The sequence below is a fragment of the Diplotaxodon limnothrissa genome, linkage group LG20, assembly GCF_057381915.1.
Source record: "Diplotaxodon limnothrissa isolate DT_005_m linkage group LG20, D_limnothrissa_male_GT1.1, whole genome shotgun sequence".
Taxonomy (NCBI): domain Eukaryota; kingdom Metazoa; phylum Chordata; class Actinopteri; order Cichliformes; family Cichlidae; genus Diplotaxodon; species Diplotaxodon limnothrissa.
The window spans coordinates 31,427,514-31,669,290 of record NC_140615.1 but is presented as its reverse complement, the minus strand read 5'-3'; the positions used below and the strand labels follow the sequence as shown (position 1 = coordinate 31,669,290).

The window sequence follows — 241,777 nt, the reverse complement described above, 5'->3', positions numbered from 1 at the left end:
ATTCGTCTTTTTTTCTTTTTCTTTTTGTTTTACTTCAGAGTGGTGCATTATTTTGAGTCTACAAAGCAGGGTGTCATCTTTTATGCATTCAGTTTTGGATTCAGATTTTCATGCTTCATCATTCTCATAACACTGAGCCTGTTTTCTGATTAGTATTTGTTGATTTTTGGATGCATTTCAGGGTGATTAGTTTTGAACTCCTATTTTTCATTTAAATCTAGTTCCCATTCTGACTTTGTTATTTCTCATATTTACTCCCTTGAGTGTTTTCCTGTCTGTCTTTTTTCCTGTTCGTCTTGTCTTTCTGTGTTTATTCTCTAATCAAAGGAGCTTGCAAAGAAAAGCGTCTGGACTTCTTTAAGTTGCTTGAAGACGTTTCACCTCTCATCCGAGAAGCTTCTTCAGTTCTAAGGTGAAATGGCACTTACAACATTGCAAAACACCTTGCTACCATCCTTGCACCTCTCGTGGGGAACACCCCACACCACATCAAGAACTCCACCGACTTTACTGACAAGGTCCAGAAACTTACCCTGGATACAGATGAAACCATGGTGTCCTTTGATGTAGTCTCCCTCTTCACTTGCATACCCACCACGGAGGCAGTGGACGACTACAAGAAGACAGCTCCTTGGAAGACAGAACCAACTTCACACCCGATCAGATCTGCACACTGTTAGACTTCTGCCTTACCACAACATACTTCAAATACAATAAAGGCTTCTACAGACAAAAACATGGCTGTGCCATGGGCTCCCCCGTGTCACCTATTGTAGCCAACCTTTACATGGAGGAAACTCAGGAGCGTTTTCTCCAAGCACGACATCCCGGTGCATTTCAGACCCAGCAACACGCTCAGACAGAAACTGGTTCACCCGAAAGACAAAACTCCAAAACACAGACTTAACAATGTGGTGTACGCTGTACAGTGCAGCGAGGAATGCCCAGACCTCTACATTGGAGAAACCAAACAGCCACTTCACAAGCGTATGACACAACATAGAAGAGCCACCTCCACAGGACAAGACTCAGCAGTCCATCTGCATCTAAAGGACAAAGGTCACTCTTTCGAGGATGCCAATGTTCACATTTTGGACAGAGAGGACAGATGGTTTGAAAGAGGAGTGAAAGAAGCCATCTATGTGAGCGACTGTGAGCGACCATCTTTGAACAGAGGCGGTGGTTTACGACACCAACTGTCTGCCATCTATAATCCAGTTTTGAGATCCCTTCCCAGACGCCTTAACGCCCACTCACATCCTGGGCCATCTGACATCAGGAATTCGCATGATAAGGTGGGGCCAGGTTTCACAATGAGCTCACCCGAAACTCTGGCTGATTGGGACCCACACCCAGTTTCACACCTTGGCTCAGGCGATTAGAGGATCATCAGGGGGTCCTTTGTCCCTCTTTGGGGGGATACTCCCACTAGGTTTAAATCTGGGACTCCCCTATTTGACCTTAGAACTGAAGAAGCTTCTCGGATGAGAGGTGAAACGTCTTCAAGCAACCTAAAGAAGTCCAGACGCTTTTCTTTGCAAGCTCCTTTGACTACGATGACCTGGATGACTGAGAACCTTCACAGATTTATTCTCTAATGTTTCCTGGTCTCTGATTTGATGTTTAGTGTGGATCTTGTCTTTGTGAATAGTATTTTCCTTTCACTTCATGTTTTAGGTGTCTTTCATATCCACCACTATTTTTACTTCCACGTTTCCTGATTCTTTTTACCTGTCAATTAAATTTTATTTATGCAGCGCCAAATCACAACAACAGTTGCCTCAAGGTGCTTTATATTGTAAGGTAGACCCTACAATAATAGATACATAGAAAAACCCATCGATCAGATGCCCCCCTATAAGCAAGCAGTTTGGTGAAATGGGGAAGGGAAAACTCCCTTTTAACAGGACGAAACCTCTGGCAGAACCAGGCCCAGGGAGGGGCGGGGCCACCTGCTGCGATCGGTTGGGGTGAGAGAAGGAAGACAGGACAAAAGACATGCTGTGAAAGAGAGCCAGAGATTAATAACAAGTAATGATTTAATGTAGAGAGGTCTATTAACAGATAGTGAGTAACGTGACCAAAGAAGAAACACTCAATGCATTATGGGAATTCCCCAGTACCCTACACCTATTGCAGCATAACTAAGGGAGGATTCAGGGTCCCCTGATCCAGCCCTAACTATATGCTTTAGTAAAGAGGAAAGTTTTAAGCCTAATGTTAAAAGTAGAGATAGTGTCTGTCTCCCGAATCCAATCTGGAATCTGGTTCCACAGAAGAGGGGCCTGAAAACTGAAGGCTCTGCCTCCCATTCTACTTTTAAATACTCTAGGAACAACAAGTAGGCCTGCAGAGCGAGAGCGAAGTGCTCTAATGGGGTGATATGGTACTACAGGGTCATTAAGATAAGATGTCCCATTCCTTTTCCATTTTCAGTTAGTTTTAGTCCTCAGTGTGTATACTCACTGAGTACTTTATTACATACACCTTTCTAACACTTTTTTCTTCAGAACTGCCTTAGTTCTTCATGGCATAGATTCAACAGATTCAACTGCTGGAAACATTCCTCTGAGATTTTACTCCATATTGACATGGTAGCATCACAGTGTTGATGCATTTGTTTGCTTCTTGTGAACTGTTGGGGCCATTAGAGTACAGTGAACTCAAAAAATTGGTACTTATGGTTATGGAAAACTTGGGCCCTCTCGCTACATTTGCCAAACCTTCTATCAGGACCCTTGGTGTAAATTTTGACTCAGCTCTGACTTTGGACACTCATGCTAACTTACTGGTTCACTCCTGTTTTTATCATTTAAAAAATATTGCTAAGCTGAGTCCCATTGTATCACGCTCAGAACTAGAAATGGTCATCCATGCATTTGTCTCATCTCGTTTGGATTATTGTAATTCTTTGTTCACGTGTTGTGTGAAGGCTCTGTGGATCGTCCGCAAGTTGTTCAGAACGCTGCCGCAAAGCTTCTGACCAAGTCTTCTAAATACTCTCACGTTACACCTCTTACTTTATGTTCAAGAAATCATTTTAAGATGATTAGAGTTTTGTGAAATGCTGGAAGCATGCATGTTGTATATGCCAAAGTCTGTTCTTAGCTGACAAGAGTGGGACCTGGTGTGGTCTCTGCTACTATAGTCCATCTACATTAAGGTTTGACATTGTACTTTCAGAGATATTCTTCTGCATATCTTTGTTGCAACGAGGGGTTATTTGAATTACTGCAGCCTTCCAACCAACTTGAAGCAGTCTATTTACTCCCTTCTGACTTCAGTCATCAACAACGTATTTTTACCCAGAGATCTGCTGCTCACTAGAAATTTTCTCTTCTTCAGACCACCTTCTGTAAACCCCAGAGATGGCTGTGTAGGAAAATCCCAGTTGGTCAGCAGCTTCTGAAACACTAACACCAACAACCATCCCATGTTCAAAGACACTTAAATCATCTTTCTGCTCAATTTTGATGTTCAATTTGGATAATAAACCTAAGATGTTTGTGCAATGTGATTGGCTGATTTGATATTTCCATTGATAAGTAGTTGAACAAGTGTACCTAATTAAGTCTTGATATACACAGCACTGGCTCTAGCTATTATCAGTAAACAAATGTTGGTCCAAACACACATTTGGCTTTAGCGCTAATTAGTCTTAGTTTTGCATTTAAATGCTACAAACACTGGCATTATGCAGTCATACATCTATGTATAATTTATAGTACACATAGTGTATTATTATTTCTTATAGCTTGAGACTTAACTTCAGCCTACTGTAAAGTGTTTTAATCAGTGTAGCTACGTCCTTTTTAATTACATAATTGCTTGTTCTTGTTGTGAAAATTTGAGCCTAAAGAAATTATCTTTACAGCTGTTTTCTTCTCTTGGTCACTCCCTGGGTGATTAAAATTGCTCTCAAATGACATATTTCACAAAAGAAACACACACAACACCAGTTGTTATATTAATATATGTTTTATTCTTCTCTATTTTTTTTATTATCATTATGTTTTATTTTCATATTTGCAAATCTTACAGGTCCTTTGTGCATGGACCTTTCATCACGGCACACACATTGGCACAACAAGATTGGTCAGAAATAGATAAATTCTAATCACACTTTAATAGCACACAATTTCATGACTTTTGCAAGGACTCGGGAAAGACATACTATAACAATAACAAATTTGATCTTTTTTTTCTGTACTGAAATCATAATTTTAAAAGTAGGATGTGCCAAAAGAAAACATAATAGTAACATGGACATTCTTAAATTCTCAAATGAACAAAGCATAAATAAACAAAAAGGAAAATTAAAAACATGAGATCTAACCATAAGATGTACAGCAGTTGAATAGAGCTCTGATGAATGTGATGAGTTTTGCCATAAAAGTGCCTCTAAAGCACAACACTTCCCCTAACATGAAATAAAATAATCTCTGTCTTTAAATAAGAAACTGCTGACAATATAAAAATACATGGCATTGTACTGTAGTTCATTAAATAAACCAACAATTCATATATAAAATATTATATTGACGTGTATAAAAATATGCCTTACAACTTTTTGAAAAGGGTAACAGCCGTAAGCTTTTTGTCTGCCACTTCAGAACACACAGTCGACCACAAAAATCCAACATATGTACAAACAATCAACCAATAAGCAGTCAGAACGCTATTTTGACAAAGAAAGTGAACAGAAGCTTCCAGGATCATATTAGTATGACTTTTTTTTTTCTCTCTGACTTGACATATATATATAAGATACTGTGAGATTCAAGCAGTACTTGATGGAAATACTCAAAAATAAATAAATTAATAGAAAAGAAATATTCTGTCAATTATAAGTATGTTGATGTCAGTGTATCTTTGGAGAGAGGGAGAGAGGACGGTGAGGGAGACACTTTTTTTTCGAACGTTTGTGTCACATCACCTGCGTAACAGTATTTCAGCCCACTGAGATCAGAACAAACACAGGCAGTGTCAGCTATCCTAAAGTGAAAAGGGAAAATAAAAATCTACCAGAAAGCCAGGACAAGAGCCAGGGAATATAGAGATCATTCGGAGAGATACAGCTTGGATCACTGAGGCAGTTCACGGAGCAATAATGTGAGCATGCAGCGCGCCACCACACGACGCAGAGGACATTGCTGCAACTGTTGAACATTCAGGCAGATGTTACTGTTGCTACTGCTGGACTGTGAGAGTGTGTTTGTCTTGCTTATAGAGAGGACATTAACTGGTGTGTATTTTCCATAGGAAGTGGTTTATCCCTGCTCCCTCCTGTCCAGGCAGTGTCTAGCACAAGCTAAAGCCACCCCCTCTCCCCGTGCTCCTGCTCCTCCACCTCCTCCTCGCCCTCCTCCTTCTCCACCTCCTCCAGGCTGAGAGCAACCAGGCGGACTTGTCCCTCACTCGCCATCGCATGGTATGGTACCATCTTCGCTGGCACGTGAAGGCACGGGCGTGCCGAGCTCGTCTACGCACCAGCAGTGGCCACGCTGCATGCCCTTGGAGGAGCGGCACTGTGTGAAATTAAAGGAAAGAGAGGGAGATTTTTATAGGGAAAGAGCGCCGAGATAGAGGGTAGGAAAGGTGGTGAGGGAGGCAGAGAGAGAAAATGATATGTCATCATAGCGCAGTAGTGATTCTCTGAGCCCACAGCTGAGAGGCTCAGAGAGAGGTGTCAGTTATTCTCAGCCCCTGTGGTCACACACTAATCTGTGGATGCACTGAACAGAAAGCTGCAGTGGAGTGCAGCTCTGACACATGTACAGTAACACCAAGTCAGTGCAGCAACGAGACATTTTCCCATCACATAAGCTCAACAAAGTTCCACTGTCATGCCTCACGATAGCTCTACTGATAATGCTCTACCTGCTTTTTCCTGTAGAAGCCACGAGTGTCACAGTTGGGTATATAGATGTCGCGGTCAGACTGGAAGATTGTCAGCTCAAGACCCCTCAGGACGCTATTGAGCAGCTTGCGACAGGGTGCCTGAAAACAGCAACGCAGAGTGTGACTTCAAACACCGCCAGAGGCAAACAGAGAGAACCTGCCTTAATATGAAGAGTGGCAGTGGCAAGCTGCTATCCCCCCTCAGGTGATTGTGTTGGCAGAAATCCTCTTTGCAGAACACATGTCGATGTGAATCACTAAGGATTAGCTACGGTGATGCAGCATTCCAGCCAGAAGCAGAGAAAATGCACATTTCTATATATATAGATCAGATGTCACATATTGTATATCATTATATAACCATATTGTTATACAATGCTTTTGATTTTCAGGTCACTGAATGGTTTGAAGTGACTCTGCGTTTTTGTGTCACTTTGAGAAATTGAACTGTGCAATAGCCACCTAAATATGACCATTTAGGTGGCTATCGCATTCTACTTATAGCATCCATACTGGCTCAGACACTGCACAGCAAACCAGCTCACTAACTGAGAAATCTGTAGCGGCAGCGGCCGGCTCGAAACTTTCCTGATTCACATCATGCTCAATTAGTTCTGCCGCATAGCAGCACACACATCATGCACCATAATGCATGGCTTCAGAGCAGTGTGTGCGTGTGTGTGTGTGTGTACATGCCACTGCAACACCCCAAACGACAGAGGATCTATGGGAAGAACTGTGTAGATGCAGCTCAACATACAGCCATAACAGGGTTAGAAATGTCAGATTTTTAATGATTTAGGTGAAGATGGAGTAGCTTATCTCACAATAAGAGGATGAACTTACTTTTTCAATGTCACCACTGTGTGAAGGATGTGGACCTGAGAGGAAATGACACGCCGACATGAGAACATTGAAGCATGATACCGGTAAAACAGCACCCATTGTCAGATCATACACTATATACTTAAAATAATGCACTCACACTTTGTGATATAGCTTTGCTTCTTTTAGCGTAGTACATTAATGAACCTTCAGTAAGAGGACATGCATGTGTGCTGGCCATTTAATGAGAGACCTAATTTCTGTCAGTACGGCTCCTTTTCAGATAGTTAATCGCAGTATCTCAGTTTGAACAGTAGATGGAGATCACTGCAATAAAAAGCAGCTTGATCAGAATGTAGGTGACACTGTTACAGTTTTCACATTCATTCTAAATTCTCTACAGAGAAGCCGGCTTGTTGGACAGATCATTGTCATGCACCCTGTCACTGAAATGGATGGTAACAATAACACTTCATGGGTGCATATCTTCACTTACAGATCCCCCAAAATTGAAGAAAGCTCACACAAGGTGTAGTTTTCTCTTTGTTAATGTGATTGTGGTGATTTTCCACCATAAAAGGAACTGACATTTTCATCAACAGCGAAGCCAGAGGTGCTGCGGAACAGATGCCAGAGGTCTGCAAATTCATTAGTGGTGCACAAAATGCAACCAGGCTTAAATGCCACATACTAATTGTCCCTTCTTGTGCTGGTAAGTGACACAGCATCACATGCAATTTATAGCAATACTGGGGGAGGCACACTGTATATACACTAATGTGTGGCTGTCGCCATATATCCCCTTCAAATCAAGCCTATATGCAGTTGCCGTGCAAGCCCCTGTTTGCATCTGTAGGTGCGTGCCTATGTGATTTCATGCACGTGTGTGTGTAAATACAGTATCTTACCTGTGGGGTGGGGCCTCTCGGTGGGACTAGTCTTGCTGTACTTGGCGCAAATGCCCCTTCCCTGCAACAGAGCCTGGAGGGGGCTGTGCTCCCTTGGTGGGGGAACACAACGGAGCCCCTTGGCACAGGTCAGGGTGTACACACCACAGGGCTCTCCTTGGGCCAGCACTGACGTGCTGCCAGCAGCATTATGGTCCCTGGGGGGCCGACCTGCCCCCAGTGGATCCTTGCAGGAAGGGCAGACCTTGAAGGGACCCAAGCGGTTCGCCCCGGTCCATGATCCGCAGTGAGCAATGAGCAACAATACAACGGTTGTTAAGTTAGAAAGGATAGGCATTTTCTGTCCAGGTCTCAGGTTCTCCACACTGTCACTCTCTGTCAGTTAAATGTAGCTGATGCTATTTCTGGATGTATATTTCTCTCTCACTCTTACTCTCTTTCCCTTTCTCTCCTCTTTCCTCAGTCTTCCTCCCGCTTCTATACAGTAGCTCTCCTTGGTGCTTTGCCGGTCGAGAGTCCCCTGCAGTGCCAGATGAGACAAATGGAGATCGTGAGAGACACGGCAAAGCACCAGCTTTTAAAGATCTGAAAGGCGGTGATAGAGAGAGAGAGTGAGAGAGAGAGAGCACAGTTATGACACCTTCAGGGGCTGGGACTCAGAGAGAGAGAGGGAGAAAGAGAGAGAGAGAGGGAGGTGGCAGGGAGGGAGACAGAGCAAGTGGGGGGTGGATTATGTTCCTTTCAGAAATTATCAAAATCTCCCCACCCTTTCCTGGTATATACGAACACATTCATCTAGTCCTTCTTCTTCCACTTATGTTCAACATCACCCATGCATAAACAGTAGAAGTCACGTTCAGCCATTTGCACTTTTTCCAATGTCAGAGACCTTTCTGGAAGAACATTTGCCATGGTAACAAACACAAATGTATAGTATGAGCTTCCATCGGCGGCGCTGCCACTGCATTGTCATTCGCCACTACAAATGCACAGCTGTGTGTTCGCTCCTGCTCGAGTTCGGTTTGAGGTTATGACAGAATGTTTCCTGAGCAAACATGTAATCCTAAAACTGAGCTACACACCTGTAATACTCCGTCTTTCTGTCACACGTGTCAAAGTTCACAGAATGAGCTGGATTCAGAAGAAATACACCAAGAAATCCAGCGTGCTCATACACTGATGTAAGTTTACTCCACGCACCAACTGCGTGCATCAGCCTAATCACTGCCATGTCGGATATTGCATTACATCTAATCCAGTCTTTCATAAGCTGTTAAACCTCTAGATTATATTTCAGTAGCTATCAGATATTAAATGGCAGTTGGAGCTTTTGCTTGCCAGGTGTTTGACTTGGAAGAGTAATCATCTGGATAATTAGAGGGAGGAGGAGAGGGACAAATGCACAAGACCAAACTGAATTATGCTCCACTCAGTGAGGATTTTCTTCAGCTACTGATTCCTCTGCGCTTCTTCTCAATGTACAACACTTGACCGTGGCATAATAAAATGGACACCTCAGCCCAGTTATGTTAAATATTCTCATGTGATTCAGATTATTCAGTGTATCTAAATGATGTTTTTACAGCGCACAAAACTGTAAAAGGCACAAGTCTTGTTTTCTTACAGGCATATGCAAAAAGTAACTTTGCAACTACTGCAGTTGAGAGAGTGAAGTGGTTAGATCAGACCTCTCATTCTTAGTCAAAGCTGCACTTTTGTGTATAGTCATTTAGTTAGAAAAAGCATTTATGTTTTGGGAGCAGTTCTTTCTGTTTTTTTTTTTTTGCCACTCTTGTCACTTATGCCCAACTATCCCTGCAACATATCACAGGATTACAACATCACTGGTAGAGGTTGGCCTAATATTGATTGAGTCTGCCAAAACAGCTCTTATCCATCAGGGCATGGACACGGGAACTCTCTGGATGTCCATTCAGCTGATCCTTTGGGTGCTGTGAGTTACAGGGGTGGGACCTCTGTGGTTTTGGCTTGTTCTGGCACATCATTGGGATGTTTGATCAGACTGGGGGAGGCCAAAACTCAACACCTTAGGCCCTTTATTGTGTTCCTTTCAGGTTTTGTAGTCTGGTAGGAGCTTTGTCCTGCTGGGGGAGTCTGCAGCCGTCAGGGAGTGCTGTTTCTCAAACAGTGCTTATGCGTGATAATAATCAAGGTTATAACTTTACCTTGCCTTTCACTGGTCCGCATACAGATGTAAAAGCAAACAAACAGGGCATAAATATTTATATTAAGCCAACAACGCTGAGTGGTAATGACATTTCTCACTAGCTTTTTTTTTTTAATACAGTGCCTGACCTTAAGACATTTAGTTGTTAAAACATGTGCCTGGCTCCCGCAGTAGCAGCTCAGACTCTGCAGAGCATACAGACATACCCACCGGCCTGTACTGGCTGGAATTCAGGGCTACATGAGGCCAATTTCGGCCTTGCCATCAGCCGCCTGCTGTTCTGATTAATCTTGGCAAGAAGGGCAGAAATCACCTGCCATCTTGTGTTCCCATCAGCTTGCAAGCCGCAGCACTTCTAGTCCTTTTCCACATATTAGGAGAATGTTCCAAGACACTTGCCAGACCGACGGGGGCTCTGTTTTCCACAGTGCCCTGGATTATTCATTTTTCCTCCTTCGGGCAGGCTAAATACAATTTCTTCCTTCTCTTGATTCCTCAATAAAAGTTCAGATCTGTCCCAACTGGCTCAGAAAGTTTCTCTCTCTGCTGCCACTTCTTCTTCTACACAAACCCTGTGGTGGGGAGTGGGTCAAATCCCCTCTGGACCCCTACTGAGGTAGCCAACTGCCTAATTCATATTTATAGTAATGTTTCAGTTTGGGATAATGAAACAGAACCTGTGAACAGAAGGCGAGGTTTACAGAGTGTAAAGTGTGTGGTGAGGGATTCATGAACATAATGAATGGTGCCAAATACATGGCTGATATATACATCGCAGAAGCGGGATTGGCCAAGTGGCTTCTCACCACTTCTCAAACCTCGCTGCAATTGGCCCGTTCAGCGGAATGGGGCGTGACGTCACTGGGAAGCGCCGTTCCCAAAGTTTACACAAGTGTGCCGCTGATGGATGGATAGCTGATGGACGAAAGTGAGTTTCTGCCTCATTTACTGCCTAGATAGCAGGTTAGCGAGTGAGTTATCGGAAATGACGGCTACACTGACGCAAAACTCGGCTCTCCGGCTTTAGGGAACAGTCTCTCGTTGTTCTCTTTGCTTTGCGCTGAAGCATAAAGAGGCTATCGCATTAGCCGCTAATGACGCTAACCTGCGTTTAGCTCCCTGGCCAAATTCAACCGCTTTCTCCCCCTCTTCGTCTGGTGAGCTGATGTTTGTAATTTTGGAGGCTCGTTTAATCATCCCTTAACTGTAACCTTCAGCTAACAATACACAAGTTACCTGTTTGACCATCACCTGAACTTAAAACTAGCATCTTCGTTAGCACGGCAGCTGGATGACAGATGTAAACATCGGCACGCCCCCTTCTTGCGACTGTGACGGCGAAAGCTTTACGTTTGTATTTCTAGTGTACCGTTTCTCTTATGCCTTGGGGTCATTGGAAGCAAGAATTTTATAGAATTTAAAACTTTAATAAATGTCAATAACTATCATAACTATGATTTATTCTGGCTAGCTTCAGTGTGTGTGCCACCTGTTTCTTCGTGCTGATACATGTTTAATAGTTCATAAAATGGTTATAGAAAGTAGGTGACGATTAAGACTGAGATTTATTTAGGAACTCATCTGTATGATTGACTGGCGGTTTATACATGTTATTAAGTGTATACAGTTCTCTGAAAAAGCAGAAAGGCTATTTAAACCTACCTGGCCCTGTGTGAAAAATAAATTCCCCCTCGTTAAATCACGAATGAACTGCAATTAATCACATTCATTTTCAACTGAAGTTCACTATATTTGCCATATTACTGATTGCTGCCAGACTTTTTGTCTCAAGAATTCTGTTAAATAGAATCTGTCTGATGAAGTGAAACAGGATAAAAGCAACACATCATGCCACAATCGAAAGAAAGAACAGATGAGAAACAAAGTCATGGAAAGGATTAGAGAGGCATTCATGAGGGTTTGGGACTGCAGTGAACCATGGTGAGAGCCATTATCTGCAAATAGAGAAAATTTGGAGCAGTAGTGCTCTTTCCCAGGAGTGTCCGGCCTTCCAAAATTACTCCAAGAGCGCATCTACGACTCATGCAGGAGATCACAAAAGAACACAGAACAACATCTACAGAACTGAAGGCCTCAGTTAAGATTCAGTGTTCATGATTCAAAAATAAGAAAGAGACTGCATGTCATCTATGGGAGTGTACCAAGGTGAAAACTACTCTTAACCAAAAAGAACATAAAGGCTTGCCTTACATTTGCCAACAACATCTTGATGATTCCAAAGACTTTGGGAGAAAAAAGTCTGGGAACTGATGACAGAAAAGTTTGCGTCTTGTTACATTTGGCGTAAAACTAACACAGCATTTCATAAGAAGAGCGACAGCTTTTGGTCTGAAGTTGCTTTGTTGCTTCAGCGTGACTTGCTGTAACTGCAACATTATGCACTCCACACTGTATATAAATGCCACTTGTTTTGCACATATTCAACTCTGTATATTTTATATATTTTATTATTATTATTATTATTATTATTTTATTTTATTTTTTTACTATTTAATTTGTAAAAATGTGTATACACACACACACACACACACACACACGTAGGAAAATATTTAGTATACACATCCAGAAATGCATACACTATTATATATTGTACATATATTTATTAGTTTCAGGTTGGCCATTCTTGTATTTTGCTCGTTTGTGTTGTTGTGTTTGCACATCTCTGTTGCTTGTGGGGCTCGCACACAAGAATTTCACTCGCATGTGCTGTGCCAGTGTGCCTGCACATGTGATGTGACAATAAAAAGTGATTTGATTTGATTTGATTTGATGGAAACATGAATACTGCTCTCTACCAGAAATTCCTGAAGGTGAATGTCTGGCTGTTAGTTCATACCCCAAAGGTCAAAGTATGTCTTTGTGCCCCCTTCTCCCTGTTAATGCCCTATCGGCCCCCCTGGCTAAACATTGCTAGATCCGCCCCTGCACAGTTACTAGCTGTCAGCTATGTAGAAAAGGATCCTGGTCTAGAAAGTAATATTAAATAAATTCTAACAAAAGATTATCAAGCTTAAACGTGCTGCTGTTGTTCAGCCGCTGGTTTCCTCTTTCTGGCGCGAAGTGGGCGATAAACAAAGAAGAGAGACGGACTTGCGACAGAAAAGCCAATCAGCTGATCATTGATCAGTTTCACGTTTTAAGTAGCAGCAGGAGAGGGAGGAAGAGAGAAGAGGCAGTCGCTCCATATATCGGTCGTTAAGCTTAACGTGGGAATGCTTTACAAACATTCAGAGATGAACTTACACACTTGCTTTACTTCTCTCTGGGATCACTTCCTCGGAGATAAAATGCTGGTTTGGTAGCGAGGCTACAAATACACACAGCCGCTCTATCACGTGACACATACTGCTCCGACGTGCTACGGTTATGAACCGAGTTACGCCGTGTCGCAAGTTTTGTGAGGTGCTTTTTTGATATTTAATGGATCGGATTACATTTTTTATTTCTCTCCGATATCTGATCCAGGAATTTACGTCAGTATCGGACCGATACGTAATATCGGATCGGTCCATCTCTATTAACTACTAAATTGTTGGACAGACCCCTCAGAATCCTCTCCCAGAGTTCTGGGAGCCTCTGGAAGAGGATTTATATAATTTGAGAGGTCTGTCTGACTTCCTCGACTTCTCTTAGACTGTTTCTCAGCTATTTTCTTTCCAGTTACTCCAAGGAATAAATAAGATAAACAGTCAAACTGTTGCATTCGTCAGTGTGAGAAGGGGCTTAACTGAAAATGGGAGGCTAGAGTTGATCAAATAAGCCTTCAAGCTGATGTCTGTTAGCTCTGTAGTGTAGTGGTTTACATATTTGCCTAACCAGCGAAAGATCCCTGGTTCAATCCTGGGAGGAGACAGGGCAGGGCAGGGATAGCTCAGTAGGTAAAGTGGTCGCCCCATGATCGGAAGGTCGGCGGTTCGAATCCACTTAACGGCTACCCTGAGGTACCCCTGAGCAAGGTACCGTCCCTACACACTGCTCCCCGGGCGCCTGCTTAGTGGGCTGCCCACTGCTTCACTGAGTGAATGGGTCAAATGCAGAGAAAAACAAGTAATTTCCCCATGGGGATCAATAAAGTATCCATTATTATTATTATTATTATTATTAGAGCAGGGCGATATGGCCAAAAATATTTATCACGATATATATTTGAAAATTTGCGATAACGATATAACTGACGATATAATTGATGCGAGACAAAATACAACTCCACAACATTACTAGCGCAAAAAGACAACCTATCATTTATTTTCACTTAAACAAGAAGCTGGTTTTTATGTACATTAAAGCTTTATAAAAATGTAACAGTGCAAATGCAAATTCCTTGCTGAAAGTTTAACCAAAAGGCATTTCCAGTAGAAATGGGCTGACATATCCTGAGCATAACCATGTATAATATCCACTGAAGTTAAAAAGAGGTGCTTTGCAACATTAAACTGCAGTGTGCAGTACGTATTTTTCGGACCATAAGGTGCACGGGATTATAAGGCACATTAAGCGAAACAAAGCAGTCAGATAAATCAAACTTTATTAAACTCATTCTTCTTGCTTCCTCCACTTCTGTACCATTGATTCATTAATGTTGAATTCTCTGGCAGCTGCTCTATTCCCATGTTGTTGCAGTATATTAATGACTAACCTCGTATTGTGGATGGATTATCTCAGTTGTTCTCCTGACTGAAGTTTGGTCCGTTTACAGCATCCTGCCATGCGATTGCATTTGTCTCTAACCATGAAGAACCTTCACGTTAACTTTTATAAGTGGAAAAGTGTTAGTGTTTGTCCTCCAGCTTCACTGTTTATGTTATGCTAACATAGCTGTGTCGCTAGCGATCACGTAGCACATAATTATATACCAGCTAGCCAAACTTCAGTAACCCTACAAACGTCACTGCTGTTTAGTTTCCTGTCTTCATTTATGTTGGAAGTGATAGCAGAGCTGTACGTTTGATTTTTTTCAGAAATCTCTCCGTCAGAACATGCAATATCATGCTTAGGTAACTAGCGAAACTAGCGAGCTAACTTCCGCTAGCTTCCTGCTAGCTTCTAACTCCGTTAAATGTAATACATTTTGTTTTCATGGATGCCTGGAAGTTAAACTTCATAGTTACACCTGGTAAAGCAGCAATGCTGATCGTTTTATTAAAGATGAAAGAATTTAGACAGTTTTTAACTCTTAGTGATGCTGCAGTGTTCGTTTGACCTGAAGTTTACGGAGTTTAGGACCCAGATTACTCCCAGATTTAAGGGCATCTTAGTCCGACGGCCGCTTGCATGTTCTGCAAAAAAATGTGCTTTGTTGTGTATCTGACTGACAAACACCAAACCAGTTCCACATCACTGAAGTTGCACCATTTTTACAAACCAATTCTGGTTCATCTGTTTCACTCAACAATCGGCCATGTGCGTATGAAAACAAAGGCACTGCGCATGCGCGTTTTACTCATATTCTATCGCGATATTTCATTTTCCTATCGTAGCCTAACATTATACCGGTATTACCGTGAACGGTATAATATGGCCCAGCCCTAGTAGCAACTAAGGCTACGTTCACACTGCAGGCGAAAGCGCATCAAATCCAATTTTTTTGACCCTATGCGACCCATATCCGATCATGGTATGAAAGTGTGAACGGCACAAATCCGATATTTTCAAATCCGATCTGGGTCACTTTCGTATGTGGTACTGAATCCGATACATATCCGATGTTTCAGAAAGCGACTGCTGTTTGAACGGTCATGTCGCATTAAATCCGTCTTTTACGTCACTGACACAAGACAGACGCCAATTATCAGCGCCAGAGAAGACATCGTGAACGCTTCCTGGCCATCCGGTGAAACTGCTGGGAAGACAACGTTGGAGAAACGTTAACATTTTATTTGTACTGCATAACCTGCAGGTTCTGACAGAAATCTGCAACTATCCTTTGAAGCACCGCTCCTCTAAAACAGCAATAAGGATCATTATTAGGTTATCTACATTATTATGTAAATAACAAAATAACTTAAAGCAAAAATCGGGAAACATGAAGTCCGAAGTCTTTATATTAAGGCCATCAGTCAAACAACAACAGTTTGTTCTGGGTCTAAACAGAGCGCGTTGTGTATGACGTCTTCTTTTGTGCATGCGGGCCGCTTTGAGGGTTCACACTAGAGAGCGTTTGCTGTCGCATTTTATTTGTAGTGTGAACGAGCAGACAAAAAAATTGGATTTGATCAAAAAATCGGAATTGAGCATTAAGACCTGCAGTGTGAACGTAGCCTATTGAGCAGTGCTTAGGTCAAGTGCAGAAGGGTGAGACATAAATTGTCCTCACTCTTAGATTTGTTTGACCAGGCACATGTAAACATCACTCCAGGTTGTGGCTATGAAGAACAAAGAGTTTGGAATAATTTGTGGAGAACATAAAGAATTACATGTCTCAGAATGAAGTCAATTCATCATTAACCGGAAACCGGACATGCCCCCCCCCCCCCAAAAAAAAAGAAAAGAAGAGAGATTAGACAACAGATTGGCCTGTGTGATTTGATAGTAAAGATTACAGAGCCTGCTGTACATGATCATAAAGTGCTTATTTTGTTTTAACAGTTCCATTTTCTTTACTCAGATGGATGACATCAACGTACTACACCACAGATGCCTCCTGAATCTGAGGCGTCGTGTCAGAGACATCGGTGATGGTCGACCAGCACAGGAGCGATATATGAGGCTGCAGAAGGATGGAGACACACTCAGGTCAGCCTGTTCTTAAATGCCACTGTTTGGGGATTCACTTGAAGAGATCATTTGGCTTTGTTGAACAGGGTGAAGAGAGGACTGTTTTGTTTTGTATTGCTTAGACCTTTGGAGCCTCTTGTAATTACTGATGCACATTAGGAACAGTTATCAGTGCCATGATAAATATTTTCATTTCCAGTAACAGTCAGTTTGGCAATTTATTTTTTTGTCAGTTTATTTATGTAGAACATAATCCTGGGAAAGGTTCCATCTCCCGTGTGACTCTAAGATGGATAAGTAGGGAAGAATATGGGCCAGTACAACCATCATCAAAGCAACACTGGTGATGGTAGAAATTTCCTGACATGAAGGTTTAACAGGCTTGGAAGTTCACACACTAAAGATGTACAGGAGGTTTTCTGGTTGAAATCTCTAAACACAGGGTTTTTCTATACAAAATAAAGTCACCAGACACTTCAGTAGATACAGAGGCCACTACTGCCACGAGCTCACCAAAATTGGACAGTTGAAGATTGGAAAAAACGTTGCCTGGTCTGATGAGTCTCCATTTCTGCTGAAGCATTTGGATAATAGGATCAGAATTTTGGGTAAGCAACAAGGAAAGCATGGATCCATCCTGCCTTGTATTAACAGTTGAGGCTGGTGGTGGTGCTGTAATGGTGTGGAGGATATTTTCCTGGCACACTTTTTTCCCCCTTAGCACTAATTGAGCATAATTTCAAAGTCACAGCCTATCTGAGTATTGTTGCTCACCATGTACATCCCTTTCTGACCACTGCGTACCCATCTATCATCTTATGGCGGCTTCCAGCAGGATAATGCACCATGTCTGGAAGCTCACTCCTTGCCTTAACTACTGTATATGTGGCCCCATTGTGCTTATGTGTGCTATTTGAGGCAGGAATAGCGACATGTCTAATTTATTTGCATAGCTTAACATTTTTGTTCTCAACAAATTCTTCTTATTTCCAAAGAGAATTGATTTGAGTCTGCACAAATGTATAGCTGTCTGCAGAGACATTTCATCATGGATATATTTATTTATTAATTTTCAAAATTGAATGGCAAAGGAAATAAAGCAGCAGTGATCTGCTCCCCCGATCAAACACGCAGCAGACAACAGTCTCAAAAGAAAGTCCACAAAGGGCAGAAACAATTGCAATCATTACACGTGTGTGGTTTATTTGAATTATATAAATCTGCTTTTGTTATTATTAGCATTTTAATGTCCATCTTATTTCTCACATCTGTTGCTGTGTCGGTGTGTGCCTATTGATCAAAATCAAGAGGACTTTGTGTGAGATGAGATGTATTCTTTCTGACTGTGCATACAGCAATTACTAGAAATCACCCATTGTTAACCTGTAATTTCTCCTCTTTAGTTACCAAGGGAACTCTGAAGAAGTGGGATGCTATGTGGCTGGCCGGCCTTTATCAAAGGGAAATTGCTACTTTGAGGTAAGGCACATCGATAGTGATGCTGCATGTCAGCATTGTTTTATTGTATTCCAAGTACCAGGATTTATTTGTTCTCTTGCTTCCTCTTTGTAATGTTTAAGTCCAGCAGAAGTGGATGAACAATATGAAATCAGTGGATCGTTATTCATTATATGATAGCCCACATACCACCATCCTTGGTTGTGCCCGCGATTGCTTTTCCATCCAGCCATTTTATCCCCTGGAATCCAGTTGCTGACAATTTTCTCAACTTCATATTAAATTCTCGGTGCCCCCCTACAGCCTCAGTTCACCAGTGCAAAACCACTACCTCAAAAATGTCCCAGCTGCTTTGGAATGAGGGATGGGGTGTCGGTTAGGTGGTTATCTGTAAGCGCAGAGATTAGTCTACCACACCAGTGTTTTTCAGCAGACAGGAAGGCATTCAGACTAGCAGCAGGAGAGGTTATTATACATTTATATAGCAAAGCTGATGCGTCAGTTCCTTCTGATAGTTGTTATCCTTACGGACACGGGCGGAGCCAAGGGGTAGCCTGGGGTGGACACAGTCACCACAGATTATAGTCTGAACATCCTTCTCACTACCGTACACAGCACTGTTGTAGCCAGTTAGGCAGTGTCCAATGTTTTCCCCTACCAACCCACAAAAAGCAAATTTTCATCACTACATATATATACTGGGAATCTTAATCTTTAATAATAAAACATATTTTATTAGTAGATTAGATTTAACATTAATACTCACACGTATCTATACTCCTAAATCCAGCATCCACATGGGTAAGTTAGACAAAAAAAACACCCTTGAGGGACTGTAGTTCTTCAGGGAACTACTGAGCTGGTAGTCACCTTGAGGCCGTTCCAAGAATTTACTGGTCTGAAGTTACTGGTCCTGTTTGAATACATGTGGTAACCAGAGACCATGAAATGTCAAAGAATCTCAATGGCCTGTAGTGAGGTGAAAAAACTGGATTTACAAGCCCCGAGTGAACCTTAAAATCAGCTTTTAGATGAGGCATTGATGCAGCGACCGATTCACTAGTAGGATACCGATGATTGGCATGTGAGGGGGGTGGTACATATGTTACAGGGTTACTGACGCAATGGGGAGCCTGGAATGTCCACTAGCAACCAAACATCAGCCACAAAGCGATGCATTACGAGCAAATCGTTTTGAACGGGGCTTGATATCTACTGAACCAGTCTCTTTCTGCTGGGCTGCAAATATACTAAGACAGGACCCTCCAGCAATACCATACTTCTTCAAATGATTCACTTCTTCTAGTTTTCTTTTCACATCTTTTCTTCTTGACATGAGAAGCATCATTTCAGATATATGTTAAAATATTCCTCTACTGAGACTCTATGCAGGCTGGCAGCATGCTTTGACATTATTTCTTATAGCTGTGAGGTGTCCCTGATATGTGCCAGAGTTGACATTTCTCTTAAATCTGATGTCAAACTCACATATGACCTCTCTTCTCTCCCCTGCAAGGAAAATCTTCACAATAATAATGTTTATACTGAAACAAGAATCACATTTGGAGGATGGATTTCTTTGACATTTAGTGGATTTTACGTTGGTCATTACCCAGAGGTTTGCGCTACATTATTCTCCACTCTGTGACGCACATGCTGTCAGTTCCCAGGATATCTCAAAATTCGGAAGAATTTATTCTGATAAAGGTCGGGGTTCTGTGCGCGTCTGCGTCACCGCTATCCTCGTGTTTCCCCATCTTTCAGCTTTCACAAAGAATCCATTTCAGCTCCGTTGTCAGTACCGCTGCTCGCTCTCCACTTCTCCTCCTCATCGCTTCTTTCAGCCCAGACTGAACATCTGCAACATTCCACTTGTTTTAATAGATTTATTTGAAAAAGTCAAAACTATCATAACTTAACGGAACATCATGCGTGCATTCCTGCTCTTTCCTAATCTTAGTTGTCACACATGTTTTTGTAACTTTTATTTATATCATACAGACACAAATGATATTTCAACAGCACAGAAGTGGTATTGTGCCGCGGCCAAGAATGTACTTTTTTACAAACCAGTGATCTACACTATAATCTCTCAAATGCCAGATTGGAAAGGAATCAGACCAGAAATCTTTAGTAAGGGAAACCCAAGAAGTTTGGTTTCACATGTTGATATACTTAGAGAGACAGGTGGGATGAAGGAAACCTAGAGAGGTGAGAAATAACTTGGAGTGTTCGCCAATAACATAACGGAGCTGATACAGATTTAAACCGGATGGGGCCATTTTCCTGTACAGGATTAGGATTGCATAACCTCTGACTAGTGCTGGGCAATATCAGCAAATCGTTGTAGTCATATGAAAAGAAACTTTTATTAATGATTTTTTTTTACAAGACTGCATCGAGTTCTGTGAAAAACTAAGTATACCTTTACTGTTTCAACACCAGTTGGAAAAAAGCAGGTTTTTTTGCATTTTGCAGGTTTGAACATTCAGGTGTGTGTTAAACAAAACCACAGTCTTCCCAGGATTAAAAGTCCCAGCAAATTCTCTCCAACAGCAGACTGTGCAATGCTCAGAGAACGTGCAAAAACCCCAAAAGCTGATTCTGCTGACCCCAGTTAGCGTGTTATCCCTTTATACCCAAATACAAATGTATTCTAATGTTCCAGATTCCTGAACAAAAACAGAATGTATCAGTTATCAGTTATATCAGTTTTTTAAAAACTATACATAACCATTTAAGATTTGTACATTTATATTTTCATCAGTTTTTCCTCCTCCTGTTATCTCTTCCCTCATCTTCACCTATCCTCTTCCTCTTTTATCACAAGCCTCATCTTCTGAGCTCAAGGCAGGGATCTAATGCAAAAAACTGCACATAAATATGCTTATGTAATTACTAATACCATCAGCAGAACAGACATGCAACTCTCTCGTCTCTGGATAGCTGCTACATAGAATATATATAAGCTATATAACAGACATAGCTGTTGTTGTTATAGCTGGCTAACATTATGCTAGCTAATGTTAGGCTCGAGTGTTTAAACATCACACTGTTTTGATAAACAGCTTCATTACATTCTCATTTCGAAATAGAGCTTATTTGCTATGCTTGAGCCTGACAATGTTAGATCTAAAGAATTCAAAGAAAGCTTCAGTAACACCAGTTAACAGTGGCTAACATTGGCAAAAACACAAAAATGTTTACCGAGAGAAAAGTTCAGGTAAAGTAGCATTTGTTACTGATGAATGCCAGCCAGAGCATTTGAGGTGAATTGGGTGTAAAACAAACAAACAAACAAACAAACAAACAAACAAACAATAAAATATTGCAATTAACCTGTAATTTTTGTGAAGTGTTGATATTCAGAAGTGTTGAGGTATAGTGTGTACAGAAGTGTTTTGTACACAAACAGTAACAGTAGAAAATGTCAACGGCCATTGTGGGGGAAACGAAAAGCAGCTGGCTATGGCTGTTATGGTGTAAACAACGTTAAGTGTTGAAGCTTGTGACTGAAAAAGACTGAACAAGTATGGTTTGTTTGGAAAGATTGCAAGGAGAAAGCCTCTTCTATCTAAAAAGGTCATGGCAGCATGGTTTACATTTGCAAAGTTGGGTCATGATTGGGTGATGGGTGATGTGGGGTGAATGTGATAAACTGAAAAATGAAGAGCCAAGCTTTTGCAATGGCTCCAAGTCCAGACCTCAACACGATTGAAATGCTGTGGTGGGACCTTAAGATAGCTCTGCATAAATGGATGCCCACAAACCTCAATGAACTGAAGTGACATTTTAAAGAAGTGTAGGACAAAATTCCTTAACAAAGATGTGAGAGACTGATAAAGTCATACAGGAAACAATTACTTCAAGCTAGTTATTCTTGCTAAATCCCCGGTTCGAGACACAAACATAGCTGGTCCCTAGTGCCAGTCCCAAGGCTGGCTAAATGGGAGGGTTGCGTCAGAAAGGGCATCCGGTGTAAAATCTGTGCCAAATCAAACATGTGGTCCATCCACGGTGCTGACCCCTTGGGAAAATAGGGAGCATATGAAAGTACCTTTGTATTTTTTGAGAGTATATGGAATATAATATCCCAATGCAACACAGCAAGTTACTTGTATATCAGAATCAGAATCAGAATACTTTATTGATCCCTGGGGGAAATTATTTTTTGGAGGACAGCGTGCAAACACCATCTCCATTGGTTTCGTACTAACAGTTCTTTGCTCTGCATAGCCAACTACCTCTGCCAGCAGACACTGCAGACCACCAAGAGACGTGGTGGCACTGAATTAATTTAATGTGATTGTAAATGACCTGGATACAGTTAGTTCAGGCTGTGGATTTCATATCTGAATATTATACCCTTACCCTTGCTTCTGGCATTAGACACTGACTTTTATCGATGTTTTAGGCATTATTGGCACTGTGGCTTAAATGAACTGTAACTGATGCCACTGTAGTGTGTTTTCAATATAATGTGTGTGTCTTTGTGTAGGTGACCATAGTGGACACAGGAGTGAGAGGGACCATTGCTGTGGGCCTGGTGCCTAAGTTCTACAGGCTGGACCACCAGCCGGGCTGGCTGCCATACTCTGTAGCTTATCACGCTGACAACGGCAAGTAAGTCAAACTGGAGTTGCCTATACGCTACAGGGCAGTGGTGGTTTCTTGCATGGTTTGGCTGCTGCATTTATATATTGGTTCGGTAGTGTTAACTTGCTCATTTCCTCATTTCTTGGTTTGTTGATATTTTGTTTTGTGTGACTATTTTAATAGTAGCAAAAAGGAAATTTAACAGAAGTAGTTTAAGGTTACTTTTTCAGAGTATTTTTTTCTTTTTGTTTGATGAACAAGTAAATAACCAGTTCATCAACAGTTAAATATTTTACCTTCCAGTTTTGCTTGCTTCATCCTATGAATACTGTGTGTTGGATTTATACACGTGACTTACTTTTCAAAGCAATACATTCTGCCTCAGGAACTGATTCATATGTCAGCATCTAATTTCACTTGATGATACCAAATTTCAGCACCAGACAGATGTGTGGCCAATTATCAAGCCAAAGTGAGCTGTAATTATGCGCTTCAAAGTAATTGTGTTTACATATTTTTAATTTCCTTTCATGTTAAGTGAGATAATGGAACGTTTCGTCTTGTCTGGCTGCGTTTACTGAATATTTGAAATAATTTTTGCATTCTTTTACTTGTTTTGTGGTAGAGTGCGACAGCTGTGGCAACACAAGGTTTACGTAGTGAAAGCTGTACAAGATTACAAAGTATGCGGTTGTAGTTCAAAGAAGCTTGGACTTTTCTTAAAAGGATTTTTATCTCCTCTTTCCATTTAGGTTGTATAATGGCACAGGGATAGGGAAGCAGTTTGGCCCGAAATGTGCTCGTGGTGACCGCATTGGCTGTGGAATACACTCAGAAAATATAGAAGCAGGTATCACAACAGTCTTTTTCACCAAAAACGGGAAAGAGGTAGGTATTTTTGTTTTAATAATAACACGCTCATTTCAAATGGGCATGCAGGGTTGTTTATTCAGGATTTTTACATCCGCTTTCTCTCCAGGTGGGTTCAGTAGAGGTTCCTGTGTCGGCAGAGGGGCTGTTCCCCGCTGTGGGGATGCACTCTATGGGGGAGGAGGTGAAGGTCGACCTGCAAGCTGAGTGGTTCCTGGAGGAGGATGATAGTATGATGATGGTTGACAGCCACGAGGACGACTGGGGACGACTTTATGACGTCAGGGTGAGCGGCACGGTAAGAGCAGGTTCTTTTTTTCCTTCTTTGCTTGATTAAAAGGGATGTTTGGAAACATTGGAAGTTCAGTGCTTTTGGTTATATATTAGTGGAAAAAGGTTATCGTAGGTGTTAATTAATTTGCTTGGGCTGCCTCCTAAACATTACTGATCAGTCACTCAAGCCACATCGAGAAGGTGAAGGAACTCGTGTGCTGCTTCTCTGACTCTCTCAGCTCTGATGTTTAATGTTAGTGAAGATTTTGTAAAACCTCTTTTTTTTTTACTTAATTTCTGTGTAATTTTTGTTGTTATATCACAGTTGAAGAGCAAAGCCATTAATTATGGGATGAACAGTGTCAGAAGAGTCCATTATGGGATGGCTGCCCTGCATTTTTTTTGTGTTTGTGAGACGTAGTGAAGAAGAAATGTTAACCACCAGACCTAAAATCAATTAGTTGAAAATATTTAGTAAAATATTTGTTCAGTTCAGTGGTTCTTTAATTTTATAAGGACGATAATTATGAAATCCCCTTTATAATCCTTTATAATAATAGGATAGCTTATGTTAAAGCATATGTTAAATGCATTTGTCCTATTACCTCAGAAGACTTCAGTGTGCCTGTGGTGTCACGTTTTTTCGGTTGTGTTTTGACCCTCAAATGACAGGAGGAGTAGAGCATATAGGTCAGCATGTGACTTAAAATCATGAAACTTTACCTGATTCTCTGTGCTGTGGATGCCTGCAATGTGGCTTGATGCAGATTCTATTGACAGAAAATAGACCTGGAACTTTTTATGTTGATACAAAGGGATGTTTCTTTGTATCAACATCTTTCTTGGATGTTTCTTCAAATTAAGAGCAACTTACAACCAAATCACAGAGACACCAAGTTTGTGTTAGTAGTCCCAGGTTTGGTGCCTGTCCAACTCTGGCTATTGTTAGCTTACCTGTCTTTTGAATGGGACAGATTATAGTGTGGCTTTTCTGCAGCTTGCTCTTCTGTGCAGTTGTTGACATTCCACCATGTTTGTTCTGTACTCTTACAAGATCCTTCAACTGCCTGTTCTTTACCAAATCCCTCTTTGTTGACAGCTGTGCTTAATGCTCTCTAAAGTTCGGGGAAAGCTCCAGACACAACCACTTCAGTTTGAATTATTTTGTCTCAGCCATTGTATCATCTTGCCGTGACGGGATTTGGGTCACCTTTGGAGGGGTTTTGCAGATTGCTTCATGACATCCGCTCAGGAATTTTCCTTTGAGTCCTGCACACATCACTTTCATTAACAAGATAAACAGCCGACTTACAGTAAAGGAGTCGTGTCTGCTGTGCTTTCTCTGCCTTTCTGCTGTATCAGAGTCTGGGGTGATGCAACAGTTTGCCATTTGTACCCTCAGAGCTTAAGCATGCAAGCAGGGCCGTATACCAACTTTTTATCTGCACATGAATCTGAACAGGATCTACCAAACTTCCATTAGGTTGCTGGATGTGGCAGAACGCTTTCCACATGGTAATCATTTAACTGCCATCATAATAAGCAGACATAATAGTACTGTGTTAGCGGTCTAACGAAATAAAAAAAAACAAAACCCACTCATACAACACTCACAAAACATTTGGTGTTCACATTTTCACTCAGGTTTACAGTCACAAAAAAAAAAAAAAATTAAGGCTGCTTAAAGTTCAGACTTCTTTTTAATTCTTGGATTCAACCACCCCAGCTTTGAATGACTTACCGTTTAAAAGTAGCCCTTATTTATCTTACACACGGCTACTCAATTCATCCACCATCTGAAACAAGCCATCTATTGCTGCCTGAAGTTGATCTATTATGCTAATTTTTAGCTCTGTGTTTTTATTCTAGCTTTGCATCATTTATTATTCCAAAGTCCTACTTTATCTTACCCTGGGCCTCGCTGCAGATCGGCCAGTTATTCGCTGTCTGATATAATCAGTTTTAGGTTTTATGCCTTTTAGACGTTAAAGCTTAAAAAACAAAACAAAAACGTGAGGGCTATTCTAAAACTTTGATGTTTTATGATGTTTTTTTTTTTATTACTGACATCAGCCTGTTATGGCGTCACACTGTGACATCATAGGGCGAGGTATTGAAAAATTAAAAAGGGGGTTTACAGCTCTCTCCATGGATTACTCGATATGGTTTCTTTACATTTTTTTCAAGGTCAACTTTGACCTCGGGCGCTAACAGTGAAGGTGAAGGTCAAATGCTTAGCCAACCTACATACTCATGTCCCCCGAGGCCTAGTATATTGTTTGAAGGTAATCCATAAAAAATTGCAGGTAATGATATTTGGTTAACAATAATATTTGACATGACTGATTTTCACAAGATTAAATCATATATATAACGATATATATCGGATGACGATATAAAAACATCTATCGTTTCCTATCACGCTATCGTTTGTTTCGTGGTGTTGCAAAATAAACTGTTTACAGCAATATTTTTTCATAATTTTGATGGTCACTGTAGTGGCTATATTAATTTCTTAAAGTTCTCTCTTTCTCTTATATTTAATATAACCACACTACGGACGGACAAGCGCCTGTTTTTACGTGTTGTCGTTAGCAAAAATGATGGTAAAACCATTGCCTGTCTCCGCTGTCCGCTTGTTTATTTTCCACGTAAACATTTCACAATAAAGCTCTTATTTTGAAAAGATCATGTTGAGGCTTTTCAAAATAAACTAAAATCATGTGAATGAGTATGCCGAGTGTTTGCGAATGAGAAGCAAAAAAGAGCTGTCAGGTGCTAAAAAATAAATGAACAGCCTTTTCCCCACAGCATGCCGTGTAATAAATACAAAGAAAACGGCGGCTGTTACAACTTATGTCTAAAAATGTATAGTTAAACGACGCCCAGCTGGAAACACTAAACGCAAGTCGAGCTGCCCGAGATTCACAGAATTTACAGAAAAATGTTAAACTTTTGTGATTTATATTGTTGTCTTATATCGGGATATGAGATTTTGGTCATATCGCACAGCCCTACCAACCATCATACAGAAGTGATTGAAAATGATATCTTGACGACTCTGAACGTTAAACTGCTAACAAACAGACAGACAAACAAACAAAACTGAGTACTACACGATGAAGACTTAATTGTTAAAAAGAATATGTTTAAAGCATTACAAAGCATGTTGACAGTCTGATATGTGGCAGCTAACTTATTAGTCTGGATCCTGTTGGGCTTAAATTAGATTATTGGCTGCTTTAAGATAAGGTGAGGTAGGGTAGTTAGTGCCTCAGATTGGTAAAGTGAAATTGTTTTATTTTCTTAGCCAGGTACGTGTATGTCTGTGTTTCAGCCATAAAGTTTGTGATGCATCTTTATAACCAACCGTGCTAATGTTATCTGATAACTTGGTACTCCACACCCTCTCAGATACGGTAACTTCTGGCTGCAAAGAGGGTGACGTTAATGTGGCTACCTCTTATATACAATCTGATTATGATTCAACAGTTCGTGGTGGCGGCTTGAATGGAACTCATTGTTGGCTCAACTGTGTCATCAGAGGTATCACAGATCTTTATTCCCACCTGTTTACAGTGGAGGTCTATAACACCTTTGTTCTCCTTCAGCAAGTAGCCACAGGGCTACAGGTAGGTCTGTCATTGGCACAGGGGAGATGAAGGCCAGTGTGTGGGTGAGGAGGATGATTCAGCCAGCCGTCTTGCTCATTGTCTCTCTTTTCTGTTTTTCTGGACCGCAGAGTGGCAGTGGCACAAAAAGTGTTTTTGGAGCCAAGTGCCTGGCAGCACACCAGGTTGTAAAAATTCAATAAGTGCAGGAATGGGACTCTAAGGAATCTTTTACTTTTTCTCATGTGGTTGGAGGTTTTCACAGCTGGGCTGGCCTGGCCTGGCAGTGTGGGCTGCTCGGCAGTCCGGCAATAATTTTTTTTCTTTATTCTTCCTCCCTTTCTTAGTCTCTTTCATGAAGAAACAGACATTAGCCTTAAAGGGACAGTTCACCCAAAAGTCAGATGTATGTAGATTCCTGGAGTATGGAGTGCTGTTTTTCCCTTTACATTATTTTTGGCGTGTCTTGCCCGGTTTTGGAGATATGAGCTGCATTGATTTTTACCTTTTATTGATTATACTGCAACTTAATTGCACTTGACTGATGGTGAGGTTTTTTGGATATATCCTGGGAACAGATTCTTGGAACACTCAAGACATGCTGGGGAGATTATGTCTCTGGTCTGACAGAGCTGCAGGTTGGGCCAGGGAGGTCTGAGTAGACCTGGATAAGTAACTTCTGGTATCCATATTGATGTTGGGTTGTTGGTCCTTCAGTTTAGCTTGGGCCAAGGAAAAAAAAAGACTGTCATCGTAATAATAAAAAAACGTATTTGTAGTAAAGTGGAATGGAATGGTAAAACAACTGAAAGTGTCGCCTCCAGCTATTGTTTCCATTGTGTGCTTTTTTTCCTTCTTCATCATTGTTGTTTCCTGCCTGCTCAAGATTTAGAATATCCATAATTCTTCTCCTTTCTCTCTCCCTAACACAAGAATTATACAAAGGACACAAACACAGGATCTTAAATATGGCTTCCCGAAAAGAAAGAGCCCTTTCATCCATGAAGACTTGCCTTACTGTGGCAGGTCTCTGTAATATTAGCTAGCTGTATTCTTCTTTTGGTTGTATCTCTCCATCCAGCCAGCCACCTTCTTCTTCTTATCCAATTCAAGGTTGCAGGAGGGTTTTAGCCTATTCCAGCTGCCATGAGTTAGACGTCGGATACACTCTGGTCTGGCCAGTCTGCTGCATGGCTAACACAGAGAGACAGATAACCATTAGAGTCACCAGTAACCCAAACATGAAAGTCTTTGAACTGTGGGAGTAAGCCGGAGGGCCCACAGACGACACATACAGGCACACAAACAATGTGGAAGCTCTACACATAAAGGCCCCAGCTGGTGGATTCAAACCCGGGATCTTTTTTCTATGACGCACAGAAAGGAAACTAGCTCCTACGTGAAGGTGGTCACAGCAATTTTTAACTGGAATGGTCTAATTTTTGGGATGAGCTGTACCTTTAAAATCCATTATGTGATCACCGTTGTGAGGGTTTAAGTGAGTGCTAATACTCAGACTGATAACGCTGTCAGGTTCTGACATATACAAGGATTTTGTGTACACAGTGAAGACAGTGAAAATTTTGGTTTAAGGGGGAAGCAAGCAAGAGAGAGAAAGGGAAAGTGTGACAGAGGAAATGAAAAGCTCGTCGGAGAAGTGCAAAGTTTTGTCTTGATCATTGGAACTCTTTGCGTAACAGGATTATGCTTCAAAATTATGTCAGCCACAAGGTGGTCTCATTTAATCTCTTTGTTGGTTTTGACTTTTAATTCACTTCATTGTGCGGTTTTAACCAGTCTCAGTGTGCCTCAACTTTTCCAGCTGTCTTTGGACCTGCTTTTCTCTTCTCTACCCTTCTTCTTTATTCTGCTGTAGTCAGTCTGCTTTTACTCTTGTCCATCTCCTCTTTTCATGTTTTTTCCACTTTCCTTTTTATCTCTCCTCCTGTCATCTGCCCTCATTTTTCTCCTCTACCATCAACTCCTTTCCTGTCTCCTTGTTGTTCCTTCTCTTATCTCCTCCATACATGTCTCCTGTCCTCTCCCTATTCACTCATTTTTCACCTACTGTACCGCATACCCCCCTCTATCCTTGTCTCCTGTCCTTGCCTTTACTTTTATCTCCTCTTTACTGCCCTGTGTGTCCTCTTTCCTTGTTCCATGTCCTCCTTTCTTCTCGTAGTTTCTCATCCTAGTCTCCTTTACTTCTCCCATCTCTCCTCTACTCTTGCCTGCTTTGTTTCTCCTCTTCCTGTTTATTCCATTTTTATTATAGTCATGTAGATTTTAAGTGCAGCCTAAAGCTGTGAGGTAAATTTTAAATGTCATGGGATTTTTTCTTTTCTTTTTTGTACATGTGGCTATGCAACAGACATTTCCAGTGTCTGTGGTTTCTGAAGACTTGCGGATCTACCGTTACGTTGCCATAGATGAATTAGGCATCAACACCTCACCAACATTTAGTCAAAACGGTGGAATAGTTTTTACATGTTAACTATTTAGCAAGTATGGATAATCACTGTTCTGGAGGATGGTCATCCTTGGTGGGTGGATGGGTGGCGGGGCAGGATGATGGAAAAGACTGCTGCAAGATAAATGAGTTATCTGGCTGGTATGCTTTTGATGAGAAGTGCAAAGCCGCAGAATGCACAGAACACAATGGCGATGGTAGTGACTTGTCTGCAGCTAAGTCTTTGCCTTTGTGAACTGTTTATTTTACAGTAGGGGGATGGCCACTCCTGTTTAAATAGGTGGGTTTCTCATCCTAGAGCACTCTTCATACCTACCTTGCCAAATATGTAGACCTCTTGCTCTCTTTGATGCAGTCACGTGTTTCTCGCTGTCTCTCTCTATCTCTCTTTTATAACTCTTTCCATTTTATGTCTTTTCACCAAATATTACACTTGCATAATTCATCTTGCATGTCCTTGAAATGGCTCTGACGTAGCTGGTATAAAAGATATTACTGCTTTGGCTCTGGCCTCTTTCTTTCTGTTTTGAATAATCTTTATTTTGATGCAATCTTTGTTCCTTTCAAACTTTTTATCACTCATCTGAAGGCCATTTGTTGAGGGTAATAAATGCTCTCAACTCATGCTTCTCTTTTAATGGAAAAAATGAAGTAAATCAAGTGACTTATAGTTTAATGGCTGTGTCCTTGTGGGCATGAATTTAGCTTTAAGGAGTTTCAGTGAAAGCTTCATGTGGCGAAAATAGCTTTGTCATTAAGCAAAATGTAAACTTGGAATGTTTTCAACAGATGCAATTGTTTCAGTTTAGGAAATATAACAAAGACCTCTCTTTGCTACAAGCCTTTTTATGCACAGTGTGATCATAAAATTCTGCTTACAAGGAATGAAAAACGTTTCTTTTTTTTAAGCCTTTTAGGATCAAAACCACAGAATGTGTAAAAAACAGACAAATCCATTGTGGTATCACAGGAGATCATAGACACTGACACTTTTTTTTGGTACCTGTAAGTTACCATGTTTGAACTAGAAGGCGTAGTGCTAATTTATTAGCTAACATTTGCTAGCTATGGCTATAAACTATGGGTGTAGCACTCAAACCTGCGAATAGATGCTAAAGCTTCAGTCACACAGGCCCAGAGACCAGTTGGAAACCCTTTGGGAGCCAGTAGCTGCAAGGGAAAATTGTGGTTAGTTGCTGAAGATCGCTGCCAGTCTCTGTGAAACCCATACTTGGATAACATTCGAGGACCGCTTGGTAACCGCAGAGAGGTATAAAACTTTGCTATTGATTTGGTTGGTAGCAGGTAGCCAGGTGGTTTGTACCACACGATAAGCCATAATATTAGTCAGATAATGCCATTAAAAATGCTCCAGAAAGCACCAACATCACAAAAATAGTCCAGAAATCCAGTCCAGTGACTCCTGTTAGTGGAAGTGAGGCCTTGCAGACAGTGCCTGTGATGGGACCGCACTGACTCAACTTGAGCCAGACCTGAAACTTTAGAGTCCAGTGGGTTATTGGTTTTGAGATGTATGGTACCTCCTTCAACATTGGAACTGCAAACCGCTGTAGATTGAAGTTGTAGCCAGGGACCAAGCTCTAATTACCAGTGATGATCCCCAGTGCCAAAACTTTGAAATCAATGGTGATATTGCCAATGAGCACGTGTTTCTGTTAAGAACGGGGAGTTTACAGATTATGGAACCTTCTAAAAATAACAACTTTGGAAGTGGGACAGAGGTGCTTAAGAGTTGGGAGTTCGCCTTGTAATCGGAAGGTTGCCGGTTCGAGCCCCGGCTTGGACAGTCTCGGTCGTTGTGTCCTTGGGCAAGACACTTCACCCGTTGCCTACTGGTGGTGGTCAGAGGGCCCGGTGGCGCCAGTGTCCGGCAGCCTCGCCTCTGTCAGTGCGCCCCAGGGTGGCTGTGGCTACATTGTAGCTTGCCATCACCAGTGTGTGAATGTGTGTGTGAATGGGTGGATGACAGGTTGTGTAAAGCGCTTTGGGGTCCTTAGGGACTAGAAAAGCGCTATACAAATACAGGCCATTTATTTAAGGAGGCAGACTTCAGCTTTTTAGTTGGTTACAAAAACATTGATCTCAAAATAGAAAAGATTTCATGCACTTGATTTAGCAACCAGTTTACATCTGTAGACTCTGGAAAGGTATGTGCAAGATTAAATAAGCTATAAAATAGCATGTGCAATACAGAAGGTACAAGTTGAGTAAGTACATAGTAAATATGCTTACAAAGCTTAAAAACCCTCCTGACTCACTCACTCTAACAATTAAAAACAATACAATCATATTCTTGGTATGTGAGCTATTTAACTATAGTATAAATCACGATGCTCAAGGGCAAAACAACACCAGATTTGAAAATGTTGACATGATTGGTTTCTTAGAATCTGTTTTATTTGTACCCTGAGAAAAAGTATTGAAAAAGTACAAAAAACAAAATCTAAGGAGAATTTAAATCAACAGTTGGTTTTAATAGTTACGTATTGGCAATCAAGTTCAGTTATTATTTAGATTGTTTCAAATTACAGAAAGAGTACAAATCATGACATTTATAATCTTATCAGTTTCTGGGAATTAAAACATACCAGTGGCACGACGTACATTCTAACATCTGAAAAAAGAGAAATGTGTCATTGACAGTTATTTTATTGAATATGGACGTTGCAACCCACAAAGGGTTTTTTGCAAGTGAGCCTTGTCCTTACTATGATGACAACTGTCTTAAACTGACAGAGCTTTCACTAACAAAGCTGCAACTTAGAAACGTGTTCTAATAAACAAGAACAGATGTGTGAAAATGCCAGTCACTCAGGTGTGCTGATGTTGTGACAACCCTCTTTCTGTATTTTTGCGATGGGGCGTGCAGCGCACTTACAAACGAGGCGATATTAACCGGTATGTTAAGGACTAGAATGGCCGACAATGTTACCACCTGTCCTCGGCTTTTTCGTTCATTATCCTTCTTATGTCAAAAAACCTTCAGTTCTTCTTTGGGAAGCAAATGATGTGCCTTAGTTCAGCAGATGTTGCCTTTTCAGTTGAGGTTATGTACATCTTTAAGGATCATTTGTCTGATGGATAGCTTTAGCTTTCATACAAAAGATATCTAGGCTTTCAATAAAATGCAAAGACAAAACAAAAACTGCAGCATGTACTGGTAAAACTATGACTCAAACACGTGATAAGTTTTTGGCTTTACATGGTTACACGTACTTTTAAATGTAACACATTTCATTCACTGTTGTTTGGGGAATTTGTCTGCTTTACTGTTTGACTAAAGATGTTTTCATGGCATTTGTCTTTATCAGTAAGCACATATCTGATGTTTATACTGTACATGCAGGGTGCAACATATGCAGTGCAACCCTTTTGATAAATAATGTAATGAAAACTTGTAGAGTTTACAGTTTTCCTTTAATGCCTTGACTGAAAGTACTCCCCATTTAAACCTATATTTTAAACCACTAGCAGGTGACGTGAATAATATTGGTCATCTCTAACCCACAGAACTAGCTGGTTATCAGGGAGCTTTTAAAATAAAAGCAAAGGTTGCTAGTAAACTGATTGCAGAGGGTATTTTTCTTTTAGCAAGATGAGAAATAAAATTGAAAAAAAAAAAAAGCCAAATATATCTGTTCAACCTGTTCAAGTAAAAGTTAATATGGGAACAATGAAATAGAAAAGTGTTGCCTCCAGTACCAGATAATTAATATTAATAAAATAATATTTTTTATACATGTCAGATTTCTGATTTACTGTGAAAGGTAGTGAGTCTCTACATTTTCTCTTCTTCTCTCAAATAATATAATATTTACTTGATTCATTCTTAATTCTCATAACTTTGTTTAATGATGGTCTTCTGTCACGACTAAATCGTATTATGAGACAAACATTCAGCATAAACCTTTTAGTTTCTTTTCCCTGTGGGTTAATGGAGGTGTGAAAGTGATTGGATTACCTGACATTAACAAATGAAAACAGCTGTTTCAAGCACCGGCTCGGGCCCTTACCGCTGTTGAGAAAAGGCTTGATTGATTGTTTAGCTTCAGGGTTCCTGTTTTACACTGGTAAATTTAATGTACCTTTGAAAGTGATCTCAAGTTCTCACACATACATCGGGAGATTTATTTTTTTCTACCTTTCTCTTGACTGTCAGCAGCTGGTGTCTTAGGCAAACACAACATGTTTAATACTCTACATGAATGATGTTTTTTCGCTCGCCACCATGCTTCTGCTCTGCTGTTTTTTCTTGAGAGGAGGCATTTGGCTGGCTTTCCACTGCGTACGTGCGGCTCAATGCGAACATGAGCCTCCAATCCCCTGCCTCCTGTTGTCACAGCAGTCACTGTGCCCACCAGCTTAATCCCCTCAGCTGCGGATGAGCGGGCCGACAAGTAAGTGGACAGCACCTGAGTCTACAGTTATCGGTTTTCCCAAGTGTACCGTCACCCCCTCACAGCCCATATCTCCCTCCACCACTCCCCGACATGTAGAAATTGGAAAAATATTCAGGCCGGCATTTTTTTGCGCTGTATTAGTGCACAGAAGTTTTTCAAAAGCAAACAAACTTGTCGACAAACTGCAGTATCCTCACAGGAGCATCTCCTCGTCTGCCACGCAGCAAAGTGTATGTGAATGTGAACCACTGTCCTCCATCGCTGCTCCATTCCTTGTTTTACCTTTTCCACTTGCCAGAGCCAGCTGTAATACCAACGCCCCTCAAAGGTTGCCTGCTTCCTTCCTTCCTTCCTCTGGGAACAATAGTCATGAATCGCCACCATGACACTGCTCCTGGATGAAAGTTCACAACTTTCCCATCAAGTTGTTGTAGTTGCAACCTGATGATGGCACCATCATGATCGCCTCCCATTCTTTGAACTGATCAGCGTGAGAAAAGAGGAAACTATGAATAACTTAATCCAGGCTGGGCAGAGTGAAGCCTCTTCACACAAGATAACCCAGCTGGATTTATAGCTGACCCACAGGATGTTGTAGATGATTATGAGTTAGAGATGGGTGTCAAATGGAAGGAAAAGCCAACAAAAGATGTCTTAGTAAGGCGTTGGTCCGTCAAATGTTGCCAGAACAGCTTCAGTGCGGCACTGATTTTCTGAATCTATGAAACTCTTCTAGCGGGATGGGATCCTTCTTTCAAAAGGTTGTTCTTCATCTGTTTTACAAGGCAGTGCTACATCCCTGAACCCAATGTTTTGACCTGGCCTCGAAAACTCTTGAAATCTTTATCTGATCATGAACCTGCCGGAAGTGCCACAAAGCCAGATCAGTATCCCACCCCACCACACCTTAAAGTCCTGGTTCCAGACTTTACAGAACACTGCAGAAATCCCACATCAGTGTCCTGAAGAGTCTGTTTTTGGCACAAAGAGGGATGTGCGCATTATTAGGCAGGTTATTTTAATGTTGTGGCTGGCCAGTCATCACCATATTCACAACGGTCGTCTCAAAGCGCTTTATAATGTAAGGTAAGAACACTGTAGTGCTACAGAGAAAACTCCAACAACCAAACAATTCACTGTGAGCAAAAAAATTGCCAACAATGGGAAAGAGGATTTTGTTGTAACAGGAAAACACCACCAGCAGATCCATTTTCAGGAAGGCACAGCCATATGCTGCAGCTGGTTGGATGGTAAGGGAAAGCGAAGACAAAGGGAGAGAACAGAGAGAGAAGAACAAAACTCTGATCAAATCTGATAGCATGTGGTATATAAACATATGAGATGAAACAAGATATATACAGAAGGTGCATCATGGGAAATTCTGCAGTAGCTTGAGCCTATAGCAGCATAACTAAGGAATGGTTCATGTTCTAATGAGAGACCTTTATCAAAATGTAAAGTTTAGAGCTTTACCTTAAAATTAGAGGTAGTCTCTGTCTCCTGAATCCAAAGTAGGAGCTGATGCGACAGCTTGAAGGGTCTGCCTGCTGTTGTAGTTTTGGATATGTTAGGAACCACGTGTAAGCCTGCAGTCTGAGAGTCAAGTGCTCTATCGGGGCAATATAATACTGTAACGTCTTGAGGATAATTCAGAACATTACGCATGAGGAGAAGGATTTTAAAATCAATAGTTTATTTAATGAAAAGATGTAACAAAACATACATAGCATATCTCGCTTGATCTAAATGCTGTACAATTCACGTCATTTTCACATCAATCAAACCATTCAATGACCCCTTGTGTCCTTTAGATGGGGATATTTCCATCCTGCGGTGGCTTTTGTAGTCATCACATCTTAAACCCACTTAAACACCTGTGCTTTGTTCTGCACTGATGTTTTAAACAGTGCTTTCCATCACATCATCAACGCACCAGATCAGGAGATATCTTTTGGACAGGTGGTGTTAATCCCGGTAGTTGAGCTCCAGAGACGTGCCAAATTCCACTAAAGATTGTGGAGGTGTCTTGTGCCTTGTCACATGGCCTGGGCAATTTACGTTGGTTTTTCTTTAAATTTTTCACTCATCTGAAAGTAATGAAGTTTAGCTGAACTAAACTCATAAGCGAGAAAATGTGTTTGAATGTTTGCATTTGCAAGTATTGCTTTGCAGTAATGCTTCTGTACTTACTGATAACCTAAAAATATGAAATGTACCTAGAGGGCAGCCTAACGCATTTGCAGATTTCAAGTGCAAATGTTTCCTATATATGCATTTATGTTAGTAAATCTATTTCTCTTGAAATATTCTTGGGGAATACAGTTTGGCTTAGACCTTGAAAAGGTGTAGTCTTTGGACAATAGTGTTGACTTGGATCCTCATCCTGTTATAAAACACCTTCCTCATTGCTCTGAATTGTGCTCTTGTTTCAAACATACAGCAGCAGTCTGGCAGCATGAAGTGTTAGCACTAAGAATTCATTATTCTAAACCTATATGTGTTGCCATCTTTTCATGGCATCCTCTCTCGGGCGCTATTTATTCCTTACCCAAGAGTAATGTTGAGGGTTTTTTTGGGGGGAGGGGGGGGGGGGGGGGGGGGGGTTCTGGCAGTGGCAACCATCCTGTGAAACTGTTAACTTTTTACGACTTTGTCCAAATAAATCAGCACTGGTGGCAATACCTGCTGGCACTGGAGCCCCGAGTTAATTTGGGCAACATCTTCTCAGCAGTGGTAATGGTGATAATAAATGGAGTGTATTAAAAGGTGACGAAAAGCTCCGCGTGGCCAGTGAGCAATGAGGTGTCAGTGAAGGGCAACAATGTGGGTCTTTGCTCGCAAAGGTTTCAGCTGAATATTCTCAGGGATGACTGATTGATTGAACCGTCAAATCACTGCGTGTGCCTATTGTTTTCCTGTCTTGTTTCATGAAATAACTTGTGGTTTGTGTTCAGGTTTCATGCGTACTCTCTCACTGTCTTGGGTGTTACTGCAGGTGGGCATGTTGCCTTTAGGCATTCTGCATGCACCCAGGCAAATATCATCTTGTCTTCTGACGGTAAATGTTCACATTTCTTCACCTCGCTTGTTGTCAGTTTTGTGGTAATTATAGGTTGCGTTTAGATTTTGCATATAGTTGGTGCCAAGTGAACTTCTGAAGGCGGTTTGAAAAAAAAGAAAAAAAGTTTGTCCTAAAGGAACGTTCATGAGATGTTTTTCTGCAAAAATGCAAACAAGATATTTTTTCAGATTGAGCGGGAAACCTGCTCTAAGCGTTGGTTGGGCATGTTTGCAGTGCTTTCTAATGAGTAGGTTGTAGTACGTTGTAGTAATTTTGTTCAGGTAATTTATTCCTAGGTAAAGTGGTGCGTTGTGCTTGTAATGTAAACAGAGTCATGACATGAAGAAGACAGAGTATCTTTTAACTGTGTTCCGTATCAGTGGCTGCATTCAGTACTCATAATCTGTTGGCTGGAAGCCCATTAAAAAGCAGCAATGACAGAGTGGCTGTGACCAGCTGCAGCATAATGGCAGTAGTTTTCATCTGGGATACCTCATGCATTAAAAAAGTGACTGATGGACAAGTCAGATTTAGCTACTGGAGGCCATCCAACCCAAGTGAGAGATGAATTAGAGCAGGGAATCACAGCCTCTGTTCCAAGGACAAGGCCAGCTTATATATTTTCCAAACCAGGGTGCCACTTTTGGCCTGGATCAGTCAACTTTCTATGTCCATATTTTTTTAGTTTTTAAGCACACAAATGGCGAGGATTTATTTTAAGAAGGATCATGAACAGAAGAAGAGAGTAAGAGGGCACAAAAAAGAAGGTGAAACAATGAGAAATGGAGATGCTCAGATATTGATAATGTTTTAAAATAACAATTTAGCTGATTCCAAATGATTTATATGTATTTATTGTAATTGCCCCTTGTATATGTGCCACCGTAATTAAATCTTCATTATAAATAAAAATGGAACTAACCTAAGCTTTTAGCCTTTTATCATATTACACTGTTTCCAACTAAATTTATTGAAGTAATGCAAGCAGGACTTTCCAGCCTCGGTGTAGTGGCACATGAATGGGTTCTCTGCCTGTAGCACGCTTCGGTTAGCATGCTGCAGAACTTCCATTGCTACCTGCAGTCCAAGAGGGTGCAATGGGAGTTACATGTCACTTTCTGGGAAGACCCGATCATCTGGTCACCCTACATTCATATAGGTGACAGTACTAAACACTGCACCATCGTGATGTCCATAAGTTAGCGCATATGCAATAAAAAGAAAAGCAAACAAATCCAGGAAAAACATGTTCAGAATGAAAAGAATAAAATACATAAATGCAGTGAAAACCCAAAGAAGTAGTAAGGATGTTTCAGCAGGTGATCAAACTGTGTTGACAGTATCAGGGCTGTTTTAACTTTTTGTAGCAGTTAACAACATCACAGAGCATTGCTTTGGTGATTAAAGTGTTTTACCCAACAGAGCTCTTCTTTGAAGAGTCTTGATGCATGCTCAATCATTAAGGTAAGGAAATCCCAAAGAGTTGATTCTGTTCATCTGGACGTAGCGTTTTCAGTGGGAGAAAAAGAAGTCACTTGGATGAGTGAGCAGTTTGAAGCGAAAAATCAAATCTTACTTTAAATATCACTGACATATGTGGAATATTGCAGTATTGTTAGGCTTACCAATCCTCTCATCTGCAGACTTCTGTTCTCAAACTCAGGGAGTCGTGAATCGCTTTTGTTGACTGTGTATTTCTGTTTTGCTCTGACAGCCTACATAAAACCACTAAGTAAAGTAAAAACATGGCAGAAGTGTGCTGGTTTGTCGGTCTGTCATCTGCTTTGCTTTCTATTTTGACGGATACTGAGATCACACAGGTGTTGTGTTTAATCGGGTTAAAATTTGGTCTTCAGATTTGATTCACATGATAAAGAAGCAGTCTCCTAATTTCATTTTCACCTTCTACTTAAGTTTCCCTGTTAGCTGTGACAGGAAGCTGGCAAGACCAATGTCTGGGTGTTACATCTGTTTCCCAGGCAGCAACTCAACAAAACATGGCCTTGCACACCAACATTACCATTCTCACCGCTTAGAATTATAGGAGTGAGATAGCAAGAAAAAAGAAAGGGAGAGGGAGGCTGTCAGCTGTCTCAGTGAGGCATGCTTTGCTCAAGGCTACATCTCTCTTTTTCTGCCCGCTTGTCTCTCTCCTCCTTCCATTACTCAGCAGCAAGAAGCAAAAAGAGGTGTGACTGAGTGCTCATCACACCGAAACTCTTTCCTCCTCTCCCAAAGGAGAAGCAGCTGTCCAGGCATGAACTGCAGCAGGTTAAGGTGGAGGCTAATGTTGAAAGCTATCCATGAACAATTAATCAACACGGTATTACAAAGACTAAACAAATGAGGCTTTGGCACCGGTTACTGTGGAGATTTCCTTTGTGAAAGGGAGAAGAAACTATTCAGCCTTTAATACGGCGAACAATCTGCAGTTACTGCTTCTCTGTTGATTGCAAATCACTCAAAAGTATAAAAACTTATAGATGTTAAGCAGAAAAAGTAGCACTACAGATTAAGTTTGCGTTTAATCTTAATATTTTCTGCTACTCAGGCACATACTGTGCTGTTAAAATGTTGACAAACACACATTACACACACATTTCTGCAGACAGTTACAGTTAGCGCTTAACAGTATTGTCAAACTATAAGCAGACATTAGTTAATAATGAGTATTAAAGCATACAAAAATATGTTTTTTGTGCAACAATATTTCCAGAATATAAGAATAACATAAAAAGGTAATTGCTGGGCACAAAAGATGATGTTTGACCATAATTGGTATCCACTGTATTTGTGATGTCAGAAATCCTGTTTGTTGATCACTTAAAAGCAGATTTTTTTTTTTTAAAAATAATTTTTTTTAGTGAAGACAGAACATGTACACTTTAATTGGTGATGTCGAAAATTGCACCAAGTGTCAGACTCTGCATTTAAAAATCTAATCGAATTTAAAAACACTAGTAGAGATGGTAAAATTCAGATCTAGTGCTGGTGGCGTTTTGATTGCTGTGGAACATGCGTTAGAGTGAATAATTTATTTATTTTTCTTAATAGTACACAACAGTGCATTAATGAAAGAAACAAAGTAAATGTACCTGGAAGGTTAGAGATGAGAAATTTTCAGTTGCGATAACTGTTGTTGTTGTTACCCTCATTTTTGTGTCTGGACATAGACTTTATATAAAAATGGTCACTGTCACCCATTTGGTTTGTGGACTCTACATTTTGAAGCTTCAGCGTGAGCATCTTGGCTCCTGCCTTGTTCGATTTTTTTGGGCCTAGAAGTGACCATATTTAAATGAAACAAAAAAAAGGAAATAACAAAATTAATAAAGAGATTTTTATGACGATAGAGACCATCAACAGAGAGCCAAAACCATTAATCGTACCAGACTGTTAGCGTAAATTTTAGTGATGCAAAGTTGGACATTTTCAAATTGGAGTCGTTTTTTGGAGCTAGCCTCTGGTGGCTTTTAAAGGAACTGCAGATTTTGGTGTTGGCTTTATCTTTCAGCACAAGAGGAACTTGGACAACAAAAACAACAACAAACACAAGTTGGAAATACTAGGACTGGGATGGTGACCCTATCAATGAAACAACAAAAAATAGCCTTAAAGTCTAAATACTAGTTAACATTTCCATGTATGTAATATAGTAACTTTAAAAAATTGGCATAAAACCAAGCAAATATCACTTGATGCTGATTCTGCAGAACAAAAGAGGAAATATTTGTTGCCACTACTAGGCATCTATCACACAGCAAAGCAATATGGAGAAGACTGCAAGAAATAAAAGACAAGAAGATGATGGGATGTTACATTACCAACTGCTGGCTGGCTATTAAATCACTTCAGATTTTCTGCATACAGAAAAACTCATGGAAGGTATGTCAGGGTTTTTCCTGACTCAAAATAGGCCTTTGGCGGATTGACTAAGCACGTAGGGGCGATTGGCCCAAAGATTGTCTGTATTAGCTCACTTAGGGCAAATTCATCCCCAGTTGTTTAACTTGTTTAAAATCACAGTCCTGGTAATTTTCCTTTGGGGGACGGCCAAAACGTCTTTGGTGGGCAGCACATTTATCCAATATATAGGAAAAACCTTGTGTGCAGGACTTCTGCAGTGGGTATTTATCCCCAGGTAGCCCCCAAAACTGAATGCTTGCTGTGGCTGTCCTTGTGTATGGCAGTGGGGACCAAAAATTTATTTCAGCTTGTGGCTGGGCTTCAGGCACAGGTCTGTGAGCAGGTTGGTCTCCACTGGCATTTTTACATCCTACATCAAAGAGAGCGAGTGCTGGGATTCCCAGATGGCACAGGGGGAAATTGCTGCAGCAGTTGGAAAACATGGGTTCTGCATAAAACTGTGGAAAAATCTTCACTACTGATATTTTTTTGTCCTGTTTCTGCTTGTTCGATTCCTCTCCCATCATTGAATCTGTGATTTCTATAACTTTTTCTGAGCAGCCAGGAAAAGACTGCAGCGAATGAAGTGTAAATGTTCATGGCACTATGCTGATATCACAGTCCTCAACCAGTGATCGATGTGTCCACTGACTGGTCGAATCATGAGGTGTACTTAGTTTTTCTGGCAGAGAGTCGACTGTATGTCCCATAAGAAAAGTAAGTCCTAGGTAGTGATCGTTAGCACTATAAAAAGATCTTGAAATCAATATCCTGCAATCTATTACATTGGTTATCTCATATAACAATCTGATATTGGTTGTGTGGTTTCCTTAGTCTCTGCATACTTGGAATGCTGCAATAACTCTTGGTTTTTATGTCTGTTAATAAAATGCGTGTAACTACATGAACTACACAAGTACAGTCCTATTCAACCAGTTTAATCGCCTTCGATTGCCTCAGCTCCATTTCTGAATCATTTTCAGTTTGACAGATCGCTAAGCAACAGCAAATAACACAGAGAAAAAAATTGTAATAACTTAATTGAGACACTTGACTTTTTTGACATACATGTTGAATAGCTTTTCCCACCAGGTGTGTCGTTTTAAGTGGCTGGCTACTGAATCGTAGCACACCCAGGTGGTGTTGCACGCTCAGAATCACAGAGGCTTAATGCAGAAGTAATTTTGTCCACCCCCACCTCGTCTGTCATCCTAGCCTTTCAGCCTGGGGGTGTATTCTTCATTGCGCACATGCTCACACATTCACTCACATGACATGGAAACTCCGCTCAGACTAAAGGCTTTGTCCACCTACTCACCTGTTCCCACCCATCTTCACCTGTTTAGATGCTTAAGACCAAAATAGAATTGAAAGTAATTGTATTACCATCAAGTAATGGATCTTCAGTCTGGAGTGACTGTTCGTACTTGTAGGATAGTCCCTGTGGGCGATTCAGTGAGGGTTTGACTGGGTTTGGAAGTGTCAATCTATCATAATGCCCACTCACTTAGGATACACTTGTAACAGCTAGTTGCGTGGTTAATTAAGTCCCTGGCCTCTATAACAACACTGGGTCCTGCCCAAGCTTGATCAGCTGTGTTTCCTATCCACCCTGCCTTCACAGAAACAGGTGAGACATTTTTGAACGGTGTCTCCTCTAAGGCATTCATGGTTTTGTTTGTCAGCCCTACCAGTGGAAAGTCTAGGGGATAAGTAGAGTTTTTATTTATCTTGAGGGAAAGATGAATACCTGTTGGGATTTCATGCTTATCCATTTTAAAGTTAATTCATTTAGAAGCCGAAAGCTGCACAAACAACAAGAGCTGGTACAGTTGAGGATTATATGGACATTCAGATTCAGATTGCAGAGACATTTCCAGTGAAGTGCAAAATGAAACTCCCACGGGTCTTGATCATCTGCCCTTTCCGCACCTGCAAAATCTTTCAGCAGAACTTCCAATGAAACTTTCACAGCGGAAACGGGATGTTACTACACGATCTTGGGCATCTTACGGTGATTCTTTCGCAATGAACGATGAAGTTCACTAGACCAGTGGTCCCCAACCCCTGGGCCACCGGTACCGGTCCGTGAGTCGTTTGGTACCGGGCCGCGAGAGTGTGAAATTCATAGTTTTCAGGGTTTTATCAGTTTTTTGCGTTATTTTGTTAATCGTTTTTATTGTTAACTCGATTTCCATGGTTTTTTTCCCCGTGTGTTATGAATAAATTGTATTTTTTTTGGTACCGGTACTGGTTTTATTTTGTTGTATTTATCCGCGACACCTCATAGGCCGGTGAGTGAAATTATTGTCGGACATAAACCGGTCTGTGGTGCAAAAAAGGTTGGGGACTGCTGCACTAGACCACTGAAGAACGCAAAGGTTTATTTGAAGATCAGTGAGGAGAAGAAAACTCTCGTAAGATCTGAAGGACTCACCAAAACCATCTAACAATGAACCGTCCAGGAACAGTGGCACAGGTGAAAACAAAGAAAACAATTCTCTAACAACACTAAAGACTGGACAGGAGGGACCTTAACAGAAATTCACCTAACACCCAAAACCTGGAGTAAACTGGTGTCCTCTTTGTAAAATCTGGATATTTAATATCAAAGGGATTCATTGGTGTGGAATCAAGAATATTTGTACCATATTTCAATGCATGTATATAGATGATATTTAGGATGAAGCAGACAATTATAGTGCCAATAGCAAGTTATGGGATCAAATATGTTGCCAGTTTGACACGATGGATATTCAGTACCAAATTTCATGGCAGTCACCAATAATTGCTGCGATATTTAAAAAACAAACAAACCTTGATAACCTCTTTGTACTGCCAGAGAAAACCTCAGAAGATGACCAAACACTTCATTATACAGTGGCCATGAATGCTTACCCAAACATTATTTGAAATACATCCAGGGTGGACATTATATTGCACGTTCACCAAATATGGTGAAATTTGAAAACCACAAAAGAGCATTGGTTACACTAAACTATATATGATGCCTGTGACTCATGCCGAATAGGTGTCTAAAATCTTGTGCCTTTTGGTCAATGTTCATTAAGAACAAGTTAGTGTTTTGTCCAAAAAATGACCCAGTCGTGTGGTTTAAGAAACGTAAACGATTGAAGCTAAAAGTCTGTATAAATTCAAAGAGGCTGAAGTGGTCCTCTGCAAGGACTTGGTCATTAATACAAACTCTTAAAGAGTTGAGAAAGTAAGAGAAACACAATGACAGCAGTGGCTGAGCTGAACAAACAACGGGTGCCCGTTTTCATGGAGATTACATGTATGTGCTTTGAAAACATTACCACAGTTCCCTGCTTGCCTGCAGCTGTACCTTTGACAACCATTACAAAAGTAATGGTAGACCTCAGCTGCATATTTCTTTATATTTTTCCCCCTAGTTGCACCGCTACAACGATTCAGGGGCTAATACTTGTGTCATAAATACAGTTAGTTGCAGAACGGAGCCAATCACGCGGAGTCTGAAACCCTGCAGTCTTTTGTTGGTAATGTGAGTCTGTTGTTTATTTCTCAGCATATTAACCCCCATTCTTCTTCTTCTCTGCATGTTTTCTTTTCTTTCTCAGCTTTTGGAGTATGTTGGCAAAGGAAAGAGTATTATGGATGTGGGTTTGGCCCAGGCCCGACAGCCACTCACCACCCGCTGTCATTACTATGAAGTGGAGATAGTCGATGCTGGGGAGAAATGCTACATTGCCCTGGGCTTGGCAAGAAGGGTGAGCTTTCTAAGAAAAGAACAGCTTTTGACATTTTTACACCTACATTCACTTTTTTTTCTTTGGGGGAGGGGGTGTTCAGCATTTAGCCACCATGCCTATTTTTCCACATTGTAATATATTAAAAAGCATAGCTTAATGGTTTCAGAGCATGTGGACTGCATGAACACGTCTCCCACTGACTTATTCTTGGATTCTACTCACTCATACGCGCCCTTTCCGTTCCCCATAGTTCGACAAGTGGTCGAGGTAAAAACATGCTAATGATGGAAAACTTTGACAAAAGCCTGAATTGGGAACTAGGCAGATAATTACCATGTACAAAATGTTCCTCAGGCCCTGTCTTGGGAATGTTGTAATGTTGGCCTGATGGAAGAGCAGCGGCACTCTTGTCCTTTTATAAGTTCTTTCACATACATGCAGATCCCAGTGAATTGAGAAAATAGGATGAGTTGCTAAGCTGGTAAAACTGTTTTTAGATTTTGGAGCATAGTTCAGTAGTAAATGTATTGGTACTGTGCCTTTATAATTGATTTTTATTCCCATTATCCAGCAGTTTACCCATTCTTTAATGGCCTACTTTGGGGAGATGAAACACCTTTAAGAGGAAAATACAATTAACGAAATTTTAACACTCTCGTTTGAACCCCTATTTCTTTTTCCAAAGTATGCACATGCGGTTCCAATTTCAGCATTAGCACCGCCACTTCGAGTGCTGGCCGGCTTTAAAGAACGAAACAGGCAGAATATAGTGAAACTGATAGACAAGAGATGCTGAAATTGAATAAATCTACGATCAATATGTCAAGACCTTTCAATACACACCTGCAGAGATTTAAAATAAAAGGAGTAATAGGTTCAAGAGAGCTGTTTTAACCCTCCTCATGAAAGACAAGATTAAACTCCGATGACTCAGGAACTATTTCTTCATCTATGTGGGTTAATGATTTGTGAGTTTTTTCCCCACCCTTTAAGTGTAGCCTTGAGTGTTATGGATGTGAAATATTAGTAAGTGCCAAAGCCAAGGCCTACAGAGAGCTGCCAGCACTGTCTCTCCCAGGGTCAAAACTCGGCTCCTTTTAATAACAAAAACAAAAGATGAAACTTCTATAACATCTTTCAAGGTTTCACAGGGAATTTATATAGAAGAGAAACGAGGGGATGCATAGGTCACCTTACTGGATGACGGGAAGATATAGAGCTATACAGATGTATAGGAGAAGGTGAGTGGAAAAAATAGACTTGGACAGCATATGCGTGCTCCACTTACACGTTTCCTTCGTAGCTATGGAATTCTTTAAAATTGGCAAATTAATAAAATTGTTTAAATGGACTACGTTGTGATATTAGCAGAGTTTCTGCACATGTACTGCAAGCCTATCAGCCTGTCAGGTGAAAGCATTGGGGAATTTTATAAGTTAAAGATATTTTTTAGACACAAGCTGCAACTATTTGTTTAGTTGGCCTGTCTTATGGCCTACTGTTACTGTTAAGCTGTTGTTTACTCACAAAAGAAAGGCATAGGACAACTCGAAAGAAGTTAAAAAGTTGACTTCATGACTCAGTTGTTTATCCAGTGCCTTTCCCTAATGATATTTCAACCAAAGGCATCAGGTATGCAGTGTAAGACAATGGGTAAAATGCCTTAAATCTACATTCTTTGTAATCTCCAGCAGGGGGAAGATCATAAAAATGATATGGGAAAATGATGCTACTTTTCTCCATGACCTCTTTAAACACTTTTCTGATGGGTTTATAGTTACTGAACATGATGCTCATTTTGTAAATTATGATCTCCAGTAGAGTGTAAAAGAGGGATAAAGCAGGGTATGTGTTAGGTCGGGCCTGCCTTGTGACTGGAAAGGTAAGAGCGTGGAGTATCACAGTTTATTGCTTTAATTCATTCGTTTCACAATCAGTGCAATAAGTAGTTCTGTAACAGTTTCTACAATACTCAGTGAAAGTAACTAATGTTTTGATCCAAGGAGTAACAAAATAAGTAATTATAATTTTCATTTTAGTAGCATTTCAGAATCCACAAATGATGATAAGAACTCTTTTTTTGTTTCAGCCAACACTGATTTTGCAACAAATACACATGTCAAAAATGTTAGTTGACATTATTGTTATATTTTCAGAATTATTTTATATGCAGAAAAAGATAAAACCAGACAAATGTCGGGTTTCACACATGTAAGTAAACACATACAGACAGTGCTGGGTGAGGAAGCGGTTGAGCGGCGATTACTTAAGTCAGTTTGCTTGCTTTCAGGTTCCCTCACCTTTTTTAAAATGGCTGCATTACTTTTGTTTGTTGGGTTTAATCAGGGTTTTTGGTATAAAAGCTTTAAGCCTAAGTTCAGGAGCGATGCCAAAGCAGCTTTTCCCTTTTTAATACACGTTACGGTATCAACAGCAGCCCCAAGAATCCTGTATTATCCATTATTATGACTTTTACTTGAGCATCACTATCCGAGCAGATTTTCAGAATACTCTGAAGCTAATAACATTCCTATTAGCCTGCGTTGCACTCTGTATTAAATGCAAATTAGTGAAAGTTAGCATGCAAATGTGCTAAACAAGCACACGTTGGCTCAAAAATGAAGCCAGCATGGAAGTGCCAAAAACTGCAGTTCCTCCAGTGGCCACTGAAGGATGGCTCCAAAAGTGAACCAGTCTCCGTAGACTCATATGTTAACATTGCCAAAATTTAACAGAAGATAAAAACATGTTTATAGCCTGGCATTTCTCGCTTTTTTAAACCTTATTAAGCGTTACGTTTAGGGAATTTTTTTTAAGCTTTAAAAAAACACTTAACAAATCAAAAGAAAAGACGAAAAAGGAGGCGGGGGTGGAGTTAATTTTTCAATCCCCTAAGCCACTATTGCCAGTTTCCTGCAAAAGGGAAAGTCTGAAGAATTTGGGCTATGTGATAAGTCTGAGTTCTTTGTGTGTAAAGTAAATGCTGTTGTTTAGCGTGTTTCATAATCTAAGATCTGTTTTGACCCCGCTGCCATTCCTAGACCTGTCATGACCCCCTTGCTTTCTCTCTCATTCCTCTGAAGACGGAAGATAAGGGTCTTTATGAATGTACAGCATGCATACGCTTGGTAGCACAGTTGTTTTTCATCCGGTACACACAGCGGTTGCTAGGCTGTGGGACAAAGAGATCTAGGATTAATTATGGGGTGGAAGAGTGTAGAGAGTAGATGGCAAGGTGGGGAAGCTAGGTAAAACGTCAAGAGCTAGAAAAATCAAGGGAAAGGGAAAAACACAGGTGAAAAAAAACGAAGCAGGAAAGCCCTCATGTTTTAAAAAACAAACAACCGCCATCTGCTTAAAATCCTACAAAAAATGACGGTAACCCTGTGGGAGTATAGATGCAGCTGGGAGAGAAAAATGGATATGACAGAGGAGTGAACGGAAAGTATTTGATTGAGTAGCCATCAGTGTTTAAAAAAGACAGATGGTTTTCTCAGTTCACCCTTGACCCTCTTGTATTGAGTCTCTGGTAATGTACAGCAGCCCAGTCATAAAGCTACACACACACAGCAAAGCCTACACGCTCGTACACACAAACAAGAAATAAAACGGTTTCCTCTGTCCTGGTGTGCCCCGGGAACAGGTCCTGGGAACAGCGCTCTTCCTTTTCCTCTTGTGATGCAGCAGTCCTTCTAACGGGTTTTTTGTGCTGCTCCAAGAATCTCTTTCTAGCAGGGTCAACTTAGGATAAAACAAAGGATCAGTTACTGTGCCAAGGCCTCTGATCACAACCAGTGCAACAACAGTGTCAGGGATGCTACTTAGTATAAATTCCGCTTTAAAGAATCATTCGTTTATAATGCAACAATGCTAAAACAATCACTACTTCCACTTTCTAAAACTTGACTATTTTATGCTTTCATAAATCTACTACTTATCTGGGTCTAAGCTGTGGCCACCCAGCTTTTCCGATGGGACAACAAGGCATTGCTAAGCCAGCCAAGCTCCGTCATCTCACAGCATCTTCTGGGTTTGTTGTGGGGTCTCCTCCAAGTTCAGCATGCCCAAAACATCTCAACAAAGAGTTGCACAGGATGCATCCCCGGCAGCTCGACTCTGAGTCCCTCCTCAATGAACAGGTTCCTCACCCTATCTCTAAGGCTGAGCCTAGACAGCCTTGGGAGGAATCTCATTTCCACTACTTTTATCCAAGATCTCATTCTTTCGGTCACTACCCGCAGTGTTTGGCTTTAGTTGAGGGTTGAAGTGTAAATTGAAAGCTTCACTTTCACTCTCAGCTCTCTCTTTACAACAGCAGATCAGTACAGCGTCCACGTCAACACAGATGACAATCCATCTTCAGCCTCCTGCTCTACTTTCCCCTTTCTCGTAAACAAGTCTCAGACATACTGGGCAGCAGCTCCTTCATGAATGTGGATTAAACTGTGTATCTTTTGGGTTTTGGACGGTGCCTAGATGGAAAAAGATGTAAATGATGTCTGAAGATGTTAACTTGAACTATGAAAAGGTATTATTTAAAATGGATAGATTTAAAGATGAAGAACATCATATTCTTTCAGTCCGTCCTTTTCTTTTGTACATTGGCATGTGGAATAGTTTCTTGGCCACTGGACAGAAACAGGAAGCTCTTAGGCTGGGAGTCAGCTGATTGATGAGCAGTGTAAGTTGGATAACTAAAGCAGAAAGAGAAGTGGAAGACGTCAGAGCAGAACTGGACATGAAGACAAGCATAAATACAAGTTGAGAAGCAGGTTGTAAACCCAACAAATGGTACACATAAAACCCAAACTGGAACTTGTTTATGAAAACCGCTGTATGAAAGCTTTTTTTAAAAAAAATCTTCTTATAACAGCACAGTGATTGCAAGCTGTACCAACATGAGCAGTTTGACTTTGAACGCATGAAACTGCATTAGGTAGTACAGAAGTGATGGCTCCTGAAAGTGGGCCTATGTAGATACTCCACTAAAAATCACTAACTAACTTATGAACATTTCTGATAATAAGACAATAACTGCTCTAAGTGACCCCAAACTTTTAATGCAGTAGTCTAAAACATAGGTTTTCAAACTTTGTCCCCAAGGTACACCAGAAGGCAAGTCTGAATGCATTCCTGCAGAACATTTCCTCTGTTATCTGTGTAGTGGCATAGCGGGAGCTCTGATTGTATTGACAAATAAAGGTGCTTTTAAGTACGATATCTGTAATTTATTTGCTTTGCAATAAGCTCCACTAACATATAATTCTGTCCCCTTATCAGCTGCTTTCACACAAACCAACAGGTCTGCTGCCTCTGACTTATATCTGGTTTTCTATTCTCTCAGAGGAGATGTTTTGGTTTCCTGGTGCCTCCTTGGCACCATTTGCAGTAGTTTCCAGTAGTATTTGTAAATAGACTTTTACCTCTGCCTCAGTCAGAGGCTTTAGTGTATTGTACTATTTGGTATTTCTTTGGAAAATAGCTATAAATTTTGCGACACACTCCTGTCTTAAATGAAAAATACGCTGCCACGCTAAACATCAGCTATGCACTCTCTCTGGCACTCGTTCAATAACAGAGCTAATTTAGCAATTTATCTGATTTCATCTTGCATTTGAACTTGCATCCATAAAAAGTGATGGACATGCCCAAACAAATACACACAGATAGGCTGTTGTTCTCTTCTCTCGAGTCACATCAATGGCTAATGACAGACAGTTGCTGTTATGTGGGCAGCTGGAGGTTTTAGCCTGATGACATGGGGTTAAACAAACAGACCTGCATTAGTTCCCTACACAGCCTGTGTCCAACCCCTATAGGTGAGGCACGTACAAACAGAAACAGTACTTTCCCTTCCCGCAAACTGTGACTTCTTCACACACGTATGCACGCAAACACTCGTACATGCACATCTGCGGCACTTCATGGCTTGAGTTATATTTTTAGACAGTGCTGTGATATGTCAGTGCGATAGCAGCAGTAGGTGATGGGTATCTGCTTCCACATGGTTTTCCTTTCTGCCCGCACCTTCCCAGTCATACTTTTTCAGACTTGTTTACTCTGCCACAGTGTGGAAATGCAGGCTGCTCTGATAGCAGCTGTGGATCTGATATCGAAGGCTTTTGCTCTTCCATGCTGTGGATTCAAGTCTACCGTTTATTATTCTTTCCAGGAGCTTACAGTTCTTTGCATTGCTCTAGGCAAACAGGGGTAGTGACCATGTTTCAAAAGTTTGGGTTTTGTGAGAGTAAACCACCTGGTTAATTAATCCAGTCATCAATAGAGGAGTGTACATGTGATTACTGGCACTATCACTTATTGAATACCAAAATTGCAGCACTGCAGAGAGAGTACATATCTATGGATGGTTTCTAACTGGGGATAAAAACATGTAAGAATGCAAACGCTGTAGGAGAATATTAACACAGGAAGTTAAATAGTTTATTAATTTACACTAAAAAGTGCAGTAAACAACTTTTAAATATATCTGTATGTCGTATTCTAGACTGGCTCTGATGTTGATATCAAGGCTCAGCGTGAGGCCAAACCAGCTACTCCAGGACTCCCTGTTGTTATATGTTTAGAGCATTTTCATGTATTCATATGTGTCTGACTGTAAACGGGATTACACAAGAACTATAGGATGGTTTTAATGAAACTTGGAGAAGTGGGGCATCCTCAAGAGAATAATGCTTATCTCTTGGCTAAGTTTGAATTATACAAAGACTGTGACTAAAATCATTCATTTATCACTCATCGCCAAAATGAAGGGGAACTAAACACTATCAGGCTCTGCTCAGATTGTTTTCTTGGCACAGGTTAAATGTGACACCAAGGTGCAATCCAAGAAATAAATGTGAAGCAGGAAATGGGGCGAATACAGCCCACTGTCACGCTAAGAGATCCAGGCTAAAGTTGCATGACCAAACAAAAATTCAGCACCCTTCTAAAGGAAATAAAAATATTCCTATTATCATAAATTTGTGATTATTTTTTAAAACATTACATTGCATGTAAAAGGCTGCCAGAATATGGAGTGTTTGGCCAGCTTAACACTGTTTCTGGATAACCAAACATCAACCTTCAGGGCTAAAAAAAATGATTGGGGAGATGCCAAAAACTGGTTGGTTGAGGCTGACTTCAAAAACAAATCAATCCATAATGACTCCCATATTAAAACGCTTTTCGTTACATAATTTTATAACTCATACACCTTAATGTGGTCTAGTTTGAGTCTTTAAAAGTATTTGTGCTGTTGGTACCTTCTAATAGATTATCTAGAGGGAGCAACCAAAATAAGTTTTTATCTGACTAATATGATTTGATAGAGACTTCCCAATCAGTCTCTAATACAGTTTTTATTATTGAATTCATCCATTCAGTTGATGGCTACAGTTTACTAACTAATCTTCCAAGCATTAGTTGATCACTCGTCCCAAATATGGTCACTTCGAGCTAAAACAATTGCACTAAAACAATAATTTTCTTTAGGGGTCACCACAGCGAATCATCTGCCTCCATCTCACTCTGTTCCTAGTATCCTCGTCTGTCACACCAACCCTCTGCAAGTCCTCCTTCACGACATCCTTGAAGTCTCTCTATGTTCTTACTCTTTTCTTCTTGCCTGGAAGCTCCCTATTCAACATCCTTTGTCCGCTTTATACCCACTTTCCCTCCTCAGCACGTCCAAACCACCTCAGCCTTGATAACTTTGCCTCTAAAGCGCTTGGTCTGAGCTGCCCATCTGATTATAATGAATCCACGGTAGACCCGACCATATTTTAATGCTTTTCAGCATACTTTCTTTATTCCTGGTTGCTGTGTCTTACAGACATGGCTGCAGCTTTTCAGCCGCCAAACGAACACACACCAACAACTTTCAATTAAATTCAATTGAGTTTATTTATATAGCGCCAAATCACAACAACAGTCGCCTCAAGGCGCTGACGTCAGTCTTTAAGTCTGACGTCATTAGCCGTGCCTGGGCCCAAACTCTGCTGCAGGTCCCTAAGTCCAACGATCACTGCAGCATCACTGAGAGTTAAAAACTGTCTCTTTCCTTTCATCTGTAATAAAATGATCAGCGTTGCTGCTTTACCAGGCATAACACTTAAGTTTAACATCCAGGCATCCACAAAAAACGAATTTATGAAGTTTAACGGCGTTAGAAGTTAGCAGGACGTTAGCTCGCTATAAATATAATATACCATGTTCTGACTGAGAGAGTTCTGAACCAAATTAAGACGTACAGCCCTGCTATCATTTCCAACATAAATGAAGATAGGAAACTAAACAGCAGTGACGTTTGTAGGGTTACTGAAGTTTGGCTAGCTGGTATATAGTGATGTGCTACGTGATCCTTCCGATCACAAGACGAGCTGCCAACTCTTGAGCCACGATCGCCCTAGCTATGTTAGCATAATATAAACAGTGAAGCTGGAGGATGAACGCTAACTTTTTTCCACTCAATAAAAGTTAACGTGAGGGTTCCCGAAGGTTCGGTACAATTGCAATCGCATTGCAGGATGCTGTAAACGGGCTGAAATTCAGTCAGGACAACAACTGAGAAAATCCATCCACAATACAAGGTTAGTTATCAATATACTGCTTTAAAATGATTAGCGGTAATAAAAACTGAGAGAGGCCGACAGTGATCACTGACTGTTTTTAGGGGCTTTCAATAGAACAAGATACAAAGCATTAAAACATGTAAAAAACACAAAAGCCTTATTAAACACAGAGTAGTTTGGGCCCGGAAGCAGGATTCATCATGTCATCACTTAAAGACCGAATATTGTAAGGTAGACCCTACAATAATGAACCAGGCTCAGGGAGGGGCGGGGCCATCTGGTGCGACCGGTTGCGGTGAGAGACGGAAGACAGGATAAAGACATGCTGTGGAATAGAGCCAGAGATTAATAACAAGTATGATTCAATGCGAGAGGTCTGTTAACACATGTTGAGTGAGAAAGTTGACTGAAAAGGAAATACTCAATGCATCATGGGAATCCCCCAGCTAATCCCCCCTAAATGACAGACAGAACCCAGTTCAGACTTCAAGCCGGCGAGGCGTGATTGCAGATGCCGCTCAGGTGCGTCCGCCTCCCCTGCAGCGGCACCGCAGACCTTTCACTCTACACTGATATGCTCATTTCTAATCCAGTCCATCCTAGCACCTCCAGTGTCACTGTCTCCAAACCTTACACCACAGTGAGCCTCACTAGCATCTTGTAAACTTTACCTTTCACTCTTTCAATGCAAAGTCCAGAAACCAGTGGATGATGTCACAGTGGCTACATCTATTTTTCATATGCAGTTTATGTGGATGACATCAGTTGAGGTTGCTTTTTCTGTGCACGTGTATGTGCAAACTTTTCCACATGTCAAAGGTTTTTGATTATAAACCAAAGTGTTGGATTAATTAAATCTTTGACCTAACAAATTATGATCAGTCGAGCCACCTGAGTTCACAAAGATGACAAATGTCTTTATTGAATTCCCTGATAATCCATCCAACAGCTGTTGAGACCTTTTACTCTAAAAAGTATAATTTTTTTATCCCGTGCGGATAATTTTCATCGATGAATAAAATGTGTGGTAGTCTAGCCAATAGGCATTATTAAATCAGAGTTAGTTAAATCAGTAGGTTGTGGAAGGGACACCATATTTATTTTGATGGATGGAATACACTGAGGACATGTTTTGAATTAGAAATGATGGACACAACAATTACCACAAAGACATCTATGAGAACAAGCATTTAATGGTTGATCCAGTTATCAGACACATGTCTGCGGTTTACATTAGAAACTCTAAATCTTCCCCTTATTTGCTTAGCTGTTCCTAATAGGGCCTTATTTTAGAAATCACTGATCAGGCTCATCAATCAGGGAGAAAACACCCAGACGTTCCTTTCCTTCTCGGGGAACCCACATGCCAGTCAGCTGGAGGAATCCTCAGGCTTGTGGTTGAGACGAGGGGGAAGAGGAGCAGACTTGGCGGATCAAGGGGTTTCAGGCTTGGAGCGGTAGCTGCATTCCTCCATGTCTCTCTCTTCTTCTGCTGATGTCTCACTCTCGTCTTCTCTCGCTTTCCCCCCCTCCATCCATCTCCATTTCCTGTTCCTCCAGCCCCAATGGGGTTGTCAGATGGGATCGTTGATGTTTCCCTGATGTCGTGGCCTCCGAATGCCTGTCCTGGCCAAGCTGTCTGTCTGCACTGTCCCCGTTGTTCACCTCTCATCCCACACAGGTGCTAATAGTAATAATTTCATCTGGCTTATATTGCTTTGGGTAATGTATTACCTATTCAGTCTGCATCAGTCATCAGTCAGAGCCTGTTTGAATAAAAGCACAGCTCCCTTCACAGCGTCTTGCTAAAGGCTGATTTGTTTTTCTTTTCTGGACGTCATCCTCGTCATATTTGGATTTCTTTGACAAGATGAAAATGAAAGGTCTTCAGGTTGCCTTTTGTGTGCTAATACTATATGAAAAGAAGTGCAGTGGGAAGAATTTACTTTAGGGAAAAAGAGAGGATGTACAAGTAAGCATTTAGAAGATGTTGCCCACTGAGAGATAAAAGAAAACCATAATGTCATTGTGGCTCTTTTCTCTCTTGCTCAGTAGTGTGTTTCTACAGTAATGGATGTGCAGCCTAGAAAACAGATAAAAATCTTTAGTAATTACCTCTGAGTCATTCTGTGATCTTATCCAAAAGTTGGCCTGATAGTTATTACCGTTGGCATGGTGAAACCTGGAGAAAGGCGCACACACTGTACATGCAGACAGATGGAAAGAGAGAGAGAGAGAGAACACAACACACCCTCAGCAGACGCTGACAGGTATCCAAAACAGATGATCCTCACACCCATTAGCATGTTAACATGGATAAAGAACCCATTTCAAACTCCTCTGGAAATCTGAAGGCTGGCTTTGCAGAGCTGCCTAGATCTAAATCTGCCACTGTGTGTGACGTGCACGCTACCTGCCAGCCTGTTTAGCATAAATGAATTATAAACGGACATAAAAAACTAGGATTTGCAGCCTATTAAATCATTTTAACCTTGTTATTATAAAGTGAAATCATTTTTTTTCTGTCTTGGTGAGAGACGAAGCTTCACATCCAGCTCAGTCTGAGTGGAGCTGCTGTTTCGACACAGGATGGAGCCGGTGAAGCTGTGGCTGAATGCCATTTAAAAACTCCTATTTGAGAAACATATACCAGTTCTGATGTGCTCATGCCATAGATGATATATAAAAATAGACGAGTGGAAACTCTGCATTTACGACGCCGTCCTTAAGCACGCCTTCTTTCTAATGACCAGCAGGAGGCGACTCTTCTAGCTTGAAAAAGAAGTCCAGTTGGGTAGAATTGGGAAAACAATCCTTGGTTCTGCTCCTCTTTGGCCTCTGCACACACTTTCCTGTTGAATTATAGTCTCATTTGTTACTTTGAAGTCTTACTTAAAACAACATGATGTTTAGTGTTTTTAAATGTAATGAGGCATGAAAAAAGCCGGACAAAGACGCAGACTAACAGCCCCAGCTACGCACAAAAACAGCAGAGCATTCATGCAGTCGAGAACAACCGGACTCTTCAATATTTCCAATGTTTTTCATTGTCTCTGCTGTCTGAAAAAGTATGACCAAAAATGGGTTTTGTCGAGCAGTTTCTGGAGCATAAATGGCAAATAAAGTACGCACTGTTTTACCTCAAACCCTTATTGAACAAACCTCTCAGCTCTGAGGGGATAAGTGACACTGGAGGCATTTCTGTCATTGGCCCGTGGCGATAGCAGTATCTAGGTGGTGACTGATAGGCGGCTGCTTATAAACCGAGTGGTGTTTTTTCCCCCTCAGAAGTTTCATTGTTTGAGTTAAGTGAGCTGCAATAATTCAAAGAACGGAGACAGTTTGACATTTTCAAGTTAAGAATTCATAGATAATTACCAGATGGATAGATTAAATCTGTTTTTTGCTTGGTAATGTAAACGTTTGGAAATTTTAGGATATTAAAAAATAAACCATTTTAAATTTTGACTTTAAAACTGATCCACTTTAGAGTCACGTTTACAAGGGAGGTAATCATACCTTATACAGTCTAGAGTTCGTAGTCAAAGCTTAAGCAAAAGTCTTTCAAGTATTTGAGCTGTGCAAATACATGAAAAGTGGTCTGTTAGTTTGGAGCTGACACAGAGTAAAAGTTCATTAAATGTAAACATTTAATAAACATCACCAGAGTGTCACAGCACCGAGGCCTTCCCAAGACAGCCCAGACATGTGATCTTTCCAGCATGTCCCGGGTCTGCCCCAGGGTCTCCTTCTGGTTGGAAATACCCACACACCTAACCTAGCAGGCACCCAAGAGGCGTCCTTGTCAGATTCTTAACAATATCAACTGGCTCCTTTCACTGTTGAGTGATTGCTGCGCTACTCTGAGCTCTTCCCGAATGACCTATCTGCTCATCAAATCTCTCCGGCTGAGCACACCCTTTGGAGGAAGCTCATTTCCGCTTTTTGTATCAGTGATCTTATTTTTTTGGTCGCTACACAGAGCTTGTGGCTGCAACTGGCGATAAGGACATAGATGGAGCATTAAATTAACGCCCAGCTCTCTCTTTACTGCAACAGCTTTGTCATGACTGCAGACAGTGCAGTTCATCAGTCAGTTCCTCCCAAATGCCTCAATTTATTCCCAACCTTGAGCACTTCATTCTGTTGTAAATGAGAACCGTAGCTCTTAAGTTCTGAGATGCAAATTCTTATCCTAGCCCGCAGGTGATGAGGCCAGCAGGACTTCGTTTAACAGACTCAGCCCATGAGTCTGTTTTACCTTTATTACTTTGAAGTCTGTGTATCTATCTGTTTTTCTGACCGCTTGAAACTCCAACTGTCAAAAAAAACATATGTTTATGTCGATGTGAAGCTGTTTGTGCCGTTCATTAGCTCGTCTGTTAATCTGTTATCTGTTAGTCACTGAAGCTACCTGGTGCAGATATCTATTGTGACCGGTGTGTCTGTGTTTGTGCAGGACTACCCCAAGAACAGACATCCGGGGTGGAGCCGAGGATCAGTGGCCTACCATGCAGGTGAGAGATTTTAACTCAGTTTCCTCTTTTTTTCTTATTTCCCCTTAGAGGGTTGGGTTTCACAGAAAGAAAGTCATGTGTTGATTGTTTGTCTTGTTTTTTTTCCTCTCGGTGTGGAATTACCCCCGTAGAATACATAAATTGGATTTACTTCCTCTGAAGCATCTTTTGCTGCCTTTAGATGCCAACATCACAGAGGGACAACTCGGCTTAATGTTTAAGGTGCCTAACACAAACAGAGATCAAGGAGGATTGTAGACACAAAGGCTGATAAAACATACGGTGACAGCATCAGAGAGATAAAACGGACCAAATCTCTGTTTCTCTTTATCTGCTTTTCTGTGGGAGTTCGGTCAACTTTGTAAGTGATGAACCAAAACCCGAGTTTAGTTAAAGTTATCTTTATCTCCCTTTGCTTCCACACACACACGTTCAGTCTTGATTGTTTGTGACAACAAGCCTGTGAACATTATCTATCCAGGCATCTGCACAAACCCCCACAGTTCCCATTCCAGGCCTCACTAACAGCGCTAAGAGATTAGCTATCAAACGCTTGTGCCATGATATGGGAATAGAAGCAGCTAGGTAGGTGGTTGTTATTACTTGGTGAAGCTACTGTGGGTAGCCAGCTCTTTATCTGAAAATCCAGTGTCACAATTCAGATCTTGTTAGTCCTTATCTGACCAAAGCAGTTACGAGCTAGCTGGCTTTTATCTGCTTTATTTTGTTCTGAAGCATCCCATTGTTATTCTTTCTCAAAGGGGGGTTTCTGCTGCTCTTATTCTGAATGATTCACCATAACACACTATAAATGTCACTTTCCGTTCATGTTTTTCCACCACAAAAAGGGTAGGATTTTATTTTTAGAGGAATGTTTATATACTTTATTCCATTTGACCTCCAAATAAGCTATCAAAACACATTTTCTTGTTCAGTCCGCACATTCCATTTATGTTTTGAGTTAATGTTTATAATCTTAAATCCCCATATCCCTTTGCAGATTCCATTTATACTTAGGATTTATTAATAATAATAATAGTTGATGCTATGCATCCTGCCGGGGTCTGTGGATGATGCCTCATTGCTGAGTGACAGACGAGGCCTGTCTTTCACAGAGGCTCACTGTGCCAGTCCCAGAGGTCTTGCGCTGCGGTCTGCCTGGTTTGGCTGCTGTGCATTGAACACCACAGCAATGTGCACGCCCCAGTAGAGCTCGCATTAATCTTATTTGTTACAGACTAAAATGATGTATGTGGTTTTCCACGCTGTGCATATGAGGTTTGCTTTCATGCTTCGGTTAATGTGTAGACTCTGATCCAGCAATTCAAAATCAACAGTCAGAGCCTTTTCTTCATGTCTCCACGCATCCAGGATTTTCACTGAAAGGCTCGTCAGTCTCAAGAATTGTACATGGATGCGCTTTGGCAGGGTGACAAAAGCAATATTTTTTAGAGTACGTTGACGGTTTTTCGAACATTTTGTTTCTTAGGGATACCAAACTACTCTTACTAGCATTCTTTGCTAAATGTGAGACATAAAGCTGCAAATGTTTGACCTTCATCATCCGCTCTAGTTGTTTGTGGTCTGCCTTTCTTCCTCTTCCTGATTGTGTCCATCTCAGGGCACACTCTTGGTCTGAAGATGTTGCATATTCAGTGAAGACACCCATTGCAGAAGACCTTGATTGGTTGGTAGAACTTCACATCGCTGTTGTAGAGGCTTAGATTTGTGTTCTGTGTAAGCTGTCTAGATTTCCAAATGGAGCTGAGCCTTCTGAAAGCATCCTGTGCTTTATCTAACCTATCCTCGATAATAAGTTCCACCTTAAAGTTCAGGGTACACCTGTATTCATACGTGAACAGTTCTTCCTTTAACTGTCAGATGACACATTACAACAGCCTGACTTGGCCTAGCATGAACCTTCAGTGAGTGTGTCACCACTGCTTCAGCATATGCCATACTACGATCAACTTATTAAACTCATAGTTTTGTCTCAGTTTCAGATCAAGTGATCATGTAAAGAGATCTTTGGTTTCCTGTTGTCCTTTTCCAACATCGGAGTGCTGGTGGCCAATGCAGGGCCAGTTGCATACATTGCAGTTTTTCATTGGACATTGGCTGCTTGTCCACTCATTTCAGTTCAGCCCTGACCATTTTCAGAGGAGTTTTTCCCCCTTTCTTAAGCAACTTAACACTGAACTATGAATCATACATAAAAAACAAAATATTAAACATAAAAATGCATCTAGCTTTGTGGAGTCACCCGTATTGTGTATTCACATAACAGCTCGACAACTTAGGAAAGAGCAAATTTTAAATTGTATCTTTTGGCACTTTGCTACTAACAGCCTGTCACAAAAAACAGAATTTGCTCCAATTTCTTTTGTTGAATCTATGAAAAATGCCAAAGATAACCAAAGTTTTATGGGCATAAAATAGTATTTTTGCAACAACAAGGTGATTTCCAAATGGCTGTTAGCTGGAAACTTGGCATATCTCAGAATGTGTGCAAATTAAAGAAACCGGAGAAGTGGAAGACCTAAAAAAAAAACCTATCTACAGCAGATTATCAGTATCTGAAAGTCATGAAATAGGAAAACAATCCAGCAAATATCTGACATAGGACCAGGTATACATCAGTTGTTCCCTGCTTTGCTTGCTCATAGGGGGTCATATGATTGTTGGGTTTTTCTCTGTGCCTATGAAGCGCCTTGAGGCCACTTTTGTTGTTATTTGGCGCTGTATAAATAAAATTGAATTGAATTGAACTTTTTACTGAAACCTCATCAGAAATGGTCTCAGTGAAATGGTGACTGTAAAGAAGCTTTTCTCAACGAAGGGAAACTGGCTGAGGTATGCCAAATTACACAAGAATTGCCCTGAAAATCAGTGGTGATGGAGGCTTTGTCATGGTTTGGGGCTGCATTTCTCAGTGATGTTAGGGGCCTTGTCAGAACAATAGTTGTGAATGTAGAAAAGTACTGTCAGATTTTGATCCACCATTCAGTGCCATCTAGAAATTATTGTTTACTGCCAGTGCAGTAAAAGCATAACTGTGTAGAAAAACACACAATGTAACATCATCAGTCATGGATTCGCCTCTCCAGAGCCCGGACCTCAACATTATTAAAGCAGTGTGAGATCATCTGGACAGAGGACAGAACAAAAGGCAGCCAGCATCCAAAAAGGAGCTTTGAATGTCCTCCAAGACTGGAGAACTATTTACGAGGGCTACTTAATGCATGATTTTAAACATTATCCATATAAATATAGCATTACATTTTAATTACATTTTCCTTTAATGGAATCACTTTTTAAATGCTTTGCATAGCTTTGCACTCGTGCAGTGTTAGATTAGTATGAACAGTCTATCAGAACGTACAGAACATAGCTACAGCTGAGTGGATATATACTGTATCAGTTTACTCTGACAAAGCCGACACACTTATCTACATCAAAGTGCTGCAGAACAACACTGGTTTGCACAGCTATCATCTGCTTTCTTTCCACCTTGCTTATTTAACCCTTTAAGACCTACCATAGAACCAAGTCCGCCAGAGCTTGTATTATATTTTTACATGCTGTAGTGCCATTTTTGGGAGCATTTCAAGTTGCTATACATAAATACAACCATTATAGCCCAAATTTTAATAATATGTATGCATTAAGTGCATAGTAATTACATAAATTGCAAAAAAGTGCAATAAACTACAAAAAAAATTGAAAATTGTTTTTGTTTTTTTTAACATACATTCCTAGTTAGAGAAATTTAAGAGGCTTATCCCTCAAAACTGTAAATACAAAAAAGTTGCACACAATAATTTCCCACCACAGGAAATTTATTTTGAGTGTCTTCATAGTTTTATTATTGAAATACACCAATTTTTATATACTGCAGGAAAAATGAAAATAAATATTATAATCAAATTTGCAAAAAAACAGCATGTGCATCAAAATAAACTATTTCCAGCAGTGCAATTTGAGTCCTAAGCATAAGTCATAAAGTCAAACATAACCTTTAAAGACACCAGTATGCTTGTATAGGCCCTGAAGGTAAACAACCACATTTCCGTGTCATGACGTCACTTCCAGTTTCGGGCAGGTCATGGCGGACATGCGATAGTTCGCGCTGACGTCTATTCCAACGTAGGAAGAGTTACGAACAGCTGATCGGATCAGCAAAGTGTGTTTCTGGAATATTATGTTTTTGTTGCTGCAAGTGCTTTTTATGCAATTTTTGCAAAGCCATATGTGGAAGGAAACCATGACCTAGGACAAGCTGATGACATGAGATGTAAGTACAACTCCTCTGGTTTCATATGCAAAAAAAATTATTGCGCTAGCTTATGTGGTTGCAGTGCTACCGGGATTTAAAAATAGTTACGCAAAACGGAGCGTGCCCGCTCCGACCGGCTTTAAAGGGTAAAAACGTCTTCTCACAGAAAGAAGGCAGGGGTTGCTGTAGTTGCATGTTTCATTGTAACATAACATAAAACAACAGAGAAACAACTGTTAACTTGTGGTGTACATTACAAAAAAAAAAACAATAATTAGTTTAAGGCCTAGTAACGTTTTAATTGTCTAGTTACTCGTCACACGTGTCTTTACTTTTAATCGAGGGTTGTTTTCATCTTCACGTTTCTTTATTACCATTGGACTGCTGGAGCATTGTTCTGAGATAAATTTTTGTAGATCTCTTGGTTTGATATTGAATTTAAGTTTGTAGCGGGCAAGAGGGATGAAGGTCTAACAAAATAGGGTCTGCTCAGTTCCACAGAAGGGCATGTTTCTGCACAGAGGTGTGTCTGTTATTTTATGGTTGTGTTTTTGTATTAGCCCTCAGTACCTGAACCAGCAAATATCTGCCAAGTTATTCTTGGCAGGTCTTGGCTCCAAATAAACACTTAAAGCTGATATCTATACTTTGATCAGTGCTGTTTTTCTCTGCATTGGCAGTACAGGAGTTTATCATTAGATATTAAGAAGAAGGTAACGCAGTAGATTGTGTGATTTACAGGAAAAATGGCAAATTGCATCACGCAGGGTGACATTTGTCCTTTTTGTATAAACTTTTATAAACAATTTGTCACCAGAGCTCTGTTTCTTTTGGCCTGATTTATGGTACATAGCAGCGGACACGCAATCAGTGCTGAGCTGCATCACATTTGATGCGTATTATTGACTTTTGAGGCTGTTATTTTAGTCCTGATAAGTTCCAGGTATTTACACAAACTGTATTTCCAACAATATCACTGCTTCTTTGTACAGCTTGTATAGTCTGAGAGATCTTTGCCCGACGCTGGTGTTACAACGAGTGTTTGCATTGGAATTTTGCCCAGTGTGGACCTCCATCCTTCGTGCTTGCTTCACACATTAATGGGCCATGAGGTCCCTATGCTGTTGGTCCCTGTGGGCCCTGTCAGGAGTAACCAGCCATCCAACCAGTGAGTGCTCCTCAGCAAGCCTCATTAACCCAATCAACCCCCCGCCCCAAACACACACACACACACACCCCTCTTCCAAACACCCCTCCATCAGTGACTCACACGTGCTATGACTCAACACCCGCAGCTGAAGGTTGTGCCCGACCACCACAACCACCATCCATCCCGCTCAACCACGCCGACCAAGATAATAGGACTCAGTCTAACTTCAGTGACAGGGTTTAATCTGATTCAAGCTCAAGTTCTGCAAAAACAATTATTCAATAGCAACTTGTTACGTAAGGGAGATAATATCACCCTCTTACCTTGGGACAGATTAGTTTTGGATGGCATTGTCTGTACCACTTAGGGGCACAAAGAGAGGCTGGTAAATACTGTCTGAATCTAGGCTTTGTGGCTATAATTCATTTCAGTTAATTTCAATTTATATTGTGCCAAATTGCCAAATCACAACAACTGTTGCCTCCAGGCGCTTTACATTGTAAGGTAAACGCCATACAATAATACAGAGAAAATACTATACCACACAGTGGAATTCATTTGCAATAATTTATCTGACATATTTATAATGTTACGACCCGAATCTGCTAGAGTTCAGAGGGGGTAAAAACAAAAGAGAGTCTCACTGGGGAAGAATGGAGTCGGAAAAGTTTTTTTTAAAGAAAAACCTCAGCGAACTGAAAAATAATAGCGGCATTGACTACAAACAACCAACCAATACAAAGCAAAACAAGGGGGGGGCGTAATAATAATAACAGTCTCTGATTCTGCTCATTCCAGCTTCATAATTTTATCCTTGGACTCTCTTAGAGTAGTAAAGTAATGAATCACTTTTCAAAATAATCCTTATCCTCGACCTCGGAGCAGCCCGTCAGGCAGAACCCGCATGTCGATGCTTCAACTACAGCGGGTGTAGCGACTTCCACAGTCGCTAGAGGCCGGGGATGAAGCCTGCCTATTTGCCTGACGCGCTGTCAACTTTACGCAATAATGCGAGAGGTGGAATTGTTTGCTTGTTTATTAAAGTGCTTTGCGATTTTTACAGAGTAGTATCATCGGCTCCTGATTCAAACTCTTACAACATCACAGGCTCTAATATAACGAAGCGAACATGTTGTGCAGCGGTCAACAAAAACTACGGCTACCCAGCCCTCGTCTCTGTCAAAATCAAAACCAGTGAATGACAGACTGACAACGCCCATTTATGTCACCGCTAGCACCCACGTGACTCCCATAACAACCAAACAAATAAAAACCCAGTGATCATCAAAATTCAATACATTCAATTATGGCTCCTACACACCAGCCCCTAATTATTAGGATCCCTTGTAATAATTACCCATAATTAACCAAGTAGGAGACATAAAACATGCAGAGAAAAGTCAAGCATTTACTGTATTTCAATATTACCCACAGGAATCCTATAGGTAATCTTAAAGTCTATCTTAAAAGAAAAATGAGAGACATTTTATGTCCAAATACAATCAAAGTCTGATAATTGGACCCAGAAGTCTTTAACTGTGATCTGCCTCCAGCAGTAGACACAGTTTGGTAATAGGTCGATCCAGGCAACTAGTCTGAGTTTTAATCCGAACTTGACGAACGAATCCTCTTCGGTCAGGAAAAGTCTTTATCACACGTCCCATTGGCCAAGAGTTTCGAGGTGCCGAACTGTCCATGATGAGAACCAGATCTCCCACGATGAGGTTCCTTTTTACTCCAATCCATCGCTGACGTTCCTGTTGCTGTAGTAGGTATTCCTTCACCCATCTTTTCCAAAACAAGTCAGACATGTATTGGACTTGTTTCCATCTTCTGTGTGTGTACATATCAGTGGAATGGAATACTCCTGGTGGTAATATCGGTGAGGTCTTTAACAGAAGAAGATGATTAGGGGTCAAAGCTTCCAGGTCGTTAGGATCCATTGAGGCTTTGGTAATTGGGCGGCTGTTAATGATGGCTTCAACCTCACAAAGTACAGTATGAAGACCTTCTTCATCCAGGTTTTGTACTTTCATTATGGAATTAAGTACTTTGCGAACCAGTCTTATCAGTCGCTCCCAGGTTCCTCCGTGATGTGAACCTCCAGGTGGATTAAAGGTCCATTTAACTCCCTTTTGCAGAAAGACGTCATTGATTTTTACCTGGTTCCAATGTTCAATGGCAGTTCTAAGTTCACGTTCAGCACCTACAAAATTGGTTCCGTTGTCAGAACGCAGTTCTCGAACCTGACCTCTTCTTGCATTGAAACGTCTGAACGCATTAATGAAAGAGTCAGTATCCAGTGATGGAGCAACCTCAATGTGAACAGCACGGATAGCAAGGCAGGTGAATATAACACCGTATCTCTTCACCACGCTCCTCCTACTTTTTACACTGAAGGGTCCGAAGTAATCCACTCCCACCCGCGTGAATGGAGGTTCATCTGGAATGATTCTTTCATTGGGCAAATCCGCCATCTGTTGATTCACTGGTGGAGCATTAAGACGTCGACAGATGACACATTTAGATAACACTTTTCTTATTGCTGTACTAGCTCCAATCAACCAGTACTTTTCTCTTAGCTTAGACAGCATGTGGTTACAACCACCATGTCCAACTTCCTGATGTATGTGTCTAAGCAAGAGCTCGGAAATGTGTTGATCCTTTGCTAGTATTATGGGATGTTTCACCTCAACTGGCATCAATGATCTACTGAGTCTCCCACCCACTCTGAGAATTCCATCTTGCAGCTGTGGGCAGAGTCTTCTTAGAGGACTTGATTTTATAATGGGTTGTCCCTTCTCCAGATTCACAAGCTCCAAGGAAAATCTCCTCCTCTGACAGAACTTGATAATGACAACCTCAGCTTTGTCCAGATCTTCCACTGTAAGATTCTTAATCACAGATGTCCTCTTAAAGTTCCTCAGCTTTTCTTCCACAAATGATTTCTGTTGCTCTTTGGTGACCACTGGCTGTGGTAAGCTTGAACACAATTCTCTCCTTTTCTTCACAAAGGACAGAAGCAAGTCCTTAAATTTTAACAGCCATGCCACTGACTTCTTAAGATGTGTCCAGGTGGAAAAATGTTTAAACAAGCGAGTAACAGAATTTCTCCAGCTTGCTCAACACTCACTGTGGCAACTGTTTTTACCTCAGGATCATCAGATGCAAGCAGACTGATGTCATCTGGGTAGACAGGCCATTCACTCCTAGATTGTAGAAGATACTGAGGCCCAAACAACCATTTTGTATTCTTCATAAAAACATCGACTTTCACTCCTCTTGAGGCCATATCTGCTGGATTACTGGCAGTGTCCACATATCTCCATTGCGAGGAAGATGAAACTCTTAAGATTTGTGAAACTCTGTTGGTCACAAAAACCTTGAATCTTGAAGTCTCACTCCTGATGTATTTAAGAACAGAAGCACTGTCTGTCCAAAACACAGAATCCAGAAGTTCCATCTGCAGCTCTTTCCTCCAGAGTACATCCAATCGACTGGCCATGGTTGCTGCAATGAGCTCCATTCTCGGGATGGTAAAGGATTTAAGAGGAGCGACACGAGCTTTTCCCATAACAAACGCACAGTGTCGTTCTGAACAAATGTTTTCAATCAGCAGGTAGGTCACTGTTCCATACCCATCCTCACTGGCATCACAGAAATGGTGCAACTGAGCACTCGTGATTTCTCCAAATCCATCAGGTTTCAGACAACGACTCACTTCAAACTTGCTCAATAGCTGGAGCTGCTGGAGCCATGTTAACCATCTTTTGGAAAACAGCTCTGGTACGTTATCGTCCCAGCCGATTCCTTCCTGGCATAGATCTCTTAGGATTTTCTTAGCAGTTAAGACCACAGGACTTAGCATTCCAAGAGGATCGTAGATAGAACTGACAATTGAAAGGATTCCTCTTCTGGTGAGCGGTCTGTCCTTGAGCACAATCTTGAACTTAAAAGAGTCTGATTTTATGCACCACTCCACGCCCAAAACTCGCTCGATCATTGAGGAATCCAATTCCATGTTCAACTCTTTCATTCCTGTGGCTCTGTGACTTTCAGGAATTGATTCCAGCACTCCAGGCTTGTTGGTGATCCACTTTTTGAGCAAAAATCCTCCTTTGGCACACAAAGAAACCAACTCGTGGTACATTAACACTGCTTCCTCATCAGTTTCAACGGACACAAGACAATCGTCCACATAAAAACAGTGCAACAACTTCTTCACAGCTTCCTCACTGTAGAGATGTCCAAAGTCATCCGCACACTTTCTGAGTGCAAAGTTGGCACAACTTGGTGACGAAGTTGCCCCGAAGAGATGTACATTCATCCTGTATTCAGATGTTGGTTGTTCCAGATCACCTTTAGGCCACCAGAGAAATCTCAATAGATCTTTATCTTCAGCTGGAACCATGACTTGATGGAACATGGATTCAATATCTCCCATAATTACAACTGGCTCCTTCCTGAATCTTGTGATCACTCCTATTAAAGAGCTTGTAAGATCAGGTCCTTGTAAGAGTTGGGAGTTTAAAGATGTTCCATGATAACTCACTCCACAGTCAAACACAACTCTGAGTTTCTTCTTGGTCGGATGGTAAACACCATGGTGTGGTATATACCACAGCTTGCCATCATTGCGATTGATCTCCTCTTCCGGGACCTTTTCAGCATATCCTTTAGCCAGAAGCTCATTCATGAACACTTTGTACTCAGTATGAAACACTGTGTCTCTCTCAAATCTCTTTTGTAGAAAGCGCAGACGTTGTTGAACAACTTTCTTATTGTTTGGCATACTGATACTGGCATTCCGAAAAGGTAATGCTATCTGGATATGACCACCCACATATTTGGCAGAGTTAGTCACTATTTCCAGAAATCTCTGATCCTCTCTTGACAATCCAACCTGCTCATCAGCTTTGCTCTCAGGAAAGTCATTCTTGAACTGTTGCTGCCAAAGCTCCTCCAGCGTGACAACAGAAATTCTGTTGACTGTAACTTGTGGATGCTTCTGATCACTTGTAGCTTCACAGTTTCCTGAAAGTGGTCCATTGATGGTCCAGCCAAGCCTTGTCCTTACGGCATACGGTCCTCCATCAACACTACACACCACTTCCAGAGGTTCCAAGGCTTTGGGAATGTTTGTTCCAATCAGAAGTTCGATTCCTGCATTTATTTGAGGCAGGGTTATGTGTTTTAAATGTGCCCATCCTTTAATATCTCCTGGCGTTGTAATATTTCCTTTATGTACAGGCATGGACTCCTGTGTGTACACTTTTGGCAGTTCCAGAAATTCGTCACCACAAAGAGCGGCAACCTCCAGTCCTGATAAAGTGTTGCTGCTCACAACTCTTTCCTGGCCCATGGTTCTGAGGAGGATGTTTCCTTTCCTTCCCTCAAGGTGAAGTCTGCGCATCAGACTCTCAGTGCAGAAAACTGCTGTGCTCCCTTGGTCCAAAAAAGCATATGTTGTAATAATGTTGCTTCCTTTCTTTGACTTTACTTGGACAGGCACAATGGGCAGTTTACAGTCCTGGTCTCCAGCCCCTGTAAGACCACTCGACACCAGTGTGCTCACATGCGGCTGCATGTTCCTGTCGGTCTTTTCAGAAGGTGAACTTTCTTTGTGCAGGATGGTGGGATGTTTCCGGCTGCATTTGGAACAGGAAATCCTCTTACGGCAATCTTTACTGATGTGTCCTATACACAAGCAGCCAAAACAGATGCCATTTTCCTTTAAGAAGGTTATCTTCTTCTCATGAGCCATTTTTCCCAACTGTGCACAGACGTCCAACATGTGTCTTCCTCCACAACAAATACAGACGTTCCTTCCAACCTGATTATTTTTCATTTCCATTTCCGCAGGCTTAGGGGTACTCTCCACAACTTGCATAGTGGTGGCAAAGCTTGTTCCTTTATTTCCAGGTCTGCCTTGATACTTGGCTTTACTCATTCCTTTTGTTGGTAAAGAAAGCGGAGAATCTTGAATATTACCGAATACAGGATCAGTTAATATTCTTATTTGCTTCTCCAAAAAGTCTGCAATATCCATAAATTTGGCTCTTCTTTTATGCCTTTCTTGCAGGTCACAAACATGGCTTCTCCATTTGTCCCTAAATTTATACGGCAATTTTTTAATAATGTTCACCATATTAGAAGGCATGTCCAAATCACTCAGATGCTGCACCTCCTCCATTGCATTACAGCATCCCCTGAGGAACAAACTGTAGTTCTGAAGAGCTTTTACTTCCTCTGTTTTAATTGATGGCCATGAAAGTGCCTTGTCCAGATATGCAGCTGCGACCTTCTGTTCATCGCCATAGTGCTCCTTTAACAGTGATTTTGCCTTGCGATAACCACGATCTGAGTTCATTTGTTGACAGCTTCTCACCAATTCCTTTGCATGGCCTCTTGTGTACTGTTCCAAAAAATATAAACGATCACTGTTATTCTTCGTATTGCACTCAACTGCATTCTCAAATGCTTTAATAAATGAATAATATTGAAGTGGATCTCCATCAAAATGAGGTATTTCTCTCTTTGGTAAAGAAAAGAGGCTTTGTTGTTGGATTAAGAGTGTTGTTATTTCATTTTGTTTAGTCATTATTCCAATAACATCATTTTGTGGTTCCAGTTCCACCATACCATTTGTATGACAGTCATTTTGTCCATTTGCATCAGATGGGTTTGAAGGAATAACTGAATATTGTCGAGGATGCTTATTTTGAGAGGATTCAGTCAGCACGGCTTGTTGCACGACACATTCCTGGGTTTTATCTTTTCTCCTGTTTTGAGTTTCAGCATTAGTCAATGAATTTTGTTTTGCAGAAATGTGAGGTATAAATTCCAATGCATCAACATTAAGGGTTTGTTTAGATCTTTCATGGGAAATGTATGAATTCATTCCATCTGAAACTTTTAAAGATCCTTTTTTGCTTGTTATACTTTGAGCTTTAAGGACATTTATTGTAGCCATTTTTTCAGCAATTTCAGTGTCCAATTTTAGCCTTTCCTTTCTTTTACGAAGACGTTCCTCCTCTTCTTCCAGTACATGTTTCTCATCCAATGATTTCTGCTTTATCATTAAAGCTGCCAACTCTGCCTCAGCTTTCATACGAACAGATGAAGTTGAAGATCTTGATGAAGAAGTTTTGTGGCTTTCAACATTTGAAACACTATCACTTGGCTTGATATCATCCTCCACTTCTGTCTCAGTATTTGATGCAACATTGTTTTCCAATAAATTGATTTGCTTTGGACGAACAGCAGGATTTTGTTCTCTTTGATTTATCCAGTTTTGAATTTCATTTAAAAACACATTGGTGTATTTCATGATACTTGAAAACCATTCCTCTTGTTTTATTACTTCTTCCTCTGGCACCAAAGACAACACCTCAACATGTAAACTTGAAGCCTTTTCACACAGTGCCTTTAAATCCACCAAATACTGCTTAATTTGAGAAAGATTTTCATTGTGTTGCATGAGCGCTTTCATTTTTTGTATTAGTCCTTTCATTTTATTGACATAAATTTTGCATTCATTTTGTAATTTTTCGATTTTATTCAACAATGTCTTTCCAGTCATTTTTCTTTCTCTCTTTCCCCTCAAATGATTAGAGGAACAATCATCACCAGCTGTTTGACTCATGATTTTCCCGTTTGTTTGTTCGATTTTTTTATTTATTTATTTTTAATCTTCAGTGATCATCCATTAAAACATATATCCACTGGAAGCCACAATAGACTTTGACCAAAAAATCCTTTCAACGTAACGGCACTTTAATTGTCCATTTGAACGTCATCCAAGCAGCATAATTAATAAGACGCAGCGCAGACATCATTCCAAGAGCGCAGCCAAAAACGTTGCACATTTAACCAACATTCATTCCATTCAGTGTCTCCTCTTGAACATCTCAGCACTAATGCAATGTGGCTTCCTTTTCCACAACCAGACATGCACAGGTATTCTTACCTGCGCTCCTCAGAATTGCGTCAGGTGTGTCGGTGCTGCTGGGCTCACTCATTCAGATGCGCTGCACTTACTTGGCGTCTTTCAGGTTCCTTGATCTGATTTCTTTGATCCTGCTTGCGGCTGGCTTTTCCAGAATGCCGTTTTTTGTTGACTAAAGATGTAGCGACTTCCACAGTCGCTAGAGGCCGGGGATGAAGCCTGCCTATTTGCCTGACGCGCTGTCAACTTTACGCAATAATGCGAGAGGTGGAATTGTTTACTTGTTTATTAAAGTGCTTTGCGATTTTTACAGAGTAGTATCATCGGCTCCTGATTCAAACTCTTACAACATCACAGGCTCTAATATAACGAAGCGAACATGTAGTGCAGCGGTCAACAAAAACTACGGCTACCCAGCCCTCGTCTCTGTCAAAATCAAAACCAGTGAATGACAGACTGACAACGCCCATTTATGTCACCGCTAGCACCCACGTGACTCCCATAACAACCAAACAAATAAAAACCCAGTGATCATCAAAATTCAATACATAGGTTGGACTAGTTAGCTCCCTCTTACTAACTTTGTTCATATAGAGCAGGCTTATTACTAAAGCAAAGATCAATGCCTCTTAGATTTTGATGCTGAGCTACACAAAAAAGCCCACCGCTCTCCCATGATAGTTTCATAATGTGATGTGATTGGCTGAACTTTTTAGTGTGAGCAGTGCAAGCATAGTGTATGACATCACTCCATTCACACTGACTGAGAAGTGAGAGCACTAAAGCCTGAATAATGTACATTTAGAGGTTGACTGAATTCCTCCTATTTGAAAGAAGCTGTTTTAGCTCATGCTCCTTTAACTCTTTCCCCCATAAAGACAACATTTTATGACCTCCCTTGCACCCATAATGACAAGGTTTTATCCTCAGCATATATTGATAAAGACATGGTTTTCACGACAACTAGGATAGTTTCCAGGCTTTTCCAAAGGTAGCTGCATAGATCGAGACAACCCTCACTAACCAGACTGAGTCATTTTGTTCAATTACCAGGCCTGAAATATATCAGAAAACATAAGAGAATGGGACACAATAGAGAACAAAATAGTTCTTAGTGCTTGGAAGTAGTGCAAAGAAAAGACTTGGTCTACATAGAGTCTGTGTGTGATTGGCCAAAGTGATGGGGGTTACTCATACCATGGCTCGGATTGGTGAGGTAGGTGAGCAGGGGTGGGGTGTTGGGGGAGAGTGTTTAATGGCATTCTGAATGGCCCAGGGACAGAAGCTGTTTGTGAGATAAATAAAGAAAAGAAAAATAAGACAAAGACAATTTTACAAAAAAATTGTATGTGTTTAAACGTAGGACAATAACATTTTTAGGCTCATCAGAGATGGTTGAACAGATAATACTCTAAAAACTTTGATGATTTGAGATGGAATGACCCCATTAAATATTAGGGAGAACCCATCTGTGAGATCATAGAGATCCAAGACCAGAATATTACCTGAAAACTGAGCCTTAAAGAGTTGTTATGCTTAGTATTACCATCTACCATTGTAACATTATACATTTTAAAGAAAATTAGGAAAAGCAGAATAGTCATTTGCTCAGTCAGGGGATTATTAAAGTTGTTGCCATCTTTCTCTCAAAGTGCTTGAACTAATTAATTGACTGACTCATGGTTTTTGGCTGTAAGGGGATTATATTCCTCAGTCAACCTTCCAGCATGTTTGCGCATGTACAGTATCTGCATTATGTTCATGCGGCCATGACTAATTTTAACCCACCACATATCATCCACTTTTTTCAGATGTTGTTTTACTTCGTGTGTAAAATGTCATAAATATTGAAAATTTTCCAAATTCTTTCTTTTTCCAACCAAAACCCAGAGAGAGTCAAACTGGAAAAGATTTAGCCACATAGTATTTGAAAAGGTAACCTAAAAAATGAAAATATTTGTTTAAATCTTGATCCATTAATCAGCTTAAAAACCACCAAAATATTAAACATCACATTAGTACCACTATATATCGTAGAAACACCTGAAGATGTGCTGGTGTTGATGATGTTGTCCCTACAACGGTGTCAACAACAGCGTTGCTACAGCATCGTCACTGGAACTGACTGATCACGTTTTGCAATGTCATAGCTTTGCCGATTGGGAAGAAACACCACACGTGGGAGAATTTTGCCTTCAGGGCTTTCTGCCTGAAAGCCAAGCCAGAAAGGCTTTTTAATACATGGGTAAGATTGTGAAAGAGTCTATTTTAATGCAAACCCATGAACTTTTCCTAAACAAATCCAAGTAGTATTCGTGCTTAAGCCTAACCAAGCAGTTTTTTTTTTTACCTAAACCTAACCATACTCATTTGGCAACAGATTTTTTTAAAATAATAAGTCCAGTAAGTCTAAAAATAAAAACTCCACGCTCACTTTTAGATTCACATGGGACACAAAACCCAGACTCATTGGTAAAAGTCCCATGTTTGATCCCTTCACACACAGCTTTGTCTTTATGTGGACTTTGTCACTTTACATCATTAGCTGTAGTTTCTGTGAGATTTTTAGTTTTTATTAGTTTCTCACCAAATGCCAACTGGGAGAGCCTCCAGCCACCGGTGACACTCGCAGTTGTAGCCATGAGAGCATGTCCCATGTTGGGGGTGCTTTAGAGATGATGCAACATGTGGAGTTGAGACTCTCACCACCAAATAATATCTCCAGTTAACTGTACATTGGTTATTAATGGTTTAATAGATGATTGTTGTGTACAGTAGGTGGGTACTTACTTTGTATCTTGTATACGGCTCTTTATTTTATACCTTTGAGGACTCATTTGGAGTTGGGTATCCTACCCAAAGAGGACTCAGGCTTGTGGAACTGGAGATTGAGCCACCAGCCTTATGGTAAGACAGCAACGTGCTCTACTTCCTGAGCCACAACTGCCTAAACTGATCTGATAATAAGTGTACATGAAGTACATAACAGTTATGCAATAGCAGCTATGCAGTGAAGGAAAGATCTAGAAAATACCTTCATGATAAGAATCCACATCCACAACTCACACTGTTATATTCACAAGGAAAACGAGAACATCAGATCATCAACTGACTGTTGTTATTGGACTTTGCTGTACATTAAGGTGTACAGTAGGGCATAGAAATGGGGCTATGACATATATCTTGTACTTTTCATACTCAAAAAATGGTTCTTTTGCTCATTAATCACACTTCTTGTCAAAGAATCTGGGCTACCATCATATTTTAGCCCTGTAATAGACTGGTCCAAACTGTGCCCCACCTTTCTCCTTATGATTAACTACAGGGAGTGCAGAATTATTAGGCAAATGAATATTTTGTCCACATCATCCTCTTCATGCATGTTGTCTTACTACAAGCTGTATAGGCTCGAAAGCCTACTACCAATTAAGCATATTAGGTGATGTGCATCTCTGTAATGAGAAGGGGTGTTGTCTAATGACATCAACACCCTATATCAGGTGTGCATAATTATTAGGCAACATCCTTTCTTTTGGCAAAATGGGTCAAAAGAAGGACTTGACAGGCTCAGAAAAGTCAAAAATAGTGAGATATCTTGCAGAGGGATGCAGCAGTCTCAAAATTGCAAAGCTTCTGAAGCGTGATCATCGAACAATCAAGCGTTTCATTCAAAATAGTCAACAGGGTCACAAGAAGCGTGTGGAAAAACCAAGGCACAAAATAACTGCCCATGAACTGAGAAAAGTCAAGCGTGCAGCTGCCAAGATGCCACTTGCCACCAGTTTGGCCATATTTCAGAGCTGCAACATCACTGGAGTGCCCAAAAGCACAAGGTGTGCAATACTCAGAGACATGGCCAAGGTAAGAAAGGCTGAAAGACGACCACCACTGAACAGGACACACAAGCTGAAACGTCAAGACTGGGCCAAGAAATATCTCACGACTGGTTTTTCTAAGGTTTTATGGACTGATGAAATGAGAGTGAGTCTTGATGGGCCAGATGGATGGGCCCGTGGCTGGATTGGTAAAGGGCAGAGAGCTCCAGTCCGACTCAGACGCCAGCAAGGTGGAGGTGGAGTACTGGTTTGGGCTGGTATCATCAAAGATGAGCTTGTGGGGCCTTTTCGGGTTGAGGATGGAGTCAAGCTCAACTCCCAGTCCTACTGCCAGTTTCTGGAAGACACCTTCTTCAAGCAGTGGTACAGGAAGAAGTCTGCATCCTTCAAGAAAAACATGATTTTCATGCAGGACAATGCTCCATCACACGCGTCCAAGTACTCCACAGCGTGGCTGGCAAGAAAGGGTATAAAAGAAGAAAAACTAATGACATGGCCTCCTTGTTCACCTGATCTGAACCCCATTGAGAACCTGCGGTCCATCATCAAATGTGAGATTTACAAGGAGGGAAAACAGTACACCTCTCTGAACAGTGTCTGGGAGGCTGTGGTTGCTGCTGCACGCAATGTTGATGGTGAACAGATCAAAACACTGACAGAATCCATGGATGGCAGGCTTTTGAGTGTCCTTGCAAAGAAAGGTGGCTATATTGGTCGCTGATTTGTTTTTGTTTTGTTTTTGAATGTCATAAATGTATATTTGTGAATGTGGAGATGTTATATTGGTTTCACTGGTAAAAATAAATAATTGAAATGGGTATATATTTGTTTTTTGTTAAGTTGCCTAATAATTATGCACAGTAATAGTCACCTGCACACACAGATATCCCCCTAAAATAGCTAAAACTAAAAACAAACTAAAAACTACTTCCAAAAACATTCAGCTTTGATATTAATGAGTTTTTTGGGTTCATTGAGAACATGGTTGTTGTTCAATAATAAAATTATTCCTCAAAAACACAACTTGCCTAATAATTCTGCACTCCCTGTATTTAAGTGGATGGAAAATGTGTGGATAGAGCCTAACAGGTTCGTTTTTTAATTTTTGGTTTAGTTTTGGTTGGTTATAAAAACCTTGAGCTACAGTTCTTTCACTACAGTATTAATAGTTGAAAAGCTGATATGCTGTTGTTATTGTGTTATAGCATATGCAGTATAACACTCTGTGGTCCACATATTGACACCTGTGAATGACCAAATCGAAAGCTTTGAAAGCTACTGACTTGCAGGCACCTGTTTGAAACACAGCAGGAAGTGGCAAGACCATCCTAGAGCCTGTCACTATCTTATAAATTCCTGGCAGCATGATTAAAAAGTGTGATTTGGTAGGTTGCCATGGGTGCTCAGTTTGGATCCAGGTAATCCAACAGCTCACCAAGCCATCAGCTGAGCTGTACATCCCTCTGAGGCTTCCTCTGCCTCAGATCTGGACCAGACCGTAACAGGGGAGTTACCTGATGGAAACTTTACTTTAAGTCTTATTTCTTTGAGAACATTTGCCATCAACCACCAAGGTATACCATAGCTTCACTGGTGCAGAGACTCTGCAGCCCTGCCTGTATTGCTTAATTGTGCAGTTTCTCTAACCAAGGAAGTATATTGTTCACATATGCATCAACTGGGGCCTCGCTGGAAAATGAACCCAGGATGTATGTCATATCATATATCATCATCACACGGCATCTGCCATGCGGTTTTAACACACGGCAGATGCCATGTGGGCTTATCGCATTTTGTTTGTGATAAACCCACACGGCATCTGCAAATGGAATTTGAAGTACATTTTTAGCAGCATGTGCACATGCATGTGTGGGATCACGAAAGAACATAAATATTTAGGTTTAATTTTTCATGTTTTTGGAATCAGTGAAGTCATTGTTCCCTGGGCAGGGAAGCCCGCTCTTTTCCGGGCAAACTCTAGTGTTACCAGAAAGTTTTTCTCTTCCCAGCTGGTCTCGGTCGTCAGCCAGGCGCTCTTAGTCGCTCAGGAGCCACAGAGCCTGAGCTCTCCTTCTGAGGGCCCAGCGCCAAACCCTGAGCCCAGATCCATTTTTCACCCTCTTGTTGCTCTTGCTGTAGATATAACACCTGGTGGTGATGACAGCTACTGACAGTCTAAATCTATTATCAAGACTTCCAGTTTAACAGCATCACCAATCTGCTGCTTCGTTTAGCTTCCTTGGTCAACACCTCTATGCTAATTTTAAACTGCCTATTTTCCAGCCCTTTTTTCCCCTTTCCAGTATAGCAGTTTTCATCCTCTTTTGCACTAAAACACAGCAGATGCAGTGAAAGGCCCGCTATAAAATAAATAATCATTTTGAACCGTGAATCATCCAAAGCTACTCTTTAAGAATCCAGGAATAAAAACATGGAACTGGAAATGAGCAGATGAGGTCCCCTTTAAGGGTCATTAACTTCCACTTACACCCACCATAAATTAGCTTTGAACTGGTTAAAAGCAAATATATTAAAGGCCAATAAAAGGGATGTGAGCATCGTTAGTTTTAGTGAAACCAAAAAGCATTTTATCATTCATCAGGCCATCAATAGAGTTGCCCGTGTGCAGATCCCGCAGGAAATTGAACCTCATAGCTGAAGAAAGGAAAAACAAAAAACATCAACAGTCACTTCAGAGGTCAATAAGAAATATCAGATACCTGAAAAACTGAACACTAATATGGGCAAATATAGGTAATAGTTATATGTCTATTATTTTTATTATTTTTATCTGTGTAAAAGTCACTTTTTCAAGAGTGACCTGATGAAAAGATCTTTTAACAATGACAAACGTAAACAGTCACACAAATACAATGACACACAGTACAAGCGACCACAGACCACGGAAAAAGACGTTTGTTATGGCCAGTAAAATAAATAGTGGTTTACTCCATGCAGCGAAAGTAAGGTGCAAACAAACTCAGTGACATTGAGCGGCTTCAACCAAGGTCATGTGACATAACTGCTGATGACGCAAAGTAGGTTCAACTTTTCATTCCAAGAGTTTGATGAACTACCAATGGGTGCAGCTGGTTGGCAAATGAGGGGACAGTAAATGCGTTTAATGGTTACCTGAACAACCAGAGCCTTTAAATTTGCTCACAGTAACTAATTCTGATTGCAGTACTTTTGAGCACCTGTATTTTTTGCAGCAGAGCTTTTTGGGGGGCAAATATGTGGAAAATATAGTAAGAGTGATGGTCATGTTGATTATGGTTTTTACACTACAGCCGTAAAAGCCTCATGGGGTTTTGCCATCACTCTGCTGGGCGGGCGGGTGGCCAGGCAGCGTGGACATCCAAGTTTATGAATGCAATAACTTGAGAATGAGATTGACGTAGGAGTTTCAAATTCATACCACACGGGTATGAGTCTCAGTGACCTTGACCTTAAGGTGTGTCACAGGTCAACGATTGTTACACAGGTGTAAGACTCTATGGAGAAGAACTGGACTGAGGATATGAGAAAGGTGTGAGTGTTGATTTATGGGGCTGCTTTTGTTAAACCTTCATGATAATTATGAGAAGATGCTTAAATTCACTGGGTAGATTTTTGAACTTAAATGGCTGCAGTTACACTGGGATCCGATGACTTTGAAAGTCAGAATTTTTCCAAATGGCGCCCAGCCGAGTTCATTGTTTTATTTCAACATGTTTGTCCTTACAACACATCCACATAAAGTTCACAAGTATCCAGATTATGATATCTTGGCGTCTGCTGCAGTTCCATTATTTTTTTATGTTTCTTGTGGATGTGCAATAGCAAATCTACTAACTGCCAGCAAACTGTGAGCAAGAATATATAATTTGCTGTAGGAAACATCCCTCCAGCCACAGCCCTTGATGCTCTGCCAGGCTCTTCCTACCTTTCCTCTCCCAGTCAGCTAGCTCCAACCGTGGGCCCCAAACCTGGACTTGCACACCCGAGCTCACCTCTAGCGCCAGTCCTTGTCGCTCTCCAAAGCCCTGCTCGTCTATTTTTAGCTGTGCTGCGCCTCATGCCGGCGTGGCTCCACTGTTTGCCTAGTGTGTGGTGTTGTGACAAGGGCCCGCATGGGAGCCGTAATGATACAGTGTCTCTGTCTGCCTCCCGGTGCTCAGATAGAGATTGTTTAAACAGTATCCTGAGCCGGGGACGGGTCCCATGACAACTCCATAAATATTTACCAGCAGCAGCCATGCCGCTTCACTTGAGGAAAGCTTGTCTGCAGGCTACCTCTGCAATGTTTTTCTTTTGCCCCGTTTTTCCATTGTCGCTCGAAACTGTAGTGTGTGTTGTTTTGGTGATTTCCTTTAGATGTTGATGCCTTTTTTTCCCCCTTCTTTTGAGAAAAGTGTTTTTAGTAGTGGCTGGTTTTTTTTCCGCCTTTACACGTCATCATCCTGCTGGAATGTCAGGATGTCCTGTATGTTAGCGCTACGCTGGATGTACACACGTTGGCCTCTGTGGTAAACACATTAAAAGAAACACTGCGGTCCAGTTCACTCAAGTTCAGCCTTACAGCTTGAAACTTTGTTGCCTATGTTACAAATACTTCTTCATTAAACACCTACAAATTAAAAGCATTTCACCAATGAACTGCTGCAGTCAGCCCTGTCAGGATGCGTCACACAAAAGTTATTTACAAGGGATTGCAAACTGTGGCGGTGTCCACAAGTGAAAGTTGGAGATACATTTGAGAGCAAGTGCTCATGTATGCTCATTAGTGGTTGTTTCTTTGGGTTACTTAAACTTGTCTGGTGTGTGAAGGAAGCTAAAATCATGTTACAAGCTGCAGCTTGCATGTTTAAGGGTTGGAGTAACAAAGCCAGAGACGCTAAAATTTCCTTTGCTACTATTACTCCTGCTGCTACTAGTGTCAGTTTTTTGCTTAGATTTAAGTGATTGTGCAGTATTTATTGCTTTTTAATGAGTTACCCGTCACGGTTCGAGTCACGTTAATTTATTTAAATGTTTAGAAAGTGCTGGATACTGCAGGAAACTGCTAGAATATTATGTAAGAAATAATTATAGGCTGTATTGTTGGTGCTGGTTTCACGTCATGCTTTCATAATTTGTCATAATGATTGTGGTTTGAAAAAAAAGTTCAGTGTAATTAATCCTGCAGAAATCCTGAGCACAAATAAACAGAGGAACAAATTCTTAATAAACTGGTTAAATGGATAGCTTACAGTTTATTTCTCTCACTCTCTCATAGATGATGGAAAGATCTTTCACGGCAGCGGAGTCGGAGATGCTTTTGGTCCTCGCTGCTTCAAAGGCGACATCATGGGCTGCGGCATCATGTTCCCACGAGACTACATCCTGGACGGGGAAGGTGAGAGGAAAGCTGCAATTACACTGTCACTCATTAAAGAGGTTTGTTTGTCCTGAACACACCTCCGTGATTGTATCGATGCCGTCATCTAAGCTGGTTATTTAAATAAACTAGTGAAACAATTGCTTGACAGTATTTCTTAAGGGCAAGAATCAGGCGTGCAGAAGGCGACTGGTTCACAGTCGTGTACCTGTTCCAGTCTTAAACATTCCAATTTCGTGCATTTTTTAGGTAACAGAATGCACGAACAAATGCACTTATTGCCACTACAGAATCAGATCTGTTTTTGATGTTTTAAGGCAGCGGTCTCCAACCTTTTTTGCGCCACTGACCAGTTTATGCCCGACAATATTTTCACAGACCGGCCTTTAAGGTGTCGCGGATAAATACAACAAAATAAAACTAGTACCGGTACCGAAAAAAAAGAAGATTTATTCATAACACACGTGAAAAGACCCAGGAAAACCGCGTTAACGATAAAAACGATAACAAAATAACGCTGAAAACTGATAAAAACCCTGAAAACCACACATTTCACACCTGAGCCTCTACTCTCGTGGCCCGGTACCAAACGACTCACGGACCGGTACTGGTCCGCGGCCCGGGGGTTGGGGACCGCTGCTTTAAGGGGCTCAGGATCTCAGCCAGTTAGTGTAACTGTTTGGCAGACAGAGATTCATGTTGACTGAATCTTTTAATGATATTATGAACTGCTGCTGATGAAATCCCATATTAGATTATTTTCCCACACAGGTTTGAATGGTGAACCCCTCTTTGTGTCTGTTTTTGCACCCTATCACACTGTTGATCTTTTGCAATTTAATTTCAAACATTATAAGATTTCTGCTGTTATTAGTTTTACAACTTCTATATTTTGTTATATTCTCAGTTCTTCTTACTGTACCATTTTCATGTAAAAAATATCAAATTATTCTTTTTTCTAAACTTTGCATTTAATTTTTATTTACATTTTGTTCAGTTTCCCAGGATTTTTGTATTTACTGCTATTAAGGAATGTGTTGCACGTGAAAGAAATAATGTTCAAACTTACAAGTGGCCTCAGACAGCAGCTTATGTCATCTAACCATATCTGTCTCATCACACTGTGTTACCTGACCTTAGGTTTTATTAGGGAATGACTGTGAAGTACAGCAAGCTGCAGCCTCTTCTTAACCCCACAGTGTGTGCTTTGTCGTCAGGGGACACAGATGACTGGGATCGACTGGACATCCGCCCAGGTCACGCCAGCGTCCAGAATGTTCTGTACCTGAATGACGAGGCGGAGGAGGAGGAGGGGGAGGATGGAGAGGAGGCGGGAGAACAGGAACAGGAGGGCAGGAAGGTCACGGTGAGGAACAGTTTTAAACACAACACAACCTTGTTTAATTTTTGCTGTATATATGTAAGGTGAGGTATGTGTGTTCAGGGTCTTTGGCCTGGGGCGGGGGGGATATTCAGTGCTGCCCTTGGTTAATGAACCCCAGTGATACTTCTTGTGAAGAACAGATAGAATAGCAGAGCTCTGTGCTGATGCAGGTGCAACAAAAAGCTTTCGCGTTTTTTTCCGGTACCTTTTGGAGCAGTTTAAGTAGTAACATCCCCGAGGATTGTACCGAGGTTTTGGTGATTGAAGTGTTTTTAGAGCTCTTCTTTGAGGAGTCTTGATGCATGCTCAATCATCCAGGTAAGGGAATCCCAAAAATTGATTCTGTTCATCTGGAAGTAGCGTTTGCAGTGGGAGAAATGTTTTATCACTCATTCAGTCTGAGCTGACTGCAGGTTTCCCCAACCTTATAAACAGTACATTTGCTCAATGACTGAAACTAGCACCACTGACAAAGAATGGGCTGTGAGGTCAGTTTCTTGATCATTAATATGCAAATTGTCATGACCTTTGATCAACAGCCACTGATCAATGACAATTGACCAATGGCCATGAGTTGGGGAATGGCTGCAATCACAGCATTGTAAGATGGCGAAAGATGTACCCTTAGGCCCACTCCTCGATTCAGAGATGGTCTTTCCCTTTTCCTTGACTCTCCGCTCAAACCAGCGTTCCTCCCTGTCCATGATGTGTGCGCTCAGAGTGTCCACTGTCCTGTAGGTGTAAATAGACTGCAGAGTCCTGGCCTGACGAGGTAGCTCTTCTGTGTAGTGCCATCCGCTTAGCCAGAGGTTGTTTGGTTTCCCCGATGTATAAATCACGGCAATTCTCCTGGCACTTAACAGCGTACTCTATGCTACGCTGTTTGTGTCGGGGGGACCCGATCCTTGGGGTGGACCAATTTTTGGTACAGTGTGTTTTGGGGTTTAAAAGCCACAGAGACAATGTTTAGAGAAAATGTGTCTCCGTGTTTCAGGAGTATTTCATATGCCATTAATCTGTGGTTGTTGATCAGTGGTCATGACAATTTGCATATCAAAACTGACCTCACAGCCCGTTGTTCGTCAGTGGTGCTAGTTTCAGTCATTGAGCGAATGTACTGTTTATAAGGTTGGGGAAACCTGCAGTCAGCTGACACTGAAGAAGTCACTTGGATGAGTGACGAAATGTTTCTCCTACGTCCAGATGAACAGAATCAAGTTTTTGGGATCTTTGAGGAGCACTTCTCGTGCTCTGGTTTCTCCGACTATTGACTAACATGTTAGGTTAAAGCTGCCTCTATCAGCCCATTAAATTCTTGCAAAAGAGATTATTAATCCAAAGAGTTTCACTTCCTGGTTAAACAAATAATAAATGAAGTACAGGTCAAGACCTTTGCACATAGACATTAACTAGCTTGATTTGAGCCTGCAATTCAATGGAACAACAGGCTCATTTAGTGCTTTTACAGTTTTTCGCTTCACTTTAATAAACAATCAATAAACATTTCATATTACGTTCTTACAAATATTGTAATTTACCCTTTTTACTTTTATCTCACATCCATGCGTGTACTTGTACAGAGTATATTTTCCACTTTCTTTTTCCACTTCTGTATTTTCTTCTCAAGTTTGCTCTTAAATGCCCTAAAGTGTTAAATTGAACTTGTTTATACCTGCAGACATCCTTAAGTACAGTAATGGAAGATGACCGTGGGTGCTGGGAGGAGTTTTTAGATCATGAGCTCTGCTGCAAAAGCTTGGTATTGTGCCTGTGATTGCCTGAGCATTCATGCTGCTATACATGATTTATCACAGCTATGATGTTTTCCACTTGCCAGCAAGAACCATAGAAGTCTGAACAAGTATCCAAAGTCAGCATTGTTGCAGTAAGATCTAAATTAATGTTGATTCTGGGAATTAAGAAGGCGGTATATACTTGTTTGCGTCTGATTTCACATGTCAACCAGCCACTATGGGAAACCAACTGAATGTGTAAATGTGAACACTGAGGTGGTGACCATCTTTGAGATAACGCATGACCTCTCACTAGCTAGACTTGTGGCAGGACTTCCTGTCCCAAATTCCTTATGTAAGTGCAGATCCCGAGTCATAAAAATCGATCTTTTGGCAGCATCACGAGAGGCAGAGAGAGCTGCAGCAGATAGTTTGGCTCCAAATGGATTACATGAAGACGCAGAAAATGCTGAGACAAACTAAAACTTCAGAAGAGTTGTGACAAACTCTCCAAGATGCTAGAGGAACAAACAACCTACCCTCTTATACACTGAAAAATGCTCGTCTATATTGAAGATAACTGATTATAAATTAGATGGTGGCCACTGCAAATATTGATTTTCTTTTTTCTATTTACAAGAAACCGAGGTACTTAAAATCCTCCAGTCGGAAAGCAACTCGTCCACGACCCGGGCACTTCATCCTTTTTCCGGCTGAGGAAAAGGCTAGGTAGTGACCGAAAGAATGAGATGGTGGATACAAGTTGAGGAAATAGGCTTTCTTCTTAGGTTGGTTGGCCTATCTCTTAGAGATGGGGTAAGGAGTTTAGACATGCAAGCAGAGAGAGGCTAAGAATAGAACCGCTACTCCTAAACATCAAAAGGACTCAGTTGAGGTCGTTTGGGCATGTCCTACCTGGAGAAGGCCCGGGTTAGACCAAGGGCACGCTTGAAAGATTAGCTGGGCTTCTGTGCTCAGGCTGCTCCCCCTTTGACCCGGGCCCCTAATAAGTGTGGATGGGTGTGGGTAGTGCAATTCCTTTAAAGTAAATTGGCTCTTGTTCTCCAAAAACCATGAAAGGTCAGTAAAATGAAAGCTTTTCTCAACTCTGAGGCGAGTGATTGATCTGCCTCCTGTGGGGTTCCCTTATTCTTCGCCGCCTTCTTCTTCCCCAGCCTTTTCTTTATTGCCACCTTCCTCGCCACGACCTTCTTTGTCTTCTTTTGGTGCATTGCTGCCTCCTCTTCTTTGGTGGTTGTCACCAAAAATGAAGGATTCTCCACTTCTCTGCTATTTTGAGGTTGCTCAGTATTACAGCTCCTCCTGAACCACTGCCGCCCTGCCAAAGTTATTATGGTTAAACTAAACTACTAAACTAGACCGTTGAAAAAAAAAAAAACTGAAACAGTTTTGTGAACTTGAAAATACAAATAAAAAAAACTAAAATTATAGAGGAAATGTTCTGGGATTTCTGATTTTTGTTATTACAAACTAATTGGGGATTGATGGATCTTGTGATTGAGGCTTTGGATGTCTATAAGACAGATCTTCACTGGTTTTCTTCAATATACAAAACTACAAAATACAAAACTATAATAACTCTGCCGTCCACTTCAGTAGACTTTCTACATTGTGTTTTTGACCTAATCTCTCTTTCCATAACATTTCTTTCTTTTCTTTAATGAATTTGCTTCATAATGAAAAAATGCTTTACTGATGTTTTCTTATCATGAATAAAGTAGTCTCTATGTCCAGTCCAGAGTCTGCTAATTACGAGCTTGACTCTTCTATTGATCACTATGTTTCTTGATATTACAAAAATTTTATTTTGCACTGAGTATAAATTCCTCCCTGTTGTACTGCTGTCCCAGTTAAGTTGACACTCTCCATCTTTGTCCTTATGGATAATTTAATATTTAATTCTGTGTGAGCTTTTTTGATCGTGACTTTTACCAGTTTGTTCGACCTCTCGTTGCCTGGAATCCACACATGTGCTGGAACCCACATAAGTGCTATTCCCTTCCTGTGTCCTTGGCACCGGAGCGCTCCCCTCCCTGGCCTTGAGTACTCTGGCCTAATTGCTGAGGAGAATCAGCTACATAGAAAGGTGGCACCTAAGGCTGGGAAGAGTTGAAGACACACCCACAAAGGCAAAATCACAGCAGCCCCTGCTCGAGCCGTATCAGTTAGGTTTTTTTTTAAAAAAAAGGTAAAAATGGCAGCTGCCACTTCTTTAAAGAGCTGCTTCCTTGCTTAGCTGACTTTTCCCTGGTGAATAGTCTGAACATCATATGTGCTACAGACACAAAATATGCTTCCAATTGAAATATATCCAGAGTCACAAAAAATGAGTATTCAAGTCCATGAAAATAACATATAGATTGCTTTTTATTGTGTGTGTGCGACTTCTTTACATTTTGCTATCAGCCCTGGCGGCCCTGCTTGCCATCTGGGAATCACTCTAATTTAGCATAAATCAGTGGCTCTCAGTTTTTGGGTAGCGGACAATGAGATGGAAAAAAAGGAGGTGAAACAAGGGGAATAAATACGTGGAGCGGTGGGGGAAGTGAACTAGTGATTGAGACCACAAAAATTTCAGCAAAGTGTTTAACAAACCCATAAAGCAAATGAGAATTAAGACTACACAAACTTCTTTTTGCCACTAGAAGAGTCACCACCTGCTGGCCACTGGAAAGAATGCAAGTTTATTTAAATATACATTAGGTGCACTTTTCAGACCCTCAGGCTATTCTTGTCTCTGTATAATAATTGAATACAGCTTTGGAGAATTTTCTTTAAGTAACCGAGGCACAAATCATGTGTAGTGTTTTGGATTGTTGATTGTTGGTGAACTCTTATAAACAGAAATTTCTGTGCATATTTTGTTAAAACCTACCCCGAGGACTTCAGCGTGTATATCCGTGAAGCTTAAAAAATGCAGAGCAGGTTTACATATTATAAGAGTTAAAGCATATGTCCTGTATTTTCTTCTCGAATGTAATCCTCCTCGTCTCCTCTGCCCTTCACTCTCCTGTTCGTGACTCAATGTCCCATTTTATGTGGGATTGATACAGAAAAAATGTCCCACATTTTGATTGGTTCTATTTTTAAAAGTTTGAACACATTTTACTAGAAATGGGTGGCGCAAAGACGACTAAGAGACAGAAAAGACCCAGAAATACACTCATCTGCCACTTTGTTGCGTAAATCTCGTCAGGTTGTCCTTTCAAAGCTGCCCCAATTCTTCATGCATTCCTGGGAGATGTTGGTCCATACAGACATGATAACGTCACGCAGATGCTGCAGTTTTGTTTGGTTGCACATCCATGATGCGAATCTCCCATTCTACCACATCTCAAATGTGCTGTATTGGATTGAGAACTGGTGACTGCGGAGGCCATCTGAGTACAGTGAACTCATTGTCCCGAGCTTTGTAATACATCATCCTGCAGGAAGTAGACGCAGACGATGGGTACGCTGTGGTCATGATGGAATGCAACAACGTTCAGGTCGGCTGTGGTGTCTCCACCATTACAGCATCAGCCTGAACCGCTGATAAGAGGCAGGATTGATTTCATGTTGCTTTTGCCAAATTCTGACCCATCCATCCAAATGCAGAAATCAAGGCTCATCAGACCAGGTGATGTTTCTGTTGTCTACTTTTTGTGAGCCTGTGTGAACTGTTGCCTTAGATTCCTGTTCTCAGTTGACAGGAGTACACCCTGCGTGGTCTTCTGCTGCTGTAGCAAAACAGCTTAAGGATCAGTATGTTGCACGATTAGAAATGGTACTAACAAGTGGTTATTTAAAGTTGCTGTTGCTATCTTATGAGCTCAAAGGAGTTTGTTAATTCCCCTCTCACATCTGGCAACAACAAGGCTTTTTCATCAAGATAAATAATGCTCACTTCAAGGAGGAGCATCACTATGGCATAAATGCAAGTCTGTTAAATAGTTAAAGCATCTAATATGTCAGTTTTTGTTTCTGGGTACAAACGTTTACGTTTTCCCTGTATCCAAAGAATTTTTATTTTTTTGTTAGACTCGTTGTCTTTTTTAATAAGGATTACCAAAGGTTTATTAAACCTAGCAACAATCATGATGTGTAAACATCTGGTCAGCGGTGTAAGGCGGTGCATGGAGGAGATGTATGTGCAAAACCAAATCAAGAAAACAGTGGTGCTGCGGCAGTAGACGGCACAGACACCGTCACAGGAGCGGAGACGGGGTGTGATTTGAGCCCCGAGCACTTGCCAGGTGTTCCTCATTTCCTGTAGTCTCCACCATCACACAAGAAACTCCTGCAAAAAGCCCTGGAACCGTAACAGCACGTCTCACGTTGTCCCACCAAAACGTCCTCTTTGTCCCTCGTTTGTGTTGTATGAATCTGGCTGCTCAACCTCTAACCTGCGACTCCATCTCAGTACACCATCTCGATGATGGTCGTGTTCTGTTTTGGTTCCTCTCCCCTCTGAGTGCATCTAAGGAATTAAGACATCCTTCAGGATGAGATTATAGAGAAATGATGGCACATTGATGCTTTCCTTGCTGCATTAGCGCCACCTGTTGATCAGTCGAGCAGTGTGAACCAAGAGAGAACCGTTAGAAAACATTCCTGAGGAGAAAAATATCTCTCCTCAGCGTTCAAAAAACTCCTCGAGGTACCTTTAACCTATTTATTTTCTGGCAGCTCTTCACGGAGCGCACTTCGCAGCGGGATCTCGGTCATTATTTTATATTACTTACAACAGCAGAAACCGCAGCGACTTGCCTCACAATGATTACTTTCATATTCGTGTGTAACACGGCTCCTGTGGGAGCCATCGCCGCGGCCTGCATATTGCAACCCACACGCGTGCGCCGTCTCACCACGCCTCACTGTAATGTGCACCCAGCAGCTCTCTGTACACTCTAACCATCTAACCACTTCATGTTCCAACTGTTGTTTTTTTTTATTGTTTTAATTACTGCAGTTCTTTACTCTGTCTTGACTCGTAGCTGCTCGGCTCGCTCGCCTGCACCGTTGTGCAAGCGGAGGCCGAGAGGTCACCGAGCGGGTGTGAGCACGGAAAACGCAAGTGGGTGAGAATAGAACGGCGTAATCCATGGATCTGTCAGTGTTTACTCAGCAGGACACGTTTAAGTCTCAGTGCACCGCTCCTTAACGTTACACTGCACCGCCACGCCGCTGTTGTTCAGGCTAACGAAGTATGTTTCCCTCAGCCTTCATCTCTAATTAAATAGGCTAAGCCGTTCTTTTTCGAGTGGGTGGTACAGTAAATGTTTGATATGTGACTCAGTCTGATTTTTAGAAGACGCAAACTCGCCAGTACTTTGCTTGTTGGTTTAGTGTTTCGGTATTTGCTCTCAGACTTGGAAAGAAGCCCTCGGTATTAGGATTGAAAAGCTTGTTGATGTTCTTTTGAGAGCAGCTGGATAATGTTTGATCACTTGCTGATTTAGTACAGACATGTACTGTAAACACTGACCCCCCCCCCCCCAATCGAGAATCCAGACATTACCCTGTCACCCATTTGTTTAACGATATTTCCTAACTGGACATAATTCCTGTTTACAACTGGCACGCTGCGTGCTCTCAAATTTTAGTATCGGCGATTATGTGAAGACTTTCGTTTCACGACCAATTATTCGAGCGCTCCATCAGCAAAAGGCTCACGTGTGTGTGTGTTTTAACTGTTTGATGCCCTGCAGGTGTTTTTCACGAGGAATGGGAAGCTCATGGGCCGGAGGGAGATGGTCGTCCCTCCTGGGGGCCTGTACCCCACCGTGGGGATGCTGAGCAGCGGCGAGAAGGTGAAGGTGGACCTGCATCCCCTCAGCGGATGAGCCTGGGACTCGTGACGCCTTGCAAACAGCCGACTGCGCTGTAGAGCTCACAAACGGTAGCCTAGCATGCTACTAACACTCAGAACGCACTCACTTCAGCTGCACTCATGCACATCGCTGTCGTCTTCCTTCCCCGACTTTTATTTATAAGACTTGTACATTTCACAGCCGTCACGGCAGACGGCCAGCCTCGTGGCTGTAAAGAAGCAGTGACAGGTCCTACGTGGGCTGTGTAGGTTACAGAGTACTTGCTGCAGGAATACACGGCTGCACCTCAAAGCGAGAAACTCCAGAGAGACATTTAACTGTTAATTCTATGCAATCTGCACTGCTGTCGTCCTCTCCTCTAACCTCCTCCTGCATGCAGTGTGTGTCTGTAATACTGAGCTGTTAAATCCCTCTCATGAGGTCTGGCACACTTAGTTTATTTCATTTGTCACAACCCCAAGCAAAGCAGAGCAAGGCCAACAGTTGTGCCGAGTCAGAGCTCGTTCGCAGTTTATGTGTCAGGGAATAGACACCCCCCCTCCTCTTCACCTCCTCTCTCCTTGCCACTCTCCTTTTCTTTGTGTCTCTCACTCTCTTTCCCAACCTCTCCTCATCCTCTCTCTGGGTGAGGGTGCCCTCCTCTGAGCGATCGGAGACCTGCTGTTGCCCCACCTCGCTCGCTGCTCTCCCAGAGCTGGCTGCAAGTCAGCAGTGGATCTGTCTCAGACGTGCATTAACATTCATTTTTTTGCTTTTTGTTTTTTTGAATCTGGATTATTGCAAGTACGGTAAACACAACCAAACATAAGACGCTGCCACTGAGCAGCACAGACGTTTCCTCAGAGCGGACGAAGAGCTTTGTGAGTGTTTTGTAGTGAGATTACAAATGAAAATATATATAAAAAACATGTCAGGTATATTTTCTATGAGGAATCTGTGAAATATACTTTTCAGTTTATCTTCTATGTCAGAAGTTCAGGGAATGCGATTTGTTGCACTTATGTGAAAGGGAAGCTGTTAAGGGAACACATGCACACAGCGGGTGGACAAAATAACAGAAATAAACAGTGAAATGCTGCCTGATGCGACACAACACACTACAGCCATAACAATAACCGCAAACCTAACAATAACCACAAATAAAACACCTCTGAAAGGAAAAGCCAACTCTGCAAACCTCACACACAAGCATCAGGCGCAGGGCTGTTGGATTCGATTGCATCACACTGTACTGTAATGTAATATTTTTGTACTCCTTCTGCATGTTTGCCCACTACATGAAGAATTATTCAGCATCTTCATTTTCTTTCCCTCAAAGTTTTGAGTGATATCTTTCGAAACAATCTGCTAGTTTCTCTCCCTTTGTGATGTAATATTAACTATATTGATGTTTATTTGCCGTTTGTGTGACATGTCAGAAGAAAAATGTTTTGTCTTTGTGTTTGTGGCCACCAGCACTTTAACATTGTGTTTGTGTGACTGTGCAGAGAGCAGAAGCAGCACCGGGAGTCTGTGTCACAAAGTTTGATTCGATCACTTTTTCTAATTTTGTGCATCCAAATTGTTTTTTTCCCCTTCCAGTCACCGTCTAGCAATGTAATTGACTTAAATTGCTATTAAATGTAATTTAATTTCTATCCTGCTAGTAAAAAAAACCCGAAGCAGCAGCTTGCATCAGTTGCTCAGAGGGAAAAAAGGTCGCACTTCAGCAATATTTTTCAAGTGATAGAAGGCAGATGTGGTGGCAGACCCGACAGAGCACTAAAGTTAAAATCTGAGTGAAAGATCACTCCTGGCATTTCTTTCTTGACGGCTTGGTGCAAATCCAGGAGAATTCACTTTTGCAATCAGTTTTTGCCTCGAAGCTTTAAAAGTGTTTGTTTATCCACACACTGAATCTCTCAGACATCATAAGAAAAGAAGGGTGATGTCAACGGTTTGTCTCAGTTTATCTACTTGATAACGAAATCCTACAGTAGGAATTGAAAGAAATCAGTCAGCACAACCCTTTGAGGTTAAATTGTAAGAAAGAAATGTGTAAAATTACAGAAAAGAATGTCCTGTAATTAAAAAACAAAACAAAAGAAGTTTTATGTAATTTAATTGTTTATCTATCAGTTAATTACTTTGATGTAGTATGAATGGCTGTGAGGGAGGTCTTTATCAGTCGTAAAAGTCTGAAAACAAAAAAGAAAAAAAGGATATATAGTCCAAAACTTTTATCCTCCACTTCTTCCAAAGAAGTACAGACGGCCAGATTGGAGTTTTTGCCAGGCCGAATCTGGCCCCCGGACCTTATGTTTGACTGGATTAGTAAGCGCTGGCTATCCAAAGAGAACGAGACCCAGGTTAAGTTGCACTTTGGGACACAGACTCCGGAGCTGAAGCAATCTGTCGAGTTTGTCGGAGCTGGTTTCCACACATTTCTAATTTATGGTTAAAGGGAGAAAAGTCATCATTGTTATTCTGTATCAGCCAAATCAAACTGAATTCCTCTGCATCTTCCTATTACAACATCTGCATCCCTGTAAAATAAACATTCCTCTGCGCCTTCATAAAAGGTGCAAGCAGCAGGTTTCTTTAGCATGTACACAAAATCATCCACAGGTCACTGCAGACGGTGATGCTAGAAATCTAATGTGATGTAAAACTAATACACAGGGTTACCTATTAAATCACATCTGCTGGAGAGTGCGTGTTTGTATTTAGTCGTCACGTGTTTGTTTGTTTTAGAGCCAATGATATAAAAATGTAATCAGATATTTGTTTTTTCCTTCACATGCAGGGCTGGATAGAGACTTATAACTAAAAACTGTAAAGCTAGACAGCGCAAAGATACAAATGAGACACCGATGTGGGCGATGTTAGCCACATCTCTGTCCAGGGTTTTGAAGTCGCTTATACTGACGTTTACTCAGTTCATCAGTTTACAAAAAAAGTTATGCGGTTCAACCAAATTAGAGCTAAATGCAGTGAGAGTTTTTGTAGCGTCTCCAAACGTGTTCACCAAGAATTTATGTACCAGTTTAAAAAATAAAAAATTCTTTGCCTTGTTGAATTGCACTATAATGGCCTTGTTCAAACATGTTTAAACGTCAATAAAAGTTTCAGTAATGTAACAAAGTGATTGTTTTGATTTCTCCGTGGTGGTGGTCCATAAGTGGATTTGGTGTCACTCTCAGGTAAGTCAGTGTTTAATGAACAAGGGTAAAAATGTAAAATGTTAGTGTTACAATGAAGGGAAATGTCCTGTCCTGCAAGTAATTTTACTTTATTTTTAAGTAGTTTTATATCATGCTTCCTGCAAATGTTTTGTATTGCAAAGCTTTAATTACTTATTTGAAATATAAATCTAAAACATTATGTTGTAGTATTTCAGCTCCAGCTCCATTATTACAGTGATATACACGTTATATACATGAATCAGTAATTATTACTCCAGTAATATAATGTTTAGTCCTGTTAAAGAATCTCTCACGTGAATCTTGTGGAGGACGTTTTCTTTTTATCGTTCGTTTGCAGACCTGCTGCTGTGCTCGGGATCTCTGTCGGCTCCGTTTTGGCCCAGCTTTAGCTGTTGGACTGATCTCCTCACATTCGACTCTAGAATGTTTTGGTACACAGAGGAGTTCATGGTCCACTCGATGACTGCGAGGTGCCCAGGTCCCGTGGCTGCAAACCAAGCCCAAACCGCCACGCTGACAGCTGGTATGAGTTTGTGCTGATATGCCATGTTTGGTTTTTGCCAAATGGGCACTGAGCATTATGGCCAAACATCTCCACTTTGGTCTCTAAAGAGGCATTGTTCCAGAAGTCTCCACTAAGCCGTGCTGCCGTGTTCTTTTTTTCCTCCTGGCAGCCACACTTGTAGCTTTTGCTTTTTCAGTTTTCTGCTCCTGGGAAGATTGACAGCAGTCTTGAATGTTTTTCACTTGTTTCTCAGCATAAGATGATGCACTTCAGATTGTTTGGTCAAGTGACTGATTAGTATCTGACTGCTACTTACACTCTTAATGGGAGCAGTAAGATGTACTTTCCTCATAACTGCATATGATCCTGTATAATGAGAACCTTTGTGCAATAAGGCTGCTGCTTTAGTTTAGATTAAAACTTTCATTTAAGAGTCTAAATTCCTTGTTTGACCACTTGTCAAAAGTTCTTGTAGCGTGCTGCTTTTTCACGTAACCTCAGGGATGCACCTGGAGCAGCTGCACTGCGTTATGGCTCTAAAGCAGATCGCTTGTAGTCCCACCAGACCCACCGCAGTGAGTTTCAGACACTTCCCAGAAGTGGCAATTCACACTGCACCACTTTAAATGGTGCCAGGTCTTGTTTATTTTCCCCCCCAACTGACGCCAGGTCAAGCTGCAAAGAACAGATGAGGAGGGTCCAAGGAGAGTCTGGTCAGATGAGAACTTAATGTGTGTGAGGTGCACATAAACATGAAAATAATACCACAGTTTTTAAACGGTGGTCCCTTTTTATTTGTGTATGTATATATTTCTTTTATTGTGTTTCAGTGATAGTTTTCCTGGACAATGAACTCCTAATTCAGGCTAGTGAAGTCATTCTTGCATGATTAGGATCTTAGCTTTTGGTCTGGGGTACAGATGCAGAAGACTGTAGGAGGGGAGTTTCTCTAGCCATTCCCATCTGCCTCTGACACTGCTTTGTCTTTCCCGCTTATAGATGCCATTACAAGGCTAACTAGGATTTCTGTGATATGTCTGAATAATATGAAACCAAATAAAACATCAGCCAAACTTTAATGCGAAATTACAAAAGTACATCACAGTTTTTGAAAACAATCTTAAGCAGTATGTCAAAAGATACTCAGAGTTTATTTATACAGTAGCGGGTCAGGCTGTTTGGTCCCCTGGCTTAAAATGTTACAATAATTTTGTCCAGTTTTAACTTGTCAGAAGTGGAAACAAATGATCATTAGTCTCTTACAGTTCAATGCGTTCATGGTTACATATGTGACAAATTAAAGGGAAAAAACAAAAACCTAACCCACGCAGTGAGAGGTGGCTGTGTGCTAGTCTGGGTCCACCTGTAACATTTCCATCCTGGTGGAAGTCTTCTTCTGGGTGACAGTGCCTCCACCTGGACACGAGGGCTCACAGTGGTTTGAGGGTGAAAATAAAGTTACTCATAGGCTGCGGCTTTCACAATCAACACATCTCAAGCCAAATGAACGCCTATGGGAGATTCTGAACAAGCGTTTTAGACCGTGCTCTCAACTCGCTCACCATTAGGCTACCTGAGTCAATGCCAAGGTGCATTAAAGCTGTAGGTTTTTCCTTTAACTGTCATCCATCTGTGGGATCAAGAACTCAAAAGTCACAGCTGGATTCTTCTGAGAAAAGAAACCAAACTTATTATTTTCTACTTTGTCTTAATTCAGAAACTTTTCAGTCACAGCTGAGCTGCAGTCTAATAAGACCGTGCAGTCGGTTTCTCATGACAGCAGTTTGATAATGAAGCATCCGATGAAAATACAAAATTACAAAAGTCGCGTACACAAAAAAAAAAACAAAAAACAAAAAAACAACATCTATTCTGTGACTCATAACATTTGGGTTAAAAATATTTATTTAAAGGGGAATCATTTTAAATATCTTTTTAAAAAAAATTTGATTATTCTAAATGTCGTGAAAGAGGCACGAATAAAATTCACTCTGGACACGGCTGCAACTTTATATCACGAAGAGAAGAAGAAACTGTCTGAAAAAGGAGGAATGGCAGAAGATCAGTTAAGCGTCCGTGGATGTCGTCGTTTTGGCCGAGAGCAGAAAATTCGCTTTATACGTCCCCTTCTTCCTCCTCTTCTTCCTCCTCGTAGTGTCGGTTACGTTTAATCAGCTCCTCCACCGTCAGCTCCTCATGCTCTTCCTCACTGTCCCAGAAGCCCACGTCCTGAGACGACCGGCTGGCCTCCACCTCTGCCTCCGGAGAGGAGACTGCAGTCGGCTCAGTTGGAGTCTCCTGAAGTTTAGCATCTGGCATGTCTTCCTCCAGCACGCCTCCGTCTTCCTCCTCCATCTGCTCCTCCTCTTCACCTTGTCCTCCTGCAGCGTCATCGAGATCCTCCTCTGTGGGGAGATGATGGTCTGTAGCGTCTTCGCTCTTCATCTCCTCTTCCTGTTCTTCCTCTCCGGAGCTGGTGTGCACATCTACACAGCTGTCCTCGGTGGGGGTTTGGCTGTCTGACGACTGGCCGCCGTGCTGGAGGTCCATGCTGGCGGGTTCAGGACTCGGCTGCCGCTCTACCGGTGCACTCTGCTTTTTGGGCTCAGGAGCAGGAGGGCTGTCAGGTTGAGCTGCCGCGGTGAAGGGCATGCTGCGCTCCTTCAGGGGGGTGTTTCGACGCAGAACAGGCGAGCCCCTGGCTTCCTCTGGTGGTGTGGATGGGGAGTCTTCCTCTGGAGGCCACTTGGCTCTGATTGGTTTACCCGTGGAGACTACCTCCGTGTTGGCGGCAGCTCCACCGCGGCTGGGCGTGTCCTCAGGCTCAGTTTTTGGTGGCCAGGAGATCTTCAGCCTGCGGGTCTCTGTGGGTTTGTCAGCCTTCTCTGAGGAACCTTGTCCTAGAGCCTCCATGGTGGCTGTCAGGACGTTGACTTTAGCCAAGGGTGAGTCCTCCACACTGGGGCTTTCCTGGTCTGAGGGTGTGGCCGGGCTCTGGGCTGTTGGCTTGGTTACAGATGTCGGCGAGGCCTCAGCGCTCTCGTTTTTGCCCTCCCAAAGTTCCTTGTGCGGCCGGTGGCCGAAGCCCTCGTCGTAGTTTCCTTTGGCCTTGAAGAGCTGGGAGAAGTGCGGCTTGCAGTAGACGCTGTTGTGCAGGGAGGCATAATTTGCCAAACTAGACCAAAACAAAGGACAGTTTAGAGAAAACAGACCTCTTCTAAAAAGAAGTCAAAGTCTTGATCAGGAATGGTTTGAAAGAGATTGTTAACGTGGGTTCATAACAGGTTAAAATGGTACTTTTGAGTAGTTTTGAGAAGGTTATTGGATATTTTTGATGGAATAAATAGAATCAAAATAAACAGCAGAACATATCTTTAAATTCTTTAGATTACTGGGAACACAGGACCTCGAGATAAAGTTTAATTTAGAGGGGTTTTTTTTCTCCAAGTAACCCTGCAGAAAAGCTTTAAATGCAGTAAAATCCTTTGTAAATGTTTGCCTGGGTGTATTGTCTGACCCGATCTGCTGTGGCCTCACCTGAGTTTGGTGTTGCAGTGTGAACAGCGGAAGCAGGAGCTGTGGTAAACGTTCTGGTTGGCCACGAGCCTCTCCAGAGGATAGACAGTCTTCAGGCACGATGCACAGGTCTCCCTCACCGGCAGACGGAAGTTCTGCACACGCATAAACATGATTTCCCCCCATTTTTAGTCACATATGGGCACCAACAATGACTGCTGAGCCCATCAACCCTCCCCAAAGCTACTCTGTTAAAGTCTAAGAATAAAAATAAGGAGGTGGAGATTAGTGTAGGGTGCACAGGTGTGTGTGAGGTGTAAATGTTTGTTGTGAGGGCTCACCCTGGGAGTCTTTGACTGGGACGAGTCTTTCTGATTGGAGGACGCAGGAGTGCCGGGTCCTGAGCCTGAGAGAGCAAAATAAGAAAAAAAATTTAAAAAAAAGAAAGGCAGTAATGCAGAACCAACACTAGAGGGAGCCATCTGCATATTTGATAAAGCCCTTCCACTTACAGGATTACAAACTAAAGCCAAGGATGGACAGTTCATACCGAGACGTGAGAACCTCACTTCAACTTTTCATCACGAATTATCTGCAGAACTTACCGTTGGTCTCTGAGGTGAAAATTCTCCTGGTGTTCGGTTCAGACTCTGGACTCTGAAACGGGAGAAGAGATGTGAAAGAAACAAAACAAAAAAACATCACACACTGACACACGTTTAGATAAATGCGTGTCGAGATGAGCCGAAACTGATGCACTGGAACAAAAACACCTTCAGGCTATAAACTCTCACCATGTCCAGAGTGCACGGGGGGACGTTCTCCTTCTGCTTCCCACTGAAACCATCCAGCTGATCATCCTGAGCAAAACAAGAAGGACGAGTGGAAAGTTAACAACGGAATATAAGCCATCGGCATCACCTGCTTCATAGGAGATAAACCTACTGGGTATCACCTGTAGGGTTATTGTTAGCAGAGCATCCACAATGCTGCACACTGTGTGGGACTGCAGTGTCTTAGGTATATGTGCCATTTGGCTCCAAGTAATTTTTAAGTATACAAAACAGATGTTTAAACCTATATCAGAGAGAGCAGTCACTGCCTGTTGACCAATAATGCAGCTGGTCAACAGCAACAACAACTCCAGGAAAAAGTAGGTCCACAAAAACACAATTACTACATGTGCATCTTAATCATGCAAATATCTTTGCTGGGATCACATGTAAGGAGTCATTTTGTTTCAACTTGCTTCCATTAGCTAGTTTGTCTCCAAAAATCATCCTAGAAAATACAAAATTCCCCAGTGCTCTGCCCCACGGGTGTCCATTCAGGCCTGGAATAATTCAGGAACATCGGTGTGGTGGTGATGGCACAGAGTTCACAACCCAGCTCGGCTCCACAGAGACCGATTTACACTGTTTGTTTGGAAATACTTTAGCTTTTTGTCAGCGGGCAGTGTGATTCTGCAATCTTAACTGCGCTGTCTAAATAATAAATAGGCTCGTGTTACAAGCGTCATGCACCCAAAGGTCATGCATGATTCATTTCCTGTTTCACGTCGAGGAAAAGATAACAGCTGAAGCATGTTTTTCACAGCAGGGCTCGCTCAGGCCACTGAATGTCCATCCTCTGTAACTTAACCCAATTATTTTATAATGTGAAGGTATGCAGATCTTTTAAGGGCACATTTTTTAAATTCTCTGGTTGATTTGTGTTATTTCATATTCAGCTCCAAGACAATTAAATAGGATTATTTCAAATTCACTAACCATGAATACTCCACCAATCTCACTTTTATTAGAAATTTATAAACCAGAAATGAAAGTTTCCAGTAAGGCACAAAAAGCTCACATTGACTGAAGCGGGAGGGACTTCCTGTTTGGAGATGGCTGCTTGATAGAGGGCCATCCGATCACGGAGAGGCGTGGACTCGGCGAGGCTTCCATCTGCAAAAAAAAAAAAAAAAAAAAAAAAAAAAAAAAAAAAAAAAAAAAAAAAAAAAAAAACACACAACACTAGAAGTTATTGCCTAACAAACACTTCAGCTATTTTAACTCATCTTTGTGGGCACATCATGTCTGAACAGTGTTTTCTGTGCTTGCTGTAACCTGCAGACGCCACTTTTTTTGTTACAGTTCATTAATTGCTGTGAATGCAGGCTGATGACGGGAACACGGGGTCAGGAGCTGCGTGCAGCGTGGAGGGAAACTGTGGGTTTGTCTCTTCCTGTGCTCTCTTAGGCAGTGGGCTGATCACAGCGCTTACACAGCAGCCCGTGTCGTCACTTCTGAGCTTTTTCATTTCGGGGAAGGATGTAATCCATCCAGGAAGATAGCAGGAAGAGACTCTTTGTAAAGAAAAATCCCAAAGACTTTGTAAATCTGACACCGTTAACGAAGAGCTCCAGTTTACCTTTGACATAGCAGATGTCTTTCCGTTTGTTTTTCCATCGCTCATGTTTTTACTGTATGTGGTTAAAATGACTGCATACGCACACGAGGTGCCTTTTTTGGCTGTCATCACAAAAGTCAGACAGCTGCTGAGACCAAAACTGAGCTAAAAGAGGCCGAACTCTGCATTTATATCACATCAGGGGACTCAAATGTGACTCCAAACATTAAAACCGAAGTATTATTCACCAACTGACTGCTCTTACTGCAGACCTTCACTTCATCATTTTCCTGATACAAGCTGTTTAAAGTCAGCCTCTTTTTAAGCCAGACAGCATGATGCTCAAGAATAAAAATAATCTCTGTAAACAGAACTCAAAGGGATCTACTTGATTCTGTTTGGTCAAAACTGCTCTGCCTAGAAAGTACATTTGAGCAGGCTTGCATTATATGCAGGTAAAGAGATTAAAATAGAGGGAGGGCATTTGCCAAAATGCGCCAGATACCTAACAGCTATTGACAATAATAAAGCTTTAAGCTCAGCAAAACAATGTGCAAAACAAAAAGCCTGGGAGCAAATATCCAAGTATTGGCTGTTGCTTCATCAGGTCACTTAAGCATCTACTTTATTTGGTGCTTATGTTACTCAGCTACAAGTAAATATCAAAACTATCACGATCGTCTCAGAGTTGACCAATTTGTTAGCAGAGAGCCACACTTCTGGTTTATACCTGAATTCTAGGAAATTAATCATCTGTGCATTTATTTATTTATTTATTTATTTATTTCTACCGTAGCCGTATACAAGATTGATAAGACAGCTAATCATGAACCTAAACAATGAGAAGAGCAGCAACAACACGCTTCTATAAAGCTGAAGTGGACCGCAGAGTCAGCAGCTTTCGCTCTACTGAGGAGGTTATGTCACGGATTCTGGGTTTACTAAAAATGAGCCCTTTAAGGTCACATGCAGGGGCTCGTTTTCTCAGGTTTCTCCTCAGTCATTTAAAAAAGAAAAAAAAAGAAAAGAAAAAAGGATGACCTGCCTCTTACATGTCAAAGAGTTTCACTTCCTCTTTAAATTAAAACCACCATGAACCATTAGCCAATGAAATGACTGAGTGCGCCGTCTGAGTCGCATGTGGTGTGGAGGATATTTTAAGATTCGGCAGAGGTGCGAAGTAGCGCACAGCTGTCTTTTTATCCACCGACAGCAGTTTTTGAAGATGAAGCCATTCATCGACTTACATTCAGCTGAGATGTGTATTACACAAGGTTTCCATTCTGCCAATAATAAAACTCTGTCGCTTACTTTTTTGGTATTTGATGACATTAAAATTTTGTCCACATCTAAAAAGAAATGAGAGGCTCGCTCATAGATAGAATAAAGCACATAATAAGAAACATGCAACACTAATTTCACATCAGCCGTTGCCGTCTAGGTCATTTGGTGTGTGTTGTCGATCACCTCTCAAACAAACTGCCCCCTAAAAACCCTGAAAGCACATTAAAGAGAAGCATGTACCTCCTAGTAGTTGGTCCATGCTGCCAGTGTTTCCTCGGCCTGTCTGCTCTCTGGATGCCTGCAACGTAAAAACAGACAGATGAAGAAAACAAACCGACATAAGGCAAAGAGATGAAAACACATGCAGTCCTTTGATGCTCACATGTTTCACCTGGTAGAGCCAACAGGCTGCAAGCTAAAGCCCGGCCATCAGAAAGATCAAAGAGAGACCGAGGAAATGCAAAGGTAAGAGAATCACAGAGGTCAAGAGCGGCACAGTGTTTGTGCAGTCCAAACCACTTTAATCCCCTTATGAGCTCAGTGTCTGAGACAAGACACCCCGTCTGTCCTCAGCCACCAGCCAGAAAACAAACCGATCACCTCTCTGCTGCAGGGCAGAAAAGAACACCTGCTGCTTTATAACAAAGGAGCATCTGCCCAGAACGTGGGGAATTCCCCAGTCGGACATCTCCCCCAAACTTCAGGGCACAAAATCATCCGTCTCATGCCATTCAAGGTACTGCTTACGCAACGGGACAAACAGCGGCACAGCACATTTAGCCTTTAGGCTGCAGGGGCCACGGGGAGGATTTTGGCTTCGGCCCGAGTCCTGACAGGCTCGGAGCTCTGCAGGCTTCGGCAAGTCGAGCTCAGGAACATTTCACAACATAAAGCTGAGGCAGAGTGGCCTTACATCATGGAAAAAACTGGATGAAAGTATGTTTGAGACAAGTTAAACCTCATTTGTGTAACACATTATGCATTTCCACTTTATCTTCTCTAAAAAAATAAATGCATGAAGGTGAAAGAAGAATTTATTTAACAAGCGTTCAAACCTCCAACGAGCATTATCTGTACATCTTATCTGTTATGTGCCACAGAGTCAGTGAGTGGGAACTGTACGTATTTTGAAAAGACAAGAACAAGTTTTCAGTTAGACTGACCGTGAACCTGTGTTTGTGTAAAGATGTTTTAGAACAAAGTGCTAAACGCCTGATATGACAGATGCGTTCCTTAAACTACACACTGGAGAGTTTTTGGTCTTCAAAGACTTTTTATATGTTGGTGCAGCGTCTGCAGTGATCCGTTTTGGTGAAGAGAGCTGAACGTGGAAGTGACGCTTCGAGTTACCAGTCGATTTCTTTCCCACCATCTATGGCCTCGAACTGGGTGTAGAAGGAAAGATCGCTGACAAGTGGTGGAAATGATCTTTCTTTGAAGGTCGTCTGGGTTCAGTCTTAGAGATAAGGTGAAGAGCTCAGTCGTTCAGGAAGGCTTAGTAACGCTGCTACTCCTCCACACTGAAATGAGGCTCAGGTGATTCTCATTAGGATGTCTCCTGGACAACTTCCAGGTGAGGCATCTCTGGCATGCACACCTTGGATGAAACCCCGGAGCGCACACATAACATGCTTGAGAAACTTAGTCTTTTAGTTGGCTTGGGAATACCTTACTGTGCTACCTGCGGGAAGCCTGAGCATCTCTGCTCAGACTACGGCCCTGTGACGTGGACCCAGATGGATGTTTACATTAAACACATAAGAAAATTTCATTTTTGAGGTCAACTCAGTGCAAATGTCCACCCTGTCTAAAGTAAATGAAAGTGGAGACAGCGTCCACAAACTCACTACTTTTGAGAGAGAGGAAAAAAAAAAAAAAAAAAAAGTGTTGCACTGGGAAAGTCCAGCCTCATCCTTTAAACTTTCGTGTTCCCTCTTTGTGGGAAAACCTTCACAATGTTCAACTGCTGCTCACTAAATGGTGCCAGAGAATGTCACAATTACAAAAAAGTGGTGAGAGTTCAGCAAAAGGTGATAGGAAAGGTGTTAAATCCTCCAGCAAAATGAGAGAAACTGCAAAATCAGATAATTCTCTTCACATTGAATAACTCACATGACTCTAATAAAAAAAAAAAAAGATTATAACAGCTTAAAGAAGCAGGATTTCCAAAGCTCGCACCTCTAGGCTTAACCTCTACCCCTTTAAAAACTGAGCAGTGACAACCAGATCATCACAGATGATGTAATCTGAGGGCGGGTAAGGGGCAAATCTGAGAGTCTGAGTCAGGAGTGAGTTCAATAATTAATAATGCACATTATGGTTAAGAAAGAACTGAATCATCTGCTGTGAACAGGAAAACACACCAACACTCAGGCCCTAAGCGGGGCGTTAAGAACAGAAACGAATCACAACAAAGGAAACAGTCATCTTCATAAGAATGGATCTATTCCCCCGGGTGGATTAGCTTCCACAGACCGGAGGTGCAGCTTTGTGGATGAAGGGAAATGTTAGAGATTTTCTACATTATAACCAAATCTCTATAAAACAATATAATCAAGTAAGCCTTATATTCTAACCAAGTATGCCTTATATTTTGTGTGTTCATATATTTTCACATAACCAAGCCTATTGTTGAAGAATCACCTAACCAAGTCTATTGTTAAAGGAAAACTGATGCATTCCTTACCTAAGTGTCTGAAGATGTTTGACAGCATGATATAAGGATGCATTCTTTTCCTTTAGTGTCTGTGATGTCAGATAAAGCATGATATACTTCTGTATTCTTATCCCAGTGTGTGAAAGATCAGATAAGCTGATTTAATGTTTAACCTCTCTTCAACATCTGTTAAAAAGAGGAAGTACTATGTAACCCATTTTTGCCTTATAAATAAAGCAAGCGAGCCTGTGCTCTGTGTGTGTGTGTCTTCTCAGAGGCATTCACCCGTGCGCACGTTTTCTAATTACTCTCTGAGTCGGTCTGCAGTTGTCTCATTTCTCTTACTTGTGTTTGAACAAATGTCTAAACCCCTGACAGGGAGGATGAGGAGGAGGGGGGTCCGAGACTGGTTTGCATGCATGTGTGTGCATGAGGGGTTGAGTGGCATGTAAACAAGCATACGAGGCCAGGTTGTGTCTCGAAAGGCTGGATCAGTGGGCCAGACAAAGAATCTGATGCTAATCCTGATACTATTAAAGCTCCTAAACAGACAGACCGAGCGAGCTTCAGTTCCCCTCATGACCCCACCTCACACACACCAGAGTCTACCAGAGACAACGACTTCTTCTTACACTAAGACTTACCCAAACAAAGAGCAGGAAGGCACCTGCGGCATCAGTTAACACCCTTTAAAGGTGTTAATATACCCAGTTCAAGCCACACAATAACACTGTTTTTAAAGTGAGCTGACACAGTTGAAAGGAGCTACTGATAAAGTCCATAAAGTGGACTCTGAGAAGCCTTAAAAGGCCCCTTTCAGCTGCTGCGCAAACATCCTCGTCCAACACAGAAGTCAATAAAATAACAAGCAGGGAAAGTAAAAGTGGAGACTGTCTCAGAGCCAAACAAAGAAAGCCACAAACACCATATGTCATAGCTACCTCTCGCGAAGACAAATGAAGAGGGAGGACAAAAAAGCCACAGAGGATGAGGAGTCGGCGGCGAGACCGAGGGGAAGGCGGTTCTCACGGAGTTTGATCGTGTGTTTGAATCCAGCACCGGCAAGACCTGCAGCTCCAGAGCGGGGAGGCACAGACTGTGGCTTATCGCAGGGGAGATGTGGGGTAGGACCCTCTGGAGATGGCTTTAGGGGAGGGGGAGGAGGATGAAGGGCAGGGTGGGTGGGAATATTCGAGGCGACAAGGAGCAGGTGTTCCTAGGGGGTGCTGCTCAAAGAGGGGTGTGGTCGGATGAAGGTGGGGATGATGACGGGAGTGTGCCGTGGTTTTACAGATGGTCTTTCTTTCTTTTCTTTTTTTTCTTGTTTAAGTGTTTCACGGCCCCCCAGCATCAGAATAAAGCTTTGGGCCTACAGAGAGGAGCAATGTGGGGCAGGAGGGAGGCGGAGAAGCAGCAGCTGGTGCAGTAAGGGGGGGTGACTCAGGGAGGTGACTCAGGGAGGATAGGGAGGCTGGGGCTGAGCTGGGCTGTGTGGGAGGGAGGAGGGGTGAGGGTCAATTAATTTCAGAGTGCATCGAGTCGGCCCAGAGAGGGGAGTGGATGTAGAGGGGGGTGTTTAGATAAGAGCTGGAGGAATAAACGCAGACAAACTCTTTACCGATCTGTTAGTGCGTTTAGCTTTTAGCTCAGAGAGGCCAATGTGAGCATGCTCACAGTGATGATGCTAACGTGCGTCACACAGACGACGATGAGGCTGGAGAAAGTCGATTTTGTTTGAGTAAATCTTCCTAAATATCCCCCAAATTATAGGTAATGAATATCGATTCTGTTACTAAAGATGGTATAAAAAAAAAAAAATAGGCGGAAACACCGTGATGTCACATATTGGCTAATTAAATCTCAGACTCAAAACTAGTGACCGAGCCCATAAAATCATCAGGAAAATATTTACGGGGGTTAAATTAAAATAATGAAAGCAATTCCACACTGGCTTCATTTGTCAGATCCCAAAGCTACGTCTGTCTGTCACACCATCTAGGACTCCCAGTAATTCACACGATGGTGATATTTTTTGCTAATTTGTGTCCACAGTTGGACAAATGCAGAGGTTTTTTCCATTTTATTATTAGGCATCCCCACCCCTTTGATATGAGGCATAAAGCAAGCAGCAGCAGACAATTTCTACAAAAATCAGCCTGCATTAACAGAATGCTAGGACATGCATCAGGTTTTAATTAAATTCAGACTCATTTACTGGTAAATGGAGTGGTACTTATAGAGTTAAGCACTTAAAGCACACGGTTTTATCTACGCCCATGTGTTCAAACATCCACTCACACCGATTCATAAGGGGCAACTCCAAGAAAACTTCAGCATGCAGAATGAAGGAGTCGATTGATTGGCAGACAATACCATATTTGCAAAAACAAACTTATCGGGCATCAATTTACGCAGAAAAAGTACTAAATACTAATTTTCGCTGAGGACCACCTCATGTGCAAACATCACAACATCAAATTTCAGCTAATAGTATAGCAGTACTAAAAACAAACCAAAGGAAAGTTGGGTCCAAGATAAAGAGCGCTTAGCATCTCCATAATGATCTGAGATTTATCCGAAATGAATCCAAACTTGCCAATATAAGCCGTCTTATCACTTGGGGACTTTCCGAGTCCAGGAGCATTGGGATTACTCATTTTGCTGCTTGTTTGAAACACTTTCTGTGCAAAATACACCACACGTCATGCTTGGCCGAACAGCCAAGTTTTTGTTGCTTTTACACTTTTCCTATGTCAGCGCCAGTCAGCACAAAGTGGAAATTTATAATATATGTACTTAAAAAAATAAAAATAAAGTAACACTTTTAAGACTGTAAAAGGAGGTCTTTGATGGGTGGCAGTGAGGGTTAAGAGAGAAAACAGGGGCGAGGTGGAGCTGAGGAGCAGAGAGTGGAGCACAAGGGTGATTGATGAGGTGGGGAGGGGAGGCGGAGAGCTTTGACGGCCTTGGGGGGAGACTGTCTGACGAGGCTCAGAGTGCAGATCAGCTGTCTGCAGTCATGAGTCTGCCAGCCTGCTGCACCATGACATCATCTGCCCCGTGAAGGGGAGCTCAACAAAGAAGCAGAGAGCCCGCCTCGGCCCTACAGTGGAGCCTATTGTACAAGCCCCGGACACTGTGTCTACAGAACTGTATAGATCCTGTATTTCAGCTCGAGGATTTCCCCAAACAAGCCCTCCTTTGGAAGGACAACTATGCAGCGAGCAATAAAAAGACTCCTTCCCTCCAGCTCCCCAGAGTGCTCCTTCATCTCACTTTTTAAAAGCCCACATAGGAGGCGGGTGTGGAGAGGAGAGTGGCGGATGTCTTTGTTTAAACGCCACGTTTTACTGCACGTTTCTTCATCCCATGTTTCCTTACAACCCCTTCTTTGTCCTTTGTTAACAAAAAAAAAAAAAAAAAAGTTTCCATGAAGAATCAGACTCTTAAGCCAAAACTGAGAGAGTCAATCCTGCTCAGCATTATCTGTGCATCTTCCTCCTCTGTGCCACATTAAGACCTTAATATCCAGGTGCCATTAATTTGTATTAATGGCACCTGGATATTAATTTAATCTCTTCCTGGACTGAAAACCAAAGCTGCACTTCCTCAAATTGCCACTTGAAGGTGGAGTTCATCCCCACTGACCTACATTATAAAATGTCCAATTTCACAACAGAATTAGAATCAGTATATGGAAGCACCTTAAAGCAGCGGTCCCTAACACCGGGCCTCGGACTGGTACCAGTGCATGAATCGTTAGGTACCAGGCCGCGAGAGTTGAGGCTCGGGTATGAAATTTATGGTTTTTAATCTTTTTTTTTTATCGTCTTTATCGTCAACTCTGTTTCCCTGGATCTTTTCCCGTGTGTTTGAAATAAATCTTCGTTTTTTTGGTACCGGTACTGGTTTTAATTTGTTGTATTTATCCGCGACACCTTAAAGACCAGTCTGTGAAAATATTGTCGGACATAAGCAGTTTGGGGACCGCTGCTTTAAAGCATGTTAGCATCAGCTGAAAACTGAGCCGTCCACCTGCTCCTCCAAACATTGGGAGCAGCATGAACACGAAAGCTGAAACTTGAGAGAAAAAAAAAAAAAAAGAGCAAACACATGGAGATAAAGGGAAGGAAAAACTGGAAGAAACCTCGGGAAGAACCAAGCCTCTTGGGGTAACCAAGATGACAAGAAATAAACCAAAGAAAGCCAACAAATTCACCATTTTCACCTTTTTGTCAACAGTTTATCCTTTCTGGCCTAATGACAATTTATACATTTGTAACATTTTTAAATACTGAGGTCTTCTTCCCACTGAGCACCACAAACATCAAATAATCAAATTTAATAATAGAAAAACTGAACCTCTGTCAAAACTGAGTGAAAGTGAATCAACAGTAAGTGGAGTTGTTGATTTTGTAGGACTGAGAAGAACTGCAGAGCACACGTCTTTCACTGGGTCCCATTATTAACGCCCATTTTATTGTTATGCTGATGACTCACTTATTTTCCCAGTAATCTAAATCAAATCTTATCTCATCTCTCTGATATTTAGAGCCAGATGTCTCAAAATTTCCTATGTCCTGGTGTATTTGCCCCCCCGGGAGCTGGACACAGCTTTTATTTCCAAGTAAGCCGTTTAATCATACCATGTCTAAATGAATTTTTCCTCCCTTTCTAGTGGCGTTCTTGAGAAGGTCATACATGCTTTCATTTCCACATCTTTATTAATAAATATTATGTGGTCATGTCTTAAATATTTAACTCACCACTATTAAAGCACTCATTAGCTCACACATATGAAGTTTTTTTTCCATATTTAGTGTCTAATCACCACATTTTTAATTACTGTTCCAGTTTGTAATGAGCCCTTTAACTAGAAGTGTTTTTGTTATATTAGTATTTTTATTATTTTAACCGTTTTTTGTCTTTTTTAGTATTTGTATTTTAGAATTTCTAACTATTACTTTTATTATTGCTGGTGTATTTATAAGTGGTCATGTTTATTTCAGTATTTTTACATTTACATAACTGGGAGGTCACGGTAGTTAAAGGCTAAACCCCAAATTTAAATTTGTAAAGCACATCGAGTTCGGACTCATCAGTCCACCTCTGAAAGCCTCACAGTGGCTCGTCATAAAATGGTCGCTCTCTATTGAGGAAACAGCGTGGCTCTTGTTAATGTGCCACACTTTGGAGTACGAGCACTTTTCATTTTACACGCCTTGAGCTGATGCATGACTGGACGTCAAATTCCTCGACTTTTATGCTCCACAAACAACAATTAGCTGCCTCGGGGAGCACGAAGCAGAGATCTCTCAGGGATCTTTGCAGAGAGAAATGTGCGAGTCAGCTGAGTGTGTGTTTCTTTTAAAGGAGGAGGATGTGAAGTGGGGCTACACCATGTGACTATCAGCATGACGGCACTGGGGGGGATCTGACTTCTTTGAGAACAAGTGGACAGTTTTAGGAAGCCCAGACTACTAACTTATCTTCTCAATTTCTGATTCATTTTAATGTATGATGCTTCATCAGAGGAAGGCACACGAAGCTAAACTAGGTACTCATGAAGATTTTATTCCACAGCTTACTCTACTTACAAAGTTTCTATATTAAGACTGAAAATAAAAATATATTTCACTGAAACAGAAACGCCTAAAAGTTGAAATGAGGACAAACTCACAGAGAAGCAGTACTTGCCTTTTCTGGGCTTTCTCCTTTCTCGAACATCATCTTGAGGCTGTTGAGGGGGATGCTGGGCTTCTCGCACTCGGGCACTTCAGCTGCCGATGCCGCCGCTCCCTCCTGCTCCTCTGAATCTCTGCTGGGCTTCGCCTCCATGTCCGTCATGTCCTGGCTGGTCTCTCTGGTTACTCTGTGAACCTGGATCTCTGTATCCTGGTCCTGTGAGAGTACTGTAGTTTTTAGGGAGTCTTGCTGAAGCTTGATTTGGGATGAAGGTGCAGATCTGGAGCCTGGTAACGTGCTGACTGGAGTCAGAGGGGCCTGAGATTGGGATCTCTGGATGGACGGCGGTTCCTGCTGTTGCTGCTGCTCCCAGCGTTTCTTTAAAGCACTCAGGTTCCCGCCACACAGTGTCGAGGGTAGAGCTTCCACAACCTGAACAGGAAACAGTCACTCGGTTAAATTTTTTACCTCTGTAGCATCAAAGGTGAAACAGTTTTATAACTGTTAGTTTCAATAAATCTTAAGACTCTTTATCTCAATGTCAATTTAATTAACACCATCTAGGTTCATTTTCCTCCCATCCTCAAAAAACAAAACAAGATATGGACATAAAAATATTGGATATGCAAAGACTGAAACATATTTCCAAACAATACAGAGCATTTCTGATTATACATCCAAAACCTTTCTGCTGTCATATTTTGTTTGTGTGTCAGGAAACAAGAAAAGATTCATATCTGAAAAGACAACTCGATGTGGGTCAGATGCACAAGTCTGTAATGCGCTGCAGTGCAAGTGCAGTTTTCTGTTATTGTAAGAAAGTCCTGGGGGAAAAAAAGTCATCTGATGGTAAGCTTCAAGTGTAATTTTTGTCCAGATAACCATTCAAAACAAGTGTAGCATCACATTTTTAGAGGGAGTACACGCTAGAATACGTCTGATGTTTGTGCAAATTAATCAACTGTTAAATCACCTGACGAGTTTGGCTTTAAGCCTCCAGGTCACAAGAGCCTAAAAAACTGATTTAAGCATAAAAAGTCTATTAATTTATATTATTTACTGAAAAATGTCACAAAAACAAATATAGACTCTATATGTTAAGAATCTTGAATCAGAAAACCTGTTGAGTGTCTGCTTAAAAATGAATCAGCAGTAAAGATGTTTCCACTCAGTAAATAAATCACCCAATGAGCTGGACTTTAATGCACGAGAATGAAGAGATACAAGAACTACAAGAACCTGGGACTGACCCGACTGTAGCTGTAGCTGTAGCTTTCTGTTGTTTTGGTCATTTAAGACTCAGATGCCTCGTTTATCTATGACGGTTGTTCTAAACACGAGTTAGTCCAGCTCTTATCTGTCATTTCAGACGTTTTTATCGTCACTTTGGGCACCAAGTATCTGCCTTCAGGCTTCTGCAGCAGGAAATCTTAATACTCCATGGTTCACTGCAAAACATTACAATGCAATCTAATTAAAGTCTGCATGCATACATTTCACAAAACCTCCCATCCATGCCTTGCTGGTTAACTTTGAGAGTTAACCAGCTCTAGTTTTGTGTATCGTGCAGATGCAATGAGATGAAAAGGTTGCTGGGTGAAGAATTCAAACACAGCAGAGACCACAGAGAAGATAACCCTCATTTTTACTGCCAACCACACAAACAATCACACAACAAACTATGATGACTCACAATTTCTGAGGCTCTGGCAGAGGAGACTCCCACTGAGGGATGCTAGCTACTCTCAGTCTGTTTTTAGTTTAGTCAATAAATTCCATCAATGCTGGACACACGCCACTTTGACTCTCCGATTTCTGAATGACGCTAAAAACATTTAAACTAAATCAAACAGCATCTGCACTGACATTAAACTACATGTTCGCATTCTTGCAAGCAGAGTGTGCACAGTCTGAGCTAGGTAACAAAAGGAAAAGACATGAAAAGGAAACAGGAAGTCCTGCATGAAAGACAAAAGAGCCGTGAGTTGCTCTGCATGCGCATCTATAAACCTGGAGCTGAAAAGAAAGCTAGAAAAACTTTTTTCCTTTTGTGTGTGTGTGTGTGTGTCAAAAACCTGAGTGTGAGGCAGACGACCTGGCTGTCCAGTTGAAAATGCTGTGAAAGTGTGTGTGTGCTGGTGTCTGCTGACCGGCTGGAAGTGCTACAGGCTGTCCCAGATGTGAGAGGCTTGAGAAGTGATCAGAATGAAGCAGAATGAAGCAACTAGCCCACCCCCCCCTTTCTATGACACAGAGGAAAGGAAGGAGGGAAGGAAGGAGAGGGAGTGAAGGGGGCGAAGGGTGAGGGGGCGGGGAGGTAAGGAAGGAGGGAGAGAAAATCAGAAACAGACAGTCGATGAGGGAAAGGAGGGAAAATAAAGACAGGAAATGTGAAAAAGGTAAAGGGGAGGGAGGTGGAAACCTTAAAAAATAAAAACTCTCACAAAGAACTGCACAGAGCCTGAACCTGGATAAATACCAATCTCCTGATAAGCCTCCCGGGCTGGTATCTACATCTGATGTTTAGTTTAGAGATTGGATTTGATAGGAACACCTTTAGCTCCAGTCTTCCTCTCAGGAAATGAGGGATTGCCAGAGAAATTCGACAGAACTGCCATTCAGCATTTACACGAACAACAACAACAGATTTGACACCCTGAGAAGTTTGACGTGGGGAAGGAATGCAAGATTGTCTTTAATGATGAGATGTTTTGCAACCTGGTAGAAAATACCAGGGAGAGGGGGCGGGGTTTGGGCTTTACAAGGCAACTTCAGGTTTAAGCTCAAGTTTTCAGGGTTAGGAAGGTGTGAGAGAGGAGATCAGCAAAACCCACCACCTACGGACTGATCACTTCTCTGGACCTCATCGCACAGGAGGGTCTAAGGTTTTAGAGGCAGCAGAGTTTTCTTTGTATTGATGAGGATCAACAAGAAAACTTTGCTTATATAAATCCTCTGGCTGCACGTAGTTATAAAGCAGTTTCACAGTCGTGGCCCTAACATAGTGACCATGTAGTTGGATCCACTTTTCTGATACTGTTTACAAGAACTTTAAAACAAAAACAGAAAAAAAAAAAAGACCAGGTAGCTCAAACCAAAGTCTTGCAGAACTAACCCACATGATATACACAGTAACTGAGACCTGCTGTAAAAAGTGGCTCTGATTTGATATTTAATGAGCCTTTAATTTGGTTAAGAAGTAAACTCAAAGCAAAGAGTGACCGGCGTATAAAGCCGCCCGTTTAACCTGAAGCTACGTCCACAGTTACATCTGTGTTTTCCACTTTACTTTCTAAAAAAAAACATCCCACCTACAAGGATACATTGTGAAAAATAGCTCCATCCACATCTAAACAAAAATTACAAAGCAACAGGTGATGATTTAACCAACTCTACAGAAATGTTGGCCAATCAGAAGCCTAGTTTAATTCTATTTTCTTTATATAGTGACAAATCATGACGACAGCAGCATCAAAGCTGAGCAAGAAAATATTATCAGGCCAACTAAGACAGCTGAGAGGGGAAGAAGTGAGTGATGTTTGGACAGGCAGTGTGGTGCTACTACTACAACAACAACACGTGTGCGTTTGTGAGAAAGCATGTACAAACTGCAGATAATAAGATTAACAGAAACAATATTTGGTTCACATCCACCACTACAGAAAATGCCCTTACACTAAAGAGACATACACCTCTGATGCTGCAAGAACAAAAAATGTCAGAGTTACTTAGAAGGTTTTTACTTTTTACTTCATTTTCAATGACTTAAAAGAAACAAAGGGGTCAAAAGTGTAGAAAAGGCTTCCCGTGTGTGGAAAGGGCCCGAGTCACCACGCTGACCAGGTGTGACGGAGGCTCCTTGTTATCAGTGCAGCAGAACAGCTGATGCCCAAAGCAATAACAAAATAATTTCACTGCTGGAGCTTGCTGCATGCTGGAGATGTTTCCAAGATTATCGTCTCCAAGCAGTTATTTGAGTCTCCGCCAGACTGAGAGCAGTTTAGGGTTTATATTTTAACACTGCATTTGAAAGGCCAAATATTATCCTTTCAACTGCTCTGTTATTAGCTGACAGCTGGAGTTCCCTTAATAAGGCTTTTAATCAGCTTTCAGAATGAGTCACATTACTACAGTCGAGATTTCCACACAGAAACGGAGTAAACAAAGAGCAAGTGAGGTCACTGAACTCCAAATTCTGAGAGAGAACGAGGGTTTGGTCTGTGCATGTCCACATAGTTTTTGGGAAAATGTTAAGAAATGATGCAGCAGAGCATGTGGGTCTACGCAGTAGTTTATACTCGTATGAATATGGGGAATGAGATGCTGCTGATGGGTGAAGTTTTCCCCTCTGTGAATTAAAAATAGAAAGTGTCGAAGCTTTTCAGATTAAAAAATGTGGCACGTTTGGGATACAGGACTCACTGAATGGAGTTCGACTTCTGTGCGTCTGTGTTAACGGCAGCAGCAGCATTAATTAGCAGGTCTAAACATGGCAGCAGGCTGTGTTTTAATGATAGATACTGGTGGTTCTGGTGCAGGGACTACTAGGGTGGAGAGGGTGAAGCACTTTGTTTTTAATTCTGAAATTTAACTTGAGGCCAAGTATTGAGGCCATGATAGAAAACACTTCTTCCACCGCTGGGAAGCAACGAATCGTCACAGACATACAGGAGTGAATTTGAATGTACGCACCGTTTTCTTCTTCTCTATGCTGCCCTCTTCTGCTGCCATCTGGTACCTGTGGAGGACAAAAACTGCTTCAGATAAACAATAACTGAGAGGATGAGGCCCAGTGAGGAAGAAGCAGAACCGCTTCCCAGGAAATTCGTTAGAAAAATAAATAAATGTTCCCGCTTCTCTCCAAAAACAATAAATTAGTTAATGTGTTAAAGTAAAACTGTTTGGAAAAACATCATCACGTGTCGTCTTGCAAAAAGTACACAGAGGGAGTGGATTCATTGTTTCAGAGTGAAACAGATTTTATTGGCCAGGTTTTATTTAAGATAAAGTATTTTAATTGATTGAAGATTCATTTCCTGTTTTGTTTCTGAGACCCCGATAACCAGCAGGAATTTACAAGTCTGGATGGCAGCAAAAAGTATGTGACTTGTATACATTAATATAAGCCATCAATTAATAACCCACAACTAATCCTTTCAACAGAGCAAACATCATCACACAATTAGTGAAACTAATCATTTTCATCTTCTCATCATTTGCCCTGTTAAACAAAGGGAATTATGGTCCTTAATCTCTGTCTTATATTAATGTGTCTGCTGCTGAGAGGTTTATAAGTTTTAACAAGTGACTCGTTCTGCTTAATTTCTCATTTCTTGTGTGTGTCAGGAGAAAGTTGATTTGTTGACAAGCAGGCAAGAACAGGGAAAACAGTGGCAGCGGATTTCGCTGAAGTTCAAATAAAACATCAAATATGAATAACTGTGGTATGAAAAATACAAAATTCTCCACAGTCGACACTTTTTATTGTTCAACGCTTCAGATCTTCAGCCTCAGACTGGCTGCACCACACATTTTAGCCCCAAACTGACAACAAACACAGCCAGTTCGTAGCTGAACCACTGCTGTCCTTCACAGGTGTTTCTACCCGGAGACAAAAATCATGTTTGGGACAGTGAGTCCAAATTAAGTTTGGCTCAAAGCCTCTCAGCTGTGCTGAGGAAACATTAACACTAATAAGCCAGATGTGGCTGTTTCTGCACAGAGCCAACAGCAAAAAGAGACATTGTATCTAATCAATGAGGACAACAGCCAGCTTTAAAGACCGACTCTTGAGTCTTGCACTGAATATTTAAGTTTTGCTAACAGAACCTAAAGACTAGATTTTACATTGCTGGTTATGTGGGTTTGTTTGTTTTTTCCACTCCTACTTGGTAAGGAAAAAAAATGAGACACTGCAAACATTTATGGAGAAATGATAATGCCACCATAGACTTAATTTGGATGACATTCTTCATTTCCAGCTGCCAAGATAATATGATAGCTCATGTAATATGAACTTTTGCTTTCAAATCGAGGCAGGTGGTCGGACTTATTCCCAAGTGGGTCTCCTCCGCCTGCTGCAGAGCAGATTTCAGGTTTCATTTACCTGCCAACCCCTGATTATGTTCATTTTTGTCGTCATGGCTCTTGCAAATAGTGAAGTTCATTCGCATGAAGATTGTCAACAACTGGTAAATGCACTCACTTCCTTATCTGATCTGTGTCTACAGTGTCTTCTTTTTCTTTTGACCCATTGCGCGCGCACACACACACACACACACACACACACACACACACACACACACACACACACACACACACACACACAGGGCAGCTCTAACCAAAAGCTTCTCCCATTTCAGCTGATCAGCAGTTTTCTTCATGTAAATTTACACCAGCAGCATGATGGAAAACCATCTCAGGAGGTTGTCGTAAAGAGTGACCCTGCAAGGTCTCCTGTCTTTAGATGTGAGAGGGCTGCAGAGTTCAATGGCTTAAAAGTTTGTTTTTGTGCATAGTAAGGATAAGTGTTAAATACACAATTAATGTTAATCAGGAAGAAAAACACAAAAACCTGCATATTCCCCACCAACTGACAGACTACTACTATCACCTAGTGGTCAAGTTGATCAACTACCGTGCATTGTCTCATTTTCCAAGTTAGTCACTTGATATGCGGTAAAGGGGGATGCCCCGAATGGTGAGGGGCCTCCATAAAGAATCTGATCCTGTTTTACTCTGTAAAGTCTGAAAACCAGACAGGATGAGTGAAACTGGAGCAATTCGTAAAAGGTCGACAATGTGATAGTCACATCTTTCAAGAAAACGGGAAACTGAGAAAAGCTGAATGGCAAGAAAACGTTGAGAGGAAACCTATGACCTAATTTGTGCTCATGACGAGAGCAGAAAACTCTGAAGTGTAAAAAGTCAAGACAGATCTGCTGAGTGGCTGCTGGTAAATTATTAAACTTAAGGTTGGACTTACTTGGAGAAGCGCTCTGCGATGGCGGTGTTTTTACCCCGGGCAGAGACGATTGACAGCTCTTTGGCGGTGACCCTGAGCGACTGGGATGCCCACTCCCTGCGGCTGAACGGTGCAACGGAGGCCATGTTTGCTGTAGGTCTGAGTGATCGGTCTGCCTGTCAGCTTTCCAGGAACACAAGTCGTACCTCTGAGAGGAGGGGACACAAATAGAAGGAGCACCTTCAGCCAATTAAACACTGAGCTAAGGCAAACGAGCGCGTCGTCTGGTGCCAGCTTTGCTTCCTTTCGCCACTCTAAATCAAGCTCAGAGGAACACCCTTCCTGTGCATTCAAATTTTTATGACACTCATCTCATGGTGCTAAAAACAGTCTGGGTCTGAGCATTTAAATACAGGCTTTTATATCAAGGGAAGCAGTTTGTTCATGTGTAAAACTTCACACAGAATCAATACATTTTGTCACACTGCACAGCTGGTCCATGTTACCACTGCAGCACGGAGCGGCCTCTGCATCTGAGTCAGAAAGTCAATAGACCGCGTCACACAGCCATTGACCATCTGTTCCCTGCTCTGACTGAACGCCAGGGGCGACTACCAGCAGACAAAAAACAACCGATACGCCTGCAATACAAAAAAAAAAAAAAAAAAAAAAAAACCCTCTTGTACACACTCTCCCTTTCACAGGAAACACAGACACACACGTCTATACCTGCTTGCCTCTTCTGCAACATCACAGCCTGAAGGCTGTGGGCATGTGACTGCATGCAGCCGTAACGGCACCTCACCGCTAATAACAGTCATCCGAGAGAGCTATCCATGCTCTGGATGAATGAAAGAATGAGACTGGTGACGCAGCCCCCTTGGGGGTCTCTACATCACTCAACAGGTGGACTATAGTGGGATGTTGCCACATTAGGAAAGGTTTGTGCATTACTGCAACACTGTTGAGTGTAACTGGAACTGTTAAGCAACACCCAAAGAAACCTGGGATTTGTATATAAACACTAAGGGACACTAGGCTCAACTCACTATAAAAGAAATTAGAGGTAAATGGTACCACCTTTACAGACAGACACAAACAACCTGCCCGAAACCACATTATGAACCAGTATAAATACATAAATTCACGAGATGTTCATACCAAATTTGTTTTACAAGTTCCAAGTGAAAGAAAACTGAAGGCCCTTTTCAGTTGTAGACGCATTTATATAAGTGAAGACAGGAGTTAGTGCGACTCCATCACTGTCCTCCTGCTGCTACAACTGGTGCAGGTGCTCCAAGATGCAACAATGGGATGTGGGTAATTATCATTTTCATTCCCAAATCAGCTTAGACTTAAAAACCTGTCGGAATTCAGCAGTGACTGCTTGGGTCATGCCTGGCCCATCCCATAATACTGATACAGCGTGCATCGTTTCCAATCATCCAAAAACCCATTCAGGTTCAAACCATCAAACTTGTGACATCATTACCAAAACATGAGTCACCTGTTGCTTCTTATTTAGAATCACTTGTTTCATTTCCCCAGTCATTATAAACTAAGAACTTTCCTACATTTAATGATTCAATGATTCAGATCTTATGCTAATATTAACAAATAATTAGATTAATAATTAAACCAAAATTAAAAAAAATGTCACATAAATGAAATGAACAAATGTAGGGCAGCTTAAATATGGCAAAAACCCACCAATCACATTGATTTTGGTCAATATTAAAATAACAGTAATGAAAAAAAAAAAAAAAAAAGGAGCTTTATTAAACTGACAAAAGAAAAAAAAATATTGATGATTAAGTGAATTTCCAGTAACTTTGATTATAATTCTCTGATCTAACCTTGACACAGTCTGGTGTGAGGCGATTTAGACTTCTGAATGAATACACTGAAACAATTCCACAGCACTACATTAAAAAGTCAGAAAAGTGAGGGCGACTATCAACCTGATTTAATTCAATTTTATTTATACAGCACTAAATCACAACAACAGTCACCTCAAGGTGCTTTATACTGTAATGTAGACCCAACAATAACAGGGTCGACCTTATTATGATGTCTTTAAATGTCATGTTTCGCCCAGCAGTGACTCGAAAACTCAAAGACACCCAACAAAACAGTCCAAAAGCAGCATCCCGCCACCCTACTGAGGTGATAACAGTCAAATGTTAAACCACTGGATTTAGTCTAGCCTGATGCTGCAGTCACGTCATGTGATCACAGCGCTCCCTGCTAAAATACAAATGAGGGGCGATAGCGACTCCAGAGCGTTTCAGGTCACCACTGCTGCTGCCAGATGACAAACAAAGCAGCTTGTAAAACAGAGGCGGCCCATGCAAAGCTGAACTTTAGCAATAAAAACAGTTGAGAACAAAAAAAAGAACAGAGTTAAACTGAGGTGAAAATAAGAGGGGGGCCAGATGTCTGACCTTAAACTTCACAAGTACAAAGACCACAGTGATGCTCGCCTTTAAATTTGATACAGAAAGTTGACACAGTTTAATCTGCCATTTTCCTTCCTAATCACTGAAATTGTAGAAAACTTCAGAACAAAAAAAGTTTTAAAATAAAACCACCAACCTGTGACTGTCTGCGTTTTGACTCAGCTGTTTCAGAAGCCCACTGCTTGAAAATTTCCTTCTCTTTTCACTTCCCAGCTGCTTTCATTCGTGCTTTTGAAAAGAAAGGGAAGTAGGAGGAGACTAACCACTCCTATTTAACTCCTCTCAGCCAATAAGAAGCAAGATTCACTTCCACCTGGCAGGTATGAGCTTCCCCTCCCCTGCTGATCAACAGCACTGTGTCAATGGCAGTATAAAGCCAACTGAAGGTATGTGAAACCAGCAAGGCTGTGGGTCGAACGACAAGGCAGACAAGCTAGAGGGAGGAGGGGGAGGAGGAGGGGGGGGATTCCCACACTGGATTCCTGGAATCTGAGTGACTCCTGGCTGCCCACTTTCTCACAAGGTCAAGACATTAGAGGATGTGACTCATTCACATTACTCGCTGACTTCACCGAGGAGGAAAAGGAGTATGGAATGAAAAAAAGGAAGAGATGCATCAAAATAATAAAACGAAAAGGAGAAAGAAAAACAAACTAACATGAGTAGAAATGTTGTTTGGGAAGAAAACGATCTGCGTCTGCATCCAGCTGTCAGTCCAAGCAGCAACACCAATAACAAATAACTAAAGCTTGAACACAAACAGGAGCTGTGCACAGAGCAGCAGTGAGGCTGGAAAAGGCAGAAGACGCCTTTAATCTTCCTTCTGTAGATCTGGAGGTTTTAACACAGCAGTCTGTGGAAGCTGACTCACTTCTGCAGCCAGCCTCTGGTGGCCGTTTGAGGAACTGCAATTTCGGGTCTAGAGGATGGTTTAAAGAACTTTAGATTCAGGGAGTCTGAATGAGTGAAGACTTTGGGCTCTTCATCTTCCTCTACATGGTTTTTTGAATATTTTAGGGTTTTGGTAATACTAAGGGAGACTGTTGCCATTGGTGATTGCAACTGCTTTTTTTGCAGCAGGGGTTAATTTTTTGACACACTTGGTGTATATTGGAACCATTACTGGACGACCATTTTCATTATGGATTAATCTGCAATTGTAAACCAATTTATAATCTGTTTCTTCTCTAAAGTTTACAACAAAAAGTTCATCGAGACTTATTTTTGTCTGAGCATTGATCAATAAACAAAGATTGTCACGTTACTTTACATTTCCACTGAATTCATGACATCCTTTAAACTAATGTTTTCCAGCTTTGTTTGAAAAACGTGATTAGGAGACCTATTAGGGAGTAGAACATTACACAGAGGCCCTCTGGGATGATTAAACTTCATCCTCGTGGTGTCCCTAAAGACTTCCAGCTCCATCAGTGTCACTTCCTAACAGTGGGGCTAATCCCAAACACATGACGGATGTGGGTCTGACTTTGTCTTACCTTAGAAATTCCCAACAACTCCTGCATGTACGATTCTAGAGAAATTCAAAAGGTTACAAAGCTACTTTGATTTTCACCTGCTGAGACAGAAAACAATAGAATAATAATGACTTTAACATGCACGCAAACTTTCATTTTCAATTCACAGCACTAACAATGAAACAAGAAGATAAGGAAGTTATTTCAGGGAAGTCTCACTTCAACAAAATCCGTTTAGAACAATTGATCGCTGTCAGTTTTCCTATTTTACCTCTAAATAAACTCCAGCCTGCAGGCGAATGAAGGCCCTCAAGTGTATTCAATCATTTACCACTTTTAATTTTCTTCACCAGGAAGCTCAGAGCAGAGCCACAGATCCATTTCTCTCCAGCTTGTTCTACTTACAGTAACTCACTAAACTTTCCCAACACTGACAAACACAGCTGCTGTGAAGAAATGAAACCTCACTAATGGTATAAAACTGTAAACATGCACACACACACAAAATCACAACTGCAAAGCAACCACAACACAGAAATGATGCATAAGTTGGGTATTTAAATTGCTACTCTGTCCTCAAAACGTTGAGGAGCCCTGCTCTTGGTAAATGTGGGCTAAAAAGAAAAGCATTTAGTCTTTATTATTACTAACACATGCCCATGCAACTGGTGTTTGTGCTGCTGGCAAACTGGTAATTAAAAATTAACCCATTTTTATGGCTTCCCTGCAATGCTGTATTCGGTTATCAAGTTGCCTAGATACTTCTTTACATCACATTATACGGACAAGAAACTGGAAAGACGAAAGGACTAGAAGACCTGGCGGTAGAATGAGGAAGCGCAGGTACTTATTCAAAGAAAGAGGTCAGCAAAGAAAATGTGGGAAAGGCCGGGAGATGAAAGCTTTAGACAGAAGTAGCTGAAGCTGAGCTAAGAAGAAAGGTGTAATAATTTAAACAACAAAAATAAAATTACATCAAAGCACTTTTTAAAAACTTCCAAAACGTCCATACGGGAAAGAACACGTGGCTCACCTGCAGTGAGGTTACTAAGCCTGAATCATTGCAGACTTTGTTAAGTCACTCCCACTCGATGTTGTAAACTTGGAAGGGTCATGCAAACAAAGAGTGACAGTCTTTGGGATCTTACCACAAAAACCACACACCTCATCGTAAACTGATGTTTTCTTCCATCCCAGCGTCAATGCAAAACATTGAAGAGTCATGAAAAAACATTGCACTTTTTGCATCACAACATATCTCTCCAACCTCTAAATGTAGACTTTTTCATCATTTAACAGTGAAAATTATGAACTTTGTGTACATGGGTATGATGCAGTACATATGGGAGCAGACAGAAGAAATATCTCGTCCAGGTGAGGAAAAAAAAAAAAGTGAAAAATTCATGCCCAAACACAAATCGTTGTAGTGAAACTGCACTGTTTCTCCTGGCTAATACCAGAAAATTTTGACAAGTTTTTCCACAATAAAAGATTTTGTAAGACTAATGCGACACAAAATTACGTAAAGACATTGTTCTTAAAACTCTGAATCATTTGCCAGACAAGACAAGATCCAAAGACAACATCATGGACCGTATTGCCATTTCTGATAAAATGCCTCTCTAATTATCAACAGCAGACCCACAGAGCAGATTTAAGTCTGTCTGTGCTCAGTAACGCTCGATACCTTTACCTCACTGAGCACAGACGCAATCACAGAAATGTCACAGTGTCAGCAGACACACACTCCTCTTCAGATATGAAACCATCGCACAGATCAGCGTCTGTGTTGTGACTCAGCGTGTCATTAGGAAAGAGAAAAGATGACTGCCGTCTTTTATTAATCAGAAACCAGTTTAAACGCGTCACAAGACACAGACGTCCTCCCAGATGAGGATCCTGTCTGATCCAGCTTCAGTTTGTCATTTATCCTGATGATCTGATCATCGATGAGCCTCCTGTCACTACTGCTTTATTCAGATTGCTGCATTCAGGGAGGAAGAAACCTCCCCTTCCCATCATGTTATAATATCTACAGCCTCAATAGGACTTAGCAGGGCAATTTTTCCCCACAGGGTCACATGAGAAACTGGGACTGCTGTGAAGTCTGCACCAGTACCCTGAACTCAATTCTGCTCAGTGTTGATTTTATTTCTTTACAAAAGGTTGCTGGTGCAGCCCTCCCCACAGTCGAGTAGATGTTACACATTAAAACAACCTTTTTCATGACATGAGAAAAACCATAAACAGCAGCCTGATGTTTCACTGGCTCTGGAGGAACTTTGTAGAGACTGAAAATATCCTTTTATGCAATTTATGCCGAGAAATCAAACCAAACTGACAGCGCTTTGTAATTGCGCCACATTCGAGCTAACTGAAATATTTTCCACATGTTCGCTTCAGTTTATTATTCCAAAAAACAAAACAAAACTGTGTTCTTTATCACATTGATCATTGTTTTATAGTCCAAACATTAGGAAACATCTTTACAAAACCCTGTTTGGGTGCAATCAGATTGTCACAAAATCTTATGTTAATATCAATTTCATATGATACAAATCTGTTTCCATAGATTTGTTTATTCTGAGTTTATTTTATCACCTCTGAAATAATATTTTGTGTTGCTATCGCTCTTTTGAGTTTATTAATTTTTAACTGGACAGGTGAAGCTGATTTAAGACAATTTGACATGAAAAGGAGGACACACAATTTTAAAAATCCTGAATGTGTGTTTTTATCTCATTATCATCATTAACTGATAGTTATCATTAAGAATACAGAAGCTAGAATATTTTTAAATTCCACTGTCACGTGTCCTGGTGTCACGAGGAGCTATGGATATGGTTCACATCCAGCAGATAATATCTAGAACCACATAAGCCAATCTCCTGGTCGACCCGACCTAACATTTCCCACAACACCAGCTGGTTAGCTTAGGTAAGACAGGTTGTCTTCCCAGGACCTTGAAACAGGTACAGCTCAGGTGAAAACTGACTCACAGGTCTGTCTGGACATGAAGCAGCTCGGTGTTTCAGTCCTGTTTACGCACGTTTCCTGCTGACTCATTTGCTTCGTCTGCACTATTTTTTTTTTCTCTTTGTAATTTCTCACACTCACCTGAGATTCTACGGGAACTCTTTTCAGGAACTCACTCTCACCTGAGCCTCAGGGACCGCTCACATTTCACAAAAGGCGCAACAAAGCTTCAATTAACCCAGTTTTCATCCGCGCTAATTGGCTGAATAGTATCGTTCCGCCAGACAGCGGACTGATATCTGGATCAAGCTGTTCTGAGGTTATAATAATAATACAAGTTATTACCAGAAAGATAAATAAATAAATATACAATATAGCAAGAAAAATAAGAACACAGTCAGTAGCTGTAATACTTTTAGAAGATTAAATTAAGTCACAACACCTCTCTTAATGTAAAGACAATATTAACATAACTTGTTAATACCTCAAATGAGCAGCAGACTTGAACAAAGGCGCCTTCTTCTTTTTCTTTTTCTTTCTTTGTTTACCTTGTTCACTACCTGAAGTGTCGTTTGTGTGATTCTTTTCAAAATAAAGTTCTCTTTTTAATCATCACAACACGAAACTTATAGTTTAGCCCAGCAGGTGGCAGTAATGTTAATTATTTATGCAATGTTCCTACTTCGCCACTAGATGGCACACGAAAACCACTATTACACACTTCGAGCTATTTCCACCTTAGACCATGAATGGCCTGCATGGCTGTGTCATTCCACATACCTGGCAACCTACCTACATACTTATATAAGTGTGACTTCAGAAGCTCTACTGTCCGCGGCTATTTTTAGTCTGTTTGTTCTGGTACATTCACACATTGAGCATTCACAGTGACACAGGTATGCAGGAACACTTTCAAATGAACAGACAAGCAGACCGTCCAACAGTTTCTGGCCAATTATAAATGGAAAGCCAACTATTTTTAATCAGAAAGTTTTACTACTAATCTCCACACGATGCAATAAAAACAATCAGCACAATTAGCTGCAAATAAGTTAAGAACCAGATCAAATGGGTCTTTTAGGGACTCTTTGTGTTCTATTTGTGTTGGAAGGAGACGTGTGGGGTTCTCAGTGAACTGTGAGAGGATGTCAACAAACAAACAACACTATGTCAAAAAAACTTAAAATAAACTAAGTTGGATATAAGGATCTTTCTCTCTAACGCTAAAGAGGTTGAGTTTGTGCCTGAAGAGCCCTACTTCAGCTCATGGCTCTCACTTGGCCACTTTGAATGGCCTTTCTTCATGTGAAAAACTGATCAGGAATGTTAATGTAGACTTGCTATTCTTTGATAAAGAATAGACTTCCTGTAGCTACTTTGGCACTTAAACCACATCTGAAGCCTGAGTACAACTCCTGGAGCCGTTTCTCAGAAGGCTTGAATCAATGTGTGCTTTTGCTAATGAAGTAATTTCTAGAGGCGGTGTCCTACCACCTGTTGTGCCTGATCCTTTGATCCCATCATCCCTTTATTTTCATCATCCCCCTCCCTTCCTCCCTACCCGTTTAAATGCCATAGTCAGTACGGTGTGGCTCACCTTTCCCTGTCTGGCACCCTGGTAGGAATGAGGACAGCAGGATGATGAATCTATGATGTGACAAAAACACTGGGTAAATACATCCCAGTCACAATGTTAATGAGTACGGGTAAACAAACCCCTTCAGAGTGGACATATTAGACAAAGGATGTTTAATATGGAGCTGCCAGGCAGGAGGAAAAGAGGAAAACCACAGAGAAGATTTATGGATGTAGTGAAGGAGGAGAGGCAGAGGTCCACAGAAAATGAGCAGCAAACAATGGATAGGTGATGTTGCTGTGTCACACTTCATCTTTAGCTGATATCGCTTTAAAATGACATCTCTGAAACAAGGATGTCTCATTTTATTAAACATTCAAGTACAGAACAGTGTTTCCATCACAAGAAACGAAGGACAGACATCCAGCCCCCATCAACATGTGAATGAGGAAGAAAAGAAAGCTGAGTCATTTGTCGCTGATGACCTCGTCGGCGGGGGTTGGGTTGTAGCTCCACCTTGGCTGTGATTGGAGGGAATCATGGGTGGAATCTACATATGGCTTTAATTTAAAGTTTTGGTGTTCGCCTTTGTTCCAGGGTGCAGAGGCTGTGGCTAGCATGTACAGAAAGTCAGTGTGTTGCATGATTTGATTCACAGCAGCCTGCGATGGATTCCTGACTGTGGGCTGTGCTGCAAAGTGTCCTTGGCAGCGTCTCGACATTGGGTTTGGATTAGGTTTTATTTGTTTTTCGCTCATTTGTTGAGATGAAATGACCACACACTTGCCCTTGTTAGATACTTTCTTCTTGTTAAACGTTTACCTTTAGCCTCCCCATTAGTCTGGACACTGTATGTGGCAGACACGTGGCTCACCTTGTGTGTTTTGACCTCTTGCTGAACCCATTTTTAGTTGTTTAGCTTGGTTTTATATCTTATTATTTATTTAATGAATCACAACTCCTCTTGTAAACATCAGATATTGTAAGATAAGGTTTAAAAGCCTCTGTTGCTTCAGCTACCTCTTTAGCTGCAGAGCACTTAGAGTTACCAGCTGTTGCATGTGAATGTGTAACACCCATGTGGTGTTCATATTTGGGTGTCAGCCAGTGTCGAGGGTCTGGTGTTTTTTGTTTTTTTTAATCAATGAAGCCAAAAAATGTATTTGGAAATCTTTAGCAGATGTTTATCCCAATTCCAAGAACTACTGACGCCATATATGGTTCATATTTGACATTTACTGGTATTACAGCCTATTTATGAACAAAAGCATTTTTTGTTTCGTTTTTTTTTCTCATAAAATAAGAAAAAAAGAAGAAAAAAAGTCATAAAAACACTAAAACAAGGAAGCTAAGTTTCTGATCACTACTGATCCTTACTTCTTCATCCTTAGTGTATAGTTCATCTCTTTCTTTTCTTCTTCTGACTGGATTTAAGGTAGAATTTAGATCCAGGAACATCTCCAGGGATTTTCCAGATGACTGTTCAGTTTCACCATTTGTTGACATCCATATTTGTCCCATTGCTGGCTGCTGATGTGTCTTTGAAGCTGACTAATGGCAAGTCTTATCCTCGCCTTCAAATTCACTGTAGCCTCTGAACTGCTGTTGTTAGGCCGCATACTGAAGATTGCAGTAGCCTCAGTCTGAGTTTGCTCCACATCATCTCTTCCTGTCTGCATGGTCCAGTAAGGACAAAAGTCCTCATGTTCTCAAATCTCTTCTTCATCTCTTGAATCTTGTCTCTAATTTAAAATAACTGAGGTTCTCTGAGCAGCGAATCTAACAGACAAAGCTATGTTCTAGTTGCAGCTGGGATATAGCTGCAAATAGACAAGAGGAAAAATGTTTGGGAATGTGGAAGGACGCGGATGTGAGAGCGTCAAATGTACCATTCTTACACGTATAGGGTAGTGTTATAGCATGCAGGCAATAATAATAATAATAACAATAATGAGGCACACAAATTAAACAAAACAAAACATGAAGGAATATCATCTGTGGATGAAGCTCTGTTCAGCAGGATTTCACTCAAAGTAATAAAAACAAACACAAAAACGTCATTTTGGTGAAAACATTTCTGAAGCGAATAAGAAAGTTACATTTGGACCTGCTGCTTGACATTTGGCGGTGTGTGTGTGTGTGTGTGTGTGTGTGTGTGTGTGTGCGCGCGCGCGCGCGCGCTATCCGTGACGTAAATACAGCTGATGTAAATGAATTGTTGACACTGGCATCCACACAGCAGGGGGCGCTGTAAAAAGGAGCTTAGCAGTGACCTTGAACAGAAAAGCGACGGTCGTCCTGATTAAGATTAAACACGTTATGGAAGTAAATCTCTGAGCGCCTCATCCAAGGATGGATGCAGCGCCATTCCGGAGAAATGTCATTTTGCTAGTTTGTCAAACAGCCTTTGATTCCAGGGCTGAGGTCCAGCAGAGCGCACAGAGACTCTCCAACTTCACAACCCTCCTCTGTTTTTAAATATTTACCATTTCCTCCTAATTTTCGTTTTGCCTTTGTTAGTTGTTCTTTGTGGTTTGGTAAAAGCTTCCGCAATTTGAGGCTTCTAGAAAATTATATCAAATTGCTCCATATCGTTAAATGTCTTTAAATGATTATTACCAGACGGTTTCCTGTGCACAATTAATTTGGATAAAAAGATGGTAGTAATAGTCACCAAAGCAGAATTTTGAACCTTAACCGTTTTATTTTCTCATTTCTAAAAATAGTAATTTATTCAATACAATTCAGCGGGCTGTGCACTGAAGTTAGAGGATAGAAATAAAGTATCTATCATATCGCACTAGTATTGGTCCGATACGAATACCAATGCTGTTCAATATTTGTATCAATCGGCCGCCTCTAAACCACACGATCAAATAATAGGTCAGTAAGTCCACTTTACACGAGTTTATCAGCCACAGACTTTAGAAGAAAATAGTTAAACAGACTCACTGTGCTATATAAAGGCAACTGACAGACTTTTTTCATGGTGATGCACTTTCATTGTCTCATTAAACAAGAAGAATTAACTGAATTATGCAGAATATGTATTTTCTATTTCCTCATTTGGAGAGAAAATGTGGCAGAGCATCATACTGGTGAGTTTCAGTACCTCATAAAAGTCCTCTGTGCTCCCAACATTGTTTTTTTCCTTAGGATATCTTTTAAGGCTAAAGGACTTTCGTAAATAACATCTTTGCCAAGATCTAGTCGTAACATTATGGGGAAATTCCTAGAAAACATCATATTTCTGGGAACGCTTTAGAATTCTATCACAAGGAGTTACGCTTAATATTGGAGGCATTATGAGTACACAGGGCTAAGGTTTATTGGGGATCCATACTGATAACAGCAGCTTTTAAGGTATTTATAAAGAGCTGGGATCGTTTTTGAGATAATGACGCTTCTTATTGTTTCCTTATCTGCCTCATGCATGCCTACACTGTGGCCCAGCTGTGCTTTGTGAGTCTTTTTACCCAGCTCCCTCTCTGTGTTTACTTGCCTTTGTTTGTGTGTAGATCCCCAAAGACATGACCCTCTCCAGTTTCAGCACACTTGCAAACCTCTGGGTCATCATTTAGTACACCATCTGCACCACACCACGCCTGGCCATTCAGTCCTCGCCAGATAATCAACTAAACTTCTGTGATAAAAGCAGACAGGATCACATCCACTGTTTTCTTTAGTTGTGTTTTTTTCCACACTCTGTTTCTCTTGTGAACTTCATAGCCTGCAAGCTAGCTAGAATGAAATCTTAAAATGATGTTTTCTAATAAATGTCCTTGGAATTTAAGATTTAAATCATGGTAAAGATAAAACAAATATTGTAGTTGCTATTGGATGCAGATATCCACTCCTTGAAGTCTTCCCCAGAAATCTCTGCAGATGACCCAACATTTGCACAATGACACTCTAATCTCCAGTTATTGATTAAAGAGTTTAGCTTTGGTTTACCTGCCTCAGCAGAATCTCTTGTTTTACTGTATATCTTCTTTTGCAATGTGTCCAAATGAAGTATTAATTCTGACAGTTTTATTTTGGGTTTTGCTTCTCTTTGTCCATCTTCCTTTTTTTGAGTTTCTGCCTTTGTCTTCTCACTACTGTGATTTCCTGATGGTTTTCTCATGTTCATTAGTTTCACCTGTGCAGCTGTGTTGCTTCCAGTGTCGCTTTTTACTCTGTATTGTTCACCTAACATCTTCATATTCTCCTTCAGTATAGTTTTTTATTTCTTTGTAAAATCAGCTGCTCTGCCTGTGCCCTTACCAATAATTGTTAAACAGAGCTGGAGCCCATCCCACTGGGTGAGAGGTGAAGTGCACCCTGAACAGGTCACCAATCCATCACAGGGTTTTTTTTCCCTATAGCCAAAAAAAAGAAGATAAAACTGTGGGAGGCAAAAGTGGGATGAAGGTTAATGGGACAAAGGTAAGAGGGTCTTTAAAAATTAACACTATCTATGGGACAAAGGTGAGGGAGTCCAGCACTAGCGTGGGTGAGATGACAGACCCAAACTCCAGTTTAACTCTTAAAGTCCAAGGCTATTGTTTTGACGTTCCCACCAAAGAAACTTTCTCACATCTGGAGCAGAGACGTGTAATCCTGTTCACCAGTCCAGGGTAGAATCTGAAAAGCAGATATTGACAGTTTTACATCTATCCTCTTTACAACTCTGAGTGAATGGACGTTGATGTTACTGCACCTGCAAGATCTTTAATGAAACATAAGTGAAACACAACATGATTTATCCATTTAAGTCTGTCGTCATGGCACATAGCCTGAACCCAGGACAGAGGCCTCCGGGGCAGAAGGGGTTAAATAATCTAAAAACACAGAAACGTCACTACTTGTTGGTTCAACGCATGCTTGATTTGAGACACAGACACAAACAGAACAGAACACATAGTTTTTATTGACAATGACGCACTTGGTGTACTGTTTGTAAGAGAAATGATGAAATCAAATCAAGCATAAACACCCGATCGATCACATTTTGTGTATGCTCAGGCTAAGATGTCCACGTTTTGAGGTCGGTTTAAAGTTTCAAGGTGATGTCTGTCCAAATGTCACACAGATCCAACCCATTGTCACTCTCAGCTCCTCACCTCCTATCCCATCAACAACTCTCAGCATTCAACACCTAATTTAATGGCTGATCTAAACAACCAGCAACAGAAGGGGTGGATTAACAAATAAGTGGGAGAAAGCTGATGCTTAAGTGGCTACACTTTGTCTTAAAATGGGGCTCCTGACCACGTGTCAGTATGTGACGAGCTGTGAGTGAAAACATGGTGGCAGATTTAGCTTATACCGTAGCTTGAAGTGAAATGTAACTTTTGTTTGTTTGTTTTAATACCTTTTATATGCTGTCTTGTTGCCCTTGACAACAGGTTGTGCTGCTCGGGTTAAATGTGCCATACTCACAAATGTTAGGATCCATAAAACAGGATATCTAACCAGATGGCTGGCATCACCTTGTTCTCCAGTAACACGAATGTTGGAATGTTGGAGTTTTGCATATTAAACACATATGTAGGACTGCTTTCTTGCATTTGTGCAATATCTCTAAATTAGAAACATCCTGCCTCAGAGTGATGCTGAAAAACTAGTTCATTCATTTATTACTTCTAGGCTGGACTAGAAGAATTCAAGCTGTCCTAAAAACTCCTTGAAAAGCCTTCAGTTGATCCTAAATGCTGCAGCAACATCACTGACAGGGACTAAGAGAAAGTGTGTATTTTTCGCAAACTGGCGAACTCTCCTCTTATATCCAGAATTTTACAACTGTCACGGGCCACCGGGGCAGACCGTGTGGAGTGAGTGGAGGACCCAAGAGCAAACAGAGGTGAGGACACAAAAACCGGACTTAACAGAAGGCGAGCCTTTATTTAGGGCCGAAAACTTAAGGAACAAGGCAGCAAAGCAACTGAGGGAAAACCTGAACATAGACTGGGAAAACTATGGCTAAACAAAGTACAAACTAGGACTAGTTAAGGCTGGGAAACTATGACAAGGGGTAGGGGAGATAACACAGACGACGCGACACAGACTGTAAGAAACACAGAGACTAAATACACATGAGGGATGATCAGGGGAAGTGGCCACACATGGGAACGCAGCTGACACACATGAACTTAACGACAGGACAGGAGGAGTGAGCTGAATACACAGACAGTGAATGCAGGCCTTCAAAGTAAAACAGGAAACATGAGACATGAACCGGGGAGACGTAGTACAGGGGGAGGTGACATAACTGACAGCATGAATTTGACAGTACAAGACACACAGACATAAACACACGAAGGGCAAGGGAGACGTAATGCAAGGGTAACATAATTACAAAAAGAGCTGGACTACCTTAAAGAACCTAAGCAAACAATAAACATCAAAATAGGTTAAGCATAACACACTGGGTCACACGACCCAGGACCATGACAACAACGTCCTGAATAATCAGGCCCCATCTTATCTTAAAGATGTTACAGTACCATATCACCTGAATAGAGTACTTCACTATCGGTAGCTTTCAGGCCCCTTTCAGGCCCCTCTGTTATGGAATAAACTCCAAGTTTGGGTTCAGGTGACAGACACCCTCTCTGCTTTTAAGAGCATGTTCAAAACTTCACTTTTTGATAAAGCATATAGCTAAGGCTGGATCAGGCGACCGTGAATCCTCTCTGAAGCTTGATTTAGATTACTGCGGGACATCTTAATCCTAACTTACATCATAACCAGAAACTCATTTTCTCATTGTGCAGTGGGTCAACCTAACTTGTAGTTACATTTCTTATAAAGTAGATTTCCAGCAGAAACATAATTCACACATGAGTGACGGTGCAAGAGGCATAAGTTGCTGGAGGGTTCCCATGATGCATAGTGTTTCTTCCCCTCACCCCCAACCAGTCACAGAGGATAGCTGACTAGCTGAGCTTGATTCTGCTGGAAGTTTCTTCCCATTAAAGGGGAATTTTTGCTCATAGGGGGTTCTCTGATTGTTGGGGGTTCCTCTGTATTATGGCAGGGGATTTACCCCCTTGAACCCACTGTTATTGTGATTTGATGCAAAAGCATGAGACAAAAAATGATCTCACCTAAGTAAATAATTACACTGTACCTGTAAAGGTTGTAAATTAGATAATGGATACAATAAAAGTATGAAGACATCAGAACTCAGACGAAGATCTGGGCACAGATAAAGACATGCTCAACAGAAGAATTTTATCAGCGGCTTACTTTAACAGAAGTAGTGAGCTCTGTACTTTGACCGCTTTCACAGATTCAAGGTTTGTCTGCTGGAGAATGATGAATTATGAAGAAATTGTTGGCTCACATGAGCAGAAATACTTATGTAAACAGAAGGAAATCCTCGTGCGCACAAACTGTTATTGCAGCATGAATTCCTAACATCCGAAACTGAACTGTTCAAAGGACAAAAACTATTTCTCCTTCAGTCTATTTTTTTTTCACAGATACCATCCCCCTCACTGTTACGGTTTTTGTTTTTACTGCCTGCCCCCATGTCTTTGTTTTACTCTCTTCCCCCTCATCTCGGTTAGTGTTTACACAGTAGCATGTGTCTTCCCCAACGGCTCGTATCAGAACAAATGACCAGACATCCTCCAGCTTCTGTCTCCTGAGGGGCACCAGACAGGGATGCCCACTCTCCCCTTCACTTTTTGCAATTTTTATCGAACCTCTAGCAGCAGCATTTAGACAGGCTACAACAATTAAGGGCATAACATGTAAGAACATAGAACATAAAATCAGTCTCTATGCGGATGATGTGTTGCTTTTTCTGCAAAACACACAAACCAACCTCTCTGAGGTAATTACTTTAATAAACTGGTTTTCAAGAATTTCAGATTATTCAATTAACTGGCCAAAATCTACAGTTCTCCCCATTAACTGCTCCTTCCATAATTCTTCCTCTGCCCCACTGCAATCCGGAAATATTAAATATTTAGGTATTAATGTCTCTCCTAAGCTTTCAGACTTAACTAAACTAAACCACATCCCACTTCTAAAGAAAGTAGAAGGCGATCTGACTAGATGGAAATCTTTACCCATATCACTCATGGGAAGGGTCGCCACTATAAAAATGATGATCTTGCCAAAAATAAATTACTTATTTTTGATGATCCCTAACAAACCATCACAAGATTGGTTCAGATCTCTGGATTCATATATTTCCAAATTCCTTTGGAAAGATAAACCCCCGCGTATTAGCTTAAAAACGCTACAAAGAACCAAGGATAGAGGAGGATTAGATCTGCCTAATTTTCACCAATACTTCTTAGCCAACAGGCTTCAGTTCATCTCAGAATGGTTAAAACATACCTTCTTAGTTGAGCCCTGGCTAGATGTTGAACAGGCACTATGCAAGGATCTAGAGATTTCAGACCTACCATTTATTAGCTCAAACATCAAAAGACATGAATGCTTTAAAAGTATCAACATCAGCTTTTCTCTAACAGCATGGTGGGAGTTTCTAAAAATAACGGAGTCTTCATTAATCCCATGCAAACGTACACCTATCTGGAATAACCCTGACATATTACAAAACAATAATATGATTAATTTCCCAGAATGGAGTTGTAAAGGAATTAAATACTTAGAACATATATTAGAGGGAACAGAATTTATTCCATTTGACAGACTAGTTGAACAATATGGGATCAACAAGACAAGGTTTTTAGAATATCAACAAATTAAATCCATAGTAAAAAAGAAATTTAACCTCAGTCAAGTTGAATTACAAACACCACTAAGTGCGGCACATTTTCTTACTCTTAAATCCCCCAAATTATTATCTAAAATATACAGAACACTTTCTAAATTAGATGAATCAATATCCCTTCCTACTGCAAAGTGGGAAGCAGATTTATCAGTCAACCTAGACCAAAACTTCTGGTCTCAGATTTGCTTAAAAACTTTCAAATTAATTAAAAATCCCAGTCTGCAATTAATACAATACAAAATACTTCATAGAGTGCACTATACAGGTCATCGGATGTTCAAGATGGGCTTTACATCTTCCAACAACTGCTCACACTGTCAAGGCAATACACCAGACAATTACATCCACGCTCTTTGGTTCTGTCCACCAGTGCAAAAGTTTTGGCGCGAGATATGTGAAGACTTATCAAAGTGTCTGAAATGTAACATTCCAACTTCCCCCTTAGTGTGTCTACTGGGCAGCTTAGATAATGTCACTTCAGAAAAGAATATAGCCCATATGATCTTCACTGCCCTATGCATAGCCAAGAAAACAGTCCTCATGAACTGGAAAAATAAAAATAATCTTAATTCTAACCAATATAGAAATTATCTATTAGATTACATTAGTCTTGACACAGCCTCTGCCACCACATTAGATCAATTGCTCTGGGCCCCTTTTATCAGCTCCATCACCTAGTGGGGGTGGGGGGTCATAGTTTGGTCCCGCCTTCACTGTTGTGATTGGTGAGGGGGTAGGGACAGGCTTAGGGCGTCGGGGGGTTCCCCGGAGGCATCTTCCTTGGGGGGCTCAACCCGGGGTAGCGGTCACGTCCGGTTGGGGGCTCTGTTGGCTCTCAGGTGACTGTTTCCTCGCGGCTGCGTGCAGCGGGGCTAGGGGAGGGTCTGTGCTGACGGACGTGGGTTACTGACCTGGCAACCTGGCTGCCCCTGGGTGGGTCCGGGATGGGCGTGAGGTTCTGGGGGCGCTCCGTCTCTGGGCTGGGGCCCGGGCCGGGCCTCGGGGGCTTGGGTCCTGGTTGGTGTGTTGCCGGGGTTGTGGGCGGGTGGGTGCATGGGGGCCCGGCCCTGGAGCAGGGTGCCGCCGGTGCGTCGAGCCGCCTGGGGGGCTCTTCATCTGGTGGGGGGGATGGTCACATCTTGCAGGAGCTTTCTTCTCTTCAGGAACTCTCTGCGGGAGGGGGAGATACAGGAGAGGTGGAGGAAGATCTCAGCCTGGGCGTTTACCGTCTTATGTAGTCTGGAAGATGTGTGGATGGTGGGGTGGGTGCAGTTTTCTCTGTGGTGGGGTTGGGTGGACTGTCCAGGGCTCTGTGGAGCCGGAGGGCGCTACTGCACTGGGCCCCGGTCTGATGGGCCTGGGCCCCCCTTCCCTGGCGGGTCGCGGAGGGTGGGAGTGCCTACTGGGGTCAGCGGGGGAGCTGGCCCCAGGGAGGGGTTACCTGCCCCTCCCTTCCTTCCCTCCCCATCTCCAGCTGCCTCCCTCTTCCCGCTCCTCCACAACCACCCACACATGCAGGGCCTTGGAGTGGGGGTATGTCACCAGGGTGCAGAGGAGGCTACCCCCCCCCCCCCCCCCCTGTCCCCTTCTGGCTGCCTCTGCCTCAATTTTATCCCACAACTTAGACATTCACATTATTCACACTCTCATTACACATACATATAGGATCTTGGGGGTGGGCACAATCACGGAGTCCAATTTACCATCAGGGTGTATACCTCACCCCTGACGTCGTTGCCCACCTCTCAATTTTAAATACACTTAGTCATTGAGGGCTAGCAGGAGGGACTATGCGCTTACCTGCTGCTCCATGGCAGGTAGCTCCATGCCCTCCTGGGTTTTAATTGCACCTTAGAACACATATGCATCAACACTACAATGAGCGGGTGGAGGGAGGTTTGGAGTCTTCTCCCACCCCCATTCTCTGCGGCCTGCTGGAGCGGGAGGGCTAGTAGGAGGAGTTGGCCGTCCGACTGCGGTCTGGGGTGTGGGGCCTCCCTGCTGCTGCGGAGTCGGGGTGGTCTGCCTCTCCCCACCGCAGGGAAAAGGGTAACACCACCTGGGTCTGGGTGCAATTCCCCCCTCCAGGGACAAGGGTACCTAGACCCGGTTTGTAGAGTACGCTTGGGGAGTGTGATTGTGTGTACAGCGTCTCTTTATGTCTGTCTCCACGTTGGTTGAGTGTGGAGTGAGTGCATATGAGAGCATGAGGGTGGGAATGGATGTTTGTGTCTGTGTGTGCCTGTATGTCTGTGTCTATATGTCAGGTTGGGTATCAGACGCCACCTCTCTGGGGACACCTCAGGCCCTCCAAGGTTTGGAGGCCTATCTCCACCCACCACCACTTCCCCTGCCGGTGGCGGACTCCCTCAGGTGTCGGTGTGTTGGTGGTTCTTTGTGTCTGGGGGTGGGCGTCCGGGTACACACCGGCTCACTCCTTGGCGGCCGCTTGTCGGGGCCTGGGGCCTGGGGCTCGCTCGGGCCCCTTTGGAGGTGGGGTGCCCCCGGCCTCTCGGCCTGGGGCTCGGTCACTCAGGCGCAGCTGGGGGCCGGCGGAGCTCACGGGCGCGTCACTGCAACTCCCCCTGACTTCTGCTCCGCGGCTGCTGGGCGAGCCCTCATCTGGGACTCTCCTCAGCTCTTACTGGAACAGTGGCGCGGCTGCCCCTCTGTTGGTCTTCCATGGTCTCTTGTGTTCTGGGGGCCTCTGGATGTCTGGAGTTTTGATCTCCTCCATACCCGCTTCACACCCTGGAGGACGGGGCTGTGGCCCCCCCACACTCCCTAGCAGATCATTACATGGAGAAACCTTTGGAATGCAAGCATGCTGATCCACACAGGTATGCACACATGGGTATTCACAGACGCGGACTAAAGCTTTCTTGGCTGCTACCTCAAAGCACACTGTGCGCTGTCTATCTTGCGTGCTGCACAATATCGTTTATTATTTAGTAAATATTGATATCTATGGCTAGCTAGTTTATTGTGATGGTGCTTTGTTTTCTCTATTATTATGTTGCTCTTTGTTGTTTGCTGTCTCCTCTGTTTGTTTTTTTTGTTTGTTTGTTTTTTTTCTCCATACAGGTGACCCAGGAGTTCTTTTTTTTTTTTTTTTCTCTCTCTCTCTTCCCCCCCCTTCTCACCGTCTCTTCTCCCCTTTGGTTTTCTTTCTTTCTCTCCCCCTCTTTCTCTCATTCATTCCCCCTGTCCTATTTATTAAAAAAAAAAAAAAAAAAAAAAATGACAAAGGATGAACTGAAGCTCTGCCATCACGTAATGTCGCATACTGCTGTTTCTGATGTCATTTAAAAAAAAAAAAAAAAAAAAAAAAAAAAAAAACAGAAGGCGAGCCTTTATTTAGGGCCGAAAACTTAAGGAACAAGGCAGCAAAGCAACTGAGGGAAAACCTGAACATAGACTGGGAAAACTATGGCTAAACAAAGTACAAACTAGGACTAGTTAAGGCTGGGAAACTATGACAAGGGGTAGGGGAGATAACACAGACGACGCGACACAGACTGTAAGAAACACAGAGACTAAATACACATGAGGGATGATCAGGGGAAGTGGCCACACATGGGAACGCAGCTGACACACATGAACTTAACGACAGGACAGGAGGAGTGAGCTGAATACACAGACAGTGAATGCAGGCCTTCAAAGTAAAACAGGAAACATGAGACATGAACCGGGGAGACGTAGTACAGGGGGAGGTGACATAACTGACAGCATGAATTTGACAGTACAAGACACACAGACATAAACACACGAAGGGCAAGGGAGACGTAATGCAAGGGTAACATAATTACAAAAAGAGCTGGACTACCTTAAAGAACCTAAGCAAACAATAAACATCAAAATAGGTTAAGCATAACACACTGGGTCACACGACCCAGGACCATGACAACAACGTCCTGAATAATCAGGCCCCATCTTATCTTAAAGATGTTACAGTACCATATCACCTGAATAGAGTACTTCACTATCGGTAGCTTTCAGGCCCCTTTCAGGCCCCTCTGTTATGGAATAAACTCCAAGTTTGGGTTCAGGTGACAGACACCCTCTCTGCTTTTAAGAGCATGTTCAAAACTTCACTTTTTGATAAAGCATATAGCTAAGGCTGGATCAGGCGACCGTGAATCCTCTCTGAAGCTTGATTTAGATTACTGCGGGACATCTTAATCCTAACTTACATCATAACCAGAAACTCATTTTCTCATTGTGCAGTGGGTCAACCTAACTTGTAGTTACATTTCTTATAAAGTAGATTTCCAGCAGAAACATAATTCACACATGAGTGACGGTGCAAGAGGCATAAGTTGCTGGAGGGTTCCCATGATGCATAGTGTTTCTTCCCCTCACCCCCAACCAGTCACAGAGGATAGCTGACTAGCTGAGCTTGATTCTGCTGGAAGTTTCTTCCCATTAAAAGGGAATTTTTGCTCATAGGGGGTTCTCTGATTGTTGGGGGTTCCTCTGTATTATGGCAGGGGATTTACCCCCTTGAACCCACTGTTATTGTGATTTGATGCAAAAGCATGAGACAAAAAATGATCTCACCTAAGTAAATAATTACACTGTACCTGTAAAGGTTGTAAATTTTATAATGGATACAATAAAAGTATGAAGACATCAGAACTCAGACGAAGATCTGGGCACAGATAAAGACATGCTCAACAGAAGAATTTTATCAGCGGCTTACTTTAACAGAAGTAGTGAGCTCTGTACTTTGACCGCTTTCACAGATTCAAGGTTTGTCTGCTGGAGAATGATGAATTATGAAGAAATTGTTGGCTCACATGAGCAGAAATACTTATGTAAACAGAAGGAAATCCTCGTGCGCACAAACTGTTATTGCAGCATGAATTCCTAACATCCGAAACTGAACTGTTCAAAGGACAAAAACTATTTCTCCTTCAGTCTATTTTTTTTTTCACAGATACCATCCCCCTCACTGTTACGGTTTTTGTTTTTACTGCCTGCCCCCATGTCTTTGTTTTACTCTCTTCCCCCTCATCTCGGTTAGTGTTTACACAGTAGCATGTGTCTTCCTTGAACTGGCTATTGTGTTTGGCTGCATCTGTACGAATGAGTTCTTCAGATGAGCAGTTTAGCACACATTCAGAAGGCTTTGTCACTGCTTACCACTCCTGTGCAATCGGTTGTTTAACTCCTGCACATTTTAGCCTTAGATGTCCTGCAGTACCTGTCCTTCATTATCCATGCTTGCACAAGGATGAAGGCCTTTGCTTTGTTCCAGAAAACAGTCAAGAGTTCGGGAATGATGAATCAGTCGAGTCTATGTTAGCGGTGGGACAGACCCAGACTGTCTCCAAATAATTATTTCCTCTTCTCTTACATTTTAAATGAGTCGCTTTATTTTTGGTTGTTCTTCCTGCCTTTGTTGCTGTTTCCCACCAACAACTTTGTCACATCAATTACATTTACCTCACATGACATCAGAGCTGGAGGTGACAACACTTGGGCACATTTCAGTGGTAAAGTTGGAAAAGAAAGGAAAAACAGGTTATGTTTCTCTCCTTGACAAGCTAGACCAATTCATGCATTGCCAGAAATACAGCACGATGCTTGTTTTTCTGCTCTTTGAAACATTGCTGCAGCACGTTCATGGATAGAACCTGGTCAAACATCTGCCACCTCCATCTTGGATTGCAAAGTTAGGGTTGGTGGAGCTGGCTGCCTTTTGTGTAGTTTGCAATATTTGCCTTTATTTATCTGAAAAAGTCTCATGTTCCTTAAGTACATCTACCCTGTTGAACTTCATCCATCCATTCGCGTCCGCTTAATGGATGAACTTATTATGGGAAATAAATATTTAAATAAAAACAAGCTGCTGATTATTTCACATTTTACTTGTGAGCAACGGCACATTTAAATCTTACAAATATAGTTATTTGGCTTATATCGTGATAGATATCGTTATCGCCTGAAATGAAAAAAACATATCGTGATATGAAAAAATCTCATATCGCCCAGCTCTAATTTGAATTACCATCATAACCACTCCATGAGTGCTGATGGAATGAATAAGAAGTAAATGGTATTTAACTAAGCTGCTGCAAAGAAACAGAAACTAGAAATTAGCAGGGTAGTGAATGAATGCACATCACCAGCTTTTTCACCTCATTAGAAATCTGGTGTTTATCCTGTAGCTACAGATACAGTGTCCTGCTTATTAGAAAATCACTGTTTTGTGATACCATGTTGATTCAGGCTGCAAGTTCGGGGCTATTGTGTAGTAACCCATTTTACCACAATCTTTACCTAAACCTAAACATCGAGTTACCAAAAACAGCCAAAGTTCAGAAACACAAAGATCCCATGGGATGCAAACCAGTTTGGCAAACTTGAAACTGAAGTTTAGAGAAATCTGTCCTCTAAACTTCTAATGTGGTTTTTGTAAGCCTCTTACCTCTCTGCTGGTTGTGGCCATCAGTCGGAAAACTGGCACCAAAGGACACCTTGCTCTTAATGGGGAGATGCTGGAGGTATGTAACCCAAAAACATTTGTTTATGAGTTTGGACAGGAGTCATTCTGCAGTTCTCAGTCTGAGCCTGTGTCATAATTTGCAGACGTTTCTATCTGTCCAAACTAAAAACGCTCCCGGAGTTTTCAATCTAAAACTGATTTTTGATTTTAGGGATTGAAAAACATCAGAGTATTGGGCTTTTTAGACGACGAATGAGTGGATAGACATGACCTTAGTAAGATCTTTTAGTATTTGGGCATTTGTGTTGTGTTCATTGCTGAAGTTGTTTCCTTTGGACTGACACAGTGGTGGAGTGGTTAGCACTGGTGCCTCACAGCAAGAAGGCATTTGTGTGGCATTTACATGTTCTATCCATGCCTGGAGATATTCTGGTATCCTCCCACTGTGCTAGGACGTGTAGTTTACATGTACCTTGCTTCTCACGTGTCAGCTGGTTCCAACGCCCTGCTGGTGACCCTGAATTGGATTTTTTTTTTTTTGGAAGGATGATTATTTTTGTAAGCTTTTGTAGCTATTCGTTATTGCCAATGCCTTTTTTTCTTTTCCTTTTTTTGTATCATAAGTGGGTTCAATCAGCCAATCAGTCCACCTCCCACTTGCAGTATGAGCTTGTTATTTAACACAAGTCTTTCCCCAAGTACATATTTATGTTTATTTGCTTGCAGTGTATTTTTCTTTTTTCTTTTATTTAACGTTTTCATTGTGTATTTTCTTAGTTCATGATTTTTTCTCTCAGTTCATTTGTGTTCCTTGTTTTTAGTTTAGTTCTAACCTTGTGTGATCCTTTGCTGGACCAGGCTCCTCCTCACTGGTTTGTTCACCTATACGACTGCCTCCACGTTTATGACTTAAGCTTCGGATTAAGGATTTGGATCACAGGCAGCTAGGCAAGCAGTCATAGCCATATTCATTGTACTGGACTGGACCTGATAAATACTTTACTTTAAACTCCTTCCTCTTCTCCATCTCTCACGCTTCCAAACTCAGCTTTGCCACAGTCGGACTCTTTCTCTTCCTCATTAGCAGAAGCTGAATGAATATGATGAATATTCCAATTAAGGGCTGTCATATTACGGTGCCAAAAGCATCCTCACATGCAGTCAGCTGGAAGCATTTGACAGAGGACGGTGATGGCCGCGGTAACTAAACAAATGCCCATTGTACATGAGTGACAATCTCATCTCTTCCCCAGCGCAGTGCTTTCATGAGAGCGCTGGAGAACAGAGTGTAGTAGGGGTACATACAGTTGCATTCACTGTTGCAGGGTCAGTGGGCATGTGATCTCTTTTTTCAGTGGAGGATGAGGAAGGAATGTTAATCCGATGAACTGTACATTAGCTTCACTGTGGGAATGTAAAGCAGGAGCTGCAGAGGAAAGGTACAGGTTCGATAAATAAATGAGCACTTAAAGAAATGCGACAGAAACTTCCTATTTAGAAATTCCTGGATTGCAGTACTGAGCGTATCACTATCAAACATTACATCCTTTGTGCCTTTGATCTTCTTGTGATTACATTAATATCTATCAGTAATAATACAGAAAAGGAACAGAGTACATATTGCAAAGGAGTTTGCCTCCTGCTTATCTTACTGCAGCTGTAATACCTTCAAATCTGATTTGATTACTAAGCGCTGTGTCTTTGAACAACACACCCGTCATGTCCTCAGGTCATTTCAGGGGTTCTCAGTTTGGGCAACAATCGTCTGAGTGGAGAAGAATGGGAGGGAGCATGATTGCAACACATGATATTTTAATTGTGTGTATGCAGTAAAAATATGATATTGTATAATGCATTAGAATAAAATGTCAAATGAAACACACGCACACACACACACACACACACACGTCTTTTGAAATATGAAATTTTCCAAGAAGCGGTCAGTGCCAGAGGAGTGCTCAGTCAGCATTTTTTGAGGCTGCATGTGTGTCATTGTATATAATGACATTTTATCCAAACACAGAGAAGTACTATGAATATGTATATACTGTATATTTGTTAGTACCTCCTGAAACGCTAAAATGCGCCTCTACTATTTGGTTCTAGAGAGACGGCTCATACCAACAGGTTTACGCAAACTCTTCTTTTTTTCAGCAAAGAGAAATAGATATTTTATTTCAGCATCTGTAATATAATAAGGTAATGCAATACATGCATTATAATATTATGTAATTCTGTCATTTTTACCTGTGGCTTTACCGCTCATTTATTTTATTCTAAATCATAAAAATGTTCAAATATATATTAATGATAAACAGCTAATGACTGTGTGTGCATCTGTGTGTGTAGCAGCTGAAGCATATATGGCAAGCTTTTAACACTAAGTGCTGAGTATGTATTTCAGATCAGTAATTCAGGGTGTCCTACGTGCCTCTGTTGTATTGTGGCCTGTTTTGACCTGATCAGAGGCCGTGCGAGCTACCTGAGCCTGGAGTGAACAGCATGCTCTTTGGTGCCACCTGTTCATTCATCCATGCTTCATGCTACTGACTTGCTGATAAACACATGCTGTGGAATAGAATAGAATAGAATAGAATAGAATAACACAGAGAAAACCCAAAAACACATATGACCCTCTATGAGCAACCGCTTTGGCAACAGTAAGAAGGAAAAACTCCCTTTTAATAAGAAGAAACCTTCGGCACAGACATCTGCCGAGACCAGTTGGAGTGAGGGGAGGAAGACAGGACAAAAACACACTGTGGAAGAGAGCCTAAGATTAATAGCATCTATTAAGTAAATACAGTCATGTATGAGCAAAGAGTCAGCAAACGCTCCTTGAATTTTTACAATCAGATTGGATTGGCTTCTAGAAGGACTTTGAGTGAAATCTAAACTCAGTTATTTGAGACCACTACAGAACATACCAAAGAGTCTCATTACATATCTTCTTTTTTTGGCTTCTTGCTTTAAGATTCACAGTAGCTGCTCATCTGCCTCCATCTCATCCTATTACTAGCATCCTCTTCTGTCACACCAACCCTTTGTATGTCCTCCATTAATACATCCACTAATCTTTTCTGTGGTCCTTTCTTTTCCCTTCTCTCTCAGACCTCCTAACATGTCTTCCCCCTTTCCTCTCTTCCTTTGTCTTTGGTTTATGTTTCCTGAAAAATGATAATTTACTGTCTTTTACTGGATTAAAGTCCCTAAAGACTCTCTATTGCAAAAATAAGTACAAGAACCAGCCTAGCAAAGACTCCAATCCAGCCCTTCTCGATAAATGAGGAGTACTTACATTTAGGGCTTTTAACTGGATTTTCATAAATTTTACAGCTTGTCCTACTGATAGACTTTCACCACAGACATTCACACTACACTAAAGCAATGAAGTAACAGAAAAACAATTAAACTGGAGAAAAGTCTGTTTTTTTTCAGTTTTTTACTGTCTAGAACAGAAATGTATTTATTTATTTACAATGTAAACAGTAAATGAAACACATTTTCTGTGAATTCTGCTGTATGATTACAGGACAGTCTGGGCAATGAGCTGCTAGAAGCTTTTCAGTAATTTTACTTTTTATCATTTAATTAATTGCACCACTTTTTCTAATTATGAGGGTTAAATGCGCAGTTACACTTCTTTACACTGACACAAACGACAAGTTTCTCCAGTCCAGTTAAGATCAAAGTGTGGCCCATTACGTAAAGTCAGTTTGACATTCATGCTCTATTGAATTTAAGCTAGATTTAATTTTGACTTGGGGTTGAAGCATAGGTAGATACTGGCATGTCTGAGTAATATAAATTGTACTGTTAGAGACAGCCTGCTGGATATTGCAGTGTTTCTGCTAATCAATATGGTTTTAGGATATGAGGTGATGGATATAAAAAGTATTTAGGCTGCTACTCGAGACAAAGATCTCAAGCATCTCTCAATATTTCAAACCTAAACCAAATAAAACTGTAAGTAAATAGAGGCTCAGTAGAGTGACTCCATTTGGTTTCCATTCATTTCTTCTGTAAAATTAGGCGCATAAAGCACGTAGTGTGACGTGTTAGACTTCATCTTTACAAAGCAACGTCCGTTCTCCGTTGAAGTCACATATGGTTCCCGCTAGGCCCCGCCTCATAGTCGCACGTGCACGTTTTCAGCTTCCCCTTACTGCGACTATGAGATTCTTCCACATGCGCATGCGCTACGGTTATAACGCCATCACCATCCCGTAACTCCTCTCAGTCTGAGGTCTGTGGTACCCGGAGGTGGTACCGTAGCAACGTGTCGCTGTACTCCACAACAAAAGGGACACCGGGGGCCACTCGAGCTCAACCGAGCTTCCAGCGGACGCAGCCGAAGAACCTTGCGCGGTGAGTGAGCGGGACCGAGAATCCCAACGTGGCGTGTTGAGGCAAAAGATCCGCTTTTTATAGTTTTAAATCACAATTTGGGCTCAACGGCTAAAGTTGCATTAAATTAGCTTGCTCTGCTTCTCGGTTAGCCGCCTCATGTGTGAGCCACTTTCAACCCACCCAGTTCCGCTGTCGTTGTTTAGTCCGTTTACTACGACAAGGCGCACATGATTGAAGCTAAGTGGCCTTATAGGACGCTCTGAAGCGACGTGGTTTCATTTACCGTGGCGTGATGCTGACTTGCCGCTATTTTTACATCCACATGTGAAGGCAATGTGGATGTTTAAAAAAAAAAAAAAAAGTTTTGTGGCACAAACACGTGAAGGGCCTCACATCTCATCTGCTGGAGAGGTTTGTCGAAGCCGCATAAAAAAGGAATTTTAGTAGTTTCTGTGACTTTACCAGAACAGTCATACAGAAAGTCAGTGTGATGTCAATTTTGTCATTTTCCATCTCATTGTGTTGACTGAGAGTCCTCTCCCTCGTTTCCTATTGTGGTTTTCCACGGACGTTTCACTCTTCTAGTGATTTCACCCCTTCCCCCAGGGACCTTTGGGTCCCTAGCGTGCCCCCATCCACCCACAGGTCCAGTTCACTTAATTCGGTTGGCACGTCCCCACAAAGTGTTTTTCCTGGCTTAAAATGGAGCTCTTGAAAGCTTGACTAGGCATGATTAGTCTGTATTGTTTTAAGGAAATGAGTTTTTGTTATCATGCCAGTCATTTGATAAGCAAAATGTATTTTATTACTTTGGAAAGTGAGTGAAGAGTTCAGAAAGTGAACAAAATCTCTTGACTGTTGTCTGTTTGGGGGGGAGATGCCACAATTTCCAGAGACGCCATGCCAGTGCCAAGGCTGAAACTTCTTCCACTGCCTCTTATTCGAAAATGTCAGCACCATCGTCCCACCCATGTCAGTGACTATTAAAAGTCACCGCTGCAAGAAATTCAGAAGTGAGATTCAGCCTGCATATCCTGACCACTGTGGTCGTTTCCCCATGGAAAACTACTCTTAAATTTTCTGTGTAGTGCTCGTAGGTGGTGTAAAGCCTGGATACAGATGATGTGCCATCACAGAAATGGTTTCTGAAGTCATGTTATATAGCATGGACCCAAGCTTTTTTTTTTTTTTTTTTTTTTTTTTTTTGCTTTTTTTTCCGCCATCCACATCTTAGTGTTTTGAAACTGGATGTGATGAGCAAGAGAGTCTGTCTGGGAACAGTACATTTGTTGGCTAACAGCCAGTGATGGACAAATCTAAACCAGTGAACATAGTCTGGATAATCCTAATTTCTAACTCTTAATGTCTTAATGTTTTATTCTGTATGACCTGAAACTTGCGACTGAGTCCATAAAATGACCAGTAAAGAGTTCAGAAGTCAGATTAAAAGGACTCATAAAAGTTCTTATGTATAACAATAGTCTTTTAGCAGTCACAAGTGTTGCTCCATGCTAGCAATTAAACAGAAGTCAGGTTTGAGAAATTGCCCTATTTTCTTCACATTTTCAACCGAAAGCTACGTCGAGCTTTTGTGGTCAATGGCTTCATCTGGCCCAGTGTAATAAGAATTGGATTATTAGTTACTAGATTTGATATTACTGGCTGATAACACTGTTTCCAAGCATCCAAATATGATAAAGTCTCTGTTTTTGGTGTCGTGTTAGTTTGTTTCTGCATTTCAAAAAGCTCAGTCCAGTTCTCAGATTACACAGAAAGCAATGATGCAACAGCTTGAAAATATGTGAGCAGAGGGGAGAAAAAGAATCAAATCATCCCTGTTGTTTAAAAAGGTCTAATGGCAACATAGAAATTGCATCTTAGGTGTGATTTCCAGTATGTTGCATCTGACTGCAGGCGAACGTGTTATCTCACTCAATGAGTTTCACATGCTGACCCTCTCAGGGTCACGGGTGAATGGAAAGATCGCATGACAGCCACACGCAAAGGGATCCCATGCAACCCTTATTGTCCCCAAACAGCCAGAACTGTTTATTAATAGGTGTGTAACCAGGGCATGTTCTCAAGCTGTGGTGCATAAAATGAGTGATTGCTGTGTCATTTTCCACTTGCGGTGACAAGGTGACCCCTACAAGGATAAACACTGCACTGGATTTATGTTTCTTTGTAGCTACTGAGTGCTGGTGGCTGTCCTCTGAACTCTGGCCTCCCTAGTGGACTGACAGTTAAACAGCTGAACATCTCCCCCTGGGTTTCAGGAAAACACAATTTGTAGCTGACAGAAGTTATTGAAACAGGTTTTTTTTTTTTTTTGGTTTTTTTAAGTCCCTTCTATATTTTGAAAGGAAGATATCTTAAAGTTGAAATCTGAGTGTCTGCTCATATTTAACATTTAAACTTCCTGTAAGTACTATCCACACTAGTCAGAATGATTATTTACTGTGAATAATTGTCACAGTACTAGATTAAAATTTCTCACAGAAATATATCCACCATTGGAGGAGAAAGTGTAGATACTACATAGACTTTTCAGCTTTTTTTATTTTTAATTTTTTAATTTTATTTTATTTTTTTTTAAGCACATTTACCACCTGCTGTTCGTATGTTTTGTTTCAGCTGACAGGGAGAGTGGCCTTAAGAAGGTCTGTAAATGGATGTACATTCCAGGTTTATTTTGTAAACAACAGTCCCTATTTCAATGGAAATCAAGAACATGGGTACGCTTTAGGGCGGGGCTAGCAAAGTTGTTACTCTACAATTGTGCACTTTTGTTACTTCCAGTTTCAAAACACCAAGGTGTTAACATCCCATTGTGAAGGGCCTCGGCTTGAGGTTTCACAACAGGAGTTCACTAACATTATTACCATTTATACAAAGCCTACAAGCTAAAATGGCTAGTTTCAGACTGAGTGGCTGCACCAAGGCACAGTTTAAGATAAATAAGGATTACTTTGAATTGTGCAGTTATTTTTAATAGAGGCACAAGAATAAAATATGGAGCTTGAAACCAGCAGAACAGGTCCTGCTTAAACCTGTTTGCTGATTAGACTTAATAATAGTGATATACTGTTCTCCTTGTGCAACTGGAAATGAGCCCAGTAGGTACATTTGAAATCAAATTAATGTGGTTAAAAGTTCGTTGCCAAAATGCACCATGGGTGTCACAGATTCCCCTCTTCAACTATGTACGCAAGCCCACAGCTTTAACCGGACATTTCATAAGCCCAAAGTTAATCATTTGCACTAAATATTAAACTAACACTTTGCTCCAGCTGTGAGTTCTCTTATCTGTGGGGGGCCAAAAATGATACTAAATTTGACTTTGTGGACCCGGAGCTCAAATATATCTTCCCACTGAACACCTTATTAAAACAAGTTCACTTGTTCACTTTCTTTCTTGGTTGTATTCCTGTTTAAAAACACACATAGCATTTATTGGAAGATTTCCAGGTCTTCCCAGTGTGGTTTTTGTGTTACAGACATGTTCTAGCACTCAGGTATTGCCGGTAAGGTGAGCACGTAGTCAGCAGTACTTCATTATTAAATCTTTGTTGCAGGTAATCTTTATTGTTAGGACTGATCAATTCTGAGGATATGACAGCCAAATTTCAAAAACTGCAACACTCAAGTGCATCTTTGTCTTTGTGATTGTTGGCAGGTATCCAGTGTGTTAATACCAGAAGTCGTTGGTTACAGACTGCATTGTTTTGGTTCGAGAAGACACCCAGTATCTATCACCTGAATCAACCTGGGTTGGTTTAGGCGGATCTTTTGGAGCAATAGATAGTAAATGTAGTGTGGTACTCTCATTTATAGCTTTGAGCTATTTTACACTGGCACCACAGCTCTCAACCTTATAGACATTAACCAGAGCAGCAGGACGTGAGAACAGAAATCTCTTAATTTGTCAGGTTGGACTTTAAATAGTCTTGACCATGTCATCTCCCCCATAGAATAGAATAGAATGCCTTTATTGTCACTATACAGTTGTACAATGAGATACAGAGTCTGTGTAATTAGTCCATATGAAAGTTGAGCAGGTAATTGTATAGGGAATTCACACCGGATCGTCTTCCTGTTCCCTTAACCCAAGCAGCACCACATGATGGAGGGGACAAACTGTTTTCATGTGGTGAAAGGCAAGTCTGCCTGCCTGCACGTGACAAGTTCTCCACATGTTAGAAACCACAAGTTTGACAATGTCCTCAAGTGATTCTCCTGACATGGACATAGTTCATGCGTGCAAATGACTTATGTAAAGCAAGTGGGATAATATTTTAAAAAGGTGTCACAGTGACTACATAAATGCAGTGGAAAGGTCCAGTTTAGTGACTGCAGGTCAGGTGTGTCAGGTAACCTGTCAGTCACAGCAGCCACACCCGTAATTCCCTTATCCAAATGGATGAATTATTAATTCACCCCAATTAATGATAAGCGATTAAGTGATCAGATGGGAGGGAAAACATTTTCCCTCCATCTAATAATCCAAATCTGTAATTTTGGCCTTTCAGCTTGTTTGAATAAATAAAAAGTCCTGTTTAAATATTTAAAACTTGGCCTTAGAAAAAATCCATATTTTATTTTCTCCAATAAACGGGTCAGTTAAGCAGATACTCCACAACAAAGAGGAATCCTGTAATGCGAGTATCTGAATGCTATAATAGTATTTGACACTGGTCATGGTTTGAGTACGTGCATTTACACCTGCACGAGCTTTACGTGAGCATCGCTGGACTCCAGGCTAGAACATTTGCGTGTGGCAGCTGATTGTCCTCGATCAGGCCTACGTGCATGTGTACATGCACAGGCTTTGCATGCAAGAGTATAAGGATTTATGTGTACGTGAGTTTCTGAAATGCACAATGGGGCCACATTAACAGCAGTGGGGTTTAAGTGCTAATCACTGCAAGCTGGTAAACATCACACTGCAGTTATTTTGACTAGTAATATTGTTTGGTGTAATGATCAGAAAAATGGGTTCAGTTGGTTTATATAAAAACAAGTCTTAACTGAAAAGATCATCTTGTGTCATCTAAAGTAATTTTTCTGCTGTTCCAAGATATTAAAATCCAATCGAAAGTGAGAGTTCAAAACTTACGTTGTCTTATGTTCAGTCATGGGGTTAAGGAAGTCCTGAGTCATCATGATGCTGTAAAATTGCACACTCACTCCTCCCGTTGTCTTATGTTCAGTCATGGGGTTAAGGAAGTCCTGAGTCATCATGATGCTGTAAAATTGCACACTCACTCCTCCCTGGTTAACCCTCTTCTCTCTCTTCCTTCCCTTGCTTCCTGTCACCAGATTTCAGTGAGTGGCTGCAGTATCTTGTCTTTCATTTGGGAAATTAAGTAGGCCTGGTATTTTTAATCTCAGTGCTGATAGTGTTTGTCCTGCAGTCGAACCCTCTAAAGGTTGGTCATTAATCTCAGTACAAGGGCACATTGTATAAATCCAGCCTCAGTTTGATTTATTGTCAGACTTTTGTAACCTTTCACTTGCTGTACCCACTTATTTATTCTCAGTCTGTTGGATTTCAGGTAACCCCATCCCCTCTACACTCTGAGAGAAGCGTTGTTAGTGGGGATGAATGGCCTCATTGATGGTTCCTTCAGGACCTGTCCTGCTTTACTGGCGCACACAAACACCTAACTGGGCTTCAGCACAGCTCAGTAGGACCTCAGGGGAAAAGGTAGCATTATTCCGTTCCCACTGGTGAAGCCTGTTTCACATTAACAGCAGTCCGTAAACTTCACATCTCACTTCTTTCTGTCTGGGTGACATGATATCTGATGCTGGTTTGGTCTGTGACGTATAAAACGAACGTTTCTAACCGGTGATGCACATGTAGTTGGGTTTTTGCAATACATGAAGTGAGAATTTGTTTTTGTAGCAAGCCTCTTATTCGCACACTGCACATTTGCACTTGTGCTGTAGGGCAGCAGAGGTACACAGAAGTGCAAACCAAACGTTTCAATGCCCACCTGTATTCATATCTGCAGAAACACGTCTGGAATGCCTACAAAAACAAATAAACAAAAAAAACCCAGTTTTGCTTAGGAATAAGATCCACTGGCATAACCTTCATCCATGTCATTGTCAGATAATTCTACACAATCCAACAAACAATCTTGTGTCCTCCAATTCAGGTCCAGGAATCTTTTGAAGTGGATAAAACTGGAAAAAAAGAGAAATCTCTTCTTTCTGAAGGGATTTTTGGTTTCCAGGTACCCTTAAACAAACTTGGAGCCATCATAAGATGGGTAGCTCTCACAGTAACTTCTCCAGGCAGCTTTAGGTCTTTATTTTTTACTCAAGGCCTTTGATGTGCACTACTATGTAGTAGCTTTTTCTTTTTTCTAACTGATTTTTGTGTGTAGTCCTTTTTGGTTGACAGAACATCCCACGGTACAGTGTACTTGTTTTCTGGGAATCTTTCGGTAAGAGCATGCAAGATTCACCTCGAGCAGCTTTTTTTGATTCATGTATGGGAAGCGCATCTGTAACTGGAAGGTCGCCGGTTCGATCCCCAGGCTCTCTGTCCTGGTTGTTGTGTCCTTGGGCAAGACACTTTACCCTACTGCCTACTGGGGGCCGATATGGCAGCCTCGCTTCTATCAGTCTGCCCCAGGGCAGCTGTGGCTACAACCGTAGCTTGCCTCCACCAGTGTGTGAATGCGAGAGTGAATGAATAGTGGCATTGTAAAGCGCTTTGGGTGCCTTGAAAAGCGCTATATAAATCCAATCTGTTGTTATTATTATACTATACTATAGGGCTGCACGATTAATCGTTAGAAAATCGCTATCTCGATTCATACTTATGTGCGATCTCATTTCCAAATGACAACGATTATAAAAATAGAAAAAAAAAGACGACGATTGTACCGCATTTAGGGCTGCCACAAACGATTATTTTGATAGTCGACTAGTCACCGATTATTTTTGCGATTAGTCGACTAATCAGATCATCATCCATTGGACGTACGGCGTACAGCTTATTGCACCAGCAGCATCTGGTCTTGTATAACTATCATTAGCTTACAGCTTGAAGTGTTTGTGCTAACTAAAAATAAAGACAAGATGGTAGTTTATTAATTTTTAATGAAATTTGCAGATTGTTTCGGTGAAGTTTAATAAACTCCTTGCTTTCTAAAATATAACAGGACACCGGAGTATATTATCCAGCGTCTCAAACTTCTGATGATCAGCTGTCTGCTTGAAGTTTATTTAGCTGTGCAAAAACTATAACTTTAATCTTAGCCAAACCGATTTACTCAGGAACAAATAAAATACTAAAGAAAGCCAAACAATAACATTTTAAGTTATCTAAGTGACTTATATATCATGTTTAACCTGAGTAGCGAAAGACAGTGGTGGGTTTGAAAACGATTTGCCGGGAGTCCGGTGTTCTCACGGCTCTAGTTAGCCTTGCCCCCGCCTAGCTAACGAGCTAGTGGGTAACAGACGCCTCCGAAAACGTTGGAGAGCCTTTGAAAATATGTGGTGTCTTGATAAACTGAGCAGATATTTGAGGTTTACACAGCTACATTCTCGCCTGAAAATATGTTAAACGTTTATTTTGTGACCCAGAAAGAATAATAAGAGTAAAGTTAAAACTAACTAGCTGCCGCCATTGTTGACAACTGCGCTGGGCTGCGCTATGAATTCTGGGACACAGCTTCTTCTTCTTCGGGGTTTAACGGCAGCTGGCATCCTTGTACATGCAGTGCTGCCATCTTCTGTTTCAGTCCGTTATTACACCCTTAAATCCTACTACTCATTCCTGCGTCCTTTGTGATCTTACAAAGCTTCAAACGATGCGTCGACTATTAAATTAGTCGTCGACGATTTTAATAGTCGACATAATCGTGACTAGTCGACTAATCGTGGCAGCCCTAACCGCATTTTGATCCGGGACGTAATCTGCATGAAATCAAGCGCTCACTCTTCCTGCTCAACAAATGACAAGCCTTATACCACGTGATACAGAAGCTGTGCCGTGTGATGCTAAAATTAGCAGGGAAAAAACAACGGAGAGCACGTCAGGGATGACGAGAAAGTGACAGGAGAAAATCCGTCCCGGTCAACCACCCAAACATCAATAACGGGAACCTTATACAGCGCTTCCCTATACACGTCGAACTCCCGCAGGCACAAAGAAATTACGGAGGCTATCACTTATCACCTGACCAAAGATATGGCTCCCATCAACACTGTGCAAAACGAGGGATTTAGGAGAATGATCAACACCCTAGACAAACGCTACACAGTGCCGCCCCGCAACTATTGTTGCACTACCTGCTCTATACACGCAGCGTCGAGCAACGGTGGAGACGGAATTTCAAGCAGTACAACATTTTACGGCAACAACAAAACGTGAGACATTTGTTGTTTTTATGTTTATTTATTGTTTTTATGTTCAGTCTCAACTGTTACGAAGTTGATGTGCAGTTAATAAGTGCAATAAATATTTATACTGGAAAGGAAAATCGTGAGAGAATCGTGATCTCAATTCTAAGCCAAAAAATCGTGATTCTCATTTTATGCAAACCGTGCAGCCCTACTATACTATACTACTAATGAAAAAGGGGTAGTTTAAAAAACACATTCTTTTTAGTTTCCTGTCAGGAAGTTTACACCCATATCAAACACTCTGAAGACACAGAGCAGTAATGAGGTTGATTACTACAATTAAGGCTAGTAACAGTCAAGGCTATTTGTATATGATACAAACAAAGTTTGTAATGGGGCAACTGTTTTGCATGGACCAAATTATTCAAAGTTTGCTTAGCTTGCTGTTGGTCTACAGAGCATCACTGTTCAGAAAATATCACATTTCCTGGAGAAATTGAAAGTAATGTGTCTTAGTCTTGGTATGGTTAGTATGGTGCTAAAATGGGATCCAGTATGCAGAAAGAAACATTATATGTTGTTATAAGCTGTTCCCTTTCCAAGTGTAATTGAGAAGCTGGCGTGTTCAAGCCAGATCTGGCCTCTGATGACCTTTCTGTCCCAAGTACATAAGGTAACCCACGGTCACGCAAGGCTATGTACAGTACAAAGAACAAAATACAGATTAACTTGCTTTAAAAAGCTTCTTTTTATTAGCTTCAGTTACCAAAGACTGAATTGCAGATATTGCTCTCCTGATCTGCGACATCTTTCATTCATGCTTGAAGGCATTAAAAAAGGGAACATGGCTTATTGTAACATCCTGTGTTTTGATCTGTTTTTCCAGTTATCAAATTGCAGCTGTGCAACTATTTCACTTTGTTTCCGTGAATAGAAAAATCAACGCATTGTGTAAGTATTGATTTACTCATAGGTATAATAAAGATTCACAGATCCCGATCAGTTTTAAGACCCTGACTTTTGGCATCTGTCAGTGTTTTAATGACATTTCAGCGTTAAATGAACTCTACTGGATTTTAATTCATAAGCGAGAGGGAAGGAAATATGTACTTAAAAAGAGGCTAGTCTTCCAAGAACTGATTATGTTTAAGTGTAGTAAAACCTTCCCAACAAGTGTAAAGGAACATGGTGAGTAGGGCTGCCACAAACGATTATTTTGATAGTCGACTAGTCACCGATTATTTTTGCGATTAGTCGACTAATCAGATCATCATCCATTAGACGTAAAACTACAGCTTATTGCATCAGCAGCATCTGCTCTTATATAACTATCATTAGCTTACAGCTTTAAGTGTTTAAGGTCTGTGCTAACTAAAAATAAAGACAAGATGATAGTTTATTACATTTTAATGAAATTTGCAGATTGTTTCGGTGAAGTTTAATAAACTCCTTGCTATCTAGAATATAACAGGACACTGGAGTATATTCTGGAGCATCTCACACTTCTGATAATCAGCTGTCTGCTTGACGTTTATTCAGCTGTGTAAAAACGATAACTTTAATCTCAGACAAACTGATTTACTCAGGAACAAATAAAATACTAAAAAAAAAAGCCAAACAATAACATTTTAAGTTATCTAAGTGACTCATATATATTTAACCTGAGTAGCGAAAGACAGCGGTGGGTTTGAAAACGATTTGCGGGGAGTCCGGTGTTCTCACAGCGCTAGTGAGCCTAGCCCCCGGCTCGCTAACGAGCTAGCGGGTAACAGACGTCTCCGAAAACGTCGGAGCGCTTTTGAAAATATGTGGTGTCCTGATAAACTGAGCAGATATTTGAAGTTTACACAGCTACATTCTCGCCTGAAAATATGTTAAACGTTTATTTTGTGACCCAGAAAGAATAATAAGAGTAACATTAAAACTAACTAGCTGCCGCCATTGTTGGAAACTGCGCTGGGCCGCGCTATGAATTCTGGGACACAGCTGCTTCTTCTTCTTCTTCTTCGGGGTTTAACGGTAGCTGACATCCTTGTACATGCAATGCTGCCATCTTCTGTTTCAGTCCGTTATTACACTCTTAAATCCTGCCACTTATTCCTGCGTCTTTTGTGATCGTACAAAGTTTCAAACGACGCGTCGACTATTAAATCAGTCGTCGACGATTTTGATAGTCGACGTAATCGTGACTAGTCGATATAATAGCCATATAATATCTCAAAAGGTCACATTATTTTTATGCAGGTAAAACTGGATGGAGATGACCTCAGTGTCATCCCTTCCTTTTCAGGAATGGTGACACATGCTCATTGCACAGACCACTTTTAGTATGAGTAGTAACATAATAGGTCTGTTAAACCCATATGATGAAATACACCGCGTGTTGGCACTCTGCAAAGTGCAGACCAACTGGGATGTGGTAAGCTCTCTCAACCTTACCTGCTGGTCTTCCTCCTGGGTGCTTGAATACTTGAAATGGTGCTGAAGCATACTTGCTATACACGTGTATCGGCAACCAGCTCGCGTGTTTATTCATAAGCGCAGGGTTCTCGCCAGTGGACTTGAAGCCCAGCTGGAACTTGAATACCTGCAGCAAAATCTTTTCCTATAAGCAATGACTTTGCATAGAAGGCCTGCTGTATTTCAAAGGCAGTGGGCCCAATTATCTGTCATAAGTGCACTTCATAGGTAGCAAAACAAAATTCAACTTTATTTACACAATAGCAGTCTCTTCCTAATTTCCTTAGGAATTAATGAAGTATTCTGATTCAAGGTGATTTATATTGTAAGATGGACCTTACAATAATACAGAGAAAAGCCAAACAATTAAACGTGTTTTGAGCCAGCACTTGGTGACAGTGGGAAGGAAAAACTTTTTTTTTTTAAACAGGAAGAAATCTTGTACTGCAGAGTAGGGCTGCCACGATTAGTCGACTAGTCACGATTACGTCGACTATCAAAATCGTCGACGACTGATTTAATAGTTGACGCCTCGTTTGAAGCTTTGTAAGATCCCAAAAGACGCAGGAATAAGTAGTAGGATTTAAGAGTGTAATAACGGACTGAAACAGAAGATGGCAGCACTGCATGTACAAGGATGCCAGCTGCCGTTAAACCCCGAAGAAGAAGAAGCAGTGTCCCAGAATTCATAGCGCAGCCCAGCTCAGTTTCCAACAATGGCGGCAGCTAGTTAGTTTTAATATTACTCTTATTACTCTTTCTGGGTCACAAAATAAACGTTTAGCATATTTCCAGGCGGGAATGTAGCTGTGTAAACCTCAAATATCTGCTCAGTTTATCAAGACACCACATATTTTCAAAAGCGCTCTGACGTTTTCGGAGACGTCTGTTACCCACTAGCTCGATGGCTAGCCGGGGGCAAGGCTCACTAGAGCCGTGAGAACACCGGACTCTGGGCAAATCGTTTTCAAACCCACCGCCGTCTTTCGCTACTCAGGTTAAACATGATATATGAGTCACTTAGATAACTTAAAAATGTTATTGTTCGGCTTTTTTTTAGTATTTTATTTGTTCCTGAGTAAATCGGTTTGGCTGAGATTAAAGTTTTTACACAGCTGAATAAATGTCAAGCAGACGGCTGATTATCAGAAGTGTGAGATGCTCGAGAGTTTACTCCGGTGTCCTGTTATATTTTAGATAGCAAGGAGTTTATTAAACTTCACCGAAACAATCTGCAGATTTCATTAAAATGTAATAAACTATCATCTTGTCTTTATTTTTAGTTAGCACCTTAAACACTTAAAGCTGTAAGCTAATGATAGTTATATAAGAGCAGATGCTGCTGGTGCAATAAGTTGTACGTCCAATGGATGCATGATCTGATTAGTCGACTAATCGCAAAAATAATCGGTGACTAGTCGACTATCAAAATAATCGTTTGTGGCAGCCCTACTGCAGAGCTCTGTTACATTTGCGTAGTTGGCTAATTACTAGCCTATTGCTGTTAAATGTTGTCAGTCGTTAAAGTGGCTCTAAAGCAGTTGAATTTTGAAGAACAAAGACTGAGTCACATTACTATGATGCAGGCTGATAATTGTCTTTTATTCACTCTGTGTGCTGAATGTGAACAAGGTTCTCACCGGCTTTCTCTCTTGATGGGAATTGTCGTACGTCTGCTCCTTTCAATTTTATCAACTCCCTCAACCACAGGTTGTACTAGTTGGAGTAGTGAGGGTGAATTGCCACTAGCTGCCACTTTCCCATATGACAGCAGCAGCTCTTGGTACATTGTAATTAGGTTAGAGCAGGGGTAGGCAACTCCAGGCCTCGAGTGCCGGTGTCCTGCAGGTTTTAGATTGCACCCTGGGTTAACACACCTGAATCAAATGATTAGTTCATTACCAGGCCTCTGGAGAGCTTCAAGAAATGCTGAGGCGTCACTTAGCCCTTTAAATCAGCTGTGATGGATCATGGACAAATCTAAAACCTCCAGGACACTGGCACTCGAGGCCTGGAGTTGCCTACCCCTGGGTTAGAGGAAAGTAATGGCAACATGAACACTGAAGTGAGTAGGTTTACCCATAAATTGGTACATCTTTACCCAGGGCCTTTTGTGAATCCCAGCCCGATTTTATGGAAATGATCTGGCTCATAAGCTCCAAAATGACAAAACCCGACTTTTATAAAAAATACAAGTTAAAATCTAGGAATAAATTGCAGTGAAAGTAACAGTTAGGAGTGATTCAATATGCCTTAATCAGTCCTTCATAGGGTCTGAACTCTGAGCTTATGGAGCCTTAGACTACCAATACAAGAGGCATGAACTTTAGGACAAGATTTAGGCTACGTTCATACTGCAGGTCTTAATGCTCAATTCCAATTTTTTGATCAAATCTGATTCTTTCTTTTTTTTTTCTTTTTTTTGTCTGCTTGTTCACTCTACAAATAAAATGCAACAGCAAACGCGCTCTAGTGTGAACCCTCAAAGCGGCCGCATGCGCAAAAGAAGACGTCACACACAACGCGCTCTGTTTAGACCCAGACCAAACAGCATTGTTTGACTGATGGACCTTGGAGAAACTGAAAGCTCATTATAAAAGCCAAATAAGCAAAAAGTTCAAATGACACGAGTCTGTGCTTTAAATTTGGCTGATGCAGTCTTTAGCCTAGTAACTTAGTTCCCTTCTGTCCAACACAGGCAGAGGTAATGGCTGCACAAGTTTCAGCATGTGAGAGAAGAGTGAACAGTGAGAGCTGTGGGGATGTGCTGTGAGCATGGGGCTGGGTTAACCAGTCACTCTACATCTGTAATGATTGGTGGAGCATGGTTGTTTACAACATGATCAAGGCTAAATGCTGTGTTGGAGAACTTGACTCCTGGCTGTTCATTTCTTACTGAAAGACTGGCTGGATGCTCTTGAAGTTTCCCAGAACTAGAGCTGGGCGATAGAACGATAACGATATGTATCGCGATATAACTTTTACTCGATAGAGAAATTAAGCTATCGCGATAGACCTCGCAGCTCTTGTCCTCAAAAAAAAAAAAAAAAAAAAAAAAGGTCAGCCAATCCAAATTAAGTAGCGCAGAGCCGAACCAATCACAGCCGCAGCGTCACGTCGCGTGACTTGTTACTTACAGCACAAGTGCCAAGCCGCACGTGTGTTTGTTTGGGAAGCAGCCAGCGGGTAATGGAGCCAGCTCGTAATGGAGGAAATGAGTGTGCCGACTAGAAAAATCAACCGAGCGTGACCGAAGAGAAAACAGATGATGGTTCCAATGCCGGAGAGATTGTCAAACGGAAGAGCCATAGAAGTTCCGTAGTGTGAAGGTATTTCGGCTATTTCAAGTCTGACAAAAAACAGAGTAGCGTGCACTGTAAATTGTGCCGAAAGCAAGTCTGGAAATACAATAAACTGGTGCATGCGTCACACTGTGCGCCACGTTATTGTTTCGGTGAAATGAATTTCTACAATACTGTTAATTCTACTCTCTGCAGTGTTTAAATGCTTACATATACACACAGTTACTGTCCGTCCACACATACGACTCGGTTCTGCTTCTATGCCCCAGCTTTGTTTACTTTTTCCCACAGAGGCTTCTAGACTTCTGATTGGCCAACATTTCTGCACGGTTGGGAATCTAGCGCCACCTGCTGCTTTGGCATGTTCATAGCAGCGTTTTCCTTCATTTCTGCCTTTATGTGTGGACGGGATTATTTTTTAAAACGAAAACGGAAAATCTCCGTTTTCAAAAATACCCGTGTACGTGTGGACGTAGCCTCAGTCTCTGACTGGAAGCGCTAATTCGTCATTCGGCTTTTGTCAGACTAAAGTAACTGTTAAAACTGTTTGAAAAGCTCAGCTATACAACAAGGAGAGATTGAGAATTTCCTTTTAGTTCTCAGTTTATTTGATGTTGACAAAAGTTAGTCAGTTTTGTCTGTTCTTCTGTAAAACAAACTAAGATTTATTTTTAGAATTAATATTTTGTTTCTAAGTGGAATTGACAATTTAGTCTGTTTCGTTTGTCCTATTTTGAAACTTAAATGCTTTAGCGGCTGCCTTTTGTGTAGTTTGCAATATTTGCCTTTATTTATCTGAAAAAGTCTCATGTTCCTTAAGTACATCTACCCTGTTGAACTTATTATGGGAAATAAATATTTAAATAAAAACAAGCTGCTGATTATTTCACATTTTACTTGTGAGCAACGGCACATTTAAATCTTACAAATATAGTTATTTGGCTTATATCGTGATAGATATCGTTATCGCCTGAAATGAAAAAAACATATCGTGATATGAAAAAATCTCATATCGCCCAGCTCTACCCAGAACACAGTCCTCTTATTCAGTGCACTAAAAATTGGTTTAAGTGATTTGAGTGGGAGCTTCTCTATGACTCTGCTTTAAATAGCATCAGTATAGAGCTATAGTGTCCCTTCAGTCTATTTTTGGTTAATAAAGGTGTGTTCTAAAGTCCATTTAAGGTAAAGCAAAACCAAACAGTAGCAGAGATGATGTCAGAGCCAGCTATAAATAGCTCAGTTGTCTGTGTGTGACCTAAATTGGAAAGGGGACATTTAGATGGTTGCATTCATAGAAGCAGATCAGGAATTTCCAGCTGTAAATGTGCCAAACACTTAATGAAAACCTTACAGTGAGTTTAACAGGAAACATGACAGCTATCTGGGTTGCAAGCTGCTTTGGACGAGCAGGTTTTGAGATGTGATTGAAGCGAACAGTAATTCTTTTGGGGCTGCTGGTTATTTTTTTTATTTTTTTTTTTACACTAAGTTCACTAAATAGCTTCTGTGTTTGGCTTTCTCTGCCATGAAATGAGTCTGATGCAACAACTTTTTTTTTTTTTTTTTTTTTTTAAATAAAGGTTGTTACGTTTCCGATTTCTTCCATTTCAAAGGGAGGAGTGTTTCTCAAGAACTGAACACGAACAGGAATGTTTTAAATGGCACAGTTACCGGGCAATTGAGTTTCATCAGAAGAGAAATAAGATAAGAGCTTCATGATTCCTGCTTGCTGTCTGTGCAAGTGGACATTAAGCACTTCACCTAGAAAGGCTAATTTACATCATGGAGCAGGGAATAGATTGAACCTCTCTTCTTAATTTCTGTGCAAAACATAAACTCTGACTGTAGGGAGACCAACAAAGAACAGGCCAAAGCTAACTACTTACGCCATCTTATCTTAGATAACAATAAAACGGAGTACGCCACACCCTGGCCTTGTTCATTGTTTTTTTAAAACTTGGTTTTCACCAGTTGATCAATGGTCCTTCAGGTCTTGAATTTCGACATGACTAATGATTGCCAGCTGAGCTGTTGGCGTTTCATCAGACCCAATGGTGCCAACGTTTATAATGCTGTGGAATTTTATATCGATAAAGTAATTCACCAGGTCACCAAATGGCAACATGTATGAAGACATTTGGCGTTTACCTTTGTACCCAATTAAAACGATGGCTGAGAAAGAATAAAACGTTGGCAGGTGTTCTTTGGGAATTGAGAATGTCATATATCGGGGCTTCAAAAGGGTGGTGGCTTTGGCATGATGTCCCCTGATCTATCCATCTGTCCATTAGGCTGTCAGTCGACTGGCTTGCGAGTCCCTTGGCCTTAGAGTATTAATTTTCATTCTGAAGCTTCAGTTGCAGGTTTCTAGCATTATACACCCCTGCGGCACTTTTGTGTCTTACTGGCACAACTCAGCTAAGATGTGTTGTTAGTCACACCAGCACTCTTCCTGCTATGACGAGCAGGGTTTTTCCTGGCTGAGAAATCCACCTTTGGGGGACGACCCTGCATACACGTGTGGTTGCAGTATCCTTGGTGACTTTTAATTCCTTTTGAGGAAGACCAGATCACCTGAGATTTGTCAGAATATTAAAAGTTTTAAAAATAGTAAATGTCTTTGTATTAGTATGACAGGTCTAGTATTATGAAGACTGTACTTTGATTTGGTGCCTTGTAAGTGGGAGTAATTTAGATAAGTTCTGAGGAATTTTCTGTATCGCAATCACCTTGTTGCACAATCTTTCTGGATTTTAACACACTCCCTGCTCTTCGCTTCCTTCACAGGTACAGCTTCTACTTCCAGTTTGTGCTGCATCCTCTAATCCTGTGACGCTCCGCTGTCCTCCAGGAACAGCCTTAAACACAATTTCCATCGTCATCCCAGTTGTCGTGAGCAGATATGCCTGCAGCAGTGGGCGGGCCAGTAGGGTACACCCCTCCTGAGGGTGGCTGGGGTTGGGTGGTGGTGTTGGGGGCCTTCATCTCCATTGGCTTCTCCTACGCCTTCCCCAAATCCATCACTGTGTTCTTCAAAGACATTGAGGTCATCTTTGATGCCACACCAAGTCAAGTGTCCTGGATCTCCTCCATCATGCTGGCTGTCATGTATGCAGGAGGTGAGTGACCAGCCGTCAACATCAACAACTAAAACCTTGACGTGTCCTTAAGAATTTTATTTATTTATTTTTAAATTGGTTTGTTGTCAGGTGTTATACAAATGCACAAAGATGTTTGTTTTTAGACCTTTTTATTGTGGCCACTAAACCAGAATTAAGCAGAAAAGTGTTGTTAACGCTTTAAGATAAGAAGCTGAAACTAAGGTTGTAATTTTAATTTTAGAATCAAAAACTACTAAATTGATTTTTGTTCAATCAATTATCACCTTAATTGATAGTCATGAGCATTAAATCCACATTTTGGACATTCCTTCCATTCTTCCTTACAGAACCACTCCTAATATAATGGTCATGGTCAAAGACGTTAGAGGAATGACTTCTGTGATAAACCCAGTCAGCCAAACTTACTGCACAGCTTCCGAAACACTGAGAGCTTACTTTTAATAACCTGCTGCAAGAAAAAGTCTTCCTGTATGCTTTAGTTATGTTCAGCTGTAGCCAATGGCGTGTCCAGCGGGGTGGCCTGGGGGGGCACAGGCCACCCCCCAAACCAGACTGGCCACCCCAGGTGCCACCCCAAAGGCAAAACAATAAAATTCAATCAAATATCAAATGTCCGATTATGTTTTCACGGTGACGCTCAGATATCCGAGTGTAAGTGAATGCAGCATCGCTTCTGCGCTATGCGCATCACGTTAGCAAAGGTAGGAGAGCCAAGCGCAAAAGATGGCACTGCAGGAAACAATTTTTCGGTGAAAGAAAATGAGGACAGAATAAATGTCCCGGTAAGTAATATTAAGTTTGTTGAGTTTAGTAAACTTCGGTGAAATTAGAATACCAAGGAAAAAAATAACACTTAAAGAATTATTGCAGCTGTGGAATATTTCAGACAGTATGCTACTGAGGGCAGCTAACATAAGAGTTATGAGTTATAAGATATAATCTAAGTCGTAACATTGCTGTATGGAGCTGCAGATTTGGTTGCAGGTTAACATAGCTGGACTGGCCATCGGGATTATTTGACTTATTTTTTATTTTTTTTGTAACGGCATGAACAATGAGAGGTGGTGGATTGGCCAGATGCAGGTCGATGTGTAGAAATAACTCCGTTGTTTGGTGGTGGCTATGACGGGGCTTCCACAGAGGCAACAGGTGGATGAGGGAAGGGGAGGCAGGAGGAGAGACCCGAAGCAGCCGCCAGTCCGAGTGTCAGGTGAACTGAACTTCAGGTAAGAAGTTATGAGCTGCAGTCTATCTGGGTCAGATATAAACCAAGTTTAGGTGGAGTTTATTTTCATGTTGCTGACTTTTTACTGTCAGTTGCAATAACTCATACTGCGTTCTAGCCAGTTTGACGGAGTTTTTATACAGCTGGGTGGGTGCTATGATGTTACTGATAGTGAACTTTATTTTATTCATAAGGTTAGTTAGTAGAGTTGCCAACGGCTCCTTAAAAAAATGGAATGGTCCCTCAATCAGAGAAAATATTATGCGTTTCGTATTGAGCTGAGAAGAGACGCAGTTTGTCCCGGACTTTAGCTAGAATGGAAAAAGACACAAAGCTGGATTTATTCTGTCTTTATGCTGCACAGCTGCCTCTTCTTCTCTCATTCTCTCCCCCTCCCTCTCCTGTTGCTACTTCAATCATGAAACTGATCAATGATCAGCTGATCAGCTTTTCTCTCTTGTTTATCGCCCACTTTGCGCCAGAAAGAGGAAACCAGCAGATGTCGCGCTAAACAACAGCAGCACGTTTAAGCTTGATCAGCTGTTGTTAGAATGTATTTAATATTAATTTCTAGTATCAGCTGATGTTTGCTGGAGCCACAGCTGTAAAGCTGCTGGTCATGATGTCTGTTTAGATATGTGGTGAGAGGGAAACATGAAGATGAAACCAGGAGATGTCCTTACTGAATCATCAGAGCTGAACAGGTGATGGAGAAACAGGTTTACCTTTTAGGTGACATGAATGAGTTGAAGGGAAGTTATGAACTGTTTCTGAGAGACAAATAACACCAGGATCCTTTTTTATGTAGCTGACAGCTGGTAACTGTGCAGGGGCGGGTCTAGCAAAGTTTTGCCAGGGGGCCAGGTAGGGCATTAACAGGGAAAGGTGGGCACAAAGAAATACTTTTCTTTCTTATTCTCATTTAAAATACCTAGTTTTTATTAAATAATTATCTAAATCTTACAACCAAAGTTTTTATCTGACGTAAAATGTATAGAAATCATACATATACCAACAAGACTGTACATCACTGTCACAACAGGGTTTGTTTTCAGTCAAAGTCTTTATGGCTTTAATACCTGGTGGGTCGGTCTGTAGTAAAAATGCCCAATTTTTTTGTCCCAGTCCAGCCCTGCGGGTTAATACTGGCAGTGTCACCATGCCAGCTGACTGTATTTTATCATCAGCCAGTGTTGTTCTTTATCAATATTACCAAAGTTTACCATAAGGCAGCATAGAAAGTATTTACTTGCTTTCAGGTTTTATTCAAATGTTAGTCTTTTCAGTTGTTTCCCCACTTTTTTCCTGTTTCAAAATCAAACACCAGTTTGTGAGAAGATTATCTTCTTTTTTTAACAGGCAGATAAAGTTTTACATTGGAACTGGCTAATTTGTCAATTGTTTGTTACAGATGTTCGTATTTTAATTTTCAAAAATGTTTTTGCCCAAAACATATGTGCAGTATATGTCAGTAAAAATACTATGCAAATATTGCTGTCCTTGAATGCTGAGTAAACACTGACAAAGCACTGATTGTATCTCTTGTACTTTATCAACGCAGTATCTAAAAACTTTGCACCGTAGTGGTTAAAATCTCATTCTAATAAGAGTTAAAAGTGCATTTGGTTATTAGGTTTATAGGGTTATTGAATTATGGTTAAGGGTTGGTAGAATTTTTTTTTTAAACATTATCTGCCAATTAAATCTGCCACCCTTCTCCAAATCTGTGCCCCTACCTGGCCCCCCCAACAAAAATTTTCTAGACACGCCACTGGCTGTAGCTTCCTGAAGTGTTACTCGAGGATGCTACACTAATATACAACACACCTCCACACCTGGTGTTGCAAAGACTGGATTGCTTTGTGTTTATAGAAACACGTCCTTGTATCAGGTGCAAATGTTATGTTTTTGTGTAAACAGCAGAAATGGTGCTAATCAGATATGATTTGAACTCATGTCCTGGAGCTCAGTTAAATCTTTCATTCTAGTTTAGAGTTTATCATTTTAAACATTTGATGTACTTCCTATTATCCTTTAATTATGAGCCATTAACCTAATATGCATGCAGCACGGCCTCAAAAACGGGGCTTCCCCTTTCCCCCTTTTTATGCCATTCCACCGTTGGAACAAGTCACTCATTTCAGCTACCAGGAAAAGTCTGTCACTACCTGACAGAAGAACAAAACTGCAGCTGAGGTTTTAGTTTCCTGAAAGACTTCATATCTGATGGCAGGCAGACTGAGATAGTCAAACCAATATGTCAAGTTGACTACAATTTGCAGTCAACATTTAATTACATAGTTTATTAAGATAGACCTATATAACTTGGCTCTAATGGGGCTTCATCTGGATGACCCTGTAGTGTCCTGGCTTTGAGGCAGAGCAAGGGATGCTGGCAGTGAAACAGAATTATTGGAGCACTTTATTTTTATTTAATCTGTCATTGTTGGTTTAAACATTTATTGGCGCTTTCTTGGTTCTGCCTCTGTCTTTCGCCCAAAGTAAACATGCTCTCCATCCGTTACCACTCAAACTCTGAGTCATTCACAGCTTGAATAGCCCTCACTGAGCACTCAATGGGTGCCTTTGCATTTAAAAGAAAAAGGAAATCAAGCAGATGTTTGTTCTACTGTAACCCATTCAAAACCTAATGGAAAAAGAACACATTGTATTAATGACTGAATTCACCTCTCTCATAAGGGTTCATGCTGTGGTTTACTGGGTAAACGTAGGGATTACAATGGGCGATACATAAGCTTAGTGTAAATAAAATGAACTGAACAGCTCATAATACAAAAGAAATCTACGTGTATTTCAACATATCTGAAATTTTTCATTGCAAAGTTTTAACTGACTCTTTCATGAGGCTGTGAAAGTGCACTTTTGAAATGGGAGTTTCAAAGGTGACACTCGTATAGCTTTTTAAAAATCAGGATAATACCATCGATTTTAACACTTGACTCCAACATAAAGCCAGGATTTTCCAAATTCTGGCTTATAAAAATCTTCTGTGGGCTGTGTATTGGTGAAACTTCCACTTAAGCTGGAAAAAGCAGTAACATGCACACGGAAGTACCCCATGCATCACGTGACCTCATTTGGGTTATAAGTACGTGTTGATGACAATGGCTGGAGTTGGCGCTCTCCACTGGATTGCCCAGATGTTAATGTGGTGTTTGTTTATCTTATTTGGGGTCTAATTCTGGCTGAGATGTCTTAAGGCCATCAGTGACGCTAACTAGTGATATGAAAAGTACGTTTAACTCTTCAGCTGCATTTCCTAAAGCTGACAAAGGTTCAGTTGGCATGTATGAGGCTCATCTGCACAAACTCACTACTTTAGTTGAAAAGAACTAATTTCTAAAATAAACCCAGAAACGCAGCTTTACTTGACGTTAACATGAACATGCACTGAGTATCGACACTGGCTCGATGTCTTGGTGGCTCGTTGCTTGCTAAACTCAACACTTTGTACAAAAATCAAGTTTGTGCTTGTTGAATAATCAGGGAACAAATCTGGTCATCAGAATAGTCATCTCAAGCTGCCTCTAAGCTGTGTATTCTTATAGCTCAGTGCTGCTTGGAGAGATTTTGCTAATTGCATGTTTAGATACATGTGTGTTTGAAATGAATGTGCCACCCATACTGCTGAGCAGTTCGAGATTTGTTTTTGGCTGCAGAGGAATCACCTTGAACTTCACAAGTCTTTGTAAATCTGAAAAGATGGACGTTACAGCAGTGTTATTTCTGGTAGTGTCTTCTGTCTCTTCTAGTTAGGCACCTCTGTCACTGCTGGGAATAGAGCTTTAAATTTAGGTATCCTGAAGTTGTCAGGACTAGAGGGTAGGGTAAGAACAATGTCCCATCAGGCCTGGCAGAAAGGGAAATCTGCAGAGCTGCTTTCTAGGACTTCCTCGACTGTCACGCATGTAAGAACACGATTGTCAGATGTGATCAGATTGTCTGATCTTTAACATACTAGGTCCAGGTTTACTACTAGCAAGTCCTGCTGCATGTTCTGTCCAGGCATCTTCATCATTTAAAGCACTCAGAGTATTTCCAGTAAATGCATCTTTAATGGGCTGTTTCCTGCTATCCTGTGAAAAAAGTCCTTGTACAAACACGACTAAACTATGAGTCTGCTCATTGGAAAGCAGCCTCCCCTTGGGCTTAATTACATATACATGAGATTGTTGAGACATATTTACAAAAAGACAGAAGTGGATTTTCAGGTTGGGCGGGATTTTCAGATCGAATTTCTTTGCTTTTCTTCTAAAGACAAAGTCGGAGAGACAGATAAAGAAGGACCTAAGTGTATTCACTCACTCACTCACACACACACACACACACACACACACACACACACACACACACACACACACACACACACACACACACACACACACACACACACACACACACACACAGTCTGTGTTCGTTAGTACTTCATATTGCTGAGCTGTGTGCCAGTCTGCACTCTCTTTCTGCAGGTTAAGACTTTTATAAAACTACCGAGGGAGGAAATGATGGGAGGAGTGAAATTGCACAACAGGAGCCAGCTGGTGAAATGTATTCCCCCAAATATTGAAATGTTCCTCCTTTCTTGCTTCACAATTCACAGATCACCAGTTCCTGGAGTCGTTGTACTAAATGAGAGGAGCTGAAAGACTGTAGGTTTAGGTTACCGCAACCATTTTACTCACCGACTGGTTTACACATGAGGCAAGGCACGTACACACACCGGCTTCCACAAAAGGAGGGGGGAAAAAACCACACCACACACGAGTCATGCACAACGTCACTGAAAGCTGAGTAACAGTGTGAACAAATAAATGCGCAGGATGTTTTGTACGTAGGTAAGAGTGAGACAATCATAAAGGGAGACTATTTAACACCCGCAAACTTCCCTTTTAACCAGAAACCAAAGACGAGTCAAGCATCACGTACTGAAATTAAAACCACCAACATATTCTAAGTGATTCCCTCAAAGTTGTCATTTGGCAGTAGAAAGTAATATTTCAGCAGCCGGCCACAAGTTTAGCCAAAATTGTTGGAATATTTGTGTTTAACAGGGAACAGGATCCAAGACTTAGTGTTTACGAAAAATGAAGAATTAGTGTATGTAATGTAATGTTGTGTACCAGCAAGTGTATAACTCAGGATCAGATGCATTAAAACAAAAGAATAGTCATTTTTTGCTGTGTTCCAGCAGCAGATCGGTTTAACATGGTGTAAAAGGAGCAGCTGTATTAAAGCATTAGGCAAAATGCAGGTGAGTTTCACTTGCATTCTGCCCTACTGCTTTCAAAGTCACACCATGTGGTGCATAAAAAGGTCACAGCTGCTGACAGAATGATGGCAAAAGGCCAGGCATTGGTTAAAACGGGTTTGTTTTGTATTAAACTGTCTGATGTAATGTTTTTTTTTTCCAGGCTTAGATTTACACATGCAAAAAACAGTCAGTCCATGTACAACAAGGGGCAATTAATCCAGAGACGGGAAACTCTGAATGCAATTACAGGTCATTCTTCAGCTCTGGTTAAACATCTTTGGGTTTACTTGATGTACTATTGGTGCATTTTAAACATACCAACAACAAAGTAGTACAAATGACTTCATATCTTTGAGAATCTTCTCACAAAGATCATTATTTGACCCAGAAACTGCCATTTAACCACTGACTCCTCACTAGTTTGTATGTTACACCAGTAGAGCTGTTTTTGGCCATAGACCACACCCAAACACTGTAGTGTACTTAGGTTAGGAGAGGTCATGTGGTCACTGAGCTGGAAGCTTGAGCTGGACTGTCCTCTCTCAGTGAATGACGCTATAGGTTTTTCATTAAACCTCTTATTGGGATATAATTTTTATTGAAACTTGTCTCTAGCAGTTATATAAATAAGAGCATGTAAAATAAGTGGGTTGAACTTGGCACCCTGCTCACACTGAAATCTGGTCCATCTCGGTTTGTTTTAAAAGGGTCAGTTTTTACCCAAACTCGGTTTTGTTCCTTCAGCCGAAAGGAAAACGTGATCGAAGGTCCCAGACGAGATGAATGTGACTTTCGCGGTCGTGAGTGAAGAGGTTTTTTTTTTTTTTTTTTTGTTTGTTTTGTTTTTAAATCTTTTGTAAAACTTTCCATATTTCCCTTGTCAGGAATAAAGATTTCAGAGAGCCATGATTAGTTTTACTCATGAAAACATTGCTAATAACCCCCGCTCTTCCTGGTGTTCACACTCGCTATGTGATGCTTTGAGGGCATTTTTAGTGTGAAGGTCAGATAGACTTAGTCAAAACATCTTTAATCATAGCTGTGAAATAATCTTTCCTGACATTGAACCCCACTAATGTGTGTGTGTGTGGGGTTTGTTTTGGGGTTTTTTCTTCCCAGAAACCACACGAAATACCCTCTTTGTAAATGCAGTAAACAGATTTGCATTGATTTAGCAGTAGCTTTGGGAGATTTGGCTGTTTGAGCAATGTCAATAGCCCTGTGTACACCAGCTCTTTATGTCTGATTGACTCAGTCTAAATGGGATCCTGTTCTTTTGTTAAATGCTTAAAAGTTCAACCCACATCTTTCCCAAGGTTTGTACTTTCTCATACATGATTTCTTTTGCCTGCTGCTTTAAAGAAAGTAGAGCATGGAATTAAAGGCTAGTTAAGAAAGCAGAAAAGTTGTCTTTCTGGGAGGAACTGTTATAAGTGGCGATGTGCACGATGAGTTCTTGTTGTAAAGTTGTTTTTCAACTGGAACTGTTACTGAGGTTACAGACCTCATGTATTAAACGATATGAAAGGCTTCAGATAAAACTCTGCACAAAATGAAAATTTGAGAGGATGAAGGGAAATCAAACACGATGCTTACAGAGCCTTAGTTTTTGTGTTCTCATTCTGTGTATCAGTATTCTCTCATAAAAGAATACCGTGAGGTTCACGCAGAAGCATCTGTTTCTATGAAGAAGTGCTCTTTGTAGAGCTGTAGAATTGGGTCCCTTTAAAGAAAGCCATCTGATTTTTATAAAAACAACAAATGCATATATTAATACAGGAAAAGTTTGCATACAATTGTTTGGCAGAAGCAGTTTGGGAAACCCAGGCAAGAGGATTATTGATCCTGATTTTTGTAATCCTTACAGCTTTAGACGTGTAGCGGAGCTGCAAACAAAAACACGTTCGCTAACTTTGTCGTCAGGAATTCCAGGATTTTAGGTGGCGGGGTGGGGAAAGGGGGCTTTTTATGTGGCCCGTGTGTAATTCCGGTCACAAACCTCATGATGAGTAGGCGCACGGATACAGGACGTTTCTTTCTGACTTATCTTGTGATCTAAGGACTTTTCTGAGTCAGTAGGAGGAAAAAGAGCCTGTGTCTGAAGAAGGGATGAGTGGGAATTGGTGCTTATTGTGCTGCACTAAGAGCAGAGGCTCTTTAGTGTCTTGATGTTTTAGAGCAAAAAGAGTTTGAAGTTCACTTTTGGTCACCAAACACAAACAATGTTTTATTGTCCATTTTTATTCCTGTTGACACTGCTGGCAATTTGTTTTGTTTTTCTCTTGCATTCATTCATATTGGCTTCCAGTGTTAGAAAATGAGTGTTTTTCTGTTACAAACCCTGCTGTGCTGTGGCTTCGGATGAGCATTGAACAATGAGTGATAAAATATGCACTGAAACGGCAGTTTCATTGCCAGATTGTCTGTATATTTTTAACTTTGGCCTAGAGTAGTTTTGCATGAGTCAGTGTCATAAATAAAACCGATTTAGCTTATAGTGAGCTTTGGAGCAACTCCTCAGTTCTTCTTCTGCCTGAATCAAGTAGTTGTAGATGTTTTGAATGTGATGGTCATACTGAGCTTTAAAACAATTTATTTATTTTTAAAAAAAAAGGATTCATTTAATGCAGGCCAGATGGAGGGACGTTGATTTGTGAGTAATGTGGCTGGTGGAGAAATGTGATGCAGTAGAACTGTTGGGGCAAATCCAATCAGCTGTTTCTTCTGCAGTTTTCTTTTTGCCACGGAGTCTGATCAGTCGTTGTTTAATGAAACAAATGAAATTAAGACATGCTAGCGCTCTGTTATTGGGATGCTTTTATTTAAATAAATCTAGTCCTGGACTGAAGCAGAAGGGTCGGTGCTAAAATTAGATGCTTGCACACCTGACTGCTCTCTGCTTGTGGATGCTGTGTCAGAGTGGAGATGAGGACAAGTCTTTGTGGTGTCACAGGGAGAAAGGGAGCAAATGAAGGAGGGGGAGAAGGGATCATTTATATAATATCTGAGAACACTGCTCTCTGTGCTTTGCCAGCAAACACTGTCAGGAGTTGTTTATGTGCAGCCTGTGTGCTGAGGGTTTGTACTTATTCCTGTCTTTGTGCAGTTTCACTTCAGTTTACCGTGAAGCTCCAACAAGCTCTGACAGCAGGCACAAGTCTTTGTTTTAAGCACAGCACGACTTTACCCGTTTGACTCGAACGTGGAAACCCACCACCCTGAACATGGCAGCCTGCCCAGCTTGGGCTTTGTGCCAGCCGGTCAGACCCTCAGTCGGGGACAGACACAACACAGAAGCGAGCTGTCCGAGACAGAGGTATTTAGACGGTGCATGAGTAAGTGCTCGTGCAGCCAGAGCGCCCTCGGTCTTTGTGGCCTTCTGCCCAGTTTGAAGGGCAAGGCCACCGTGGTCTACGTGAAGGACCCAGGCCGAGTGAAATGGAAATGGCTGCTGGCTAAGTGCACTTGAGTCTTTGAGTCTTCTAAAATCATGAATATTTAAAGACTCTATTTTTGTCCTCCTCTCTCTGTCCTCTTGGAGCTTATTGTTGGACATGATTACAAATTATTTATTGATGACTGCAGGATTTCAAAAATATTGCTGTGGAACACGTTGTGATAAATGTCTGGTTGGGAAGCTGTGGAGTCACCTTAGGTTCCCTATTGATGAGCCATGACTATCCTGATGTTTATCCCTAATCAGCCGTGACGGCTGTCTTTCAGTGTCCGTCCCTCCTTAGGAAGGAGGAGCCAACCAGCTCCTTTGGGGTTGAAAAAGCTCACTGTCCTTGTGTTAGTCAGCCTCACAGATGTAAAGGATGTGCTGGTTTTGAAACCAAGATGCACCACTTTGACCGTGCAGCTTTCAGAAATGTCTTATCTTAACTTCAGGGAGCTAATACCAGAATTAAGTTAACTAATGCTGTACCTGAAGTGTGAGGGGAAACGACTGAGTCATGGTTGGTACATAAGGGTCGACTTAAATGCACCTCTCACACCTTTAATAATGAAATGAACCCAAGGGAAAACGCACAAGTGGCGAAACTGCACTTTAGTCTTCACTGGGAGTCAGACCAGATGTGAGTGGAAACTTGGAAATGTTTCTAATTTGTAATTGGTCACCATTAATCTTATCTTTCTCCTGACTTGTGTAAACCCCAAAGATATTTGGTTTACATTATAGAAAACAAAATGCTGTACGAGCAGTAACTGTAGGCTCATGTGCAGGCCTTCAGTTTGTATTCGTATCCAGCAGAGCCAGTGTTCACTGTCAGCCTGGATCCATGTGAAGGCCCATTCATAGCGAGCCTGGCAGGCAGGCGGAGACACGTGGGCCTCCTCTGCCTGGCTCCCTTCTCCTCCTCCTCACCCATTTCTTTCCCGCCTCACTCCTTCCTCCCCTCTTTCTCTAGTGAACATCTTATAACTCTTGCTGTTATGCAAGCATTGTCCCAGTTTTTCATTTGTGCTGTCATAGCACCACCTGTTGGTGAATCTGCTCTCCAGTCTGTCTGTAATTCTTAAGGTCTTAAAAGCATTGAATCCATGTCTGTAAGATGCCCTAAATTTAATTTACACATTTTTTTTTGAGTATTTACTCTTTGATGGTGTAGATGTGGCATAAACTTGAGACACATGTTTGAGTGGGTGGTGTTACCAGAGGCAGTCCGTCACGCAGTTATTAAAAGTAGTATTTCATGTCAGGAGCTCAACAAATATAAATTAGATTAACTTCTGCCAATTATCTGGCTTCTGGTCATTCTAATTGATTTAAAGGGGATTTAATCGTATTAAACACGAGTTAAAATATCAGTAAACAGATTTTCAGTTTCCTGCTGGTTTTTATCATGAAATGGTTTCAAGTTGTTTTCAGTGCGGCATAAAAAGGTGGAATTCCTAATAATCCTAATAGCAACTCAAGGAGACATCTTAAGTACCTCATTTTATTTAAACCAAAGATTAAATCTCATGTATGTATAAATAAATAAAAGAAGGAAAATACCGTAGTTAGTTCTGACATGGTAGAAGAAAAGAAAATTTGTACTTAAGCTCAAAAACTGGGTGGAATTAAACTGGCACGGATCAAAAAGTGTATATTCTTCTTCTTTGGTGAAAAATGGGAAATTGCTGAACCAGCTTGTTAGTCCTCCCTGCTGTGCTGGCTGCAAAATATTGGCCACAGATGTACTTTAAATATTTAACTCTGTTCTTCTATCACTCTACTTGGTGATGGTTCTCTTTCTTACCGTTCTCTTGTTCCTCTCCAGGTCCAATCAGCAGCATCCTCGTGAATAAATTCGGCAGCCGACCGATCATCATCCTCGGCGGTTGTCTATCAGGGTCTGGTCTGGTTGCAGCTTCTTTTTGCAACACGGTGCAGCAGCTGTACTTCTTCATTGGAGTAATTGGAGGTTTGTTTTTCATCAGTTTTCTTGAGTAAATCCTCAAAATGACACTTTCTTTTGATGGCTGAGTTTTGTTTTCTTGTTAATGTTGTTTCTGTGCCCTCGTTTCCAGGTTTGGGTCTGGCCTTCAACTTGAATCCGGCGCTCACTATGATCGGTAAATACTTCTACAAGCGCCGGCCCATCGCCAACGGCCTCGCCATGGCGGGCAGCCCCGTGTTTCTGTCGACCTTGGCTCCCTTCAACTCCTGGCTGTACGATGAGTTTGGGTGGAGAGGCAGCTTCCTCATCCTCGGTGGACTCCTGCTCAACTGCTGCGTGGCCGGCTCGCTAATGCGTCCCATCGGCCCCAAACCTCAGCCGCCCAAAGTGGAGGCGGTGGAAGCAGGGCAGCCTCAGCCCAAGAGGACGGTGCTGCAGAAAATCAACTCCTTCATCGACTTGACGCTCTTCAAGCACCGCGGCTTCCTGCTCTACCTGCTGGGCAACTTCGTCATGTTCTTTGGTCTCTTTTCTCCGCTCGTCTTCCTCTCCAATTACGCCAAGAGTAAGGACATCAGCAAAGAAAAGGCGGCCTTCCTTCTGTCAGTGCTGGCGTTCATCGACATGTTTGCTCGGCCCTCAATGGGCTTTCTGGCGAACACCAAATGGGTCCGGCCCAGGATCCAGTACTACTTTGCTGCATCCGTCCTGTACAACGGTGTGTGTCACGTGCTGGCGCCGATTTCAAAAGACTACTCGGGATTTGTGATCTACGCTGTCTTCTTTGGCTTTGGTTTTGGCTGGCTGAGTTCTGTGCTGTTTGAGACGCTGATGGACCTGGTGGGGGCTCAGAGGTTTTCTTCAGCTGTGGGTTTGGTCACCATCGTGGAGTGTGGGCCGGTGCTGTTGGGCCCACCACTGACAGGTAAGACATCCCAGGGAGAGGGAGGGTGGAGATTTGGGCTGTTATAAAACTTGATGTCAAAGATTATCGGTGTAATAATTGTTAAAATGTTGACGCAGATCATAAAATCTGAATCTCCTTTCTTTTGCCCACCTCCAGGCAGCTTCTATAACTACTACCAACACTATGACTTCACCTACATCACCTGCGGCATCGTCCTCATTATAGGAAGCATCTTCCTCTTTGTGGGAATGGGCATCAACTACCACATGTTAGACCGAGAAAAGAAAGCGGAGGAGCAAAAAGAGAGGGAGGAGCCCAAAGAGGTGCGTGCTGCCATGCTGCCGCCTTCTTCTCCGGCAAAATCGAGCGAGGATGGCGTACCAGCAGCTGTCACAATGGACGAAGTCTCCAGGATGGATGAGGACACAGTGTAAACGGACAAACTTGGGAAGAAATGAACACGCACGAGAGCTGCAGTTACAACCACACAGCATCTTTATAGAGAATAATCCCTTTTTACACCACCCTGAAGCCATAGAAACCGCTCCATGATTAAAACCAGAGGCCTGCTGCGGTGACGCTGATGTGAATCTGCGCTCGGCCTCATTCAGACCTCCGGTTTTTGGTCTTTGACGTGCCTTTTTGGTGAACTGAGAGCGTTCCAGGCGGTGCTGCTTGCATAAACACCAGATAGACGCACAGCCGACTGAGTGACTGTAACCATCCCGGAAAGTAACGAGGACTTTGTCTCAGGGTCTCAAGCTGTCACAAAGGTTCAGGGCCTCGTGCGCACACTTTTTAACTTTTTTTTTTTAATAAGTCACCATACATGTTACAATACAGAAATTTCTCCCTCGTGTTCTGCACAATCACTTCACTGCTCAAGGGCTGGATGTAAGCGCTCGCATCCACATTGTTAATCATAATATTAGTTAGGATTTTTTTTTAATTAATTAAAAAAATATGGGGTAAAAAGTAGTTCACTACAACACAGGGAAAAGTTAAGGTTCTTCTTTTTAACATTTTAGGAATGTAGAATAACAAATATCAGTTTTCCTGTTTGTGGAAAATCAGGAAGCTGTAATGTAGGAATCTTCTGAGCGGTATGAAACTAGGTCAGGATGCAGGTATGGAGGCAGAAATGTGGAATTTCAGAGCAGCTCTGATCTTTTATTGAACTGATGAAGATTATGAACATCATCGGAACAGGTCACACAGACGGGCTCCAACCCTGCTGATGCATCCACCACGTGAGCTGCAGGCTGGGTTGGGTAATAAACGGCACCACACGTTGGTGCGTGTGAGGGGGTGAAGCTGTGCGGAGTAGATGGATGGTTGGGTGGCTTCTGTGTGCTCTGAACATTGTTACAAAAATGTTTTTTTTTTTTAATGTAATTTTTGGGGCGCAGAACAGCACATTTGTGGTATTTGAATAGTGAAAACGGTTTAGTTCAGTTTCTACAAATCCCTACAAAAAAAGTAAAATATTTTAGCTTTCAGGAAACGACAATCTAACGAGGTCCTTTTTATAGAGTTTAATGTATTTGGATCAGTGGCGACGTGAGTGAGTGAGGTGTGTTTGTGTTCCAGCAGGTAGGTTTAAAGTTTGGGGGGATTTTGTCATTTCATTCATTGTAAGTTCAGTCAGTTTGTGAAGTGTACAGAATTACTCATATCAGGAGGACAGATTTAACCGGGTGAATTAACGGGGCTGAAAGCTGAGAACGTGTTGGGAGAGGGACTAACACGGTTATCATCTTTGTTTTCATCACGTTGAGAGTAACAGAAATATTGCACATGACCAGCTTTAGAATCGGATAAAGTCCCTGCCCACATGAGACGTTTCCACGGTCGCCCGAGCATTTCCTTCCTCACAGAGGAAAGCTTCCGATTGGGCGACAGATTTTACGTTTCCCTTTCAGTAGGAATGGATACTTATTATGTTATTATGTATTTTGGTGACTAAATATGACCAAATGTTAGTATTCAAAGTGATTAATTACAAAGTGTGAATTTGTTTCTTCATGTGTATTTTTGTAAAGGTACTACTGGTACCAATGGGGAAACTGGTCTCTCTCCTCGCTGAAGTATCCACCTGTTCAACAGGTTCATATGTCAGGGGAAAGAGCATCTGCTGCATCAGTACGGCCACATTCGACTGCTCCAAACCCTGATTTTTTTTTCTCCGTTAAAAAATAAATAAAAACAAAAAACTGACCTTCATGAACTTGTTGGTAATCGATAAACTGTTATTCTAGGTTTTATTTTCTGAATTATGGTCATTTCAAATTTAAAGTTGTTCTACTTTCAGGATGAGCGTTTTGTGAAGTGACACACTGAAAGGAGGCGATAATGTTTCATTTAAACTGGGTTTTAAAACGGTATTATAATAGTCGCCTTTTTTAGTGTTTTTATAAAGCGGACAAAACTTTAGTTTCTGTAATATTTTTTCTTTTAGTTGCTGTGGATTTTTTTATGTGTGTTCTTATTATTTTGAGTGTTGAGAATAAACAGTTTTTAAAATGAAACCTGTTGTATTGATTCTGTAACTTAAAAATAAAGCTTTTTTTTTTTTTCAAAATTAGCAGAAAAACTGTACATTTACAGTCATTACACATGTCTAACATTTTTATATAAAACTTAAATTCTTGCACTCAAATCCTGAAAAGGAGGCATCTCTATATACCTGAAGCTACCACAGCAAGCAAATACTTACAGAAGCTTGACGAGAGAGAAACGTGAAACTCGATGACAAATTCACACTCGCTGGACATTTCATTAGGTACACCTTGCTAGTACAGGGTTAGACTTCCTTGATTCTTCATGGCACATCTGTTATCTGTTGGCTTGAGATCAAGGGGGACATACAAATCCAAGAAACCAGTTTCAGATGATTTGAGTTCTATGATGTGTTATCCTGCTGGATGCAACCATCAGACATAGAAGGGTCGGACAGCACCAATCTGTGTGTATGCTGCGGTGTTTAAACCACGCTCATTTGGTGCCACGTGGCAAAAGGCATGCCAGAATATATCCTCCACACCAGCAGCTCGGCCTGCTGGTGTAAGGTGGGATGGATTCGTGCTCGTTCACTCCAAATTCTGACCCCTACCATGTGAATGTTTTTCTAATTTTCCATTATCCAATTTTGGAGAGCATGTGTAAATTAGTCTCAGTTTCCTGTTCTTAGCTGAGAGGAGGGGCACCCAGCGTGCTTATCTGCTGCTGCAGCCCATCTGCTGTAAGGCTTAACATGTTGTGCATTTAAAGATGCTCTTTTGCCTCTTTTACTTTTACATACTTTGGTTATAGCCAGGAGTTATGAGTTATTGTATAGTTTTGCTTTTTTCCACCCAGAGAATCACTGCTCACTGGATATGTTCTCTTTCTTAACAGCTCTGTAAACTCCAGAGATGGTTGTGTGTGTGTGGAAATCCCAGCAGATCAACAGTTTCTGAAAGACCAGCCTGTCTGGCACCAACAATCACACCTTTTCCAAAATCACTTAAATTACTTGTTGTGATTCTCGGTTTGAACTTCAGCTGGTTGTCTCAACATGGTGCTTTCAGTCGTGCAGACAAAGTTATTTGATTGGCTGATTTAAGAATCTGCACTGGTGTACCTAATGAAATGGAATGAGTGCATAGCTCTAACATTCAGATTTAACAAACACGACCCAGAAATGAGCCTCACAGGTGCTGGAAGATGGATTTTTGTAGTCTTTGGAGAGACTCGTGGTTTCCATGGTGTCATGGAGGGTGTGTGAGTGATGGAGCTCTGCAGTGCCGAAGCCCAATAATGTAGTTATTGTGTTTTTCATGGCTAAGGCAATACACACAGTTACATTTTTGTTTTAGAATTTTTTTCCACATATTTCTATTGTAATAAAAATCCTCGCTCCACTCACCCCTGTTCATTTTCAGCGCCCCTTCACATAGGTTCACTCGGGTCTCATTTTAAAAGTTCAACTAATATTTCCTTAAACATCAGCCGACTCAGCTGTGCCACTGAGAGGGAGTTGCCCTTCATCGTGTCCAGTGTTCAGTTGGAGGTGTGCGTGATGGTGGAGTCGTTTGTTTCGGAAGCTCGGCGCCGAGTGTGCGGCCGACAGTGAAGCAGCAGACGAAGCTCCGGGGAGACGCTGCTGGAGAAGGCGGAGTAGATCCAGGGGTTGGTGCAGGAGTTTAGACTGGCCAACAGCATCAGCAGGGTAAACGCTACACCTGTGTACACACACAGGAGGAGGAGGAGGTCCGTAAATGGCACAGGGGACTGCAGATCAGGCCATCAAGTCAAACTCTGCTTCAGGGTGGTATCTTTGGTAGCCCAGAGGTACTTATTGTAGTCTTGTATATAAAAGTTTATTAGAGAGTTTTAAAGTTAACACAATGACTTCATGTCTAAGGCATCTTTGTGTTGTACAGTTTGGACCCTGCACCAGCTGTCACAGGATGAGAGGCGGAGAAACACCCTGACAGATTACTGCTCCATTTAAATTGGGTTAAAGGTATTTATGTAAAGTTATTTAATTTTTTTTTAGGGATGTAGAGAACAAAAAAATCCTTAAAATTACATCAAGTTGGTCTGGCAGGACTGTGTGTGTGTGTGTGTGTGTGTGTGTGTGTGTGTGTACCGTTCTGAGGTGGGTCAGGGTCCCAGGCGGCCCAGAGCTGGACGCTGAAGAACGGGGCCCAGCAGAGCGAGTACACAAGCACAATGACCAGCGTCATCCTCACCGTTTTTGACATGGCTGCTGTTACCTCTCCACCTCTGACAGGAGGCAGTTTGGTGGGGTGTGGTGAGCAGGCAGCAGAGGGCGTTGTTGGATCTGGTGGGACGCCGGCTTGCAGCTGAGCTGACGAGGACAAAAACATTCCTGTGACGCTCACTCTCCCTGAATTTCCTCATTTCATGAGTTAAGACCATAAATATGGTTACATTTTTATTTATTAATTTTTTATATATAACTTTTTGATTGTAGTAAAAGCACATATTAGCTAATTTCAGGCATGAGATGAGGAGCATACTCCAGATCTTAGTCACCTTCTACCACCACATTGCTTTAGGAGTAAGACTGCAATAAGTCAAGTGCCTGAAGCATGATCAGAAATGGGTGAAGAGTTTTTATGGAAAGTTTAGTTTACCTGAGCAGCACCAACATGTCAACCATGCCCTTTCTCAACTGCAGGACTGCTTCTCAACAACTGTATGGGATTTATTCTCCAGCCACAACCTCCAGGAGTACACGGACACTGTACTCTCGTACATCAGGAACTGTGTTGACAATGTCACCGTCAACAAAAGGGTCAGGGTGTTTCCAAATCAAAAACCCTGGATGAATAGCGAAGTGCAATCCCTCCTAAAAAGCCGCAACACTGCCTTCAAGTCAGGGGACAGGGCTGCGTATAGGGCGGCCAGGGCAGACCTGAGTAGAGGCATCAGGAAAGCTAAGGCTGCCTATAGGAGGAGGATTGAAGATCACTTTGCTGACAACGACCCCAGAAAAATGTGGCAGGGGATCAATCACATTACCAACTACAGAAGCAATAACCAGGCAACATCTAGGACTGATGCCTCACTGGCTGAGGATCTAAACCGTTTCTTCGCCCGATTTGAGACGACCAGGCCCTCAGCTGCCACACCACTTCCACCCGCCCCCAGCACTGGCACACTAACACTTAGGGAGCACCAAGTGAGGTGTGTTCTAAGGTCAGTGAATCCCAGGAAGGCGGCAGGTCCTGATGGAATACATGGAAAGGTTCTCAGAGCATGTGCTGACGAACTGACCGGAGTCTTCACTAAAATCTTCAACCTTTCCTTGTCATCAAACACCGTCCCCGCCCTGCCTCAAAACCTCCACCATCATCCCCATCGCCAAGAAGACAGCTGTGGCCAGCCCAAATGACTACAGGCCTGTTGCAGTTACGTCTGTAGTGATGAAGTGCTTTGAGAGACTGGTCTGTCAGCACATCAGGGCCGGTCTGCCTCCCACTCTGGACCCCCACCAATTTGCCTACAGGACAAATCGTTCCACCGAGGACGCTATCACCATAGCGCTCCACACTGCGCTGAGTCACCTGGAGCACCGAGGAAGCTATGTGAGAATGCTCTTTCTGGACTTCAGCTCAGCATTCAATCATATCATCCCGGAGATCCTGGTCCAGAAACTGTCTCACCTGGGACTCTCCACCCCCATCTGCCTCTGGATCAAGGACTTCCTGACAAATAGACCACAGTCTGTCAGACTCGGCCCCCACCGGTCCAGCACCATCACACTCAGCACCGGGTCTCCACAAGGATGTGTTTTGAGTCCCCTCCTGTTTACGCTCTACACATCCGACTGCTCCCCTACCCATCTCTCAAACACCACCATAAAGTTCGCAGATGACACCACAGTGGTTGGACTCATCTCAAGGGGGGATGAGTCGGACTACAGAGATGAGGTCAACAGACTGACTGAGTGGTGTTCAGTTAACAACCTCCAACTGAACACCACGAAAACTAAAGAACTTATCTTGGACTTCAGGAAGGGCAGAGCAGACCCGGCCCCACTTTACATTCACGGGAGCTGTGTGGAGAGGGTACGCTCCATGAGGTTTCTGGGCGTGCAGATATCTGATGACCTCTCCTGGACTGCAAATACTACAGCGGTGGTTAAAAAGGCCCAGCAGCGTCTCCACTTTCTGAGAGTGCTCAGGAGGAACAACCTGGAGGAGAGGCTGCTGGTGACATTTTACAGAGCCACCATAGAGAGCATCCTAATGTACGGCATAACAACATGGTATGCAGGGTGCTCAGCTGCAGACAGGAAAGTACTGCAGAGGGTCATCAACACAGCCCAGAAGATCACTGGCTGCTCTCTGCCCAGCCTGGAGGTCACTGCAAACTCTCGGTACCTCAGCAGAGCTGGCAATATCATCAAGGACCACTCTCACCCCAGCAACCAACTGTTTGAACTATTACCGTCAGGCCGACGGTACAGGTCACATAAAACCAGGACAAACAGATTCAGGGATAGCTTCTTTCCCAGAGCTATCACCGTAGTAAATAAGCACAAAAACAATTGAACCTATTCCATACCGTCACTGTCATTATATTATGCTGCTATTCATACTGTCATTATATTAATGCTGCTATCCTGTATATATTGTACATACTATTGTTTGAGTACTTACGATTGGTTTTTTTGTACTTTTTATATTTTACATTTATATTTATTATTGAAACTTGCACCAAGGGAGTGGCACTCCAATTTCGTTGTACTCTGTACAATGACAATAAAGGCTATTCTATTCTATTCTATTCATAACTGCTGACTGAGAAACTGAAGAACAGTGCACATTCTTAGGTGGTGACGTGCCAGTCATGTGGTAAAACACTCCATAATTCATATACATAATTAACTGTCTGCAGACCAGTGAGGACCATAATTTACCAAATGAACATCATGTTGATTTCAACAGGACTGCAGAGCTGTGATTGAGCGCCTAAACTAATCAGGAAACATGAATTAGCATGAGGGTTGTTTCTCCATAAGCTTCTTTACAGACTGTTGTCCTTTACCAACTACAGCAGTCGACCCCTGCTGGCCATTATAAACTATTGCAGGTTTAAGGCTTATAGATACGTCCATCTCAAGGCTCAGTGTAGGATAAATAAGCATTATTATCATTAGTGAATCATGCAAAGCTACTGTAGAGTCCAAGAATGATCACCCATCGGGAGGTGCTGATAGGTGGACACAGGGTCCAAACTGCAGTCATTTCCAGGGTTGTTGTACACGAGGGGGGAAACATAGAAGGGGACATTAGACTTTCCTTCTCCTCCTCCTCTTTTTCCTCTCTGGGTTTCTTTTCTTAATTGAGGGAGAGCAGCGGGGGACAGGCGGCAGTCTGATTTCAGGTACAGATTGTTATGAATCTCCTTGAAGATTCGCACCTAAAGGAAGAAAGACGAGAGAGGGTAAATTTTTGTTTCCAGAAGCATCTTGTCTTCTGGTTCTCTCTGTTCTACCTGGCAGATGGTGATGATCAGAACGGGGAGGATGAAGATGGCTAGCGTCATCCACGTCACGTAGGCTTTGAGGCCCCAGGACTCGGCAAAATTGCCCCAACATTCATACACACCTGGAGCCAACTCAGAACGGGAAAAGATAAAGACCTGCAAACCAGCAAAGAGATGATGGAAACAGCAAACAGTCTGATTTTGTGTTTGTGCTCTCTTCTATAAGATTTTAATTGGCACGGTGCTTATTTACGACTTCGTGTTTTAACGTGATAAAAGTGTTGGTTGGAAATGTGACAAAATGGGACACTACCTCTGTTTATCTTCAAAGTTAAAGGCAAACATATGTGAATTTGATGATAGGCCTTTAAAGTAACAGCTTAAGACCAGAATGATGCCCCTGTCCTTTCTTTGACTATCACCTTGTTTTCTTCTCTTTTTAATGTTAATTTTAAGAGCCTAACGGTAATCAGAACCTAAGTTATGCATCTCAGGAGCAGATCTGTGGCCAGCCTCTTTGGCATACCTGTGGCAGGCTGAGCAGCAGCGACAGTACCCAGGCCAGCACGATGAAGCTGTTCCAGCGCTTCGTGGCCCCGCTGCGATGTGCCTGCAGGGGGCAGCAGATAGCATAGTGGCGATCCACTGTCATGGCCACGATGATGTAGGAGGAGGCAAACATTCCAAGAACCTGAAGGTACTTCACCAGGCGACATAAGAAGTCAGGACCAGGAAGGCGTCCCTTAGCGTCCCACACGAGCTGGGGCAACACCTCAGAGAGGAAGAGGAGAGGGAGGAAGGATATATGCTTTTGAAGTAACATGTCGCAATATATTTTCTCTGTGGAGAGTTGTGGTATATGATGCACAAATTTTATGCACACACACATGCACACAAACACACACAGACATTTGTGCATATTAAAAATCTCGAGGTACAGATTAGTGTGCTCATTCATAAATCCCAGAGCACATTTACATATTCCAGTTCAAATTTACAGATTAATGCAAAAACTGAAAGACTTCTGTGCACTTTTCTGAATTTGCATGTACATTTAAAATCTCAAATTTGTGTACAAAATACAAAAAACACCAAAAAAAAAAAAAAATCAATGAAAAATTACAAGTATTTGTGCACATAATAATGATAATGGATTGGATTTATATAGCGCTTTTCAAGGCACCCAAAGCGCTTTACACTATTCATTCACTCTCGCATTCACACACTGGTGGAGGCAAGCTACGGTTGTAGCCACAGCTGCCCTGGGGTAGACTGACAGAGGCGGGGCTGCCATATCGCGCCATCGGCCCCTCTGGCCAACACCAGTAGGCGGTAGGGTAAAGTGTCTTGCCCAAGGACACAACCACCAGGACAGAGAGCCCGGGGATCAAACCGGCGACCTTCCAGTTACAGATACGCTTCCCAACCCCCTGAGCCACGGTCGCCCCACATAATAGATTCATGTGCACTTTTACCCCAGTTTAGTTCACATTTACATGTAGGTGTGCATATTTGGAAACCTGTGAAGACATTTGCTGACTTCAGTGTGTTTGTCTTTTTCCAGATTTATGTATTTGTTTACAAGCTGTAAAAAAAAGATCACATTTCCAGATTATTGTATCTGCACATATTTTCAGATAATACTACAATTACACACCTGTATAACACACATATAACCCACAACGTGAATGAGTGTTTGCTACCTGGAACAGTGCCACCACCAGGTCAGCCACACAAAGGTTCAGCATGAACTGGTGCAGGGGGTTGTGGTGTCGCCTTCGTCTTAGCAACACCACCAGGACCAGCCCGTTGCCAAGTAACGCCATCACTAAGATGACCGCCAGCACCACCACCTCGGCCACGGCCAGCAGGGCGTCTCGTTCCCGCTCTGTAGCATTAGCACCGGTGGGGGTCTCAGAGACCGCCGGCCGGTCGATGGACGTATACGTGTCTGTTATCACAGAAACGGACATGCTGGCTGGGACAGGAGAGGAACACCACAGAAAGATAAGACGATGACATCGTTATGAAGGAAAACTGTGAAACAAACGTTAATCTTTCCTGGTCCATCTTTTGTATACAGGTGATTATTATTACGTTTTAGAAAGTTTAATACAAGCACCTCAAAAGGGGGTTGAAGTACAGCACTCAAGTTAATTTAAAATCTATTTATTTATTCAACTTTTTCTTAATTTGATGTATTTTCAGTCACTATAAAAAGTTTATTGTTAAATTCTTAGAATCAGGTGCAGTTTTGGGGAAATCCCTAACTGCCCGTAAGTTTGTAATGATGTTCACTGGAGACTGGCCAAACAACAGGACTTCATTACTGCCTTCACATTTGGTCTGATGAGCCCTGTGGGCTCTATGATTGTGTCTGCGTGCGTGCACTGAACTGTAAAAACTGCCGAGTGTCTTTGTTTGTGATTCTTGAAGCCCTCCACCCCTTTATTTGTTTGTTTAGGGAAGAAGTGTTGATCTCTTTTTAGTTCACGGGACACAAAAAGACCAATTTGATCCCAAATGGGCCAGACAAAAATAAAAACATTTGAAAATGTTCCCTTTCTTTTTCTGTCAGATGCACTGTTTGTTTCTTTTTTCTTTTTTCCATTCTTTCAGTTATTGTACTCATTACACCCATTTTCCCCAAATTCTTTGAGTATTTATTTGAAATAATCACTAATCTAAATAACGTCCAAAACAGGTTTTTTTTTTAATCATTTATGAAGTTTATGCATTTATTCAATAAAGAGCTAATCTGTTTGATTTTCCTTGGCGTTCAGGCTGCTACTCTATTCTTTACATCACTTCCTCTTTCCCATCAAACTCAGTATCAACATCATTACTGTAGGCCAATCATTCTCTTTTCCTCCTTTTACCCAATCAGCCTCTCTTCTTTGCGGTTTAAAGCTCCGGGCTCTTCTGTTATTTGCCTTTCTGACTTGCTTCCTCCTTATCCAATCCTCCTTTGCCATCTTCATCACCACCAGCACATATCATGTAGATCAGGGCTGCCCAATCCCGGTCCTCGAGAGCTACCGTCCTGCAGCTTTTAGATGCATCCCTACTCCAACACAGCTGAATCAAATGGTTTGATTACCTCTTCAGCATGCCATCGTGTTTGGCAAAGGCCTGATAACAAGCCATTCATTTGATTCAGCTGTGTTGGAGTAGGGATGCATCTAAAAGCTGCAGGATAGTAGCTCTCGAGGACTGGGATTGGGCAGCCCTGATGTAGATTCTGAGCACCGGGGCAGTCTAATTTATTCTGTATGTGAATAAATCCCCTCTCCTGAACTATTGCTAAACCCTACATGGAAGTGGCTGGTAAAGGTAGACCTAAGCAGCTTCCCAGCAAACCCAAAGCAAAGTTGGACCTACAAAATCCAAGTGTGCAAAGAGCTGTTCAAGTGTCCTAAGAACCTCTGGCCAAGTCTGATTTTACAGGCCCATTTCTGCATAGTTTTCATTGTTTTAAGTGCTTCTGTAGTCAGGTGAGTGTGACAGACATCAGTAGATGCATGCAGCATTTGCAGACATAAAAACACTTCTTAGTCTCAGACAACAAATTTCTTTGGGCAGTAGAAAAAGAAAGCATCGTCTTGGTTGAGGTTATAGCATGGTCTACCCACTGACTCGCTGGAAGTGGGTAGATCATCATGGATAATGATGACCTCACACCTGGGTCATGAGTCATGTCATCCATATGCCTCCAGTGTTCTGTTTTATCTTGAACTGTTAATCCATTTTTGAAAGTCTATAGGTCCTAATTCAGTTCCCGGTGCAACTCCACACATGGCATTCAAAATCAGACAGATGTCCTGCTTGGTCATGAAATCAGATCCAAGTCCAAGTTTGAGGAGGCACCAAACTGCCCGTGAAGTGCACACTGATGCTGGAACATCCAAGGACGTTCGCACCGTACACCAGGGGCTCAAACTCCAGTCCTCGAGGGCCAGTGTCCTGCAACTTTTCCATGTGTCATCTGAATAAAATTAGTAGGTCATTAGCAAGAGTATAGAACTTGACTGCATGCTGAAGTGGCAACCCCTAACCCTACTCAAGTAAATTTAAGTAAATGTGTTTGGAAAGATATACTTCTCAAAGTATTTTTATTGCATCATGTTCATTCACACATGAGCTGCTGTAACATGAATCAAATGGCTGAATGTTCACCTCAGCATGCAGTCAGGTTCTATAGTCTTGCTAATGGCCTACTAATTGTATTCAGGTATGTTGCAACAGGGACACATGGAAAAGTTGCAGGACACTGGCCCTCGAGGACCGGAGTTTGAAACCCCTGGTCTACACAGAGCTCGTCAACTGATGCGTTTGCTTGTGTTGGCAAAACTGAATTAGGTCAGGATTTGGATTAAACGCAGCAAACTGCTTGCATACTTTGATGATCTGAGCTCCTAATGAGGTTGTTCTAAGTTCATCCACGTTTGGAGTCAAACACTTTGGTATGCGGATAACAATGCAACATGCTTCTGATTGCTTACTAAAAAGCAGCTCGTCGCAGGAGGATGTCACACGTTTTAAATGCCTTTAATCAAGCTGTCATCAAATATAAATCCAGTCAAACCTTCATTGTCATTTGCATGCTAGAGCTTATAACTGCGTTTGTCGATGGCACCGTGAACTGTTCACAATGATTCCTGGAAGAGTCCATGCAGTGATAACGTCTGTTTTTAATGCAGTGCTGTCAGAAGACCCGTCCATCACAGGCATACCTGCCAACCTCGTCCTTTGTGCACAGAGATTTCTCGAGATTCTCCGATTTTTTTGATGATATCACATACTGTAGATGATGAGTATTCAGAGTTTTCACAATATTACATTGATGAACATTATTCAGAAATAGATCCACTCTGTCTCTCCAAGATGCTATTTTCACATCAAACAGTCAATGTTAGTTGTTGCCATTTTACCTAATTACTTGAAAAGTGATTCTCCAGTTGTTAAAAGTACCACTTTTCCAGCCTTTTAAACACCTGCCTCAACATTTTTGAGATGTGTTAATGTCACCAAATTTAAAAAGGATTTTTTTTTAAATGCTGTCAGATTTCTCAGATTAAACATTTGATATGTTTTCTGTGCTCTATTGTGAATAAAATGCGGGTTTGTGACATTTGCACATCATTGCAGTCCGTTTTGTTTACATTTTAAACATCATCTTTTTTAAATTCAGTTTGTACTAAAACAGCTAAAGGGATTTGCCAGTGAATCATCTGAACTGGCAGCTGCTTTAAAAATCATTTGAGGTGATCATGGCCGAGTTTCTGATTTAATCCCAAATTTTTACAATAAAAGAATCAGCAGATAAATTATTGATTTAAAAAAAAAACAATCATTAGCAGACAGAAAATGATTTAAATGAACTCCAACAGTAAAACCTTGCATGGATACAGTAATATTAATAATTTATTATATGATATATACTTTAACAGATTTTTAACTTCATCCTCCAGTAGTTATATAATAAAAAACTGCAGCAGTTAAAACTCATTCACAAAATGCTAATTAAATGTCAAAACTAAAGAAAAGTCATCAGATCTCTTTTGTGTTTCCTCTTTTTCTATGTTTTTGTTGAAATTATTGCCAAGTCTGACAGAAAGAAACACTTTAGGATGTAAATGTTAGAGTCTGCAGGTGAGAAAGTATTTTTCATTCAGCCAGAGGTGTCTGCGCAGGAGCTAAATACAGGAGTCACTCCAGTATCTGTTTAAATAAACTGAACAGCCGAGACTGATGACGAAGGCTAGACGCCTGCTTTATATTGAAGGTTATTTGCCTATTGCTTTGCAAAAATGGCAAAGCTAAAGCTAAAATCATCAGTTTTCTTTAGTCTTTTCTGTTTTCTTTTTAAGCTTCAGTTTGAACATCATGAATTTCAGTCGGAAGAGGAGAAAATATTTTCCAGTCAGCCGGAGGTGTCAGGTTGGAAGCACTAGAGATGAACAGAGAATTCCCTCCAGCCCACGGAGCTGAGTTTGTTGACACCTTTCAGCTCCTTTAATCCTATTAGAAAGCTGGACACCTGCTGCTTTACACATAATTTGCTTTGCAGAAGCCGTAAAGCTAAAAATCAATTCAGTTTACTCGTTTTTTGCAATCCTCTACCGCTTTTGATTAAAAAAAAAAACCCTAAAGAGCATGAAACAGGAGGTTTAAAGTGCCTGACTAAAATTAACATCTATCTGTACAGATTTTAATTTCCCATTTTCATGAAAAACAGGAAAATCATAGGGAAATACGAGGAGACGGAGCCGACTCACCTCCTCCTCAGCGTCCCGTGAAGCATCTGTAGGAGCCAGGACAACCTGATCTGCTGTTGCACACACTAGCTGCATCCATGCTGTGTCTGCTGCATGTGTCTGTGTGCGTTTGTGTGCTTATTACACTGATGGTGACCTCTGCCAACTCGCTCTGCTGTTTCTCCTCTCTCTCCTCTTTAGCACATCCCTCTCTCTCTCTCTCTCGCCTTTCTGGATTTTATGAACGTGGAAGAAGAAGAGGAGGAGTGAGAGAGAGGGTGATGAAAGGACGCAGTGCCCGGGCAGTGTTTGCGAATTAATGTGATTTCCTGTTGATTATTGATATTAAACATGTGGCTGTTGGCCCTGCTTTTGATCCACCCTTCAGAGCAGATCATGGGGAACATACACCAGCAGATGAAATGAGATTTTCTCTATTAGGCTTCCAGAAATGATCAAAGACCCTTCATACGCGCAAACTAATATGCGTACGTGTGAGTTTGCATCAGCGGGTGGTCGAGAGGGGTGTGAGCAGGCGGGCAGAGAGAGTGTCAGATGTTGTGACAGATGGGAGCTCAGGTTTTTGGAGAGAAATGAGAAGGCAGCAGCAACAGAAGGAGACTTGTCTTTCTCAGCAACCTTTTTCCCTCTCACCCCTGCTCCACTGTTTTCCCTTCTTCTGCATCTCGCTGTCCTGCATTCCAGTTTCCTCTCCCGCTCTCATTCCTTCTCCCTCTGACGGGGCGGTAATCTGCTTGCTTCCCCTCGATTGCTCCCTCATTTGGAGAGGCCTCTAATTATCGAGGGGCCCGCAGAGCAACCTTAAACATACACACAGAAACAGTCGAGCGCGAGGCTCATTGCTGCTCCGCCATTTGTGTATAAACAACTTTCTTATGTCTGTTAAGTATTAAGCATGAACACCAGGCTTCAATTAGTTTTAGTTTACGTGTGAATTGTTGGTTTTTTTAGCTGCACGGCAGTCAAAAAAAAGACTTTTGTTTTGGTCAGCAAATCCCTTCATTACCCGCTGTGCTCTGTTCCTACTGAAGAAACTTGTCCTTTTAAGGCAGGTCATGCATACTGATGTCTCGCAGCTTGTGTCAGTGTACTGGCTTCCTGCGCCTTTTAGAAAAGACTGTAAAGTCCTTTTACTTGTTTGTAAAGTCTAACCTTTCATAGATCTGCAACTTCCAGCTACGGGTGAGAGATATTTTGCTTCCTGTCTTTTATTTCCAGTTAACTGGAAACCATTATTGAGGCCTGGTTCTAGAAAAAAAAAAGCCACACAGGTAGTTGAATGTTGATTTTATCCAAAAATGGCTACTGATCCATTTTAATTGTCCTGAAAACTCCCTGAAAGCCTTCCGTCGATCCAAAATGCTGCCGTGAGAGTACTGACAGGGACTAGAAAGAGAGAACATATTTCTCACTATTGGCTTCTCTTCAGTCCAGAATCAAATTCAAAACCCTGCTCCTCACATACAAGGTCTTGAATAATCAGGCCCCATCTTATCTTCATTACCTTATAGTACCATATTATCCCATTAGAGCACTTCGCTCTCAGACCGCAGGCTTACTTTTTGTTCCTAGAGGATTTAAAAGTAGAATGGGAGGCAGAGCCTTCAGCCTTTTGGCCCCTTTTATGTGGAACCAGCTTCTAGTTTGAACTTAAAAGATGTCTCTACTTTTAAGGTTAGGCTTAAAACTTTCCTTTTTGCTAAAGCATATAGTTGGAGCTGGATCAGGAGGTCCTTAATCCTCCCTTAGTTATGCTGCAATACGTTATGCTGGGGGATTCCCATGATGCTCATGATGTATGACTCACTATGTGTTCATACACCTCTCTGCATGTAATTATTAGTTCTTATTAATCTCTGGCTCTCTTCCACAGCATGTCCTTTTCTTCTCTTCCTCCCCTCACCCCATCCAGTCGCAAGATAGGTGCCCCTCTCTGATCCTGGATCTGCCGGAGGTTTCTTCCTGTTAAAAGGGACTTTTCCTTCCTACTCTTGCCAAGTGCTGATTGTTGAGGTTTTCTCTCTATTAATGTGGAGTGTTTACCTTAAAATATAAAGTGCTTCGAGAAGACTGTTGGTGTGATTTGGTGCTATATAAATAAAGTTGAACCAAATTAAATTGAATCTGGATTTACGTCAGGGTGAGACTCTCTGCCTGTTTACTCTCCATAACTAGTCATCAGAAGTGTAGTTAAACTGCAACAGATACTTTCATGTAGCTGGTTGTGATGATTGATGGAGAAACTGTCTCAAGGCCGAAAGGATTCACAGTAACTTAATAAATTACCGCACACACCCAGCATATGTCAATCTGTAGGACACATGTGTGAGTCTATGTAACTCCACCCTTTTAAAACGGTGGGCCTTTTACCTTCTAACCATCAGACTGTGAACAAACAGAAACCTCTAAGTTAAAAACACTCTGGTTAAGCCTTCAATTAACTGATTGTCACTGATTATAAAGGGATATTTCACAATCACTTGAATGTTTATTGTGTTACATTTGATGCTGTATTTTTACCTTTAAATGGAGGGCAATGGAAATACCACCATGGTGGGTGTGTAATTCTGTGAATAGGATTGATCTTTAATTGTATTTATAAGAAGCAAAACGATAATTAAATTGATGGGGTTTGTTAGTGTTATCGGCGCATCAGCAGCTGGAGGAGTATTGAAACGTCTGGTGTTGTGTAGTGCAAAACACAAAATAATGAGGCTGAAGGGACCCAAACAAACACTGTGATGCTGGGTGGACTGGGAGAGAACGACGCAGCCAGCTCTTAAATGCTCTGCGGAGACTGAACAGGTGCGCCCATTAGCGCTAATTAACCCCACCCACTCTGAAAACTGCACAACAACACAGACGAGACGGAAGGAAATGTGACCAGAGGGCTGCCACATTACATAATTACTGTTATTAACACCATGTTACAACACCTGTAGCCTTGGCCCCTCCCATTTAAAACAAGCCAAAATAAATTCATGCAGGTAAAAAATGGATGGATGCTCCACAGGTTTTTAGTTAACCGTATCTCTGATGCCTTAAACCTCCATTCTTTCTACTGGCCAGCGGGGGGCGACTTCTGGTTGCAAAAATACTTCCATTAGAAGTCTAAGGAAAGACTGCCCTTGACCAACTTGATCTGTGATCTGAGTTACTTTATTTATATTTAGTTATTTGAAGCAGGGCTGCGATACATTTTCCATATATTTATTATCACAGTGGTTCATATAAAAATGACCAGAGTTTCAAATACTGAGGTGTAAGTGCAAGTAATCCCTGTAAGCCCAAAGCTCAGGCTCTAAACACTGATTAAAGAGACAGTGGAGGAACTGAAGGGCTCCAGCTTATTTTACGTGATTACTTTTTCTATCTTTGAATTGTGCAAAGCTGCTCTGTAGGTGTCCAAGAATGCAAATATGGGGGGTGCAAATAGGCACAGTAATTTATCCATTCAGCTATCCATCCACCCATGCATCAAAATGTTGTGGTTGCACAATATGATGTGAAATGCAAAGCTGGAACAGCTATATTTCAGTAGGTGACAACAGTTTGGTTAATGTTTTGATTTTTAGTGCACGGTTTATAACAGTTTTCCATAATAATAAGAAATCGATCCAGAATAAGATACATAGAAAGCATTAGTTGGATCTCAAACAGGTGCTTTATTTTTTGCAGTTTCACAAATTATTCATACAATAATTAGGAAATCTTGAATATAATATCTATCATAGTACTATTATATATTTCTGCTTTACACAGAGGGCTTTTTAAACCACTGAACCCACATAGGAAATAAAAGCTGTCCATACATTACAGCTTCAGTCCAGTCTTACAATGAAAGGTGCAATCGTACAGTCATCTGGTTTCTAGTGTCTCTGTGTGCGAGGTCCACTGCTCTGGATTGCATCCATGATGGACTGGACCATTTCAGATGTGGAGCCCTTACCTCCCAGATCAGCAGTGTGCAGCTGGAACACAAAGGAGATAACATATTTAGAGTAATGTCGAAATACAAAGCAGGACATAACAATAAAAGTTGAATACCACCAACAAATTGCATGTAGCATTGGTCAAATCGTACCTGGGAATCGGTGATTGTAGAGAGGATGGCTTTGCGGATCATGCTGGCGTAGCCGTGGAGCTTAAGGTGATCCAGCAGGAGGCAGGAGGCCAGCAGCATGGCCGTGGGGTTTGCCGTGTTCTTGTTAGCGATGCTCTTCCCAGTATTCCTGGTGCCCTGTACAGAGAAGAGCACATTTAGAAAAGTGATACATCCATTTATACGTCCTTACAAAAATGAGATGTTACATCAGGGGAGGCTTGAGTGAGTGTACACTCATATGTGCGTATAGAGCTTGATTGGAAAAACAACAATTATGGTTTCGTTAAAAATTAAAGTGCTTAGATTACACAATAGGGAAAAATTCAAAAGAGGGAAGTTAACGCTGCACGTTCACATGAAAGAGGTGAAATAGAAAAGAAGGAAAGAACCAGACGACCAGAAGCAGGACTGGGATTCAGCTGCCGAGGGTGAGGTGAGGAGCACTCAGACCACCCAGCCATGGACATGTGTTCATTAGGAGATGATGAACATCATACACACCCACAAAAAAACTTGTCTGAAAACCGGACCAGTTCAGTGATTCCAGTTAGTGGAGGCGAGGCTAGCAGACAAATCACTGACGATACAGGAAGCTTAGCCAGTCAAAGAAAGAAAGAAAGAAAGTGTACTTTATTGGTCCCCGTGGGGAAAATCCCTCTCTGCATTTAACCCATTCACTCAGTGAAGCAGTGGGCAGCCACTGGGCGCCCGGGGAGCAGTGTGTAGGGACGGTACCTTGCTCAGGGGTACCTCAGGGTAGTTGTTCAGGGGAATCGAACCCCCGACCTTCCGATCATGGGGCCACCACTCTACCTACTGGGTGGCCACACACACCCAACTCCAACTTCTTCTTTTAGCTGGTGAGTTATAAATATTGATAGAGACCAAAACCTTTGTTGTACGAGGCTGTTAACATGATTATTGATGCTTTAACGGTGGGATTTTAACAGGGCAGTCCACAAAGATGACTCGCTTTTGGAGAGAGCCTCAAGTGGACCCTAGAAAAACTGCAGCTAACCCCAGAGAGAAAAACAAAGAACCCACAAGACATGTAGAGATCTCATTAACCCTGTCTCACCGTCTCAAACACAGCGTAGTTTTCTCCGTAGTTGGCTCCAGGCACCAGGCCGGGTCCACCCACCAGGCCGGCACACACGTTGCTCACAACGTTGCCATAAAGGTTAGGCATGACCATCACATCAAACTGCTGAGGCCTGGAAACCAGCTAAAACACACACAGAAAAGCTCATTTTAGGACATGTTTACAAGCTGGAGAAGCCAGCACACACACGTTTTTTTGAATACAGAAGGAGGTTTCAATGACTAACCGCCTTCTGTTGTGACTCTCAAGAGTCTTGGCTTGAAAACGCTCACATTTTCTGATTAAATACCCCAGTAAGAATGTGAGGGACATGCTGACACAGACACCACACAATGAAATGGTCTCACATGGACATGCCTGCATGGTTGTGTTATCCACAATCATGCTGTTGAAGGTGATTTCAGGGTAACCACTGGCCACCTCTTTACAGCACTCCAGGAAGAGGCCGTCGCCCAACTTCCTGCTCCGAGAAACAGACGAAAAATGAGTGGAACACATTTAAGAAACGAGATAAAACACAGGAACAGAAACGGACATGATGTTAGCTTTGTGGATGGCGGTGACTCGTCTGCGTCCTTTCTCTCGAGCTGTCCTGAAGGCGTAGTCGGCGATGCGTAAAGATTTGGTCCTGGTGATGATCTTCAGACATTCGACGACGCCTGGTACACTCTGCAGAGGTGCAGTGGAGATAAAACAGAGACTGATTAGTTAGAGATGCACTCAAAGAGATGGGATCCACACACACAGAGACACACCTCATGCTCCAGGCTGCTGTACTCGCCCTCCGTGTTTTCCCTGATTGTTATGATGTCGATGTTTCTGTGGTGCGTCCTCACTCCTGGCAGGGACTGGCTGTGCATCACACTGGCATACAGATCCAGAGTGGTACTGCAGCGAGGAAGATGAGCACAAACAGAGAGCTCAAATTCTGTGACTTTACATCAGCAAAAAATCCGAGCTGAAAACCAAAGAGTTGTCGACTCACCGGAGGAGGCTATTTCGGGACTTATGGGAAGGTGGCAGGTTGTGGTTGGTCTCAATATTTCCTAAATAAACAAACATATTTATGTTTAAAAGAGAAAAAAAATGAACTGTTGCAATCCAAAATTAAAAAATCCATCTTTCCAACAGATTTTTTCTGCACTAGTTAAGTTTTCTACTAATTTCCTTGCATACGTTTTTCCTGTGTAAAGTTCAGTTTGTTTCTCTTATTATTGGTTCTTTATTTATTTGTGGATATGACATGTTTGCACACCTGTTACCTTTGGTGTCTGCCTCACTGACTGTCTACTCCTGTATGACCTCACCCTGGATAGTAAAATACTTCAGCTTTGAGCTTCTTATTTCTTCCTCTCATGTCCTGTGATTGGATTCTCCTCCTCCTCTGTGCTCTCTACATCATTAGGCACAACACTGACTATGTGATTTTCTCAACATGCACATCCAAATATTTCATTTCAGAGTTTCCGTTTATTTATTTTTATTATGAATTGTAAACATAAATAAAATGTTTACATGTATACGAAAAAGGAATCAATAAAGCTTCCTAAGAACATTAAAAATCTCTTGTACCAGTCACACCTCACTGTTGGGCCACTTAAAAATTTACATTCAAATACTTACCATGAAAAAAGTATAAAGACTAATCAGAGGTAATTCACATGTTGATCTTCATTTGTCTGCCTCTTTTGATCTGAAATTCATCTTGTACTTGTTGGGAAGTGATTATAAGTAGAGCACAAGAATCAAACTCAGTAAAATAAATCGGAACAGAAGAGGAAAAAGAAGTTCAATTGTGTTTATTGTATATGATTGGTTCAGTGTTATCGCCTCTGGGAATGATTTATGTCCGTTTGTCTCACTTACATCTCTAAAAATGATTTAGTCATGAAAGTTGCTTCTTTTGTGTTTTTTTTTCTTTTTTAGGAACATGATGTTTACTGTTTATGAGACACAAAAAATAAAAAACTTTACAATTTTTGTGTTTCTTTTGCATATTACCTGCCTTATAACTTCATTTAAGGTATATTTTCCACAGTTACCTTTCAGTGCAACTCCATTGCGTCTGATAGCCATTATGGCGTTATTGATATCATCTTCTGAGGTCTTAGTCGAGTCCACATTGACGACTTCGAAGTCTACAGGCACACAGCAGAATCTGATAGTGAACACAGGCAAAGAGAGCACTTATGAATGAGAGAGCTGAACCATTTAGTGGCCTAATATTAGCACTGCATCTGTGTGTGTGTGTGTAGTCAACATTATGGAGTGTGTCTCAGGGCATCCCACGGGAAATTCTGAGCATCAGCGACTTAAATCCTGGCATTCTGTTGAATGTTAATGCACCAGTATGTGCCCTTTCTGCATCAGTTTATGTTTTTAGCAAGAGCCAAAAGGAACTAATCAGTCACCCATTTGTTTTTAACCGCTTATCCAACTTAAGCTTCTTCTTTTTCTAAAACTGCTCCCTCTGGACTGGGGAGATTGGCTGCTCCGAGCAGGACCTCACAATCTTACTGAGAAGTGAAAGAAAGAGGGAGCGTGAGGACGACCGGATTTGTGTGGCATCATCAGAGTTTCCTCTGTGTGCTGGCTGGAGTCAACCTTAGAGATATAGTGAGGAAGTCAGACATCCAGATGAAGCTCAGAGTTGAGTTGCTGGTATTACTCGTCAAAAGGAGCTAGTTGACATGGTTCAATTGTCTGAGCTCCTCTCTTTGAAGACACAGAATCAACCAGAGATGTTATACATCTCATCTGACATGGGAATGCATGGATGGATGGATGTAGGCTTGAGCGTATCCCAGTTGACATGAGGTGCAAATCTAATCCTCTAAACTCTACTGAAGTCTTAAATTCATTGCTTATACATTTCTGTGTTTTAAAAAATACTTTAAAAGCTGTTACTATGAACAGCTTTCTGTCTAAAATGTGCACACACTGTGAGAAGGAAACATTAGCCGAGGATGGTTCAAGAAGTCAGGGTAACCTTTATTTATCCAGACATCCTTTACAATGGCAGCCAGGCAAAAAGCCTCTGGACGAAATTTATGAAGTGCTAAAAATTGTAAAAAGTTTTGAATTTTCAACACGCTGGTGGTGAATGTTTCAGTGAAATTCTGCAGAGAGTAATCGTGAGTGCATGAGGGAATTCTCACCGGAATAGCTCACACACGTGTTTGGCCAGCTCCGGTCCGATGCCATCTCCAGGAATAAGAGTCACGGTGTGTCTGCCTCCGTAACGAGCAGGTGGAGCCTGTAATGCACAAACACACACATTTTAGATACAACCCTAAACAAACTACAGAGACCTGTCACTCTTTTAGCTGTTACACTAAATCTTATAAGCACTTATAAGCATCCATACTCACTATGGTCTTGGGTGGGTGGGTGGGTGGGTGGAGGGAGGAAGGATTCAGAGCAAACAGGGGAGAGAAAATAGGACAAAGGAGAGGCTGAGACCACATTTTCTTGGAGAATCGACTCTAAATGTGAATCATGGTGAGGGGTGGGGAGTCAGAAGGTCTCCTAAAGACCGAGCTTACAGAAATTATAGAAGCTATAAAATAAATCCTCATATATAACACAACTTACAGTGTAAGTTGACTTGTGAGTCTGATGACAGGCTGCCACAACAAAACCCTAAAGATGCAGAGAAAAAACAGAGGTTACACGCAGACAAGTCCTCTTAAAATGACCAAATTACCTTCATAATAAATAGTATTCTAATTTTAAAATGTTCTAAAAAAAAAAAAAAAACCCCAAAAAACTATATCTACATATATATAGTTTTTGACTTTTATAAAAATTATTTATTTCATTTTATTTATTTGTTTTTAGCTATAAAACCAGGTCACAGACACGTTGGAGGCTGGCTGCCTCTACTCCTAGCAGCTTCACTGTTACGCTGTTATTTAGATAAAGACGGCTGATCTGGACGTGTTTGATGGACCTGTTCTGGAACCCGGCCCATATGTTTGACACTACTCATCCACATGCAGATGAAACAAAAGAAACATTTCTGTTGTTTGGATATTTTTAGGAGGGTTGGTGGAAGTATTACAAGTGCAATAAAGTAATAATTAGTCGATGTTTTCTATGTTGTGATGCTAGTATTACCACACAGGAGTGAAAACAAACGTAATTATGGGTCTCGACAGGCTGTTTGAATCATAAATAAATAAAAACATGCATTTCCACCGTGACCTGCAGACTTTAATGAACATGTAAGCATAGCAGAGTCGACGAGCGTGGAAAACTGAGGTTTTTCTTTGAGCTCAAATACAATGAAAAACAAAACAGGAAATGCCTTCCGGATTGGCAGCTTAAACATAAGAGGGAGCCTGATGAGGCTTGTTGCGTTTGTTTTGTGCAGACTGGCATGTCTACACAACAGCGAGGCGCATATTTGTGTAGTTATACCTTCTCGAAACTTCTTAAAACTGCGTCTGAGTAACAACACAAGCAAAACACGGACTCGTGGACAACAGACAGCTTTTCCGCCGGAGAAGTGAACCTGTCTGTCTTTACTCGGCGCAGAGGTGTAGTCTCTGAATAATGCATGACTTTGCAGGGAAGAGTGTAGGCTTACAGATGGCAGCAGGAAACATCCTCAAACTGCAGAATTACGTAAAACGCTGACGCGAACCGGACGCTGACCCGTGGTGCTGAACGGACAGCGGCAGCTAACTAACCACCTGCTGCACCATCCAAAACGCGGTGTGTTCAACAGGTAACCGCACCGGGCGGCTCCTACCTGCGGTGACCGGGGGCTGAAGAGCGGTTTCAGGGTTCCGGACAGAGCGCGCATAGAGCGGGTCGTCATGTCTACTCTTCCCTCTGAAGACAGGAAGACACGGGGACGAGCTGCGCGATCACGTTAATCTGTCTGTAATGGGCGTAGGTTTTATTTGAGCCCTACAGCCAGGGGCGGTTCCAGGAGTTTTAAATGGGGTGCCACGGGGATTACAAGAATCAGGGTGTGGAGGGCGGAGGCTCATGGGAAATAAAAAAACAAAACAAACAACCTCAGAAATGAGAATTAAAAACCAACCAAAAGCACCTGAAACATATCGAAAATTTGTTGTAACAATTTAACGTGAAGTCCTCCTCAGTAACGCTGGAAATAATATGATCACCGGTTGCTACGGAAACGCACGTATAACTTCTTGGTATTAAAATCAGCAGTAAATAAAGTGTAGCACCAAAAACATGCCAGTGACTGCTTTGATTTACACAGTCGCCTTTAGTTTGTTATTTTTTCTGCAAACACTCGCTAACTACTCCAATGGTAGTAAAATGTGAATAGATGGGCCTTTAATGTTCGCCTTTGAAGTAAAAGCTGTGCCTCGGAGCCGCCAACATGTTTCAAAAGGTGTAACACTGAGTTCAAAGGGGAATGGTCCCTGTTTCTGGTTTCTATCACACTTTTCACAATTTCAAGTGCGTAGCTGCAATGTTAGGAGAAAAATCACTTCCATGCAAATTACATGCAACAAGGTTTTTCCTTGGCAACAGGTGGATCTCTAAGGAAAAATATGGCCTACTGATTGATCTCTAGCCAACATGACTGGGGCTTTGGTAAATTCAAATTCAAATTCAAATTCAAATTTTATTTGTCAGGTACACAGTCATACACAGTACGATATGTAGTGAAATGCTTGGACAACTGCTCGTGACCTAAAGAAAACAAAAAAGGAAAAGGCTATGAATAAGATAGGAAATAAATATGAAAAATTAAAAAGGGTAAATTTAACTAGGAAGGAATAAAATATAAATTAAGGTTAAAAATGAAATAACTGTACAACACAAATTAGAATGAAGGGTAAATTTAACTGGGAAAGAATAAGATAAAATATATAAATTAAAGTTGAAAATAAAATAACTGTACAACAAAATACACAATATAGAACTATATAAGAATGTATGAAGAAATATAAATAAATAAATACACAATAACAGCAGCTGTACAAGTATTAACTGGAAATGAAGAATATAATGTCCAGTGTTGTGCAATCCACATTATGTCTTGTGCAGTGCAAATATGCTTAAAGTGATTTAAGTGATGAAGTGAAAACAATGTCCAGAAAGTCCAGTGTGTGTGTAAGAACTGTATGTGTGGGTCAGTACTGTGTGGTGGTGTGATTGAGAGACCGTATCGCCTGCGGGAAGAAGCTCCTCCTCAGTCTCTCTGTGTTGGTCTTCAGGGAGCGGAATCGCTTTCCTGACCTCAACAGAGAGAACAGTCTGTTGTTGGGATGGCTGAGGTCCTTCACGATCTTCCTGGCCTTGGTAGTCATTCTCCCAGCAACCTTCCAACCAGTCAGGGAATAATCATTTTTCTTTCATAAATGGTGGTTGCCAGATGACCAGAGCAGTCTCTAAGCTTGACCAGGGCCTTATTCACACAATCCTCCATCCAGCAGTCACATGTTTGCAAAACTTCAGTAGTCTGGATACAATACTAAACATGCTTAATGTTACTGAATGGTAGAAGTAAATAACAGTGTCTCAAATATCCTTTTTCACAGAATTACTGTGGCTCAATGTACAGAGTCTAAAGTGAAATAAACCATTAATGTGAGAGAGCAGGTGAGTCTCTGCTGGGCAGACGTTAGCAATGTTAGGCTTTCAGAATTTCTCATTTAATACATCCCTCCTGAGTCACCACAGGCTCAGTTACTCTTCTAGTCATATCCAGAAATCAGCTTGAAAACCTTGCACAGTGTTCCCACAGGTGGAGTCCAGAGCTATTCTGATTTCCCCTCAGACCACGCCACCTGGTTTCATTTCATTCTTCATTTCCTCTTTCTTTTCATATAACTTGTATAAAGACTTATTAAGATGATTTTTTTAATACAGTACGTTGATTTTTCTCAACAGCACATATATTGATATATGCTGCCACAAGGAGGCGACAAACTCAAAGACTTTCGGCACAGGTGGGACAGCGCCATTCTACCTGTTACACTGCTTAAGTAACTGATTCATTTTAAACTACCACCAATTTATATCTATTTTGTAGTTGACCACTTTATACTACTTTGATTCCTTGAATAAAATGCTTAAAAAATCTCAACACGATAGAGATTGGTGCGTCAATATCAGAAATATAAAACACCAGCTATATTTCGATACATTTTGCTTGCTTTTATGCTTTTATTTTAAAGAAAAAATAACGGTCTGCACGTTGAACTGTCAAATAATCACGTATTTACTGGGTTCACTTGGAGAACTGCTGCTCTCCAGCTTTTTTATCCTCGTACAAACCGTCGCTGGCAGTTGTAGTTTTTTCTCGTTGCCGACGCTCGTGTTCTGGACGGACGCTATGCCATAGTCAGACTACTGTTCCCGTCGCTCCCCGCGCTCTGCCGCGCCTCCTTCCTCGCCTCCCTCCGCCTTCCCTCCCACTCCACTGGGCCGCGAGGAAGTCGCAAGATGGCTGACGTCGCTTGGAAGTAACGTTCCCCTCTGCAACATGAAGCCGTGAGCGTGGAAGAAAGCGAGGGAGGCACCATCGGGCTTTTATTTTTATTTTCTTTTAGTTACTTTTCTTTTCTTTCGTCAAACATCCATCTCATTCCGCGTCGTGTCCGCCCCGGACTTGTCTTCGGGAGTTGACGCGTCAAATCACGCCGGGGACCCTGCCAGCAGCAGCTAGCAGCTTAGCCACAGTTAGCAAATATTAGTGCAGCCAGGCACGCTGCTCATTAGTTTGTGTTAAATTAATATTCTGACACCTGTTATCCTGCACGCTGGTGTAGCACACGTGCTGAAATTTCCCAGAGCCAGTGGCGAATAAATGTGAACATTTTCATCTGTCAGGTTTAAAAAAAAAAAACGGTTTTCAAGCTGCTCGGTTCACCATCATGTCCGCGAACTGGCCATCCAGCCTGTGGGTTTGCTAACTAAAAAAAGCGCAGTATTGCATCTGTTTCATGTGCACAAAACAGCGGGATTTTTTTTTATTTTGCAGACATTTCACGGTCCACCATCTCGCTGCATTTTTGTTACTCGCTACCGACTGCATTTTGGAAGCTGGTCTTGTTAAAGCCAAATTATGGGAGCAGGAAACGTGTTAAACTTTTTCTGGTAGGTAGGTAGCTACACTGGCCTTTTCTGGCATCTCACCAAAAATCCACAGGGATGGACACTAAACTGAGCACCCTCGACCAAAACTAAAGTAAAGAAATAAAACAAACAAATTGGCATTTCGATATCTTGGGATAACTACCAGAAACAGTCGTGCGGCGGTGCATGGTGACTCGTTTTGCTAGGCAGCGTGACAGCCAAGTTGGTTTGCTGGGTTAACTAAACTACAGTTTTGTCACTACATCGGAGACCAGTTAGCTTTGCCCCGGAGTGCACAGCTAGCTGCAAGTCTCGCCCCACAACACGTTACAAACACGGCGTACAGAACGTATTCAGAGCCCGCTCCCGGTCAGACGCACCGGCTCAATAACACCGTCATGGGAGTGCAGGGCTTTCAGGAGTATTTAGAGAAGCGGTGTCCCGGGGCCACGGTCCCCGTGGACCTCCTCAAGCTTGCCCGGACCGCGGCCCGCCAGCCCCCTCACCATCATCACCCACACCACCACCCACATCACCCCGGGCCCATGCCTCCCCCGCCCCCGCCTGCCAGGATCCTAATCGACGCTGATTCCGGCCTGCAGCGCCTGTACGGCGGCTACCAGACGGACTGGGTGTGCGGAGGCGAGTGGAACGCCATGCTGGGATACCTGGCCGCCCTGTCGCAGGCCTGCTTGTACCAGGGTGGCCTGGAGCTGGTCGTGGTTTTCAACGGCACCCTGGGGAAGGAGCGCTGGCCCGAGTGGGCGCGGCGAGCTCAGAGCCAGCGACAGACGGCGCAGCTGATAGTCAACCACGTCGGCAGCAAGGCCACCCCGCCTCCCCGGGCATGGTTCCTGCCCCCGGCCTGCCTCAGCCACTGTGTCCGCCTCGCCATGTTCCGCTTCCGAGTGCGGGTAAGCAGATCAATCATGGCTGTGTGAAAGTTGTTTTATTGTGGTCGTGTCATACGGCGTGCCGCTCATTTTACACTTGTTAGGTGCAGCAGGCCCATTTAGCTGTTTGCATCATTCACAACCGTTTTAACGCCTTCCCTGGTTTGTGGCAAGTGCAAGAAGCAGCTCTAACCACAGAAACGAGTGAACACCTGAGTCTTATTATTATGCTTATTTTTTCGTTGTTTTTTTTTTCCGTTGTTTTGTTTGTTTTTTTTTTGCACAAATGCAATCACTTTCTGTTAAAGCAGTGTTTTTTGGACTAGCTCTTTCCACCCAGCAAAGCCAGATGTCAGTTTCTAGCTGTTGCATGTGGCTGCTGCTCTTTGCTTTGTGGGGTTACAGCCTCCAATGCTTCAGACACGCCTGTTCTTTTGGCCACTGGTAGTCCCAAAATCCTGAGCATAGGTTTTTTTTTCCAACCCACTAGATCTGGAGCGCCAGACACTTATTCTAGTGCACTCTTTGTGATTTTTTTCCCCCCCCTCCCATCTTTTCTGCATCATTTTATGCTGCATATATCTGGGATGTAGTGTATAGTCTCACTCATGCATTCTGTATTGCTTTCATGATTTCATTTCTGGTCTCTTTTGTGCTTGTGGACCAAACATGAGAATCAGAGTGTGAATACTTGATAATTCTGTCTGAAAGTGAGCTAGTGAGCTACTTCTGTGATTTTTTTTTTTTTTTTTTTTTTTTTTTTTTTTTTTTTTTTTTTTTTGGAGGGGGGGTGATATAGCCTGCTTTTGCATTACACTTGTCCAAAAATATATTTATAAGTCCCTGAATTTTAATGTAGGATTTCTGCCTATTTAAGAAAAGAAATTCTACACTTTCCATATACACCAGTGATGATATTTATGAAAATTTGCACAGGCTTTTTCTACCCGGTTGAGCTACATATTTGCTTCTAGCTGTTGTGTGTAGCTGCTCTTCTTTGCACTCACATGCGTTTGGAATCTGCTGGGACCGTCCTCACCTTCCGCATCTGCTCCAGTTGTTCCTTGAGCCCCTAGTACTTGTCAATCATGGATGCAGGCTTAAGCACAGGGCATTTAGTTGCACTTATTCATGGTGAATTTTTAGGCCAATTTTCACCTTTCACTTTATGCTATTAATATCTGGGGTATAATTCAGCAAATCTCTTGGGGAATTCTGCATTACTTTCAAATAATTATTCTCATTTATTTTCCCTTCCCATAGATGTGATTCAGTTCTTGTCAGTCCTTTTTTGTTTTTCCTCGTGTTTAAACATGAAAGTCAGTGTAAACGGCTGATAATTCTGCCTGATAACAGGCTACTTTATTGTCTTTTGTTTGAAGAAGTCACCTGCTCAGAGGTGCCTAAAATACCTGTCCAAAAAGGGATTTCTAAATGCCTGGATTTTAATAGCTTAGATGTGTTTCAGCAAGATTTCTGTAGATTTGATATGTCTCACACAACTGTCATGATTTTAAAGAATTTAGCAATTGGTATCTCTAGCTGGTCCTTGCAGCTGGTGCCCCGTGTTTGTAACGGTCTGGAAGGAGGTGAAGTCTGTCCAAGATAAATTCAGATATAGTGATAAATGCTTGGTCTAAAAGAATTTGTCATTCCAAAGTGGAGATTGGAAACATGTACTTTAAGGCATGACCTGTCTAGCCTATATATTACATAACATGAACTCGGTGAACTTTTTTATACATTGTTGAGCAGCTGCTGAGTTGGGAGCACTATTTATAGTTCCCAGGTGACTTACAGTGGTATACTTTGAATTAATTTGTATATTTGAGTTAGTTGGTGTTTCAGAATAGGGCTGTTTGATATAACGATATATAAATCGGATGACGATATAAAAACGTCTATCTTTAATTTTACGCTATTGTTTGTTTCGTGGTGTCGCAAAATAAACTGTTTGAGGCAATATTTTGTCATCGTTTTGATGGTCACTGTAGTGGCTATATTAATTTCTTAAAGTTCTCTCTTTCTCTTATATTTAATATAACCACACTACAGACGGACAAGCGCCTGTTTTTATGCGTTGTGGTTAGCAACAACGACGGTAACACCATCGCGTGTCCGCTTGTTTATGTTCCACATAAGCCTTTCACAATAAAGCTCAAGACCCTGTTGAGACTTTTCAAAATAAACTGAATCACGTGAAAGAGCAGATTATTTACAGATGAGAAGTAAAAAAGAGCCTCCAGGTGCTAAAAAATAAACCTTAGACTCAAACGTTAGAACAGGCTTTTCCCCGCAGCACGCCGTGTAATAAATACTCAAAGAAAACGGCGGCCGTTACAACTTATGTCTAAAAATGTATAGTTTCATGCAGGAAACGCTTCCCGCAAGTCGAGCTGCCCGAGATTCACAGAATTTACAGAAAATGTTACATTTTTGTGATTTATATCGTCGTCAGACGATAGAATTATTATATCGGGATATGAGATTTTGGTCATATTGCACAGCCCTATACAGAATACTAGAAATAAAATATTTTTGTGCATCTGACCTTTTGAAACATCAGTAATGTGCTTTATAAATGCACTGAACCACTCTGCTGTTATCATACAGTAATGTGAAATATATAATGCATCCTAGAGAGCCATAAATGTGCCTCTAGCAGTCCCCTCTTGTCAGCTTTATGTAGCCTGCTGTCATGTTTTGCCTTTGATCTACATTCCCATAGCTAGTATAACAAAAACACAGTGCCATATTGTTTCCTGAGAGGATACTTGTTAGAATAGAAAAATCCCACCTACATTACAACACAACACACTCTGATGCTTCATGTGCTCGTACAGCATCGTTACTCACAGTTCCCATGTGTGCACGCTTGTTTTGCCCTACCTGTATTCTGAGAAACTGTGTTGCTTCTGCAGCTCCAAGTATTTCACCTCTGCTTGCATTGCACCTTCACTTTAGTTACTGTTGTTCTTATCTGTGCAGCTTTGGGTCTCTGCTTACTTCTATGTGTACTGGATGCCAGTTTAGTGTTTTTGGAGTTGCTACACATGCCTTTTTCTGGTCATTAAACTCTGGTATTAATTCTAGATATACAGACTTAAAGCTGAAACTAATTGTTTACTTTTAGCACTGGACTGTGTGGCTAAAAATTCACATCACAATATTTTTTAAGATTCTAGCTGTTTTATTGTATATTATGCCATTATTGATGTATAATTTCTATTTAAGTGGGCATTCATTCTTCTGTCAGAAACAAATTGGTAAATGGTAAATGGCCTGCATTTGTATAGCGCTTTACTTAGTCCCTAAGGACCCCAAAGCGCTTTACGCTACATCCAGTCATCCACCCATTCACACACACATTCACACACTGGTGATGGCAAGCTACATTGTAGCCACAGCCACCCTGGGGCGCACTGACAGTGTCCGGCGAGGCTGCCGGACACTGGAGCCACCGGGCCCTCTGACCACCACCAGTAGGCAACGGGTGAAGTGTCTTGCGTGTCTTGCCCAAGGACACAACGACCGAGACTGTCCGAGCCGGGGCTCGAACCTTCCGATTACAAGGCGAACTCCCAACTCTTGAGCCACGATCGTTTAACGTTTTAACATTGTTATAAACGTTAACTTAAATAAAACAAAGACCATACAACCAAAACAATTAATAACCTACTCTTAGTCTTAATAAAATTAAATAAATTTGAATATTTGTAATAGTCAGGTATTTACTGAGGATGTCCCTGGCAACTAATTTATTGAATGTTTAAATATGCAGGGGGAAAAAATAAGACTGACTAATCCCCCCCCAAAAACACTCAAAATATTTGGGACTAAATACAGCCTATTGCCATGGCTATAATAACATCTGACAACCAACTGCTACACATCAATGTGTAACCAACTAGTTTCTAATGCTGACTAGTGAGGGTGGCAACGTTTAAATATCTGGCCAACTAGTTATGCACGTCTCTAGTGTTTACTGCATGTTGTGGCTTGATTATTGAAATTTTAATTAACATTTTACTTTGGATTTAGCCACAGGCCTTTATAAATATGTCACTCATTTTGTCTTGGGTTGCAGACCTTTTATTCATAGCATCGTGCATTCATCCTCTCCTTTGAAGCACAAACGCAATCATCATTTTGTTCAGCTCGATTTGAGTGGGCTTAAAGAGTGTCCTTGGTTTACAAGCTATCTCAAAACAGTAAAAGTCATAAAAGGATCCAACAAACGAAGGTGGAAGGATCATCACAGTTAGCGCAGCCTTTTTCTCAGAATCGCTGGGCTTTATAGTCAAATATATTTGCATCTGCATTCTCCACCACTTTCACGTTTTTAACCTACTGATTTGTGCGTTGAATTAGGTATACAGTATATGTAGTTGATGGGGGAAAAAAAAAAGACTTAAAGATTTTTTTTTAAGTTCAGTAAACTAATGTTGAGTAAACTGCGTTATATAATTGAGCTTACAGCATTTTTTTTAACACGGTAGTTGTCACCCTAAAGTTTTTTTTATACATCAATCAGTGGTTTTCTTTGCTCCCATTGGTAGTCACTTCAATTATCCACCTCAAAATTTTGAATTTTCACTTCGTACACGCCCACTCTCCCTGTCGCTAACTGTTGTTGCTACCAGTCGCTGAATGTCATTGTTATATCGCTGCTAGGCTTTTAAAGTCTGCTTCACTGTTAGTTGATTTAAAAGCATCATCGTGTTGTAGTGGTTCTAGCACTGTTGAATAGTAACTAATTAGTATTTCCCAATGATAATAAATGTCTTGCATCGTTTTGACATTGTTCATTCTTCAGTTTTATTTAAGATCTTAAAATGGATTGATTCTTAATGTTTGCTTGGTTTTAGTGATACAGAGAGATGAAATAGTTTAAACAAGTCTCAATCATCCTTGCCATCTTTGTCCCATATTGCATTCATTTGAAAAAAAGATATTTGATTACAAGCTCATTAAATGGAATTTTAATAACAAAGCTTTGTCTAATTATTTAGTTTTCACATTGATCAACGCTGACATCGATTAAAAAGATTCCACATAATCCCGAGGCCGTAGTGCTCTCCCTCTATCTGACAAAAATATGGCCCCTCATCCACAAACTATGAAGAATATTACGCGGCCATATGTTGAGAAAGATGCATCACCAGGACACTGAAAGTAACCGGTACAGCACAGTTTTGCCTCAGATGTAATTTTGCGAGCAAACAGTGTTTTATGAAACCTTGTCATGGACCGTGGAGCAGAAGTATTGTGTTGGCATAAAATGTGTCACTGCCAGTTTTAGTCTGTCATCTACATTCATCATAAACGAAGTATGTTGTAGTGACAGCTTGCACGAGAGACTGTCATTTTCTCCATTGGCAGTCCACTTCAAAAAAAATAAATAATTTCAATTCCTCTGAAATGTCATCTGGTCTATAAAACATTGGGGAGTACTGAAAAATGCCCATCGTGATTCACCAACCAGCTGTCTTGTACTACAGTGGTGTGGGTGACCAAATTCTACAGTCCAATCTATCTAAACCTCCCTTCAGCTCTCTTACTCTGTGATCTCATTAGACCATTTATAGTCTCAACCACTGGCTTCAAGTTTTAATGAATGCAGCAGAAAGTTTATTTTGTAAATTATGGTCCCCATTGGTGTAAAACAACAAAAACCAGTTGGGGTAAAGCAGGGTAAGGTGTGCTGTGTGATTGACAGCTGTGCTAGCCTATGGTTGAGCAGCGTTCCATGTTTTCTCAGACAGATAGCTATTCAAACAAAAAGTCTCAGGTTGAGGCGGAACATCCCAATGGCTAGCTCCGTCACTTGTATACAGACTTTAGCAGCAGCTCAGCTTTCAAAATAAGAGTGTGCAGGCTCTCCACTTGTAAACTTGTATAGAAAGCTAATAAAATAAACCTCCAGGCTCTGTGTGGGGAAATGCTGATATCAAAAAGCCACAAATTAGAGAAGCTAAGTTTGAGTAAAACTTGTCTCTTATTCTTAAAAAAAGCAACTTAAACAGTGATCAGATAAGCAATAAATAACTTTTTCTTAATCCATTTATACTTTAAATATGAAAGAGGTGGTGCGAAATTTCATAGAGCTAACAAATTTGTCTTCTCTGTATCTACAGGTTGTACAGACTTTGGAGGACCACCACCAGGAAGTGCTCTCTCTCTACAGGGACTATGGATTTGCAGGCCTGATCGCTCAGGATTCAGAGTTTGCCCTCTGCAACGTCCCCGCCTACTTTTCCTCGCATGCGCTCAAACTGAGCTGGAACGGAAAGAACCTGACCACACACCAGTATCTGCTGTCCGAGGCCGCCAGGCAGCTCGGGCTCAAGACACAGCACCTGCCCTGCTTTGCTGCTCTGCTGGGTGAGGAGCGATACAATGGCACACACCTCAAAATCCAAACTATATACCACACTTCTTACTTTTGAAGGACACACCCCTGTACGTGGGTTATAATTGACAGCTGCCTTTGTCTGTTGTTTTTGTTCACTGATGCAACAAAAAGTTAAGAACTTCTTTCTTTCAGGAAATCATATTTTGCCTGATGAAGACCTGGCTGCCTTCCACTGGAGTCTGCTGGGACCAGAACACCCACTAGCCTCCCTCAAGGTAACGATTGCTTCTTTGTCCATAGTTCTCTGCGAATAAAAGAAAATATTAGCTGTAACAGTATGTAATGTCACATGAACCCTTACCTCATTTTTGTGTCTTATTTTTCTCACTACGTTTTTCCCCCTTTTACAACAAGATCCATCTGTTGATCTTTAGAAGGCTTTTATTGTGAAATGTTTGTAGCAAATGATAATAAATAAATGTATTGACGTGTTCCAACAAGCTGACTGTTAAAATACACCTGAAGTGTATCACCGGATGGAACCTGTTTCCAAGAAAGGCCTTTGGTCCCGTGGTCCGGGTGCAGTGCTTAAGTCACATGCCTTCAACGTTTCCTCCACTGGCTGTTTTGAACTTTGATGTTGTGCCCGCAACAGTGGCAGACCGACGTTGTATTACAATTAATGGCTTACAGAGTGCCGAGTGTGGTGTGTAGCACTGCTAGCATTTGCAGCCTTCGTCCACACTCTGCACAATGTGGTTGATGTGGTTTACGCTGACACGGCATTTATATGATTGTGTTTTCAAGCTTGAAGTAATGCAGTACGCTGCTGGTTCACTTGCCAGTCTTGTCTTACTTTCCATCTAGCTTGCTTATAATTTCCCATCACACAGTGTGTGGTAAGTGTTGTCAAAGGTCGGGGCTCCTGGTGGCTGCATTAAAATTTAATTTTACTTTCAAAAGTGACTCTTTGTGCCAAGATATAACAGTATAGCCTAGTTCCCATTATCCTGTAAAAAGCAGACAACCTGGATTCTTATAAATATTTTACAGTCAGTTCTGCTTCAGTGGATATAAGTGATCAGGGATCAGATAACGTTAAACGAGAGAGGCCTTGCCCCTCAGTGATATTGTCAAAGGTTAACATCCAAATGAAATGTTCTTCTTCTTTTGATATGATTATGTGAATACTGTGAATTCCATCCATCCCTTTAAAGCACACAGTCAGCTATGGCTGAAAACCCCCAAAATACAGGTAGTGTTTATCTTTGCTAGCCAGACAAATGCAGAGGCAGATGAACCTTAAAAAACGTTATTCTGACAGTGACTCAAGAAGTTGTGTACTGGTGGCAAGCAGTCAATATTTTAATTCTACATTGGTCTGTGTTTACTTTGCCATGCCTCAGCAGCAGTGCACCAGTTGCTAGAAATGGTGCTAACAAAAGGGTTAGCAGTTTGCAGCAGGTATGGAATACCTGCACTAACAAGTTTTGCTGACGATAATTGAAAGGCTCAGATGACTACGCTATCCTTGTTGACTTTTCACCCTCTTTCTATAGTTCCAATAAGTTTAACACTTGTTCAGAAGATTTTCTGTTTTAAGGGTGACGTAAGTTGTTTTCTACTCGCTTCTTATCTTCACTTCATCTTCCTCTCATCTGTTTTGTTTCTCGTATATGAAGAGGTGTACCCACATTGAAACTGAGAGCAGGGAAAGAAGAAGCCGGTGTGACCGGTAAACAACAAATTTTAATGAATTAGTTCCCTTACATAAATACAGTTATCTTTCTTTTACGCTTTTTCCTTTGATATGCATTAATTTATCAGCAAATATCAGTCCATTACTTTTGCATATTGTATGTTTCCTGACACATAAAATGATGATTACAAGTCCTTTCCTAGCATTGAGGGATAAGGCTTATTAATTTAGCGCTGGTATTGGATGAGTACTTGTTATCAGCAAATACCTGAAGCAACACCACTGGTATCATATTGGAACTGGAAAGCAGATCTCCCAGTTTAATTTGTTTTTTCATTTTTAACATTTATTGATTTCCATTAGTGATTACTTATCTTAACATTCCTTGGCAGGAATGGTAATTCTTGTACACATATGTAGATTGACTTCAGAGGTTAATCTACATATCTGTGTTCACAAGTATTTCACAAGGTAAATAACTTGTGAAATACTTGTGAACATAGATCGTGCTCATGATCATGAAATGTCATGTTTTTTTTGTTGTTTTCTTTTGGTTTTTTGTGACAGTCAACATGACTTTGTAAGTAAAGTGTTTCAGCAGGTGGGACTGTTATTAGCACTGTGGCAAGAAGGTTTTGGGATCTTTCAATCCAGATAATCTGGCTTCTTCCCACAGTCCAAAGTAGAGCTGGGCGATATGAGATTTTTTCATATCACGATATGTTTTTTTCATTTCAGGCGATAACGATATCTATCACGATATAAGCCAAATAACTATATTTGTAAGATTTAAATGTGCCGTTGCTCACAAGTAAAATGTGAAATAATCAGCAGCTTGTTTTTAAATATTTATTTCCCATAATAAGTTCAACAGGGTAGATGTACTTAAGGAACATGAGACTTTTTCAGATAAATAAAGGCAAATATTGCAAACTACACAAAAGGCAGCCGCTAAAGCGTTTAAGTTTCAAAATAGAACAAATGAAACAGACTAAATTGTCAATTCCACTTAGAAACAAAATATTAATTCTAAAAATAAATCTTAGTTTGTTTTACAGAAGAACAGACAAAACTGACTAACTTTTGTCAGTATCAAATAAACTGAGAACTAAAAGGAAATTCTCAATCTCTCCTTGTTGTATAGCTTAGCTTTTCAAACAGTTTTAACAGTTACTTTAGTCTGACAAAAGCCGAATGACGAATTAGCGCTTCCAGTCAGAGACTGAGGCTACGTCCACACGTACACGGGTATTTTTGAAAACTGAGATTTTCCGTTTTCGTTTTAAAAAATAATCCCGTCCACACATAAAGGCAGAAATGAAGGAAAACGCTGCTATGAACATGCCAAAGCAGCAGGTGGCGCTAGATTCCTAACCGTGCAGAAATGTTGGCCAATCAGAAGTCTAGAAGCCTCGGTGGGAAAAAGTAAACAAAGCTGGGGCATAGAAGCAGAACAGAGTCGTATGTGTGGAGGGACAGTAACTGTGTGTATATGTAAGCATTTAAACACTGCAGAGAGTAGAATTAACAGTATTGTAGAAATTCATTTCACCGAAACAATAACGTGGTGCACAGTGTGACGCATGCACCAGTTTATTGTATTTCCAGACTTGCTTTCGGCACAATTTACAGTGCACGCTACTCTGTTTTTTGTCAGACTTGAAATAGCCGAAATACCTTCACACTACGGAACTTCTATGGCTCTTCCGTTCGACAATCTCTCCGGCATTGGAACCATCATCTGTTTTCTCTTCGGTCACGCTCGGTTGATTTTTCTAGTCGGCACACTCATTTCCTCCATTATGCGCTGGCTCCATTACCCGCTGGCTGCTTCCCAAACAAACACACGTGCGGCTTGGCACTTGTGCTGTACGTAACAAGTCACGCGACGTGACGCTGCGGCTGTGATTGGTTCGGCTCTGCGCTACTTAATTTGGATCGGCTGACCTTTTTTTTTTTTTTTTTTTTTTTAAAGAGAACAAGAGCGGCGAGGTCTATCGCGATAGCTTAATTTCTCTATCGAGTAAAAGTTATATCGCGATACATATCGTTATCGTTCTATCGCCCAGCTCTAGTCCAAAGGCTTGCGTGTGGAATCTGTCAGTATGCTAACCAAAGAAATGAAGCTTTGAAAAAAGTGGCAACTGCGTTGTTTCCCACTATCCATGATCTTTTAAAGACTAGACCTAACCTGTTTATGATGTCTGACCCTAATCACATAGTTTAGTTTCTAAACTTGACAGTGAGTCTTTATGACTAAACATAAGTTGTTTTTCTATACCTAAATCTCAGTCATTTTGAATGCCTGGCTCTAACAAAGTGGTTTTCCATGCAAATTAATCATAAAATTAATAGCATGTTAAAAAAAATGTAGATAATAATCTGTGACCTATGAGACTCGAACGTTGACATTTTCACTCTTTAAAAAAAAAAAAGGAAAATACACTTTCGTGTACATGGACACAAATGACTACTTTTGAAATGGGTCAGATGATAGTTAAAGTGGAAAATTCCTATCCAGGAGTCGATCAATAGTTTAGAGTTTCTGATATTCACTACCTGCCACGAAATGCTATTGGTTAATCATTTCTTTCTTCTTCAAGTGTGGCCAAGCCCCACCAGTGGCACAAATTTCATGCATAGCTCTCCATAAAGTTTTAGTTACCCTGCAAACAAACTGATAAACCTAACCAGCCTCTCCCTCAGAGCGAGGAACAGGCGTTATTAATTTAACGCTCCTATGGGCACATGCCAAAAGCCACATATCTGTAACGCGATCGTTCTGTTATTGGAATCATTCTTTTGTCAAAAGTGTCATTTTTTTATTGGTGAACATTGCAGTATTTGGTGTTTTTTATATATATATATATATATATATATATATATATATATATATATATATATATATATATATATATATATATATATATCACCAAAGTTGCTTAGAAAAAAGTGTATAATAAATATCTAATAAAAAAAAGTGAGCAATATGAATGCCGCTTCTGTGCAATGCTTCTTAAAAAATCTACCTGTCTGTCATGCGGCTGTTTCACAGTGCCGCTGTCCTCGTAGCTCGATATAAGTACATGAGAGCCTTTGTTCTCTTGCTGTCAGGTGCGAGCCCATCAGTTGGTGCTGCCGCCCTGTGAGGTGGTGATCAAAGCCGTCTCAGAGTACGTCGCCTCCATCAAAGACCTGGGAAACCTCGACGCCATTGCCAGAGATGTCTTCAAACAGTCACAGGTAGGTCATGTGTGTCACTGATGGGTTTTTTTACCGACTGCTTGGAGACCGACATCCTGCCGGGTGAATTAAAATGTCTTTAAATAAGATTTACATGAAAAGAAAAGAACAATGTGAACATGCTTTTAGCCGAGGTTTGACTTTACATATCAGATTTTTGCTGACAGTTAAATAGGTTATTACTGTTGACACAAGGCCTGAGTCAGCAACTGTACTTCCTCACACATCAGTGCTAAACTGTAGCCTTCTGCTTATCCGATATAAATCTGTGCTGCACGGGGTTAGCTAGTCCCCGGTGTCGCCTCGGGAAGTGGTTTCTGCTGTGTTGTTCATGTCTAAAGGACATAAACATTTAAATCTATAATTGGGTGGCGTGTTGAGTTTGATGTCTTCTGTAAAAGGAAAGTTATGGTAGGAGTTAAGTCGTAGTTTACTGAACATGTTTATAAACTATATGGCTCTTTGACTAATAGGGTTTTTCCACTGTGGTTAGTTTAGATGATCAGTTGAGCTGCGCTGCTAGAGTGCATGTGTTTTTCCACTGTTTCACACAGCAAAAAAAAGCTGAACGGTGAAGATGGTGCATTTACTTGACAACACATACAAGAAGCCATTCTGTACTTTGTTTTCATGGCCCAAAACAGGCCTTCCAGGTTTTGTGAGGGTGAGCGACTCGCACAAAGTTGAGGCAAACCTAAAATACCCAAAATAAACCAGTGCATCTTTGTTGTTTTTGTCCATCTGTGAAGCAAAGATGCATGCTAAACTCAAGTACTTAAGGCTTCTGACTTTGATGAAATGTGACGTCAAAATGGTTTAGGGCTGCCAAATAAACTGATACGTTGGAAAAAACATGTTGTGATTGAGTAAAGTTGTTATTACAGTTGTAATTACTAAATGGGACAGGAAAGTACCTACAAGGATATAGGATGAGGGACCAAAAAAATAAAATGGCATCTATGGGATAATTATGTAGAGTAGAGATGACAGTTGTCCCCCCTGTAACTAGGAACCAATCAACAGCCATTTTACTGTAGAGTGGAACATGGAAGTATAAATTTCCTTTAAGTAAACAGAGGGTTACACTACATGTAATTTTCTGGAGGAAGATGTAAAAGTATAGGTAATTGTTCTTATCTTCTCCTGTGTCCATAATACAAAGTTAAATGGTAATTATTCAGCCATTTGATGGAAAGCGACACGCTGGATTCAGCCATTAATAAAGGTTAAAAAAAAAAAATGTTATAAACCTTTAGAAAAAAGTTACTTTGACCTGCCATGACCACAGCAGTGTGCTGCTGTTACTTACTGTGTGGCTTATGTCTAAATTCTTGCCATTACACCATGGCCCAAACTGGGTTATTGGAAAAACCGCGTCCATCCCATCTCATATTAAGCAACTTATCAATAAACCACATAGCCTTTCGTAAAACAGAGTTTGCCATCCTTGTTATAACATGTTCAGTTTATCTTTGCAGTTAAAGTATGTAAAGCTGAACATTTTTCTTGAGCTGGAATAATCACAGAGTTCAGTAAGAAGCGACTTTATTTGTATTTTTTCCTGAATCCAGCAGCAAACTAGATTCTGATAACGATGTACGTATAACTTATTGCTCACTCTTTAATTTGAACGAATCTCACATTAAACTCTGTCTATACATGTGCTCACTCGAGCATTAACGTGGTTTAATCCACACCAAAGTATAGGTTTCTAAATGCAGTATATTCTCCTGTTTGATATTAAACAGTACATGTGGGGCCTTTTTTCTTCTTCTTCAAAAGCAGATTTGTGTCTTCAGTTATAACCAAAGTGTCACAGAGAGGACGGGGAGATTGAAAGATAAACCTTTGCATGGGGTCAGTTTATAGTAAACATGGCGACTCTCTTCCAGCTACAAGGACTTAGTGATCTGGAACCAGAGCGGCAAACATCTAACCAGGTGTCAGAAACCAAACCAGTTGTTCCTGTAGTAATGAATGACACAGAAAAGGACCAATACTTCAGCCATATAGACTCGTGTCAACATATCAGTAAATGTTAACCTCCTAGGACCTGGTGTCCACATATGTGCACATCACATTTTGGGTTGTCTAGACCAAAATACTAAATTTTGCTCTACAAGGGCCTGATATCCACTCACGAGGACATTTTACTGCCTAAGTTTCATCAAAATTTAAAATGAATATCCTCATACGTGGCTCTCATTTTTCTTAGGAACAAAAATCGGGTAAAAAAAAAAAAAGGTGATTCTTTGGGACCCGATGAATGTAAAAACAATCAGCCCAAATATCAAAGAGAAATTAAAAATGCATGCTGTGGAAGATTTTTGAAACTGTTTCTGGACGTGGGGAGATGTACAAAAAAGTAGAAAAAATTGAGGGACACAGCCATGTGCCCCTGGAAAATAAACTGACCAAAACAAAGAGCAGGGACTTAAAAGTGAAAAACGTCCCATTATTTTCTTTCTTTTGGATAGCATGTAAATCAGTGGGACACAACCATACGGTAATTAATGCATATGTGCCACACATGAGCATGAATGCAGGCAAAGATATCGGCCACTTGCAAAGGTTATAGGTTGTAGGCTCTACAAAGAGTCCCCGCAGAGGTCTAAATCAGGCCTTAGGCATGTTATTTAATCTTGTTTACACTGGATAAACCAGTGACCAAGTAGGTTTGACTTTATGGCTATGTTGCTGTGACAACCTCCCCTTTGTAAAACCAAAACATCAAACACTGGTCCACGGACAGAGAACAGGCCAAAGGTTTTTTTGTTCTTGTTTTTTCCTTCTTGGGTGCGTAATGCAGGAAATCTCTCCAGCAGATCCCTCAGTTAGAACATCCTCACTGCCATCTTTAATACCAGCAGGTTCAGTAGTCTTCATAATGCTTTTGCCCCCCCTTTGCAGTCTCGTATGGAGGACAAGGTGGAGCGATTCAAGAAAGCTGTGGAGTATTTCTCAGCTGCCTCCAAACCCCGCTCACCTAACATGGGGCCCTCCTCTTTCATCTGTGAGTAGCAAGCGGCTCAGGACGCAAGTTCAGAAAACAGGATTGCTGTTATGTAATCTTTTTGGCTTGCTCGATGTACTTTTATTCACTGTGAATAAAACACATTTGTCTATTTGTTTTTAATCCCTGTTTTTTTTCTCTCTCGCTGTGCACAGTACCTGGGTTTGGACCTGCTCCATTTGGGGGACCACCTGGTCACATGGGACCGATGCAGCCTGGAAAGAATCAGGTAGATTCCTTTTCTCGCTAATCCTTAAGTCTCTTTGATGTGTAATTGTGTTCTGTCTACATGAGTCTACATGTAGAATAGTGGATTAGGCTTTATTTCCCTTTGCTCTTTGAAATCCCTTTGAGGCATGTGCTCGTTTAGTGACTGATGGAGGAGGGTGCACTTCTTCCCGTCTTGTATCCTCCCACCAGCCTTGATGATATGCTTCCAGTTTGATCTGATATAAAATAGGACAGTATCAGTTCCCACCCCTGAGATGTCTTCTCTTCCCTACTCTTCCTCTTTTGTACTCAATTTCCCATGCTTCTTCCTCCACCAACCCAATTTTCCTTCTTTATCCCCCCTTTCCCAGTTCCCTCCCCCCCAGGTCCCGGGGTTAAAGCCACACTATCAAAATGCTCCATATGGACCTGGCCCTCTGTTCCAGACCCCACAGCCACCATCCCAAGACTGCAATGACTCACTGACGGGCAAGATGGGCTTCACTGACTGGTCAGCTCCATATGATTCCACTCAGGGGGGAAGTCGACTACCCAATCATCACACCGGCCCTCTGTCTGGCCCCTCTCCGTCTCCTTCCTCATCGTCGGATGGAGATGAACCCAATGACAGCAACGCCAAGTAAGACACTTTTCGAGCATGTCAGGTTCCTTTTGCACAGTTTGAAGTGGTTCTGTGGGTTCCTAACACGGGACTAGAGCTGCCACGATTAGTCGACTAGTCACGATTACGTCGACTATCAAAATCGTCGACGACTGATTTAATAGTCGACACGCCGTTTCAAGCTTTGTAAGTTCCAAAAAGATGCAAGAATAAGTAGTAGGATTTAAGAGTGTAATAACGGACTGAAACAGAAGTTGGCAGCACTGCATGTACAAGGATGCCAGCTGCCGTTAAACCCCGAAGAAGACGACGTAGTGTCTGCTATCGTAGCTGTGTCCAAATTCAGGAACCGCATCCTCCTGTTTACAGCGACACGACAAAGACTGTCCAAATTCGAAGGCTCCGACAAATGCGGCCTTCATTTCCTCAGATTTGAAGGATGGGTCTGGTGCATACTTCGTGGTCCAACCTATCCCAGAATTCATAGCGCAGCCCTGCTCAGTTTCCAACAATGGCGGCAGCTAGTTAGTTTTAATATTATTCTTTCTGGGTCACAAAATAAACGTTTAACATATTTTCAGGCGAGAATGTAGCTGTGTAAACCTCAAATATCTGCTCAGTTTATCAAGACACCACATATTTTCAACAGCGCTCCGACGTTTTCGGAGACGTCTGTTACCCACCAGCTCGATAGCGAGCCGGGGGCTAGGCTCACTAGTGCCGTGAGAACACCGGACTCCCGGCAAATCGTTTTCAAACCCACCGCCGTCATTCGCTACTCAGGTTAAACATGATATATAAGTCACTTAGATAACTTAAAAATGTTATTGTTTGGCTTTTTTCAGTGTTTGATTTGTTCCTGAGTAAATCGGTTTGGCTGAGATTAAAGTTTTTACACAGCTGAATAAACATCAAGGACACAACTGATTATCAGAAGTGTGAGATGCTCGAGAATTTACTCCTGTTGTATTTTAGATAGCAAGGATCAGATGGCTGAGTTTATCACACTTCACCGAAAGGATCTGCAAATTTCATTAAAATTTAATAAACTATCATCTTGTCTTTATTTTTAGTTAGCACATACCTTAAATGCTTAAAGCTGTAAGCTAATAATAGTTCTATAAGAGCAGATGCATGCTGGTGCAATAAGCTGTAAGTTTTACGTCCAATGGATGCATTATCTGATTAGTCGACTAATCGCAAAAATAATCGGTGACTAGTCGACTATCAAAATAATCGTTTGTGGCAGCCCTACTCGGGAGTATAAAACAACCCTGGTACCATGTGTCTGAAAAGTAAAGTCAAAGAGCTTTGCATTTCTGGATGAAGACATATGCATGTCATACCAACCTGTTAGGGCACTTGTTCATCAAGACAAGACTGAGCAAGCCCAGGCAGCCATGGCTCATAAATCTGACGTGTAGTGGACACTGACACCACATATAAAATAATTACAGTTTCACACGATGTCGGAGTATTTAATGTTTAATTACTAATCTTATTTTTCATAAGTAGGCTTTTATATAGTATTTCAGTGATTCATACTCCTACTAGGAATAGGTAGTAGGGCTGGGTGATTTGCTCCATCATCCGGTTGTTCCCCTGTGACATCACCTATGACTCATACCAGTGCAGCCATGGCAGGCTGGCACAGGAGGTGAATGTGCAAACATTATGGTTGTGCTATCCACCCTTTCTCTATGATGTGCAATGTGGGGCCCATATCTCACTTCTAGAGGAGACGTCGACACACAACTACAAATGATCTAATTTTAAAGTAGCCGGTTAACATGAGAGGACACATATTTGAACTGCTAAAACTGTGTATTTTTGTTGTTTTTATTTAGTTAGTTTATGAATAAACACACAACTGAAGTTTGTTCTTGTGTGTGCGTGTCTCACCTGTGCCCTCCACACACTGTGGAGTTTTTTTGTTTTGTTTTTTAAACCAAAAATCACACATGCCACGGGAAGGGGTGGGAGAAAAATTAAGTGAAGAACGTGATAGATGAGTGTCTCATCAGGTGCACTGTGAAATTAATTCAACCAGCAGCCAGAATTGGCCTCCTGTTTTCTCTTTTAAAGATGGTTGATTGATCACACATAGCAATGAATGTTAAAGTGCACATCCAGAAATGTCTCTTTCACATGTGGAGATGCAACATGATATTATATTGAGGCTGATTTAGTTTACTATGAGTCTGTTAATAATTTAATGCATCTGTGGGGAGATTTCTTGGTGAAAATGATCGGTGACCAGGGGTGATCCTTGATATGAGCGACCATTAACACACCCGTTGCAGGTAGAATATAAAATGTCATATAATAAATAACAAAAATTAATGAAATTATTTAATAAAACCACACAGCCATAATTAGTTTTAGAATATTAATGGTTGTGCTGTTATATTTTTAAACCTTATTAACACCTTGTTAATACAGGTTCACCCTCCACTGCTTTCTTGGTGGCCAATAATGTTCATGCAAACCTACTGAAAAGTCACAGACAGCATCCGTTTGTTCTGTATTTTAACATCTATGTCATAATGATGACAGGTGTAACATCCAGTGCTGATAAATGCAGAGACAATAGTCAGAAGTGGCTATTAGTCAAATTACTCTAAACATTATTTTAAACTTTTAAACTATTGGTTTGTCCTTGTCAATCTAATTGTTACACCTCAACTAACCACAATACACACGTGTTGACCCTGAATGCCAGTTTCTGGATAACTTAAAAATTCTCATAATCCCTCTCTCCTCAGCCATTTGACAGACAAGTCCTCTCGGTGGGAGGATCCCACTGGAAGAGGGGGCTCCGGCTCTGGAGACGGTTCCCAAGGCAACGGGAGCGGGTCAAACATTCCGTCACTGTTATCTATGGCGACGCGGAGTCACATGGACATAACCACACCCCCTCTGCCTCAGGTCAGACACAAACTCCAGAGTTCACAGCACAGTTGTGGGGTGTTTCTGGGGAAAGTCTGTCACCGTGTTTCTGTTTTTAATTTTAGGTCAGCGCTGAGGTTCTTCGTGTAGCCGAACACAGACACAGAAGAGGGCTGATGTACCCCCAGATTTACCACATATTGACCAAGGTGAAACAGTTCTTAGTAACAGTTCGTTAAGGTTTTAATTTCCTTTTCGAAATCTGTTTTTGAGAGGAAACTTGAACCTGAGACCATCAATCCTTTGCTCCAGCACAGACATTGTGTTATGTAATACGAGTTTTAATGTTAACAGCACAACTAGAAAGCAGAAAATCTGCTCATTGGAGAAGATCATTGGGTTGGTTAGATTTCTGAAGGACTGTCCTTTGTAGTTTTGATTTTAGTCTTCAAATGCCCAAAAACTTTACAGCTGTGTGTACTACTGCCTTCACAACCTGACACAAACTACCATTAATGGACCTGTGAGGGCACCTGTTTCTTAAGGTTTTTCCTGGCTTACAATGAGCCTTTGTTGGTTGATTATGCATATGTCAGTGGGCCTCAGGGTGGCTGTGGCTACAATGTAGCTTGCCATCACCAGTGTGTGAATGGGTGGATGACTGGATGTGTAAAGCGCTTTGGGGTCCTTAGGGACTAGTAAAGCGCTATACAAATACAGGCCATTTACCATAAACATGAACAAGCCATGTACAGTAAAGACAACGCCATACCTTTGCTGTGTTATGTTGCAGAAATCTATTTATAAACATTATATTTCTGGCACTTTATTACAATTCTTTAAAAAGTCTCTGCGGGTTGTCAAAAAGTGCTTCTATGCAGGAAAACCCCCTTTGTGTACTGGTGTTTTTGCTCAGATTTGTGCTGGGATTTCTGACTTCTTTCTCTGGTTGGAGCCTTTTGGTGTTATTTTGTGAAGAGAGTAGTGCACACCCCTGTATGAAACACTGTGTCACATGAATACCCTTCATTTCCTGGAACAAAAACACTTTCAGGTTTCTGAAAGTTTGAAGTTTAGAGATTGTAATCAAACCCACAGAGACTCATGAGCCACACACTCAACTAACGAAATGTGTTCCTTTTTAATCAGCAGAAAAGTTTTTTTGTACTAATATAAGTTTGAAAAATGTTATGAGGGAAAAAAGTTCTTTTAACCTCATAGGTATGTCTTAGGTGCGCAGTGTGTCTTTTGAACACTGAAGTTATGGTTGCTGAAAAATGGCCATCGTATGCTTACATACACCTACCTATCTATCCATCAAAGTTCAGCCATGTGTACCAACCCTGGATACATGCAGGAAAGTAGGCTCAGCAGAGATGCCGAGACCGCCGTCTTTCCAACCACCTCCATCAGCTTCTCTGAGAGAACACTGCGTTTTTCCCAAGCCAGCCAAGAGACGTTATCTCTCCACCAAGTCTTAGGTCTGCTCCAGGGTCACCTCACCAAGAGGGCGGCCAGGAGGCATTCCCGTCAGATAAAAGGAGCTTCAGCCCACAGACAGCACAGACAACCCTTTGGAGGAGTCTCATTTATGCCCCTTGTATCCATGAGCTCATTCTTTCAGTTAGTACCTAAACTTTGTGTCCACAGGTGAGGGCAGAAACGTATGTTGAGCAGTGAAACGACAGCCTTGGTTTTATACTCTGTCTTTTTACCACAACAGTCCGGTACAACATCCGCAACACTGCAGATGCTGCACCAATCCGTCTGTCTATCCCCCGATCCGCGGTATCCCCGTGTTACTGCAATGCTACAACTTGACGAAGAAATTAATTTCCAACTTCCAGCTGGCATGCTACACTTTTGTGGCTGAGAAGTATGGCCTCGATGTTGTAGGTGCTAATCCTCATCCCAGCCATTTATATTCTACGATCCCATGTCATTTTCCTTAAAAAAAACCCCAAAAAGCAAGAAGGGTTTTCTGAAATTTTAAATGAATTGTTTTGTAGTAAAATGTGGTGTACCGCAACAATGAAACCTAAGCGTGTAGTTTTAATCTATCATACATGTTTTTCAGGTTATTAAACTGTTGCTGATCATAGAAAAATGCATTACGGAAGTGTTCTGATACTCCTGCAGGTTAAACTGGACTAACGAAATACATTCAAGGCTGACTGAAAGACTCAACATAAACAAATTTGAAAACACCTTCTTAGGCTGGCACCACTCTGCAGAAGACTGTTAAATAGTTATTGTTTTCATTCAAAAGCCGTATCTATGCATTTGTCCATGTCTAAATGATATTGTCTTGTTAAGAGAGAGCGTATGAGACTCTTTAGAGCTCTCGATCCTGCTCTCTTATTCATTTTGTCCTCAACTATTCCTTATGCCCCTGCATCCCTCAGGGAGAGATGAAGATGCCAGTGTGTATAGAGGATGAGTGTAACTCTGAGCTACCTCCTGCCTCGCTGCTGTTCCGTGCTGCCAGACAGTATGCCTACGGCGTCCTCTTCAGCCTGGCTGAAACACACCGCCGCCTGGAGAGGCTCGCTCTCCGCAAGAGGGCTCCCCTGGAAGGTAGGTCTTGGTCTGGGATGGACTTAGATACCTGAGTGCAATATGGAATAACAGGCATTGTGATTGGATAAACACTTTACACTGCAATTTTCTTTGAAATATTTTCATTTGAGAGACCAGTTAACCTCAGTGTAACTACAGTTGAATGAATGAATGATGGCATGAATGTCATCATAGTTGGGGCTTTTAATGATTTCTTCGAACTGTTCTTTATCAAAGCTGGAACGATTGTACGGCATGCATCTTTAATGACTTTAAAAAGCAGGTCTAAGGAGGAGAAGTGCATATTGATTTATACAAGCTGGGACGGCCTCTTGGAGCCATTTCTAAATAACTACAGATTCCAAGATCATTAGTTCAAACAATTCTATGCAAGTAGAAGTTACTTGAATGTATTTCCACTTTTCTAATGTTTGGAGGAAGTCTCGAACAGTCACCCTCAGATGAGAGGAAGTTGGTTAGGATGCTCAGGAAGAACCCATGAACCACCAAGGCTCAAGCATGCTGTGAACTGGATACTGCTAGAACAAAGTCATGCTGCTCTACTAGAGTTCAAGAATAAAAAGTGTGTTGAAGCCACATTGGTTCACTTTAAATAGGCCTCTCATCTAAAGCTTGCATCAGCTGAGACAGATTACAGACTTTACAGACTACAGATACTCAATTTTTATTACACTTTCAGTCAGTATCATGTAGCCTCCCAAACCTTACTCTTACTTGGTACATTTTTCATGTTGGCCTCTTACTAGGCCACCTGTCGTTTAAAATCTTGCTAGCTATAGTTGTGCTTGTTTCTCTTTCTCTGTTCTCTTGACTAAAAGGTATATTTGCTGTATATTTGCTGAATTGTCAGAAAGCTGGCTAGATGCTTATTTGAAGTTTTTCATCTGCTCCTGGGCTTTTTCATCCAGAAGTCATTTTGATTTCATATTGAGAAACTACTTAATATTACATTGTAGGGCAGGGGTGTCGAACTCCAGGCCTCGAGGGCCGGTGTCCTGCAGGTTTTAGATATCACCGTGGGTCAACACACCTGAATGAAATGATTTGTTCATTACCAGGCTTCTGGAGAACTTCAAGACATGTTGAGGAGGAAATTTAGCCGTTTAAATCAGCTGTGTTGGATCAAGGACACATCTAAAACCTGCAGAACACCGGCCCTCGAGGCCTGGAGTTCGACACCTGTGTTGTAGGGAGATGTACTGTTAAAGTCAAGGAATATACAGGCTTAAAACCTCCTGTTCCTCATACATTGCTGTTACCTGGGTCAGTATGCCAATCAGGCTTGTACGTATGCTGCCATTACCTGATTTGAGTCGGTATGGCTCAGGCAGCCATAGATGTTCGAGATACATTAACTGACTTAAAGTTGTTGTTTATTGTCATTATAGGTCAGACGAGCCTTCAGGCTTGTAAACATTAAATAATGATGACTGCAGTGACATGTTGGACATCCTCGAATTTTTGTTTTACAAAAGATTCACTCGACTGTCATGTGTGGCAAACAAAGGCAGAAGTTGTGTACCCAGCTGGTCGTTACAGCTCAAGGTCTCTTCACTAAATATTCCAATTTCACAGCACTGGCAGAATCTCTATGTGTGAAACAGCTCAAACCTCTACATGCTCTCATCTTTAGCAGCTTCGGAAATCTCCAAAACTGAGGCATCTGCATCATAAGCAACGCCACCGTATGTATCTTATTATTCCAACATTTGTTTCTGTGTTGCAGTTCCTCCAGTGATTATCAAAGAGTGGAGCAGCGGTAAGGCCAAGTCGGCCCTAACACCAGAGCTGGTTCCCGCCTTGTGTTTCCGTGAGTGGACCTGCCCCAACCTCCGGCGGCTCTGGTTAGGTCGTGCCAGCGAGGACCGCTCCAGGAGAACCAGGGCCTTCCTGGCCTGCCTACGCTCTGACTGCCCAGCCCTCCTCAACCCAGCACAGGTCCCACAGCATCTGCTGCTCATGTGCTGCGTGCTCAGGTATCATCAGTTATAGGGATTTTAAAACGCTTTGCTGGGTGCAAATCTAAATTTGGCAAATAGGGTTTTTTGGAGGGTGGGATATCCAAATATGTTTTCTGTTGCAAATACTGCCGTGTATAAAGGTGACAGAGCAAAATATGTGCATAATTGGGTATAACCAAACAGCCAATCCTTTCAGAAGCAAGTTTTGGCACTCAGCAGGCATCTTGACAATTCCTGTAGGTAGTTACTTTAAAACATGTCAAGGAATCTGGTCAAATAGTTAAAAAAAAGAAAAGAAAAACAGACCTTGTGTCTTTATTTTTTCTTTTTTCCTCTCCCTGCTTGAGAATTGATCCAATGTTACTTCTGCCTTTGTTACAATGAAACAGTTTTTTTAGGCTGATGTCATAGGTAATTCAAAGTATTTACATTTTTCTCCTGAATTTTCCCAGAGGCACTATTGTTTAGTGATAATGGTGATACATAAAACACATTTTGCAAGACTTAACTCTTGCGAACCAAATTTTTCAGTGGTGCGACTAAAAAAAATAAAAATAAAATTGTGGACTAAACCAATCGGAGATGGTCAGGGGCGGGACCTCTCTGATTGGCTGTGGTCCAGTTGAAAGTCCAGGTGTGGACTGATTCTCAGATTAAAGCTCACAAAACTATTTAACAATCACCAAACAGCAAATGAGAGCAGGTACACGGATTCCACACGAAGACGTAAACACAGAGCGTACCCGACGCATCAGAATCAGCTTTGTCTTTCTCGGCTTTCTCACCCGATGGTCCGTACATGGAAACGCTGTCGGAGCTCAGCGAATCTGATGCGTCGGGTCCGCTCTGTGTTTACGTCTTTTTGCGCTGATTCTGAGCTGCAGGTTTTGTCTCTCTCCAACCAAAATTCACCGAGCCAGCAGCAAAAGAAGCAGCAAACTGCGCTTCACATTTGATAAATGTCGTCATGAATTCCCTCTGACTTTTGCTGTTTTGCTTCCACCACGATAAAAATCACACTTCATGCACAGCTAGCTCTCTCTCTCTCTCTCTCTCTCTCTCTCTCTGTACTTCAAGAACAGTTTCCCGTCTCAAATCTGTTTTCTGCATTATTCATTCGCTTATTACCCACCAGTCTACCGTTGTTTACAGCGCTGTCGGCTGCTGTCTTTTTCTTTTCTTTTTTTTTTTCACTTAAATGACCTCGGACAAGAAAGCCAAATTTCTGCTGTTCAATACTGAAGAAATTTAAACTTTTTAAAATTATGCAAAACTGCAGAATATTGCAGAATATTTTTAAGGTTATCTGCTATAAAAAGCCAGGCCAGAAAAATCTCCTTCATGTTTTTCTGTTTCATTCTCACCGGTGCGCCCATGGCAAAAAGTTAGTCTAGAGCCCTGTCTTAAGAAAACCTTTCTCTTGAAGCTTAAAAACCCCTACTGGTTTCCTTAAGATTTACTCTTTTTGGCCATTGTTCAGTAATAACAGTAATATCCTAGACTTGAGCAGTAGCAGGTATATGCCATTTATATTTGTTTGTAGTATTTATGTTTATCCAGTTCATCAAATGCTAAATTTACTCAGTTTAAACTGACACCTTACTGTTTGTAGTAGTTTTGTCACACGTGATGTCCGTTATGATAACGATGGCTCTGCTCCTGTCAAACAGTGAGTCAGCATACAGGCTACCACAGAACAGGAAGCTCACAACGATAAATGTCACTCAGTTCGATGTCATAATTATACCTGTTAAAGCCAGAATGTCTTCTGCAAACAAGGCCGTGAACTGTGGCGCTCCAGCACGTGTCTTGTTCTTGTCATGTTCTCTTATTGCCGATCTCCTGTCTCCTCTCAGTCCTCATTCGTGGCTGTATTTACGGAGCAATTCTGCCCAAAAACTCAGGTCAGAGCAACCTTTGCTCAGGGTCACGCGTTACAAGAATAAAATAAATACACACTGCTTGAATCTGGTTTCACTTGTTGATAAACCAGCTGGAGACATGGATTACAGCCTTAGAAGTATCCTCCTGTCTGCTTGTTATTAAAGTAGATTATAACAAATAGTTACAAATTAAAAAGACCGACATTTCCACTAACTACAGCAGGAAAGACACGTGTAATACCATTAACAAAAACTTTGTCTGCTCTCCCATTAAACCCCATCAGCGCTGTAGTGAGCCAGCACTCCCAACACCAGGACTCTAATTGCAGTTCAACAGTCGCGTTATTATTTATAGCAGTGCTTTTCTTACTGTGACATGTCAGGATGTCTTCTGTGAAAAAGGCTCATCAGTAGGTTGACAGAAAATGACATGTCTGTTCATACAATGGAGCCAGTAACTCAGCCTTTGCAGCATAAATCCTACACAAGATTGCCCTGCTTTCTTTTTCTGGAGACAAACTAAACAACGTGCTGATTATTTTTGATTTGTGTGGGTATTTATATGCTTTACAGTTAAATGTAACTACGTTTTAATTCATCAGAGAGGTAATAGTTGCTGCTTTGTTTTTCACGAGTGAAACATGAAGGGAAGCTTCAGCCTTGTTGATGCAGACAAAGTGACAGCAGGAAGGAACATTTACAACAGGCACACTTGAGAAATTAACAAATAACGAGATGAAAATTCACTTTTGCATTTCAGACATGAACTGGAACAGCTTACTGGCACTGAATGTATGCCTTGCCTAGGATTGATTTATGTAATGGTGCAGGATGTCTCTGGGCTTGTTCTGGCTTTTGCCTGGGAGCTCCGGTTTCTCAGAAACATGCAGGTTAATGCTGCGTGTGTTAGCCCAAGACTCCCAGTTTCACTTCCTCATTGCGTACATGTTGAAAAAGCACATCAGCGTTCGACTGTTCGATATCCCCTAAAATAAATATAATTGCTTTTGTTTGTCACAATTTGTGTTGCAAGAAATCATTTTCGTTCATACAATAAGCAATAAAAACTGATTTAAAGATTTTCCACTCCAGTCATGTAAGAAGAGTGTAAGAGTGATGCTGAAGTTAATCTTTTTTTATTGTTCTTTTTTTCATCGAAATCTGCACTCGAGTCATCCTTTTGATTTAAATATAAGTGTGTGTCTCTGAGAACTGTTATGTCATATTCCCTGAAGAATGAAAGAAAACTACAGTTTCTGCTTCTGTTGTTGCTTATTAAAACTGAAAACTTCCAGGACACTGTTTGAATTAATTATTGTTCTTTCAGGTATATGATGCAGTGGCCTGGAGGAAGGATCCTCCAGAGACATGAGCTCGATGCCTTCCTGGCCCAAGCTGTTTCCAGCCAGCTCTATGAGCCTGACCAGCTACAGGAGCTGAAGGTGAGAGTCCCCTCCTTTCAGGGAATAATCATTAATAAGAGTTGTTCCTGCACTTATTTTTCTTGCTTTGTGGTGTAAATTATATGTCTTGGTGCTGTTTGAGAAAACTGAAGTGCTGAAAAATAAAACATCCTTTCCCTCTGAGGCAGTTTGGTTAATAAGGGAAGAATGTAATGGCATGTTAAAGTGTAATTTATTGTCTTCTCATATGTTTCCATTTGAATGGTGAGTGGAGATGGGTTTTCACACACCTCAGATGCCGACTCCATGTCGCTGGAATTGGATGGGGAATGCGTTTGCTGAATGCTTACCGGTTGACAAGTGGACTGAAATAAGGGAGGGAGTGACGGCAGAGTTCACTAGAAATAGGTGAACTGCAAAAAAAAAAAAAAACCCCACCAAAAATGAAAAATACAGCATGAAAAGAACAGGCTGCGGCTCTAATGGACACTCGTTTTCACTTCCGCTCTTTTTGTTATAACTTCGCCTTTCTCCACGGCTGGCTCGGACCAACGAATCAAGAGTATCCCACAGACTGGTTGTATCACATACTTTATACTCCGCTTCCATCGGCGAAGGAGCTCATTGCAGGTGGACGCGACGTACCCAAACTGCCAGCTGACTGCAAACACTCCCGCTTTTGCGTAGGTTTTCATGCCACGGTCATGGTTGATGCATCCTCGACATGCTCCGTGTTTCTCCTTAAGGATATGTGTCACAACTCCAGAAGTTAATTCCAGAAAACTACAAAAAAAATCAGAACTCACTCAGTGAAGTCATTGCCACGTTTTTCAAATTTTCTTTTGAAATCCTGGCTGTACTATGTGAAGCAGGTTATAAAAAAACAGGAGATCCACAAGAAGCCAAAATGCACAATCATGCACCATTAAATGTGAAAACAGCAAAATAAACCCAAACAGAAAAGGTGGCGGTAAAAAAACCTCGAAAAAAGTTAAGATTCAACTGTGGAAGGAAAATTTAGTTCAGTTTTAACAGAAGCTTTGTTTGAATGATGTATCATCGACCGAGCCAAGGAGGAAGTAGCGTGAAAATGAATAGTGGCGATGTGCTTCTTGGCCCTGAGTAGGTATTGATTATCATGATACATGCATCAGCTGTGATGTGGGTGGCAGTGAACCTCCAGAGAGCGCAGTGTGTAGGCGCCTTTATGAAACTCTGTAGAGTCAGTAAAATCCCCGATAAGCTAAAGTCTCTGAGAAGAGTGCACGCTCACGTGTCGCAGAGACCTCGCAGCTCTTCAGAGCCGTCACCTCTCTGCTCTCGTTTCTGTTCCCACCTCTTAAATGCTGTCATTTTTCATCTGTGTGTTGGCTGTCAGGTGGAGAAGGTGGATGCTCGCGGCGTGCAGCTGGCTGCTCTCTTTATGGCCGGCGTCGATACGGCGCTGTTTATCAATGATGTCTGCGGTCAGCCGTTGCCGTGGGAACACTGCTGCCCCTGGGGCTTCTTCGACGGCAAACTGTTCCAGAGCAAACTGGCCCGAGCCGCCCGCGACCGAGCCGCCCTGCTGGACATGTGTGAGGGGCAGGTACGAAGCAGAGCATCGCAGGGCTGAGTGTGACCATCGTTTGTCTTTCATGTCCCAAAATCCCTGTTGGAGGGTGAATTATAGTCCAGTCATCATACAGCTCTGTGTGTAAATGGCTTTTAAAATGGACTTTTTCCACCTTCCCCCACAATTTAAGAAATTTGTAAAGGTTATTTTAAAGAGCAGGATGGGGAAGTTCATATCTTCTTTTGTTTTAAGACTTGAAGTGTAATATTGATTCAAAATGATTTACGGTTACTCTGCCCATTTAAGTTGGACACACCAATACAGCTTATAAAAACACAAGCTAACAGCTGTTTGAAATAAATACACGGCACAAACCAATAACTATAGAAAATGGGAGTGCGCAGAGGTGAATAAAATGGGATGTTGGACAAGAAAAACTAGGAGTCAAAAAAAGATTAAGTCAGCTGCCTTCTAAATATATTTTTTTAAATTTGTTACATATTGTAATTGTCCTTTTTTCCCCCCCAACAATAACACAAAAACGTAACAATTGTAAATGATTGGAGCACGCTGCATGTACTGGGATGGTCGATCAACTCCACCCTCAGGCCATCTGCTCTACACTGCCTTTGACCTAAAAGCACCAAAAAAACATTCAAAAAAATATAAACCACAAATTTTCTTGGCGACCTTCATTGGGATAGAAACAAATAAGACATTGAGACAAGTCAAAATTGAGACCATTTTAATGACTGTGGTCGTGCAAATATTGGCTTTATTTAAGAGCCTTGGTGTACTTCATATAGGAGCTCATCTGGCAGCCCATGGGCCTGATGCTTACCGCAGCGCTCTGAGCTCAGGTCCATTCCAGTGTTCCTGTGCTGTTCCAGTCAAACGAAGCCTTTAAAACCCCCAAAATAAACACACAGTATCAGCTTACCCAGCCGTGATACAAAACTTGCCTTATTAACGCATTAGTTCCTGTAGGGTACTGTAAATTTACATTAATAGAATATCACTGATCAGTTTAACTTTATATTTCTGTTGCTAGCTTGCTAGGGCAGCGATGTTTCATCATGCTAAACAGCTAAATTAATAAAAAAAATAGAAAGTACTATAAGAATTAACACAAATACAAAACTGAATTATTGAAGGAATTAAAGACTTGTTTTGTGTTTTTTGGTTGAAGCCCTAATCAGTGACCGTGGTGGAGGCTGGCTGCTCAGTTCACTTTATCAGGAGAAGTGCAAATGAGTCACCATGTCTCTGAATGTGTGTGTTAACAAAGTTTCCAGCTGTTATCCCATGGCCAAATTTTAAAGTAGACATTAAAAGAACAGAATGAAAAATGAGTACAGGAGGAAGCACACAGACCTGTGATAAAGAGCTTCAGAAAAAAGCTTTATTCATCCTCACAGCTGAAATGACAGCAGATTGAAAATGAATAAAAATTGTGTTTGAAATCATTGTGACGGTGTCACATGGGCTAAAATGGGCTTGTGCTGTGTTTCATATGTTATTAAACCTTTGTAATAAAGTGACTTACCGTATGGCAAGAATATATTTATATTTAACTTATTGCAAAAATAGAACTTCAATAAGACAGAATGCAGACATGCAGCCTCGGAAACAGGACAAGTTAAAATAAGCAGGATAGATTTGGGGGGGTTAATGAGTGTGGTGCATGCTACATCCAGAACTGTGAGAGTACAACTAACTACGTCCTGACCCACATAGGTGCATACATAAGAGATTGGAGGAAGATAAGTTAATAGATATCTATATGTATGGAGTTACACTATTGGCGTGGGAGGAAAAACGTAGCACTGAGTCGCCATCAGAGAGAAACACTTATTTTTATTATTATTTTTTATTATTATTATTTTTCCATACATCAATATGCCCACTCCAGTTTTATGGATAATAAAAGTGACAGTTAAAGAGAAAGTGGGATCTACTCTGTATCTGTCGCGTATTAACAGCCGTAATTCTTTCTTCTCTGCAGGAAGAGCTGGTGTCCAAGGTCGAGAAGATGCGCCAGGCGATCCTCGAGGGCATTAACCTGTCTCGCCCTCCTCCTCCACCACCACCTCTTCCACCTCCTGCCTTCCTTCCCCCTGCCATGATGCCCCCTTTCTACCCCATGCCTCCTCTCTACCCACCCCGTCCCATGGGCGGCATGCCCCCGCATCACCCACATCATCCACACCACCCAGCCCAGCACAGACCCCGAGGCTTCCCAGGTATGCCACAGTTCATCCACTGTTTGAAACAAGTAGTTTGAGCTCCTTTCCAACTTCTTTTAAGCAACTTTTTTCTGATTATTTGTTGCAAACAAAACATTTGAGCTCTGAGATGACCATATTATAAATATCCACTCTGTGAGTTACAAAGCAGGAAAATACTTCTTGAGCATTTGGAGCAGTCTGAAAACTGAGATTTGTACGACTCAAGTAGTCGTTGAATATACACTGACCTCAGTATGAAGCAGAATAGATTTCCTTTTACAGATTGAACAGAAAGTTGTCTTGTATGTAATGCAGTTACATTTAATTGATACAAGAAAATGTTTCTGACTCCAGACTAATGTTGTACAGTTTCTTGTTGGTATAAAACTGTGTGCTTGGTTATCTACTAGGTGACAAAACATGGTAGAATATAGATAAATACGCAGTTTATGTCCTATTAAGATAATATGGAATATAAACAGGAACACAGGGAGTTGGTGTGTAGTGACTTTGCAATCTTTTCTTTCAGGCATTCAGTCCATCCCCCCTCAGGGAGGGAAACTGGAGATCGCTGGCATGGTGGTTGGTCAGTGGGCTGGCAACAAACCAGTCCGTGGGAGAGGGGGCTTGAACATGCAGGTGGTGTCAGTGGGAGCCGGGAAAGGGTGAGTTCTGCTATAATTTTTTTTCAAGTAAAATAAACACATTGCAGGGTTTGAATAAGCGGCTTGAGTTTAAAAAGTCATGATGTCGTTTGAGCCATAGTCTCTGGGCTTCTTTCCGTTTATTAACAGCTCTGGTATCTAATTAATATATCAAAGTAGTAAAAATCTACATTGACAGGGAAACAAATTCTTCTCAAAATTCATCTTTCTTATAGTGACGAGTCTTCTTCAGCCTCTGAAAACCATCGATCGCCTCTTTCTTGGATCAAGTTTGTAAAGTCAGCTCTTACTGTTCGGACTTCAAGGACAGACAGTTGTAAAAAAGAGATCACTACTTAATGAAACAAATCCTGTGTCGATCATAGCCTGTACAAAAGATGACCGCCGTGAAGTCACCATCCCAAATGCGCAATATGAGTTGGTTATTCTTTCAACTACATGATAAGTAGAACAGCATTTAGTTTAGGGCTGCCACGATTAGTCGACTAGTCACGATTACGTCGACTATCAAAGCAGGATTTAAGAGTGTAATAACGGACTGAAACAGAAGAGGGCAGCACTGCATGTACAAGGATGCCAGCTGCCGTTAAACCCCGAAGAAGAAGAAGCTGTATCCCAGAATTCATAGCGCGGCCCAGCTCAGTTTCCAACAATGGCGGCAGCTAGTTAGTTTTAATATTACTCTTATTATTCTTTCTGGGTCACAAAATAAACGTTTAACATATTTTCAGGCGAGAATGTAGCTGTGTAAACCTCAAATATCTGCTCAGTTTATCAGGACACCACATATTTTCAAAAGCGCTCCGACGTTTTCGGAGGCGTCTGTTACCCACTAGCTCGATAGCTAGCCGGGGTTCAAGGCTCACTAGAGCCGTGAGAACACCGGACTCCCGGCAAATCGTTTTCAAACCCACCGCCGTCTTTCGCTGCTCATGTTAAATATATGAGTCACTTAGATAAATTAAAAATGTTATTGTTTGGCTTTTTTTTTGTATTTTATTTATTCCTGAGTAAATCGGTTTGGCTGAGATTAAAGTTTTTACACAGCTGAATAAATGTCAAGCAGACAGCTGATTATCAGAAGTGTGAGATGCTCGAGAATTTACTCCGGTGTCCTGTTATATTTTAGATAGCAAGGAGTTTATTAAACCTCACCGAAACAATCTGCAAATGTCATTAAAATTTAATAAACTATCATCTTGTCTTTATTTTTAGTTAGCACATACCTTAAACACTTAAAGCTGTAAGCTAATGATAGTTATATAAGAGCAGATGCTGCTGGTGCAATAAGCTGTACGTTGTACGTCCAATGGATGCATGATCTGATTAGTCGACTAATCGCAAAAATAATCGGTGACTAGTCGACTATCAAAATAATCGTTTGTGGCAGCCCTAATTTAGTTTAATCCTGAATATTGAGTTGTGTTTTGACCGTTTCCTGTGTTTTCCTGCTTTTAAACTAGTGTGTAGTATTTTTCCCTCCCTCCTGTTTACATTATGTAAAATCATTCTAAAAAGACTGAATATAAAGCTACAGAACTGGATATATTTGAGGCTGATCAGCTGCTCTGGTCACCAGCCAGTTAGTTCATCTCTAGTCAAAGGCCTAAAGGTTATACTAGCCACTTCATGCATTGGAGCCGACCTAAAAGAACTGTAATGTTAACCCAGTGGAGACTTTTTTTAAAAAGCCTTTCTCTTTGTGCACCACAGGAGGGGTAAAGAGACTCCAGCAAAACTAAGGGGAGGGAAGAAGACAACTGCCAACAGAACACAGGTGTGACAGCAGACAAACCCAGACAAGCCTCTGTACTCTCAGGTGAACACTGAAATCAGGCGTGGACGTCAACTTTGTTGCACTCCAACATTTCTGTCTCTCCTTCCCCAGACGTCGTCCCCCCCATCCAGCAGTCCCCCAAAGCCCTCCGAGGAGGTGGGCTCCACGCCAGAGGTTGCCTCTCAGCAGCTGAATGGCAGCTCAGCAGCCTCCGCCATCGGCCAGCCCTTGGAGCTGACTCCCCTGGCCCAGCCAACCCCGTGTGCCTTAGCCAGCAGAGACAACCAATCAGAGGGGGTGGAAGTGGAGGACCCCTGTTGCCTTGACGACTGCCCGTCAGACGGAGCACTACAGAAGGAGGAGTGATGGCATCCTTATCAGGATGTGCTGCTCTAAGAGAGTTATCTGTGTTCGACTGCCTTTCCCTGTTTTTGTAGCCCTGTCTGCTAGCTGTGCACATCATCACACGGCGCAGGAGGCGACGGGAGGCCCGTCCTCGCCTCCTCTGCTGCGACGTGTGATTAGCTAAACCAGTTAGCCGTTCCCCCCTCCCCCCTATAAGTTTTCTCATATGGTTTTACATTGTTTCTAAAGAGACGTTTTTCCATGAGTCCGTAAGCGCCCCACCTGTCAAAAGAAAAAAATCCTCCCCTATCCGCACTCAGAGTGAAATAAGCTTAAAACCCCGCCCCATCACCGCCACATCTTTAATCAATCCCGCCCCCGTTTATTAGGGCTGTTTGTACAGTTTGATTATTTAGTTTTTTGAGTCGTCCCGTTGTTCGACTCTGCACACAAACGTTAAGCATGCAGCAACGGTGACAGGCAGTCGTTGTATGTTGATGTGGTTTGTTGCCATAGCCAACTCACGAGAGGTCAGAGATGTTCAGAGTCTGACTCTTCTGTGCAGCGACCCTTGCCAAACTCCATTCTGCAACCAGGTCGGCGGGCAGCGCTGCTAAACATGCAGCGGTAGCACTCGCATCAAACCCCGTTATTTTTTGTTTCGTTTTATTCTTTGATTGATTGATTTGATTGGTTAATCAGTCACTGAAGCACTTCTGCACCACCACGGCATTAGTGTGATATCTTACTTTGCCCAGTGTAGCATAGCCTAGTACTTAGCTGTGCTAAGAGATCCCATGAATTTATGCACCTTAAGCCCTACAGTATGCAAGATTTCCCCCCGACCCTCCAAAAAAAGAAAAAAAAATTGCATTATTATGTTATTGTCCCACCCCTCACCCCGGCCCCCTCCTCCCAAAGCTTTGATTGTACTACCCCAGCAGAAGCACTTAATGTTCTATTTAAATATAATGGATTTCAACAAGCCCCTAGACAGTTGAATTGACAGTCGGTGAGGGGCGTTCCCCGCGCCCGATTAAATCATTATGACACATAGATCTACATTTAAAGGTAGAGATCTATTTGAGAGACGTCAGAATGTGAACAGAGTGGTTTCAGACAAAGAAGCACTTTGTTTTAAAAAATGTTAAACCACACTGGACAGTCCTCTAACAGTTGATATAGAAATGACAACCTCTCTGAGGCACCTTCTTCAGTTAAAGGCCAAAAACGTAGGAATGGAAACTGTCCAGTAAAAGATGGAAATGAGCGGTGAGGTTTTTGGGCGACTGCTGCCAGGCAGAGTTCCCCTCAGACTGCCCTCATACATTCACTTTGCTATGAAGCTAAAAGGAGTCTTGATCGTCCACGTCGAGGAGATCCTGGGAATCATTTCAGATTTCTTAAAAACTATTTCCAAAGTGTATTTTCATAAGACACATGTGATATAAAAGGGGCGTGGCAGCAAAGCCTCAAAAGATTGAGCAGCTGTTGTCATTACGAATGCCCGACACTGAGAGCCGCTGCTCGGCGAAGCTCCGGTGTGTCACTTTAGACCAGCAGGAAGCACTTCCCTGCCCCTGAAGCGCCTCAGCCGAGCGTGGCGCGAGCCTTCACGGGCTGGACCGCATCGTCACTTGACAGGGGAGAGGGAGGCCTCGTGGCGGACCCCCGAGCGTGCCGCTCACAATCTGAGACTTCTAGGAAATGTTTTATTAGAGCATTTATGTTTGTAGAGAATGAAATGTGTCCCCCACCTCCACACACACACAGTAACGTCTCATCTGACAAAGGAAATACAAGCATGTACCTTCTTAACGATTAGCTGTAGCACAACTGCAAACGTCAAAGCAGTAGAGCGACAGATACTGCCTGAGAGATGCTGGCCATGGTCGTTGTAATCTCTCTAAAACGTACATAGAGAGGCTGAAATAAACTCGTCACATGGAAAAAAGGGCAAGTCAGCAAAGAAGCACCTTATTTTCTTACTACATTGATGACTTGCGCTTCATCGTGTGCCACAAAATTTAACACGGAAGAAAAAAGCTCCTATGAAATGCTTTTTTTTTTCTTTCTTTTCTCGTTTCTTTTTTGTTTTTTGAAGGAAACAGAAGACCCTGACTATATATATAAATATATATAAGTAAGTGTTAATGTAGTCGCGTCAGACATCCCCTCTGTTATGAACTCAGCCATTTACAGTGACACGCTGACAGTCGACCCAGCCGTGAGCGTAGGCCCGCCGAGGCCACGCCGCCGCCTCTTACACCAACACCAAATGAAATCAAAAAAAGGTTCGGACTAGTTAGCCGTTAATGGGTAGGGATCTACGAGCACTTTAGGTGTTCTTAGGTTGAGAGTAGGTAAACAGTGTCGGGGCTTAACACAGGACTGTAAAACAGACACCAAGACTAGGCTAGAGAATATAGCTCCACTGGCCGAAATACTAAGTCTAGAATTACTAGGAGTCATATACTTAACTGCTTTCAACTTTTGACATTACTACAAATACGTGTATTACAGCAGTACATTGTTAGAAGATGGCTTTTCTGCGGCGATCCAGAGTGTGACCTGGTATTTGATGCCCTCTCTCGATTCGCTCGCCAGATAACAGTTACACACACACACACACACACGTTCACAATACATAAACACACACACAGAGGAATCAGTTGATTTGTTACCAGCGGCATTCTCTCTGCTTTCGTGCTGAAGTGATTTCTTTTCGTGCAGTTTCAGTTCCCAGTGGAGTGGTCGTCAGTTCATCGGAGATCTTTTTTGGTAACACTTTCTACTGACCGCGAGGAGGAAGAAAAAATAAATAAATCCCACATTCACGTTCAAGTTTTTGCTGCATGGACACAGATTGGAGAAACACGCGCACACTGACACATTTTTAGAATACACGCACATAATAAACACACGGATATATAGATGTTAAATCCTGAGTTACACAGTAGGTAGTTTGGGAAAAAAAAAAGAAAAAAAAAGTCAACACAACACATGATGTAGTGTCCCTCTTTTGTCCTCGTCTGTTTTAGTTTGATAGGTATTTGATCAGTGATTTTTATGCTTGTTATCCTCTAACCCGCCCCTGCTATGACACTTCTTCTCGCTGTTCATCCATTTATTCTTTTCTCCCACCCTCAAATTTTTCCTCGGCCTCCTTGTAGAGTACTTACATCCACGAAAACACACACAGACACATACACACATAAATCAAGCCCACTGCAGACACGCACACAGATATCCTCCACACAGGTTAATCCCACCCCTGTCCTCCTCCCACTGTATCTCAGTTTCCTTTCACCTCCTCCTCTGCCGCTCCGTTAGCCCCTTTAGGACCGTTTCTATTGGCCGTTTTTATTTTTTCTCTTTTTCTCTTCGGGCTGCCCCGCCCCCTTAATCAACCCAACTAACAGTAAAGGTTATATTAACGTTGATAATCAGTTTCTGTATGTATCTAGCCAGAGTGGATTTAAAAAAAATCAGAAAAAAAAATCAAAACTGTTTTATTCAATTGTGCAAAATGTGTTTTTTCTTACTATTTTTAATGTTATTACATCTTCTAATCTAATCCTTCTACCATCGCTTCAGTTAGTACTGAAATACGCTTAGCCAACCTAGAGATTTGAACTGTAACGATCGCCATTTTCCTTACCTGTATTTTATATGGCATCTGTAGACCACTTCACCGTTTTATTATTGTACGTAAGTAAATATTGCCCGTTTTTTCGGATTGAAAATCGTCGTCTGCACTATGTTCGATTCTCATATTATCCCCGATAACGAGTTTTCGCTCTTCGTCGTTAATCAAAGCTCAACTCTGCGCCCTTGCACAAAGCAGCGAAATATCTCTTGTGAACACCTGAGAACCAAAGTACACCTAGTATCCCCGTCTATCCCACCGCCCCCCCCAAAAACAAGCTCCTCTATAGCCCCTCCCCCTGCCCAACATTGACAGCTCCCCGCCCCTCCACCCTGAGTAATAAGTTTCTGATGATTATATGTATAATGACATTACAGCACGTGTGATTTATCCGACAGATCTGTGAGGTAACGGTGTGGTGTTTCATTTTTATTTTTGTTGTTTTTCATACTGTGGTTTTCGTGGAGATGCAGACGGACCGGGCGGCGAGTGAGCGTCTCATCAAAATCTCCCGCTCGCTCCTCATGGTGAAGTTTTAGGCGGTGTGAACTGCTCCACTTGCTCCTATCACATCAAATTATTACAAGTAACCACACACACGGGAAGAAGGAACGACACCTGACAAATATGTTCTCTGTCACGCCGAGCTTCTTGGCACCCTCTATTGCTTTTTTTTTTTTCTTCTTCTTCTTCAAAACATTGTCTTTTAGCTCCCAGGACTTGAGCTGAGCGGGTCTTTTCATGCTGTACGTGGGCACTGAGGCGGAGGAAAGAGAGACAGTTTTCCTCACAGTGCGAATCTGAGATTGATCGACCATCCAGGAGATTTATTCACATCAAGGAAATAAACATTTTAGCCATGAGGATCTGCTTTCAGAGCTTTCGGGCTTCTCATACAAAATAATTTGATAGAATCTCATAGTTTTGTGGACTTGAACTTGCGATTTTAATTATGCCGTTTTGCTGCTGCAAGATGAGCAATTTTCTGTCACTTACTAAAAATCAGAATGCATATTTGGTAGATGTAGGGCCGATCTCTTGGTGGAAATTAGTGTTTTATTCTGACATTTGTACGTTTAAACCATAACAAGCTAATTGACGTTAGTCTCATCAAGCTGCAGAAAATACAGCTACTTCCTGGCACATTTTAGTGCAATCATTAAGTTATATTTAAAGGAATTGTTAGCTGCATCATTGACTTCATGATCGGATATGATTTAGGCTAAATATATAAATTTTAGACAGTTGGTCTGACAAAAATAAGAGATTTTAAGATGCTGTCTGTTACTTTTGACATCAGTAGTGAAAATCATTGCAAGTTGCAGAACTTGTTAGTTAATCCCAGTCCATAGTCAACATCCTGTTTTTATAGTGAATAAAAATTATTTTCCATCTTAGTTAGGGCATTTATTGGTTTAGAGGCTTTTGTTCAAATAAAAAGAAGCAATTTTAAGACATTTTCTCTGCTAAAAGCGGTTTTATTTTGAAGGAATCAATAAAGCAAGCCTTAGCTGCAGTCCTAGTTAACAAATTCCAATCCATGGCTTACATCTCGCTTTGATCATCATAAAATTTTATTTCCAGTTTCTGATTTAAATCAGGAGGTTTAAACCGTCTCAGCTGAAGCGCTGTGAGGAAAATTCTTGCTCTCTGACTGAAATGATAGTATTTGTGTCATAAAGCTGGTTAAAAGTAACCCCCACCTCTCTGCCCACGAAAACGGGAGCATCCTCTGAAGAGAAGCAAAAGCCCCGGAACAGGAGTGTGTGCATGTATTATTGTAGAAATGAAACAGTATTATCTTCTGTCATACAGAAAGGAGTCATCGGTTGGGTTGTATCTGTCCAGGAAATCTCACAGCATTCTTGTCCGGTTTGAATAAGGGTCCCTAATTTCTGTCTCTCTCTACACTGCCACTCTCCCCCCCTCAACAGCCCCCCAGAAGGTTCAGAATAACCTGTCCCCCCCTTCCACCTCCCTCCCTTCGTGGCCAAGTCCCCGTCAAGTTGGGGGCCGTTTCACATCACATCGGTCAACGCATCAGTACCCGGAACCACCCAAAAACTACCTGTGCAGCGAAAAAAGGGTTAAAATTTATCCATAATATTATTGTTATAGAAATATTATCATCATCATTATTGCTGTTATAATTATGGTTGGTATAATTTGTCATCATTGTTAGCATTATGGAAGCACCAGACGGTTTGTGGAAAGGTGAGAGAAAGTTTTTTTTGTTCTTTTGTTTTTAATTTGTCTGGCTGTTGGTGGTCTGATCTCACAGAGGCAGGGGAGGAATGGTTCAGAAAGAGACAAAGATGGCAGTCATGTTTGTACTGGTTGGGAAATGACTTACAGTGCTGAAATAAAATTTATTCTTTTAGTAAAAAAAAGTATTTCCTGTGTCCTGTGTCTTCATTCATTGAATTTTTGAGGGATTTTAATAGCAAAATTTGCACCAATGTAATGTCTGTGATGTAGAGGGATTTTAAAAAGAAAAAAAAAAACACTGATGATTCACTGGAGGAAACTTCAAAAAGTCCACTTTGGATAACCTGTAAAGCAGGGGTGGGGAACTCCAGGCCTCAAGGTCCGGTGTTCTGCAGTTTTAGATATCATCCAGGGTCAACATACCAGAATCAAATGATTAGTTCATTACCAGCCCTCTGGAGTACTTCAAGATATGGTGAGTAGGGTAATGTAGCCATCTGAATCAGCTGTGTTGAATCACTGACACATCTAAAACCTGCAGGACACCAGCCTTTGAGGCCTGGAGTTCCCCACCCCTGCTTTAAAGGGTCCTGTCATATTGTTTTGGTTGGTCAAAGAAAAAAGTTCAACCTTATCCTTTTTATCCATATTTATATTTAAGAAAACAAACTTCTAGATGTAATTCCTTCTGTGTTAAAATAATTTTCTCAGTACTCGCAGATGTGTGTTACGGCTTTGAAATTTAAGTTTCAAAATCTTCACGATCAGTAGATACGCTCTTCTTGGTGTGCTACTACTTCGCTGGCTCCTCCCAATGACTTAATAAGAAATGACCCAGGTGTAAATTCTTTAAATAAAGAAGTAAAAAGCACCTCTGCTGAAGATGTATGTAAAATCGGAGCCAATCTATCGAGAGTGACTCCACTTCCTTTGACTCCCGTTATGTAGAAATTGGCTGCAATCCACGTTGGAGAGCGGCAGAGGGCGCTCATGATAGAACTAAGCGCTTAAAATTATTATTTACACTGTCTTCTAGACATAAATTTTTAATTTAATTTTCTAGCATTCTGCTAATTTATGCTTAACAGTGACTTTCAGACTGGAACTTCATAAAAAAACGACTCCACTAAATCTATCGCCTAAATCTATCATGAAGTTTACCCCCCACAAAATTTTCATATTATTGGCGCCCACTCTGAAGTAAGAAGTCCTGAAAGTGGGAAA

At 41.5% G+C, this 241,777-nt stretch overlaps 7 protein-coding genes across 7 annotated transcripts; 3 read left to right on the top strand and 4 right to left on the bottom strand.

Moving 5' to 3' along the window:
* Window positions 1-5,414: 5,414 nt before the first annotated feature.
* igfbp6b (insulin-like growth factor binding protein 6b) lies at window positions 5,415-7,992 on the bottom strand. The gene is made up of 4 exons (XM_085344413.1): window positions 7,635-7,992; window positions 6,748-6,782; window positions 5,881-6,000; window positions 5,415-5,528 (listed from the first exon to the last, which is right to left on the bottom strand). Exons 1-4 carry the CDS (start codon window positions 7,969-7,971, stop codon window positions 5,415-5,417), a joined length of 606 nt encoding a protein of 201 aa, XP_085200539.1. The 5' UTR covers window positions 7,972-7,992.
* Window positions 7,993-10,704: 2,712 nt separating this feature from the next.
* On the top strand, window positions 10,705-91,549 carry spryd3 (SPRY domain containing 3). The gene is made up of 11 exons (XM_085344428.1): window positions 10,705-10,750; window positions 16,429-16,575; window positions 17,961-18,036; window positions 22,514-22,638; window positions 23,364-23,499; window positions 23,591-23,779; window positions 44,823-44,972; window positions 57,984-58,041; window positions 80,509-80,628; window positions 81,828-81,976; window positions 89,439-91,549. Exons 2-11 carry the CDS (start codon window positions 16,448-16,450, stop codon window positions 89,571-89,573), a joined length of 1,266 nt encoding a protein of 421 aa, XP_085200554.1. The 5' UTR covers window positions 10,705-10,750; window positions 16,429-16,447; the 3' UTR covers window positions 89,574-91,549.
* Window positions 91,550-95,146: 3,597 nt separating this feature from the next.
* lima1a (LIM domain and actin binding 1a) lies at window positions 95,147-118,380 on the bottom strand. The gene is made up of 11 exons (XM_085344986.1): window positions 118,343-118,380; window positions 115,769-115,955; window positions 113,476-113,521; window positions 108,796-109,215; window positions 100,683-100,740; window positions 98,619-98,713; window positions 97,562-97,627; window positions 97,373-97,424; window positions 97,109-97,173; window positions 96,789-96,922; window positions 95,147-96,426 (listed from the first exon to the last, which is right to left on the bottom strand). Exons 2-11 carry the CDS (start codon window positions 115,891-115,893, stop codon window positions 95,367-95,369), a joined length of 2,121 nt encoding a protein of 706 aa, XP_085201112.1. The 5' UTR covers window positions 115,894-115,955; window positions 118,343-118,380; the 3' UTR covers window positions 95,147-95,366.
* A 25,255-nt stretch (window positions 118,381-143,635) lies between these two features.
* Window positions 143,636-176,313, top strand: LOC146611218 (monocarboxylate transporter 1-like). Its single transcript, XM_085344168.1, has 5 exons — window positions 143,636-143,789; window positions 160,691-161,022; window positions 172,790-172,933; window positions 173,040-173,834; window positions 173,973-176,313. Exons 2-5 carry the CDS (start codon window positions 160,806-160,808, stop codon window positions 174,248-174,250), a joined length of 1,434 nt encoding a protein of 477 aa, XP_085200294.1. The 5' UTR covers window positions 143,636-143,789; window positions 160,691-160,805; the 3' UTR covers window positions 174,251-176,313.
* Window positions 176,314-177,857: 1,544 nt separating this feature from the next.
* Window positions 177,858-188,173, bottom strand: LOC146611217 (vasopressin V2 receptor-like). Its single transcript, XM_085344169.1, has 7 exons — window positions 188,095-188,173; window positions 183,524-183,798; window positions 182,347-182,592; window positions 181,830-181,976; window positions 181,532-181,754; window positions 178,450-178,671; window positions 177,858-178,039 (listed from the first exon to the last, which is right to left on the bottom strand). Exons 1-7 carry the CDS (start codon window positions 188,171-188,173, stop codon window positions 177,858-177,860), a joined length of 1,374 nt encoding a protein of 457 aa, XP_085200295.1.
* A 3,794-nt stretch (window positions 188,174-191,967) lies between these two features.
* LOC146611216 (isocitrate dehydrogenase [NAD] subunit gamma, mitochondrial-like) lies at window positions 191,968-198,130 on the bottom strand. The gene is made up of 11 exons (XM_085345412.1): window positions 198,062-198,130; window positions 196,900-196,947; window positions 196,464-196,561; window positions 195,348-195,463; window positions 194,291-194,351; window positions 194,061-194,193; window positions 193,841-193,974; window positions 193,663-193,765; window positions 193,282-193,428; window positions 192,183-192,338; window positions 191,968-192,069 (listed from the first exon to the last, which is right to left on the bottom strand). The coding sequence occupies exons 1-11, from the start codon at window positions 198,128-198,130 to the stop codon at window positions 191,968-191,970; spliced, it is 1,167 nt and encodes a 388-aa protein (XP_085201538.1).
* Window positions 198,131-200,731: 2,601 nt separating this feature from the next.
* Window positions 200,732-240,699, top strand: fam120c (family with sequence similarity 120 member C). Its single transcript, XM_085345411.1, has 17 exons — window positions 200,732-202,289; window positions 208,406-208,652; window positions 208,816-208,898; window positions 213,437-213,565; window positions 216,476-216,578; window positions 216,734-216,807; window positions 217,160-217,428; window positions 220,176-220,338; window positions 220,425-220,508; window positions 222,705-222,876; window positions 224,606-224,855; window positions 228,051-228,165; window positions 229,505-229,714; window positions 231,687-231,924; window positions 232,439-232,574; window positions 234,288-234,351; window positions 234,463-240,699. Exons 1-17 carry the CDS (start codon window positions 201,774-201,776, stop codon window positions 234,715-234,717), a joined length of 3,108 nt encoding a protein of 1,035 aa, XP_085201537.1. The 5' UTR covers window positions 200,732-201,773; the 3' UTR covers window positions 234,718-240,699.
* The last annotated feature ends 1,078 nt before the right edge of the window (window positions 240,700-241,777 follow it).

Bases quoted from the DNA above. Each gene is read 5' to 3' on its own strand.
- igfbp6b (XM_085344413.1), bottom strand. From the start codon at position 7,971: ATGCCTATCCTTTCTAACTTAACAACCGTTGTATTGTTGCTCATTGCT. The intron at 6,783-7,634 runs GTAAGATACTGT...ATTTCCTCTCAG, and splicing joins CGAGAGGCCCCACCCCACAG to GTCCACATCCTTCACACAGT. The intron at 5,529-5,880 runs GTAGAGCATTAT...AATTTCACACAG, and splicing joins GCTTCTACAGGAAAAAGCAG to TGCCGCTCCTCCAAGGGCAT.
- spryd3 (XM_085344428.1), top strand. From the start codon at position 16,448: ATGGATGACATCAACGTACTACACCACAGATGCCTCCTGAATCTGAGG. The intron at 23,500-23,590 runs GTAGGTATTTTT...CTTTCTCTCCAG, and splicing joins TCACCAAAAACGGGAAAGAG to GTGGGTTCAGTAGAGGTTCC. The intron at 58,042-80,508 runs GTGAGAGATTTT...ACTCTCTCATAG, and splicing joins ATCAGTGGCCTACCATGCAG to ATGATGGAAAGATCTTTCAC.
- lima1a (XM_085344986.1), bottom strand. From the start codon at position 115,893: ATGGCCTCCGTTGCACCGTTCAGCCGCAGGGAGTGGGCATCCCAGTCG. The intron at 97,174-97,372 runs GTAAGTTCTGCA...TTGCTCTCTCAG, and splicing joins TTTCACCTCAGAGACCAACG to GCTCAGGACCCGGCACTCCT. The intron at 96,923-97,108 runs GTGAGCCCTCAC...ATGCGTGTGCAG, and splicing joins CCCAGTCAAAGACTCCCAGG to AACTTCCGTCTGCCGGTGAG.
- LOC146611218 (XM_085344168.1), top strand. From the start codon at position 160,806: ATGCCTGCAGCAGTGGGCGGGCCAGTAGGGTACACCCCTCCTGAGGGT. The intron at 161,023-172,789 runs GTGAGTGACCAG...GTTCCTCTCCAG, and splicing joins GGCTGTCATGTATGCAGGAG to GTCCAATCAGCAGCATCCTC. The intron at 172,934-173,039 runs GTTTGTTTTTCA...CCTCGTTTCCAG, and splicing joins CTTCATTGGAGTAATTGGAG to GTTTGGGTCTGGCCTTCAAC.
- LOC146611217 (XM_085344169.1), bottom strand. From the start codon at position 188,173: ATGCAGCTAGTGTGTGCAACAGCAGATCAGGTTGTCCTGGCTCCTACA. The intron at 183,799-188,094 runs GTCGGCTCCGTC...CTCCTGTCCCAG, and splicing joins GGACGCTGAGGAGGAGGTGA to CCAGCATGTCCGTTTCTGTG. The intron at 181,755-181,829 runs GTAGAACAGAGA...TTCTTCCTTTAG, and splicing joins TGATCATCACCATCTGCCAG to GTGCGAATCTTCAAGGAGAT.
- LOC146611216 (XM_085345412.1), bottom strand. From the start codon at position 198,130: ATGACGACCCGCTCTATGCGCGCTCTGTCCGGAACCCTGAAACCGCTC. The intron at 196,562-196,899 runs GTAAGTTGTGTT...TGTGCATTACAG, and splicing joins CTCACAAGTCAACTTACACT to GCTCCACCTGCTCGTTACGG. The intron at 192,339-193,281 runs GTGAGACAGGGT...TTCTCTGTACAG, and splicing joins ACTACGCTGTGTTTGAGACG to GGCACCAGGAATACTGGGAA.
- fam120c (XM_085345411.1), top strand. From the start codon at position 201,774: ATGGGAGTGCAGGGCTTTCAGGAGTATTTAGAGAAGCGGTGTCCCGGG. The intron at 208,653-208,815 runs GTGAGGAGCGAT...TCTTTCTTTCAG, and splicing joins CTGCTTTGCTGCTCTGCTGG to GAAATCATATTTTGCCTGAT. The intron at 229,715-231,686 runs GTACGAAGCAGA...TCTTCTCTGCAG, and splicing joins TGGACATGTGTGAGGGGCAG to GAAGAGCTGGTGTCCAAGGT.